This window comes from Procambarus clarkii, chromosome 75 (genome assembly GCF_040958095.1).
Source record: "Procambarus clarkii isolate CNS0578487 chromosome 75, FALCON_Pclarkii_2.0, whole genome shotgun sequence".
NCBI lineage: Eukaryota > Metazoa > Arthropoda > Malacostraca > Decapoda > Cambaridae > Procambarus > Procambarus clarkii.
Window position 1 is genome coordinate 20,531,685 of NC_091224.1, and position 247,171 is coordinate 20,778,855.

At 40.5% G+C, this 247,171-nt stretch overlaps 10 protein-coding genes, 1 long non-coding RNA gene and 1 other non-coding gene across 23 annotated transcripts; 7 read left to right on the forward strand and 5 right to left on the reverse strand.

The window, feature by feature from the left end:
- Positions 1 to 31,438: 31,438 nt before the first annotated feature.
- LOC138357045 (proteoglycan 4-like) lies at positions 31,439 to 34,093 on the reverse strand. Its single transcript, XM_069313585.1, has 4 exons — positions 34,036 to 34,093; positions 33,072 to 33,285; positions 31,784 to 32,189; positions 31,439 to 31,663 (listed from the first exon to the last, which is right to left on the reverse strand). Exons 1-4 carry the CDS (start codon positions 34,091 to 34,093, stop codon positions 31,439 to 31,441), a joined length of 903 nt encoding a protein of 300 aa, XP_069169686.1.
- Positions 34,094 to 36,955: 2,862 nt separating this feature from the next.
- LOC123771734 (galanin receptor 2b) lies at positions 36,956 to 64,236 on the forward strand. The gene is made up of 8 exons (XM_045764455.2): positions 36,956 to 37,130; positions 37,332 to 37,425; positions 38,173 to 38,386; positions 46,561 to 46,684; positions 53,928 to 54,142; positions 55,364 to 55,601; positions 59,559 to 59,663; positions 61,347 to 64,236. Exons 1-8 carry the CDS (start codon positions 36,990 to 36,992, stop codon positions 61,638 to 61,640), a joined length of 1,425 nt encoding a protein of 474 aa, XP_045620411.1. The 5' UTR covers positions 36,956 to 36,989; the 3' UTR covers positions 61,641 to 64,236.
- Positions 64,237 to 74,537: 10,301 nt separating this feature from the next.
- On the forward strand, positions 74,538 to 234,594 carry LOC138356890 (uncharacterized). 2 transcript variants are annotated; one of them, XR_011224683.1, is made up of 4 exons: positions 74,538 to 74,777; positions 77,682 to 77,844; positions 79,091 to 79,189; positions 234,502 to 234,594. It is a non-coding gene; the product is annotated as an uncharacterized lncRNA (long non-coding RNA). The 2 variants fall into 2 exon arrangements; XR_011224682.1 differs by lacking the exon at positions 234,502 to 234,594 and adding an exon at positions 86,790 to 86,889 and having other exon boundaries at positions 74,541 to 74,777.
- On the reverse strand, positions 97,698 to 117,278 carry LOC123771733 (neuralized-like protein 2). Of its 10 annotated transcripts, none has more exons than XR_011224677.1 (9): positions 117,128 to 117,278; positions 114,494 to 114,608; positions 113,581 to 113,774; positions 112,676 to 113,193; positions 112,015 to 112,159; positions 110,629 to 110,769; positions 106,468 to 109,577; positions 98,508 to 98,592; positions 97,698 to 98,043 (listed from the first exon to the last, which is right to left on the reverse strand). XR_011224677.1 is itself a non-coding variant. In XM_045764453.2 (7 exons), exons 1-6 carry the CDS (start codon positions 117,171 to 117,173, stop codon positions 110,654 to 110,656), a joined length of 1,134 nt encoding a protein of 377 aa, XP_045620409.1. In that variant the 5' UTR covers positions 117,174 to 117,278; the 3' UTR covers positions 102,039 to 109,577; positions 110,629 to 110,653. The 10 variants fall into 10 exon arrangements, 2 of the variants coding, with proteins under 2 accessions (XP_045620409.1, XP_069169355.1); XR_011224680.1 differs by lacking the exons at positions 97,698 to 98,043; positions 98,508 to 98,592 and having other exon boundaries at positions 102,039 to 106,613; positions 107,163 to 107,287; positions 109,284 to 109,577; XR_011224676.1 differs by lacking the exon at positions 98,508 to 98,592.
- Positions 127,217 to 160,432, forward strand: LOC138356886 (trypsin-1-like). Its single transcript, XM_069313256.1, has 6 exons — positions 127,217 to 127,426; positions 155,936 to 156,122; positions 157,122 to 157,239; positions 157,399 to 157,558; positions 157,781 to 157,938; positions 158,683 to 160,432. The coding sequence occupies exons 1-6, from the start codon at positions 127,345 to 127,347 to the stop codon at positions 158,866 to 158,868; spliced, it is 891 nt and encodes a 296-aa protein (XP_069169357.1). The 5' UTR covers positions 127,217 to 127,344; the 3' UTR covers positions 158,869 to 160,432.
- LOC138356885 (uncharacterized) lies at positions 128,850 to 131,081 on the reverse strand. Its single transcript, XM_069313255.1, has 4 exons — positions 130,821 to 131,081; positions 129,826 to 130,198; positions 129,433 to 129,616; positions 128,850 to 129,200 (listed from the first exon to the last, which is right to left on the reverse strand). The coding sequence occupies exons 1-4, from the start codon at positions 130,905 to 130,907 to the stop codon at positions 129,161 to 129,163; spliced, it is 684 nt and encodes a 227-aa protein (XP_069169356.1). The 5' UTR covers positions 130,908 to 131,081; the 3' UTR covers positions 128,850 to 129,160.
- TRNAQ-CUG (transfer RNA glutamine (anticodon CUG)) lies at positions 141,279 to 141,350 on the forward strand. Its single transcript has one exon. It is a non-coding gene; the product is annotated as a tRNA-Gln (tRNA).
- On the forward strand, positions 161,614 to 168,895 carry LOC123771730 (techylectin-5B). Its single transcript, XM_069313257.1, has 5 exons — positions 161,614 to 161,747; positions 165,036 to 165,131; positions 166,659 to 166,809; positions 167,059 to 167,544; positions 167,949 to 168,895. The coding sequence occupies exons 2-5, from the start codon at positions 165,044 to 165,046 to the stop codon at positions 168,139 to 168,141; spliced, it is 918 nt and encodes a 305-aa protein (XP_069169358.1). The 5' UTR covers positions 161,614 to 161,747; positions 165,036 to 165,043; the 3' UTR covers positions 168,142 to 168,895.
- Positions 177,628 to 186,864, forward strand: LOC138356888 (probable methyltransferase-like protein 24). The gene is made up of 8 exons (XM_069313259.1): positions 177,628 to 177,966; positions 181,813 to 182,088; positions 183,118 to 183,158; positions 183,415 to 183,500; positions 184,379 to 184,534; positions 185,393 to 185,530; positions 185,888 to 186,065; positions 186,664 to 186,864. The coding sequence occupies exons 2-8, from the start codon at positions 182,015 to 182,017 to the stop codon at positions 186,834 to 186,836; spliced, it is 846 nt and encodes a 281-aa protein (XP_069169360.1). The 5' UTR covers positions 177,628 to 177,966; positions 181,813 to 182,014; the 3' UTR covers positions 186,837 to 186,864.
- LOC138356887 (proteoglycan 4-like) lies at positions 188,293 to 196,272 on the reverse strand. The gene is made up of 5 exons (XM_069313258.1): positions 196,001 to 196,272; positions 195,272 to 195,578; positions 193,698 to 193,960; positions 191,894 to 192,017; positions 188,293 to 191,305 (listed from the first exon to the last, which is right to left on the reverse strand). The coding sequence occupies exons 2-5, from the start codon at positions 195,393 to 195,395 to the stop codon at positions 189,447 to 189,449; spliced, it is 2,370 nt and encodes a 789-aa protein (XP_069169359.1). The 5' UTR covers positions 195,396 to 195,578; positions 196,001 to 196,272; the 3' UTR covers positions 188,293 to 189,446.
- LOC138356889 (mediator of RNA polymerase II transcription subunit 6-like) lies at positions 205,228 to 217,385 on the forward strand. Of its 2 annotated transcripts, none has more exons than XM_069313261.1 (7): positions 205,228 to 205,383; positions 208,297 to 208,459; positions 210,348 to 210,522; positions 211,418 to 211,558; positions 214,445 to 214,655; positions 216,520 to 216,663; positions 217,051 to 217,385. In XM_069313261.1, the coding sequence occupies exons 1-6, from the start codon at positions 205,365 to 205,367 to the stop codon at positions 216,654 to 216,656; spliced, it is 846 nt and encodes a 281-aa protein (XP_069169362.1). In that variant the 5' UTR covers positions 205,228 to 205,364; the 3' UTR covers positions 216,657 to 216,663; positions 217,051 to 217,385. The 2 variants fall into 2 exon arrangements, with proteins under 2 accessions (XP_069169362.1, XP_069169363.1); XM_069313262.1 differs by lacking the exon at positions 205,228 to 205,383 and adding an exon at positions 205,553 to 205,680.
- A 10,138-nt stretch (positions 234,595 to 244,732) lies between the features above and the next one.
- On the reverse strand, positions 244,733 to 245,308 carry LOC138357046 (high mobility group nucleosome-binding domain-containing protein 5-like). Its single transcript, XM_069313588.1, has one exon. It carries the CDS (start codon positions 245,306 to 245,308, stop codon positions 244,733 to 244,735), a length of 576 nt encoding a protein of 191 aa, XP_069169689.1.
- Between the last annotated feature and the right edge of the window lie 1,863 nt (positions 245,309 to 247,171).

The following is a 247,171-nucleotide window of genomic DNA, read 5'->3' on the forward strand; positions in this document are numbered from 1 at the left end:
AAACCTTTTAATTCGACCAAAAGCATATCTTTACTCAGTTATTATGTTAATTTGTACTGATTACAAGTTAAAAACCGACTCACCAGAAAAAACAACGACGTTTCGGTCAATTGTGAACCAATATTAAGTCGTATTTTCAACTTATTTAGAAACTACACCAATGAACAATTTAAAATGTTTTCCACGTATAATCAGTCGAGAGCAACATGTACAGCAATGCACATCATACCATGAGGTTACCTTGAGGTGCTTCCGGGGCTTAGTGTCCCCGCGGCCCGGTCGTCGACCAGGCCTCCTGGTTCATCCTCATCATTGGTGAGGATCTGAAACCAAAGCAATACCTCCGAGAACCATCATTACACGTTGTTGTTCTTGGGGTTGGAACTCCATTTTGTCGCATAAAATAATAAATCCGGGAACATAAGAGGATCGAGGAGCTTAATGACCACGCGAGAGGGATTCGGTGTCTGCTCGATGGAGTCGGCTTCCATGTGGAACCTCTTTGTTTGTTTACAGCCATTCTATCGTCTATAGTTTTCTCCTGACGTTTATACTTCAGGTCGGATGTTTACCGATGATGACTTTAGTTATCATTGAAACACTTTTCTTCGGGACCTTTGTAAATAATTCCCTTCTGACTGACTTTAGAAACATAAGAATATCAAGGCTCGACTTGAGAATGGTCCAGGATGGACCGAAACGTCGTCGTTCCTTCACTTTGTAGTGTGTGGTCTGGTCAACATAAAAATATCAAATTATAATCATTAAAAAAACACCTGAATTTCCACATAGGACTTTACCAGGCAGCTTCTTTTTATATTCCTAGGTTTTATTCAACAATTATTCCCATACATTGAAGGGGAATGTAAAGCTTTGTCATAATTAACTTTTGTTAAAAAATATCTTCCCCCGACAGGATTGCTGTTACAGAAACTAGCAAGAAGATTTCGGTTACATAAACTATCAGAATTAAAAAAAACATACAATATATTTTAATTTTTTAAATTATTATTAGTGAATATGTAGTATATATAGTATTAAATTTTTTACACACAGTTTACAGAAAATTTATTTTTGAGTATGCAAGCGATGAGTCACAATAACGTGGCTGAAGTATGTTGACCAGACCACACACTAGAAATTGAAGGGACGACGACGTTTCGGTCCGTCCTGGACCATTCTCAAGTCGATTGTCCAACGAAACAATGGGTATAAATTGGATAAGTTTAAATTTAGGAAAGACTTTGGTAAATACTGGTTCAGTATTTTTGAGTATTTCTGCTTGTATACATTTCTGATGATACATATTTAGCCATCTTAAAGACTCTCATACAACTGATTTTCAAACTCTTGAGAGATGTTATAGTGGCCTCCAGCTCTTATCCTCCCTTGTGTCAACGTCTGAAGTCAAATACGAAGGTCAATTCTCTCTCCTGTATTCTACGTCAGGACGGCGATGCTTCCGAAACAGTTACATCGCAATTGTGTGTATAATTAGGCCTAGGGTAGGTTACATTAAGTGTTCCAGTTGTTGTTTTAGATTCAGCTATTCTGAAGAAAAAGTTGCAAGTAGCACGGGCTATGGTGAGCCCGTAGTGAACTTACCTGGCACAGGAGAGGGGCTGTAACTTGTGTTCAGGTTATACTAGTCGTTATCTAAACTAGCAGGGCATGGGTGATGCTGTGACGTTGTGTTCAATGTGTGACGTTGACACACACTGAACAAATGAACGAAGCTCTGAATGAGCAATTTTCGAGAGCAATTAATGGAGTCAAATAATTATTTTTTTTATTTCACAAACGGTAGTTCGGCTGAACTGACGAGTCATTTAACCATTGTTCTGGCCGTAGACAGAGTGAGGACTACTTTTAATAATTGAACACGTAAAACATTTGCAAATAAACTTTTACAAATTTTTTTGTTTTCTGAACAAATCCACAAGGTCCGTGACGAGGATTCGAACCTGCGTCCGGGAGCATCCCAGACACTGCCTTAATCGACTGAGCTACGACAGGGTTAAAAAGAGTTGGAACCGAAGTTCTACTGTTCTAACTCTTTTTAACCCTGTCGTAGCTCAGTCGATTAAGGCAGTGTGTGGGATGCTCCCGGACGCAGGTTCGAATCCTCGTCACGGCCCTTGTGGATTTGTTCATTTGGATACATCACGTTAGTGTGATTTCTGTGTGTAATTTCATGTTTTCTGTTGCAGATCAACTGCCAGTTAACTCTCTGCCAATTTTCCAATTATTAGACATTATAAATGTCTTCTCTAGGTATCATTTTGCTTTATAATGTTCATTTATTTATGTTTTTCACCGCTTGCTTCGTTACTTTGCATTTATCACCGTTGCAACTCATTTGCAATTTAATGGTTTAATTTAATTTCCTGGATAAGTGGGCTTGCAATCTTAGGCACCAGAGTGATGTTGTGACTTTGGATAACGTGGATATGTTGTTGCATGACTGTGGATAACTTGGATATCCTCCAAGATATGAAGACTTAGACTTCCTCCCGTGAAGACTTTGTCTTCCTCCCGTGAAGACTTTGACTTCCTCCCGTGAAGACTTTGACTTCCTCCCGTGAAGACTTTTGACTTCCTCCCGTGAAGACTTTGACTTCCTCCCTCCTGTGAAGACTTTGACTTCCTCCCGTGAAGACTTTGACTTCCTCCCGTGAAGACTTTTGACTTCCTCCCGTGAAGACTGTGACTTCCTCCCGTGAAGACTTTGACTTCCTCTCGTGAAGACTTTGACTTCCTCCCTCCCGTGAAGACTTTAACTTCCTCCCGTGAAGACTTTGACTTCCTGCCGTGAAGACTTTGACTTCCTCCCGTGAAGACTTTGACTTCCTCCCGTGAAGACTTTGACTTCCTCCCGTGAAGACTTTGACTTCCTCCATTCCCCATCACTAATTTTGTTGGCTTCATCCATCACTCATTCCTCTCTCCCCTCACAACTCCCCCTTCCTCCTCTTACCCACTTACTCTTCCCCTACTCTCCCATAGCCACTATTCCCTACTCTCTCTCCCCATCCACTTTCTCCTTTCACACTTTGCCTGAAAATTTAATTTGGGACCCCCACATCTACGGTCCGAGGCGGGGGTGAGGGGCGCCGCCCCTGTTGAGATATTCATGACCTTTAGGAGACTAAACTGGTGCTGGGGTGATGGTGGTGGTGGTGGTGGTGGTGGTGGTGGTGGTGATGGTGGCGCTGGTGCTGGTGATGGTGGTGATGGTGGCGCTGGTGATGGTGGTGGTGATGGTGATGGTGGTGGTGATGGTGGCGCTGGTGATGGTAGTGGTGATGGTGATGGTGGTGGTGATGGTGGCGCTGGTGATGGTGGTGGTGATGGTGATGGTGGTGGTGATGGTGATGGTGGTGGTGATGGTGGCGCTGGTGATGGTGGTGGTGATGGTGATGGTGGTGGTGATGGTGATGGTGGTGATGGTGGTGGTGATGGTGGTGGTGGTGATGGTGATGGTGATGGTGGTGGTGATGGTGGTGGTGATGCTCATGATAGGATAAAAGTGCCTTTTCAAAATCATTATCAATGAGTGTTTCTGTTGGATTTGACACAGCCATAACAGATCAAACGATACCAACATGTTGAGGTTTTTAAATAAGTCTGATATAACTACACGATGCTTTCTAGGTAGGAGACCCCTGGTGAGACATGATAGAGTCGTACAAAATACATAAGGTAGACAAAAAGTTGAAAAAAATATTTAGAATAGGAATTAGCATAAGAGGATATAGATGGATGTAAATTAAGCTATTAAGATGCAAGGAAGCACTTTTAAAGCAAGAAGGAAACAAATCAAATTGAAAGGAGTTAGATGAGAGTAATATAGTTCATATTTAAGCAAGGTAGACGATATTTGAAGCCAAAGGAAGTTGTAGATATATCCTGCTTATGGATTATTATCCTGCCATGTTGCTTATCCTGCAACATGGATTGATAACGCACACACTAGTGGGATTGATAAAGTGTAGATATAGAAGCAGTGTTCAAATTATTGAGCAGTAGAACGAAAGGAAATAATTGGAAACACAGAGAGGAGTCACAGAGCTCTGTTTCAGTCTCAGAGTCGTAAATAAGTGGATGCTCCCGGACGCAGGTTCGAATCCTCGTCACGGCCCTTGTGGATTTGTTCAGATGGGGGTAAGTTGTCGAAGACAATTCGATACACAATTTTGTATGTAGATATGACACACACACACACACACACACACACACACACACACACACACACACACACACACACGCACACACGCACACAATATAATCACTAAGGTCTACATACACACATACAGTATTCTCTGTGGTTTTGCCAAATACTGACAGCAGCACTTTGTATACAAATAATAGATGACAATAAATCAAGCGGACGATGTATTTCCTGGACTCTGATGTATATTTCACAACATAAATGTATAAAGTATTGGTGAACCGTTAGTGTTTTAAATACCAAGAGCTGATTGGTGCGCGGGTACCGAGGTGATGATTGGTGGGCGGATAGTTGAACGTTGATTGGTGAATGGGTTGGGGAGCGTTGATTGGTGGGTGGTAATGAATGACGCGTGTGTGGCGATGAGTTATAAAAGTCATAAATGAAATAATGCGTTTATTCATTGATAATAAAATAAATAAGGAAAATGATAACAAATTTTGTAGAAACAATTAAAATATTAATCGCAATGCTTTTTTCTTTTCAAAAGGATTGTATACTTTTATGTAATGTTTTTGTTATACTATTAGCTTTCTAAGCCAATATATACAGATGTCTTTTAATATTAAAATAAAATTTAGTCGTTAACCATTTGCTTAAAGTCAATAATATTTCCTATTTCGGATAGTTCATTTACTAGTGATTGATCCAGAACTGATAATATTTTTACTGACTATTTGGGGGACTATCAATATGTAGTGATGAACCACCAAACACTTCACTTTGTGTTCTATTAATTTATACAGACCGAAAAAAAAAATTTAAACCCAGCATAAACAAAGACCTAGTATGATACCTGTATATCGTCTCTGCTATCGTCGACACGATAGCCAACACTGAAATGTTATATCATGATGAATGCCTTTTCAAGGATCGCGTGTAATATGATTCGGTATTAAGTATTATGATTCGGTATCTCGTTGTTCTATATGGGTTCTGTGGAACATAAAAGGGTGTTGAGTGGACCACAGTGGTTGTTCAGATTCGTACACACTTACGCAGGGTCACTGTACGAAGGTCACCAATATCAGGTAGTCGTCACAACGTTCTCAAACTACAAGTCTGAGAACGTAGGCAGTGTAATCCAAGAGAGAGTTACGTACTCGTGATGAAAACGAACATTAATTTCATATAAAGATTGACAGCCGCTGCTGTCCAGCAAGCTTGGAATGACTGTTAAGTGGCTTAGATGGTTTTGTTTAGCAGGAGGTCTTAAGGCTGAATACGCAAACCCAAGATGGGAATCCAATGCATCGTTAGGACATTAGGTTTATACTAGGACACTAGTGTAGTGGACACTACTATCTAGTAGAGTCTCTCTCTCTCTCTCTCTCTCTCTCTCTCTCTCTCTCTCTCTCTCTCTCTCTCTCTCTCTCTCTCTCTCTCTCTCTCTCTCTCTCTCTCTCTCTCTCTCTCTCTCTCTCTCTCTCTCTCTACACCTTCACTGCTCTCCCATCTACATCTCCCCCTCTCCCACCCACACCATCTTTCCCACCGCCAACTATCCTATTTCTCTCCTTCCCACACAAGCAACACCCTTGCCTCTTCATCCCCATTTTGGCATCGATATCCTCTCACCACCCTTCCCTCTATCCCCTCTAATCCTCCACTCCCTTCCCCCACCCCACCCCACCCCAACCCCCCAACACACACACACTCACCACTGATTAACACTCAGTCCTCCTGGTAAATGGAGACAGGCTTTCACTCGTAATCACCCTGTCTAGTTACAAGGAGGGTTGAAGTGTTCAGTGTTTATCAGGAGTGACATGTATGGTGTGTATATGTGTGTGTATTGTCTGGGTTTCTATCAGGAGTGACATGTATGGTGTGTATGTATGTGTGTGTGTATTGTTTGGGATATTTATATATATATATATATATATATATATATATATATATATATATATATATATATATATATATATATATATATATATATATATTTTACCCCCTACAAGCTTTCCTCTAAATAGTTTTTTGTCCATTTTTTTTAAGTGTTTCAAAAGTTAATTTGTCTGGCCATCTCGGAGGTAAACATTTTGCTCTCTTTTACACGTGTATGGTTGAGTAATTATCCTGTTTCTTCACTTGTGGCCATTTGCCCTTCATGCAGGTATAGGTGTGTTGTGGATGAGTACAGGTGTGTTGTGGATGAGTACAGGTGTGCTGTGGGTGAGTACAGGTCACCATGGTACATTCAAGGTGGGAGTTGGGTCAAGAAGAGAGAGAGAGAGAGAGAGAGAGAGAGAGAGAGAGAGAGAGAGAGAGAGAGAGAGAGAGAGAGAGAGAGAGAAGGGAAGGGAAGGGAAGGGAATTATCAGGGAGAAAGCGCCAAGCCATTACGACTATATAGCACTGGGAAGGGGTCAGGATAAGGATTTGGGATGGGACGGGTGGGGGGAATGGTGCCCAACCATTTGGACGGTTGGGAATTGAACGCCGACCTGCATGAAGCGAGACCGTCGCTCTACCGTCCAGTCCAAGCGGTTGGCCAAGAGAGAGAGAGAGAAAAAGAGAGAGAGAGAGAGAGAGAGAGAGAGAGAGAGAGAGAGAGAGAGAGAGAGGGCATCACTGTGTAGACAGATATAGGTGAACAGGTAGTGTTATAATTACAGAGGTTGAGTGGTATAATAAAAATATCTGCATTATAATAATAATAAAAATAAACCATTATCAAGCCAATAATCTTTGAGTCACTAAAAAAGTCGAGTTATTGTGATAATTCGCCGTCGCGAAGGTAATCTGAGCTGGGATAGTTTTTTCATACCACAAAATAGTTTCGAGACAAACCAGGACGTGTTGGCCATCGTTTGGCTCCATAAAAGACCAATATTTTCTTTTGCAGACTCCTGGGGGAGATTTTCCGAGCGTTTGTGGGGAATTTCGACGGCCTCTGGGGACGTTTTGAGAGGTGTTTTAGGGGAAATTTATGATTGCTCTTGAATTGAGGGAAAGAAGGGCAGATCAAATCTTTTTGGGGGAAACTTATATAAATGTTTAATAATTTTTTATTTATTTTTTGTTTAGAATTTTAGAAGGATTTTTAAATTTTGACTTTGCAATTCTTTAGGGATTCGACAGTCTTGAATTATTTATATATGTCGGGCTGGTCCTTAAAGAGTAGTTTGGTGAATTTTTAAGCTCAGTGAAAATTTTTTTTGGTAAGGAACTCAAGATACGATCAAATATATTCCTGTCATACTATATTGCGAGTCGTTGCCTTTCGCATGTGTAGTTTGTTTGTATTTTGCAGTTTTAAACTCTTTTTGAGCATATGCTTTTGTGGAACGTGACGGCTGTTTGAGAGGTCACAAGCTTTTATATATATATATATATATTTTTCTGTCGTATCTGGGTTTTTTTTTTAAATCCAGTACGAAGGTGCTCGGTAATATTTCTTTCTGTAGTTAGTTCAGTTTGCTTGCTGGCTTTGTAGTGAAGACTTGTTTCTAGATGTTCCCGGTACCTCATCCCCGGTACCCCCCCCCCCCACCCGGTACTTCACCCCATACGGGTTCTCACTTTTTGATGCTCCATAACTCTAACATTCTGTCTGTAATTTTTTCTTTCTGGGAATGTGAGAACTTTGTATGACTGTATTTCATAGCCTGGAGAGCTTTGTATTCCTGTATTTTATACCCAATGTTGTATGATTTTATGGTGGGGAGAGGGAGAGCAGTTTGTTGTGCTTGCTGGGGGAGGAGGGGGATGTTGAGCTTCGGCTCTTTGGTCCCGCCTCTCAACCGTCAATCAACTGGTGTACAGGTTCATGAGGCTACTGGGCTCTATCATATCTACACTTGAAAATGTGTTTGGAGTCAGCCTCCACCACATCACCGCCTGTGGGTGTGGTTGGGGGTGGGGGGGGTAGTGGGTGTGGGTTGGGGGTTAATTGGGGTACGGGTTGGTGGTGATGGGGTGTGTGGGGGACAAATATATGTCAACAGCGAATACAATCAACTGTATTTTTCTTCCAAATTAACCACAGTTTCAGTTAATACAATTTACACATTTCAATACATTGAAACGATTGTATTTTATCACCCAATTCAGTATTTTGTGTGTATAATGCAGTTATCGATTCTGTACCGCAAATATTGGGAGGGCGAGTGATTCAATATATCAATCTCTAATCATCACCATCGAAGGATTGGCGATTCTATGTTTAGTTGTATGGTCTGAACTGCTTAATGATTGGAGGTTTAATCCTTGGATCTGAATGTTGTATGTTTTCAATAAATCTGTATTTATGTATTTTGATTAATGCCAGTAATTGCCTCGTGTATATTAAGTCGTAAATGGTATTAATGTACGAAGGTTGCTTATTATTCCCCCTAAGTGTATATGTCTGTCTGTCTGTCTGAGGCTGTATGTCACTGTCAATATTTGATTCTTTTCTGTCTATGACATTGTCTCTATCTCCTTCTATGGCTCTGTCTCTCTGCATCTGTCTCTTGCCTCTGACTCTATCTCTCTGTCTCTGCCCTCCTGTCTCTTTGTCTGTCAGTCTGACGGTCCGCCTGTCTGTAAAGTATCTACAAAATAATCTACATTATTCTACAATCTACTGTATCTACAAAATACTTTACCAGATCTAATATTAGTATATAAATACAGTTTATGCTTGTATGAACTTGCCTATTTTCACAAATTACATCTCCGGCCCAATTACAACTACGCCACCCACGCCATATTTATAGAAATAACACGGTAAACAGTCTATTGTTAATTAAAAACACTGAAGCTATTTAGAAACGTGCTGAAACTGAAGGGGATTGGATCTTCTCTCTCGATCACAGAGTGGGTTCAGGATTCGCTCAAAGGATTGAAAGAAGTTTTTAATCCTAAGTCTATAAGGAGTTTGTTTCCTGTGAACTTTGTCCCAGTTAGTTTCAACTTAAGAAGGGCGTAAGAAAGTGGTGTAGCAAAAGAAAACTTCTTACTTAGAGCTGGGATATGGGGAAAAGGAGCTGGGTTATGGGGACAAGGAGCTGGGATATGAGGAAAAGGAGCTGGGACATAAGGACAAGGAGCTGGGATATGGGGACAAGGAGCTGGGATATGAGGAAAAGGAGCTGGGACATAAGGACAAGGAGCTGGGATATGGGGACAAGGAGCTGGGATATGAGGGCAAGGAGCTGGGATATGGTGACAAGGAGCTGGGATATGAGGAAAAGGAGCTGGGACATAAGGACAAGGAGCTGGGATATGGGGACAAGGAGCTGGGATATGAGGGCAAGGAGCTGGGATATGCGGACAAGGAGCTGGGATATGGGGACAAGGAGCTGGGATATGGTGACAAGGAGCTGGGATATGGTGACAAGGAGTTGGAATATGGGGACTAGGAGCTGGGATATGCGGACAAGGAGCTAGAATCTGGGGATCAAGGAGTTGAGATAGGACGTAGGAATAGAACGGTGCCCAATCCCTTGGAACATCTAGGATCGAACCACGACCTGCAAAGAAGCGAGGCTGTCGTCGTGCCAATCAAGCCAAGTGATCGAGTAAGACATCGCCCGTCAGCTTGGAAACTTTACCAAATATATTTGATTTTGGTCTGAAAGTGAAAAATGGCCACGATGTCTTCTCTCTTGGCAAAAAAAAAAAAAGTTGTAAATCTAATTCTGTGAGAAGAAAGTGGATGAGAGTAGGTGGGAGTGGGTGGGAGAGAGAGAGAGAGAGAGAGAGAGAGAGAGAGAGAGAGAGAGAGAGAGAGAGAGAGAGAGAGAGAGAGAGAGAGAGAGAGAGAGAGAGAGGCTCAGACAGAAACAAAAGCCTCGTCGGAAAAGTTCGTAAATTTAGGTCAACGACCCGCCCTCAGGTCAGGTCAATGACCCGTCCTCTGGTCAGGTCAATGACCCGTCTTCAGGTCAGGTTCGTTAAAATAACGGCCGAACACCCCCCCCCCCCCCTTAAGACGCCTTCGTAAATTTTTAACGTATATTATGCAATCAAAATCGATTTTTTTCCTCGTGCTAAAATTAGTATCGTAGCGTGCTGGAGAGAGAGCGCGTAGTCACAACCCCGACTGGTGACGCGTGTGTCACGCTCATTAAAACCAAAAAAGGTGAAGCAAATAAAAATTTCAACTGCTTACGTCTCTGACGGTGTGGAATAGTTGCAGGGGGGGAAACAAGAAACAATTAAACTCTTTATTTATAATACTAAACACAAACAATAACAATGAAACTTGAAAAATTGGCTATACACAATAACTAGCAAAGAAAATGGATTTAATGAAGTACTTTACACAATAGGGGTGACTATACACTATGTACAAATGTATGAACATTTGTACATAGTGTATAGTCTATGTACAAATGTGCTGCACCTCTTCCATTGTTGTTATTTTAGATTTAGCTACTTGGAACAAAACGTTCCAAGTAGCACGGGCTATGGTGATCCCGTGGTGGACTTACCTGGCACAGGAGCGGGGCTGTAACTTGTCGCGTCTCCTCCTGTTATTGTTGTTGAAGAATCGCTACTTGGAGCAAAACGTTCCAAGCAGCACGGGCTATGGTGAGCCCGTAGCACCTCCTCCATCACGCTTTGCTTATATACCCCGGTGGATGACGGCACGATAGCGAGTAGCAGGAGTTGAACGGTCAGCCGGCAGGATAACAGTCGTTTTTGGGCGCTAGACTAGCAGCCGGCGAGCACCTAGGGTCAGATTCACGAAAGCATTTACGCAAGCACTTACGAGCCTGTACATCTTTTCTCAATCTTTGGCGGCTTTGTTTACAATTATTAAACAGTTAATGAGCTCCGAAGCACCAGGAGGCTGTTTATAACAATAACAACAGTAGATTGGGAAGTTTTCATGCTTGTAAACTGTTTAATAAATGTAACCAAAGCCGTCAAAGATTGAGAAAAGATGTACACGTTCGTAAGTGCTTTCATGAATCTAGCCCCTGGTGTGTGTGGGGCTCTCGGGCAGGGCAAGAGGGTAGTTAGTAGTCAGTGATCGTGGAGCGATCCAGACGTCTGACTGGAAGTCTGTTAAGTTACGTTACGTAGCGTTAAGTTACGTTACGTAGCGTGACGGTGTTGAAGAAGGTAGGAAATTCTCCTCCCGTTCTCGCAAATTTAATAAGTCAATATTGACTTATTAACTACGTGCATAGTTGACATACTTAACATAATAGATACCCTTAAAAAGATTCATAGAAAACACCGACCTTACCTAACCTTGTTAGTATCTTAAGATAAGCATCTTATTGCTTCGTAATTACAATTATTACCTAACCTATAATAGGTATAGGTTAAGTAATAATTGTAATTACGAAGCAATAAGATGCTTATCTTAAGATACTAACAAGGTTAGGTAAGGTCGGTGTTTTCTATGAATCTTTTTAAGGGTATCTATTATGTTTAGTATATAACCTATGCACGTAGTTAATAAGTCAATATTGACTTTACGAATTTGCGAGAACGGGTTGAAGAGGCATATCCCACTGTTATATACAAAGGGGGAATTATGTTACAGTATTATTATACATTAGAGTTATATGTAGTGTTAAGTGTAGCTTACGATAAGTGTTTAGATTCAGTTGGAAATTATTTGCACTTGAAGGACGCGCTGCAGATCAAAGCTAGTAAGCTTAAGCTGTCACTGGTTCTAATATCATGGTGAGGATGACTGAAGACTTCACTTGTCGGCAAAGCCAGGATTGGTTAGGGCTTAAGTTATCACCTGATTCAGTTGTCGAAGGATGAACAGACAATCAAGTAGGTTGTGGTGGATATGTAAGGTGGTGACAATGTTGTTGATCTGAAGTTCAGTAGACCCTAACTTTAAGTTGCCTGGCTGCCTCATTGAGGGTTTGTTTAGGGCAGAGTATAGAGTCTTGGCCCGGCTCTTTGATCTTAGAGAGGGGTGAGGGGGGGGGGGGGGTGTGAGAGAAACAAGGGTTAAGGAAACAATCAGTTGTGAAGACTTGGGAGGACAAACAACTGGTTGTGGAGCCTGAGGAGGCAATTGTCTCCCACTGTTAATAAGCTTAGATCTGCCTTTCCAAGCTTAAACTTACAGAGGCAACATTTTCAACACATTAGCATTGATCAGTCTCCTCACACCTCCCCACCACACAACTCCCTCAAGACCACTCCCTCCTAATCCCTCCCTTCTCACCCCCCCCCTCCCTCCCTCCTATAAGGGTGTAGGTAGGGAGCTCTACGTGCTCCGGCGGACCCAATAATCAGCAATTTCGTGTTGGGAAATCACTCTTCTAGTTAAAGGATATAGGACAGACTAAGAGTGAATCGTGTGTAGGAGCTTCGAGTATGACTGTGCGGGAATCAGACCAAGATGACAAGCATCCAATTGCAGCATCAACATCAGGTTGATAATTATAATAAGTTCCGTCCCTTTATTCCCCTCTTCCTCACATCTCTCTTCCTCCCTCCCTGCTCCCTCTACCTCCCTACCCCTCCCTAGTTCCCTCTCTCTCTCTTCCTTACACCCTCCCCCCTCCCCCCTCTCTCTCTCTCGTTCCATCCATCCCCCCCCCCCTTTTGACCGCATCATTCCCCTTTCCATACCTCTCCTCTTCTTTATCTCACTTCCCTTCCTTTCCCTCTCCCTCTTTCATATAATATGTGAGAGGGTGAGGCTACACATCATGTTCCTGCTCTCTTCTCTCAGTCAGTAGCACCCACGACCCTCCATATGACCGGGTTAAAGCTGCGTCTGTCTGGCTTATATCGAGGGGGGAGGGTAGTGGAGTGTGGGGGAGTGTGGGGGAGTGTGGGGGAGTGTAGGGGAGTGTGGGGGAGTGTGGGGGAGTGTGGGGGAGGGTAGGAGAGTGTAGGGGAGTGTGGGGGAGGGTAGGGGAGTGTGGGGGAGTGTGGGGGAGTGTGGGGGAGTGTGGGGGAGTGTAGGGGAGTGTAGGGGAGTGTGGGAGAGGGTAGGGGAGTGTTGGGGAGGGTAGGGGAGTGTGGGGGAGTGTAGGGGAGTGTGGGGGAGGATAGGGGAGTGTGGGGGAGTGTAGGGGAGTGGGGGAGGGTAGGGGAGTGTGGGGGAGGATAGGGGAGTGTGGGGGAGTGTAGGGGAGTGTGGGGGAGGATAGGGGAGTGTGGGGGAGTGTAGGGGAGTGTGGGGGAGGGTAGGGGAGTGTAGGGGAGTGTGGGGGAGGGTAGGGGAGTGTAGGGGAGTGTGGGGGAGGATAGGGGAGTGTGGGGGAGTGTGGGGGAGTGTAGGGGAGTGTGGGGGAGGATAGGGGAGTGTAGGGGAGTGTGGGGGGAGGATAGGGGAGTGTAGGGGAGTGTGGGGGAGGATAGGGGAGTGTGGGGGAGTGTAGGGGAGTGTGGGGGAGTGTAGGGGAGTGTGGGGGAGGGTAGGGGAGTGTGGGGGAGTGTGGGGGAGGGTAGGGGAGTGTAGGGGAGTGTGGGGGAGGGTAGGGGAGTGTGGGGGAGTGTGGGGGAGTGTAGGGGAGTGTGGGGGAGGGTAGGGGAGTGTGGGGGAGGGTAGGGGAGTGTGGGGGAGGGAAGGGGAGTGTGGGGGAGGGTAGGGGAGTGTAAGGGAGGGTAGGGGAGTGTGGGGGAGAGTAGGGGAGTGTGGGGGAGGGTAGGAGAGTGTGGGGGAGGGTAGGGGAGTGTGGGGGAGGGTAGGGGAATGTGGGGGAGGGTAGGGGAGTGTGGGGGAAGGTAGGGGAGTGTGGGGGAGGGAAGGGGAGTGTGGGGGAGGGTAGGGGAGTGTTGGGGAGGATAGGGGATGGTAGTGAAGTGTGGGGGAGGGTAGGGGAATGAGGGAGGGTAAAGGAGTGAGGGGAAAGAGTAATGTAGTGAGGAGAGAGAGTAGTGGAATGAGGGGGAGAGATATGAGAAGCTTGGGCCAACCTGCGGTAGGATCTCTGCTTGATCCTTATTGCCTGGGTGACGGCTCCTTGCAGGAAAGAGAAGAGATCACAGAGAAGAGCAAGTAGGAAGGAAGGAAGGAAGGAAGGAAGGAAGGAAGGAAGGAAGGAGGGAAGGAAGGAAGGAAGGAAGGAAGGAAGGAAGGAAGGAAGGAAGGAAGGAAGGAAGGAAGGAAGGAAGGAAGGAAGGAGGGGTCAAAAAAATTCCTTCTATCTGAAGGACTTATGTATTCCTTCTTGTAGAAGGAATAAAAGAAAATAAGAAAGAAGAATTATATTAAGATGAAGATTAATTGCCAGAGAAGGAAGGAAAGAAAATGATAAGTAGATACAATGAAGTAGAAGTAGACTATAAACATTGTCAATGCTCCATTAAGATGGATTCTACGAGTTTCTTTTGTTTATTTCTGTCTACACCTTTTGCAGCTTCTTAAATTTACTGATATTTATCAGGATGGCTGTGAGACGGGTGGAGCATTGTTGGGTGGAGCATTGTCTGGTGGAGCATTGTCTGGTGGAGCATTGTTGGGTGGAGCATTGTTGGGTGGAGCATTGTCTGGTGGAGCATTGTTGGGTGGAGCATTGTCTGGTGGAGCATTGTCTGGTGGAGCATTATTGGGTGGAGCATTGTTAAGGTGGAGCATTGTTGGGTGGAGCATTGTTGGGTGGAGCATTGTTGGGTGGAGCATTGTTAAGGTGGAGCATTGTTGGGTGGAGCATTGTTGGGTGGAGCATTGTTAAGGTGGAGCATTGTTGGGTGGAGCATTGTTGGGTGGAGCATTGTTAAGGTGGAGCATTGTTGGGTGGATCATTGTTAAGGTGGAGCATTGTTGGGTGGAGCATTGTTAAGGTGGAGCATTGTTGGGTGGAGCATTGTTGAGGTGGAGCATTGTTGGGTGGAGCATTGTTAAGGTGGAGCATTGTTGGGTGGAGCATTGTTAAGGTGGAGCATTGTTGGGTGGAGCATTGTTAAGGTGGAGCATTGTTGGGTGGAGCATTGTTAAGGTGGAGCATTGTTGGGTGGAGCATTGTTAAGGTGGAGCATTGTCGGGTGGAGCATTGTCGGGTGGAGCATTGTCGGGTGGAGCAGTTCTATTACCTCTTCACTAATCTTCACTATCTTCATATCTTCACTAATGCTTACCAAAATGTCTTGGAATATTACGAACCATCTGTGACAAGTCCCAAGATTAATTTGGTTTCCTCCTTCTCCTACTCCTCCTCCTGTCTATCAGACATCTCTGTCTGTCTGTGTCTTCATCTACCTCAGTATCTCTGTCTATCGCTATCTTTCTGTCTCTCTGTCTCTCTCTGTCGTGTTTCAAGTAAGTTTATGTATATTAAATCACTGTTGAGTTAATATTTAAGTAAAAACAGTAATTCTGTTATCGTAACTTCAGACTTGAGACTGTTATCATAACTCGACAATTGAGACTGTTATCGAAATTCCAGATACCTAAAAGGAGTAATAATCTTTCAGACTTAAAATATTCTCATCTTTTTTCATTGTAATTACTGAGACATTTGTAATATTTATAAGAGATAAGAAACTCACTAAGGATAACGAAGAGGTCGCATCGTGTCAAAAGGGGCTCTATCTCTGTCATGCCACAGGGGCTCTATCTCTGTCATGCCACTGGGGCTCTGTCTCCTGTCAAGCCAAAGGGGATCTATCTCTGTCAAGCCAAATGGGCTCTGTCTCTGTCATACCACAGGGGTTCTGTCTCTGTCATACCACAGGGGTTCTGTCTCTGTCATACCACAGGGGTTCTGTCTCTGTCATGCCACAGGGGCTCTGTCTCTGTCAAGCCAAAGAGGCTCTGTCTCCTGTCAAGTCAATGGGGCTCTATCTCTGTCATACCACAGGGGCTCTGTCTCTGTCATGCCAAAGGGGCTCTATCCCTGTCACGCCAAAGGGGCTCTATCTCTGTCAAGCCACTGGGGCTCTGTCTCTGTCATGCCACAGGGGCTCTATCTCTGTCAAGCCACCGTATAAAGATCCAGTGAGTTTCTCTTTGTCTTCTGTGTTTTTCCCCAATTATTGCCTTTCATCATAATATCTTCATTACTGGCTTGACATTCCTTCATCTCCCTCTCTCTCTCTCTCTCTCTCTCTCTCTCTCTCTCTCTCTCTCTCTCTCTCTCTCTCTCTCTCTCTCTCTCTCTCTCTCTCTCTCTCTCTCTCTCTCTCTCTCTCACTCTCTATAGTAACTATAATATTGGTGGAGTGCCTGTGGGGACGTGTGAACCTTATAAATATCTTGAAATCGAGGTCACTGATGTAAATCTCATCAGCACGGCTTTACAAAAAGCTTCTCGAGCGACTTAAAGTTTTTCAAGACTCTTGTGACCGCAGGATTTAACATAAAATATGAGCGTTACTTATATGTTGCTTTTATGCGATTTGTTTATTTGTATTCAACGCCGGTATCCTGCCATCTAGGGAAGTATATGTATGTTAATGTGTATAGTTTAGACATATTGGGTTATGTATGAATCTGTTCTCTGTGGGAGGGAATATGAGCAGCATCCTGTGTATTGAATTTTGTTTAGTGGAGATGTTAAGAGTAACTGGGTGTAGTAATGCTATCTGATTCTCTCTTTTTTTCTGTCTGTCTGTTTGTCTGTCTTCTCTCTCTCTCTCTCTCTCTCTCTCTCTCTCTCTCTCTCTCTCTCTCTCTCTCTCTCTCTCTCTCTCTCTCTCTCTCTCTCTCTCTCTCTCTCTCGTTTTCTTTCTAAGCTAAGACTAAGATTCATTAGGTAATCTCTTGATGGCCCCTGATGAAGCTGTAAGGTAAAGGGCTGTTACCTTGGATCAACTCATCTCTTGCCTATTCCCTTGAAACTCATTTATTTGATGAGCTTTCTTTCTCTTTACTTCCCATTATTCTCTTCTGCCACCCTCTAATTTTCCCCCATTCTATTCCATCCCTGTTTCATAATCTCTTCTCCTTCTTGCCTCTTCTCTCTTTCTCGTTCTTTATTTTTTTAATATTCCTTTATTCTTTTTTTGCTGTTACCTCTTCGTTTTCTCTCGTCTCTTTCTTCTCTTTCCATTTTCCTATCTCTCTGCTCGCCAAGTTCTTCGTCTCTCCCTCATTCCACGTTCTTTTATCACGCATTTCTTATAGCTTTGCCATGCGTGGTTATAGCACTTTATCATCACTTATTCGCTTCCCTCTCCATCATTTTATCTCGTCTATCACCCTATTCCCTTCTTCGTAACGTGTCTGCTCTTTGTTCTTCTACCTCTTCCATTCCCCCTCTCGTCCTCTCTCTCTCTCTCTCTCTCTCTCTCTCTCTCTCTCTCTCTCTCTCTCTCTCTCTCTCTCTCTCTCTCTCTCTCTCTCTCTCTCTCTCTCTCTCTCTCTCTCTCTCTCCTATCACATCAACAGTGTGCTGAGGGAATAAATGCATTCAGTTAATCTTGAAAACATCTTAGCTGCTCCATCAAGGCTCTACTGACCGCCTGAAGGTACGTGTGTGTGTGTGCGTGTGTGTGTGTGCGTGTGCGTGTGGGGGAGAGGGGGTCACTCTCCCCCCCCCCTCCGTTATTCGGGATACAGGAATATTACAAAGAATACTGTACCATTGGGCGCCTGGGGGCTGACAGCATTCCTCCATCCCCTCGGCTCAGTGGTGGTGGGCTCACGTGGGTTAAGGGTGGGGCCGGGTGGGCTAAAAGTGGGTTGAGAGTGGGCTGAGGGAGTAGGTTAATAGCAGCGTTCCATACCACCATGAGCTCAGTGGCGTGCTCACTCCTAATCTCCTGTTGTATTGCTGTTCCCTGTTCCTTGGTGTGTGTTGGGAGATGATAGCTCCCTTTCTCTTTCCCTTCCTCCCTCCTTCCCTTTACCCCTCACTCACCCTGGGCTTCATATTGCACTGATCCAGTAGACTGTGTCGGCTGCATTTGGGTACATAATCGAATTGGCAGCTTGTGAGACACCTAACTAGCCTGTCATTGTGTTGGGGGGGGGGGTTCCCTGGTATGTTGTTTACTACATAGGATGGAAGCCCTGATCAACGCTGCCCTCTCCTGGAGGGTTATGTGGATGGTAGCAGGAAAGGGAGGGATGGTTGTCTGTTCCTACAGGGAGAGACTCTTATAACTCTTATATCTTTCTGAACCTTTTCTTCGTTAGTGGGAATAGTCCTCCTGTGTCCTGTTAGCAGTATTGAGTCTTCATTCACCTATATTATTAATCTTCATAAACGGATATGTCTGTCTGTTCGACGTTGCAGGCTATCTTCTTAAGGTTATCTTAAGATAATTTCGGGGCTTTTGTGTCCCCGCGGCCCGGTCCTCGACCAAGCCTCCACCCCCAGGAAGCAGCCCGTGACAGCTGACTAACACCCAGGTACCTATTTTACTGCTAGGTAACAGGGGCATAGGGTGAAAGAAACTCTGCCCATTGTTTCTCGCCGACGCCTGGGATCGAACCCAGGACCACAGGATCACAAGTCCGGCGTGCTGTCCGCTCGGCCGGCCGGCTAGGGAGAAATCCCACCACCTTTCACTCTTAAACATGGGTTGGTTAGGATTGACATGAAATAACAGAGTGCCAAATGACGCTCTGTCAAACTGACCCCCACGACAAGTCTCACTATACCATTATGACTCGACTTTGAAATCATTGTTTTTATTAGTAGTATTATTTTGCCATATCGTTACGCTTTATGCACTGATCACGCCAAAGTCATAATCTCATCATAAATCATACCCATTAATTAATTATACTCTAAATATTCATTGATTATGTGTTTCTGTCATTAGGCTTTGTGGATTGTGTGTTAATGTTTGGTAATTATCCTTGACAAGCTGGTTATACGTGGAGTGTTCTAATGTATTTATTAATGATACTCTGAGAGAGAGAGAGAGAGAGAGAGAGAGAGAGAGAGAGAGAGAGAGAGAGAGAGAGAGAGAGAGAGAGAGAGAGAGAGAGAGAGAGAGAGAGAGGGGAAGGGGGAGACAGACAGACAACCGGACCACCACCTGTTACCCCCTTCTCTCTCTCTCTCTCTCTCTCTCTCTCTCTCTCTCTCTCTCTCTCTCTCTCTCTCTCTCTCTCTCTCTCTCTCTCTCCTTCCTGATATTAGGAACTCCTGCTAATCTCTGACTTTGGCTATGAAAGGCGCGTCTCCCATTCAGACTCTGGAACCCCAAAGGTCAGACCAGGTCACGGTCAGTGTCAATAAAACCTGGTATGTATTGACCCCGGAGGCTACAGGGGCTAAAACCACACGGGGTCTCGCGGCCGAGCGGGCAACGTCCGGGAATCATAATCCAGGGATTCGCGTTCGATTCCCTAGCAGGGGGCAGAAACAATTTTTGGGGGCGTTTATTTCACCTCATTCCTCTGTTCACTCTAAGAGTAAATGAGTATTCTGGGATTTGCATGTTATGACCACCATCTTGGGGAGAGATGTGAGTGTTTGTGTGTGTGCATATGTGTGTTTATATGTGTGAGTTAGCATATGCATATATATATATATATATATATATATATATATATATATATATATATATATATATATATATATATATATATATATATATATATATAATATGGGTAAAGATCAAGGCCGGTGAAAGCATTTCCTTGTCCCATCTTGGGGCTTAGGTATGCTCCTGAGTGGTGGTAGGCAGGATATAATATGGGTGTGTGGAGGGTAGCTGGGGTGTACTGGGGGTGTGTGTGTGTGTGTGTGTGTATTAAGAGAGAGAGTGTATTACGGTGGGGGTACTGAGTTTAAATGTGAAGAGGTGTAGATGTGTGTATGTAGCCTACTGTGTCCGTCTTAGACACTCGAGGTACACAAACTGAATTCCTCAAACGACTGTTCGTCGCCAGCTTTCAACTTCTCGAAAGCTCCTTCGTGGTCCATCCGGCAGTTAGGCCTCTAGGCGTTTTCCATCTGGTCGAGTCCATTGTAAGGGCTTTCCTTGGTTCCAAATCCATCTCTTCCTCTGAGCTAATGGTCCTCTTCTCTTGTAATTGGGGAGTTTCTTGAGTCAGGCAAAATAATGGTCTTAAACCTCAGAGATCTAACCCTTTAGTTTGCTTAGGATCCGTTTTGACTCTTGGAGTTTCAACTCCATCTTCAATTGTTAAGGATTCTAATAGTTATTTCCAGCAGGGAGAATCACGAATCTGGTAAACAGTATGATTCACTTACCCGATTCATCAACCTTTAAAATTAGCTCAACTTAAGGTCTCTCTCACCAGCTATTTCTCTTTTTATTTTTACTTTTGTCTAATAAATCCTCTGTGCATCATACAGTCTAAAAACTTTTGTAATGTTATCTTTTTGCACTATACACAATGTATTATTAAACAGTCAGTCAATTTGGCCAGCAAACCAGCCTGTTAAATGTACTATCAGCGAGTGTTTACACTACGTCAGCTGACCAATGTTTACACTACGTCAGCTGACCAATGTTTACACTGAGTCAGCTGACCAATGTTTACACTGAGTCAGCTGATCAATGTTTACAGTGAGCCGGGTGTTCTCCTCGACTGTTGATGCCCAACCTGTAACCTCTCATCTCCCTGGATGCTGGAACTGTTTTCGAACCTAGGATGGGAACTTGGAAAGGGAATTTCGAATCACAATTGATTTACGATCTGTGTTAGGGGAATTGCCTCTGTTTGTGTAAGTAACTACCTATTCCAGTGTCTTAGGGGACAATTGTGTTTTGTTAAAAGGTTCACTTGCCTTTAGAGATAAATTGTTGTCTCTCTAAATAATTTCGCATTTTAATTGACTCTAACGAAGTTACTCTAGATTATATCAACTATTTCAATGTTATATTGAAATAAAGTGTTATTTAAGTAACGTGCCATGTTCAGGATATACAAGATCTCGGCCAGTTGTCCTCTGTCTGCTGCTAGAACTACTAAACTTCTGCAGTCTTACGCAACAAGAAATTTAAGACTATTTTTCTCTATCTACATTCACAAAATAATAAAATGCTTTGCTTTAGGGTAAGATAGTTTTCAGGCGAAACCACTAAGCGAGTAAGATTTGCAGATGGAAGGGATATGAGGATAAGGAGCTGGGATACGAGGACAAGGAGCTGGGATACGAGGACAAGGAGCTGGGATACGAGAACAAGGAGCTGGGACACGATGACAAGGAGCTGGGACACGAAGACAAGGAGCTGGGACACGAGGACAAGGAGCTGGGACACGAGGACAAGGAGCTGTGACACGAAGACAAGGAGCTGGGACACGAGGACAAGGAGCTGGGACACGAGGGCAAGGAGCTGGGATACGAGGGCAAGGAGCTGGGACACGAGGACAAGGAGCTGGGACACGAGGGCAAGGAGCTGGGATACGAGGGCAAGGAGCTGGGATACGAGGACAAGGAGCTGGGACACGAAGACAAGGAGCTGGAATACGAGAACAAGGAGCTGGGATACGAGAACAAGGAGCTAGGACACGAGGACAAAGAGCTGGAATATGACGATGGGGTTAAGAATCGATGCCACAGCCCTTAGACCATCGGGGCTCACACACGCCGGCCTGCCAAAAATATGGCCGTTGTTCAAGTGACCAAGCCAAGCGGATGAATCGTCAACATTACCAATCAATTGATACAATCAACGGATTGTGTACAATGAGTTACGAAAGTCTCAAAAGACCTTTAAAAGTCACTCTGTTACTTAATGGGGAGAGTGACCCATTAACGGTCACTTAATAGTGACGGATTGCAGGTGACGGTGAGGGATTAATTAGAGATGCTAACGACTCGAACCGTTGTATGTGTATTGGGTAACTGTCTTTGGAGGGGTGAGGATGGCTGTGGGGGGCCTGGAGACAGGTGTGTGGGCCTCAGGTGACAGGTATGTGGCCCAAGTGACAGGTGTGTGGCCCAAGTGACAGGTGTGTGGCCCACCTACCTGCCCCCCCCCCCCCACCCTGTCTTTACTAAAACAAAAACAAAACAATAAAATTACCTCGTGATTGCCCTAAGTTGCCACAGACAAAAGGGTTAATCCGATTCTCCCTTTACTTTCAGATCGAATTGAAGTGAGAGGTCCGCCCACTCCACCCACCGCCCTCAGAGAGGCTCCAGAGCCCCGCCCACTCCACCCACCGCCCTCAGAGAGGCTTCAGAGCCCCGCCCACCACACCCACCGCCCTCAGAGAGGCTCCAGAGCCCCGCCCACCACACCCACCGCCCTCAGAGAGGCTTCAAAGCCCCGCCCACCACACCCACCGCCCTCAGAGAGACTCCAGAGCCCCGCCCACCACACCCACCGCCCTCAGAGAGGCTTCAGACCCCCGCCCACCACACCCACCGCCCTCTCACTAACAAGGTAAGACCCTCTACTATGTTCCCTGATTATACAAACGCCAGGGTTAAGGTAGTGGTGGTGAGATGTAAGTCGTGGTCCAGTGGGTAGTGTGTGTGTGCCTGAGCCCAGGGTTGAGAGTTCGATCCCAATGCACGACTTTAATATATATACTATATCTCCTGGATATATATATATATATATATATATATATATATATATATATATATATATATATATATATATATATATATATATATATATATATATATATACTGGAATTCCATTTCGCCTCAGGAGATAATCCAATTCCTTGGTGGAGATATCGGCTCGTCCTTGGCGTCCGAACACACAAGTTATTGACTTTTATTGCGCTTTATTGATCGGATAAATGGTAGGTTGTTCCACTAGTTTCCAAACAAAGCGACATTCCTGTCAGAAGCCGAAGCCTTTGTCACGGTGGGTTCCGAATCTCACTGTGTCACCTATTGGAAACGCAGTCACGGGAATTGTATCTTTCTTCTTATCTGTGTGTTTCCCCCCCCCATTTTATCTCTCTCTTGTTGCCTCCTCCTCTCTCTCTCACCTTTGTTTTCTCCTCTTCCTTCATTCTCTCCGCCCGTCTCTTGTTCCATGACTTCCTTGTTCGCGCGTCTCTGCGGGTCAGCAATAACAATGGTAGTGTTGTGATCGTTGGGTTGTTTTGATCTTCTCGTGACGTGTGGATGTGTGTTCTCATCTATGTGCTTGCGGGGGTTGAGCTCTGGCTCTTTGGTCCCGCCTCTCAACTGTCAATCAACTGGTGTATACGTTCCTGGGTCTATTGGCCTCTGTCATATCTACATTTGAAACTGTGTATGGAGTCAGCCTCCACCACATCACTGCCTAATGCATTTCATTGGTTAACTACTCTGACACTGAAAAAGTTCTTTCTAACGTCCCTGTGGCTCATTTGGGTATTCAGTCTCCACCTGTGTTCACGTGTGTGTGTGTGTGTGTGTGTGTGTGTGTGTGTGTGTGTGTGTGTGTGTGTGTGTGTGTGTGTGTGTGTGTGTGTGTGTGTTTACTATTTGTATCTGTAGGATCGAGCTGTTAGCTTTTGGGCCCCGTCTTTCTAACTGTTGATTGTCTAATATACTGACTCATGACCCGTTTTTCTCTATTATACATATGTTTCTCTCTAACACTCTCACACACACACACACACACACACACACACACACACACACACACACACACACACACACACACACACACACACACACACACACAATTATGCAGGCGGGGCCACACACTCAAGAATGAGTCTTCCATAAGACATATATCTTAGTAAGGCTGAAAGGCTGTTTGGTTCGTGTTCTTGAAGGTTATCATTGACAAGTGTGGCAAATATTGCTGATGTTATTCTGCCGAGTTGACTAGACGCCGGCTTCTGGTGTCTTGTGAGGCTATTTCTTCAAAATATTTATCTTTTTCAGAAGTAGAAATTTGTCTTTCCCTCGATCTGTCCTGAATTTGAGGCCTTCTCACTCCTATTATAACCTTGCATTTGTCTAGGTTAAATTCCAGCAGCCATCTCACCATCTGTGGAAATTGTCGAGTTCATCTTGCAATGTATCGCAGTCGTCAGTTCTGACACTTCACAGTAGTTTAGCTTCGTCAGACAGTGATAAGAATGAGCTTGTTTCCCGTTAGGTCGTTTACGTATGTTAGTAACAGGAGGGGACCCAAGTACCTACCCTTGAGGCACTCCACTTCGTTACCTCTCTTCAATCTGATGTCTCCTGTTACTGAGCTTTAATAAGCTGGTCAGGCAGGATTTCCCTTTCCTGAATCCAGCTTGATATTTGGATACAAAATCCTAATGTTACAGGCGTTCTAATAGCCTTCATGTAATCAGGTATTCTAATACTATACAAAGGGATTCTGATTAGTGGTTTTCGCTTTGTATTTAGTTACCACGTTAGTCATTTTCCAAAGTCCTGTGCATTCTTTCCTATGATTAAAACATGTTGTGATTAACCTTTGGTTCTGTGACCTCGACCTCGAGGTGGCACTAACTGGAGATTCAGGTGTCATTCTCACCATGGAGTGCCACCTCCTTTCCTCCGGGCATGGGTCTAAAACACACAGGCTCTCGCCTCACAGATTTACGGGACGCCGTTCGAAGTCTTGGGTCTTGGCTGGAAACTGGGACTGCCCCCCTGGCGATCACTTGCCAGCTAGGAAGCAATCCTGGAATGGGTCAGGGAGGGTGTTCCGGCTCCCTGGGACGTCTCTGTGACGGGGGTTCGAGCAGGCTGCAGGTAGGAACACTCGGCCATAGAACAAAAGAAGAACGCCGGATATCGGATTTGTGGTTATTGGATACATTGAAGGATTAGATTACCGTTTCTGGTCTTGTACAAAGAGAGTGGGTTTGGATTTCAGCCGTGCGGTATTAAACGGCGAGGGATATTTTACATTTCTTTTACAGTGTGTGAAAAGGGGTTGAATTCTACATTCTATTAAAAAATTGAATATTCAATATTGTCCATTTGAATGTGATTTAGGTGGACAATATTTCAAATAGCCCAATTTTTTGCTGGAGTGGGATTACGCATTTCCCCGACGTTGTGAAGCTGATGAAACAAATGAAAACAGGACGTAGAGACCAGAGCCAAGATTTATTAGGCATTTACATAACCCCCTTACGAAACCTGTGCATCTGTCAGCAATCAAGGCAGGTTTGTTTACAGTTAAACAAACACTTTATGCGCTTGAAAACTTTACAATCTATATATAATTTATATAAACCGTGTAGTGTTTTCGGGCCGCATGACCTAAATGCCAGCAAATGCAAGGTGATGAGATTAGGGACTTGTGTGTGTGGGGGGGGGGGGGGGGAACACCAGGTACAGAACAAGATTACGGGAAGATAAAATGCTAATTATCAGTAAAAAGGAGAATCTGAGTGTAGACATAACGCAATTCCTACATCCGAGGCAAACATTAACAGGATATCATCAGCGGCATATGCAACTCTGGCCAACATTGTGGAGATCTACAGGTTGTAGGGTACAGTGACTTGTAGGTGGTGTTCACGGTCCTGTAGGTGGTGTTCATAATCATGCTCAGGTTTACCTCTGAGCTCTTGGCCTCTATATTTACCTGAATTTACCTAAGAGCCACCATTTCTAGTGGCATTAATGGTGACAGAAAGCCCTGAGGATCACCATCTATAGTGACCTCGAAGGGGGGACAAGAAGCCGGGGGTTTGTCAAAGGTCATCCCCCATTGCATCTGATCTAGGAATTCTCTAACTTTCTGGTTGTTCCCCCCTGGCCGTATACCGGTTCCATCCTGCCGTGCTACTTACTGACGGTATATAGGGTCTTCAAAGACTAGTAGGCTGCGTGACGGAGACATTTGATTATGATGCTAATTAGCTTAACCGGAAGAGACGCTCAGGTACCCCGGGGATGTCTCCTAGGCAACCATGGGAATTTGTCCCTTCTCTCTCTCTCTCTCTCTTCTCTCTATATATATCTTTCTCTGTCTCTGACTCTGTCTGTCTCTCTCTCTCTCTGTCGTCTCTGTCTCTCTCTCTCTCTCTCTCTCTCTCTCTCTCTCTCTCTCTCTCTCTCTCTCTCTCTCTCTCTCTCTCTCTCTCTCTCTCTCTCTCTCTCTCTCTCTCTCACCGCGTGCCACTTTATATATCATGTTACCATCGATAATTTTCACAACGTTATCAACTTACTGATGAAATCACTTTATCGGGCGACGGTCCCGGCTTTGTTTTCCTAGAAGGACAAAAATGTTATTTGGGGATTTACCAAGTTTTACCTGTCCAGGAAGGATGAATTGAAAAGATGCTGACGAGGACATCAATTCTCAATGATGTTGTTTAAGATTCGCTACCTGGAACTAAAAGTTCTAGGTAGCACGGGCTATGGTGAGCCCGTAGTGGACTGATTCACAATGTTGTTGTTGTTGTTGTTAGAGATTCGCTACCTGGAACAGAGTTCCAAGTAGCACGGGCTATGGTGAGCCCGTAGTGCCTTATATCACGTTGTTATAGTGAGAGAAAGAAGTAAGAAAAAGTTACAAAATATAAGAAAGAAGGAAGAAACTATATAAGAAACGACAATATATTTATGTGGAGGGAAAAACATTACAAAATAATTTAATCGATCTTATTTATTTATTTATTTGTTTACTTATTTATTTATTTATTTTGACTAGCAATCACCAATCCTGGAAGACATTCTCCGGTTAATCTTCCGCTTGCTGTCTACCCTTCGCCTCATTTTCTCCCTAATGACAGACAGACAGACCCCAAGCACACAATATCCTCCCCCACCACCTGTAAAACACCTTCCTGGCCATAATAACCGCGGCAATAACCTCTATTTGCTCCAAAAGAGATTTCCAGAAGCTTAAAGAAGACAAAAAAATAGCATGAAAAAAAACTGATTCGCCATTTCTATGCAGATGTTTGGGTGGGAAGACTCGTGTGAGGGGAGACTTGTGAGTCTTGGTTGGGATGTGGTTGGCCTCGCTACAGCTTCTCTCTGGGCCAGATCTCTCTCAAACTTTACCATCATCAGGGGGGAAAAGTTATGTGATATTTTAGCCTGTGAATGTTGGCAATAGGTTTCCCTTCTGGGTGTTAAGATGCCCTGATATTCTAGATATGTTTGGTATGGAATTTAGCCTTGATATGTCCCTGATATGGATATGTTAGGGTCTATATGTCCCTGATTGGGAGTGGTGCCAGTCCCTGAGTGAGGATTGTCTATGTCCCTGATTGCGGGTGGTCTTTGTCAATGAATATGCGGAAAGATCTGTAACGCTGAGTTGAGAGGAAGGTCTGTACCTCCCTCTCATTGGAGGCCAGAACCAGTGCCCAACCAGGATTTTACGATAGACCCGCCTTCACTCTTGCCTGCGTGTAGTGGGGTTCACACACACACACACACACACACACACACACACACACACACACACACACACACACACACACACAAATGTAGATATGATAGAGCCCAGTAGGCTCAGGAATCTGTACACCAGTTGATTGACAATTGAGAGGCGGGACCAAAGAGCCAGAGCTCAACCCCCGCAAGCACAACTTGGTGAGTACACACCAGTGTGTGTGTGTGATTGTGTGTGTGTGTGTGTGTACTCACCTAATTGTACTCACCTAATTGTGCTTGCGGGGGTTGAGCTTTGGCTCTTTGGTCCCGCCTCTCAACTGTCAATCAACTGGTGTACAGATTCCTGAGCCTACTGGGCTCTATCATACCTACATTTGAAACTGTGTATGGAGTCAGCCTCCACCACATCACTTCCTAGTGCATTCCATTTATTAACTACTCTGACACTGAAAAAATTCTTTCTAACGTCTCTGTGGCTCATCTGGGTACTAAGTTTCCACCTGTGTCCCCTTGTTCGTGTCCCACCCGTGCTGAAGAGTTTGTCTTTGTCCACCCTGTCAATTCCCCTGAGAATTTTGTAGGTGGTTATCATGTCTCCCCTTACTCTTCTGTTTTCCAGGGATGTGAGGTTCAGCTCCTTTAGCCTTTCCTCGTAGCTCAATCCTCTCAGTTCCGGGACGAGCCTGGTGGCATACCGCTGAATCTTCACTAACTTTGTCTTGTGTTTAACTAGGTATGGACTCCAGGCTGGAGCTGCATACTCCAGGATTGGTCTTACATAAGTGGTATACAGGGTTCTGAAAGATTCCTTACACAAGTTTCTGAAGGCAGTTCTTATGTTGGCCAGTCTAGCATATGCCGCTGATGATATTCTTTTGATGTGGGCCTCTGGGGACAGGTTCGGTGTGATATCAACCCCCAGATCCTTCTCTCTGTTTGATTCTTGCAGGATTTCCCCTCCCAGATGATACCTTGTGTTCAGCCTCCTGCTCCCTTCGCCTAATTTCATCACCTTACACTTTCCAGAGTTGAACTTCAGCAGCCATTTTCTAGACCATTCCTCCAGTTTATCCAGGTCATCCTGTAGTCTCTGTCTATCTTCATCCGTCTTGATTCTTCTCATAATTTTTGCATCATCAGCAAACATCGAGAGGAATGAGTCTATACCCTCTGGAAGATCGTTCACATATATTAGAAACAGGATGGGTCCAAGTACTGAGCCCTGTGGGACTCCGCTGGTGACATCTCGCCACTCTGATGTCTTCCCCCTCACCGTTACTCGCTGTTTCCTGTTGCTTAAGTACTCCCTTATCCACTGGAGCACCTTCCCTTTTACTCCTGCTTGTTGCTCCAACTTTTTTAACAGCCTTTTATGGGGTACTGTGTCGAAGGCTTTTTGGCAATCCAGGAAAATGCAGTCGGCCCACCCTTCTCTTTCCTGCCTAATTTTCGTTGCCTGGTCATAAAATTCTATTAACCCTGTGAGGCACGATTTACCATCTCTGAACCCATGTTGGTGGTGCGTTACAAAGTTATTTCCCTCCAGATGCTCTACGAGCCTTTTCCTCACGATCTTCTCCAGCACCTTGCATGGTATACAAGTTAAGGAAACTGGCCTGTAATTCAGTGCCTCTTGCCTGTCACCCTTTTTGTATATTGGGACCACGTTAGCTGTCTTCCAACTTTCTGGTAAGTCTCCTGTTTCCAGTGACCTGTAATACACCATAGAGAGTGGCACACTTAGTGCTTCTGCACCTTCCTTTAGTATCCATGGTGAGATTCTATCAGGCCCAACAGCCTTTGTCACATCTAGCTCCAGCAGACACCTTTTGACCTCATCACTGGTGAGGTCAAATTCCTCCAAGGTTTCCAAGGTTGCCGCCTCCTCATTTAGTGCAGGGGCTTCTCCTTGTTCTATTGTGAAGACCTCCTGGAATCTCTTGTTGAGTTCTTCACACACCTCCTTGTCATTCTCTGTGTATCTGTTCTCCCCTTTCCGCAGCTTCATCACTTGTTCCTTCACTGCTGTTTTCCTCCTGATATGGCTGTGGAGCAGCTTTGGTTGTGTGTGTGTGTGTGTGTGTGTGTGTGTGTGTGTGTGTGTGTGTGTGTGTGTGTGTGTGTGTGTGTGTGTGTGTGTGTGTGTGTGTGTGTGACCGTTACCTTGAGGTGCTTCCGGGGCTTAGCGTCCCCGCGGCCCGGTCGTCGACCAGGCCTCCTGGTTGCCGGACTGATCAACCGTAGTGCCAGGCACTGCAGTATTCATGATGGCATCATTGATGGGGGGCATTTCTCGTGACTAATTATATTACACAGATTTTAGAGACTATTTTGGTTGTCTCAGAAACTGAATGACAATATTTCTTCTCAGTTGGTTTCAGATATTCTGATTTCAATCATTTGGACGACGTTTATTCGATTTAATTCCCGGCCTGGCACTGATCTATCCCAGCCTGGCACTGACCTATCCCGGCCTGGCACTGACCTATCCCGGCCTGGCACTGACCTATCCCGGCTTGACACTGACCCCCGGCCAATCTGACACCAACCCTTGACCTTCTTAACCAGTGGGACGTCCTCCGCCATACTTACGACCGCACCTCCCTCTCCCTATCCATCTCCAGTGCTTCCAGCCCTCTCCCTCCCTTTTCCCCTCCCTCCCACACACTTCCCCCCTAACTCCCCCCTTCCCTTCCTCCCCCCCCCCTTCCCTTCCCTCTTCCTTCACCCCCTACAGAGTGAACCAATAACCAGATCTCTGGAAGTGGTTTCAACCCTTGCTTCGCTGGCTACATCTGCGCTTTCGAGCTCACAATCTCTTTCCGATTCGTACAGTTCTTTACCGCCTTCGGGACGTCAGTGCGTGATTGATGTTCCCTCGGGAGCGCTTGTGTTTTTACGTCTCTTGGGCCCCTCTATTGAACTGTAGAGTTAATTTGAAGGCAGGAATGAAAAGAAGAGCTGCTGATAAGAGGCGGGTTGGTGGGTGGTACGTCTAGAGCATGTGGTGGGCCTGTGCTGGCAAGATGTTTGTGGGCTGGTTGGTTGATTCATTGGCTGGTTGGTTGATTCATTGGCTGGTTGGTTGATTCATTGGCTGGTTGGTTGGTTGATTCATTGGCTGGTTGGTTGGTTCATTGGCTGGTTGGTTGATTCATTGGCTGGTTGGTTGATTCATTGGCTGGTTGGTTGGTTCATTGGCTGGTTGGTTGGTTCATTGGCTGGTTGGTTGATTCATTGGCTGGTTGGTTGGTTGATTGGCTGGTTGGTTGGTTGATTGGTTGGTTGGTTGATTCATTGGCTGGTTGGTTGATTCATTGGCTGGTTGGTTGATTCATTGGCTGGTTGGTTGGTTCATTGGCTGGTTGGTTGGTTCATTGGCTGGTTGGTTGGTTCATTGGCTGGTTGGTTGATTCATTGGTTGGTTGGTTGATTCATTGGCTGGTTGGTTGGTTGACCTCTCCCATCGTGGCTGACTGGCTAACTCATTCCTATCTGCCTATCAGCATAGTTTTGTTTTCTTTCTATTGCCGCATCTTATTGGGCGAATTATGTAGGTCCGTTTATTTAGGAGGCATAAACAGAGCTTATGTCACGGCTGTCATGACATGACAGACATGACAAGCGGGAGCAAAACAAGAAGCAGAGACGTGTGGATTGCTAACCACGTCACTGCCAATCCCTGATACACTGAACATCAGCTCATCAATCCCTGATACACTGAACATCAGCTCATCAATCCCTGATACACTGAACATCAACTCACCGTCAGACTGTGTTCGTCTAAGCTGTGCTTCGTCTAAACGACCGAAAGTTTACCGAAGACTAAATTTATTCAACAAGGCTATTGTGGCAGGCACAATAACTTCGCTGGAAAGAAATACCCCCAATATCGCATAACTCTGAAGTGAGCTGGCAAAACACAGACGCAATATATACGAACATAAACAATAGTTGCGATATATTGTTATGAACGATAGCTCCAGAGACCCTGATATCTATCGCTCCTCTCAAAAACCCATTACCCACAACGCTGTGGTGATGGGGGGGGGGGGGACGGACCACCTTTTCGGTCCAGTCTGGACCATTAATAAGTCGTAATAGGGGTCCAGAACCATCCATAACATCTTCACTCTAACTCGTATGGACCAATGGGACCTGCCTCGTATGGACCAATGGGAGCTGCCTCGTATGGACCAATGGGAGCTGCCTCGTATGGACCAATGGGACCTGCCTCGTATGGACCAATGGGACCTGCCTCGTATGGACCAATGGGACCTGCCTCATTTGGACCAATGGGAGCTGCCTCGTATGGACCAATGAGAGCTGCCTCGTATGGACCAATGGGAGCTGCCTCGTATGGACCAATGGGAGCTGCCTCGTATGGACCAATGAGAGCTGCCTCGTATGGACCAATGGGACGTGCCTCGTATGGACCAATGGGACCTGCCTCGTATGGACCAATGGGACCTGCCTCATTTGGACCAATGGGAGCTGCCTCGTATGGACCAATGAGAGCTGCCTCGTATGGACCAATGGGAGCTGCCTCGTATGGACCAATGGGAGCTGCCTCGTATGGACCAATGAGAGCTGCCTCGTTTGGACCAATGGGAGCTGCCTCGTATCGACCAATGGCAGCTGCCTCATTTGGACCAATGGGAGCTGCCTCGTATGGACCAATGGGACCTGCCTCGTATGGACCAATGGGAGCTGCCTCGTATGGACCAATGGGACCTGCCTCATTTGGACCAATGGGACCTGCCTCGTATGGACCAATGGGACCTGCCTCGTATGGACCAATGGGACCTGCCTCATTTGGACCAATGGGAGCTGCCTCGTATGGACCAATGGGAGCTGCCTCGTATGGACCAATAGACGTTCTTGTTCATTAATTCCTGTGTTCTTACATAACTCATCAAAGTGGAATAATTAATAGTTCTTGAAGCAACAGGAAACTCCACGACCATCTCTAAATTAGGGTCGACTCGTCTGACTGTACCTTAATTAGTAGAAACTATATATATATACATTTTTATATAACTATTATAAATTTTACATTACATTTTAAATATTTACATTAACTATACATTTTTTGCAGATATTCCTGTCAACGTTCTAATTTAATATATCGTAGAATGAATTCCTTCTGTATGAAAAATATTTAAGATATGCGAGAAAAATGGTTTAATTAATATTCCTCTTAAGAATTTATAAAATGATGGAAGTGTTTGTTTGTTTGTTTTTTTGGTGTATTGGGTTGGCTTAAGAGTAATTGTTCCAACTGTCTGTTGTGTCTTAGCAAACTGGTAGTTACTCTGAGTCTCTGTTGATCTGTGTACTGTTGCACATGTTGCAGGGCTGAGACCTGTGTTTTTTTCATATGTTGGGGGGCTGAGACATGTGTTTTTTCATATGTTGCAGGGCTGGGACCCGTGTTTTTGCACATGTTGTAGGGCTGAGACCCGTATTTTTGCACATGTTGTAGGGCTGAGACCCGTATTTTTACATATGTTGCAGGGCTGGGACCTGTGTTTTTGTACATGTTGGAGGGCTGAGACATGTGTTTTTGCACATGTTGGAGGGCTGAGACCCGTATTTTTACATATGTTGCAGGGCTGGGACCTGTGTTTTTGTACATGTTGGAGGGCTGAGACATGTGTTTTTGCACATGTTGGAGGGCTGAGACATGTGTTTTTGCACATGTTGGAGGGCTGAGACCTGTGTTTTTACACATGTTGGAGGGCTGGGACCTGTGTTTTTACACATGTTGGAGGGCTGGGACCTGTGTTTTTACACATGTTGGAAGGCTGGGACCCGTATTTTTACACATGTTGAAGGGCTGAAACCTTCGCTTCGAACCATTTTTCTGCTGAATTTCCGACTGTTTACTATCTTTCCGAATGCGGTATGTGGCCCTGGCTTCGTCCCGGCTGGCAGACGACCTGACTGACTGCTCGACCCCTATACCCAACCGTCCTATGGGCATGGGGCAGACAAAGAATGGGTATCGGAGCCAATGCCCCGGACATGCCGCAGCGATAGGAGAATCATTTGGGGCACCGGAGAAGCATAGAACAGGGTCTTTTTTGTCTGAGTTCGGACGTCGGGAAAATAAGTGCTTCAGTGGGGAAAGATTGTTGTCATGACGAAACATGTTCTGGTGGTCTTAAGGGCGTTCGTCAAGACAAAGAAGTTCTGGGAGTGAAGATGTTGTTACAGAGACGATTGGGTAGTTTAACCGGAACTATTATCGGAATTGGGGAAGGATTTAGAGGGGTCACCATCTTCACCCATCTTCAACCCTCTACACGCACGCAAAAACGCACACACACACACACACACTCGCGCGTGCGTGGTGTGGCGTGCGTGGGGAGGTGTGGCCACAGAGGGTTCATAAAGGCTTGGCGAGCGGAGCGGAAGAATGATGAACACAATTGCTTCTAATATTGTGTTGAACTTTCGAGAGAGGGCGGCCTGTTCCTCTCGTGTGGGTATTACTATCTGTGCCTGCAGAGCTATTAGCTCTTGGACCCCGCCTTTCTAACCAACGTATTTTCCTCTATTAGGTCTACTACATATATTTCTCTTAACACACACACACACACATATCCCCAGGAAGCACCCCGTGACAGCTGACTAACTCCCAGGTACCTATTTACTGCTAGGTGAACAGCGGGCATCCGTAAAAGATATATATATTTTCGTACATGCCTTTGGATTATTTACGGTTCCAGCTTCCATCTGTGTCCTGCTTCCTATCAAGGGCTGCCTGCACCTTGTCCATCTTCTCCACACCTCTCAGTATCTTCTATGTGGCGATCATATCCCATTATACAACAATAGGCACCCTGAAGCCCTTACCATGTCCGGGATCTCCATTGACCGGAATGTGTCCGGATGAACGAATGTGAACGTTGAACGAATGTGAACGTTGAACGAATGTGAACGTTGAACGAATGTGAACGTTGAACGAATGTGAACATTGAACGAATGTGAACGAGAAATATCATACATCCTTAACATTTTTATTTTAATAGTTCGGTGTTATATGCCGTGCTGTCGAATAATGCCGGGGGGGTTCGAATCCCGGGTTGAACGAGACATTTATAGGCATGTTTCCTTGCACCTGATGCCTCTCTTCGCCTAGCAGGAAATAAAGTAGCCTGGGAGTTAGGCGACTGTTGTGGGTTGCATCCTGCACCGGGGGAGTCAGGCGTCGACAAAGAGAACTTTGATGACCTCAACAGGTGGTCCCTACACGACAATGGGGAAGCCATGTTAAGCTCGATATTAACCGCGTGAATTTGCAGTTGCTGGTGATGCTCGGTAGCCTATTCAGCGGTGGGAATGATCACCATTGCAAGGTTATTATTCCCCTCCTCTACATGGCCTGGTTACACAATTGTGGCGTAAAATATATATATATATATATATATATATATATATATATATATATATATATATATATATATATATATATATATATATATATATATATATATATATATATATATATATATATATATAGGCAGGAGGGTGAGGTGTAAAACAATGTCTTTGTAACAATGGTTCGTGAACATACGAACAAGTGGACGGTGAGCAAGGCCTAAAGATCAATACATATGTAATGATCGGTTCGTATGTATTGGCAATTACACCCTTTCCTCGTCTCCTCCTTCCCTGCACACACGCACGCACACCCTTTCTCAGTCTCCTTCGTCACACACACACACCCTTCCCTTGGTTCTTCCCCTTTTTGTACGCACACACACACACACACACACACACACACCATGCAGTTGTTGTGTGGTGCCCATATCTTAAGAAGCACATCAACAAACTGGAAAAGGTGCAAAGACATGCTACGAAGTGGCTCCCAGAACTGAAGGGCAAGAGCTACGAGGAGAGGTTGGAAGCATTAAACATGCCAAAACTAGAAGACAGAAGAAAAAGAGGTGATATGATCACTACGTACAAAATAGTAACAGGAATTGATAAAATCGACAGGGAAGGATTCCTGAGACCTGGCACTTCAAGAACAAGAGGTCATAGATTTAAACTAGCTAAACACAGATGCCGAAGAAATATAAGAAAATTCACCTTCGCAAATAGAGTGGTAGACGGTTGGAACAAGTTAAGTGAGAAGGTGGTGGAGGCCAAGACCGTCAGTAGTTTCAAAGCGTTATATGACAAAGAGTGCTGGGAAGACGGGACACCACGAGCGTAGCTCTCATCCTGTAACTACACTTAGGTAATTACACACACACACACACACACACACACACACACACACACACACACACACTCACACACACACACACACACACACACACACACACACACACACACACACACATATCCTTCCCCTGTGTCTCTCTCTCCCCCCCTGCCCGGTCAACCCCTTCCTCCGTCTATGCAACTAACAGGTTACACCCAGGATGCAAATCAATCACATGAACGTACGTTTAACAATCAAAGCTCTCAGTTTATTAATGATGAAGTCTATGGACTCGGCACTGAACATTTCACAACTATAGACTGCATGAAATGAGGATATATTGGGGGGCCTGTACCCTTCACTTATTTTTCATGGTGGATACTGGAATGACCCTAAGCTCCCTCTGACTCACTCCCCTATACAATGACCTCCTCTATACAATGACCTCCCCTATACAATGACCATTAATCATATAATGTACATGAAAATAACTTATGGTTACATCTGCTGTGCTTCTCTGTTCAAATATTGCTTTGTAATGCATTATTATTATTATTTCCAAACAAGGCAGTTAAGAGATGGTTGTTCTAATTACTTGCTATGATTAGGGGGTAACTTTGACTAATTAGGCACCCGAGTTGATACTTGTGACATTAATTCTGCTAACTTATTCCCCCCCCTCTGACAACTTTCCTTGTTTTCTCTAAATCACCTGAGAGTCAAACGAGGTGATGTGGCTGGGACGAGAGAGAGAGAGAGAGAGAGAGAGAGAGAGAGAGAGAGAGAGAGAGAGAGAGAGAGAGAGAGAGAGAGAGAGAGAGAGAGAGAGGAGGGAGGGGAGGGGAGAGAAAGTTTGAGGACCTCCCTTCCATCCACTTAAAGAACAAAGAACAAAGACAAAGAACAGCATTCAGGTCGCCATCTTACCGGTCTGGAGAACCAGTTGTGTTGCTGGTGGGCCACGAGGGGCTCACATCTTTTAAAACCTGTTGTGAGGAACACGCAAATAGCGAGTTTGCGAGTGTGTGGGGTGCGTGGCCTTGTAGGAATGTGTGTGTGTGTGTGTGTGTCTATGGTGTGTGTGTGTGTGTGTGTGTGTGTGTGGGTGGGTGGGTGGGTGGGTGGGTGGGTGAGTGGGTTATATGTGATGTGAGAATGAGTCGAATAAGCCCTCAGGGGCTTGTGTGAGTTGAGCTTCAAGGCTCATCCCTAATTTACATTTCTTCTAATTAATAGACAGCATAACTTCATAGCATCTCCTTTGGACCTTCTTCTAGATGGGAATATACATATCTTGATTGTATGCTGTTGTATGACGCTTGGTGTATGTCACACACGCTCCCCATCATGGGTAGAGAGTCCACCAAACACCCCATCACCATGGGGGCATAAGGGGAGGTGATAATAAAGGAATTACTCAAACCTAATTTCAGTGTCTTGTCGTTGAGGTCTGGAGACACTGATGGAGGCGCAGACGACGGCCCCAGAGGCGACATCTGTCGTCATAGAATGGCAGGATAACGATAATGTGACAATCCGGATCAACGACACTTTTAATTTTATTGAGATATCCGACCCCAACGACCTTCACTACCCATGGAAGGTGAGTGTATATATATATATCAATTATTTATTTCATATATTATCACTATATCTTTTATATGCTAGTTCTACTAGTAGTTTGTAATACTAAATATCAGATCTCTGTTTTAAAAATATTGATTTATTTGCCATTTATCTCTTGTTTTTATCTGATTCTTTTTGCGGTTTGCTGTTGTTAATTTCGTGTTGTTCTCTTCTGCAGATAATTCCGTTCTTCTACCTCCACCTCACCACGTACCTGGTGACGCTCGTCTTCGGAGTGATTGGCAACGTGGCGGTAATCGTCCTGATGGCAGGTGAGGTCACCAGGTTGTAAATCAGGTCACGGTTCACAGTCTAGGTCACTGGCTGGTACTTTAGGTCACCAGGTCGCTGAAAGGACACATATAACATGGGGAACAACAGTGACTTGGCAACACATTTCCTTTATTCACTATATTAAAGTCTCCCTTCCAGTGTGTCTGTCACTCCCTCCCCCATTCTCTTCTCTTTCCCGCACCCCCTTCCCTCTCCATTCCATCTTACGTTCTTTCTTCCTTCCTCCTTCCCATTTCTTCCCTCCACCTCTCTGCTTCCCTTCTCCTTCTCTCCCCCAAATACGTGCAGAGCAAACCGGTTCAAAACCAAAGATGAACCGGTGGTCAATGAGTCTTTTCTGTCCCCAAAAAATATTCCATGTTCATCAAAAAATTCCAAATCCATCATGTTTGGAAACATTTCATCATAAGTGCTTGTTTCTACTTCCAATAAGAATTGTTTTGACTGCTATATCCGGCTCGCAAAATATGTTTGTGTTCTAGGAAGAGATATGAGTGTGTGCCCCCCCAAAAAAAAGTTTGCGACAGTGTGTATCTGGCTGCGTGTAGCTGTGTAACCTAGTATATGGAGGTATATGCTGCTGGTAGTTCAGGATAGTGTTGTGTATGAGTTTACCGCTGAAAGTAATACTCAAGGCTCAGCCTTATCATTAATGGCAATGTCAACACCGGAACGTAACCTCAAGGCCCTTTTTCAACTCCCGCGGTTCCCCTTCATGTCCGCAGGTGACCGCAAGTCCCGCAACACCACCAACATGTTTTTAGTGTCCTTGTCGGTGGCGGACTTGCTCATGCTGCTATTGTGCGTGCCGCTCAAGATAGTACACTTCTTCGTCGTCCTCTGGGACTCCGGGGGCGCCGCCTGCAAGATTGCGAACTACTTCATGATGCTCTCCTTCACCGCCAGCGTCCTTAACCTCACCGCTGTCAGTCTCGAGAGGTGAGTGTGGTTGAGAGCTTCGGCAGGTAACTCTTGACGCATTTTGAGCACGAGCTCAGTAAGTTTTATACTGTTCCCTGCTATTTAAAATAGTTCTATGCTGTTTCCTGCTATTTATAAGTTCTATACTGTTTCCTGCTATTTATAATAGTTCTATGCTATTTAAAATAGTTCTATGCTGTTTCCTGCTATTTAAAATAGTTCTATGCTGTTTCCTGCTATTTACAATAGTTTTGTACTGTTTCCTGCTATAAATCATTGTTACGTCACACTATATTACTAAAAGAATATTTTTCGAAGCCTTAACTATGGCATCCCCTTTTTTTTCTTTAGACTGTCTGGTCCGGGAAAGTCTTAGAGATATAATTCGTCTGAAACATGTTTCTAACGCGCTCAGACAAGTTCCTACCTAAGTTTTGTAATAGATTTCGCCTCCCACCCTCTTTCTCTCGTCAGAAACGTAATTGCAAGAGTTTTCAAGAAGCCCGTCTCAGTTTTGACCAGTCGCCGTTGCGAAAGAGATTGGGTAAAGACCTTGTCCGGTTCCGGGAATTTTGTGTCGAGTCTTTGGAAGCTGTTGTACAGCTCTTCTCCCTGTTGTTGTGAATTATCTCTGTCTCACTATGTTTCTCCTCTGTCTTTGTCTCTCTCTCTCTTTGTCTCTCTCATTGTCTCTCTCATTGTCTCTCTCATTGTCTCTCTCTCTCTCTCTCTCTCTCTCTCTCTCTCTCTCTCTCTCTCTCTCTCTCTCTCTCTCTCTCTCTCTCTCTCTCTCTCTCTCTCTCTCTCTCTCTCTCTCTCTCCTTATATTTCTCCCCTGCTCTGTTCGTCATTATTCTCTGCCATCTTTCTGTTATGTCCCTTACCCCCTCTTTCCCCTCTTGGTTCCTCTTTCCCTTCTCTTTCTCTCTGTCCTTTTTTATGTCCTCTTTTCCCATCTCTTTCCCTCTGTCCTTTTTGTGCTCCCCTTCTTATTCTCTGTCTCTGTGTGTACCTCTATCTTCTCTTTATTATTCTCTCTCTCCCTCTCATTCTGTATCCCCTTTAATATCACAATGATAAATGTTGAGAGAGTTTAGTGAGACAAGAGAACAAACAGGAAAGCACGCAATGGTGCAGAAAAAAATAAACATTCGACAAACAGTGAAAATGGCAAAATAAATACGGGAAATAAGGTTTATTAAGTTTGCGAATAGGGAGCACAAGCAAACATGGGAACTATAATGAACAGATGGTGTTAATGTTGAAACAGGAGAATTATTAATAAACAGGAGGGAGAGGATAAACAGTCCACTACGGGCTCGCCATAGCCAGTGCTACTTGTAACTTTTTGTTCCAGGTAGCGAATCTTAAACAACAACAGGGGGACCAGTGGAGAAGGAGGAAGAGTGGGACATGTAAGAACATAAGAACAAAGGCAACTGCAGAAGGCCTGTTGGCCCATACGAGGCAGCTCCTATCTATAACATAAGACACACAGAGATCACACTAACGTGATGCATCAAATGAACAAATCCACAAGGGCCGTGACGAGGATTCGAACCTGCGTCCGGGAGGTTTAAGAACAAGAACAAATAATAATGTAGATAGGGAATAGAGGGAAATAGGAGAAGAAAACGTAACCGAAAGGTCAAATCTAGCAATTGTCTCTTAAATAGCGAACAGTGATTAAACCAAAAATAGTCGGAGAAGTATTACTAACGAAGAGGAGACAAAGTTGCGGTAATTATGAGGGCAAGACTCAAAACCAGTGCAACTGTACAGCTCTAAAAAGAGCTATGAGGAGCTGGAATATTGGGACGAGGAGCTGGGATATTGGGACGAGGAGCTGGGATATGGGGACGAGGAGCTGGGATATGGGGACGAGGAGCTGGGATATGGGGACGAGGAGCTGGGATATTAGGACGAGGAGCTGGGATATTGGGACGAGGAACAGCTGGACCACGAAGATAAGGCGCTGGGATATGGTCCATACGATGCAGCTCCTATTGATCCATATGATGCAGCTTCTATTGGTCCATACGATACAGGTCCTATTGACCCATACGAAGCAGCTCCTATTGACCCATATGAAGCAGCTCCTATTGACCCATATGAAACAGCTCCTATTTAATTCGACCCAATTTCATATGCACTAGTAACTTTCCCCTTGAAACAACCAAACGTCTCCGCATCTATTATATAACCCAGTAATCTGTTCCAACAACCCTGTTCACAAACCAGTATTGACCCCCCCCCCCAGGCCTTTCCAAAATCTAATCTTATCCCATTTACATCCATTGATTTGTGTTCAGTTTTTGTCATTTTTGTCATTGTAATTTCTACCTTTATTCTCAATTTCGAGCTCCGACGTAATTTTCTTCCTCGTTATTTAATATTAGTTATTTTGACAAGGTCAAGAGGCCATATTTCCTCTTTTTCTCTGGTCTGTTTACAGTTTTATTGGGACATATTCTGGGACATAGTTTAAGAAAACATCAATTTAAGTTTTGATGAGTTTTCTCGAGTGATTATTGAGGCGTGACATTTGACACGACTTGAGGGAGAGGGATTATGGGGGAGAGAACATGGGGTGAGGGGGAGAGGAGAGAACCCATGTGAATGGGAGAGTTGGTGAGAGAGAGAGAGAGAGAAAGGAGAGTGGTGAGGGAGGAGAGTCACTATGGAGGGACGAAAAATATAATCTACAATATATGGCTACACAATCCAGGAGTTCCATCAATCCCTGAACATAGAGATGGACTCCATCAATCCCTGAACATAGAGATGGACTCCATCAATCCCTGAACATACAGATGGACTCCATCTTCCTCCTCACACCTTCCTTACCAAATCCTTTGGTCATCAAATCCGAAATCCTAAGCCTACAGGCACTGAACGATTGACTACACACACACACACATACACACACACACACACACATAGGGGGGCCTCGTAGCCTGGTGGATAGCGCGCAGGATTCGTAATTCTGTGGCGCGGGTTCGATTCCCGCACGAGGCAGAAACAAATGGGCAAAGTTTCTTTCACCCTGAATGCCCCTGTTACCTAGCAGTAAATAGGTACCTGGGAGTTAGTCAGCTGTCACGGGCTGCTTCCTGGGGTGTGTGTGGTGTGGAAAAAAAAAATAGTAGTTAGTAAACAGTTGATTGACAGTTGAGAGGCGGGCCGAAAGAGCAAAGCTCAACCCCCGTAAAAACACAACTAGTAAACACACACACACATCATTCACCACAACTATATACTCCTTCAATGCCAACAAAATCGATTCATATAAACAACAATAGTATTAAAATATTTATCGTAATAACTTCAATATAACTATATTTTAACTTTATATAAAATAACTGATGTTATTAAAGTTCGAGTAATAATTAAGTGTATTCTGTGTAAGGGATTCCCTTGATAATACTGGAAAACAAAAAAATTATTTAATTACGTTGAGAAGACCTTTTGGAAGCGGAGTATTTTTATGTCTTGCAAAACCCAGGATGGACTAGAGGGAGACGTGTCTATAATTATTATAGAACCTTTGAAGTCTTACAAAAAAATAAACAGTCTAGTGCAGAAAAATTGACAGCTTTTAATACAGGTTTCATTATAGCGGTTAATTAGATATTCTCAGATGAAACGCGTTTATGGATCATAATAAAAATATTTTATTTGGAAAATATTCATAGGCAGATATGTTAATGGTTAGTTAATAATTAGAGTTGAGTAAGAGGTTGGGAAATGTTTCTTCCCGCCAAACCGGGAAGAAATATGGCGGAGAGCCGCGCTATTTATTAGGCTCGACTAGGCTCTATAACCAAGAGGCAGTTAGAAATCCTATTTAAATTGTTAAATTTGTTAAGTAAATGTATGATTTGAATTTTGCTAGATTCAGTGAAACACACACACACACACACACACACACACACACACACACACACACACACACACACACACACACACGGATAGGAAGAGTCATGGTCAGTGTGTGGGGTCACCCGCTGGGGTCACGACGGTCCTCAGGTCGACCCCACTCATCTTTTTTGTTATATGACAAAGAGTGCTGGGAAGACGGGACACCACGAGCGTAGCTCTCATCCTGTAACAACACTTAGGTAATTACACTTAGGTAATTACACACACACACACACACACACATATATATATATATATATATATATATATATATATATATATATATATATATATATATATATAATGTGTGAGTGTGTTATAGTAGTACACTGTTCATTAATTAATCTAGCGTTTTAGTTTTAACGTTAAGTAAGTTAATCTAACTTATCAGGTATATTTAGTAGATTAATATATTCAGAATATGGCCGAAAAGCTTAGCGTATTCAATATACATTTTATGTACCTACAAATTACAAACTGGCTCATGTATATTTAAAGATACATGATACGGTCTTTATGTATATTTAAATAACATTATTATAATTATTACTTTCAAAAGGTGCACCGACATTATTGACCCGTATGCGGCTGTTCCAATATATTGCACAATTTCTTCATAATAAAATTCATAGTTGTTTAAACAAAAAATATATATATATTTCGGCTTGTTATTACTAAACTTGCGAGGCTATTTATGTTTCAAGCAAACCCATTACCAGAGCCGGGATGATATTAATGATAGTTACAAACCAAAAGTTCACTGTTATTGGACGCGATCATGTACAGAAGCTTAATATGCTTTTCATAAGTTTTGAGTTTTAAACTTTGTACGCGTTGTTATAGTGACGAACTTCCGCAATAATATTCCATTGTGAGGAATCTTGCATGATTTTAGCGCTGGAGTAGAGAGTTGACGGTTTTAAGAGATTGAGAGTGGCTAAATATGCTTATTTTAAAATTTTGATATGAGCACGCATTACAATATGCAGTTGAACGTAAAGGTATCACTTATAGTTCCTATTTACTTACAAGATATTATCATACACTTAAGCTAGCGTGAACAACGGCTCGCCAGCCTTACATTTCTACTTACAATCCTACTCGGTCATGACGGTTTTGTCTGCATTTACTAAACAATTTACGAGTTTTGATATTACTGAAGGCAATCTTGATATGCTTATAAACAACCTTGTCCAACCCGTCCTCAGAGCAAGTCCATTCTATCCAGTGGTCGACTCCAAAGAAGCATTCATAAATTTTAATATTCGTTCAAAATGGGAATTTTCTCAAATATAAATTAATATTATAATATATTAGCATTTTGTTCATATATAGGCATAGGTTAGGTTAGGTGTTTAGGTTCTGTTGGAGATTATTTGTATTTGTCAACCCGTCCTCGACTCAAGTCCATTCCATCCAGCGGTCGACCCCACAGACGCATTCATAAATATTAACATGCTGTTCATGCAAAACAGGAATTTTCTCAAATATAAATTAATATTATAATATATTAGCATATTGTGCATATATAGGCATAGGTTAGGTTAGGTTAGGTGTTCAGGTTCTGTCGGCGATTATTTGTATTTGTAGTACGTGGGTGAAGCATTTACAGCGTTGTGGTTCGAACAAAATTCGTCAGTGAAGCACTTATTCCGAAAGTTTTCGAACGAAATCAGTTGTGAGTCGTGTGTAAACCGTTTTTCATTCATAAACAGGGGGTTTGGCGGGTGCATGGAATCACTTTTGGGTCTTTGTTTGGAGGACGGGCTGTTAGAGTATTGTAGTTTGAACAAAAGTCGTCAGCGAAGCGCTTGTTCGGGAAGTGTTCGGACGTCATCAGTTGTGAGTCGTTTGTAAACCGTTTTACATTCATAAACATGGGGTTTGGCGGGTGCATGGAACGGACTTTGGCCTTTGTTTATGAGGACGGGCTGTCTTGTCGGGTTCGTTCTCGTCTCATAATCGAGACGAGAATCCAGGGTGGGACAAAAATGGTTGGCCATGTTTCCTGTCACCTAATACCTCTGTTCGCTTAGTTGTTAAATAGGTATCCGGGAGTTATAGGTTGTTATGGGTTTATATCCTGGGGAGGGTAAATAGTTCGACCTTGGGAGGGAAAAAGGACATCTATATAAGCAAGCGTATATATACACTCAACCTGCCTGTCCCCCGACAAAACTAGTTATTATCTGATTTGGGGAACTACTATCTAATTATCATCTAAACCCATTGAATCGCCTGTGTCCGCCGAAACTGTAAATGCCAAAACTCTGCTGAACTTTAAAATTCAGCTTAAAAAGAGCATCAGAACAAATGGTTGATGTGACGACTTATACTGAATTTTGTAACTAGCTTATCAAGATTGTAACTTGTTTAGCTAAATGAACTGTTGGGTTCAGTTCTTGAGCCCATTATGTGCCTCTGTAACCCTTTCCACTACCGCCCACAAGATGGGTATGAGGTGCATAATAACTGAACTAGAACTAGAACAAATGAGTGGGGGAGGAACCTTTAACAAGCGTAAGTCACGCCGACTTACTGTCCTCATCGAGGTCACTAGAGTGTTAGTGACCTTCAGGTCATTAAAACTTGTTATCAAAGTTAACCTAGCAACTAGTTACAGAAAACGTGAAGACTGATCCAACAAGGAAAGCGACGGTCCGACGCTATCAACAATCAACACAACAACAACATAACATCTATCACCACCGGTGCCCAGACTCCCGTCCGGTAAAAAACCTTCTAGACGATCATTGGTGCGGTGGTCACGGTACTGTGTACGTTTAGTCTTAGTGATCTATGGCTTGCGCGTTCACAAAAACCTTCTGGTGCAATCATCGGGAGGACAAACACTTCATGCAAACTGCACCTACTATCAAGAAGAAGAAGAAGAAAACTCACCTACTATCAAGAAGAAGAAGAAAACTCACCTACTATCAAGAAGAAGAAGAAAACTCACCTACTATCAAGAAGAAGAAGAAAACTCACCTACTATCAAGAAGAAGAAAACTCATCTACTATCAAGAAGAAGAAGAAGAAAACTCATCTACTATCAAGAAGAAGAAGAAGAAAACTCATCTACTATCAAGAAGAAGAAGAAGAAAACTCATCTACTATCAAGAAGAAGAAGAAGAAAACTCATCTACTATCAAGAAGAAGAAGAAGAAAACTCGTCTACTATCAAGAAGAAGAAGAAGAAAACTCGCCTACTATCAAGAAGAAGAAGAAAACTCACGCGTACCATAAGGAGAACGTCTATCACCGCCAAGTCTGGTCAGGCACGGATCCCAAACACAGCATCCTTCAGAACTGTGAAACTCGTCCAGTGGTGACCTCAGTTGGCACTACATTGTCCCGAAAGCGTCGTGACATAAAAAATAAAAACAGCCGTAGGCCTAGTAGCAACCTAACGCCGCCACGATGAGGAAACTTTTATTCCACCTCGGTTACAATCAACAGATGGATCTGCAACAGTACAGACCAGATATTACAATTTCAAGCAAGAATGGAAACTACTTAATCAATGTTTGCTATTCACAACTGAACTGCAGGGAGGTGGGGGGGAGGGGCTTCTGTACCTGACAAAACGAATAATGTACATTTTAAGTGTTGTGAGTCGTTCATACCCATATAGACATGCCCATTTGAGATGCGTTGACTGTAACATGTTACTCTCCACATCATCACTCATCCACTCGGGAGGCAACGTAATGCAAACCATGTATCGTGAAGAATAACATCGTTGCTTTCTGACAATACTATTGGTGTATTACTGGATGCTTCCTTCATGGTAAGCTGAAGTGTTAATGCAAAACCTAACTTATTATGGCTGTCAGACTTACTATAATTTAGAGTTATATAGCCAAACTTAACTTATTTTTATCCGGTCTAACTTAAATTGCCTTAACCAAAAATATGTATATGCCCAACTGTTTATGCTATTACATAATAGTATTCATGCTAATTTGAACCATATTCATTATTCCATATATTATCAGTGTTTCTAGTTCCCTGACAATATTGCAATATTTTTATATTTTACTGGACCTCAAAATATTAGTTTGGTCAGACCTAAACAATAGTAATACTCAACATGAAATTCAATCATAATCTTGATGTGTGACATCTGCTTATAATAAAAATTTATGCTTTACTTCATTACCATATTTTGCAGCTTGAATAATGAATTTAAAATAACAATGTCCTTGTTACTTGATCAAAGAATCTGTGATGATAAAATGCCCAAGATATGACTTAACCTCCTCTTGCAGGTTCATCGTTATAGTGTTCCCAATGAGGTCACGCTCGCTGTGTACCATGAGCAACTGCCGCCGTTCTGTCCTCTTCGTATGGGTTGCTTCTCTCCTGTTGGCCTGCCCCATCATCAAGGTCATGGTGAGTCATAGTATGACATGGTGGGTGGTATAGTGGGGCATCCTTCCTGCTGCCCAACCTCATCATCATCAAGGTCAGGTGTCTTATGGTGTTATGGCCTACTTATCACCAAAAGTATGGTAAATCATGTTGGGTGGTTCTCTCAATATGTCTTTCAAGTGAACCATATCTGTTCATTTTTAACATTGTTAATTTTGTGTTGAGTAATATTTCAACTGCAACCAACATCACAAAATATATCCATCAATTCTTTGGGCTAAAACTACTTTGGGAGTTGAGTTAATTAACTGTAATTGCACCCAGAGATGGGAATTACATACCAAATTGCATCCCACTTCAAATGCTGTCGCAATGTTGTGTCACTGTGGATCATTTTTGAAGAGTAATTAATTCTGTCAGCTGTGCAGCCTTTGGGAAAAAAGGACAAATCATTTAATTAATTTGGAAAACTCAGAGTTTACAAACATTATTGGTTGCATGGAGTTAATTGTTACTTTTTATACCTTTTGCATATATATTCATGCTTAGTTGTTCTAACACGGGATGTTTATACCCAGCTGTTCTACCTAGGGGTGTTCTTGCCTAGATAAGTGTAGTTACAGGATGAGAGCTACGCTCGTGGTGTCCCATCTTCCCAGCACTCTTTGTCATATAACGCTTTGAAACTACTGACGGTCTTGGCCTCCACCACCTTCTTCCCTAACTTGTTCCAACCGTCTACCACTCTGTTTGCGAAAGTGAATTTTCTTATATTTCTTCTGCATCTGTGTTTAGCTAGTTTATATCTATGACCGCTTGTTCTTAAAGTTCCAGGTCTCAGGAAATCTTCCCTATCAATTTTATCAATTCCTGTTACTATTTTGTATGTAGTGATCATATCACCTCTTTTTCTTCTGTCTTCTAGTTTTGGCATATTTAATGCCTCTAACCTCTCCTCGTAGCTCTTGCCTTTCAGTTCTGGGAACCACTTAGTAGCATGTCTTTGCACCTTTTCCAGTTTGTTGATGTGCTTCTTAAGATATGGGCACCAAACAACTGCTGCATATTCTAGCTTTGGCCTAACAAAAGTCGTGAACAATTTCTTTAGTATATCGCCATCCATGTATTTAAAAGCAATTCTGAAGTTAGAAAGTGTGGCATAGGCTCCTCGCACAATATTCTTTATGTGGTCCTCAGGTGATAGTTTTCTATCTAGAACCACCCCTAGATCTCTTTCTTTATCAGAATTCTTTAAAGATTTCTCACATAATATATAGGTTATGTGGGGTCTATATTCTCCTATTCCACATTCCATAACATGGCATTTATTAACATTAAATTCCATTTGCCAAGTGGCCCTCCATGTACTTATTTTGTCCAGGTCTTCTTGAAGGGCATGACAATCGTCTAAGTTTCTTATCCTTCCTATTATCTTGGCATCATCAGCAAACATGTTCATATAATTCTGTATACCAACTGGTAGATCATTTATGTAGACAATAAACATCACTGGTGCAAGAACTGAACCCTGTGGTACTCCACTTGTGACATTTCTCCAGTCCGATACATTGCCTCTGATCACAGCCCTCATTTTTCTATCAGTCAGAAAATTTTTCATCCATGTTAGAAGCGTACCTGTCACTCCTCCAATATTTTCCAGTTTCCAGAACAACCTCTTATGTGGAACTCTGTCGAAAGCCTTTTTTAGGTCCAGATAGATGCAGTCAACCCAACCATCTCTTTCCTGTAATATCTCTGTTGCTCGATCATAGAAACTGAGTAAATTCGATACACAGGATCTTCCAGATCGAAAACCATACTGTCTGTCTGATATTATATCATTTCTCTCCAGGTGTTCTACCCATTTAGATTTAATTATTTTTTCCAATATTTTGACTATTACACTTGTCAATGATACCGGTCTATAATTAAGGGGGTCTTCCCTGCTTCCACTTTTGTAGATTGGAACTATGTTAGCCTTTTTCCACACATCAGCTACAACTCCTGTAAACAGGGATGCCTGAAAAATCAGTTGAAGAGGAATGCTAAGCTCAGGTGCACATTCTCTCAGAACCCATGGTGAAACTCCATCTGGCCCAACTGCTTTGTTCTTATTTAGCTCCTTGAGCATTTTTTCCACTTCGTCTCTAGACACCTCTATGTGCTCTATGTTGTTCTCTGGAATTCTTATTGTATCTGGTTCACTGAAGATTTCATTTTGTACAAACACACTTTGGAACTTTTCATTTAATGTTTCACACATTTCCTTTTCATTTTCCGTGAATCTATTTCCCATTTTCAACCTCTGAATATTATCCTTTACCTGCAATTTGTTGTTTATGAATTTATAGAATAGACTGGTTCTGTTTTACATATGTCTGCAATCCCTTTTTCAAAATTTCTTTCTGCCTCTCTCCTCACTGCCGTGTAGTTGTTTCTCGCATCTTTGTATCGCTGGTATGTTTGGGGGTTCGGCCTCTTCCTGTATTGATTCCATTTTTATGTCTTTTGGTCTCTGGCCCTCTCGCACTTTCTGTTGAACCAATCCTGTTTCCTAGTTCTGCTTCTCTGTTTTCGTATAAATTTTTTTGTGCCTTTATCATATATTTCACAAAACCTGACATACATCTCATTCACTTCCTTGCCTAGCAACAAGTCTGTCCAATTATACTCACTAAAAAATTTTCTAAGGTTGCCATAATGTCCTCTCCTAAAGTCAGGTTTGTCATTTGCATCAACCGTCATATTTTCTTCCAGATTATAACGCATTGCATACTTTATTCCCAAAAACATATGGTCACTTTTACCCAAGGGAGGAAGGTACTGAATGTCAAATATTTCTTCCTCCTTCCTGGTAAATATCAAATCTAGCATGGAGGGAACGTCCCCTTCCCTCATCCTCGTAGCTTGTTTACCATGTTGATACAAGAATGTTTCCAGGATGAGGTCTACAAATTTACAGGTCCAGAAATCTTCTGTTTTAGCTTCACATGCTTCCCAGTCTATGGATTTCAAGTTGAAGTCGCCGACTATCAACAGTCGTGAACTATTGTTATCCGCTCTCGCTATGATCTCTCTCGTTATTGTTATAAGACCTTCTCGTTTACTATCTAGCTCCTCCTTTGACCATGTGCTGCTTAGCGGTGGACTATATGCATTTATGATCATTAGTTTATCATCCTCATGGCAGATCTCTAGTGCTATTATGTCAACTTCTTGTGGATTGGCAGTCACTATTTCGTTCACCTTTCGGTGTTCTTTCACCAGCACAGCAACGCCACTGCCTTTCCTGATTTTTCTGTCCCGTCTCCAAATTGAGTAGCCCCTTGGGAATATGACCTCATTTAAAATAGCATCTTCAAGTTTTGTCTCCGTGAGTGCAACAATGTCTGGTGTCTGCAGCTGTATTATATCACTAACTCCAGTATCTTTGATCTTACTCCATCTATGTTGGTGTATGCAATCTTGAGGAACTTGTTCCCCCTCTTCTTATTTTTCACTCCCCCTTTCTCTAATGATTTTGTTGGTTTGCCTTTATGTACCACTTTACTGGCCTGCCTACCCCTATCACTTTGTAGAAAAAAAGAATTGATTTCTTCTTCATTCCTGCTCTCATTTAAACGTTTTGCCTCGGTGAGGTTCAGTTTCAGCTTCTCTCTATCTTCTTTTGAAAGATCTCGTCTTAACGACCACACTTTCCCATCCTCATCACTTTGTAATTTTCTAGCATTCCTTAGTACTTCTTCCATCTGTTTGGCACCATTTAGGGTGATCCTCAAAGGTCGATCTTTCCCTTTTACATATCTGCCTTTTCTCCTGTAGTCGCACACATTCTCTATGGTTGTAAGACCTTCCACGAGGCCAACAATTTTATCTACTACTTTTGCTTCTTCTGCAGCTCTTTCTGACCTAGATGTTATCTCCTTTTCTTTGCAGCCAAAAATGATCAGGGACTTACTCCGATTAACTGTGTTTTGCACCAACTTCGGGTTAGATGCCAATTCTTTCCTTACTTCTAGCTTAATGTTTGTTTTATTTTGGTTGCTGCAGTGTTTGACTTCCTTTACTGCTTCTTCTATTTTTTCCTTCTCCTTGGCCACTTGTGCATAAGTGAGTTGCATATCTTTCTTGCACTGTTCTATTCCCTGTGTAACTTCCATGCTAACTAAGATGTTCTAGCTAGGGTGTTCTTACCCAGCTGTTTTAACCAGGGTTGTTCTTACCTAGCTGTTCAAAGGTGTTCTTGCCTAGTTGTTCTAACCAGGGGCATTCTAACCAAGGGTGTTCTTGCCCAGCTATTCTAATCAATGGTGTTCTTCCCTAGCTGTTCTAACCATGGGTGTTCTTTCCTAGCAGTGTTTATAGAGATCCAGCTCCAATTGCTGTTCATCGTTTAATTCAATGACTCCCAGAACGTATTTATTTTCAAATGCGTAGTTAAAATCTGTTATTTTCCCCTTTTCACTTACTCTACTGATAACCCACATGCTAATTGCTTCCGTTTATCTCTCATACTCATCATTGTGTCCCATTTCCATCTATTTTTTTCTGGTATTATCTGTATTGATTTTAAAACAGCTCACCTAATAGAAAGTCCTACACCGTGGGGTGCATGACAAAAAAAAAAAAAAAACTAATGGAAATAATGCATTTGTCAATTTGAGCAGAGGAGGTAGTCATTGAAAAGCAATTAGAACTGGTTAAGGGTTAACAGTTTCTTTGTCCACTTTCTATATATTTCCAAGTATCTAGTACATCGCACTCAGGTCTTCACTGTCCCCTTATTTATATGGTGAGGTTCATTTATTGTCAGGCTGCGAGCAGGCACATCAAACACATTGGGGGTCTGGTTGATCAGACCACCAAACAGGAGGCCTGGTCAGAGACCGGGCCATGAGGACATTGATCCTCAGAATCAATCATCAGGTTGTCCTCTTGGTACATGGCATTTCTGTGGAGGTCAGAAGAGAGAAGAGCAGGTGGAGAAGGTTTGTGTATTCTAATTAGCCAAGGTTTGTGCACTCCAGTGACCCAAAGGGCAGTTGAGCATACTGTACTGTACCTCAAAAAGCTGCTCTTTTACCCAATGAATAGGAGATGAATTGACATTATTCTACCCCTGTGCAAGCACTGGAAGTTCTTAGTTATGAGCCCTATGGTTCTGCTGTACCATAGAACTATTTTAATCTGTGCCACTGTGGGCTGCATATTATTTATGATATTCTCTTATATTTATAAGAGCCAGTGACCTTATACAGTAGCTGTGTCGCTACAGATATTGAGGTCTATCAAATATAGTAAATCTAATTTTCATCCTGTCTTCACACCCAAACTCTTGTATTTCTGATGCAAGCTTTGTTAAAAGTAACATGACACTTACTCGACCGCTGGTCTCATATAAGTGATGCACAATTCTGTAAATGACTTCTTGTCCAAGCTCCTGTAAGCTGTTGTTTGTTTCAGCTTTGCACATACTGTACTATACAGTACTGACGATGTCTCTGCCGAGGGCACTAGAGCCTTCCCCTCTCCGCCTTTCCTCTCCGCCTTCCCTCTCTCTCTTCCTCACCAGCAACAGAACAGTTTATCATTACAGTACCAGTATTTTTACCTGTTAAATTTTGTGTAAATTATGTAAAGCTTGTGCATAAATTATCTTTAACTTAAATACAAATTTTTCTTTCCCAGAGTTGAGTCAAACACAATGTTGCTTATTGCATATAAATTGGAGAATCATCCCTGTAGTCGACAAGATGGAAAACTGTACTGAATAATGAGGAACGTTGACCCCTTAACAGTACCTACTCTGGTACGGGTAGATACTGAATGGGTTGGGAGAAATATTAAAGATGTAAATAATACATGGAGTGACAGTGACAAGAGAGTAGTGGCTGCCTCAGCCAAACTGCCTATCACAGTTTGAAATGACTGGCAGAAGATGAAAAATAACCTTATCATAATTTGTTTGTTGCTGTAAATGGGTTATATTTATCCTTAAAAAATAATCTCTATAAATCCCATAAGCTTCAGCTCCTGGAACTGACCACTTATTCTTCAAATGATATGCTCATTAATTTCTTAATTTACATCTATTTTTATTCTAACCCATGTTACGTATCCCTAGTTGGATACTTACATTAATTCATGATAATACTTACTAATTTCAATTCCTTCATTTATTTGTATATGTATATACTGTATATATATTTTTACAATGTGTCATATACTTTAGCAACACAGTTGAAGCATGGTGTGGGCTAGTTTAGTCAGGTATTGGACCTGTACTTGCCTGGTCAACTTCCTGATGAAATATTCTGTACTTGTTCATTTGTGCGAGTTCCAAATGTCGCCTTTTAACATTCATATTATTGTTAATTTCCTGTGATTAAGCATGTGGCATTGTAACTTATATTATTTACATATGACAATTATATTTTAGTTTCATTCTTATACATATGAGAACAATTGCTTTGTCTCAATTATTGTATTTTATAAAAGTCCTTGTTTACCATCCATTATCCTGGACGAAGGCGGGGGAAGCAAGAATTATGGGTTGTGTCTGAGGGAGAGTTCAGTTAGCTGAGAGACTTTACTGAGGGAACATGTGTTGATAAGTATCTGTTTATCTGTTCGTAGTATTGTAGATTTATTGTCTGGAGGATTTTTCTTTATATATAAGCCATTTAGTCTCGGTTATTAACAAAGTGATATCATCATTGTGTATATTGAGAAATACGTACCTAATAATTTTTGTTTTATTTAATTATAAAAATATTTACATATACAGATAAATGAAGGAATTTAAATAAGTATTATCATGAATTAATGTAAGCATCCAACTAGGGATATGTAACAACCCATACAAACCCTTGACAAATCCAACTAATATCTGACCTTCCTGTAGAACATGCACAATAGGCAAGAGTCCACCACTGAGCATATGTGAATGGAGGAAATCCAATCCTCTTCATCATGCTTTTATCTGACCCGAATTGAACCTCCCTTATTCCTCTACTACCAGCCAGTTAAACCTCGATAGCTCTCAACTAATAGTGAACTAAACGTTCCTGTGCTACTTGAACACAAACTAACCCTCTGCACCCTTAACTATAGCTTCTACCCCGTCTGCTCCTTCTCTAACCCCAACTTAAACTCTACCCATCCACTATCCCCTGGCTACCCTCCCTACCCATCCCCCCCAGCTCCCAACTAACCCTATTCACTCATGTTTCCACCCCCAGCTCATCCCTTATGTTCATTTCAGGAAATCGATACTGTGATGTACACGGATGCATCTCGTAGCGTGTGGGTGACTGCCTACTACTGCAAACAGATGGAGTCGCTGGTGTTCTTGGCATACCAGCTGCTGGTACTCTTTGTGGTTCCTGCCCTCCTCATGATCGTCTTCTACACTGCTGTTATCAGGGAGCTCTGGAGGTCCACCAAGAACATAAAGGCTCTCACTAATGCCTCTAGGAGGTAAGAGAGAAGGAAGGAAGGAAGGAAGGAAGGAAGGAAGGAAGGAAGGAAGGAAAGAAGGAGGGAAGGAAGGAAGGAAGGAGGGAGGGATAAGAGGAGAGAGGGTGGGAGGAAGTTGCAGCCTTTAACAGGGAGGAAGAAAGGGGAAATTTTCTGTTTGAGGAAAGTGCAAGACAAGTTTTATAAGCCATTGAGCTTGAGAGAACAGATATTATGGTATTCAGTGCTTCCCACCTGATTGAAAACACATCCCACCACAACCATACATGTTCACATGCCCGATCTTTATCAAAATTCATTAGTGGCTCTTCACGAAACATTCCCCAAAAGGCTCAAGGGCTCTACCATGTAATTCCACAAGTCATCTTCATGTATCTTAATTCAATTTGTCAGAGACAGGCAACCCTGTGTATATTTATACTTTAGGCTTGTATCAAGGTTCCCTTCTAAGATCGAACTACTGACTACCCCTCCCCATCCCCCAAGGATGCAAACCCACAACAGTTGACTAGCTCTCAAGTACCTTTATTTACCGCTAGGTGAACAAAAACTTGGTGGTAGGAAACGTGTCCAACCATTTATGTCCTGCCTGGAATTCAAACCCAGCGTTCCCAGTTATGAGTCAAGAACACACCCAACACTACTACTACCAATACCCTGTTGATAGGACAGTATTGAATCAGGTCAGGACTATGAAAAATATAAATATGGCAGTTCAAAACATTATATTTTGTAATTTTCCCAGTTATTTTACTTATCAAGTGTGATTTTATATAATGTATAAGATGACATTTTAAGGCATGTTATATAGGGATTTATGCCAGTACACACATTGCAAAAAAGTATATCGTTGCGGATTGTTTTTTTGGGGGAGGGGAGACAATTTTCTAATGAGTGGGGTATTCTGTTTTATTGAAGGCTGGCCACCTGTCACAGATACTCTACAATGTATATATTTATTATGTTTAATCACATGGAATATTAACATAATATAATTTAATATTTTAGTTAATATTATTAGTGTACTGTAGTGTGTGTTATTTTTAACAATTTATTCAAGTTTTTAGTTTTTATTATTTGTTATATTTTTATAAGTACTGTATTAATTTATTATGCTCTAATGACCTAGTTGTCATAGTGCTAGATAAATTATTTTATCGCTGAATTAATCTCTCCCTCAAGCTTGACTAATTCGGCCTCCCTCCTCCTCGCCCCTTCAAGTGGCTCAAGTTGTGAAAGCTACTACCTACGGGTCACAGGCGGCGAATCACTGAGCTGTGGCCGTGGTATGGGCACCAGGAATGGGCGTGTGGGTGGTGGGGACTCGGCCTACAACAGTTCAGCCTCGCTGTATGTACCCTACACGGCCACCAGATCCCGAACCCCCTCTCCCGGTGGCCGACATGTAGCCAAGAAGCACCGAGAGAAGGGCGAAGACGTCAAGAAAGCCAGGAAGCAGGTGGGTGCTGCCTATGATGGGTATGGGTATAGTAGATGCAGATGGGTAGTTTCTATGGTTCATAAAAGCTGGTTAAATAGGCATAAGTTGATTTTGGGGAAGAATATGGATAGTTGACTTCAGTGGGTCATAGATATATTATGAAAGTGTAATTCATTTGAATCAAATCAGTTTGTTTTTATATAGAATACAGTACATATAATACTGTTACATAAGGCTGGTATGTATGTGCATTTTAACATTTCAGTCTTTATAAAGTTCTGAATTATCCTCCAGCTTTTTTGGCAAATCTTATTCTAGGAGAAGAGAGAAAGATCAATATCAAATGTGATGAAAAATTGTGGCACTTTTATAATTGAGTTTTCCTAATTTGACATAGTTTTTTCAAGGAGTAATTTGAGAGTAATTTGACAAGAGTATAAAGCTTGCAGAGTTTACCAAACAATTGTTAGTCTGTTATTATACTGTAATTAATACCTGTGGATAAACATTATGATAATAATGACAGAGTATAACTAAATAACAGATTTTAAATGATTTAAGTTTAATTCAGAAGGTATCAGGGATGATAAGATTTGGGATAGATTTAATATTCAATTTAAGAAGTGATGATACAGTAGTCATTAATACTGGCTGTAGAGTACAGTATAGGCAAATTGAATAATGTAGTGAAGCAAGCATAAGCAAAATTGTAGCACAATGCTGTTATTAAAATAAATTGCCATTTAGTGTAATAAACTAAAGCCATTTTAAGCCTTGCCTGGCTTAAACAAGCAAGATTGCTGGATATACAGTCAGGCATACACTGTACATGTGGTATATTTTAGCTTAGATACTTACTGTTTCTTCTCTATCTTTTTGAACAAAGTTAATGTTATGTCATAACAATCGAGGAGACTACAGAAGGGTTATTGGCTCATATATGGCAGCACCTATTTATATCCAAAAAAAAAGTCATTCATATATCTAATGTACACCTTTAACAATCCAGCTGTGTCACATTTATAGTTATTGTACTGGTAATTTGTTGCATAAATCGACAACTATTTCTGAACCAGTATTTACCCAGGTCTTTTTTTGAATTTACATTTTGCCAATTTGTATGTGTTGTCATGTGGAAGGCCTTTTCATATTTGTTTAACCTTTATTTGTATGGTACAGTACTTTTATTCAGGTTAAGTAAGACTCGGGCAATGTGGATTTATTATAATTTAGATACAGGCAGGTACAATACTTTTATTCAAATTTAGGTAATGACTGTAAAACTAGAGTGCTGTACTAGGAAAAAGTGGTGATGATGAGGAGTGATATTAATGGAGTTAAATTTTTGGATACTGTAGTTCAGTACAGTACCTGTACTGGAGGAATAATGAATTTCCAGGGGACAGGAGACCTCTAATGAGGCTCATCAAGGTCCCCAACTGCTGACCTTTGCCAGGATGTAACCCACAATGGGTGTATAACTCTCGGGTATCTATTATGGTGCTAGACAAAGAGTCATTAGGTGAAAGAAAACGTGCCCTGCTATCTCTGTCCTGCCCAGGGACTGAATTTGGGTCCCACTGTTGTGAGTTGAGGACATAAGACCACTGTGCTACAGGAATAAGTAGCACAAAGTTTTTGGGTAGATTCGATTTAATACTGTACTGCTGTTTGAATAATAGTAATAATTATCCATGGTGGAATATTATTAACCCACCATGGATACAGTATTATTAATAATGGTGATTTATTATAATGAGAATTAGGTGCTGCTTTGCTTTACTTTTGTATTAAGTATACTGTATGTTGAACAATTTTTATTTCATTAGGTATGAGTTCCATATTTTAAGTCTCTTTACAGTGGTACCTTGGTTTTCGAATGCCCCTCTGCAATTTTTTTGGTTCTTGAGCTTGATTTCTTTGAAAAATTAGACTTGGTATTCGAGGTTTGCCTCTGTGCTTGAGTTTGTTGATACACATATGGGTCGACCGAGCACGTGTCAGTTTACCAGTGTTTCCCACCTAGTGATGACCATGCTTGAATTATTTGTGAAGAATTTAGTTTTTGTGTTTTTTTTTTTGGTTTCTGAACATGAGTTCTTATTATATATCATGCCATGGGTTCCAAGAAAGTCAGTGGTAAAGTTCAACTTAAGACAATAGTTGTGAGGATGACAATAGAGGAAAAACAAGAGATCATTCATAGTGAGACAATGTGATGTCTCACTACAGACAATTTTTTTTATATTTATATATACTGTACATAGTACAAGAGCTCTTAAATTCTTGTACAGCCACTAGCACGCTTAGGATTTTGGACAGGTCCTTAATCCTATGTTCCCTGGAATACGACCTTCCAAATCGTTTAACAACCAGGTACCCATTTTACTCTTGGGTTAAACAGAGGCTACAGTTAAGGATTTGCATCCAGTAAATCCTCCCTGGCCAGGATATGAACCCAGGACAAAGTTGCTCACAAGACACCAGGCGAGTGTCTTACCACTATGCCACTGTGACGAGTGTTAAAACGTATGGGAAAAAAAGCGTCTATAGACAGATTCTTAGTAAGACAAGCAGCGAGCCACAACCAGGTCCTAGTGGTATGCCTGCAAAACGTGAGAGAGGTGTCTTCACTGAAATGACATCACTGCTGTTATAATGGCAGGGAACTCCCCTTCCAAATGCTAACATCTCTCCTCCTCCCTCCTTCCATACCATCTTCCATATGCCAACAAGAGTCCTCAATAAAGGAAAGATATACTTGTACATATTGTAATGCAAAATATGAGTAGTAGTATGTATAAAATGTATTTTTAAGTTAATCCATTTCACACCCCCAAAAATATTAATTCAATTTACATTTTCTTCTGTGAAAATTCATTTTGGTTTTCGAACCATCTCTGGGAATGGATTAAATTAGAAAACGAAGGTACCACTGTATTTGCATGACATGTTTACAGAGATTTAGTCAGGCTTCAGGAATGTCTGAAACACTTGTGTTGTATTCATGGCTTCTATTATATAAATGCAGGAAGAGTTTAAAGTCCTGGTTAGCAAAGTATTGGACTGTGGTGCTTTGTATGTATAAAGATAATGTGTGGAGAGTGCATGATTAGAGATTTGAACAAAGGGGCTGTGTGTTGTCTGAGGACAATTTATTATCATTTTCATGGTAAATTTTTCATTGTGGATAATAAGATAAATTGCGGTGATTGAGCCGCATACATAGATACTGTTAGTGATAAGTGATTGAGTAATATATTGTGGGAGAAGCAATGTGGGACATAATATGTGACTTTTTAATATGCCAACTGTTTTCAATATTTTTTGGGTTATGTGTTGAATGCCAGTCTTGATCTGTTGCCCTTATATAGGCACAAGAGTTTTCACTATTTTTACTCGCATCCTACTTGCTTCTCGTCTTCCTTTTTACTCCGTGTAAACTGACATTGATTCTGAACTTGTTCTAATACCTCTGATATAGATCTATCTCATATATGTTTATGAATTTATGTAATGTTGGCATAATTAGGATTTGTGTCATGACTAACATTACAATACATGGCCCAGTAGCTAATTGGATGTAGTATCATTGTGATTGGATTGGGCCGAGTGTCCAGTCTGCAACCTGGTAATGAATCTGGTTTTCAGCCTAGTAACGCATCCGGTGTACAAGCTAATAATGTGTCTGGTGTACATACTAGTTAGTAGTGTGAACCTTAATGACTAGTGGAATTTATAGTCATGAATGTTGCCTAATTAATGGTGTTTTGTGTGTGTCGGCTAATGACTGGTGTTTTGTATAGTGACTTAGTGTAACGCTTAGTTGATGGTGTGTTGTCGAGTAATTTTGGTTATGTTGGGTATTGGCATGTGATCCATTGACTGGTGTATAGCTTTGTGACTGATGTATAGTTTGGTGACTGTTGCATTGCATGGTGACTGTATTGCCTAGTAACTGTTGGGTTCTGGCAGGTGATCAAGATGTTGATCGTGGTTGTGGTGCTGTTCTTGCTGTGCTGGGGCCCCAGGCTCGTCATGGAGATGTGCATCAACCTGGGACTCCAACAGTTCAATCAGGTTAGCTCTACATTTCTTGATTCCTTCTGACCCCTCTACAGGTCCTCTACAGGTACATCTCTTCTGACCCCTCTACATCTCTTTGCCACACCTGTTGATGCCTCCTGACTTTGTTGACATTTTGTGTATTTCTGAAATATGCTCTTTGTTGAAGAGTTAAGTGTAGCACTATCAACATTACGCTGTAGTTAATATGTAAAAGAAGAATTGCTGAGTTTATTTAATGAAAACTGTGTGTTTTTCTGAATATTTACTTTCATAGGCAGACATTGTAAGTTATTTACCTTGTGGTTATCTTGCGATGATTTCAAGGCTCAACATCCCCGTGGCCCGGTCCTTGACCAGGCCTCCACTTGCCCATTAATTGTGGGTAGAATATGTCCAAGAATGCTTTCATTGTAGGGATTTTTCTATACTGTATTTGATCGGCTGGTAATCAAAATTAAGTTTATCAGCTAAAATTAGCAAATTCCTCTCGTCTAGGAATTGTATAACTGAGTTTTATCAATGAAATTGGTTATTGTTGAGCAAGTAATTAGATATAAGTGGTTTATGGAGAATGTGTGCAATAATATCACTGCATAAATTATTACAAATAATTCCCATTATCGGTGACAGGAAGCCTGTACACCTGTACTGAGAAGCGTCAAGATCCTCTGAGGTCAACCACTGACCTTGTCCCAGGATGCAACCCCACAACAGTTGCCTAACTCCAGGGTACCCATTTTACTGCTAAATGAACAGAGGTATTAGGTGAAAGAAAACTTGTCCAACCAATTACATTATGGTCGGGAATTGAACCCGGGTCCCTCAGCTTTGAGTCGAGGATATAGATCACTATATAGATCCAGTGGGAATAGATGTTAGATAGCGAGATTTAGTTGCTTTATGAAGTTAAAGATATGTCAACACTGATGATCAATAAGGTTGCTTCTCACCTTAGTTTCAAGCCTTTAAGTATACTGTACTATATTCTGAAATATTGTTCAGGATTAAAGCAAGCTTAGTATACTTACATTATTGTCACCATGTTCCACAGTTTCATGGGACAGGAGTGGTATCAGGCCAGAGAAGAAAAAGCAAGTACTCTAATGTACTAAGTGAACATTATAGACATTAATGAAAAAGTCAGAATATCATTTGTCTAGTAATTATATTATTCACAACACAATATGATGTACTGTACAGCATAGCATCACTGATAAGGGTGTACTACAGTACTCCAGAAGTTATTTACAGCAACACCCATCATTTTATATAACCAGGTGTACAGTTCGCATGAATATATTTTTTTTTTTTTTTTTTTTGAGATATATACAAGAGTTGTTACATTCTTGTACAGCCACTAGTACGCGTAGCGTTTCGGGCAAGTCCTTAATCCTATGGTCCCTGGAATACAATCCCCTGCCGCGAAGAATCGTTTTTTCATCCAAGTACACATTTTACTGTTGCGTTAAACAGAGGCTACAGTTAAGGAATTGCGCCCAGTAAATCCTCCCCGGCCAGGATACGAACCCATGACATAGCGCTCACGGAACGCCAGGCGAGTGTCTTACCACTGCACCACGGAGACTGCTATACTACATGCAAATGCTTCTATGGCATTTCTTACAAAGTACTTGCACCAAGTCTCATCTCTCCTCAAGCTTTGCATCCTCTCTAATTACACATCTTCCCTAACAGGTTTTCTACAATTTCAACATTGTATTCGTTCTGCTGCCATTCATCCACTGCTGCATCAACCCCATCATCTACTGCTTTATGTCTAAGAACTTCCGACGATCCATGAAGAAGCGACTGGAGGACTTGTCATGTGGACCCCAATCCTCCCGTCGCTGCTGCTGCTGTTGCCCCACCCGTCGAAGGCCTCCGCCCATTAACCTGCTCAACCGGGTCGTCACAAGGAGCGTCTATTCTTCCTACTCACCTGAGGGTACCTCTCGCCACACTGACCTAGAGACTGTCTCCACTATGTAGGTTTTGGGCCTTTCCTCATTTCTCTACTTTGGGAGTCCTTCTGGTATGTTTAATGGTTCTGCTCATATTTACTGTATCTTTCATTCTTCCTGTACCTTACATCTGTTGTAGGCCACTATGTCCATAGGTCTACTTGTATTTATGAAACTCTTTACTTGATCGCACTAAGAACCCCCCCCCCCTCCTTTTTAGCCATATTTATTATGTCTTTAATTTTCCAGTAGCATCTGATGACCATGTGTCATTTAGTCTTTTTTTATTTTCCCTTAATATTAATCTGTCTTACTCCTTAATTAACTAAGAACCATTTTCTAAGAATCCATATTGCTACAACTACCAAAATTAGTAACTTCTAGCATAAATTAAAGTAGCCAATACCCCCATAGAGATTGATTCATTTGCATGTACAATACACATTATTTTGCTAAGTAAATGTCACAGTAAGTTGGCTGGAGTAAATGGGTTTTGATATTTAGTGTTTGCACTATTTTATTATTTTTGTATTTATTATGAAGGTTACGATTAAGTATTTTATGTCTTTGAATTGTAAGATATGCTTGTCTGTAAATACCTCAACTCTGTGAATGTCAATACTTATTTATCGAGTGTGCCGTTTATTTGGTACAAGTTGGAGTTGTTGTTATTGTCACGCATTCTGATTGTATAGCAGATTCTTTGAAAGAATATTAAACAAAAATTCATGATAGATGCTGCAAAATTACAAGTTTTATTTTATTCACAAATCATGTTGAACGTGGTCTGCTCTTTCCATGGCAAATGACGTGGCCTGGCATGGCAAGTGATAGGGTCCATCCATGGTTGGCTCTTGTCAGGTACAGAGACGGTCCCTGACTTGGGAGCATTTGCCTTAGGAATGACATAAAAAGTCCCCATTTTTGTATCTAGATTATTTGTTCTGCTATATGAACCATGTCTACTACCACCTACTCTGTAAGACATAAGATACTAATTTGATGGCTTTGTATCTGCATAGAATGGCAAACAGAATTTTCCCATAGCCAAGGATGCCATGTGGCTAACATGCTGCCCAAGTCAGCAGTATTGTCCTGCCCAATGTAGACCAAACTATATTCTGTGAACTCATTTAGATGTTTAAGGAAAATGCCATGTTGGTGTCAGAACTTATAGTTGTGCCACGTTTGCAGTTCTCACAGACAGACTGCCAGTGTCAGTCAGTCAGCCAGGTAGCCAGGTTAGTTGTAGGCACACGAGCAAGCTCTAGGTTCGTAGGTGGTAATCATATACCTTCATCCTACACAATTTACATCTATTCCCCATCCCACCTCTTTCAACTCAACCTCCACCATTTCCTAACATGTTGTAAGATTGTAATCCAAACTCTTTCTTCCCTACAATTTCAGTTTCCAAACTGCTTGAGCATCGACAAAGCCCAAATCACATGCTTAACCTAGTAGGTACGGCAGCCAAGAAACTAACTGCCTTAAAGCAGTTGCTGGTTGATCAGTCCAGCAACCAGGAGGCCTAGTCGACGACCGGGCCGTGGGGACGCTAAGCCCCGGAAGCACCTCAAGGTAAGGTGAATCTCGTACTTTCTTGACAGCAAGGTCTGCAGAACCTTATATGAGGACCAAGTTCGCTCCCATCTTGAATACGCACTACTCTCCTGGATGGCCTGCCCCCCCCCCCCTCCCAGTCACTTATCAGAATGACCGATAAATTCTGGGGTGGGGGGAGGAATATGACTATAAATAACTATAAAGTCATAGATAATGACAAATTCTGATAATTGATGGAGGGCAGGTAATCCAGGAAAGAGGTGCATAATCTAGATAGGAATGAACCTGTGGTTCATATAAGGTTTTGCAGCCCCTGCTGTCAAGATGCGAGATGCACCGTAGGACTGAGTTTCCTGGCTTCCTTTTGGGTTAGGTTAAACAAATGGCTCTTCCTTGTAATAAAATAAAATAAACAAAAAATCAAACTTCATAATGTCAATTTCATCTCTGAACTTTAGATTTCTTCAACTTGTTTACAAGCCTGTCCAATTTTACCTATATCTCTCTGTCTCGTATATATCAACCTGAGAGGGATAGTGTGTTATACCCCACTCTTCCTTTGTATCTCATAGATATAGGGAGAGATTCTCTATCTCTGAGAGGGATTGTTATACTCTCTCCCTTTCTATCTCTACCTCTTTTACTTCTCAAAATATATCTATCCCTTGAGTGAACAAATCCCTCTCTATCTTTAGTTCTATGTCTACTCCTCTGGTCCCTTTCTATCTCTATCTCTTTGAGGGAGAATCTCTCCCCCTCTTAAGAGATAGGGGTAAATATACATTGGGGAAAAGATTATACCTCTCTTTCTCTGAGAGATAGAAAGGGAGAGGGGGTAGACAGAGCTAAAGATAAAAAAAAGAGGTAGAGATAAAGAGGGATAGAGATATATAGAGAAATACGAAAAAATATAGAAAATCAGAGTATAACACAATCCTCCTCAGAGATAAAAAGAAAATCTCTCCCTATTTCTATATCCAAGATAGAAAGGGGGAGATAGAGAAAACATGGTAAAAATAGAGGGTGGCAGAGACAGAGGTAGAGACTGAAAGAGAAAATATATCACCATTTCAATATTGCTCTTTATGTCATTCATATATGTAAACACGTGCATTTATTCATTTTTTCATTTATATACAAGAAGAGAAGGCTACCCTTGAGTCTGTAATATTCATCTGATCACTGGTCTCCCATTTGGTCCTCATTGCTTTATCTTACTATTATTGAATGTCAATAACCGTATTATGCAATTTCAATTTCTTCTATTTCTTTTATTATGCACCCCATACCCATCCCGTGGGCGGTGGTGTAAAGGATTACAGAGGCACATAATCGGTTCAGGAACTGAACCCTCTAGTTCGTTTAGCTAAGCAAATAACAATGTTTGACGCTAGTTACAAAATTATTAATGTTGTATACACATGTGTACACACTCATGTGTGTGTACATGAGTACTTTATTATATACATACATATATAATCACCTACACAAATACACACATCAATAATCTTTGTGTCACAAGTGATCAACAAGAGGCTCACAACAGTCACTATAAAAGGCACTTTACATCTATAGTGAGTCACACAGTTACTAGTCTTGCTCCACACCCACCCAACTGGGCGGCAGCTTTACAGTCATGTGCTCCACACCCACCCAACTGGGCGGCAGCTTTACAGTCATGTGCGTGCATTACCTACAGTAAGCAAATTTTGGATACTTCGCTAAGATTTCGGGCAGCCCATCATTATGAATGAAGTACTTACACATTTCATTAGGCAACTTTAATAAAGTTGTCCATCAGCATTTTGTGGTGTTCAGCTATATACCCTTATCTTCTGTATGTTCCTCACATTACCAGTATACACAAACATTGACATGTAGGGATATAGACTCTCAGGTAAGTTAGTAATTTAATGCACAGTAGCAGTCCTAGGCGTTCAATCCCCGACCGCCGTCCAAGTGGTTCGGCACCATTCCTCCTCATCCCATCCCAAATCCTTATCCTGATCCCTTCCCAGTGTTAAATAGTTGTAATGAACAGGCACTATATATTATATATACATATATATATATATATAATATGTATATATATATATATATATATATATATATATATATATATATATATATATATATATAATTATACCAGTATAATCTAATAATATATACTGGTCTAATAAAATAATTAGACCAGTTAATACTCTCACTCGTTGTGTTAGGATATGTTAGCTTGATAAAACTGACTGTTCATTGTTGAGAAATGTGTTAACAAACAATATATCTGACTTTATCAAGACTGTAGCTTGCTTAGCAAAAGGAACTTTATTAAATTTTGGTTCAGTTTAACTACCTCTCAATGGATGAGTAATTGGGGCATAATAAAGGAACTAAGCTGATAAAATGAAAGATGAGAAAACAACATTAGAGAGATAAACTCGAGAGACGTTTTCATGTTAACCCGAAAATTATTTGAGGAGCAAGACGGACTGCGGGTCAGGCAATTGGTCTTCATGCTATCGTTATGGGGGATCAGCCATTACACGTGTTAATGACTCTTGTATAGTTGTGTAGTTAAGGACAACAGGGTAAAGGGGTAATGGGCATTGTGGTTGATTGTTCTACCTGGGAATCCTCCACTGTTTTATATCTTATGTATGTATGTATGTACTCACCTAGTTGTGTTTGCAGGGGTTGAGCTCTGGTTCTTTGGTCCCGCCTCTCAACCGTCAATCAACTGATGTACAGATTCCTGAGCCTACTGGGCTCTGTCATATCTACATTTGAAACTGTGTATGGAGTCAGCCTCCACCACATTACTGCCTAATTCATTCCATTTATTAACTACTCTGACACTGAAAAGTTCTTTCTATAATCTCTCTGTGGCTCATTTGGGTACTCAGCTTCCACCTGTGTCCCCTTATGCGTGTACCACATGTGTTAAATAAATGTATGTATGTATGTATGTATGTATGTATGTATGTATGTATGTATGTAAGGAGAGAGAGAGAGAGAGAGAGATGAAGACCGAGACAGAGAAATAGATATAGACAGAGTCAGGGAGACAATGTTAGACACAGAGACGGATAGATAAGGATATGCAAAGTCAGTGAGAGAATGACAGAGATAGAGCGAGGAAAGAGACAGAGAGATAGGCTGACACAGAGAATGGCAGAAACGAGGAGAGGCAGAGACAGAGGGGGGACAGGGACAGGGACAGGCGGACAGGGACAGGAGCAAAGGGACAGGGACAGGAGCAAAGGGACAGGGACAGGGACAGGCGGACAGGGACAGGAGCAAAGGGACAGGGACAGGCGGACAGGGCCAGAGGAGGGACGGGGGAACAGAGGGGGGGCAGTGGGACAGGGAGGGAGACAGGGACAGAGAGGGGGACAGAGACAGAGGGACAGAAACACAGAGACAGAGGGACAGGGTCAGAGAGGGGGACCAGGGGACAGAGGGAGGAGAGGGGGGGCAGGAGACCAAGAGAGAGGGGACAGAGGAGAGACAGGGGATAGAAAGAGTGGGCAGGGGGACAGGGAGGGACAGGGACAGACAGAGAAGGACAGGGACAGGAACAGGGGGCAGAAAGGGCGGACAGGGGGACAGGGGGCAGAGATAGGGACAGGGGAACAGAGACAGGGACAGGGGAACAGAGACAGGGACAAGGGGACTGGAGGAAAGGGAGGGGGATAGATGAAGGACAGCGGACAGAAAGAGTGGGCAGGGGGACATAGAGGAACAGGGGGACAGAGTGACAGGGGGGACAGAGTGACAGGGGGGACAGAGAGAGGAACAGGGGGACAGAGAGGAACAGGGGGACAGAGAGGAACAGGGGGACAGAGAGGAACAGGGGGACAGAGAGGAACAGGGGGACAGAGAGGAACAGGGGGACAGAGAGAGACAGGGGGACAGAGAGATGGAAAGGGGGGACAAAGATGGACAGGGCGACAAAGATGGACAGGGCGACAAAGATGGACAGGGGGACAGGAGGAAAGGGGGGAGATGTATGAGGGGGGAATGTTTGCGAGAGATGGAGAAGTAGTATTTAGAATGGTAAGTTAGAGAGGGGACAACTAAGGCGCATCATTGAAAAGCAAATGAGCATCATTGCAATAGCAGGAGCCACGCACATCTTCAGCCTCCGTTGTTGAGACATTGTCAATTAAGCGGTGTCCAATAACAGTATCTTCGGTATTTAAGCGATACCTTAAAAAATACTGGAAATATTGAAAGATATTAATCCAGATATTAATCCCCTTGTGCAACGCACACAAGAGGCAACAGCTTCTAGCTCTGCAAGCGGCAATATAAAATAGAGAATAGGCGATTGTTTTCACTCATAGTGTACACGGACCCACCCACCCGCTGAAGCCGTAAATACCAAGACATTACTTCCGTTTAAAATTTAGCTGGAATAATCCTCAGGTATGTGGAGGATGTGGGAGGCCTTTGATCAACCGCCGACTTCCTGCCCCGTCGACGGGGCCATCAGCCCTCAGTGTGCCCTCAGCCAAATTCATGTGAAACATGTATGTGTGTGTATTAAATATTTTAATTTATTATTTCTAAGATTTAGCTGTTAGCTCTTGGACCCCGCCTTTCTAAGCGTCGGTTGTCTAATGTACCGACTCTCGGCCTCTTTTCCTCCATCATATCTAAACAACATATATTTTTATCTAACACACACACACATCCCCAAGATGCAGCCTTTAGCAGCTTCCTGACTTTCAGGTTGCTATTTACTGCAAGGTGAATAGAGGCATTAGTGTGTGTGTGTGTGTGTGTGTGTGTGTGTGTGTGTGTGTGTGTGTGTGTGTGTGTGTGTGTGTGTGTGTGTGTGTGTGTGTGTGTGTGTGTACGTGTGTGTACGTGTGTGTACGTGTGTGTGTGTGTGTGTGTGTGTACGTGTGTGTACGTGTGTGTACGTGTGTGTGTGTGTGTACGTGTGTGTGTGTGTGTGTGTGTGTGTGTGTGTGTGTGTGTGTGTGTGTGTGTGTGTGTATACTCACCTAGTTGTGGTTGCGGGGGTTGAGCTCTGGCTCTTTGGTCCAGCCTCTCAACTGGCAATCAACTGATGTACAGATTCTCGAGCCTACTGGGCTCTATCATATCTGCATTTGAAACTGTGTATGGAGTCAGCCTCCACCACATCACTGCCTAATGCATTCCATCTATTAACTGCTCTGACACTGAAAAAGTTCTTTCTAACATCCCAGTGGCTCATTTGGGTACTAAGTTTCCACCTGTGTCCCCTTGTTCGCCTATCACCCGTGTTAAACAGTTTATCTTTATGTACCCTATCAATTGCTCTGAGAATTTTGTAGGTAGTGATCATGTCTCCCCTTACTCTTCTGTCTTCCAGTGTTATGAGGTGCATTTCTCGCAGCCTGTCCTCGTAACTCATGCCTCTTAGTCCTGGGACTAGCCTATTGGCATACCACTAAACTTTTTCAAGCTTCGTCTTGTGCTTGACAAGGTGTGTGTGTACGTGTGTAACACACACGTACTTATGTGGTACGTATGTACTACATAATTGTAAGGCGTTTGCTGAAGTAGAAAAGTCGGCTAGCAGTTCACCCTTAACGACACAATTAACTCATTACATAAAAAAATACGTGGCTGTGCAACAGTGTGTGGGAATTGGGGAACTGGTATGCATTTAGACGACTGGTGAGGACCAACAATGACGTAGAAGGATGGCACCAGTGTCTGAATCAAAGGGCAGTGAGGGACAACTTGGCTTTATATATTTTAATCCCCTTACTATACCGTGAGGCGTCCCTGGTAACCTTGCAATATACCAACTGGTTTCTGATCAAAAGCTAAAGTCCAGTCGCCGCAAGGGCAATAAAGAGAAACAGGAGCATATGTGGAAGCTTTGGGACCGTTACGAGGAAAAACAGATAAGCATCTCACAGTTCCTCAAGGAATGTTCGCGTTTTATCCCAGGAAGTGCCTGAACTAGAATTAGAAAACAGCAGTCTGTTTACTGGTTGTTATTTAACTTAAGTTAGTTGTAAATGATAATGTAAAAATAGCCACTGAGAACTGATGAGTTGGCCAAGACTTTTGCTCGTAAAGAGGGATTTGATTACCAACTTGGACTGCCTTTGAGCAGCCTGAGGGCAGCAATATCCCAGGAACATCAACTAAATTTCGGAGACTTGAGGCAAAGTTAAATTCACACCAGTTATTCCATCTATCATCATTCTATTATGCAAAAAGAACCGCACGTCTATAGGTCATCCAATAATGTTAGCAGACTTCTAGATGTTACCACTGCTAGGCTTAGGCTCGGCTACAAGTACCTCTGGGAGTTTGTAACATCTGCTGATGTAGATTTGACTAAATGTAAACTCTGTCAGCAGAACTATTCGCATACTTTGCGTCATTATATAATGGAATGTGAAAAATCGCGGAATTTAGAGATAACACCATCAATAGTGTCCAAGAAATGTGTAAGTACTTCATTCATAATGATGTGCTGCTCGAAATCTTAGCGAAGTATCCAAAATTTGCTTACTGTAGGTAATGCATGCACATGACTGTAAAGCTGCCGCCCAGTTGGGTGGGTGTGCAGCAAGACTAGTAACTGTGTGACTCACCATAGATGTAAAGTGCCTTGTATAGTGACTGTTGTGAGCCTCTTGTTGATCACTTGTGACACAAAGATTATTGATGTGTGTATTTGTGTAGGTGATTAGATATGTATGTGTATGTATATATGTATACGTATATATTTATGTACATGTATGTATGAGAGTGTGTACATGTATATATAATATTAATAATTTTGTAACTAGCGTCACAAATTGTTATTTGCTTAGCTAAACGAACTAGATGGTTCAGTTCCTGAACCGATTATGTGCCTCTGTAATCCTTTACACCACCGCCCACGGGATGGGTATGGGGTGCATAATAAAGAAAGAAATTGAATTGAATTGGTCTGATTAAGACTTTATGACCATGTAATCTGTGTTTTGCTCCACTACTTACTGGTTGAGTATGGGGTGCATGACAAATAATAGCCTCCTTCGGGGGCGCCTTGTTTCTAAACGTGTTAGTCTTAAATCCTTTAATCTCAAATCTTGCTACAATATACCTCTTAATATATGTTATGTACTCTCGCAACCCAATGTACCTTCTTGTATATAAATAAATAGATTTCAACTGTAAGGGGGTATGGTTTGCACCTTGTTATTCTAATAATGGATAAATAATCCTAATAATGGAAGTGCTAATTATATGAACAAGTGCCATGTATTTATTCAGACGAGAACAACAGCAAACACAAACCAGCGCATATACGAACGGAATGGTTTGTATGTACAAACTTCTCAGTGAACGAAGTTGTTTCTAGCCCGGTATCCGAAATTGCAGTACAGTATATGACTTGACCAGTCCCCTTTTCATCGCTCGTCAAACTCGAAAACCGCAGCATTCATCTCAGAACCATGCCTATTTCACGCAGATTTCTTAATAAACGTAAGAGTTTTATATGTCACAAGAAAGACAGATATATAAGCTTCGTTCTAAATACCTTACCATGGGCATATTTAAATTTAAAGCGAAGATACGTGTACTGTACTTTTATAATAGCCGAGCTCCGACTCCGGACAGATCGATCGACGGAGCAACTCTCAGAACAATGCTTATTTCACGTAAATTTGTAAATAATCGTAAATTTTTTATATGCCTCAAGAAAGATAGGAATATAAGGCTCATTTTAAACACTTTATCATAGACATAATTAAAGTTCTAATGAAGATTCATGTACAGTATTTTAATAATCGCCGAGCTCCGACCCCCGCATAGACTGAGCGACAGAGCAACTCTCTCAGAAGAATGTTTACTGTATTTTACGTAAATTCGTTAATAAACACAAATGTTTTACACGTCTTAAGAAAGATAGAAATATAAGCTTTATTTTAAATACATTACATTAGACATATTTAAAGCTCAAGTGAAGATATATATGTTTTTATAGTGGCGTTGAGTAGCTTTTCGGTCATGGAGTGCAGACGCCTACGCACTTGCCAATATGTTGTGTAATTAACAAAGATACGCTAATAAAGCCTAAAATATTACATGCCTCCAGAAAGACAGAGCTATAATCGTTATTGTGAGTGCATCAAAGGAAATATATCATGTTGGAGACCAATGATATAGCAATTTTAATTTAAGTTTCGAGTCCCGCCCGGTCGAGAGAGATGGGGCGACTCTCGCCCCATCTATTGGAGATTCTGTCCACTAAAGACCCAAAGCTACTCAAACCTTCCTAGCATTACGTAAGCAATGAAGTAATATGGTATATTTACTCACTATAATGTGGATGCTGGATGCAGAAAATGAGAAAACATAATTTTACTCTGAAAAAATATCATTTCATAACAAAATAAGATGTAAATATGTAATATCAAAGGAAGTCGATGGTCCAAGCAACAATATCGTGGAGCGACTTATCCAAGATATATTGCTCTCTGGAAAGTGTTTGCTGGCATATCAACCTTCTGTACACAGTGATCCAGTCGTCGAACTTCTCTGCTCAAATTATCGCAAATTTAATTTATGATGTTAACAAGTAGAATGCGTATTTTTAATCAAATCTAACGATATTAACAAGTAGAAAGCGTATTTTTAATCAAATCTAACATAACTAGCCAGAAAACGTTAAAGATTATATAAAAATACATGGTTGGAAGTTAAATCAACTCCATAGAAAAGAACACTGTTTTTCCCAAAAACGGTGGGTTTTCTGAGTGGAAGAGAACGTATGTCTGTAAGCTGACTTTAACCTCCCCAAGCTGCGAGCGCATTGAGCCGAGGTTATATAAGCCTGGACGGAGACGGCGTGGCCCCTCTTCCAAGCCAGCAGCTGCTCTTACTACCTATGGATGTAGTTATTAATTGTAATTGATCTCTACTTTATCATTAAGGATTATTCATTATAATTATTCCTTAATACTTTATTGTTATGCACTAGTCAATAATTATTTATCATTCATCCTAATTAGCTATATGATTCATTAAAAATAATTGCCTATCATTATACTATTTATTATTATTATTTATTATATAATAATAATTATTTTATTATTTATTAATTTATTATTTATTAATTTATTATTTATTAATTTATTATATATTAATTTATTATTTACCATTATAAAATAAACAAGTCCCCAATCTGAGCATGTTTTCTTCCAACCTCAGAAACAATATTTTTGTTATAGATACTAATCATTATTTGTTGGTATGCGTTCGCTACTTAAACTATCATGTACTGTATTTATGTAAAATCTCCCTGTTTCTTCGGACATGGAACACGGAACCTTACACGCTCTCTGATTTACTGTTTAATAGAGATTCACAAATAAGCTTATGATTGTATACGTTATCAAAAAGGCAGTGACAAAGTCAATTTTGCATTTTAATCACAGAGATTAGATCTTAGTGAGATAGGAAAGATAATCATATTTTAAAGAAGGATTTTTGAACCATCGCTCTCCCTATCGATAGAAACTAACTTTTTTTTTTTTGTTATTATTAACAAGCTTAGGTATACACAGTAATGTGCTGCTACCCTATTCTATATGAAAGATTACACAGTGTATATCAAAAACTAGCTATAAGTTCATTAAATATTCCCATCTCACAGGATGGTTAGTTATACATGGAATCAGGGCATAAAATACCAGCCTCAATAAAAAAAAAATCAACTGTGACTAACAAGAACACCACTTACGGGCTATTCATGCCCGTGCTACCTTTTGGGTGGCTTAATCCTCATCAATCAATCACAAGAAACAAGGGATACATCTCACGTCACGCAGGGTCCAGTCGCACCTCCACAGATCTCCAGTATCATCTATTGATACTGTTAATGGTTCAAGAGGACTACCACTTACGGGCCTACCTCAAGGTAACAATCAGGTGAGAACATAAAATATAAGGCTGATCTATTAGCCTCCGTTAGCAAAATCCGGGTACAGCATAAGAATATCTTCCAATATTCCTAAGTGTATGAAGTAATTACAGAGTTCAAAGTACCTTATACCATTTGGTCTGAAGTCACTTATAACAGGGCAATCACAGATATAGTGTTGGTGAGTATGTCCCAGCTCTTGTTCACATAGTTTACAATTGGAATATTCACCATTGGGGGCTATTCATTACCTGCAGCCACCTGCGATACATATCGATATCCTAGCCTAATTCTGGCAATTACAATGTCACACTGTCATTGTGACACTAGTGGAAGTTTTATGCTGTCCGTTCATATAATTCTCGATTCTAAACATGTTTACTTAGTTTAGTTCATTAATTATGCACCCCATATATCATCTTGTGGGCGTTAGTGGAAAAGGTTACAGAGGCACATAAACATGTCATAGCTCTTTATACTCTTGCTTTCTGGCTTTTGTGTGTCAGTGACTGCTCTTCTGTCTTCCCGAATTTCCTAAAATATTGCGGCTTTGACAGAAGAGATTGGAATGCCCATATCCCACTCAACTTCAGGCTTATCACATTCAGTTTTAGCTGCCTTGTTTGTGTCATCATGCTGGACAACACCTATATGAGAAGGTATCCATACAAATGAGACTTTGAAACTCCTACTGTTTGCAATAATAATGTTGTTTATAATGGAAGTTACAACTACAACCTTTTGAAGATCAATGCTAATTTTATCTAGATAATGTAATAAACGAAAGTTTTCTATGTCAACAGAAAGGCAGAAATATAAGCTACACTTTAAATACTTGTCATAAATATAACTGAAGTGAAAGCGAAGATATATGCATTTGATACTGTACAGTTTCTTGATGGCTTGCTCTAAGAGTGTGAAGCCCTTCACACCAGCCTATAAATTGTGTAATTTATTTCCATATATGCTAATTAACCTTAAAATCTATATGTCAGAAGGAAGGAAGATGTAGACGTTAATGTGACAACATTTCAAGAAATATCTCTCTTTAAAGTTAAATAATACAATCCTATCGCCGGTGTCCGGACACATGAAAGCTACTTAAGTATCAGTGGCCAGCCAGGTGGAGATCACAGGTTGTACAATACTGATAAATTATGTAATTCACAGAGATACGTTGATAAATATTAATGTTTTATATTTTATTAAAAATACAGATATATACTTTGTTTCATACGTTAAATGTAACAATATTTCAGTATATATTATATAAGCATAGTATATATAATTCAGTATATACAATATATAATATGAGTGTCAGACCACGGAGGAAGAATTGAAACAGGAATTTCCTTTAGTACTTTCTTATATTAATACATCTTCAGAGCGAACCATTCCTTCTGAAGATGTATTAATATACGAAAGTACTTAGAACATTCTATTGTGGTTTTAATATTGAACAATTATACATATACGAAACAGACAAATCTTCTGGTGTCCGAAATAGTAAAAATATTAGTGTGCGATGTGATCAATGTAAGGGGGATATTGGGTGTGCCTCGTATCCCCTACAACAACAAGAGGTTCGAGAGCGATGAGGCCGCCACCTACTAGCTTCAGGATGTCGTCGAATCTAAATCAACAATATACTACCGCCGCTACTTTCTCGGAAACGTAAGTACCTGCCGCTTTACTTCTCTCACCCTGCCTAGCCTGGCCTGGCCTGACCTGGCCTAGCCAGACCTGACCTGGCCTAGCCAGACCTGACCTGGCCTAGCCTTACCTAGCCTAGTCTGACCTGGCCTAGTCTGACCTGACCTGGCCTAGCCTTACCCAACACTAATCACCACACGTGACAGCCCAAACGAATCGCAAATAAGTACACGTAACAAGTCATATGCCCGGACACTCTTTCACCTTGGGGACTGAGTGGTAACTATTGTATAGAAGAGCCGGCTCCCTGAGAGTGGTAAGAGGGCGTGATAAGAGGCTAACGTGTGGTCTTGAAGGAAGTCGATAAAGCAGACAATTTTCAAAAGGAAAGGCAGCATAACGAGCAGACAGGAATGGACAGACAGTCGGTTATCCCATAATGTGTAATACGCCCCGCACAGCATGGGTGGAGTGGGGGGGGGGGGTTGTAGTTGTAGCAGGGCACAGTATGGTGATGGTGCGGGTGAAGTACACACCCACTGAATTCCTGCCATCAATAATTGTTTTCATAACCATTAGAACAATGGCATCCCTCCAGCCACCATCCTTCCACTGACCCCCTCCTCTGGTCCTCCACCTCAGACAATAACCCCCCACACCCCCTCTCCCTTCCAGACATCAGCATGTCAAAATCAGTACCATAATGTGTTTAAACTATTTAAACTAAGTCATTGTGTATCTCAAGGTATCTTAATTCATTTGAAAGTGTACATGTGCATTCGTTCATATACTCGCCTAATTGTGTTTGCTGGGGTTGAGCTCTGGCTCTTTAGTTCCACCTCTCAACCGTCAATCAACAGGTGTACAGGTTTCTGAGCCTATTGGGCTCTATCATATCTACACTTGAACCTGTGTATGGAGTCAGCCTCCACCACATCACTTACTAATGCATTCCATTAGATATAATCATATATGATTACACATAATCATAATCATAACATACACATAATCATATATGTGTACGTCAACGTATACATACATGCGTATATATACCTCATATTAAAATAGTGATAAACGAATGACCATGAACAAATTAATTTATAATTGTAGCATTATATATAATTTTAATAGACTAATTACGTGTTTATACATTTGAATGGTCCAGACAGGTGGCCAGCCTTGGACATATACACTTCTGGTAGGCACAATGACCTCATGTTAGACCCTTGATAGATTATGTGAGAGAGAGAGAGAGCTGGGGCAGGGAGGTGCGTGCCCCAGGGAGATAATCCATGCCCATGCCCCGCCTCGAGGTCAGTTCTCGAGTCACACCAAGAATAACAATCGAGCAAGTTGTCCTGACCAGGATGTGGCATATTAGGGAGGGTTGAGGAATAGGAAGCCTGTCTGATAGGGCTCTTGGCAAGCAGCTCTCCCTCAGTCTACCTATCTATATGGAAGAAATGTATCTAGGCCCTCCTCCCCCCTGCCTATTCTCTCTCCCCCACCTTTCTTCCTTCATTTCCTCCCTCCTTCCCTCCCCCTCACTGGTGAGAGAGTAGGAGTGTGAGAGTGGTTAGAGAACTCGTAGTTCTCACGCTCGTGAAATTGTCTGCGACCCTGGAGGAGTAGAGCGGAGGGGGGGTGAAAGTAGGTGACGATGGAGGAGTAGTGGGGAGCATTATATGCAGTGAACGTAGGTGTCTATGGAAGAGTACATCATAGAGGAGGGTGAAAGGAAGGTGATGATGGAGGAGAAGGGAGGGGGTGTGAAGGTAGGTGATGATGGAGGAGTAGAGGGGAGGAGGGGGGCAAAGGTAGGTGTCTATGGAAGAGTACATCATAGAGGGGGGTGAAGGTAGGTGGCGATGGAGTAGAGCAAAAGGGGTGGGGGTTGAAAGTAATCCTGAGTTTAATTTTTTAGTTATATATAGTGACACCTCAGCTTACGAATGAATATTTATGAACTTTTCGGGTTACGAGCCTAATTTCTTCGAAAAATTTGAATCGGGTTACAAACTTTGCCTCGGGAAAGGAGTTTGTTGATATACGTATGGGCTGACCTAGCGCGTGGTGGCATGGTGATCGCGCCTCAGTTTACCAGTGTCTCCTGCCTAGTAAGTATCGCGCCTGAATTCTTTGTAAAGCATTACATTTGTTTTGGGATTTTTGGCTATTTGAACATAAAATTTGTTATGATATATCTTGCCATGAGTCCCAAGAAAGCCAGTGGTAAGGCTCAAGCCAAGAAAACACATGTGAGAATGACCATAGAGGAAAAACAAGAGAGCATTCATAAACATCAAAATGGTGCACAGGTTGTTGAACTAGCTAGGCAGTACAACAAATCTATGTCAACAATATGCACTGTACTTGCTAAGAAAAAGGACATTATGAGCATTAAAGTGGCAAAAGGTATATTAACAATCCCGAAACAAAGAACACAAACACTTGAGGATGTTAAAAAGTTTTTATTAATTTGGATACACAACAAAGAGTTAGCAGGTGATAGCATTTCAGAGGCCATCATTTGTGAGAAACCAAGGCATTTGCATGAAGACCTTTTAAAGAAAACCCCTGGAACGAGGGGGGGGGAAAAGATGAATCAAGTTTGAAAATGTGAAAAGTTTGTGTGACAATAGAGCCTCGTGGAAAACTTTTGCTGTGGTCATTACCTGGTGGAATGCACCCAGGATGGAGTATTAGGGCTATTCATCTTTTAAATCATAAAAGTAATAAACATTTCCCATCAACCTTACAAACAATATTAACCTATTTTCATGTATTTCCCCCATGTGCATTTTAACAAAGTTGCTAAATTGCCTTTATCATTTTGTAAAATTTCAATTACAGTACTGTATGTATAATTTTGTTAGTATAAATGGACTGAATATTCTGAAATTGCTATTAATTTTACAATTTCAGATTCAAAGGTGGTCTGGACACCCAATTTGGTCAGACAGGTGAAGAGAGCATTTAGGATAGTTCGAAGAGATGAAGATGGTCGCAATTGTGTTCGAAGAGGCAAACGCCCCCCTTTGCTCCTGACATTATGTTCAACCATTGACCTCTGCACACCTAACACAAGGTAGGTTGAAAACTCCTCTTTCATGTCATTGGTACATTAGCCAGAAACTCAGGGCTCATGTAGGAATATCCCTAAAAAAAAAAAAAGTGGCCCCAACAATGCATCCTCCAAGTCTGGAGGATGAGCAGGAGCATTGTCGAGAAGCAGGACCTCGAGTGTCAAACTTTTCTCTTGCAGATATTTTTTGATGGCAGGGCAAACCACTCTACATCACAGTTTTTCTGCACGTTATATATTTTTTAAAACTCTTGGATTTTCGGAATGATACACGAGCAAGGGTTTAATTTTCAAATCGCCACACAGCACAAGAGTTAGCCTATCCTGACACAAGTTAGCCCAAGTTAGCTTGTGTCCGGGCAGTGATGTCTCCTCTTGGGTAATGTATGTCCTCTTCGGCGATTTTTTCCAGAATAGCCATGTCTCCTCACAATTAAACACTTGTTGTGGAATATATCCATCAATACAGTATCTACAAAATCTTTAAAATCACGAACAAATCTTTCAGCCCCTACTTTGTCTGAGCTGGCACCCTCACCATGCCTCACAACACTATGAATACCACGTCTTTTTTCAAAATTTCTCAAACCATCCTCTACTCACCTTAAACTCTTTCGTATCTGCAAAACTCGTTCTAGGGGTTTTCTTTATAAGATCTTGCATGAAGATTTCATTGTTGACCAAACCACACTCTGGAAATTGAATAGACGACGACATTTCGATCCGTCCTGGACCATTATAAAGTCGATTGTGATGAGATGAGGGAAGCAAGAGCATTAAGTAGGCAAGAGAGAAAGGTGAGGAGATGGCAAGTATGTACGTATGTACATGAATAAAACATGTACATACTTATACATAACGTGTGTAAATAGTGTAATAAACACAATAACAGTATTTTGGGAGGAGGAATGTTGGCGAGTAATGTGTTGGAGGAGGGAGGGAGGACTGGCAGGGTGTGGCAGCTCACTCATGTTTTTTGGGCTCACCATACCAACATAGTGGATCGTTATGGTGAATACATACGTAGATGGGTATATACAATGTGTGTATATAGTGTAATAACAGCAAAAACACTGTTTGATTGTAGAATATGTCGCATATATGAGGCCCATAATTTTGAGCATAGCGATGTTCTATACTTTGAATTATATAAATTCCACAAATTACACACTTTTAAATAATGTTACAGCAAAAAAAAGAAGAAATGAATGAGAAACTTCAAAATAATTGCGCAACATTTTATTTGCAGCAACTGCCGTCACACGGGGTGGCGGGGCCGACAGACCCCCATCGCTCCAACGCTCAGCGCCTATAATTTGCTCAACTTCCCAGCTCCATCGCAGCTAAAGTAAGTCACATACAATATTTTTTGTTTAGTTTCCCCGTGATCAGACTCTGCATTTTAACAATATAAGAAGAGAAAAAAATTTTTTGGAAAGAATTTATTTCTTGTGCACCAGGGTGTTATTTGGAGACAGAACAGTTCAGTGGTTAACTACTAAATTTTTTTTTTCTCCCACACACGCACCCCCCTAGGAAGCAGCCTGTAACAGCTAACTCCCAGATACCTATTTACTGTTAGGTAACAGGGGTCATCCCCTTTTGTACAAAGAATCTGCTAAAGCTTTTAGGGCTAATCTTTGACACTCGTTTGTCTTTGTTGCCCCATATTTTTTTCGTCCGAGTTGAATGCTCTAAGGCCCTTAACTAACTTTAGGTCATGTCCCATACTTCTTGGGGAGCTAATCGACACTGCTCCTCTCTTTACATTCCTCTCTCGTTCTGTCTAAACTCGATTATGGCCCTGTTTACTCGTCTGCTTCTCCTTCTACCCTTCACCATCTGGACACACTGCATCATACTGGGTTACGGCTCAGCTCTGGTACCTTTCCTTCGACATCTACCCTAAGCCTGTATGTTGAAACTGGCGTCCTGTTTCTACAGGATCGCCATGATCGCTACTGTCTTCTCCACCTTGCACGGTCCTTACAGCACCCTCACTCTTGCTTATGTCATGCCTTGACCTTTACCCATCCTGTGGTTCCTGTTCCCCTTCACCACCTATCTCTTTCTGTACGGTTGTCTCTCTTACAAAATGCTCTTTCAGTTTGTTACCAATATTTCCCCTCGTGTCATTCCATCTTTGCCCCTATGGAGGGGTCCCCGTTCCTAAATTCTGTAAGCCTTGACCCACATGACTAAAACTTTTACCCCTCCTACAGTTCTAAATCACCTTTTCCTTGAACACTTTTCTTCACACTTCCACTCTATTTCCGTCTTCACCAATGGGTCTTAAGTCTGCAGACGGTGTAGGCTACTCTGTTGTTTTTCCTGACTGCACCTTTGTGTCTCCTGCCTCCGGAGACTAGCATCTTCATGGCAGAACTTTATGCTATTCTCTATGCTCTTCATCAACTCTTTTCTCGCTGTCAATCCTCCTCTGTGTTTGTAGTTGACACTTGCAGTGCCCTCATGGCTCTAGAATCCTTTAATCCAGTCCATCCTTTGGTAGTTGAAATTCAACATTGGCTGTTTCTTATCTCCAGTAGATTTAAGACAGTGGAATTTCGCTGGATTCCCACCCATATTGGTGCGTTCTTAAATGAGCGTGCGGACACTGCCGCTAAGGAAGCTATCCGCACCTGTCCCATCTCCCGTAAAGGTATTCCTTATTATGACTTTTACCTAGTTATTCATTTCCCCATTCTTGCCCGTTGTCAGGGTTGTTGGTCTTCTGTTACTGGTAACAAATTGCGTGCTCTTAAGAGTAGTGTGTTCCCGTGGCCTTCCTCCTACCACCGTAACCGGTGGTGGGAAACGGCTCTGGCGAGGTTGTATATTGGTCATACACGTTTAACTCACTGGCACTTAATGGAGCGCTGCCCTGCTTCTTATTGTCCAAACCGTTGTCTCTACATGTCCTGACTTCCAGGACTTACGTGTCTTGCTTCCCGACCATCCCTCACTGTCAATTGTCCCTCGATAAAATTCTTGGTAAATTCAATACCTTTGATATTGTTCGCCGTATGCGTTTTTGTTCTTGTATTGGCGACGTTAGTGATATTTAGCGCACTATGATTATCCCACACATTTGATGGTTTGATAATTACTGTACTGTACAGTACTTTGGTTTGGAATGTATCAAATAAAGTTGTTTCATGTATTCAAATGTGTGAGAAAATCCACTGGGGCTGTGAGATGAAGCGAACCTGTCACAAAGGCATTGCCAGTTGCATACTCTACCACCACTGATGGTAAAAGTCTTACAACTTGATATCTTGTGTGACGGGTTATGGTATCACAGCTATACTGAACCAAGATGGTATGGCTCTCCCTCACATAAATGAAAGAAATGCTGCTATTGGCCTTGCAGTGTGTAAGTTGCAGGTGGAAACAAATGAAAATTATCAAATAAATAATTAAACAATTTACTGAAATAGTAATGAACAAAAATAACACATGACAATACTTGACTATCATGTAATGCAAAGGTGAACAAGTTAGTATGACCTTAAATGCAAAAAATAAACTATAAGCAATGAATAAAAGTATGAAGATATACTGGTGTTCTGAAGACAGCTACCATACCACCATGGCATCAGTCACACGACGTTGGCTGGAAGTGGACGACGGGTTAGAGACACCAAGGTGATCCTAGAGCACTAAGGGAGAGATTGCCTCTCCAGGGAGGCAGCGCTCTTTATATAGTCCGGCGGTGATGACTCATCCAGTGTCAACACGAGGTGGACATCTGGTCAACTAGCAAACTGCTCATTGTGGCTGGCGGTGCCTTTGTGTTGAGCTGTACCACTGTCAGTTGAAGGCGGCTAACTGCTTGTTTGTGGGGACAAACTGCCAGTTAGCAGTGGCGCCCGGCTTGCCTCTGAGTCGTACCAGGCCGTGCCAGGCCCTGGGGGGTATGGAGAGGTGGCAGGACTGATGACTCTTCTGGGTTGGTGTAGATGTATACTTCCAGTGCAGAGGCATTGAAGGTGAAGGGAAAAGGCAGTTCCACTGCTATGCAGGGGATTCACGTGACACTTGTGAAGCCACAGAAAGTCTAGAGGCCCTACTGAAGCCAGTCCAAGTATTAAATAAAACCCCTGAAGTACGCCGGTGAAGGGTAAAGTGAAGGGTGAAGCAAGACCGTATGCCCCAACTTCAGGCTCACACAGAAAATCACGTTTTGGTCCCGCCTCTCAACTGTGTATTTGAAGTTGGGGCGTATGGTGTTGAACTGCTTCAGCCTTCACCCGAGTGCTTGTAGGTCTTACGTAAGACGTTGACTCAAGGAGGGGCCTCAAAACTTGCTGTGATTTATGGGGAAATCCGGTTGTAAGACTTTTACAAAGTCAGTAATATACTGTGGTAGAGTATGCAGCTGCCAGTGCCTTGGGCAAGGGTTTACGTCGCCTCACAGCTCCAGTGGATTTTCTGCTTGGTGTATATCAGGTTGTGATTTTGTGTGTGTACCGTATTGTTATGATTGCCGTCTGATAAGTCCTTTCTGGCCCCAAGAGTCATTTTTACCCACCTAGAAAGATTGCAGATGGCCAAAGCAGTTATTTAAGTTAAGAAGGGACAAGTCTTAAACAGAATTTTGCATAATATTTGACTGTAAAGGGGTAAATTGAGGTAGATTGAAAAACAAAACGGTGAACCGGGCAGGCGGTACTCACAATTAGGCGAGTACACTCGGAAACTTTTAAAGTGCAACCAAACATGCTCTAGGCTCTCACAACAAGAGGTGAGTGGTGGTGGCTCAGGTGCTCAGCCAATCAGAGCACCTAAGGAGGGAGGGCAGGAGTGAGAGGGGGGTGGTATGTGGAAGTTTGGTGACAGTTGTGTGTAGTTTGTTCATCTTCATTGTAAGTTTCATGGCTTGGTGTGCATTTCCCTAGTAAATTTAATTAGGGAAAAATTCAGGTGTTTGATTTTTTAAATCAACTTTTTAAATGTTGAGTTGTTAAAGCCTCAAAGTGCATGGAGTTGGTTTGGGAGTATGGCATCCTCATGCTGTTGCGTGCTCGCGTGAGGTAGCAAAGGTGATGTAAAGTTGTGGGGTGTACATGCTTGGGACGTCCTCTCTCGGGATGGCTGGTGTTAGACCTGTGTTTGTCGGTTGTTGAAAAGCCGTCATCCTTTGCTGTTGTGGTATTGATTTTACATTGTTCATCTTGTAATTAATACTGTAGTGCAATATCTAGGGCTACCATTTGTAGGTTTAAAATGTCTAATACAAACAGTTGTCCAATGAGTTTTAATAGGAAATATCATCCACCAAGCACCATTGTACAATTATATTAATTGATAGTATATGGATTGTGCAGAACTGCTTAGAATGATCTTTAACACTTGGCTATATTGGTCATGTCAAATACCTGCACGGTGAATGCTCAAAGACCCTTTCTTTATTCAGTGTTGTCACATACCTCATGGGGGTATGGATAGGCAAACACTCATTCGGTTAAACTTGCCTTGTAGTACTTTCAGAGCTCAGTAATTTGGAATCTGGTTAGCACTTTCCAAATAAATTGACCTTTAAAGTGAATTCCTATTTAGGTTTAAAACATTATACCGAATGAGAAACTCGGATTATATAGCCGAACACCAGAAATGTTGTTATTCAATTTGGTTGCCTAAAGCACATTCAAGGTCTACACATTACATGGCATTCCAGGATTCCTCTATACCTTGCCTTATGCTGTAAACATTGCCACAACTCTGTGTTTTATTGATTTAAATGGCCACAGGGAGGCATACAACACTGCAGATTATGATGTCATTAGTTATCCACTGTGCTGACAAGTGGGCTGACTGATGTTCGTTGACACCTGTATCGTGCTTCAATTTTATCGCCAGGAGATCACCCTCTCACTAGACTCGTCTGTAGGAAGTACAGTATAGTATCTCAAATTACCTTGGATCATAAATAGCATAAGACTTGGGGGTAGGAGAGGGTTGCAGTGTTTGTCATGGCTCTCAGTTGTTCCTGGTATTAGGCAATTTAGTTCTGGAATCATTTTTGTTGGCCAATGTTAAACTTTTTCGAAAGTAGATGTTTTTCTGAAAGGGACGGGGGGGGGAACCTCTATGCTTGGATACAGTTATCTAAGTGAATACTTAGATTTATACATTAGAATAACTACCTTCTTTTCGTTAGTCAAAAAGGTTGCTTGTTTATTTCTAGGGACTTGTATTTTCTTTTAATTTTAACTGCAGCAACTTTCAGTGAATGATAGATTCTTACTGAAAGGACCTTTACTTCATTGTTGTTGCTTTATGGTCATCTCATTGTGTACAGGGATTCCGCGAAGCTTTTGGGGTTAGTCTTTGACACTCATTTGTCTTGGTCAGCCCATATCTCTTGCCTCCGAGTTGAATGCTCTAAGGCCCTTAACCTCCTTAAGGTTTTGTCCCATACTTCTTGGGGAGCGGATAGGCGCACGCTCCTCTATTTGCACTCCTCTCTCGTCCTGTCTAAACTCAATTATGGTTGCCCTGCATACTCTTCTGCTTCTCCTTCTACTCTTCGCCGTCTTGATGCTTTGCACCATACTGGGTTGTGTCTCGGCTCTGGTGGCTTTCGTTCGACTCCCGCCCTTAGTTTGTACGTTGACACTGGCTTTCTCTCTTCAGGACTGCCGTGATCGCTACTGTCTTCGCTATCTTGCGTGGTCCTTCCAACATCCTTCCTCTCGCCTCTGTCGTGCATTGACTTTTCTTCCTCCTGTGGTTCCTGTTCCTCTTCATTGTCCCCCACTTTCTGTCCAGTTATCTCGCTTACAGGATTCTCTTTCTGTTCATATTTCTAATGTTTCTCCTCGTATTGTTCCTTCATTACCTCCGTGGAGAGTCCCCCTTCCCAAGTTTTGTACGTCCTTGACTTGTATTACTAAAGCCTTTACCCCTCCTACAATTCTGAAAAGCCTCTTCCTTGAGCACTTTTCTTCGCACTCCCACTCTATTTCCATCTTCCCTGATGGGTCTAAGTCTGCGGATGGTGTGGGCTACTCTGTTGTTTTTCCTGACCGTACTTACATGTGTCGCCTCCCTTCGGAGGCTAGCGTCTTTACGGCAGAACTTTATGCTATTCTCTATGCTCTTCGTCTCTTGCTTTCTCATTCTCATTCCTCCTTTGTGGTTGTAGTTGATTCTCGTAGTGCCCTCATGGCTCTAGGGTCCTTTAATCCTGTCCATCCGGTGGTCATTGAGATTCAACATTGGCTGTTTCTTATTTCTAGTAAATTTAAATCAGTAGAGTTTTGCTGGGTTCCCAGCCATATTGGTGTTTCAATGAGCGTGCGGATGCTGCCACTAAGGAAGCTATCCGTTCTTGTCCCATCTCCCGTAGGTATTCCTTATTCCGACTTTTATCCTGTTATTCATTCTTCCCCGTTGGCAGGGTTGTTGGTCCTCTGTGGTTGGTAACAAGCTGCGTACTCTCAAACTTAGTGTGTCCTCGTGGCCTTCCTCCTACCACCGTAACCGGCGGTGGGACACTGCTTTGGCACGGCTGTGGGTTGGTCATACCCACTTAACCCACGGTCACTTAATGGAGCGCCGCCCTGCTCCTTATTGTCCGAATTGCGTTGTCCCTCTTACAGTTGTGCATATCCTTGTTGAATGTCCTGACTTCCAGGATGAGCGTGTCTTGCTTTCCGACCGTCCCTCGATAGAATTCTAGGTGAATCGAATACTTTTGATATCGTTCGCCTTATGCGTTTTTGTTCTCGTATTGGCATTCTTGGTGATATTTAGCGCCCTCTGATTATTTCGCACTTTGATGGTGCTACATGGCCTTCCCGGTTTGGTGCCTTCTTTTGGTAATTACCTTACCTTCATTGTTTCATTTTAATGTGGTAGTTGTGATATGGATTGTTCTGGCTCACGTGCAAGGTCTTGGATTTTTTTCTGTTTTATATTAAGAAATTGCCAGTCTTGTTACTATTTATTGAGGCCTTAATGCAGATATCTATTATATTCTTTATTTTTTTTATAACATGTTAGCAATTTTTGTGGTTGGTAATATTTAGATTAATGTCAGTGATGTACTGTATATGACAAGGGTTAAGACCCCTTGTGGTACGACAGCGTTTTTCCCAGTCATTTCTTTAACAAATGAAAGGGTCCTCGTAACCATTCTTTTGTCCTTTCTACCATGTACCTGTTTGTTGCTTCTTGGTCTTTCATTTGGTACTTTGGCTATTAAAACAATGGCCTTTGGTAATGTTGCAATTACCATTTCTAAAAAAAGAGCAGGTTCATTAGGCAGGGTTTGTTTTTAGCAAACAGTTTTAGAAAAAACAATTTCCATTCCTTCAGGACCTTGCAGATGTTAGGTCAAACTAATTGACAGTAATCTGTTTTGCCCTTTCAAACAATGATGGTTTTAATCTAGGTAAAATATTTCAGAATATCTTATGTTTGGCAGACAAATCATTTAAGAGCTTTGATTAAATTTAAGTTACCAAAGACTTTGTGAAAACCATGTTGTATAGATGCTTCAGTGTCACTTTTCTAATGTTTTGTAAATTTAACAATGATCTTTAGTTAATTTGTACAAAGCTTAGGTGTTGCATAGCTTTAAATTTACTTTGAAATATGAAAACTAAAATATTGACTAAAGTTTCTTTCACTTTGAAATATTTCAGACAAACTAACAAATATTGCAAATTAATGTAAATTTAATAGGTAGTCCACTTTTACATCTTTTCAATGCATTTTGCATGCACCTATGTTACAAGTTACAAATAGGTGTAAATTTTAGAGTATTTACTTTCAAAGTAAACAAATCAGATGTTTAAACATTGCATCAATAGTAGTAAACAATTTCCAGCATAATTTCAGGATAAGGTATATAAAGTAGTAGTTTCATTAAAATTGTTTTATTTAATAAGTTTTACATATAGTTTTTATAATACATCTAATATTTATTACTGTTTCAGGTTTTGAGACAGATTGCTCCTAGATGAACAGAAGATCCAAAAGGCAGAGACAACTCCAGAGCCAATCATCTGTAAAAGAAAAATAAACATTAAACAGGGACACTACTTTTATTATCACCAATGCCTAATAACAAGCCAAAAAATCCTAACAGCCTATCTTTTAAGATAGGCTCAGCAAGGCCTATCCCTTCCTCTGGTTTTAGTGCAGAGCTTGTTCCCTGAATGGGTGCATTACATCCACCCCTTTAGTGCCCTCAACACATTGTACATATGCTTTACTGCAAGCACTGTACAATGCATGCCAGGCACTAAAGTTGTAGATGCATCCACCCATTCAGCAAACAAGCCCTGTGAGAATTAACAATGTAACCATTGTTAAGGGTCCCTAAACCTATGCAAATCTAGTCCATCTATTAGATGGGTAGTAGAGCAAAGCTCTGAAAAAGCCAAGCCAGGGAAGTCTGCAGGACTGCCTGGTCCCCTTTTATGAAATGGGGTAGGATCAGTACAAACTGCATCATCCCCTGTGGGTTGTAACAGTAGGACATGGTTACACACCTATAAATGGACTAGGTAAGAGATTTAAGATTAGGTCATTGATATAGCTAAAACATCAAATTCAAACTCACCAACTTTTGTAGATTTCCTTTTGCTGAGTAAAGGAGCCTCACTCCAAGCCAGTCCATGCATCTTAATCACTTTCACCTGAAAAGTATTTCAACAACTTAATTTCAGATTTAAAGCCAATCTTACTTTACAAATTCAGATGAAAAAAATTTCTTTAAGGAATTTATCTTTCCTACATATTCTAGTAGCAGTAAAGATCTAATTTTGCAATATAAATATATATATGTCAATTGAGAAACTATCCACAACTGCACTTCAATGGCAATTTACATTTATCCAATGCTATATTGTTTAAGTTATTACTATTTTTTTACTTTCATGCAAATCTATTCAGATTAACCTTTACTACAACTCACCTGATTCTGTGTAATCAATTAAAACTCTTCCAACTGACAGAGGAACTTCTGGACTTTCCAAACCATTCTGGAAAACTATATAAATTTAAAACCAAGCTAAACATTGAATATTTTTTTTTTACTTTCAAGGGAAAAATACCATCACTTAGAACAACTTTTCCTGCCATTAACTTTGACTCATGATTACCCTTAACAGTTATACATTTATAGATTAAAGCTTATTTAACAAACATTTAATGTTAACTAAACAAGATTTATATTTCATTAAAATTATTAATAACACCCTCAACTATGCTGTTTAAGATCTAATGCCCCACATTACAATTTTCACAATTTCAATACATTTCTGAAAGGACTAAACTTGCAGATATGGTACCCACTAGCTTACGCCTAGACTTCCATACCCTAATATTTAATAGGTTTTTAGCAATTAACTTATACCCTCTAATTCCAATGTACACAACACTACTTACTGTAGATCTGCAAGTATTTTCCTGCAGCTCTTTGTTGCCAGGACCTTCCACAACCTGTCATGTGAACAGTAAATATTACTAAAAAGTTATTTGCATAGTGATGTTATTTTGTTCATACCTGTACCACCAGTTTAACAGTTGCCGTTTTAAATGGCACACCAAGTATCTTGTCCCATTTTTATTAAATTACAAACAAAGCTATAGTCATTTCAAGTCAACATCCTATACTATATATCCTATATAGTCCATTTACTATACCACTTACATTTTAGTGTGGGCTTCATCCACTATTCTGATGTTAGCTGGAACATTTGTGCCAGCTGCTGGTTTGAAAGAGGCATACCACGTGCAAATTCAGGAAGCTTTCCACGTTCCTCACTGCATGTCAGCTCACGACCTCACTACCATGTTGGGAGGCAGTTGAAGACTAACCAATCAACATCCCAGGCTGGAGAGCAGTGCCAGCTCGGGGAGAATTTACCACCTGCAAAAAATTTAATACTCTTAACAATCTACACCATCTATCTCATCTTTACCTAGCCCCCAAACCTTACATTTGTCAGCATTAAACTGCATCTGGTAGTCTTAACCATTTCAAAACTAATAGGCATCGGTATTTTTTATTTGCCAATTCTGCAACTATTGCAGTCTAAATCATAATCTTGCGAATAACCTAGGTCCAAGGAGAGCTTTTAGGCACTACTTACAACACTTCTCCCAACTTAACCCCATTTATACTAATTTCCTTTGGTATAGCCATGACCTAATCAACTTCAGTCAGCATTCCCAATGATCCGAGCCCCTATCAATTTTGCGCCACTGTCAAAATCTCTGCTGAAGTCAAGGTACACAAAATCACAAACCTTATCACCATTTCCTCAACTATTCAACCTAATCCATGAACATTTAGTAATAAAACTACATATGCGATTCATGTATCTAGTCATGTTTCTCAAAAAGAGTAGAGAAATGGCACTTGCAATGTTGGATTCTAGTAAATTTCCTCACAATAGACTAAGCTAATTGGTCACTAACTTAAGCGTTAAAGTTAACTCAAACTTTTCCTTTAAAACTTGCTATATTAGCAACTTTCCACGACCGGCCTTTACCCGACATAATTAAATAGGGTAAAAACGGTATATTAAATGCAGTAAAACTACGGTAAATTCAATATGATAAACTTGCATTCTTTAAGCATGGGCTGCATAGTAAGTGAACTAAACTAAATGTTAAGCACCCTGGCAAACCACTTCGTTCTATTAAATTTCTTTATTTAATCACTTAGTCCGGCTAGAATTTTTAGATTACATTAAAGGAACACCCTCCCTGGTAACGGCTGAACTAGTTAACCAAATACAAATATTTAGGTAAAATACTTTCATAAAACCCGTCTACTTCCCCCACCAGTAGACTTGTTCAGCTAAAGGCATAATGTAATGTTCCACTTTAGTAAATAAAGACTTAAAAAAACACTACCCCATCTGTGTAGTTACCGGTTACCTGACATTCTACGCTTAAAATAACCCATCTATTCCCCATAATTGGTCGATATAACTTACCTCTCACCCGCTGGTCGAGTACACAGCAGTATATATCCTCCTCCATCACTCACCGCGTGGATACTATTTCACTCAGCCCGCAAATTGCCTCAAATCACCTACGTTGTCCATAAACATATATAGAAGAGCAACTGACCGAAACAGCCGTATAGCCATCATCACATAACGTGGGAACATTAGTAGTACTGCTGTCAAAACATAGATGGCGCCAGGACAAACAGTAATTCCTATGGACTCGCCTAGTTATGCGTAGGGAATTGAGCTTCAGCTGTTTGGTCCCGCCCCTCAGCTGTATTCACCTAGTTGTACTCACCTAATTTGTGCTTGCAGGGGTTGAGCTTTGGTTCTTTGGTCCCGACTCTCAACCGTCAATCAACAGGTGTACAGGTTCCTGAGCCTATTGGCCTCTATCACATCTACATTTGAAATTGTGTATGGAGTCAGCCTCCACCACATCACTGCTTAATACATTCCATTTGTTAACTACTCTGACACTGAAAAAATTCTTTCTAATATCTCTGTGGCTCATTTGGGTACTAAGTTCCCCTTGTTCGTGTTCCACCCGTGTTAAAGAGCTGTCTTTGTAACTATCAGAATGCATATATCTTTGCTTTCACTTCAGTTATATTTATGACAAGGGATTTAAAATTTGCCTATATTTCTGCTTCTCTGATGACATTAAAAACTTTCGTTTATTACAGTATCTACATAAAATTAACATTTATCTTCATTAGGTTGTAGTTCTCATCAATAGGGAGAGCGTCGGTAAAAAAAAAAAATTGTTTAAATATAAATATCTTTCCTCTCTCAATAATATGCCCGAAACGCTATGCGTACTAGTGGCTTTAGGTATTGTATGTACTAGCTCTATCTATAAATCCAATATTATGTTTGTAAATCGACTGTAACGGTTCTATTGTTACGTAAAGTATGGTGACAAATAAACACAGACACTAAGATACTATATATATATTTGGTCGAATATACAGAAGTACACAGGTGATACGTTGGTGTGAGTTGAGCGCACTGAGCGTTGGTACAGTTTCTCGCAAGTGTCTGCTCTAGACCACACTTGAAAGTAGACTAGTTAATGTTCGCTACACCGCTGCTTATATTGCTCGGGCATCTCACCGTGTTGCCCGGGCAACGCCTCACCTCATTCATCTCCAAAGGTTGACAGGAACATTAACACACTTTGGAGCGAGTATATTATTGGGATAATCTACTCGCTACACGACTATTTATGTACTTTCCTGAATAAAATGAACTTTACTAATATCTAATCTCTGTGACTAAAACGTAAGAACGACTTTATCTATGCATTTTTGATAACATATACAATTATAAGCTTTATTAGTGAATCTCTATTAATTAAACAATATATCAGAGAGTGTGTAAGGTTCGGTGTTCCATGTGCGAAGAGACATGGGAGATTTTACATCAGTACAGTAAATGTTTTAAGTAGCGAACGCATACTAACGAATAACGATTAGTATAGACCAACACTATTGTTCTATGAAGTCGATTTAACTTCCAGACATGTATTTTTCAATAAGTCTTAAATATTTTCTGGCTAGTTATGTTAGATATTATTAGAAATACGTATTCTACTTGTTAATATAATAAACTAAATTTGCGATCATTTAAGGAGAGAAGTGCGACGACTGGATCACTGTGTACAGAAGGTTGATACGCCAACAAACACTTTCCAGACAACAATATATCTTGGATAAGTCGCTCCACAACATTGACACCTGGACCGTTGACTTCCTATGAGGCCACATATTTACTTGTTTCATAATGGAAGTATATTATTTTATAGTAAATATATGTTTTCTCGTGTTCTGCATTAGGCACCAACATTATAGTGAATAAATATACCATATTTCATTATTTAAGTAATGCTAGGAGGCTTTGAGTAGCTTTGGGTCATTAGGTGAACAGAATCTCCAATAGATGGGGCGAGAGTCGCGCTATCTCTCGCCCGAGCGAGAGTCGAAACTTATTTTAGAATTGATATATCTTTGTCCTCCAACAAGATATATTTCCTTTGGTGCACTCACAATAACGAGCATATCTCTGTCTTTCTGAAGGCATATAATATTTTAGGCTTTATAAGCGTATCTTTGTTAATTACACACTATATTGGTAAGTGCGTAGGCTTCTGCATTCCATGACCGACAAGCTACTGAATGCCACTATAAAAACGTATGTATCTTCACTTGAGCTTTATATATGTCTATGGTAAAGTATTTAAAATGAAGCTTATATTTCTATCTTTCTTGAGACATATAAAACATATGTGTTTATTAATGAATTTACGTGAAATAAGCATTGTTCTGAGAGAGAGTTGCTCTGTCGATCAGTCTGTGCGGGGTCGGAGCTCGGCGATTATTAAAACACATGTATCTTCATTAGAACTTTATATATATCTATGGTAAAGTATTTAAAATGAAGCTTATATTTCTATCTTTCTCAACACATATAAAAACATTTGCGTTTATTAACGAATTTACGTGAAATAAGCATTGTTCTGAGAGAGAGTTACTCCGTTGCTCGATCTGTGCGGGATCGGAGCTCGCCGATTAGAAAAATACACGTATCTTCGCTTTAAATACAAATATGCCCATGGTAAGGCATTTAAAATGAAGATTATGTTTCTATCTTTCTTGAGACGTATACAAATCTTACGTTTATTAACGATTCTGCGTGAAATAAGCATTGTTCTGAGATGAATATTGCGGATTTCCGGCTCTACGACCGATGAAAAATGCTACTTTTATACAACTACAAATATCTTTAGTTTTACTTTAAATTTTGTCCTGAAAGAGTTTTCATATATAGATCCAGTTTCTGCCGTTCTTCTGACATAAAAATACCTTTGGTTTAATAAGTTATTAAGATGTTTTCAACAATATTACTAGGGCGTTCACCGATTCTAACATGGGCGACCCTTTTGGAAACGCAACACATGGGTTGACCTGATTGATATATGGGTCACATTCCATTAAGGTTCGGAACATAAACATTTGCAATAAAAATGATGGAAAGTTTCTTGGCCTATTCCTAGACAAGAGACTCAACTTCAGCACCCACATACAACACATAACTAAGAAAGTCTCTAAAACAGTTGGGATACTCTCCAAAATCAGATATTATGTACCTAACTCTGCTCTCATCTCTACATATTGTGCACTAATCTATTCCTATCTTAATTATGGTATTTGTGCATGGGGTTCAACCACTGCAAACCACCTCAAGTCCATCATCATCGAGCAAAAATCTGCTACCAGAATAATAACAAATTCTACTTTCAGACAACACTCAGCCCCCTTGTTTAACTCCCTTAACATGCTAAACATAATCTCACTCCACAAATTTTCTTGTGTCAATTACATTTAAAAAACCCTGTTCTTAAACGCAAATCCTGCTCTGAAACTTTCCTTGGACAGATGTAATAGGACCCATTATCACCACACCAGAAATAAATATCTCTTTGATATCCCCAGAGTCAAACATAATCTGTGTAAACACTATGCAAATAAACGGACCCAGTCTATGGAACTCACTCCCTAATGAATTGAAAAGCTGTCCAACTTTTGCGTCATTCAAAAACAAAACTAAAAAGTACCTAATCTCATCTGCATAGTTTTTTTTACCTTGTTGCTTTAAAATTGCACTGTATCTATTGCTACCCAATCTCCCTATCTTTATGTACCCAATCCAAACATCTTTACCATTGTGATCATTGCTGTCTTCTTATATGTGCTATCAGTCTGCTGAATGGTGTCTGTTAATCTTGTTTAAATTACCAATCAAGTTGTCAATGTAATCAACCAGAGCTTTAATATACCAATGTGCTTTAATATACTTACTATTCTCTCTCATCTCATTTTTTTTCTTGCAATGTATCTGTTATTTTATTAATTCTGCTAGAATTTACCTACTTAAAATTATCTGTTAGATTAAGGACCTGCCCGAAACCCTGCGCGTACTAGTGGTTTTACAAGATTGCAAATACTATGCTATGTATTCTCTCTAACCCAATGTACCTTCTTGTATATAAATAAATAAATAAATAAATAAATATATAAATATACATTGACTTGCATTCACTATGTAGTTATATATTTTTCAAGTATTTAAAATGGGTTATGAAAATACACACATTGGTACATTATTGCAAAGGTATAATACTATATACATTATATATATATATATATATATATATATATATATATATGTCGTACCTAGTAGCCAGAACTCACTTCTCAGCCTACTATTCAAGGCCCGATTTGCCTAATAAGCCAAGTTTTCCTGAATTAATATATTTACTATAATTTTTTTCTTATGAAATGATAAAGCAACTATTTTCTCTATGCATGAGGTAATTTTTTTTTTATTGGAGTTAAAATTAACGTAGATATATGACCGAACCTAACCAACCCTACCTAACCTAACCTAACCTATATTTATAGGTAAGGTTAGGTTAGGTAGCCAAAAAAAGCTAGGTTAGGTTAGGTTAGGTAGGTTAGGTAGACGAAAAAACATTAATTCATGAAAACTTGGCTTATTAGGCAAATCGGGCCTTGAATAGTAGGCTGAGAAGTGCGTTCTGGCTATTAGGTACGACATATATATATATATATATATATATATATATATATATATATATATATGTCGTACCTAGTAGCCAGAACTCACTTCTCAGCCTACTATTCAAGGCCCGATTTGCCTAATAAGCCAAGTTTTCCTGAATTAATATATTTACTAAAAATTTTTTCTTATGAAATGATAAAGCAACCCTTTTCTCTATGTATGAGGTCAATATTTTTTTATTGGAGTTAACATTAACGTAGATATATGACCGAACTTAACCAACCCTACCTAACCTAACCTAACCTATATTTATAGGTAAGGTTAGGTTAGGTAGCCAAAAAAAGCTAGGTTAGGTTAGGTTAGGTAGGTTAGGTAGACGAAAAAACATTAATTCATGAAAACTTGGCTTATTAGGCAAATCGGGCCTTGAATAGTAGGCTGAGAAGTGCGTTCTGGCTATTAGGTACGACATATATATATATATATATATATATATATATATATATATATATATATATATATGTCGTACCTAGTAGCCAGAACGCACTTCTCAGCCTACTATGCAAGGCCCAATTTGCCTAATAAGCCAAATCTTCATGAATTAATTGTTTTTCGACTACCTAACCTACCTAACCTAACCTAACCTAACTTTTTGAGCTACCTAACCTAACCTTACCTATAAAGATAGGTTAGGTTAGGTTAGGTAGGGTTGGTTAAGTTCGGTCATATATCTACGTTAATTTTAACTCCAATAAAAAAAATTGACCACATACATAATAAAGTGGGTAGCTTTATCATTTCATAAGAAAAATATAAGAAAAAATACATTAATTCAGGAAAACTTGGCTAATTAGGCAAATCGGGCCTTGCATAGTAGGCCGAGAATTGCATTCTGGCTACTAGGTACGACATATATATATATATATATATATATATATGTACCTAGTAGCCAGAACGCACTTCTCAGCCTACTATGCAAGGCCCGATTTGCCTAATAAGCCAAGTTTTACTGAATTAATTGTTTTTCGACTACCTAACCTACCTAACCTAACCTAACCTAACTTTTTCGGCTACCTAACCGAACCTAACCTATTGAGATAGGTTAGGTTAGGTTAGGTTAGGTAGGGTTGGTTAGGTTCGGTCATATATCTACGTTAATTTTAATTCCAATAACAAAAAATTGACCTCATACATAGTGAAAAGGGTAGCTTTATCATTTCATAAGAAAAATATTATAGAAAATATATTAATTCAGGAAAACTTGGCTTATTAGGCAAATCGGGCCTTGCATAGTAGGCTGAGAAGTGAGTTCTGGCTACTAGGTACGACATATATATATATATATATATATATATATATATATATATATATATATATATATATATATATATGTATATATATGTGTGTATATATATATATATGTATATATATATATGTATATATTCAGGTATATGTATATATATATATAAATTGTTGCAAGTCGAGCAACAAATATTTTACATTGAACAACAAATGGGATTGTAAAAGCAGTATTGCCACCTCTGCTATACAGAAAAAAATAGACCCCAGACACACCCTGTGGGTAGTAATGGACCCCCATACCGACACTATGAGGGATAGTGGACCCCATAATAACAGTATGAGCGGTAGTGGACACTATACAAACACTATGGGCGGTATTGGACACTATGCAAACACTATGGGCGGTAGTTGACTTCATAGCGACCCTGTGGGCGGTAGTTAGAATTAGAATTAGAATATTTATTTAGGTAAAGGTACATACATAAAGAGATTTTACAAAGTTTGTTGGCTTTATAGATAGAGCTAGTACATACAATGCCTAAAGCCACTATTACGCAAAGCGTTTCGGGCAGATGACTTCATAGCGACCCTGTGGGCGGTAGTTGACTTCATAGCGACCCTGTGGGCGGTAGTGGACCCCCTGCCGACCCTGTGGGCGGCAGTGGACCCCCTACCATTCCAACCCTGTGGGCGGTAGTGGACGACCTACCGACCCTGTGGGCGGTAGTGGACCCCTACCGACCCTGTGGGCGGTAGTGGACCTCCTACCGACCCTGTAGACTCCATATCGACCCTGTGGACGGTAGTGGACCCCCTACCGACCCTGTGGCCGGCAGTGGACCCCCCTACCAACCCTGTGGGCGGCAGTGGACCCCCTACCGACCCTGTGGGCGGTAGTGGACCCCTACCGACCCTGTGGGCGGTAGTGGACCCCTACCGACCCTGTGGGCGGTCGTGGACCCCATACCGACCCTGTGAATGGCAGTGGACCCCATACCGACCCTGTGGGCGGCAGTTGACCCCCTACCAACCCTGTGGGCGGTAGTGGACCCCCTACCGACCCTGTGGGCGGCAGTGGACCCCCTACCGACCCTGTGGGCGGCAGTGGACCCTATATACTAATCCTGTGGGTGATACTGGACCCTATACTCATCCTGTGGGCGGCAATGGACGCCATACACATCCAGTGGGTGTTATTGGACCCCATACTTATTCTGTGGGTGGTTGAAGCCCTATACCCATCCTGTGGGTGGTAGTGGACGCCATATACATCCAGTGGATGGTATTAAACCCCATACCCTTCCTGTGGGTGGAAGTGATCCCCATACCCTTCCTGTGGGTGGAAGTGATCCCCATACCCATCCTGTGGGTGGATGTGATCGCTATACCCATCCTGCGGGTGGTATTGGACCCCTTACCCACCTAACAGGTGGTATTGGACCCTATACCCATCCAATATTTGGTATAGTAGACACCATACCATGCTGTTTGCAGTAGTTTACCCCATAAACATTCCAACGTAACATAGTTTTCTGTTAGTGTTCCTACAAAACATTCTTTAAAGATTTTTAAAGCACCAACTATGGTATAAAATATTGATTGGTGAAGCACTGTTATTCTATGTAATAATTTATAGTGCTTATTATAATTTACTAAGAACAACTAATATTTCTCAAAACAAAACTACGAGTCTTCAATAGGATATAGCTGATCTGTAATATTATAATAGCATGGACAATAGAAGGTAAATTTCACAACCCATGTGGGACCTGAAAACTACAATTTTCATTATAATTGAACCAATCACGACTATTCTGCTATCTATAGCAGATATATATATATATATATATATATATATATATATATATATAATATATATATATATAAATATATATATATATAAATATATATATATATAAATATATATATATATAAATATATATATATATATAAATATGTGTGTGTGTGTGCATGATAGGTTAGAAATCAAAGTTCAAATTAAAATGTTTATTCAGGTAAAGTACATACATACAAAAATTGATAGATTTATAGATAAGTGGCCGAGGGGCTGCCGAGAAATGATACCCTGCTATTTCTGACAACAACACTCCATGGTTGCTCATTGAGAAATCTCAAGAGCAAAATATGTTATAATGAAAATATTGAACTTATTGGAGCCAGCATCAAAAAGCAGCAGAACCAGAGAGCATGAGAGGCAGCAGCAAATAGCAGCAGCCTTTTCCAGAAGAGTTGATGAGAAGATAGGCAGCCCAAGATGATGCACCACCAAGGCTTCAGCAGAAGAGGGAGATAGTATGTAGTTCAACTTCCAGAAACCCTGCAGAGAGATGGGAGTTTTGAGAGTTAAGTTTTTGAGCAGAACATAGCAAAAAAGGCAGTTGTGACAGTGGCATACCTCAGATAATGAGCATTTAGGTAAACTTGGGGGTTGGGGCACAAACAAACTTTAAAAACAATGTAGTAGGTCCCTGGGAAAATGGAGAGGACTCCATGGCTAGACAAGAGGAGGGAGTATGCAAGCGAACAAATAAATCACCGAGACTGCAAAACAAAGTAATTATCAAAAGAAGACATCATGCCAGGAAGACTATGTAGCACCATCAAAGTGGCAAAATATTCAAAAGGTGCTAAATATCACTAAGGATGCCAGTACGAGAACAAAAGCGCATAAGGTGAATGATATCAAAGGAATCTGATTTACAAAGGACGCTATTGAGGGACCTGACCATTCCAACCTCACCATGAAGGACAGGTTGGAAGCAAGGTACTGTATAAGCATACCTGGAGAGTTTTTCGGGAGTTCTTCTACTCCCCCTTCGACCAAAAATGTCCTGGAAATCAGGATATTCAACACACATATGTACGGCTGTAAGAGGGACAATGTGGTTAGAACAAATATGACGAATCCCAGCAAAACTCAACCTACTTAAATCTGCTAGATATTAAAAACAGCCATTATTAGATTTCTATTATTACAGGATGTATAGGGTGAAATGACTCCAAAGCTATGAGAGCACTATGAGAGAACAATTAATTAACATTCTACAAGCTAATCCACTATGACAAAGAAGCACTGATGACAGAAAAGCAATCTACAAGAGACATACAAAATAGCGTAGAAGCCCGGTGTGAAGATGCTAGCCTCCAGAGGTAGGCAGCACAGCAAAGCATTCTTACATCGCTCCCCAACATTCTTACCTGTGGCAAGCACCCAAAAAAATTCTGCCAAGAAAAGATCTCCTTCCCAATCCTCCCTCTGTCACACACTCAAGACAAGTTAACTAATGAATTCTTATTAAATACTTTAACTTACATTTTCTGGTTATTAATTATTCCTAAACAATGAATTTTTTGTTAAAACAATCACAACATCTGGGCAAATGTCGCTTTTGCTACTTATAGTTTATTGAACGAAGTTAACACCATGGTAAATAGTGACACTACTGTATCTACTTCCTAGTGAGAGGAAATTACAATTTTGCTACAGTATAAGAAATGAACAATTATGGATGATGGTCAACAAATATACAAGACTATAAAGTTAATTATGCATGGTTTCCTTTAAACAAATCAGGCTTCCATTTCCCCTAGTGTTCTTTGATGAATATTTAGCACTGAATTCAAGTTATATTCTACAGTGGTTCAATTAGTGAGCACACCTGCTGAATGAACATAATTCTACTCACATTGGGCTACATTGTTCAAAGTATCATGTCATGAACATCTCTCATAGTTTGGTCATTTAACATGTACCTTTAATGAATTTATTTTTTCTTTGTAATTTAGAAGACCATGTATATGCTGAACAATTTAACATTTCGCTTGTCTCTCCACTTGATTACAGTGTGTGTACTGTGTATATATGTGTGTATGTGTGTGTCTGTGTCTGTGTGTGTGTTAAGCAAAGCGTTGAGGATTTTGTGCATATTAAATAGTGCATATGTATTCCTGGTCAGCATTTTGAATGCTGTATACTTCCCTTGCTGAACACTGTGTTGAACTTGTACAATTATTCTGTACCCTATACTAAATAATAAACAAATTACCAAAAGTTCTTGTTAACACCTTGTCACTTGCTCGCTGCTACTCTTAAGGCAACATGTGCTGTCAATTGTCGTATATAATATTTAATGCTCTGTAAAATGTATTATTTGAGTGTAAGCAAAATAAAGGTGTTAAGTGTTTAAATGCTTCTTAATGCATTTCCTAAATATAAACTTACATTGGTTTCTTTTTACCCACGTAAATAGATTTTGATGACTAAAAAAAATACACTAAACAGACAAAAAGTGAAGGATGTACTGCAGGTAAAAAAAATGATTACAGATATGCATGATGTTACTCCCGACTTATTGCAACGGTGGTGTTCACATGTCAAGTCTATGCTAAGGGAACTAACGAAGGAAAGTGCCTTACTGTTAGTGGTGAGCACCCTGACCAGACCAAGCAGTGTTGCCGTGGCCTATATCAACCGTGCTTTTGCTCTATCCAGTTGGAAGCAGGTCATATAAGAAGGGGGAAGGCTACACAACACAAAAATTATGGTTATAACAAGAACAGGCTTTATATACAGTAATGAATAAAATTGAATTATTAGAATTGATTGCTTTTTAACCCATTATCCTTAATCAGCCATTTTTTTTAGCATATTATTCTTAAAGAACAGTTTTTTTTTTTTTTTTTTTTTTTTTTTTTTTTTTTTTTTGAGATATATACAAGAGTTGTTACATTCTTGTACAGCCACTAGTACGTGTAGCGTTTCGGGCAAGTCCTTAATCCTATGGTCCCTGGAATACGATCCCCTGCCGCGAAGAATCGTTTTTTCATCCAAGTACACATTTTACTGTTGCGTTAAACAGAGGCTACAGTTAAGGAATTGCGCCCAGTAAATCCTCCCCGGCCAGGATACGAACCCATGACATAGCGCTCGCGGAACGCCAGGCGAGTGTCTTACCACTACACCACGGAGACTGCTAACTGGACTGGAGACTGGAGTTTGATAAAAAGTTATAAAAAATGCATTATAAAAGAGCAAAATATTCTACTATTTCATTTAAATTTCACCAGAAGTACTTGTCTATCTACTCATTAATAATAATGCATCAGAAACCATTAAATTCTAAAAATGTAACATATAACCTCACTTGAGAAAATACTCACCATTGCTCAGGCAACAGGCACCACAACTTCATTACACAGTTTCAAATGTAGATATGATAGAGCTAGAGAAGCTCAGGAATCTATACACCAGTAGACCGATGGCCAAGAGGCAGGACCCAAGAGCCAGAGCTCAAGCCCCACAAGCACACAACTAGGTGAGCGAGTACACACCATTTATCCTCATATGTAACCATCTTCCCTACACACAATATTCTCATCTTAACTACATCACCTACACTAATCATCTATAAACTACACTTGCCCAATCTCATTACCGTAGTCATCTTCACTACATACTGTTTTCATTGCTATAATCATTTTCACTACCCAGGTTACCCATTACCTAGGTACCTCCATCTACAACTATATCACCACTAGCACCTTCCCTATTCCTCACCATTCTCCCTAACCATCAAAACCTTCCCCTTGTCCTTCAACGTACCTACCCTGCATCACTCTTCACCACTTGCCCCTTTATCCCTGTAACCATTTTCGCAAAATACTGTTTGCAATAAACTATGCAAGACAAACTAACATTTAATCATTATGTAGAAAATAATATGCTGGAAGAATCTTGACAAGGATGGATAATGTCGGGTATTTAGCGATATTGGAAATTGGTGTCATTTGCCAGTTTACGCAAAGGGAAGGGGTGGAACCCAAGAGGCTTGATCTTGACCTTTGTATGACCAACCAGGATAAAGACCAGCCACCCATACAAAGTTTGAAGATAGCCTGGCCTTCAAGCATCTGGAGGCCAGATAACTTTGTATAGCAGCAGATAAACATTACTTTTTGCAGATAGATTACTATAATAGGTTTCATTGTTACCCATCGCTGGGGATAGAAAGTCTGTACTTAGGCTCATTATGGTCCCCCCCAGGCCAAAGATTAACCTTCCCCTCAATAGGCTCTAGAATCTGTAGACCAGATGATTGATGGTTGAGAGGCCGGCCCAAAGAGCTAAAGCTCAATCCCCACAAACAATTATTTGAGTACACACACACATACATGCATAATGTATGTACAGTATGTGCAAATTTTTGGTGGTTCGAGAATGCCTCCTCCATTTATACCTTTGCAACAATGAGACATCTGCTTCAGTCATTAACACCTTTTCATGCAAAGGGGCGAGCGAGAAAAAATACAACCTTTCATTTTTTTAACAGGTTTATATAAATATACAGATGAAAAGTTGGTGTTACAAGATGCTCAAACAGCAACAGCAGCAACCCTTATATCCAGCACCTGACAATCTCAAAATTTGGCACCTTCCTAAGCAAAGAAAATTATTAAGACATTCTCTCTCATTACTGTGCTACCTTAGCAAGAAATATTAAAATAAAATTGAAAATTGAAAACAATGTTGGTACTGTATTCTAACGTAAACCTCAAAGGCTGTAAGAACCATTTACACTTATTGTAAGCACCAATTTTTACACCGTTGAAATGAGTCCCGCACAACAATGCACACAACTCATTTTCATGGTCAAAGTATAGCAAAACTCCACTAAGATAACTTGTTTCCAAAAACACCAGTGACAACACTGCACTGATAAATATAAACAAAACCAAGATCATTACATACGGTCTTACAGCAGATATGATCGGTAACCGGGATTTTGTAAACTCCAATTGCTTGATCAGAATATCTGATCATATATACACATAAATCTCTGAAACTGATCACTGTAGTCACCAAATGAACAGTACTATTGCTTCACAAATTCTTCAGCTTCATTGTAGTCTATTTAGTACACTGAATTATACACTATGACCCAGAGAGAAACTATTACTTGAAGCTTCTTTCTTTTACCCAAATTACCACTTCTCATTACAATAATCAAGAATTTTGATTCCTACAAAATGAAATTTCTAAATGCAACTTTTCAAATCTATTATCTGGAGTTTTACCTGTAGTCTGTTTTGCAAGGGCTTCTATTCTCCAAGCCCGGCCTCAAGTCAGGTTTGTTCTTGTAATACAGTAACATGCTCTGTCTGACTGTTGCTTACAACAGCCCGCTGCCACTAGTTGTAAATGTACACAATTTAAAGTTGTCCAACAAATTCTGCTACATAGCCAAACATTAGCTACAGCATTTTCTGCAAAGAACTACATCAAGATAACTGTGGAAAATATCATGAAAGTAATTCAATATTTACCTGTCTGCCAGAGCCTGGCTAAACACTTCTTTAACTACATCTGCTCTACTCCCAGAGTAATTTGACCATCCTGGTCACTGTGACCACAAATACATTACTTTCTGAAGCTCTTAATTATAAACAGTCAATTTACACTAGCGGTCACAAGGCATGCGTGTTGGACAGATACCAAGGATTAGCTTGGCGTGGATGTAAAGTTCTGCTACTAAGCTAGCATAATTCCATTTTTATGTTCTCATTACAAAAGTGCATGTGCAAAATATAATGCCATACAGGACCAGGTATACCCAACCTCCAGGACATATGATTTGATATACCACAACACCTCCAGGACACCCAACAATTATCCTAAGATTGTGTGCACTTTATCATTGCTTTAATGCCTGTTGGTATTGATGTAGACCTTCTTTTACGGTTTTGTTGTACATAGGTTTGCACTGAGGCCTTGCCTCTATACCTTATAGTACATGCTGACAGACCACCTGGTATGAACAGCAGGGTTTGCGTTGGTGATACCACCTCCAGGCACTGGTCTCTGATTGGTTAATACTGTACTGTACTGTACTGTACAATGTACAGATGAACATCTCGGTATACCCAATCTCCAAGACACACAACCCAGTATACTTGCCCTCCAAGACATATGACTGATATATCCCCCGCATCTCAAGGCTCACATGACCTATCTTAGTGAACATACTTGTGTTTAAAGAACGGCTAAAATTTTAAGTCTGAGGGAATCGCTGTTTATGGCATGTTTATGCTGCCTAAGACTGTTTGTCAAGGTCATCCCAGCCATAAGTGTGACTGTGGTCACCCATGTAGTTACTGGCCTGACCCAATGATCTGACTGACCAACAGCTAGCATAGTAGTCTTTGGATGCAATTGCATACAGCATGAGGATTAACTGTTCCCCTTGTTAAACGAGGGTGCTAGAAAACCTTAAAATTGTCACTCATCGAGTCATAATGAAGCCATGGTCTTGAGGAGGGTTTGGTCTGGTGTTCAGCTTCAGGTCTATCAACCTCTAAAGCACCATTTCTTAACCGGGGTTTTGCAGAACCCCAAGGTAACGAGGGGTTCTGCAAGAGATAGTGATAAATAAGCTAACTTTAATCACATGCAAATGTATTTCAATGTCATTTTAGTGTTTCATTTTTCTCATTTAACCAGTATCAAGATCAAAGAGAAAAATCAGTCTCCTTTTGGTTGACAACAAAATTCCTGTGTTTTTCTAAAGAATGACCCAGAATTATTTAAAGTACAAAGGTACCCTTGGAAATAAAACAAACCGAGTAATGTTTTATCGAGTGAAGTCGATAAAACATTAAATTATTGGAACCCCTAAATATGTTAAATCTGTATTCCCTAGAGTAAAGGCAGGAGAGATATATAATAATTTACACTTAGAAAATATTAGAAGAACTGGTTCCAAATCAGCAGAGAAAAATAAGACCACATGAGGTCAGAAGGCATGGCAGAATGTGCCAAATAACCCCACTGAAAAGCAGAGGCGCAATAGGCACGTTTACTCTTTCCCTACACATATAGGGCACAACTGGCCGACCTTTTACAGTGTTCAAAAGGGAATTCTTCAAGTACCTTCAAAGAATACCTGATCACCCAGGCTGTGACTCATACATCAGGTGGCAAGCAGCTGCATCAAACCCCCTGAATGAGCAGACCAGCAACCAGGAGGCCTAGTCAGACACCAGGCTACAGGGACATTGATCCCTGCAATTTTCAACAGGTAGGACTACAATACCTGATAATGAAAAGTAGCTCAGTTTTATGATTGTACACAAGTGTCTTATATTTTTAAGGCCATACAATAAGACTACCCCCTCAAGATATAAGATTGAAGTCATTACACGTTTCAATAACAACCATACTTTGACTAACATGGGTATTTTGTTTCACTGCAATATACACATTTTCAAGATACTAAAACAAAAAAATGGTATGAGAAAATACAGAACAAAAATCTAAGGTTAACAGAAACACCGAATTCAAAACAAGACTTATTTCAGATTGATTCATGAGTCAGTATGGGATTTCTAACAATACTCAAGACTCGGGCAAGTAATTATCAAAATAAAGTCTGTGGAAGGCTATATGGTATACAAGACATGTTAAAAGAATCGAATTCACCGAGGATTGTCAAGGGACATATGACTGAAGGAAAGTAAAAAAAAACAAAACTTTCAGATTCTGAAAATCAGAACATCCTACAAGGAGGTTAATAAATCAGAGATGTTTCCCTGATTTCTGGAAGGCGGTTACAGGAATAAATCACACTTAATGGTATGCAATTTGTCATTCGAAATAGCTAACCATTTACCCCTACAATGGTTGCAGACAGCTAACCATTTACCCTTTCAATGGTTGCAATTGTGTTATAAATGACTGTGTAGAAATCAAAGAAGGAATTTGTTTCCAAGAGATGGGACAACCATGAACAGCACTGTTAGAAACAGCTCCAGTCAGATCGCTGAAGCCAACCCCAACAGGCCAATGCGTGGAACTCTGCAGAAGTACAAGACTATCTTGTATTTGCTGAAGATACGAGACTAGGCCAAGCAGGGAACTCTGCCAACAGTGTAGACCTAGCACAGATCCCTACAAACAACAATGTGGAACAAGCACAGACCACCGTCAACAACAGCGTAGACTTAACAGAGGCTATAGGGGAACAAGAGCTAGATCTTCATGCCCAACCTCCTAGCCATTTGTACCTGGTGAACAAATGAACCTGGTGTTCTACCTCTCAACATTAACATTGTTATATTTGTTGTTAAAGTTGTGGATGGAATTGGCTTCAAAAACCTCTTCCTGCAATGCATTCCACATGCCAATCACTCATACAGGGAACGAGAACTTCCTTGCATCTCTATGACTCAATTGTGTACACAGCTTGCATTGATGTCTCCTTGGCCTACCCCTTTTAATTTAATTAGGCTTCCTTTGTTCACTTTGTTTATTCTCAAAATCTTTTATATAGTGATCATATCCCACCTCTTATCTCCTCTTAGGTTGTGAGGGGACGAGTTTGCTCTACCTATCCTCATAGCCGAGACCTCTCAATTCTGGTATTAATCTAGTGGCAAACCTCTGAACTTTCTAAAACTTTTTTGTGCTTCACAAGGTGAGGGGGTTCCATGCTGGTGCTGTACAATAAAGTAATGGTCTCACATAGTGTGCATGGCCTGTAGATTCTTCAAAAATATTCTTGTTTGCTAACTTCCCATATGCTGCTAGCATTACCCTGCTCACGTGAACTTTTGCTGCCAGGTGTTGGTATTACGTCTACTTCCAGGTCTTTTTCTCATACCGTGTCTTGTAATTGCATTCCCCTTATGGCATAGTTACACACAGGGCTCCTATCTCCCTTATCCATTTTCATAACTTTACACTTACTTGGATTAAATTCCAGCAGCCATTTTCTGCCCACTCCTGAAGTTTATTGAGACCTTCTTGGAGCACCCTACAATTCTCTTCAGTTCTTATTCTCCTCATTAACTCTGCTTCATCTGCCAACATCAATATTTACGAGCTCGCTCACTCTGCCAATAGGATGTAGTGGTTCAGGGGTAATCCGGAAAATTCACAGGAATAGGACATGCAGAGATTCAAGAACATCAGAGATAAATGTGAACCTGTATGTGAATACTGTACTACACAGTATGTATAAATTGTTGAAATGCCCAATCAGGACCAAGACTCATCAAGCATTTATGCAACCACTTACCAAACCACTTTCCTTAATTTACTTGCTTATTTTACAAAGGAATTTACACAACCACTTTCCTTAATCAAAGACGGCTTAGTTTACATTCATTACATAGTTTATGAGCTCTAAAGTACTACAAGGTTGTTTATAACAATAATAACCTTAATTTGTGAAGTGTTGAAGCTCAAAACTTGACAATTTTTTTTTCATATATTCAAACAGGGGGGGAGGGGGGGGGGGGGTGGGTTAAGGAGAGATATACATGTTTTGTAAGTAGTTGTGTAAATGCTTGATAAATCTCAGCCCTGTGTGTTAATCCAGAGACTAACTTTACATATACTGTACTGTAAACTTTGAAATTTTCAGAGCAATATTTTCATACTTAGCTGATTCCAGATTTCTGTTTGTATGCAGCCATTTTCACGCGACATCAATAACAAATGCGCCTCTCGGGAATAACACTACACCCTACTAGGAATATGAGGAACAGCACACCATAAAGACACACTGAAAATTAACAGAGAAAAACTTAAAGGAAAATAGGGTACTTCTTTAGAATGAGATTATTTGCTTGTGTTGATAGTACTGTATAGCCTATAATAAGTGGTTTACATTGAAATTCAAGCACAGTTTAAAAAAAAAAAAAAAGTATTTTACAGTGCCCTAAGAATCAATATTCTCCATATAGTGCCATGTTTATAACAATTGTTCTACAAATTTACAATAAGGCAGACTAGTTGACAGGTGATCGCTCCGGCCGAGAATCCCGGCACACAGTGCCAATGCACTAAACAAGTCGGAAAACACAGGGTAAGAAAAGAAAGCAATTCCAGTCAATTTATCAAAAGAATTAAACGGAAATTTTTTTGAGAAATGTGAAAGTAATCGCGATCCTGCAAATACATTTTAATTCTAATGATGAAATGAAAGCATCGCTTGGCACTGCACTGCAGTGGTTAAAGTTCAGGGAACAGTAACATCCAGATGCTCTAGTTCAGGGAACAGCAGCCTCCAGATGCTCCAGTTCAGGGAACAGCAGCCTCCAGATGCTCCAGTTCAGGGAACAGCAGCCTCCAGATGCTCCAGTTCAGGGAACAGCAGCCTCCAGATGCTCCAGTTCAGGGAACAGCAGCCTCCAGATGCTCCAGTTCAGGGAACATCACACTTGTGCCCCACACACAAGCCAATTAAGTATAACTCGGATCACACGATATTAGGAGAGTGACCTCTCAAAACCAGATATTCCAACTTGCCTGTTGCATGCAATTTTAAACTGTGTTTCTGTTCATATGTACAAATAAATGTTGCAATTTGGCGTTATGTACAAATTTATCTACACAAGCATCTGTGTGAGAGAGCACACAGTTATCTGCACTCAACTGTATGTTAGTTTGCTGCCATTTATATGCAAGGGCAACTCTCTCGTTAGTAGAGAGTTACCCAAGAGCAACGCTCTCCCATCCTGTTCCCACACACGACAGTAATCTCGGCTCTGTTGCTGCGTCACGGCAAGACAATGATGCACACTATGAATTAATTACAACACAAAATTTATTAACAATGCTATTTACATAGAATTCCTGCTTTTCAAAATGTCTTAATTGGTTTGCAAAATAGGAGTCACGCACACACACACAAGCTGCCCAACTTTGAACATCTCAATTCTTTGATTGCAAGCCTCCATAAATACTGCACAGATTTTACTCTTTTTTTTCTTTCCATTTACACAAGTTAACATCTGTTTCCTAATTTACTGTTTACACCAGTTAACATCTGTTAACTTATTCCCTGTTCACACCAGTTAACAACTGCTACCTCAAACTGTTCTTACCAGCTAATAACTACCGCTTCTCGTGTTCACTTTCGCAAAACAGAAATCCAGACTTTCACAACACGCATTAAAACCTCAAACTCTGATGTTGAGCACGAGCACACACTATATCACAGATAATACGGCACAATCCAAACAACACTCCCGCCGCGCCACTAATCTCTCTGTGCCATGGAGAGCGTCCAGTAACCCCCACGGCTCTTTTATTTGTTTCCGAATCAACACAAAACGTTGGCGTCGTGCCCATTTTTCGAGATGCTTATAACCACAGCCGACATGCGATTCACTTATAACTGCAAACAATACTTTTCACACTATATCACAAAAAATATACCATTAAAGACCAATATCAAATTAGTCACAATCAAGATCTACTTTTCTGGTTAACAGTCAGAAAAAGCTCATGCATCAAGGACAAAAAATAATTTATATATATAATGTGAATATATATATATACTGAATAATGTATATTTTTATATATTGTACATTTATATATATTGTATATTTATAATACTGTATATATATATTTATATACTGTATATAATATATTTATATATTATACGTACAAATATATATATACAACTTTTACTCGTCTTCACACTAATTAACGTGTCCTCCCTGATCCTATCATAATTTTAAAGTTTCAGACTTCTTTCACACACATTGACATACTTGCATCAGCATGGAAGGAGGCTGGAGGGTAGAGCCAGGGCACAACAAATCTCTCTTGGGTACTTCAAACGTACCCTTATACATAGTCCTAGGTACCACAATCGTACCCTTATACATAGTCCTAGGTACCACACTCGTACCCTTATCGTCCCAGGTACCACAATCGTACCCTTATAGTCCCAGGTACCACAATCGTACCCTTATAGTACCAGGTACCACAAGTGTACCTTTATAGTCACAGCCACTGTACACCAGCATCTTCTCCGTTGTCAACATCCTGGGGGTGACAAGAACCTGAAATCCAGGAAACAACATATATAATTCACTTTGGATATTATCTAGGACTGAAAAGGAATATCACAGGAGGAGAGCACAGGTCAGGCATGCATCTTGGAAGGATGTTCACCTCTGGTCCACAATGTAACTTAGTGGCTTGAAGGTCTCTAAGTGTGAGAGTGCATGGGGGATTTTATTTTTAATTAATTTCACAATGGAGGTAAGTGTTAAGATATTTGGTGTAACTGTATAATGTGCCCTTGGAACAGAGGTGGACATTGTATGAGAAGCTTAAGATTGACAAGTGAACGTGTCACCCAAGTAGGAAGCAGAAGACAAGTAGACAAGACAGAAGACCTTAAGAAAGTATTCACTTTGAATGTTATGAAGAATGAATGTTATGACATGCTTAGGAAGATTGTGAGGTAGTCTACATAACATTTGTGACCTCCAATCAATTCTCTGCATTAAAGGACAGGTATTCCAAGAAGAAGGTCTGTTTACACACAAGACTACAAAATTAGCACAAGTGTACAAGTCTTGGCAATTCTATGTGCTACTAAGAAGTACCACACAGAAACCATGGTAGTACTCATCCTACTGGTCCTCCTTTCAAGAGGATGCATCAGTGGCACTGTCCTGAGGTAGAGCTGCTCGACTTGCTCACCATCTAAATTTATACTTCCATTATTTCTACATCAATTGTTTACAATCTCAAACCCAATGGTTATGATAATGTCACTGTACAAAGGAAGGTAGAGGAAACCCTACTTTGAAGAAACTTACTATAAATGCCAGTGCTTGAATGAAGGCAAAGGAAAACCCAATATATGTATAAATATATTAAAAACCAAATTTTCAGATGGTTTTCTTCAAAACCCTAAAAAAAAATGGGTTTAAATATTTTTATGCATATATTGGGTATTTCTTTCACCTTTAAACCCTACTTTACTAAGGCCCTGTTCACACAAACTAGCACTTCACCCACAACCAGAAAGCATAGTGTAAAATACTAAGATAACAAAAAATAGGTACTAATAATGGGACAAAAATATATGCAGGGCATTACCAAGTCGGCAGCAACACGCAACACCTCAGCTCTCAAAGAGAAGGTAGTCCTTCAGTTTCCGTGGAAGAGGTAGAGCATTCACGCCATGCTGAGCAATGTGCTTGAGGATGGTCTCCCGACACGCATTCTTCAGGGATTTCACTGTAATGCAAGCAGTTAATGGGAATTACATTCAAAATTGAGGATTAAAGTTTCATTCTACTTAATGTTTTACATACAAATATTGCCATTATTACACATGTGAAATTGAAACAAATTTAGTTCAAAATTTGCATTTTAAAATATCTTTTCATGCAAAGTTTTGGCTTCTCCATTCACTGATGTACACACCATACATCTGAACTATCCCAATATACAGACCATACATCTGAGCTATCCATTTATACATACCATAGTGCCAATATATCTTCCATTATATGTACCATTCAGATTAACTAGCCCATTATACACAATAGCTGAATTACAGTATATACACTAAGCAGCTGAATAATCTAATTACAGTTCACCACTGTCAGGGACAAAGCAACGTTTTCAAGCTCAACAAGTCACAATGCAGGATGGAAAATGGGAGATGCTTTTTAACCCATAGTTATAAAACCATGGAACCCCCTACCCACCAAAGCCATAAATAGCAAAATGCTACTGAATATCAAAATCCAGCTTGATGAAATCATAAGGAGAAAGGGGGTGGATAACCTTCAACAAGCCACCGGCATCCTGTGCTCATCGAGATCACTAGAAAGAGTGGCTCTCGGGTAAATACAAGTAAATTATCAAGATCCCCCTAGGCTAGGTTGCATCTTCCAGAATGCAAGCCTAAACTGCTGCCTAATTCCCAGGTACTACCTATTTACCTCTAGGTAAATACCGTATATTTTTTTTATTTATAAACAAGAAGGTACAGTTGGTTGTGAAAGTATACACATTTGCAAATATTATATTCTTGGGTATAAAGTATTCATGCAAAGCCACTCACTCACACATTTCGGCATTAGATGAAAGGAAACTTGGGCCAAACGTCTGTTCTGCCAGAAAAAATCAACTTGGGACCATTCATTCTTAAACTGACTTCACTGACCACTACAGTATAGGATCCCAAACAGCTGATCAATTGTTACACACACACACAGCAGAACTGAACTATATCATTATGCACACCAATGGCACGATGATACATGCCGTACAGCCAAATGATAGCTTTATGCACAGCAAAAAAGGTACTGTATATTATTCTCCTTTTCTCTCTGGCTAATATGACCCCCACACCAAGAAAATGGAAAAGTGTATATTTGTACACAGCAGGATTCTAGCATTATGCACACTATAAAGTTTAAGCTATACTGTGCTTTTATATGCACCACATATGGGTGTGTAGCAAATACACACCATAGAGCTGAATTATCCTAACTTGCTTTGTGGTGCCGTATACATCAACGACAACATACAGAGGAGCCTCTCTGTATGGCAGCTTTTTGGTAAATGCTCCTTGATCTTCCCCATTGATAATATAGTGCATTTCAGCCAAATTTCCCTGTAAAATATAAATAAACTGTACAAAAGACTTTTCATTATGAACACAAAGTATATATTTTATGATTACATTATTTCATTTCAAACAATGATAAGAAAAACAATTATACACATACAAAAAGACATAGGATAAAGCAGAATTACACAATTCATTGAATGATACTCTACAGACACCAACTCTTTTAGTGCTAATTGTACACTGCAGGCAATTGCTTTCTGGCAGCCAATCATAGACCTTTAATTTTGCAACAAGAGACCAAGTGCATAAAATGAATCGTGAAGGCTGTTCCATGCAAAATTACGTACTATAGTTTTTAGGAACAACGTCTGAAGCCAAAGTGGACATTCTTCATACCCAATGACTGGCATGTGTCACAAACTTCCCTTATGGAAGCATCTTTTTTTCACATATACAGTACTTAACCCCGTCTTTTCATATCAAAAAATAAATTTTGCATGTACAGTAATGTACAGTAATTAAACCCTTAATAAAAAAATAATTTATCCAAATACTTACCCTCGGTAAATAGATGATGCCAATCCTACTGCCCTCATCTGTTGGCAAAATATTGTCTCTCTTAAGAGTTATTTTTCTACCCGAAGAATCAGTGAAGACATAAGGTGTGGGCTTCAAGGACGACCATGGCACCAACCCACGAGACGTTTGCAGGTGGTTGCCGACGACTATAGAATCGAGCCCTCGAGGCCCTCCGCTGCTCATGGCACCTTTACATCTGTTGTTATGTATCCTCAACACCTCGAGGGCATCACCATTGGCTCCATCACCTCCACCCACATCAGCAGCTCTTCTCTCCTGCATGTGCGAGTTTTCTGTTCCCATTCTTACGCCCTCTTCCATAACCTCGGGCCTCTGGACGTCTTCCCTCTGCTCGTCTGTGCCATCTGTTCCTTGTACGTCCGCCGGTGCCTCTGTTCCTTGTACATCCACCGGTGCCTCATCACCTTCAGCCTCCCCCTCTGCATCTGGCTGAACACGATTATGACTTTTTGTGATGGCACATATCCACGAGTTACCTGAAAAAAATAAAACTAGGAGTGATTCAATTGTACTCCTCAAAGTGCAAATACACATAAGATGGTTTAATATTGCATAATAGGTGCAAAGATTACAGGGGAGGTTACATAAGTGCAAGGTGGTAGCGAGTGATACTGAAGGATAGAAGAGTGGTGGTGGGTGACAGTGGTAGATAGTGGTGGGTGGAAGTGGGGGATGGGAGTGGGTTGAAGTGGGGGATGGGAGTGGGTTGAAGTGGGGATGGAGTGGTTGAAGTGGGGATGGGAGTGGGTGGCAGTGGGGGGATGGCAGTGGGGGATGAGAGCAGGTGGCCGTGGGGGATGGGTCCTGGCGAGGAAAAGAATTTTAAAACCCAATAATGGTCAAAACATTAATAAGCATCTTACCCATATTGGTCATGTCGGGTAGGGAGTATGGAGGCAGTTCCGGCAATGCCAGATTTGCTGGGTCAAGCTGTGTCAGACCCAACCTCATGTGGCCTGTCCAGCCCGGCTCGGTCTTCTCTATTTCTACCAAGAAGATCTCCTCAGGCATCAAGGGGCGTTCACTAATCGTCACCGCATTGGCAAAACTGGCTTTTCTGGAAATGAAATACGTAGTAGGAGTAGGCATCCATCAGTCTCAGGAGACTATGGAGTTGCACTCTGGTTGTCGGTCTGGAGTGGCCTCTCCAGGGCGCAAAGCCAGGCTAGGTTGATACAGGAGAGAAACTGCCACCTATGCAGCAGGTATACATATGAAATATGAATAACACTAATAATGCCATCATGAATGTTGAAGCACTGTAAAGTTGCAATAAATTTTGAAAGATGCCAGACACTGTGGATCTGGAGAGATGGCAAATCTTGGAAAAAAGACAGAATTTGGAGAGACCAGAAAAAACAAAGAATGTTGCAAAACACTGGGAACTAAAATTTAATTGTTCTACACACACACTATAACCATCCAAATCACATGGTTTTTAATCATGTGCTAACATTTTTTTTTCATAATTATAAATCATATATAATTACATACACTGTACAGTACAGTGTATATATATATATTTTATCTGTCTGTAAACATATTTTAAACTGGTTAGCAAGGGTTCATAGTGTAGTGCTGTATCACCAGTTCAGAGAATTTAAGGTTCAAATTCTCTAACTTAGCCGACAAGGGGGGGGAAAGGTTCCCCCCCCCCCCCCACGAACCGACATCCAAAATGCTCAAATTACTTTCTTGAGATTAAAGGAGCCATCGAGGGGTCCAGGACAGAAATGACAAGACATAAGACATGATAATAATGACCAAACTCCTTACCTATACGCAACGGTGTTTTCATCGTAGAGCATGACGTTGACGCCATGATTGGGGTGGAAGCGAGTTAAATCCTGGAAGCCTTCACCCATCATTGTCGCTGCTGTCACAAAGCCATCTGTAAGGGGCACACAAAAATTGTACATGTACTTAAACCAGTAAGGATATACAGTACAGCATAACTGATCATTAGTAAACTCATGATGAAATACTGTACAGAACAGTGCTTTACTCTACAGTCTACACACCATATAATACCGAATATGCAACATGTATGACCTGACATTTATAATAAAGCAAGCATTAAATTTACTATGAAAGAACATTGTTGAAGCAAAAAGAAAAAACAAAAAAGGGTAAAAGTGATGTAAACACCAAAGTTAAAATCAAATCACACGCCTTCACTATTTTTGTATTTTCTCGGATATATCACATTACCGAGTTCACTCTTAGTGACCCAAGTTGAGAAAAACTACATTGTAGGTGACATCTTGGGTGTAGGCCCATCAAATTAACATATCTAACAGATGCAATGTCTGTTAGCAGACATTAATTTTTACAAGGTGGTGAGACGAGGGGTGGCGTTGTCTTTGATGATAAGTTTAGCATCAATAAAGTTCACGAATGTTACTTTTCATGTGTGTGTCTGGATTGTGTGTTACTCTTCATTTGATCCTATAGGTAAAGAAAGGGTTCAAAAATCAAAAGGTGTCAACTAATGTTTCAAAATGCACTGAATGTCATCCAAAATGGTCCACATTTTCATATAAAGAGAGCTAGCCTGATTAAACTGCAAACATTAATTCCAAATTTGTAACAAAATGCAGCGAGCATCTGGCACAAATTTTATTTTATTTATTTATTTACTTATATCTACAAGAGTTCTTACATTCTTGTACAGCCACTAGCATGCATAGTGTTTCGGGCAGGTCCTTAATCCTAATATTCTCTGGAATACGACCCCGCCAAATCGTTTAACAACCAGGTACCCATTTTACTGTTGGGTAAACAGAAGCTACAGTTAAGGATTGACGCCCAGTAAATCCTCCCCGGCCAGGTTACGAACCCAGGACAAAATGCTCCCAAAACGCCAGACGAGCATCTTAACCACTACACCAAGTGGTGAAGGTGGTGGAGGCCAAGACCGTCAGTAGTTTCAAAGCGTTATATGACAAAGAGTGCTGGGAAGACGGGACACCACGAGCGTAGCTCTCATCCTGTAACTACACTTAGGTAATTACACTTAGGTAATTACCACGGGGACTGTAACTTCCAATTGATATGTATTGATTCTTAACACCTATGCAGACACACATGTAGGAGTACAATCAGTGCAGGTACTAACGATTCAATCTGTTGGGGTCAGAAAGCCTGCGTAAAATGTATATTTTAGTGTAGTATAAAGGTCCCTCCCCCCCAACCCCTCAAGAATGAACTACTGACCTTCCCCAGGATATAACCTCAACAATTGTGCGAATGCTTGAATACCCATTTACTGCTATGTGAATAGGGGTATTAGGTGAAAAGAAACGTGCTCAACCCCTCGTCCCACCCAGGGATCGAAACTGGGACCCTTAGTTTTCAGTCAAGTATGTACTCACTGTACTATTGAGACCCCCACCCCCCTAGTGTGGGCAGGACTGAGACTCCCCTAATGTGGTCAGGACTGAGACCCCCCCTAATGTGGTCAGGACTGAGACCCCCCTCCTAGTGTGGTCAGGACTGAGACCCCCTCCTAGTGTGGTCAGGACTGAGACCCCCCTAGTGTGGGCAGGACTGAGACCACCCCCACCCCCTTAATGTAGTAAAGACTGAGACTCCCCTAATGTGGTCAGGACTGAGAACCCTCCTCCTAGTGTGGTCAGGACTGAGACCCCCCTCCTAGTGTGGTCAGGACTGAGACCCCCCTCCTAGTGTGGTTAGGACTGAGACCCCCTCCTAGTGTGGTCAGGACTGAGAACCCTCCTCCTAGTGTGGTCAGGACTGAGACCCCCCTCCTAGTGTGGTCAGGACTGAGAACCCTCCTCCTAGTGTGGTTAGGACTGAGACCCCCCCTCCTAGTGTGGTCAGGACTGAGAACCCTCCTCCTAGTGTGGTCAGGACTGAGACCCCCCTCCTAGTGTGGTCAGGACTGAGACCCCCCTCCTAGTGTGGTCAGGACTGAGACCCCCCTCCTAGTGTGGTCAGGACTGAGAACCCTCCTCCTAGTGTGGTCAGGACTGAGAACCCTCCTCCTAGTGTGGTCAGGACTGGCACCAACTGCTGACAGCATGACCATAACGTCAACAAGGCCCACAAGACTAACCCCCTACCATTATGACCCTTAACATAACATGACACGACCTACAACATAACCTACCACAAGACCAACATCATGGCCCTTACCATGGTCCTCAACACGACCCCAATTCCATAATCCCCTCCCTCTAAGACCTGACCTACGACATGGCCCTTACAAACCCTACACATACACGAGTCATCCCACTCCACAGCTGAATTGTCTGTCTATCCCACGAGGAAGTGGCCAGGCGGGCCATCTGTGGTCCAGGGCTGGGCGACCCCTCCCTTACTGGACTCTCCAGCCACCTCCCCGGGCCATAAGTGGCCAGGGAACAGGAGGGGGAAGGGCCATAGTACCTGAAGAGAGCGGTGGCGTGGGCAGCGGCTCCCTCCCGCAGGCCATCCTCCTTCTGCCACTGTTGTTGTGGTAAGGAAGGCGCCCGCGCTGACAAGTGAGCCACGGCTGGCGGCTCCTTGCTTCAGCTGGCTCATGGTGGCCTGCAGCTGGCTCATGGTGGCCTGTAGCTGGTTCATATTGGCCTGTAGCTGGTTCATGGTGGCCTGTAGCTGGTTCATGGTGGCCTGCCTGCAGCTGGTCCGCGGTGGCCTGCAGCTGGTCCACGGTGGCTGCAGCTGGTCCACGATGGCTTGTAGCTGGATTAAATTTACTTGGCCATGGAAGACTAGTTAATTGGACAGCCTCATTCATCCTATGACTGAACACAGCAGTATGTGCAACACTCCCCGATAGGAAGAAATCCCGCTGCAGGATTGTTCATCCTCAAGGTATCCTGTTATTTTTACCCAGACGCAGCTGGAACTTTTTGAGATATATACAAGAGTTGTTGCATTCTTGTTTTAACAAGAATTTGAGACTTAACTGTCTCAAGTGAAGGGAATTATTAGGAGAAAGCATTGTTGTTTATAAGATTCAGCTACTGAGAACAAACAGTTCCAAAAGTAGCACGGGCTATGGCGAGCCCGTAGTGGACTAATCTGGCACAGGAGCGGGGGCTGTAACTTGGAGAAAGCGCCGAGCCATTACAACTGTATAGCACTAGGAGGGGATCAGGAGAAAGATTCGAGATAGGACGGGGGGGGGGAGGAATAGTGCCCAACCACTTGGACGGTCGGGGATTGAACGCCGACCTGTATGAAGCGAGACCGTCTATTCTACTGTCCAGTCTCAAGTGAAGAGGCTGTTAAACAAGGGATTAACATCGTACAATCTTCAAGTTTGCGTTATCTTGCGGGCGCAAAATGATAAAAACCTTGTGAGGACATTACTTATATGACAAAAAGTGCTTTCTTTCCTAACTCAACGTAATTCATAGTGTACTCATAAATTTAAATAAATAAATAAATACATTTTTTTATTCAGGTAAGGTACATACATACAAGGTAAGATACAAAAGTTAATGGATTTATAAATAGAGCTAGTACATACAATGTTCCTAATATCTCTTAAATGGGCACAATCTCTACGATAGTGGTGCAGATGATGTCCCTTACTTGTGCTGCAAATTCTGCAATAACTTCGCTGCTCGGCTATATTGTTTCCATTCCGGATCTTCAAAGGAACGTATATCCAAGATGACTTCTTAATTGCAATCTTTTCCTTCCGGCCACCTAGCCTTTTCGTCCATAATAAAAATGAAGGTTGCCGGCTACGACTGCATTATCAACGTACAGATTCACTGTCGGCTTACTGTTGCATCCTCCTTTCGTGGGTTACTTTGTTATGATTGCTGATTGATGAAGATTAAGCCACCCAAGAGGTGGCACGGGCATGAATAGCCCGTAAGTGGTGGCCCTTTTGAGTCATTACCAGTATCAAAAGATGATAATGGAGGTCTGTGCAGGTGCAAATGCACCCTGCGTGACGAGAGATGTCTCCCGGACCAAGTGGTGACCAAATGGAGTACTCTGTTATGGTGGTGATGTTTGATGATATGCCCTTGATTTGTAAATGTGTTTCGGGATGAAGTATTCAATATGGTCTCCTTCAGCAGCCAGGACATATGTTCATTCATTCCAACTGATTTCATCATGAGAACAATCTACAGAAACTTCATTTCCTTCCCTGGCTAGATGACATTTTCACAGTTTTCCTGATTTCGGCTACTGTCTCTGTTTTCTGCCTGACTTTTTATGAAGCTTTGCAGTACCACTCTTGAGTTAATGTCGATCACTGCTCTCCCCTTGTGCTCCATTAGTTCAGTATGGCTTGCATCTGGTCCACGACGGCCTGTGTCTCTCATAATCTCCCTAACTGTATCTATTGTGTCTATCATTCCCATAATCCTATATGGGAATATAGCCGTAATGGCACCAACCCATATCACGACTATATATAGTCAGTGATGGCTTGGTGCTTTCTCTTGATAGTTCCCTTCCCATAATCCCCCTCCTAACTAATCTTTGATAATCTTATTCTTCACTCAGAAAAGTCGTTTGTTTTCTTCTAATGCTAAAGTTTTCTTTAAGGGAGATTTCTTCCGTTGATCTTCGGGGTAAAACCGCTATCGGTTTCAGATGTTGTGTACGAACTTCATGTTGTGTGTACGAACTTGATGTTGAGTGTACGAACTTGATGTTGTCTGTACGAACTTGATGTCTGTACGAACTTGATGTTGTGTGTACGAACTTGATGTTGTGTATACGAACTTGATGTGTGTACGAACTTGATGTATGTACGAACTTGTGTTCGTATTGTCTAATATCTGTACCACAGTGGTCTACGCATTTGGCTCACAACCAAGGGGCCCGAATTATATTCCCGGGCAGGACAGAAACGGTCGGGCACGTTTCCTTACACTTGATGCCTCTGTTCACCTAGCAGCAAAATAGGTACTCGGGAATCGAGCAATTCTTGTGGAGTGCATCGTTGGCTTTCCATATGGTAGAGGGAACTGAACTGTGCCATTTTGGCTTAGTCGTTAATTAGAACTTTGAAAGAAATATTTTAATAGATACCAAATCACTTTAGCTGTTAGGCAAAACGGTCCTTGCTTTCTAGGCCTAGTAGTACGGTTCTGGGTGTTAGGTACAGCAGATTATATATTATATAAACACACACACACACACACACATAGGGCATAGGTTTAAATTAAGGAAACAAACCTCAAAAAACAATATAAAGTTTTCTCCTGCAAACAGTAATAGACGACTGGAACGAGTGAGGTGGAGGCCAAAACCGTCAGTAGTTTTAAAGAGTTTTATGACAAAGAGTATTGGGAAGACGGGACTCCACGAGGGTAGCTCTTATCCTGTAACTACACTTAGGTAATTACACACACAGCTAGGTGAGCACACAGACATACCATGGAAGGAAACTATCAGGAGAAAGTGCCAAATTATTACCACTATAAAGCACTTGGTAGGGATCAGGATAAAAAGGATTTGGGATGGGACGGGGGGGGGGGAGGAATGGTGCCTAAGCACTTGGACAGTCGGGGATTGAACGCTGACCTGCATGAAGTGAGACCGGTCATTCTTCCGTCCAGTCCAAGTGGTAGGATCCACACACACACACACACACACACTAGGCCAATGCAGTAACAAAACTATTGATTGATTGATAAAGATTAAGCCACCCAAGAGGTGGCATGGGCATGAATAGCCCGTAAATGTTCTGTTTCATTTGAGACTGCAGGGTATATGCAGGCGTCCTTGTGACGTCACGTGTCAGCTGAGCTTTCATAACCTTCTCACTGTACACATATGACGTCATTAGTTGACATACGTTCAGAATAATGTCATTTAGCACCAATGAGATACACGAATGGATAAGTACAAAACAAAAAATGATAATTCTGTACAACTAAGAATAACATTCAGGAACCTATATAGAAGGATGAGGCTTCAAGAGTGTCGTACGTGACAGATGTGAGGCCCATTCTGGAGTATAATAAGTAATAATAATTCATTGTGTCGTGTCAGGGGACAGGCAGCCAGTGTGTGTGTGTAGGTCCGCTTCTGGCCCCGTCATTTTACCGAGCCTTAAGGAAGCGTTTTCATATTTTGTTCGGGCTCCCTCCAGCAGGATATGTTTTCATTTTATCGTATCATTTCTCAACTGCTCCCTTCAGCTATATATAATGGTACAAAGGGAGGATTTAACGAACAAATCCACAAGAGCCGTGACGAGGATTCGAACCTGCGTCCGGGAGCATCCCAGACACTACCTTAATCGACTGAGCTACGACAGGGTTAAAAAAAAAAAAAGAGTTGAAATCGAAGTTCTACTGAACTTACTGGATCCCGCAGTGAGATCCAGTAAGTTTCCTGGGGGATTTAACCATGTCGTGGCACAATCAACTAAGGCGCATCTGGGATCATCTCGGACGTAGGTTCGAATCCTCATCACGGCCCTTGCAGATTTGTTCATTTGATGTATCACGCTATTGTGATATCTGTGTGTTTAAGCTGAACAACTTTCCACGAAGAAAGTTGGCTTATCACAACACTGAATGAGAGATGACATATCCCATTGTTGGGGACCGGAAGCCTGCATTTAGACTTATAGAGACCGGGGCCAGATTCACGAAGCAGTTACGCAAGTACTTACGAACGTGTACAACTTTCCTCAATCCATAGACAACCCCATCCTAAAGGAAATAAGATAAAATGTTGTGTGTTATGTACGACGACGACGAAGTGGGCGACGTCTCTATGACGTCATGATGCGCATACAGATACAGGTTTTAGACCCTACTGCTCAGAGGAGGCTGAGTAATGTTATGATGGCGTGCGGTATCGTGATCGTACACAAACACAGCCCCCTCACCTGCTAACCCAGTTATCAGGGGAGCAGCACTGGGACAAGGTCGACCAGCCCTCTTCATTTCAGTATTTACCTTTCCTTCCTACCTCCCTCCCTCCCTCTCCCCCCCCCCCACACACACACGTCCTAGCGGGTTCTCCTCACCTCTCGCCAGCCTCAACATGAAGGAGAAGAGTAAGGCTGAAGAGCAAGATACCTACCTGGCTGGCATGGAAAGATTGGGTAACCTTTGTGGGTACTTTCTCTCTTCCCCATCCCTGCTACCCCCTCACACTTGCCATTCCTCACCCCTCACCACTCCTCACCCCTCACACTTTGAGATATATACAAGAGTTGTTACATTCTTGTACAGCCACTAGTACGCGTAGCGTTTCGGGCAGGTCCCTGGAATACGATCCCCGCCGGGAAGAATCGTTGTTAACTCCCTCCCCGTTGTTAACTTGCTCCCCTTCCCTTCCCCCACCTTTACACTAACCAACCTATTAAGTACTGGAACCGGTTAAGTACTCTAAACAATAACATTAATTATAACATGTAACTAAGCATCGGAGCGTGTATGTAACGCTCTTAAGTGGCCTCGACGAGGATAGGAAGCCGGCGGCTTGTCATATGTCCCAAATGTCGCAGTATTCATCTACAGACATTAATATATGTTGAAATACATATGAAGTTCCTCACACACGCATATACCCACGCAAATCGTGTCAGCAAGGCAGACAGCCCGTCTGCAGTCATAACTCGTATTATATTTCCCATTTAAAAAGTTAATCCTTCACCTGTACCTTTCCATCTTCTTCACATCACCCCATCTCCCCCCACACCTCAAAAAAGGGGTATTCAGTTCACGGAAATCTGGACCTTTTATCGTACCAGCTTGGTCCGGGGACCTCCGAGGGTCTAATATTTCATCACTGTTCGCATCTCCCTATAACACCTTTATCTTCCCCCTATTGTATCCCCAGCCTCCCTTTGTATCCTCAAACCGCCCCTAGTCACCTTCTACATGACCTAGGTCTCCATTACACATCCTATTTCCGCTATTACTTCACTTAAATTTCCATTTAAACTTTGTAACTTCCTCATTGTACTGCTCGCATCCTCATAACAATTATTCGTTCCTAATATGACCCCTTTTCCCTTATATTACCTATATTTTGTCCATATATATAAAATACCAACTCTGCCTGATTTCAATATTATCTATATATTATACATATATTCCAGTTTGGGTTTCACGACTATTATTTTTTTTCCCCTGGTCTGGAGGGAAAATTAGGAGTTAATTTTCGAAGAAAATAGTCGGCCATATTAAAGTACCTTTCTTAGCACTAGGTACTTATGAACCTCTCGGGTTTACCCAAATTTGTTTATGAATTATTTCACCAATACCCCTATTCCTTTGTTTAGTTTACGTGCCTAGTGCCTTTTGAACAGTTGTTTATCATGCATACTTAGGTATCGGATGTGTTTACCTCTTAGTTCTGTGTCTCACTGCATGTATTCTCTAAGTATTCCCGGATGTGTTCATATTCATTCTTTCTATATAAAAGCATATTTTTCCTTGTATGTGCTTCTCTCCTGCTTATCTGTTTTTTTCCATTGGACACACTTTCACTACTGGTATTTGTACCCCCCCCTCCCTCTCTCCCCACCCTCCCTCTCTCTCTCTCTCTCTGTCTGTCTCGTAGTCCGCCCTTGAAGGAGCTTCAGCAACTTTGAACCTACTTATATAGTCTTATAGTCTTCGTGGAGTCTTGTAGCATAGTAGTCGACGTCCTCAGTCTACAATTTAGAAACGCGGTTGAGCTCGCTTCCGTTCCCTAAAGCCTTTGTTCACCTAGCAGTTAAACAGATACCCAGGAGTTGGACGTGTGTTGCATCCTGGGAAGGTAAATAGTTAATCTAGTGGATCTCAAAGTTTAAATTAAGGCGTCCTGTCCCCGAGAACGGGAATTATATGCAATAGTTGAGATCTGGGCTGCTTAACTTTCCTAGAAAGCTTGCTTTCTATTCTGTCTCAGTTTGGTTGAAATCCTGTGAGTATGATCGCTGCTCCTATTCTTCCTTAGTATTGTATTCCTTGTCCTTGTCTCCTGGTAATCACTGAGAGGTGCTTAAAAAATGGACTGCTTGTCTCGTTTGCTATCCATGGGTCCTGGGTTAGGTTCGGGCAATTCAGTACGTCATTTTTATGGTGTCGTGACAACACGAGAGGACGGATTAGGCTACCACTACAGTCTGCTGGTACATTTCATGGCTTTACAGCGTCTGTGATGTAGTCGGAGGCCTAGTCGATGACCGGGCCGCGGAGAAGCAAAGCCCCGAAAACACCTCAAGGTAGTCAGTAGCCTCGTCGTTTGATCTCAGTTTCTGGTTCAAGTAATTTACACCACAATATTTTATCAGTAGTAAGTCATCAGTTTTTCATAGTACTAAGACTAATTCAACAGTATTTCCTAGTGGGTACTCGGCTGCCAAGCACTTCAGATCAAAGAAAATCTACCCGTTTAACGTGGATAACAAATCGTGTTTTTAATCAAATGCGCGTTCGCCCGCATGTATTATACGTTACTGGAAGGTGGTCCATGGGGCCTCCCTCAACCTTTCCTAGTAACACCCCCCGTACCCTCACCATAAACCCCACACATCAACCCTTCCCCCACACGTTAAACATCCTATCTCCACGTATTAAAACCATCTCTCCCTTATATTAAACACCCCTTCCCCATAAAGGGATATGAACCTTTTCCTTGACAAATTTCAACCAGGAATATCCCCCTCCTAGGCTATATTTGCTTCGTTTATATATTCCTCGATATATTTTCAGTTCGATATATTCCCTTCTTAATATATCCCCACATGATTATTATACTCATGTATATCAAATTAATATATCAACCTTAAAATATGTAAGAGTGGGAGAAGGATATACCCTTTTTTTAAGAGGGGATCAGGAATGTACACAGAGGGGGGGGGGGTGGGGGGGGGAGGAATTTAACTTTTAGGGGGGGGGGGAGGAATTTAACTTTGAGGGGGGGGGGGGAGGAATTTAACTTTGAGGGGGGGGAGGAATGTATTCATGGGAAAAGAGGGGGGGAATGATGAGCATCCTCTGCCTCCCATAAAGCCTTGCAATAACCATGGACACAAGTTTACTACAATGCAAGGACGCAGCCTTCAGAATTTTTAAACATTGAGGAAGTTGACTAATTCACGTCATCGATGGACACTTGCAATTGTCATTTTGCATCAACGTTGAGAAGTAAAAATTGCAATAACAGCGATTTTAAAAAATGATGGTAGTTTTATTCGCAGTGATTAGCACCAGTGAATAGCAATTTAGTTTTAGTGCATTTATCATGCACCGAAAACCCATCCCGTGTGGTGTAGTGGACCCCATACCCATCCCGTGTGGGGTAGTGGACCCCATACCCATCCCGTGTGGTGTAGTGGACCCCATACCCATCCCGTGTGGGGTAGTGGACCCCATACCCATCCCGTGTGGGGTAGTTGACCCCATACCCATCCCGTGTGGGGTAGTGGACCCCATACCCATCCCGTGTGGGGTAGTGGACCCCATACCCATCCCGTGTGGGGTAGTGGACCCCATACCCATTCCGTGTGGGGTAGTGGACCCCATACCCATCCAGTGTGGGGTAGTGGACCCCATACCCATCCCGTGTGGGGTAGTGGACCCCATACCCATCTCGTTGGTGGTAGTGGACCCCATACCCATCCCGTGTGGGGTAGTGGACCCCATACCCATCCCGTGTGGGGTAGTGGACCCCATACCCATCTCGTTGGTGGTAGTGGACCCCATACCCATCTCGTTGGTGGTAGTGGACCCCATACCCATCTCGTTGGTGGTAGTGGACCCCATACCCATCTCGTTGGTGGTAGTGGACCCCATACCCATCTCGTTGGTGGTAGTGGACCCCATAAACATCTCGTGGGCGGTAGTGGAAAAGGCAACATAAACACTAATGGGCTCAGGAACTGTATTCCAAAAAATATTTTGGTAAGCAAGTTACAGTCGTGATAAACTTGTCACGCAGCCTAAAGTATATATCAAGAATTGGCTCGAGAACGACTACATGAACAGTTTCTAAGCTAAGCAACTTAGGTTTACAATGAGCCAGTTTTGTAATTTGATTTGCTTATGTACACCGCTCCCCCACTTAGTGGGCGGTGGTGGAAAGGTTACAATCACCTGCATTTACTACCTACGTTAGCACACTGATTATAATTGGGCCAAATTTCTGGCAGATATTTAAACAAACATTTACACAGTACTTGAACGTGTATTATAGAGCCGTCTCTAAATTCATGTTATCTTTTTACACTACATCACATTAGTGACGGAGGGTGTGCGAATAATTTTGCTGACACTATATTTGGCCAGATCTACATAGGTGTGCAATGCAAACTCCCAGAGATACTTATAACCGAGTCTAAGCCAAAGAGTAGTACGTCTTCTGATTTTATTGGTCGATCCATAGATATGCGACTAGTCATGCGTGATGGCATGATGATAAATGGAACTGCATGCGTAGATTTCACTTTGCCTCTGATCCACAATTTTTTTTAAGTTCTTTGTGTATTGTTGCTCTGAGGCTTCTTTGAAGGCAGATTCTTTGGCTAAGGTGGTGGTTATGGACAGTAATTAGTGTCGGTTGTAGGCAGGAAATTCTCAAAGTTTCAAAACGTTATGAAAAACGTTAATGGAAAGAATCCTTTTCTAAGCTTGCCGAGTAAACAGGACGACTCAAACAGAAAACGGAACAGTACGTCACTTTTGTGAGTCGATTTCATTTCAAATTACGTCCAAATTTGGCCATAGCGCGCATATGAGCGAAAAGTTATTTTTAAGAGGACGGGTTGTTCAGTCAGCCCGTCCTCCTGAGGTTTCCCAACGTCAAGAAAACCGGTCAAATTATAGTGTCCTCTCCTAACCTATCAGAAGACAGAAAACAGGACAGTCCGTCACTTTCGCGAGCCGCTGCCATTGTCAAGTACGACAATTTTTGGCGTTGTGTAACGCATACGATCGAAATGCGACGTTCTTTGTAGGACGACAGGTTAGTGGTGGTGGAATCTTCCTCACAAAGCCAGTTTATTCTTGGAAACATGGACAGCGGTTCCCTCCGCATACCATCCAATCACACATTGAATCTACCAGGCGGACCTCTAATGTCCCCCAGTGCTCCCTCCCCCGACAAGCAATATTGATTAAATTTTGACGACCATAACGGTAATACTGGTAATAATTAATAACGGGACGTTGTAGAGGGGGCAAATAGCGCTGTAGAAGGGAGATGTAGAGGGGGGGATACAGACGAGGGAGATGGGAGGCATGGCCAGTATAGCATCTCCCAACCATCCCATCCCCTACCGGTCAACTTCACCAAAATTATACACCAAAAGGGAGGAGGAAGGGCGATGGATCTGGGGTGAAAAATAACCTCCCTTGGTGGGTGGGGGAGGGGGGAGGGTAGCGGGTCTTGTGATGCATTCGTCATATTACTCCCTGCCTGTCACCCTAACCACTTTCCCTGCCAAGGTCATGCGACCACCATGAGTGACGTAAAGGGAAACAAGACCTTGTGTCGAGGTACATAAACACAGCCGCGCTTGTGGTGATCACCCATAACCGTCTCGCGCGCTCCAAGCACAACCAAAAAATTCATACAATTTTATTAATAGAGAGAATTTCGCCTGTTAATTACCTACCTTTGCGTAATTAACCTAATATTCAGGTCGAATCTTAAGTGGTATTTAGTGTTTAGCTATGGCGGCATCATCAACAACATCTCTGATGGCGGTGTTTATCTGGGCGTGTGTGGTGGGGCAAGCTGCCAGCTTCCTCGACGGTGAGTACCGATACTATCGTTCAAGATCTTTACATTTCTACTGACTACACAATTTGTTCAGCTTTTGGATCTAACTAAACATTAAGAGTAACCGCTAACCATGTGAATTATCTTTTGTTAGGCCTATGAATTTGATTACAAATTTAGGCTGCCTTTCCACCCGTGTAATGTTTGCTAGGCTAAGGTTTGTTTGCTAAGCATTTGTACATCTTTTACTCCATGCACAGAATTATGGCGTACAGTTGTCTTAAGGCTTCGATTGTCTAGGATCCCATAATTTTTCCTCTGGCGGGACAAATGGTTGGGCAAGTTTCCTTTCATCTGATATACCTATTCACGTAGTCTCGGTGGTGTTTACGCCGAGATCTCTCTCTGCTCATGCTTCCTGTCGCCAGACACGGGATTTATACAAATGGGCGCTTAAGCCAAATATTAACGCAATCAGCTGCGGTAACATGTGAAAATAACGGAACAAGTTTGTTTAAATACTAGAGTAGACAACCGACCAAAAGAATGTTAAAGTGGAAATTTAGAAAAAGTTAGTTTTTGCATTTTTAAGTGTGAGAAGTTGCTGCACTTTCCGATCTTCAGTACATTTTCTTGTGTAATGGTCAAATTTGAAGCATTCGTACCATCAAGTTAAAAGTGCTACCGATATTTGATGTATCAGGGACACAGCCAACGCAAGCCAGACTAGAGTGTTACCGATAGAGTTGCTCGAGCGGGAGACAGTTTGAGGGTTCGTAGTCTTAGGAAGAATTTTCTTAACATTACTCAAGGTTGGCTTAAAAGTCACTGATGGGCTCTACTGTCTCGTGTAGATTTGTCTACCATCCGAGAACCGAGGGTTAAATAAACTTTTCATCCTGGAAGTACTGTAGAGCATGACCAGGCACTAATTAAAGCTAAATTACCGGATTAAGTCATTTGAGCTAGTCCTTATCCAGGTGCCACATCGTAGCGTATTTTTTCCCCACGTATATTAGCGTACATTTACAGCACCCAATGTATTTTGTAAAGTTTGTTTCCGCTTTGTTATGAAGGAATACCAATCAATATTACGCAAGTACTTTTCGTAGAAAGGTACTTCCGTAATACCTTTCGCAGTACACCTTTCCGTAAGATGGAACGAATTCTTAGCACGCAAGAATAATACAGAAATAAAAAACAATTAACCTAGGAATTACGATCAATAAAGATATGCACTGAAAAACTCAAGATTGGGTGCGCCAATATATTTAAAAGGTCAATGTACGCAGCCACTTGTTATAAAAAGCCTTCCATGGTTGATCAGCTAAGTAAATTTAAGAGTACTTACAACCAGGTGGCGGTACAGACGAACTAGTCTTTGAACGTCTTTCAGGCATTTAAAGAAAACCAATGAGCGACTTTAAACTTACACCATGGGATATAAATAGCCATAAAAATTTGCCTTTTATTAAAAGTTCATTAGTAAAAATTAAAACCGACTAACATACCACACAATTGAGTAGATCAAAATGTCATGTCTAAAGAAAAAAATAAATCAGTAACATTACTCTTATTTACATACTAATACAGTTCTTTCTCCACATGCAGGAACTAACATGTCCTTGCAAGTGCTGTCAGTCTAGTTTTAGAAGGCAGGACTAAAAGACTTTCATAAACTTTTAGGCAAAAACTGTACACTAGGCTTTTTATTTACATGCAGAATTTGACAAGTCCAATTGAACTTCCACCAACTGTGCTTGACGCCTATTGCGGCCTGTCTGGTACGTAAGGCAAGACCCCGCATCTGTGGGCAAATCATTGTATTAAGACATTTTACCCAAATCCGAAATTGTCAATCTTAAACCGTTTAAGAAACTTAAATGTGGTTTCCCTTCACCAAGGAACATTGTAGCATTAAATACCCTAGTTTAAGAGGGTTACGCAACTCTTGATACGGAGAACGTCAGAGTTTAATCTACCTGCATATTCACAACTTTGCAATGTACATCAAATGCTACTCGTTTGAAGGCACATACCTATAATAGACGCATACGTTGCCTTCCGCCGCATCTTTCGCCAGCCTGACTAGTGGACGGTACTGTCCAGGGACGATGTAGTCGAGGGCTACGAACATTAGAGGCATTCCAGGAATGTACCGACTCATTAGCTCTCCTGCCTCACATGCCGCTCGCTCTATGCATTCTTGCTCTTTGTGATACCCTGAACAGCAGTTAAAGACTAGTTAAATTATGCATTAAACAAAACTTCAAATATCTAATGTCTACGTAGGCCTAAGCCATTGCATGTCATTTTGAGAGCGTCAAGCTAGTCATTCGAGTGAATGATGAAGATTAAACCACCTAAGAGGTGACACGGGCATTAATAGCCCGTAAATCATTTTATTTTCTACTATATACACTAATACTCACCCATGTAAGCCAATAGACAAAATTTCAGAGAATCCCTGACCAATGCGAGAGGCTTGATGTCTCGCGACATGTCCCTCTTGAAACGGGCTGTAGTGTAGTGCATAAACAACCTCAACAGTTCTTGAGCCAGGACTACCCCAAGCCTCACCCTGGGACTCGCGAAGGATCCAGGAACAAGGACATCCCCAGCGCGATTAGGATTGTAGCGCTGCGTGGTGAGAACTGGCGCAGGTGTTGTGCATATTATTGGGACTGGAGGTGGGACCAGCGTAGACGAGGCTACAGCCTGCTCTGGCGACGACACTTTGTCATCGACAGGAGGAGACACTGTTGTTGATCTGTCTGGCGGGTTCCATAGAGGCCAGACACCATTCTGAAAAAAAAAAAAAAAATTATGTAGTTAAAAACTAAAGTATTTGGGGGGGGGGGGGAAGAGATTTAGAGGAAAACCCGGTATCCTGCACACAAGATTTATGTAATATATATAAATTAAACTAGGCAAAAACTTAAACCTTGTAGCTTTAAGACAACCGGTTCACGCAAGGATATCACCCCCCTCCCAAATCTAGAGTAAATGTAAGTAAAGTTCGTATATCTACATTCCGCCCGCCTGCCTCCACTTTAACGTTAATGTGCACAAATTTGTGAACTTAACATGTCTATTACAATGATGTTTTACTACACTTTCATGCCAACTTTGTTTTCATAATACATAGTTTTCTTAATTAGAGAAGGCCGAACAGTGCAGTCTTTCCAGCCATTATCAAATTAGAATTTAATAATTAACCAAATATTTGGAGCAAATTAAACTAAACTAAACTATTTGAGGATCTTACATAGGGTTAATCAGACCATTCTGGTCTGTCTACAATAAGCTACAATTCCGTTAAAACCACAAGTATGCAATAACTCGCAACTTAAAATGTTGTTTCCCATAATATTGCACTCCCACTCCAACCTTTAAGAAGAAAAAATATAAGTTGCAGGATACTTACCACGGGTAAAGTACACGCCATTAGCAGCAAGATCCCGATAACAGAGTTCTTACGCGTTATGGAAGAACAGTATTTAACAGGAGACATTTTAATATCCGAACTATTTCTTTTAACCAAAACTGCAAAATACACCCAAAACAATAACACTGGGCTATCTAATGCAGCACTACGAATCCTTTGAATAAAAATCAACCCAGAATTCACCACAAGCTAAAATAAATATCCGTTCACTGCACGTCTATGACCACCACTGACCCGTTCCTCCCGCCTAACCTCGTCTTCACCTTTCCTCGGGTCAGAAGCTCGTTTGCGCCTCGTCAGGGCTTCCAGGTCGTGCTCGTTAACTGCTGGTGGTGGTAGTGTTGTTGAGAAGCTCATAATCTCCGAGTGCTTACTGAGGTTGTGATATTAGCTCACTCTCCAAGCAGCAGGAGCTATTTAGTCCTGTATATAATTCAAACTTAAGTAAACTCTTAGTGTATATTGGTCTAGAAACATACGTGGGTGCATGTGTTATTATCATGCTTGTTTGCTTGTTACAAATACATTTAATTCAATAATTAGCGAGTGTCCACACGACCCCTTCTATACTACGAGTCTTATCACCTTATGCTGTGATTCCTGACTGAATAGTTATGTATAGACATATACAATTAAATTTTGCATATTAGAATTTACATTCGTGGTACATAGTGATTTTTATTTTTATACGGTAGACAATACATAAAGATTCGGGGAAAAAGTGTATTGTATCTGATTTAGAGATAAAAAATACGACGCCAAGAAAGAAATTAGCGAAGGGATATATACACTGAGTATATATATACACCGAGAGTTTACTTCAGTCCAGGAATATTTTTGCTCGATGTCAGTAAGCTGTTGCCTTGATAAGATTCCATAGGCTGAGAGGCGTTAAGGCCAACACCAAACCAAGGTAATTAGGAAGTTATGTTATTAAAAACTTGTATGTTTACCATGTTATAGTTGAAGGATGTTGTACGTTATGCTGTTTTACGTATATTATATATAATATATATATATATAATATATAATATACATCCTGTCCACCAGTATATTTTTGTTTAAAAACCGCATTGGTTTCGTGTCATAAATGCATGTCCGCGCAGATAGATTTGTCATGGATATAGACTTGAATTTGGCTAATAGTTTATACTATACCATACCATAGAATGACATACCGAACCATACAACACCATGCTATACCATAAGAGCCCCATAACATTCAGTGGAGATGAGAGATAGCCTAGCGCCCCCCACCCCTGGCCAAGGCCATGCCTATTCTGGTACTGGGGCGGAAACACCTGTTGCCTAGATAGATGGAACACGGCCACTGCCACGGTCAGTGTCAGTGTCGCTGTCAAGGGGAAGCTTCACAAGGTCATTGCCAAGAGTTGGTGAGCCCGCGAGGAACAGCGGATACTATGGAGGTTTCCTACATGCTGTTGGGCTTCCTGCATGGTGGTCTGTTAGGCTTCCTGCATGGTGGTCTGTTGGGCTTCCTGCATTATTGGCTGTTGGGCTTCCTGCATGGTGCTCTGTTGACATGGCAGCGACGAATCATAGTAAATGGGGTAACTCTATTTATAACAATTAGAGTTACCCATTTACTCTAGGCTAATATCGAGTCCCCACTCCCCCCAAGGCCGAATTACTATTTCTCTCCCCAGAATGCAATTTCACTACAGTTGATTAACTGCTGGGTATTAATTGTTCTGCTAGCTGAGCCGAGGTATTAGGTGATAGGAAACGCGCCCAACTATTTTTCTGTCTCACCCGGGATTCGAACCTCAGGATTCCTGATTGTGAGTCGAGAGCAACCCTCTACTGCAGCACGTTGTACATGATATCGCAATCCTTTCTTATCAACAAAGGCCAAATGCTTGTTAATCTAGCCGTTAAACTCTCTGTTTATGAAGGAAAGTTAAACGGTTTACACACGATTCACAACTGATGACGTTCGAACATTTCCGAAACAGTGTTTCACTGATTACCTCTGTTCGAATCGCAACGCTGTAAATGCTTCACCGACGTACTTCAAATTCAAATAATTACCAACAGAAATAAAACCTAACCTAACTATGCATAGAACCTGAATATATATATCAATATTGCTTTATAAATGAGAAGAAACCTATTTTTAATACACAATACGTTAAAATTTATGAATGCGCCTTGGGGGGTCACCCGCCCCTTTAAAGAGCCTAGCCTGAGGACAGGTTCCGATACAGCCCGTTCTCGCAAGCGTTTCCAGCGTCAGGATACTATCGTAAATAAGTGCCTTATCCTAATCTACCAGAGGGCCCCGAACAGAAAATTGGACATTATGTAAATTTCGCGCGATATTGGGCAAATCTTGGTGATTTCCAAAGAAAAATAGTCTCTTGTCAGCCCAATTATTTTATGTTATGGGTAACTTATGTAATTAAAATTAATTAAAATATTAAGATTGAGGGATTGAATTAGTCTTGGTTTAGGCTGTGTGGTTTGGCGAGGCAAATCATAATTATTGTGAAGTAAAGCAAAAGGCAAAATAATATGACGGTAGAACGAAGCAATGAAATGATATATATTTCTATTAGAAGACGTAAATCAGCCATACACAATAATCAGTCCGTCTCATGAAGACTTAAGTAGTATAAGTCTCTCAATATAAGCTAAATGGTTGTCATCTTCAAATTAAACTTCTATAATGGAATGGGAGGTGTTACGACCTTTCTCCTACCCCGGAACACATATATAAAAATGAAGTGACTCGACATAACACCGAAACAATGTAGAAATCCCGTACATATTATAATGAACAGAAAACGAGCATCAAGCAGGCGGTTTGGCCGGCGCACTAAGTGGGTTAAGGTCGAACAACGATGACACATTAGCAGACAGATGCATAATTCATTAAAATTCCACCATCCTCGTTACCCTAACACAAAAAGTAAGGGTCATTTGTAAAGCAATTTTAATTCCACGCTGTGTTAGCTGTTCGCGGTAGAATACGCAGCCTCTCTCATCTTTTGCTACGTAAACATGTACACCTTTCCACCTTGAATCCAAGAGTAACGCCAGCCTTGGATATTGTGCCAATTAACTGCCATCTATCTTGGAAAAGATGTAGTGGTTTCGTAAGTGTACGCAAATGCTTGTTGAATCCTGGCCCTCGAGTTCGTTATTGCAGTGTACCAGGTGTGTGAGGGATGGTCAGGCACGTGTTGAGAGAAGGCCAGGTGTGAGAGAATCTTATCTTGAGGTTATCTTGAGATGATTTCGGGGCTTTTTTTTTAGTGTCCCCGCGGCCCGGTCCTCGACCAGGCCTCCACCCCCAGGAAGCAGCCCGTGACAGCTGACTAACTCCCAGGTACCTATTTACTGCTAGGTAACAGGGGCATTTAAGGTGAAAGAAACTTTGCCCATTTGTTTCTGCCTCGTGCGGGAATCGAACCCGCGCCACAGAATTACGAGTCCTGCGCGCTATCCACCAGGCTACGAGGCCCCCTACCCCCTACGAGAAGGCCAGGTGTGAGGGAAGGTGTAGTTTGAGAGAAGGCCAGGTGTGAGGGAAGGCCAGGTGTGAGGGAAGGCCAGGTGTGAGGGAAGGCCAGGTGTGAGGGAAGGCCAGGTGTGAGGGAAGGCGTAGGGAGGGAGTCTAGCTTATGAAACACTATTGAGGGAAGGCTCCATTTGACGGGCTGGTCTCTGGTGATTGTCTCACTCACACGGATGGCGCGGCTCGGCGGGAGACAAACAGATGAACAACGACAAACTAGATGACAACAAACTAGCGTCGATGAATGTTCCACTAAACTGTTATTATCGCCCGGATTATACGAGGCTGCTGCTTCCAAATTAGTTATTATATAATAATACATATTATTTGACGTTAGTGTTATTATTTTGACTAGTTTTCGCCCCGGGAAGTTATGTAGTATAGAAATCTACTTCAGCTACCCTCCCCTCACAACGACCCGTCACAATGACCTGTAAAACATGAGGCTACAATTTCTCCTCACAATGTCTCGAACACATTAGCAGGAAGGGCTAAAGGAGCTGAAACTCAAGTCCCTGGAAGACAGAAGAAAGAATAAGGGGAGACATGATAACCACCTACAAAATTCTCAGGGAAATTGACAGGGTGGACAAAGACAAACTCTTCAGCATGGGTGGTACGCGAACAAGGGGACACAGGTGGAAGCTGAGTACCCAAATGAGCCACAGAGACGTTAGAAAGAACTTTTTTCAGTGTCAGAGTAGTTAGTAAATGGAATGCATTAGGCAGTGATGTGGTGGAGTTGTTGTTGTTGTTAAAGATTCGCTACCTGGGACAAAGTTCCAAGTAGCACGGGCTATGGTGAGCCCATAGTGGAGTTATGTGGTGGAGGCTGACTCCATACACAGTTTCAAATGTAGATATGATAGAGCCCAATAGGCTCAGGAATCTGTACACCAGTTGACTGACAGTTGAGAGGCGGGACCAAAGAGCCAAAGCTCAACCCCCCGCAAACACAAATAGGGGAATACATTAAACTGCAATTTCCCCTCACAACGACCTGAAGGAACACTGAAATTTACTCCATAAATAGTTTCTAAGATACGAAGCAAGATGGATAGAACCCATTGCAGTAGGTGATCGACAATCTGCAGGTGAGACCAAGAGCTAAAGCTCGTTCTGCATTCACGAATGGCTGAAAGTATTAACAATATTTGTTATATGAAATACACAACGTAGTTATGGCGCTTTTACAGTAATCCACTGCCGTTATAGTGAGAACAGTGACTTAATCCATCATAGGGAGTTACAGTGACTTCCACTATAGTGGATATAGAGGCTACCGTTATAGTAACAATAGGAGCTTCCGTTTGCCGTTTATTGCAAGGGTCTGTAAAAGAAAGGCGTAGGTGTTTATGGCTTCCTGTTGGGTGATGTCAGCTGTGTCGCCGTCTGAGCCAGGTGTCTGATAAACACGTGAGGACACACACACACACACACACACACACACATACACACACACACACACACACACACACACACAGCACTGATCTTGCAGTGGTGTGTGTGACCATAAGAATAGCTGCAGATAGCCAAATTGTTGTAATTATACGAGACCATGCATATGTCTAACTTACGCATGAAACACTCAAGTAATCAATTCCATCTCTGTTACACAGTAATTTGTTCCATAAACAATCCTATTTCCAAACATTTTATTCATTGTTCCGTTATATTTAAAATCTTAATTATTGTTACAGACTTTCGTCCATTTATATATTTGAATCATGTCACTCCTTGGTCTCTGGGTAACTATAGCAAGTTAGTTGTTGGCATTGCGGTATTTTGTCTTTAAAATAAACAGTCTTAGCTGGTGTAAACTCAGCTATAAGTATCCTTGGGAGTTTGTACCACATGCTGATGTGGAGCTGACTAAAGGTAAACTATGTTAGTAAAACACTACAGTTTGAGTTGCTTTACTGGAGGTGATGTAATTAACAGGCTATAATCGAATTAGTTACATTAGCTAAATTAGCTTAATCTGTAAATAGTGTTGATGTCTTATTTAAAATTCTTTAACTAGGTCATCAGTGTTGAAATTTGTTTAGCAAAATGAACTTCGGGGGTCAGTTTCTGTGTCCATTTTGTGCCTCTGTTATATTTTTTTTATTCCGCCCACGGGATGGGTATGGGATCTATCACCACCTACAAGATGGGTATGGGGTCCACTACCGCCCACATGATGAGTATGGGATCCACAACCACTCGCAGGATGCGTATGGGGGTCCACTACCACCCACAGGCTGGGTATGGGGTGAATCTCCACTAACCTAACTAAGCCTAGGGCTTAGGAATTCCTAGGGCTTTAAGGTAGCCTATCAACTATTTATATTTATTATATTATGCACCCTATACCATCCCATGAGTGGTAGTAGACCCCATACCCATCCCGTGGATGGCAGTGTACTTCATTCCAATCCCGTGGGTATTTATGAACCCCATACCCATCCTGTGGATGGTAGTGGACCCCATATCCCATCCCGTGTGTGGTACTGGACCCCATACTCATCCCGTGGGAGGTTGTGAACGTTTAATTGTTGATCACTATATAATGGTGGTTAACAAGGAGCTGTCTTTAATACCTTTTATTTATTGACTATATTAATCGACTCTTGAGAGTCGAGATTCCATAGATCAAACATGAAGATCTCTATTCTAGCTTGGTTTGATATTGAGCTTAAGACCTATCAACCTCTGGAGGGTTATTAAGGCCTCCACAAGTGCTTACTGACCAACTTTCAGTAATATACTTTAGTCTTGTACATAGTCCAGGACTAGAGTAAATTCTCGGTGTATTTACACCGAGAATTTGGGTACACTAAGAAGAGTAACCCAATTCTTCTTGATCGATCAACTGCATGGTGATATTGTACTTAGGATGTGTAGGCTTATGTAAATACTTACGATACATAGTCATCGCGCTGTGGATGATGTGCGCCTTGTTCGATCAATTATATAATTCAATAATATGAATCACAGTCGGGTCTGGCCAGTAAATGGATTGGTTACCGAATGGAGTCGTAAATACGACCTTGCTTTTGGTTTGTGGGACACTACTAGATATATTGATACTAATATAAATTAGTTTATGTGATATTTACAAGAATAAAAATAATATCGTTTTCTTTGTTGCATTTATGGGGAGACTGAAAGATGTGAAAATCCGAAGCCCGTCGCGAATGCCAACAACTACCTTGCTATGTTACCCCGAGACCAAGGGCTGACATGATTCAAATATATAAAGGGACGAAAGTCTGTAACAAAATGTAATATTTTATTTTTAATTACTCTTACATAAAATTCTTACTGTCCACTTCAGAACCTCAAATCTTACCGAATATCCCAGAATTTCCTACTATAGGTAGTTTTACTCTAAACACTGTGCATACTAATCTGACATAGGGGCTTTGTCAAAATTTATATACTTTTGTAAACATAATATGGTGAAAAGTACATGTATATTAGGAATAATATACACAGTAAAACAGGACTACGAGCAGGCTGTATGGTAAAGTAGACTACCGGCTGATTCCATCTGGTACGATGGCTGGACCGAGGCGCGTTAGAGGAACTTCTATAGCTGCTCTGTGGTGGTACTACTGGGGTGATCTGGTAACTTTTACTTACATATAGTCAAGATTACCCACTGGGTGAGAGGGGAAGAATAGATTGAGGAGGGGAGTAGACTTTAGTGGGATTGATAGTGCCAGAGCTTATTCTTCTGATGATCTGGGGTCGACTGGCGAGGCACGGACCAATGGTTGATTGGTCGAGGAGTCGAGGAACAACTGCTGGACCTGGACAATGGGATGAGGTCCTTGTAATTTTTACTGGCGTAGGAATAGCTATGAGCCTCGTAGTTCTGATGTAGCTGATAGATGTTCTTTCATGCCATATAAATTAATTTGTAGCAATGGTAGGTTTCTTATTTGCGAAGACAGAAAGGCTGCTAGGCAATCCAGGTTCCAGGAGTCAACGACTGATCTCTCTATATTTACTACCAGGTGAACAACGGCATTAAGTGTAAGGAAAAGTAATCAGATGAAGGGAAGTTAGTTCCATTCACCTGAGATAGGTGAATGAGACTAACTCAACCTGTGTATAATAGTGAACCTCGTAGCACTCCTGTGAGTGGTAGGGCACCCCATACCCATCTCGCGAATAAACCTCATGCCCATCCTGTAAGTGGTAGTGTATCCAATACCCATAATAATAAATTTGATACCCATGATAAATTTTAATGTCTAAAAATGTAAGTTTGATTTACACTGCTGTAGACCTGTTTAATCCAGTCAGAATTTTAACCATTTCTATAATTTATAGAACATAATTTTGAAATAAAAAGTGGGAGCATCAGCCAGACAACGTCTTCATATCAATATATTTGCCATCAATGGTCATTTCACATTGGACATCAGCAATGAAAATCGAAAAATTATTCACATCATATTTCACATCTTTTCTCAACCTTATCTTTACATGAATTTGCCGGAGGGCCACTATCGCAATACCCTAGACGGGAACAGGAACCTGGCGGCTTGTCACAGGTCCTTGAATTGAGGATGGTCGTTTCGGACACGAGATGATTCGACGAAGCTCGTTTTTTGACTGTATTAGCTTAGGTTAGGCTGCATATTGGGCTCGGTTGGCTTAGTATAGGTTGGTTTAGGCTAGGTTAGGTTAAGCTAGGTTTTAAAATCCGTTGACGTATCGTTTCTTATACGACGTGGCATGTATCCATTGAATCTGACAATAAGCGAGTATGGCATATCGCCAACGGAGTGCAGGTATATTATGTTTTTTGTTAGATATATACAAGAGTTGTTACATTCTTGTACAGTCACTAGTACGCGTAGCGTTTCGGGGGCAGAAACTAGAAAATGAGGTCCTTGTATTTTTTACTGGCGTAGGAATAGCTATGAGCCTCGTAGTTCTGATGTAATTGATAGACATCATATTTGTTTTGTTTTTGTTGAACAAAACAAATTATGTTTTGCTGTTGTGGAACCTTGCTTGGTCCCCCGCTATATGATGGTATGCGCACCAGGCACGAGTGCAGAGATCAGATAACATATTACTTCATTCCTGGACAATGTTCAGAACTCATTGGTCGTAAGAAACCTTAATGATGTAATCACCATAGCAAAAACAATAGAAATGAGCTTAAGTAATGATTGAAATAATAATAATAATGATTATAATATAATTGATAATAATAAAAATCACTATTTCTAAAACTGACAAAAATATCACTTAAAAATAATTAAAGAAATAACATTTAATTATGATAATGTAAAAATAATAAACAAAAATATTATCATTTATGACCAATATGAAGTTTGGATATCCGGCCCTTAAGAGGGGCCTTAAAATATGGATATACAATAACCTGAGATGGTATCTTGTGTGCTTAATTAGTATAATTATTATAAGAAACACCTAAAATCCGCTTTAGTGCCAGGTAAGTCCACTACGGGCTCACCATAGCCCGTGCTACTTGGAACTTGTTCAGAGTGGCTGAATCTGTAACAACAACAACCTAAAATCTAGCCAGACATTATTAAACGCTCGGAACTGGCGAGTCATTGTTAATAGCTGATACCCATGTGCATGGGAAATAGGCTTACAGGTTCCGGAAGATGAGAGGAAATGTCAGCACTATGGAAAAATGCCTGACAGACCACTGGAACATTGTCTAACACAGTGCACAGTTACAAACCCATTAAGATTTCAACTTAGATTCAACAGTGCAGAAGTTGTTAAACACATATGGCAAAATCTTACTGAAGCGACCATACGAGTCATAAATACTCATACTCCGCCCAAGTAAAACAGAAACAAGCAACACTTGTTTAGCTACTTGGAACTTGTTCCGAGTAGCTGAATCTATAACAACAATGACATCTCCACTACATAAACTACTGCTAACCACTAAAAACTGCCCGTATTAGCTCACTGAGCCACACACACACACACAACATAATATAATTCCATAAAAGGCACCAGACTGTTTATTACGGACACTAATAGGGCGATTGGTTGAAGGTTACAGTTACATCATTAAGAGCAAGAATTCGTCGTGGATACGTGTACTATTCACAGATCGAGAGTTTCAGAATTTTGTTTGTATGGATACCATCTCAGGTGTTGTTCAGCATGACACGAACGAGGCAGCTAAAACTGCATGTGATCAACCGGAAATTGAGCTAGACTTAGGTGATTTATGATGTCCTGTTGGATATTGTGGGCGGAGTTAGGTCCGGTGCGCGCGTGTCTTCAAGTGTGAATGCTTCTGCAGGGCTTTTTATATAACCTACAGGACCTTACACTATGTTGTTGCAGATAGAGCAACCCCGTGTAACTCTCTAGCTTTATAACTGCAATGCCTAAAATCTGAGTGTAAAATCCTGTATGTCTGTAAGCCATGTTGATGATGATTCGAGTGCTCAGGTGAGTCTCAGGTGTAAGGTGGAGCCATCGTGGGTGTTTCGGGGGGGTTGGGATGGACGAGTGGGGGGGTACAGTGGGCCTCTAGCCAGACAGAAGGTGGTGGCGGCATCATACAGGTCGCGGCCATCATCACATGTCCCTCGGCCAGCGTAGACCGACCGCTCGCTCCACGCTCGGCCCACTGGCAAACAGGCCAACATAAACCTGGGTCCTGCAACACCCTTCCCTCCCTCGCTTTACCCACTAAACAACAATTCTTCTCGTTTACCACAAACTTTGGCTCACAGCTGAAATATTCACAGTATACAGACACTTAACTAACATTGCATACTCATAAATGTACATTACTACTCATAGTTAATAGTACATCAATAATAATTAACAGGTAAGGGAAGACCATACTTGACTGAAGCGTGCAAAGAGAGCGAGGGAGACCTCACGTCAGCGGTCCCATGGTGTAATGGTTAGCACTTTGGACTCTGAATCCAACAATCCGAGTTCGAGTCTCGGTGGGACCTTCGTTTTTTTTTCAATCCGTTTTCAATGTTTATGTATTTATGTGGATTAACGTGTGTAAATACAATTGAAAGCGGGTTTGTTTTATCTACACCCTGAGATGGAAGTGTATTATTTTGGCTTTATTTGTTAAGTTAGTCCTGAGAAAATAGAAACTTACTTTCCATCATTCAGATATAAAATGATTTTTTTATTATTATTTTCTACCACAGACGTGGCCACACATTTACAATGCTAACCAGCATATATACATTTTCTTCTGCCCTCCATGGACAGAGTGAGAGATCTGTTAAACATATAATTTAGTGATTTATTGAACAATCAACCACAGAAGGTGATTGTAGTGCTTATAAAATGCTAAGCTAACCTACAAACATAAATACATAGATTTATCTTTTTACATAGTGTCATTAATGCGCGTTTACAAAGGAGAAATGCAATTTTGACCAGCTTCCATATATCCTGTATACAAATACACACACATATACATATATACACATATACCTACACATATCCACATATATATACATACACCTATGTCTCTCCTACCTTTTTTGATATATACAAGAGTTCTTACATTCTTGTACATTCTTGTACCCTTTGACAGGGTAAGATAGGTGATATTAAACATTTAACCACTGAAGGTGATTAAGATGCTTTTACAAGCTCAGGCTATAGGTACATGCATAGGTACCATAGGTATAAGTACATAGGTACCATAGGTATAAGTACATAGGTACCATAGGTATAAGTACATAGATACCATAGGTATAAGTACATAGGTACCATAGGTATAAGTACATAGGTACCATAGGTATAAGTACATAGGTACCATAGGTACCTATGTACCATATAGATACATAGGTACCTATATATACCTATAGGTACGTAGGTACATGTATTTACCATAGGTACAGGTACATACGTGTAAGGGAATATATATATATATATATATATATATATATATATATATATATATATATATATATATATATATATATATATATATATATATATATATAATATAAAGAAGTAATATATAAATAGCAATTTGTATACATTTTTAAAATGAGACAAAAATGCGTTTCGTACACTGGGTTGGCCTAAGTGTGTGTACTCACCTAGTTTTGCTTCCGGGGGTTGAGCTTTGGCTCTTTGGTCACGTGTGTGTGTGTGTGTTTGTGTGTGTGTGTGTGTGTGTGTGTGTGTGTGTGTGTGTGTGTGTGTGTGTGTGTGTGTGGTGCGAGGAAGCAGAGGGGGTGGGGGGGGTAATGTGGGTGGTGGGTACTACACACTCTACCTGTTGTTTACCTTCGTTCATTGCGCTTCGTTCCTCAGAATACAGCCCGAGGCTACTAGCAGCAATTTTAGCAAGCAAAATCTATTTATATAGCTACTAGGTGGTGTTGACAAGGCGAGTGGCGAGTGAGTGGCAGCGCAGGGCAGACTCGGCCGCCCACTCCAGCAGCGCCTCATAACAAGGGAGACTCGGCCAGACATACTGGAGACGAGGAAGAGCAGACAAGTTAATATATTCTAAATATATCCTTCTCCTAAAGTGTAATAACCTGACTCACACCAGTATATCAAGCTGAAAACTAATGCTATGGTCATTCCCCGCACATATGATGAAACAAATCAGGAAAAAGGAGAGATTGTTAGTAAATAATACGCTTTAAGCAAGTAAACTTGACAATCAATGTGAATCGTTTTGTGGGCGGTGGCGCCAGAGGACATGGCGGGTGCGCTAGGTGGAACGCTGACAGGAAATCATAACACCCACAATTGTTAATATTTACCTGAGGCCCACTAATGCTCTAGGGGCATCGAGGAAGGAAAATCGCTGAGTTGTTTACTGGTCCTTTTCTCTCATACGCATTCTCGAGTTCTTTTGCTCTCTACGAGAACTAGGGTTTGTTTCAGTGATAACTTGCTCTCTCTGGCGGTATGTTCACTCACAGGATAAATGACGCTGCCTAATAAATTCGTCCTTCGGGGCAATATTAAAATATTTCTTCGTCTGACGTATGCAGTGCCACACACACGTTCATTGCAATTCGGCACCTCCTGCACGAACTTGGCCAATATATGTACATGTATATATGAGTATGTGTACATGTATATATGAGTATGTGTGCATGTATATATAGCATTAATAATTGTGTAACTAGCGTCAAAAGACTGTTATTTGCTTAGCTAAAGGAACTAGGGGTTCAGTTCCTGAACCGATTATGTGCCTCTGTAACCCTTTACACCACCGCCCACTGGATGAGTATGGGGTGCATATTAAAGGAAGAAATTGAAATTGTAAGTTAACTGAAGAGGAAGATCCAGTTTAAATCTGTACTGAAGGGCTGTTAGGTGACCGGGGAGAAAGATCGTGTTCAGGAGAGCTTTAGATGAGTTAATATCAATAATATTATCAATTATAATAATTAACTCTATTACTAATAATTTATTATTTCTTTCCCAGGTAAGAATGTGGGATGAACCAACGACCTAGCTACATCTCTGTCAAAGAGAATTGTGCTCATGAAAAGTATGGTAAAGTATGGTACACATTAGTAAAGCCACAGACGTACATAAATATTATTATAAATCTTCCATGTCTTTTTTTATAAGTATAAAAACATTTCTTTGAATTATATTAGTTTACAAATAATTTATACAATTCACTGTTATATAATTATCTTTTCTTTACCATACAAGCACGTAGGAAAACAAAAAAATGAAAAGATCACACAATAATTCAGAGAGAAGAGAGAGATAGTCACCAATAAATTCAATATATATATATATATATATATATATATATATATATATATATATATATATATATATATATATATATATATATATTGAGAGTTTACTTTAGTTCTGGACTATTTTCACGACTAAAGCATACTTACTGGTGGGTCAGTAAACACTTAGGTTGACCTTAATAACTCTCTAAAAGTTGATTAGCCTTAAGCCCAACACTAAATCAAACACCAACACTCAATATTTAAACTTCCTGCAGATCAAATATTTGTTGTATATATCCAGATTCCAGTTTTGTTTACAATTACCAATAATTTTTGTTTAATACCAGTGCCAATAAAAACAATTATAATCTATACTATTATATTCATGTCAAGAAGTCTGTTAGACTGGTTTATATTGTACGCGATATTACTTCTTTCGTTCCTTCATCTACAATAAATACTACTTCCTTCTACTTATGCGTCTACTACTGATGCTCCTGCAACTTCTACTACTGCTAATATTACTGCTGTTTCTACTGCTCAAGTAAATACTTCTGACTATACCCAGCTACTGCTACTACCACTACAACAGCTATTTCTAGCACTACATCAGCTATTTCTACCACTGCAACAGCTGTTACTACCACAATAACAGCTGTTACTACCACAACAGCTGTTACTACCACAACAACAGTTGTTACTACCACAACAACAGCTGTTACTACCACAACAAGAGCTGTTACGACCACAACAATAGCTGTTACTACCACAACAAACAGCTGTTACTACCACAACAAGAGCTGTTACTACCACAACAGCTGTTACTACCACAACAGCAGCGGTTACTACCACAACATATATCACTACATCTACAAATACTCCTGTTATTACAACTTTTGTTACTACCACTAATAAAACTACTTCTTTCAACACTATTTCTGTTATCACTCTAATTGTTGCTACTTCTACCACTATTTTCCCTACAACTGCTGCTACTTCTACCACTATTATCCCTACAACTGCTGCTACTTCTACCACTATTATCCCTACAACTGTTGCTACTTCTACCACTATTATCCCTACAACTGTTGCTACTTCTACCACTATTATCCCTACAACTGTTGCTACTTCTACCACTATTTTCCCTACAACTGCTGCTACTTCTACCACTATTATCCCTACAACTGCTGCTACTTCTACCACTATTATCCCTACAACTGCTGCTACTTCTACCACTATTATCCCTACAACTGCTGCTACTTCTACCACTATTATCCCTACAACTGCTGCTACTTCTACCACTATTATCCCTACAACTGCTGCTACTTCTACCACTATTATCCCTACAACTGCTGCTACTTCTACCACTATTATCCCTACAACTGCTGCTACTTCTACCACTATTATCCCTACAACTGCTGCTACTTCTACCACTATTATCCCTACAACTGCTGCTACTTCTATCACAACAGAAGGCTGATGCACCCAAGCAATTCATCGTTAAGGACAAACACCAGCGCTCTGTTTTTATAAATAATTTATTATTAGCAGCTAATAATTGACCATGAAACATTTAATTGTGCAAACACACAGACACACGACTTCTAATAATATTTTTGTCTTCTTTGTCACTCTCTTTGTAAATACGACATTGATCGCTTTATCTCTCGCCATTGGACTGTGTCTGTATAACATTAGTTATATATCAAATTAAATTTGAATGGGGGATTCAAGGTAAATTATTGGGGATATTTAACATATCCCCATTAATTTAACTCCCAAGTGTAAATAAGGCATTGCTGATTTTTTTCTCTGCTACGTTAGTGCTTCCGTTATCTTCTGACCCTCTGTTTAGCGTTAGTGATCTCTGACTTACTTTTTCTAAATTGATCCCTCTTATCATTCTACTCTGATATATGAAAACAAAAATCCTTGACCCAAGACTGAGGACCTAAAGGAAAGTCTTCAAGTTTCTTTCTTTCGACACTACTAACTTGCCAAGAATCTTATCCAAAAGTTTATAACATTTATATAAAATAATTGTAAAGACTGAGATAAAACTATATTTAATATGTATAATAAGTTGTATCTGGATGTACGTGTACATCACAAATGTATTATATGACTGCATAGCTGTGATTTATAGATCTCTTGTAGTTTTATTAACTTTTCTTTATGTTTTTTTCCTTTTCATTATACATATAATGATAATGGAATCATTATATATTATATAATGATTCTGTGTGTGTGTATGATGGTTGTCTGATATTAAACCTCTCAGATCAAATATATAAAAATATATGTTCTTGCATTTTCTGTCACACAGTCCAATGGGAAGTTAACTTATGTAATTTTATATCTTATGTAACTTCAATTCAAAATTGTTATATAACAAAACTTGTCAGTGTTATAATTATTATCAAATTCTACTGTAAACGTATATATCAACATATACATTTATCTTGTAGATATGTGATAGCATAGATCTGGCACTGTCCTTGAGGCTTACAGGTTCTAGTAGGTTAATCCATTAACATTTACAAACTTATAAGGAAAAATATCTTAATTAAAAAAATAGTTCAGGATTAAAGTAAACTCGATATATACTGAATACCTAAAAGAAAGGTATACCTAAATAGACATTCTGGATCCTTTAATGATATCAGCGAAATAATTTGGTTTATTAATTTGTTGAAATAGTGTAACTATTCATTTATTAACCAGACATAGAATTACGGGAATCGAATACGAAAGGTCCCGGGTTCGAATCCTGGGCAGGTTTCCTTGCACCTGAAACTTTGTTCACCAAGCAGTTAACAGATTGCCTTATAGGGAAAGCTTTGTTTTGGACCTAGGGAGTGGGTGGGACATGAATAAGTAAAATAGGCTTCCCATCCCAATTAATGAGAATCGAAATACCAGTGTTAAATGAATTACATGATACTCATTTGTTTTGTTACGTGTAATTTTCGTTTTCTGTTGCACTTTACACTTAGACAAGTTACATGTCCAACAAATATATATACACCGAGAGGTGTAATTCCTACCTTGACTCATATATATTGAGAGTTAAATATTAGAGGGGGACTCCCGCTTGCTTCCTGGCAAATTTGCATTAGGAGCAATGGCGGGCGTCGTTCCTCAGTGCGGGCAAAAGCGCAATATATATATTTATATATTACTGTTCCCGACAACGGGAATTGTTATAAGCATACTCGCTCGTCGGTCACTAAGATGAAGAGATGGTATTAATAACCCTCCAGACGTTGACAGGCCTTTTAAGTCCAATTCCAGGAGTTGATATCGTGTTGGACTTAAAAGCCTATTAACCGGGAAAAGGTTATTAATAAAGACCACAACGGCTTTCTGATCAAACAACTAATTTAATTTTAACAGTGAACATAGTTTAAAAAGCAAACTCTCTGTGTATATCCACTCAAGACACGGGATTTACCTCAAGGTGTATATATATATATATATATATATATATATATATATATATATATATATATATATATATATATATATATATATATATATATATATATATATATTTCCTCCGAGGCTATGGGTCCCCCTTCTTCCAGCTAGAGGTGGTACTCCCTTCCTATTATATATATATATATATATATATATATATATATATATATATATATATATATATATATATATATACACATCCATGACAAGCACCAACTGAAAACATTGATATGTACTGTAATTTAATTCCTGATGCAATTCCGTTTCCTCTGTTATATATTATCATGTCTGACTAGTCTCTACCTAAGCTTTGCAGGCGGAGCGAGGTGTTCCTGGCTTCTCAGGTTACCTGGTGCTGACGAGGACTGCTACTAACATGGGCATCGGAAAAACCTCTCAATTATATATACTTAAAACATATATTAAATTGTAATACAAAGCCTCAATAACGTGACTGAAAAATGATCCAACCCACATATATGAAGTGCAATAAAATGTAAATATTTTTTTGTTTACTTTCATTTCATATACGTTGTTGGGTTATATGTAAAATTAAAGTCAAATTCGTGGGTTTCTGCTATTTCACCTCGGGAAGAAAAGATAAACAAGTTAATAGTGTTTTTGTAAATACAACATATCAGAGTTCACAAATAATAATTGATGAGGATTAACTGATGAGAGATTTTTCAGAATCTCACCCAAGTCTAGACAATTTGAGGCCCAAAAACTTGTATGTACTCTTCTGGAGTATCGTTTAAGGCTGGACATTTTTTTTTTCAAAGAATAAAGTGCAGCTTTTTACGCAGGTGAGTGGTTTATGCGACTTGCCAACGGAAGAATGCTGCCTTAAGACTTATAATGATTATAATTCGAATACCAGTAGTATAATTGATAGCGGTAATATCTTGCAAAATTATATCATCATTATTAAATATTTTTTGGTTGAATGCAGTTTACCCGGAAATTAAAACTAATGTTTTACTGGCCGATGGAAAAGTATGAAGTAAGAAAATTGAAGAACAGTTTAAATATTAAAGTTATGTTATACTGTATAAATTGTATAAATTTATTATAAATTTAATAAGTTACAGCAATTATAATTTAATCTTTGAATTGTTGCGTATGTTAATATATGCGCATGTACATATGTTGCATACGAATGCAGGTACACATAGTCACATGTTATTGTGTACAAATAGACACACATGAGTGCACATATCAGGCCATATGTGTGTATATTGTCACATATGTGTATGTATATATAGTCACGTGTGTGTGTGTGTGTTTGTGTGTACATTTAGGCACATGCGTATATGTGTATGTAGCCACTTGTGCGCACATAGTTACAGGTGCGTATGTACCTGTGCATCAATAACAACGCACATCCAAAAATAAAGCTATAGCAAGCATTTTCGAAAACCGTTTCCTGTCAGCTTTCTCTGTTGACGTGTCGCAAATAGGAAAAAAAGTTAAGTGACAGTGAACAATCAACTCCAACAGGTAGTTTAAACGGTCAGTCATCCTCACCAACAATCAATTAAACACATGGAAGTGGTTCGCCTAGCTCTGGGCGGAGGTGGACGTGTCGCCTGTGGGCTCCTGGTTTGCTGCCCCGTGGTAGTTTATGTGTGTGAGCGGACCCTTGGGGCCGTGGCGGCTGGAGGGATGGCGGCCCCCCTCCCCCCTGTGAGGCGGAGGGATACCATTGGCTTAGAATTTACTGGCCCAGCTTCTTACCCGGCAGTTGAGGTGGTGATGATTGACATGTTGCGGGTGGATGTGGCGTCTGTGTGCGGCGTTCAACTTGTATCCGAGCATCGAGCTGTTGTGAAATTCTGCTCTACGGCTGTGTATCGTGACTTTGTGGACTGCTATGACGGGAGGACATTTACTCTGCCTGGAGGTGGTGGTTCGGTGATAGTGTCGGACAGGTGCAGTGAGACTACCTATGTGGCGGTTCATGGTGCTCCCTTTGAGTTCCCTGACTCTCTTCTCCAGCGTCATTTTAACCGGTATGGGCGGGTCTTGAGTGTCCGAATGAATGCAGTCTCCTCCGGGCGGTGGAAGGGTATCCCGAATGGGACCCGCACTGTGGCGCTGCGCTTGAAGGACTCCATCCCTTCGTCTCTCCAGCTTCTGGGCTTCATGGTACGCGTGTTCTATGGGGGTCAGCCCCGGACGTGTTTCCGGTGCGGACTCTTGGGACATCAGGCTGCGGGATGTGATGCGAGCCGGGTCGGGCCTGTAAACATTTTCAGGGAGGAGGATTTTCCCCCGTTGGCGGTCCCGGACCTGTCGGAAGGTGCTGCTGTGGACAGTGTTCCTACCCAGTCCTCTGTTGCCCAGTTACCGGTCTCTGATGCCAGCCGCGATGTGGCTGTGGGTGTCGGAGTGGGAGGAAGTGCATCCCCGGCTCCCGCACCTCAGCCTCCCCTGCCTGCCTCGTCTCCAGTCGAGTCTCCAGTTGTGTCTCCTGTGGTGTGTGGTCTCGTGGCTCCGGACATCGAGGCCGAGCCTCGGCCTGTACTGTCTCCGGCAGCTGGGTCTTCGACTCGTGTCGACGTGCACGCTGTGATGTCTCCTGCGGTGTGTGGTCCTGTTCCCCGGGTTGTTGAGGCTGCGATGTCGAGTGATCGTGCGCTGCAGGGAGTTGGGCGGGCACCCAGCGGTTCTGCTACGGTGCTTCCTAGTGGGGATGATAATTCCGACGATCTGCGACCTGTGTCCAAGCGTTCGCGACGAGCTTTGAGTCTGTCTCCGCCTCATGATGCGGCCTGGGCCGACGTCGGGGAATTTGAGGGCTCCGGGAGTTCGTCTTCTGGGGAGTGTGATGTGTGCGTCGCTGTTGGAGTGCCTGCGGCTCCTGTGGGCCGTGTTGCGGCAGTGATGGGTCCTGTGGTGGGATTGTCGCCTGGCCCTGGTCCGGTGTCTTCTCCGGCTGCCTCCGCGTCACCGGTTGCTGGTTCCCTGGGTTGGGAGGTTGTGGCACCGGCCGAGATTGCGAGAGAGGGTAGGGGCTTGGTGCCGGTTCTTACAGATGCTTCTGTTCCGGCGGCCTCCGTGCCTCTGGCGTCCATGTCTGTGCCTTCCACGCCTTTGGCCTCTGCTCAGTCATCCTTTGTTACTCCGTCCCCTGTGGTGTCGGCCCCTGCACCATCGCCTTCTGTGTTTGCGTCCCCTGCGCCTCCGCCCGCTCGGTTGCCGGCCTGTGTCCAGCCGACTCCTGTGCTTCAGTCCCGTGTGGTTCCACCGTCTGTATCAAAGCCCTCTGTGCGGCCTCTTCCCGTGCCTACCGCCCCCGTGGTGGCGGGAGCCGAGCTGGAGGTTCCTGACTTCATGCGTCGACCACGAGGGTCCCGTAGTCACGTTAACGCGCCTGTGGAAATGTGGGCACAGTGGGATGCCTATCGAAAGAAGTACCCGCGTCGTTCTTATCCGGATAAATATGAAGATTGACTGTGTGTGGTTCTTGCTTTGTGTTGCTTCTTTCTTTCGTTGGTTTGTTGAGCTATGTGTTACGGGTTCCTTTTTTTTTCTTCCCCTGTTTTCTTACCTAGTTCTTGCTGGGTTATAATGCTCTAGTGTGTTTTCTTTTTTTTTTGACTCTTTCATTGTTACCTATGTGTAAGATTTCATTTTTGTTTATGCTTATTTACGATTTGTTCTCTTATCTGTGTCCTATTTACTGTGTTATATGTTCCGATGTACCGATTCTTTATATTTTATTTAATAATTTACTATGTCATGCAAATGTTCTGTTTCCTTTGCTCTATATATTGTGCTGTGTATTGCTTTGATGTATTCTCTTGTTAATTTCCTGCATTTTCTCTACTATGTTGTATTTACAGTTATTGTGTTCTCGATTCTGTGGTGTTAAATTTGTATGTGTATTCCTTGTTTATATTTTACCTCTGGTTATATTGTGCTCCTTGTGTGCTATTGTAATTACTGACGCTTTTGGCACGCCCCGTCTGGGTGGTGCTGCTTTTGTTTTGTGTGTATGTCTTATGAGTTTTATGTTATTCTTTGTTTTCACTTTTGTGTTATGGTGATCTGTGTTCCTTGTTATCTGTGTTGTTGTTGTTCTGTGTTTTTTTGTTACTCTGCTTTCCTGTTTATATGGTTACTGTACGCTGTAATTGCTCTGTTTTAATAATAAAAAGAAAAAAAAAAAAAAAAAAACACATGGAAGTTCGCCCACTTTAAGTCAGTCAACTCACTCTGGAAAACAAGTCTGTAAGTCAACAAGTTGACCTTCAGTCAGCATTGGGCCATTCATTTGGACACTTCAGTCGGTAAGGCAGTCGAAGGCTCAGTTGATATCCGTTCGAACGGCATATTGACCAGTCGTGGAGGTGTTTCTCTGGTAATAATATTTGTGATAGGTAAGTGAAGTTTTTATCAAGATGAACTTCTGGTCATCCATTTCGTAAGTATGCAGATAATCAGCTCTTCTTCTTACCAGTCAGCCAGTCAGTCAACAGCCAGCCAGTCAGTCAACAGCCAGACAGTCAGTCAATAGTCAGTCAGTCAGTCGTTCGATACTTTTTGGAGTACGAGTCCCTCCAAATCAGGAGACAGATAAGTATTCAAACCACTCACTCGAAAACCAAGTCAAACCAATTAAGAAGTCGGTAAGTTTGTCTGTCAGGCAAAAAATGAAAGGAAATCCTTCAGCAAGTATCAGTTAACTTGCGATAAACCAGTTACGACAAGTGATTTATTGAGTCAGGGCTGTATGCAAGTAAGCATGTTACTAAGTAACTCACACAGTCTGGGGGAACTTATGAATCAGTATATTATTCCAAGCCGATTTTTATTTTACGTTTAGATAGTCAGATTCGTCTCAGAGAGTCAAGTCACTGGAAATTTATCATCGAATACTCAATTTCAGTTGACTTAATTCAAAATAAGCAACGAATGGAAATGCATTTACCATCTACTAAGTCCTCAGAAAGGTTTTAGCTACATAAATATAGATTAGCAATAACTTAAAGTTTATATATATCATTAGTCCTTTTAGAGAAACGTTGACACGTTTTTCTATTAGAAAAATGATCCATGAAAACGCTGGCATTTAGTGAACAATGAAAAAACAGAATTGAGATGGTTGGCAGCATTGATCAATACCTTCACGGGTTAGAAGTTTTTAATTAAATGCTGGAAAAGATGGAATTTCCAGCCGGATCTTCGTCATAGACATTTTTAATACAAACAAAATTCTCACCACAATTGCTATAGTTCTGAAATTTAAAAACCGGCATGAAGCCTATGGCTGAAGGAAAAACAATATTCACATATAAAGTTTCTTAAAAAAAATAACATAAAAAGAAAAGTATTACAAGATCGTGTGGTTGACAATTTATATGACATGGGGCGTGGAGCACTAATTTCCTATGTGCTTAGAGGGAGGCGGGGGAAGTATACAGTAGATGGAAGTATACCTCAGGGGGAGGTATACTTCCTGTCTCTGAGATCATCCCTACTGGGCCACCCGATATCTCAGTGGAAGAGCTTCCGCCTCTCACCGAGGGGTCGGCGGCTCGAGTCTCCTAGAACCTAATCCAAAGCGAACACCAACAGGATTTATGTTCGCAACAAAAGCGCTACCGCTCACAGGTTGAGTATAGGGTTCACAATAAACTAACCACCTCCGGCGGCAATAAATAAAAAACGAGTTACAAAACACGTTAAGTTTCTTGGGACCGGGTAGCCGTAGTAGGCCAATATATGCTATCAGGCGACGGGTCATTAGCTATGGTTAGATAAGACTTTTTCTAACTGACGGGTCTTTTACTAAATATTAACGCCTAGGGTTGTAATTGCCAGCTCTGTCATTAATATGTGTCTTCCATCTCAAACTTGTTCACAGTAACGGAACATATCAGAATTTATATATTCAAACAATAAGCCACAATAACGTAGTTCTAAAATAAGGCTTGCAAGCAGATTCTAATCCTTAAGACATGTTTCCTCCGCTTCTTTTTAGTTTCCTTTTTCCACTATCCACACATATCTTTCTTTCCCCATGAGATGGTGCTTATTTCCCCACACATCCACGACAATTCCACCACTTACCCAGCCAGTCTCGTTACTTTGTAGATAATTTCGCCACATTTCAGCGAACCTCGTCACATCCCAAACAAACTCGCCACATTCCAGTCAAACTCGCCAGATTTATCGCATGTTAACAACTGTTTTCCTGCTCGTGTCACTTGTTTTTTTAAATCTCTTTGCCCACGTATTATTCTTGCGTGCATGTCTTATAGCTTATATTGATACTCCTGCAAGTATATATATATACAAGATCGTGTGGTTGACAATTTATATATATATATATATATATATATATATATATATATATATATATATATATATATATATATGTATATGTCGTACCTAGTAGCCAGAACGCACTTCTCAGCCTACTATGCAAGGCCCGAATTGCCTAATAAGCCAAGTTTTCCTGAATTAATATATTTTCTCTAATATTTTTCTTATGAAATGATAAAGCTACCCATTTCATTATATATGAGGTCAATTTTTTTTATTGGAGTTAAAATTAACGTAGATATATGACCGAACCTAACCAACCCTACCTAACCTAACCTAACCTATCTTTATAGGTTAGGTTAGGTTAGGTAGCAAAAAAAGTTAGGTTAGGTTAGGTTAGGTAGATTAGGTAGTCGAAAAACAATTAATTCATGAAAACGCGGCTTATTAGGCAAATCGGGCCTTGCATAGTAGGCTGAGAAGTGTGTTCTGGCTACTAGGTACGACATATATATATAATATATATATATATATATATATATATATATATATATATATATATATATATATATATATATATATATATATATATATATAAATTTTGTATCCAGGACCCTTGTTCAATCCTCGTCCTTCTCCAATAATTTTCTCAAATTTAGTTCAGTTCCAAGCTTCCAACACCTGGTCTATGGTGTAATATGTACTAAATCGATACTCCACAAAATAACATTTGGTGCTAAGTTCCCTGTCTCATAATCTAAGTTGCAAATAATGTTTGATATTAAAGTTTTATCCCTAAAATCTAAACTCAAGACAATTTTCGCCTTTTAGAATATGGTTTAATAGGCTTCTAATGCTTGGTAACGCGCTAGATTTTTTTCTCACTTTCGGTCAAGGACGCAGACTTTAATATACAGTCCAGAATTAATTTGTTATTCACAAAATCTTGCGTAGTCCAGAACTAAGCTCTCATTCACATAAACTACACTATCTAAGCTTGTATCTTTAGTACCTAGTCCAGCACTCTTCTCCTGTCCTAAATAGCTTTCTCTGTCCAGTGCTACTATCTTAACTCTGATGTCCGAACCTCCATGATTGGGAATATTGTGGAATATTCGAGTCAATGAAGCCAGACTCCAGTGCTCAACTCTCCACCTTCTGTAAGTCCACCAACGCCCAGTAAGGTGAGTATTGCTGTCCTATTTTGACTCTTTATAAAGAAAAAATTCCTCACAACTTGCACTGGGACAAAAAGATTTATATCATGCATTTAGTAAAAAATAATATATTTCTTCCATGTCTATCCTTTTTTTAACGATGAATTGTTTTAATGAATGATTTTTTTTTTTAATTTCTAGTATTTATAAATTCTGATATACATATATTTTTCTTTTAAGTCGGTTTCATAGTTGTGCTCCACAAGTCAGGAGAGAAAATAATTTTTTTCATTTTTTAATAATTATCAAATCTCTTGAAACTTTCATGTTAAGAGCGATTTGTATACGTGATATTCATTATTTTTTTTAGCCCTTTTTTCAAAATTATCATACAAGTATGGTTTTTTAACGTAAACTAAATGCAAATCACTTTATATTTATTTTAAACGGAAAGATAAAAAAAAAACACCGAGACTAGACTCTAGAGTTATCTAGTGTGAGTGTCTGGATTCTAGTGTTCTCTGGCGTGGGAAGATTAGATTCTTGTGTTTTCTGGTGCAAAGAGAAACTAGATTCTTTGGATTTCTATAGCAGAGAGACCAATTCCAGGGTTCTCTGGGTTGGGGAGACTAGATTCTACTGCTCTCCGACATGAGAAATGTAGAATATAGAGTTCTCTGGTACAGAGACCAGATTGCAGTATTCTCTGGTGCAGAGAGACATAATTTCAGTGTTCTCTGGTGCAGGGAAACAAGATTCCAGTGTTCTCAGGTGAGATTAGGTTCTGGTCCTCTCCCGTGTGGAAATACTAGATTCTAGAGCTCTCTGATGTGAAAAGACTAAATTATAGAGTTCACTAGTGTGGGGAGACTATAGATGCTAGAGTAGTACGGTGTGTGGAGACCGGCCTCACGTTATCTCCTGGGGTTGCAGTGTCGGGTGTGGCCTGCGGGCGGGCACAGCTAAGAGCCGGCAGAGTGAAGGGAGGACAAGACGCCAGCCCTGGAGAGTTCCCCTGGCTCGTGTCCATCAGGGTTGCTGGAGCTATGAGCGCTCACTACTGTGGAGGGGCTCTAATACACAAGCGCTTCGTCCTCACCGCCGCCCACTGTGTCCATAGGTAGGTCTGATCCTATATGTTACTGTGTCTGTAGGTATATCAGGTCCTCTCAGTTACTACATTCTGAGTGCATAGGTGGGTTAAGTACTTTAAGATGCTGCGTTTGTAGGAAGTTCACATAATATCTGCTTTAGCTCGTCGGTAGGTAGGTCAGGTCTTCTTGTATCTACGTTCCACAGGTTTGATTTCGTCTGTAAGTTTCTCAAGGTAGTTCTTCAGTATGTAACTGTCTCCATAGATAGGTCCTATGTATGTTATTGTTTCCACAGGAAGATTCTGTGTACAGTATCTTGTAACATCCGTAGATAGGTCCTGTGAACAGTATGTAGGTCCTGTCGAATATAGAATTGTGTTAGGATTCAACCCTTTACTCCCCGGGGGATACAGAAAGGTTGTTACCCCAAGCGTCTACCACACCACTAGATTTATTGTAGTCTTGAGCATAATTTAATGTACTGAACACACATTATATAACTTTCAAAATTTATTAAATTAACAACACTTACTGCTGACTTAATGAAATATTACATCCATTTTTTTCATTATTTTTTTCAAAATTTATTTGTGACTCATGAAGTGTATTTGAATACATCTTTTTAGCAATGTAAACAAAGATAAATAATTGTTAATAGAAAATTCTCATATATTAATGTTTTAAATAATATTTTCTTAAATTTTAATTTAAAGTAAGTATTAGTTTACATTATTTTCAATTCCAAATATGCACTAGTTTTTTATGTATACTTTTAACATAAATTGATATAAAATTTAAATTAATTACAAATAAAGGAAATTAAATCACTTTCTTTGATCTCAACAATATCAGTTGCAACAAACAATAAATGTTATCAACATTATACGATATAAGTAGCAATAGTATTAAAATAATAGTTGATAATAATATAATGATACAATTAATTTATTTATAATATTATCAATAAAACGTTGCTATCTAACAACGAACGTTATAGAAACATTATCCTACTCTAACCTCTACAGGAACTCTCCCAAATACGTTGTGGCTGTGGCAGGTGAACACGACTTCAATGCCCCCAATAATGGCTTTAGGCAGGTCCTGCCAGTGAAGGATATCATCTCTCACGCAGATTTCTCCAAGGTTAGTCAAACCATTATGAGACTATTTCAATCAGCTTTACTCATCCTGAGAGCGGTTGTTTATTGTGCACATCAATGTTACTTTATGTGTTATAGATACATTAATGTTGCTGTATGTGCTACATAGATTCACCAATGTTGCTGTGTGTGTGTGTTACAGAGATACATCCACGACATAGCTCTGCTAGAGCTCGGACAGGACGTCGTGTGGAGTAAATACGTCCAGCCGCTGTGCCTCCCTGATCTCAACACCGATGGCGTCACTGACGCCCTCAACGTTACCGTCGCAGGCTGGGGCATGACGGACGAGGCTTCGAACGGTACGTTTCTAATGTACACGCTGTCCTTATTTTTTGGGGTGAATTATTTTTGTGTTACTGAATTTGTTTATATACTATGAATATTGTTTTTCCCCTCACTCCTTCCTGCCTTTTCCCCTGCATCACTTTCCCATATTTCCCCCCTCACTTATCTTCTCTCCCATGTTAGTATTGATCCTCTCCCATATTGCCTCTTGATCCCCTATGTGGTTCCTGCTGCAGGTGGCCATCACGTCAACGTGCTGCAGAAGGTGGTGGTGCAGGTGGTGTCCCGCACTGACTGCCAGAGCTGGTACTCCAGCCACGCCGGCAAGGCTGTAGTGCTCTACGACACTCATCTCTGTGCTGGCTTCGAGAACGGCGAAAAGGACGCTTGTCAGGTGACTAAAGAGCTATATTGGTGATGGCGGTGGAGGAAGGGGGAAGTAGGTAGTGGGTAGTTGTATTTTGGAAGGGTACAAGGCTCTTTGGGCAAATGTCTTCCTACAAAGAACGTCGCATTTCGGTCGTATGCATTACATAAGGCCAAAATTCGTCGTACTAGAAAACAGAAGCGGCTCGCGAAAGTGACGTACTGTCCCGCTTTCTGTTTTGGGACCTCTGGTAGGTTAGGAGAGGACACTTTGAATTCGCCGTTTTCTTGACGCTGTCAAACCTTAGGAGGATGGGCTGCTTTGGGAGCTAGAGATGTAGAAGCGGATTTTAGGTGAAAGCACAAGGCTTTCATTAATATATATATTAATGTATATTGTACGCTTGATATTTTTGACTAGTTGATGTTTGTTGAGGAAATGATAATTAGGTGAGCGTGCAAAATATCAAAAGACTTTTCATGCTATAATGCCAATTTAGGTGATGGGATGCTTGGTCAGGTGAGTTTAGGTAAATACGTTTAGAGGGTGAAAAGGCTTACTAAACAAAGGCGAAAGTGGAGCTTATCAAGGATGTTAAGGTATAATTTCTGTGAGCATTAGTGATTGTAGAATGTAGATTCGTTAAATACAGATTGCGTATAGTGTGTTTTTTGCGGATCTCTATTTCCAATTTTTCTCATTTTAAAGCCTTGTTCTTTATATATCATTCCTATACTTCCACACCCGTTATTACCATCGTCTCTCTACCAGGGTGATAGCGGAGGCCCCCTGCTGACGGCGCCTGATAGGGATGGACGTATGGTAACGGTTGGAGTGGTATCAGCAGGTATCGGCTGTGGGCGACCAAGACTTCCGGGCTTGTATACTAGAGTATCCAGGTACATAGACTGGATCGCTACTAATCTCAGGTCGCGAGGAGTGACTGTCACGCTCTAGAAAAAAAAAGTCAATTGCTGTCAAGGTTCGGCAGGACCGGACTTCAGCAGGACGATATATATCGAGAACGATACCTCACTAGGACCGGATCTCAATAGGACTCAATAGAACCTGAATATACCACACGTTGATTATATCTCACCTGAACCATTCCTCATCAGAATCATATCTAATCAAATCAACAAGATCATACCTCGCTGGGACCACTCCTGAGATTCACGGCGAAGAAGTGCACTAAGACGGAATCTTTTAATCATTATCGATTATTAAGTTTAGTACGTATGTCAAGTAGTTCATTAATGGTTCAAGAAATAGTAGAACCAACCCGCACATTTCTATAGTACATTACATGTCTAAATAGAAACTTGATTCTAAAAGCAAGTCGAAATCCCAGTCATTTACGAGGTATGGTTTTCTAAAAAGCTAATATTAAAATTAATGATGGTTAAAAAAAGACCCAATATATGTAAATGTGTATTAAAAGTTCAATTTTCGCTTTTGAATACATTTATACATATATATTGGGTTTTTCTTTCACCGTCACTACGGCATTGTAGTGAGTTTCCCCACTAAAATTAATATAAACAAATTTATATATATTTTTTAATATGTAAGAATTACCGTTACCTCTTCAGTAGGTTTCATAACAATAGCCAATTTTTTTTTAATAACACAAGTATATATATTACGCAAAATTTTAAGAAGTACATGTACTTTAAAACTAAAATTAGTATATACGTTCAAGGTTAACATTACTCAACCTGCTAGTCAGTGAACAGTAGTGGTGACATTACTATCCCTACCGGGGTTGATAGGACCTAAGCCCACCAACAAACCAATGGTTTTCGAAAGCCACGTAGCCTGAGGGAGTTGTATACTCTTCCTCAATGTACATAGTGATAGTTTACTGCAGTCTTTAGGTACAACTTGTGTTTACTGCTTGGTTATTAAGATGTTGTGGTGACCGTAATATAACCTCACGATTGATAGGTCTCAAGTTCAACGCCAAACCATGAGCCATATTCACGACGCAGTTACGCAAGCACTTACGAACCTGTCCATCTTTTCTCAATCTTTGGCGGCTTTGTTTACAATTATTAAACAGTTAATGAGCTCCGAAGCAGCAGGAGGCTGTTTATAACAATAACAACAGTTGATTGGGAAGTTTTCATGCTTGTAAACTGTTTAATAAATGCAACCAAAGCTGTCAAAGATTGAGGAAATATGTACACGTTTGTAAGTATTTTCGTAACTGCTTCATGAATCTGACCCCAGAATTTTTTTTACATGTGAAGCTTTTAGAAAAAAGTCTTATGAAAATACTTCTTTGATCTTAACGCCACAATTAAAAGTCATTCTACATACACTCGATCTGATAATTTAAAATTGTAGTGTATATGATTTTTGCCAATTAAATATACATAATTTTCTCCTGATCTCTGTTTCTTATAATGCTGTCAGTATTGTGTTTCTATCAAATGATCTCATTAACAATTATTTATCTTAATGACATTTAACGAATATTGTATGTAATGGAATGATCATCTGTAAAACTATAAATATATTTTTATAGAGTGCTAAAATTCTATGTAATCATTTTACGCACTTTTGCTCAAATGTTTATATTAACAAATAAATGTAAATAAATATGTATCCTATAACTGACTATTTAATTATCTGCAAAAAACACATTTTACTTATAATAACAAATTAATTATAGTAATCAATTAACGTCTGCAGTAATAATATTACTGCAGACGTCGCAGAGCGTTACGTCCTTGTAAACCAACTGTAGTGAGACACACTTGACAGGACGATACCTCAACCTGTCACGCTTCAACAAGGGATATCAAAACTAAATGGGATATCAGAAGCTAAAATGGGATATAAAAACAAAATGACTTGCATCTATACCTCCTACCTGAAGGTCTTCAGTGTGTCTGTATGTCAACAACATGTTCATATATATTTGCGAATGTATATCATTTAAGGGTACAGCACCAAGAAAAGTGTCCATCTTCTTGGAGTATGTATACTAAATATGCATTAGTTCTGGACCATATTGAGGCCTAAAGTACTCTTGTGGGTTGGTCAGTAAGCACTTTTGTGGCCTTAAGCCACAAGAGTAAGCAGTTGATGCGGTCAAAGTCACAAGAACAAGCAGTTGATGCGGTCAAAGCCACGAGAACAAGCAGTTGATGTGGTCAAAGCCACAAGAACAAGCAGTTGATGCGGTCAAAGCCACGAGAACAAGCAGTTGATGCGGTCAAAGTCACAAGAACAAGCAGTTGATGTGGTCAAAGCCACGAGAACAAGCAGTTGATGCGGTCAAAGCCACGAGAACAAGCAGTTGATGCGGTCAAAGCCACAGGAGCAAGCAGTTGATGTGATCAAAGATGCAGGAACAGGCAGACGACGTGGGTCAAGGGGTCCTCTTGGCCATGGCTGGAGCACTCAGCCATAACGAGCTGATGTTAGCTTAACCAAAGTTTGTTTATGAGCTGCTCGGAGTTCAATGGCCACTTGGAACTCTGCGCAATGCCAACAAGCTCAGCTGCATATGAACACCACACTATAAGAGTGTAATTGGAAAACCCAGACAACAGCTATTGAAAAACTGCAATTCGTGAACACACAATGAAAATATGATACTGAAAAACTGGGCATTGATGTACGTTAGTGAGAGAGAGAGAGGGTGATTGTTTTGGGGGGAAGGGGGGGAGGGGTGTAAGTGTGTGCGCGCGCTCACGAGAATGGTGAAGATATTGTGAGTGGTCGGCACTGCCTGTGGCTTCCACACCTCTCACGACCACAGTCACGGCAACACAGTTCACAGAACAGGTTGGGCTCGCAGGACAAATTAAGCAACTAATTCCTCGGTAAGTCAGTTACCACTTATATTCAATGATTTGCTTAAATACTGTGTATTCAATAATATTCTAATCTAAATTTGTTTTTACTCAAGATTATATATATATATATATATATATATGACAATGTCAGACCACGGAGGAAAAATGAAACAGGAAATTTCCTTAAGTACTTTCGTATATTAAATACATCTTCAGAAGGTCATTTTACAGATCGAGTGATGGGTATAAATAGGCAGGAGAGAGTGGTGAAGTAAGGTGAGGTACAATACTTGGACAACGCAGAAGGCCCATTGGCCCATCAGATGCACCCAATTGGCCCATCCGATGTAGCCCAATGGCCCATCTGATACAGCAGACATACAAGCATAATACATAGGAAATTATAACATAAAGAGGTAAATATATACAATAAATTAGTGAGACAAATGTTTTTCAATGATTCTACTTAAATCGCCCTTTAGCTGATCTATTAGAAATGGATCTAAGTTATATAGACCACTGCTAATATTCAAATTACTTTCTTTGGTGATCTGTATCAAAGCGGATACAGATCCGCTTTTCCTCCGTGGTCTGACATTGTCACATTCTTAATCACGTGTTTATTTTCGTGATATACACACACATATATATATATATATATATATATATATATATATATATATATATATATATATATATATATATATATATATATATATATATATATATATAATTCAGCTCTTGATAAACAAAAGCATTAGGTGAATAGGAACGTACCTAACCATTTCTATGCCGCTCGGGAATCGAACCCGGGAATTCCAATTATGAGTAGAGAACGAAACCAATTGTACATGGGTCTACGAGACCTTTGAGACATCCAATGTTAAGGCGCGTTTGAACTGACGCCTTAAGACATCAAATTTGACATAAATACCTAAATAATACCAAAGGGAATGGAAAGTAACTACATATCAGCAGTTGCTGAATATATAATATAGTCATCCATCAGTTTAAAGTCCACTACGGGCTCACCATAGCCCGTGCTACTTGGAACTTTTATGTTCCAAGTAACTGAATCTATAGCAACAACAACGGTTTAAACATCATAGCACATATTCATTGAAACCTAAAACACGGTACGCTGTGTATATATTCATTTGTCTTTGTTCAGGACCTAAGTATCCTTTCCGACTGGTTAATATGCAATTATGATGACCATAATAACCCTCCAAAGGTAGTTAGGCTGTTAAATAAAACACCAAAACACTCATCTGCAATGAATATAAACAGTAACAATATATATATATATATATGTAAAAAAAAAGTTTATACTTTAGTTTTGTGCTACGTTACGCGGCAGTGCACATCCTTGTTGGTCATTAAGCTATTGCGGTAACCTTGATAGTTCCTCCCGCGGTTGATTTACCGCCCAACTCCACAAGTCCACTACGGGCTCACCATAGTCCGTGCTATTTGGAACATTTGTTCCAATTAGCTGAATATATGACAACAACAAGAAGCCCAACACCAAAATTTTCACGAGGTTCATGTTAAAATTAAGGATGGGAAAAATGAATTGTAAACGTTAAATATATATTGTAATTGAAGTCTTTAGGGACTTTCGCGCAATCGCGAATTAGCGAGGAAAATTCTGGTTAAAGTTCTCTATAGAGGATAGAGAACTTTTTCTATGCTCTATACAAGTTTTCTTTGCGTGTCACTGTCAGTATTTTTTTTTATTAATACATGAGGTACATCTGCATTTGAGCAGCTACCCTAGACTATATGAAGTGGAGTACAGTGTGTCAAAAAAGCTAACTACGTGATGCTAAAAAATCCCCATCACTCAGGATGGTTAGTCATACAGAGGCATGTGATAGGCAGTCAACACTGGCAGACTTCAGATGTATTTTGAGGATATCATCAACACAGGAGTGAATAAGGCAGCAGTGGTAATAAAAGTCCCCATCTCGCAGGATGGTTAGTCATACAGGACCATATGTTTAGTAGCCTGCACTGGCAAATTTTGGGTGCAATATGAAGATATCCTCAAGAATACGAGTGAATAAAGTAATTGCAAAGCTCCAGGTACTTCATGCCATCTGGTCTGAAAGGTCTAATAACTGGGTGATGTAGTGTGGGAGATCGTGCCGCAGTTCCTGCTCACAGAGTTTGCACCTGGAGTGCTCAGGATTGGGAGATCCGTCACCTGTAGCCACCTGCCACAGGTAACGGTAACCCAACCTGATCCTGGCAACCACTGTGTCGCACAGTCTGGTGGACGTTTTGTGCTGCCCATAGATATAGGTTTCAGATCTGAACAAATCACAGCTTTTAATACTAGTACTTTCAGGTCGTTGGGAGTCAGTAATTTCTTTCCTATCAGACCTGAGTGTTTGGATCAATACAGTTTTGACAGTAGAGATGGGGATACCTAGATCTAATTCAACTTCATCTTTGTTGCACGCTAATTTGGCTGCAATGTTTGTATCATTATGATGGGTTATATTTATGTGTGAAGGTATCCATATATGAGTATTCTATGAAGTACAAACAACAGTTCAGTAGGAAACTGTCCAGAAACAGTATTAATCTATCACTATGGCAGTATCCATGATTATGTGTCAATAGATATATATTTGATGTTATTCAGACTAATGTTTTGTAAGGAGTGTATGTATTGCAGCTACACTTCCTTCGAAAACATTATCTGTACAACATGGGAGGAATTAACTGTAAGTGTCTGAACATTAAGTTTGGATACTTAATAGAAGAGAAAGAAAGTGACTTCCTTTTTTTTCAATAGTTTTTTCCGTAAACTTCCTATCCTGCCGGCCCCTTCCTGAAGGTTCTGTAGCTCCCGGTACCTCCTGCAATATGGGGGACCCCTACTCGTGAAATTGAAAATTGAAATTTAAATTTAAATAAGTTTGAGGTAAAATACATACAAAGGGATGTGGTAGCTCAAGCTATTCTCACCCCGTTCAGTACATCGTGTTAATACATACATAGACACACATCACAAGTAATAAACGTATTACCGAACATTCTGAGAGATAAACATATACAATTTCCTCCTTTACACAAGTACCTACTCGTGAACTAAAGGCAAAATCACTAGTTACGTTATCTGCCGGATTATTGTTATTTCTCGTAGTTAGCGTATGCAGTGACGCAATTTCGGAAGATGCACTCAGTTGAACTAACTCATACACATTACATTCATGCAACAGCACACGTACGTATATTAACACGTTCATTATCAGCCATTTTCAGCCACACAATGAGATAAAATTATATAACTTTTTTTTTAAGGTATCAAAATGATTCAAAGTTCATGGCGGGGCCTATCGGCATGGGCTCTGCTACTGCTGCTGCGCCAGATCTCTTCCTTCAGTGTATCAACGACAGGTATGGTACTGAAGTTCACTTTAGTCTGGCCACCTCATTGAAATATTCATACATAGTAATTTACTGCTACCAGTTAGATTGTATGTGGGTCTATACTTTTAATATTAATGTTCTAACTGTATATTAATGGATGAAAAGATGAAGGTTTTCAGCTACTCACTCGTCAAGTTCTTATGCAAAGATTAGTATATGTTTATAGTGATGCGTACTCGAACACGCGAAAGTAGGAGTCATTGCATTAGACAAGCAGCGGATACAAAGACAGGGGTCCAAGAACTGAAGCTCAATCCAGAAGGCACAAATAGGCAAGTACACGCAATACACAAAGATGTGGAGACTAAGTTTATACTCAGTTTCAAACGTATATATATAATTGAATCCACAAGTTTTAGGACTCTGTACCATAGTCCGAACCCAAGAGCTTAAGCCTAGCCCCCTAAAAAGCAGAGGTAGGTGAATACACCCAAGAGAACAGAAGCCACCTAGCACTTACCCTGGTGTCCTTGGGCGCGTTCCATGTTATTTAGGATCCGGGAATCCCTGAGTTTGGTCGGGCAGGTGTTTGATCCTAGGCTTCACCACCTGGTGCGTTTTGGTTCTCTAGTTGTGTAAATGAACAATATTTTAAGCACATTTTATAATAGTAATGATCTCTAATACCGTGTTTGTATGATGGCTTGTCTCTATGATGGTGTACCTCTGTGAGTGTTTCTATGATGGCTTGTTTCTATGATGACTTGTTCTATGATGGTTTGTCTCTATGATGTCTTGTCTCTATGATAATTTGTCTCTATAATGGCTTGACTATGATGGCTTTTCCCTAGGATATCTTGGCCTTAGTATATCTGGTGCCTAGGATATCTTGTTCCAAGGATATCTTGGCCTTAGTATATCTGGTGCCTAGGATATCTTGTGCCTAGGATATCTTGTCCCTAGATTGTCTTGTCCCCTAGGATATCTTGTGCCTAGGATATCTTGTCCCTAGATTGTCTTGTCCCCTAGGATATCTTGTCTTTAAAATGTCTTACCTCTTGGATGTGTATCAAGCTCGAGTAGTAGCGTAAATAATGTTAAACTATTATCAACACTATGAGAATACGGCCCAGCAAACACACAATGTTGGAGCGAACGTTTTTACATTGCCAAACGTAAAAAAATATTTTAATTACGTTGTGTTTTTGGTGTATTCCGACGTTAACTTTGTCTTCGTATGGTAGTGTTGGACTTATGGATTATCAAACTCTAGGGGGTTATTAAGGCCCAAAGTGTGTATACAAGGGTTTACTGCCTAGCCATCAAGGATATCTCAGTCCTGGACGTTATCCAGGGCTAAAGTACACTCTCAGTGTATATATACACCGAGAAGCAGTGGTATACCTCTCTGTGAATATATATCTTTGACTTCCTGAATGGATAATGATCATAATGTTCTTGCTCAGTTCTCTCATTGAACTCACGTGTTCAGCATTGGTCACTCCCTCTTAACTCACATGTTTAGCAACCACTTATAATGCAAAATATTTTCAGATATTAACATCTCAAGTCCTGTCCCGCTTTCCATAGCGACTGGAGGCGGCCAGGCCACCACCTTGATGCTGCTCATGACCCCCGCAGGTCACAAGATCAATGTCAATCTTGGGGGCGGCACCCAAAACCAGTTTTGTGATCTGAGGGCCAGGTACATCAAATTTATTTGATATGAAAATGACAAAATATGAATTAGCATGAGATTTTTTCGCACTACCTAGAAGTTGCTACTAACTGTGAACATGTTGATGTTTGTTGTTGTTATAGTTTCAGCTACTCGGAACAAGTTCCAAGTAGCACGGGCTATGGTGAGCCCGTAGTGGACTTACCTGGCACAGGAGCGGTGCACAATGTGAATATGTTAATATACAACTAGTGATCTGAGTTTATCTCTGGACAGGAACTGCCTGGAGGTGAAGGAGCAACAAGGGCACAAGACCAGCGGCGTGTACACAGTCGCGCCTTATAAGTGCTGTCCAGAACGCCTAGTACAGGTATACTGTGACATGGAAGCAGATGGTGGAGGGTGGACGGTAATCCAGCGAAGAGATAAATTTGACCAACAGGAAGACTTCTATCGCACGTGGACCCACTACGTCAATGGCTTTGGCAACCTGACGGGGGAGTTTTGGTTGGGACTCGACCACATTCACGCCATCACGAACCAGACCATCAACGAGGCGAGGTTCGATCTCGGAGACTTTGATGGCAACAAACGATTGGCCAAATACGACAGAATTCACGTCGGCGACTCGAAATCCCTATACAAGCTGGAGCTTGGGGCATTCTCGGGCGACGCCGGTGACGCCATGGAACACCACAACGGCAGAAAGTTCTCTACTATGGATAAGGACAACGATGATCACTCATCAAACTGCGCAGCCGTGTAAGTTTTATTTTTCGTCACAAAACTTTAACTTGCTACCTGTCCACACACACACACACACACACACACACACACACACACACACACACACACACACACACACACACACACACACACACACACACACACACACACACACAGCACAGTACCCGCAGTGAGTGGCAAGTCTCCTATGCCTCCCAGCTCACTACTCCTGATAAGTGGCAAGCCTCCTGTGCCTCCCAGCTCACTACTCATGATAAGTGGCAAGCCTCATAAACCCCTAGCTCAGTACTCATCATGTCTCCATTGATAACTTTACCTAATAAACACAAAAATAATAATATCCAAACCTTAAGCAATACAGGAATATATATCACCCATTACCATTGATATAACATATCTACGTGATGTGTTGTCCACAGGTACAAGGGCGCGTGGTGGTACGGCAGCTGCCACAACACCAACCTCAACGGAGAGTACTTGAACGGGCCCACCGACAAGACTTCTCAAGGAATCATCTGGGAGTTCTGGCGGGGAGATAACTACTCCCTCAAGATGACGGAGATAAAGGTCCGGCCTAGGGATACTTTCGCTCCCTCATGCCAAAGAAACTGACACAGGACACGAGAATCTTTCCATAAAGTTAGGGCCTCAGTTAACGCTGATATAGTTCTTACCAATTAATCCACTGGTGTACTATTTTAACGCTTAGAAAGAGGAAACAAATTATATAACAATGTTGCTGTGTACTGTATGTTTTATAAGCCACTAACCCTTGCGCGTATTAGGGTAGGTGAAGTTTTTATAATTAGAGGAGGTCAGCCAGGGCTCCAGACACCTGCACTAATATTCGTGAAGCCAAGAAAGGCAGACTTTAAAATTCATCATCGAGAGGCATTTCGCCCCAGAATCACAAAGACGATAATCCTACAACGAAAGCTTACAACTTTCGCGAGCGCTATGTCATGGGTTCGTATCCTGGCCGGGGAGGATTTACTGGGCGCAATTCCTTAACTGTAGCCTCTGTTTAACGCAACAGTAAAATGTGTACTTGGATGAAAAAACGATTCTTCGCGGCAGGGGATCGTATTCCAGGGACCTGCCCGAAACGCTACGCATACTAGTGACTGTACAAGAATGTAACAACTCTTGTATATATCTCAAAAAAAACAAAAACTAAACCCCCTCCTGTCCTAGTCTAAGTCTACCGTATTTTATTCTTATTAAATTTGTCCTAACCTGATTCCCTATCATTCTAGATGAGTCGTGAGTACTGAACCCATAATAACCTATTGTGAATAAGTGGTTAGGTTATCTATGATTGTAATTATACATGTATGAATACCTGGGAATAAAATTATTAATATTACTATTTTTATTATCTCAATCTAAAGTTTGTCAGTGAAAAAAAATAAAGAATGAAGTCTCAAGACCCCTGGAAATAATTGATTGAGTCTTAATGCAAAGGAAAGTTCAATGGGTAGATTAAGACCATGTTGTGTGGGTGGGGGGTTGTGTATATATACTCTCACCTAGTTGTGTTTACCGGGAGGTTGAGCTTCAGCTCGTTAGTTCTGCCTCTCCACTGTCAATCAATTGGTGGGCAGGATTCAACAGGCATCTATTTATAAACCTGTACATCTTTTTGTTCAATCTTTACGTGCATCGAAACTTCACAGTCAAATGGTGTTATTATTATAAACACCCTCCCAGTGATTCGGTGCTTATACACTATTTAATAAACGGAAAATACAGTACAACCTTATTTTAACCAGCGAACTATATGGGACCAACCCAAGTTCGTTGAAGTGAGGTATTCATTGCAACTGGAAATGTCTCCTGGATGCATTTCCCACGCCCAATGGGCTAATTTCACTTAACAATATTTTCATTTCAATCTATACTATAATAAACAACTACAGAATGAACATGTCTGCACAAAATTTAACCACATCTATATTTCTCACGTCCCCAGCCTCAAAACTTATTTCCAAAAGGTAGCAGGCAATGCCGGAGTGAACGAAAACCCCTGTTGTTGGGGGATTGTAGTGTGTTGTGGTGCTTGTGGGTGTGTTTTTTGGGGGTTGTAGATAGCTGTAGTGCTTCATTGGGTATTTGTAGCACATTTATAGAGGGTGTAGTGTGTTACCTATCGTACGTTACGGCTCGTGATCCTACAGCAGCCAAATTTTAATAAGTCTAGGGATACGACACAACTGCTGTTCTCAATAGCGAATCACCAGTATAACCCCTTAATAGGTAATGAGCACATAATTAACAATCTTCGTTTAGGACTGAAGAATAGATACACAATATGATAGCTATATATTCAAAACAGTATAATATAAAAACACAGATGGTAAAGTTAACTTGTAGAATATATGAAAAAATTTGTCATGGCAAGTAATATATAATAGTAACTATGGCACAACAAAATATAACAGAATATAACAGACTTATCTCCCACATGTTACTCCCCTAGTCCTGTATCAGCTACTGAACTCTCGCTCTGTCGCCACCCACATTCACCTCCCGTCTGCCTCATCCCAGGATGAGGGATGGAAACTAAGGACTTTTTAATATTAAAACTAATTGAACAACCACTTGTTCTCAAAACACATAAGAATGTAATTTACATATAATAGTTGCTTACAAAATATATAAGTATAATGACACCTGTTTAATTACAGTATATGAAACATTTTCTAACTAAAATAAAGTGACATCTGGAACTCTCAAACTGAACAGGTCCAGCTTTCCCGTATCAATCAGGTATTAGACTTGTGCAACGGCAACCGCTCTCCTGTCCACTAACGCTGCCAAACCACACGACAATTTACCCAAAACACAATGTGTGTACATATACATGCAATGATAAAATAAAATAATATTTATTTTAAATTTATATACGTATTCTGCTAGGAGTACGTAACACTTCCACCTCCAAGAAAAAAAATGCAATAGATTGAAGATCAATGGCATTTTTTCAAAGTAAAATGTATGACACTTGAGATTTATGGTATTAATTACACCAAACATGTATAAGTAATAAGAACACATTTCTGGATAAAAATGAAAACACTCCAAATATAGTCTTACAGGAAACTCAGAAATTTCAGTCTTATGACTATGTTCTACATATGTGTCACTGGAGTATGCAAATTTATCTCTCCAAGGTACTATCTCATTTATTTCACTTTGTTTTAGATCATATTTCACACACCTATCTACAACAGTATCATTAGTAGCATGAATAGAATTGTCAATAAAGGTAGCTGCTTTCACACAGTTATCATGGCAATTTTGCTTTTCATATGTTTCTACTATTTCTTCAAGATCAGTTTCATTTTTCCATGTGATTCCTTTTCCACATGGTGAATTTTCCCAAGACAGCCTCGATTTTCCATTACTCCCTTTTTCTGGAGCTGAACTGCTTAATTGAAGCAGGCTGTATGTTGAGTAGATTTGGGACTTCTCCTGGGTATGCTCTGACACAGACATCTGCTCATCACTCTTGATCCTCTGTGGAACACATACTCTCGCCCAATGGATACTAAAATTAGAGAAAGTAGCATTAAACCTCACAATTATGCATAAAACTTTCCCATTCATAGAACCTTCCGAAACACAAGACACCGACTTATCAAACCTTTGACCTTCCAACCAAGAAATACAACCCAAGATAAGTGCAAAGACTACCTGATCGAACTGACTCAGATGATCCATAAGGAACACAGAAATCAATTGCCTCATAACTCTGTCATAACGATCAGTGAAAGAAAACAGGCATATGCCTAGGCACCATATCTCAATCATAACTCTCAAAACAAGTTCACACCCTCTGATGGTGAACTTGAACACAACACACACGTTCATCAACCGTCTAGTCTTCCAAGAGACTAAATAAAACATGCCGAAAACGTTACAATCCTCACCATCACTTCCCAAGTGATTTACGTCTGATGACAACCAATCAACCAAGAGGTTTAAGGGTCTTAACATCTTGAAGATGAACAGCAGATTACCTGGAAAACGCCCAAGGACAATCTGAAACCCTTCACAATGATTAACTCTAGGTAGGATAACCTTATCCTCCAACTTGAATTGCACACCTGGAGCCTCAAACATCTGCTCCCCAGTATGATTTAATCCTTCACCCACAATATGATTCTGAAAATCAACACCACCTTTGAGTGGAACATACACTTTTATCACTCGTGCATCAAAATTAACTGGATCTGAATATAGAGACACTGCTCTAGCATAACTCACCACTTCCTCAGAACTGGATGCACAACCTACTTGAGTAAACTCTCTCTGCTCAACCACAAGGCTTGACAAAGATGTCCCACAGTCCATTACTTCACAAGAAAATGGCTCCTGCAGAATAAAAGTAGATTTCAACATCCTACACACACTCTGACTCAATGTACACAATGAGAAATACTTCCTCCACATAGAATAAGAATCACAACTCCGCAACTTAGATCCAAATGCTGCTTTACCACTCTTAATGATTTACCAAAATTTCCTCCCATGACTTCTGGAGCTGCTTGGAGTACTGTCTGCTCACAATCAACAATATCACTACCAAGCTGGGTCACATCCTCACAGACAACTGAAGAGGGAGGCTCAATGGGTCTCCATCTACTCAACAGAAGCTGATCCTCTGGCTGCTTTCCCACACTCTCCAAAACTGGATCTACAGTACAGACTGTCTCCTTGCTTCTCTCTGAAATCTTAGGGTCAGTTCTACTCAAAGCACATAAATGAAGGGAATCTGAAGCGAGCGGGCAAGTAACAGGTAGTTTGACCTCCTCCCCTATTATATCACCTTGACTAGGGTGAGGCGGGGCCTCCACAACGGACTTACTCTCGACAACTGATTCTAAACTTGGAGTGAGCGGGAATACTTCTGCCAACCCGACATCTTGTCCTAAACCATTCACTTGGCTGGAATACAGAGTCGTGGCTTTTAAGTTTCTCTCAACTCCTGGCACAACGTTCGTAGTGAGCGGGCAAGACAATGGTACATGGACATCCTTTCCCAATTTATTGGAATAAAGCAGAGTCATAGTATCAGGCTTACTCTCAACAACTAAATCGGCCACACAGGAATCTGGAACAACCACATCCCACTTCTCCACTGAAGGGGTACTGGTTACTGGAACAAATGCTTGAGTAACAACATCAGAACTGACAACTGGATTTATAAGAGTACTGACATCAGCACAGGTAGAAGGGACAAAACCATCTTCTACAACAGGTTCCTTCATAGAACTAACTTCAGCACAGGCAGAATAAACATGGTCTGCAACTGGCTGTTTACACAAACGGGGATCAATCTCACCCACAACATGATTTATGGCCACATCATTACCCAATATAACATCCACACCTGGGATGGGCAACTGTGTACTAACACCCACAGTGCATAAACGTGGTGTAATGGTGGATCTGAAATTAATGTCTATTAGAGGTACAGTTTTACATCCTGCAACACTCTGAAGAACAACAAACTTTCCTGTCTCTCTCTTTTCAACATCAGAAAGAATACTGGATGAAATTATGGTTTGGGAAGCACCTGTATCACGAAGAATAACCACTGGCTTCCACTTTCCATTAATACACAAGACTTCACCTGAAGACATATATGGTGAATACTGTTTCACCCAATTGGGGTTTACAGTTACATGTTTATTAGTAAGTTTATTTTGCACACCTCTGCAATAAATGAGACCAGTTGGTCGTAACTCAGGGTGCAATATAAAACATGAATGAATTCCATGGCCTTTTCTCTTACAATGGGAACAGGACCTTACAGTGGACACACTGGTAGAACCAACTGTAGGTTTAGAAATAACCTTATTATTATTTGACATTCCTGACAATGAAGTAGCAGGGTTAGATTTTGTAAGAGAAGAGCTCATGGGAGTAACTGGAGTACTAGGACTGGATGGATTCTGATAAGGAGTTCGGTGAGCATTATAATTTACTCTACGACTAGACTTAGGTGAAGTGGCCGTAAACGGGGCCTTAGTCAGCAACTCATGCTCATCCGCGAGCTTTGACAGCTCATCAATGTCTGTTACATTCTTTTGTTCTGCCATAAAAGTAGACAACTGGTCTGGGAGACATGACAATACTTCTTCCATTATAAGAAGATTCTTTAAAGCATCAAAATCAGTGACTGGAAGTGACTTTAACCATCTGTTACAAAATTTCGTCTTCTGACGAGTAAAATCTGCTATTGTCTGATCACTTGTCCTCCTTAGATTTCTGAACCTTTGCCTGTGTGCCTCTGGATTTAATTGATAAGCATTGAGGATGCTTTTCTTTACAAAGTCATAATCAAAACTATGAGCGTCAGGTAGGGATGTGAAAACCTCCTGACTACGCCCCTTGAATTGAGACTGCATAATGGCTACCCACTGATCCCTTGGCCAGTTCATACTGATGGCAATTTTATAAAAATGTGCAAAGAAAACCTCAGGATCTTCCTCATTGAACTTGGGCAACTCGATATACTTATTCATCCTGATGGGATTATTATCACTATTTGTTGAAACATTACTAGTATTTCCATGCCCAGCTGCCATACGCTGTGATTCAAGCCTGAAGTTAGTGTCAGCCATTTGTTGTTGAATCTCTAATTGTTGCTTCTTTGTGGCTTCAAGTTGCAACTCAATTAAACCTCTCTGGTTTTGTGCCGCAATTTCTAAACGCCTAGTCTCCAGCTCCCTTTGCTGAGCTTCAGCCTCTAATATTTTCTGTTCTTTTTGAGCTTCAAGCTCTAATTGGCGAGCTTCTAACTCAAGACGCTTTAACGTCATCTGATCACTCGACTCCTCTCTTAACTCCTCTAGAATTTCTTCACCTAACTCCCCATTCTCAACAAAATGCGTCACAATGACTTTCAATATTTGGGCTTTAACCATTCTATTGCTGGCGGTCAAATCCAACTGATTTGCCATTTGTATTAACTCAGTCTTTTTAAGGTTCTGAATCCCTTCAAAGTCTGGGTGAGCCACCAACGCTGCAACTTTCTCCTCCATCGTTACTAACACTTGGCACTTGATTCACAAAAATAATTAAAATAATGGCACTGCACTACACTTCACTGTAAAATTGTCACCACACTGAAAATTCGCTTGGCCTCACTGCACAAACAAAATATATAGGATGACTTACCTCAAAATCGTGAAACGTTGTTACTTGACACACAGGAAGGCTTGCTTGGCACATGGAATAGTTCTTAAGAAACACACAGAGACACTTGACACACTGGTACCTAGGAAGGCAAGGTTAGATTAGCATAGTTAAGTTAAAAATGGGACAATATTTCCCGGCACAGGCCCCCATAACTCTTTGTTACCTATCGTACGTTACGGCTCGTGATCCTACAGCAGCCAAATTTTAATAAGTCTAGGGATACGACACAACTGCTGTTCTCAATAGCGAATCACCAGTATAACCCCTTAATAGGTAATGAGCACATAATTAACAATCTTCGTTTAGGACTGAAGAATAGATACACAATATGATAGCTATATATTCAAAACAGTATAATATAAAAACACAGATGGTAAAGTTAACTTGTAGAATATATGAAAAAATTTGTCATGGCAAGTAATATATAATAGTAACTATGGCACAACAAAATATAACAGAATATAACAGACTTATCTCCCACATGTTACTCCCCTAGTCCTGTATCAGCTACTGAACTCTCGCTCTGTCGCCACCCACATTCACCTCCCGTCTGCCTCATCCCAGGATGAGGGATGGAAACTAAGGACTTTTTAATATTAAAACTAATTGAACAACCACTTGTTCTCAAAACACATAAGAATGTAATTTACATATAATAGTTGCTTACAAAATATATAAGTATAATGACACCTGTTTAATTACAGTATATGAAACATTTTCTAACTAAAATAAAGTGACATCTGGAACTCTCAAACTGAACAGGTCCAGCTTTCCCGTATCAATCAGGTATTAGACTTGTGCAACGGCAACCGCTCTCCTGTCCACTAACGCTGCCAAACCACACGACAATTTACCCAAAACACAATGTGTGTACATATACATGCAATGATAAAATAAAATAATATTTATTTTAAATTTATATACGTATTCTGCTAGGAGTACGTAACATAGTGATGGTAGAAGTAATTTGCAGTACATATAAATTATCAAATGATCGTCAGGGGAAAGGTTTCTACAAGTGATATATTATTGCACTCACTGAAGATGGAGTTCGGCGTGGTGTTCTACGATCCCCACCAGCTGCACTCTCTCCCAGTCACCTGGTCTACCTCAGCTACAGGTGAGAACTATAGTCGTTTGCATTTATTTTGATATAGTTAATTGAAGCAAGTATTTGAGCCTTTTACCCACACAAAATGTGAGCTAATAAAAATCTTTCTTCTCTCGACACTACTTTTCTACCCCCCCCCCTTTCTCTCCCTCATCTCTCGCCCCTGCTTTTCGACCCCCACCTTCTCCTCTCTCCCCTACCTTTCTGCCCCCTCCCTTCGCTCCCTCACGTCCCTACCTTTCTACCCTCTCGATTTCTCACGCCCCTACCTATCTACCATATCTCCCTCTAGAGTGACTCTGGCCTTGGTGTACAACTCCCTGGTGTGCTGCTGTCTGCCCTGCTGCTGCTCGTCGTTCTGTGGCTGTTTCATAGGCATCATGAATTTTGTGGTGAGTCTGCACGCTGCTGGTACTCGCCAGAATGTGCTTAACTTTTTTTTACTTGCCGGGTGTACTCGTATAGATTTACTCGATTGCACTCTTATGTTTGTACTGTGCGTGTGCCTGTCTATCTGTCTGCTTCACAGATGTCCTGGTTGGTGCACCCCTTACTACGTTTCTCGTCCATGTTAAACTCCAGTTTTCAGTCCTTCGGGTTTCTTGCAAAACGTTGCTGTTGTCATCCCTTCACCGATACTTTCAAGTTACTGTGCCGTGGTGTTAAGATACAGTCCCCTCCTGCTCCCTCGCTATGCCTCCGACAGTGTCCTTGTCGTGTAGAGGTCGTCCTTATTCTCGGACGATATCTTCAGGTGTGTTGTGGGGCAAACAAAAGTCGTTCCTTAGACTACGATCTTCTAAGCACTGTTGCGGTGATCAGTCCTCGCAATCAACTACTAAGGTTCTTGTGAGGACATGCTTTAAAAATATATATGGATTAAACATTAATAAATAAATAGTATAAAAATTTCTGGCCTTGCTGTATGCAATGGTTGTTACTTCAATCTGTTTTCATTTACTTTTGTTTTGTCTTTAAAGCACTAGGGGAGCCGGTCGGCCGAGCGGACAGCACGCTGTACTTGTGATCCTGGGTTCGATCCCAGGCGCCGGTGAGAAACATTGGGCAGAGTTTCTTTCACCCTATGACCCTGTTACCTAGCAGTAAAATAGGTACCTGGGTGTTAGTCAGCCGTCACGGGCTGCTTCCTGGGGGTGGAGGCCTGGTCGAGGACCGGGCCGCGGGGACACTAAAAAAAAGCCCCGAAATCATCTCAAGATAACCCGTCTGAGACGAGTCAGCAGTATATGAAGTAAATATATAAAATATATCTTCATTAATAATAACTATGTAAACAATGAGACTAGGTGAATACACATTAAAATGTTGAAGAATAAATGCTAATAAAAATACATGAGAATTAACTAGTCATCGACAACTATTATTAAATATATTTTTTAAGTTAGTGGAAAAAATTAGAAAAAAAATTGTTTTATTTGCGGTTTTAATGACCATTTATTATTTATTCATTATAAGAATAGGTATATATATGGCTACAAATTTTTGTATATTGAATATAAAAAATGAAACTCTCCTAACCCTCTACGAGACCAAAATGCAGCACAGTGCTTGTTAGGCTGTTAGCGTACAAAGTAATCATCACGGGTTTAAAGAAACTACACGTCAAAGCCGCTCTTGCTAATAGGACTACAACAACCGGAAGCGTATTTAGGTAATCATTACAACGGCTTCTGGACAGTAGCAGTACGTCAAAGCTATTGTGGCGGAACAGAATTGTTTCCAGCGCTATATAAAGGCAGCCGAGGCAGTCATTAGGCGTCATTCCGTCCGCAGACGAGACGGCAGCAGTTACGGCTATATGCGATCCTCATCCGTGTTTATTATAGCATTATATATGCCCGTGGTTTATATATATATACAGGACCGTGTTTGTGAATGAAGACGTAAGGAACTACTCTAACATCATCTACAGAAGCTGTGCTTTTGAACGTTTATCAAACTCCAGACGTTATATGGTTACTTTCAGCTGGTTCAGACGATCATTGTCCCCGCAGGCCGGTCTATAAATAAACCTCACGGTTGATAGTCTGATCAACCAAACTGTTGGATTCAGCTGCACGCAGTCTGACGTAGGGATCGCCGGCCCGATTGATCAGGTACCCTTTATAAGTGTTTTTATTAAGTTCGTGAACGCCGGAAGAGAGAGGTCGGCTAGTTATGCTCTTTATATATGAAGGAGGAAGTGGGAAGGGCCCTTAAAAAACTTATCTTTAATGTTTATAAAATTGCCTTTGAACGTGGCGGCACAATATTCTAATTGGGGCTATTTTGCCCATGGATATTGGCGGTGTTACTGTCGGATTATACATTTTGCCTCTGGATAGGGTTACAGGAGGGATATTCTGTGGATTAGGTGGCTGCAGTTCTTGGTGGGTCGGGTGCAGTACAAGGCTTGGGGGCCCAAGCCTGATTCTTGGGGATGATATGGGACTTATTTTACAGATAGTTATGTAAATATATTAGTTATGTTTTGCTTTCATCCCCTTGTTGTTGTTTAAATTGCACGTGTAACTGAGCATCGTTAACATTGTTATTTTTTTTACTTGTTTCCACAATGAATGTTAGGTGACTTATAATTTGCGCTTGTTACCAAGTTTACTTGAAACTGTTCTTGATTTAAGGATTTGTAACTTCTGCTGTACTATAGTTTGAGATTTTGTATAACGTTATAATTATGTGTTTATTGACGTGACTGTTTTATTATGGTTTATTTTGCTCTTTATGTTATTAATACTTCCTATCCCTGGATTGTGGTTTTGTCATTCTGTAATTGTATTGGCTGGCTCTGACTCCTTCGCTTTCTGTGCCCTTTTTTATTTTTTATTTTTTCATTCGGTTGAATGGGGAGGAGGCATAATGTAATATTTCCCTTCTTTGCCAATTGTTTTATATTTCTATGTGTTTTAAGTCTGTCCTATTCAAGCGTTTGTGATGGGAAATGTGTTTTAGTTGTATCATGTTACTTCCATATGTTGATTTTCTTGAATTTGTGTAGGGTAATTTTGTTTTTATTGTACACATGTTGGATGGGGTGTATTGAATTACTTGTATTGGCTTATAAAGTATTCTTGCTGTTTGAGTTTTTCTTTGTATGCGCTTAATGTCAAAGTACTTAATAGTTGTATTGCTCTGTGTAGTTTGATAAGTGAGGATGTTTTGGTTATTTTATTTTATTTGTAAAGTATTTTTTTTATAGAGAAACAAAATTCTGCACATTTGGCGATTTCCTGGTGTCGTGAGGCTATCAGTGTGTACATTTCCAATAATCATTTAAATATTTTCCAAATGTTGATAAGGATGTCACTCGCCAGCGTTCTAGAGAATACAATTTGAAGACATTTACCTGGAAACCTTTAGAAGTTTGTTTAACGTGGTGTGTTGTGGCTTGAGCAGGCTGGACGCATACAGACGAACTCCCATCAAGCGGTAGTACCGTTAATGGTGTCAGGAACGTTCTTGAGATCCAACTGATCTATGTTGACATACGGTGCTCTTCCCAGGAAGGAGATCTAAATTACACTTTACCAGGCAGGCAGACAGGCAGTCAGTCACCGGTTGCGTGATTCGGTGACTGCCTGCCTGCCTCTCTCTGGTGCTGGGGAGAATTATACAAATTGGACCTGGGTGAAGCAGATGGCCCTAGTGTGCTCCATAGTAAACTAGCGATCGTCGTCGCCCCTTAATTCAACACAACAGCAATAGTAAACTAGCAGGGGTAAATCTAATGATGAGTTATGAGAAGGGAAAGTTCTAAACTTGACTAAGTCAAAAGTCGTCTGTTCCTGTACCATGTGTTTAAAAAAATGAAAAAAGCCACTGCTTCCATAACGATCACATAACGGAAGGTAATTACGTTTACAGCTTGACGACTCTCATAATCTTTTCCCGTTACCTGTAAAGTACTCTTCTAGCCGAGCATGCAAGGATTTAACTTTGTTCTCGCCTCTCAACATCCAGTCAACTGATATACAAGTTCCTGTGCCTATTGAACTCTGCCATGTCTATATATGGAACTGTATATGGAGTCTGCCTTCCCCACATCACTGCTTAGTGTACTCAAATTGTTAATAACTGATTGCGGCAAGATGTGAGGAGTGAGGTGCTGGAAGAGAGTTAGACCAGGGGAGGAGTGAGTGGTGGTCCGAGCATCTTCTCTCAGAAATGGCAAAATAATGGAACCTGATCTACCAATGGATGAATATGACTGTAATGAATTGTGTGGCGATAGAGGGTGAGGAAGAAGTCTCAAATACCACCATCGTTGGCTGCAATAATGTCTAAAATATATGCACACCAGCATCATAATCGGCATATTTGAAGTAAAACTTGAAGAACTACAGAACCAACAAGTTCTAACTGAAAGGATTCGAAGTGAAAATGAAAGATTAAAGGAAGCAAAGACATTTAATTTACCAACATTGTTTAGTGAAGTATGTGTATACACATAGAAGCTAGCATACCTCAGGGAAGAAATTAACAATATCACTGATCGCGCTGTTCTTCATAAACGTCGAGGAATGCATCTCCAGCAGCAGCAACAACAGAAAGCTCTTAATCAAAAACAGCAAAGAGCCCAGTTGGCTGAGGGATGGAAAAGCATCTCATTGCTCGTCCAGTCTGGGCACCACAACAGGATGGCCGGTAAACAAGGCAGAAAGGATGTAAACAAAAGCTGCATCTTTGTTAATGTCACATATGTAGGTATAATGTACTGAAATAAAATTACAGTATGTAATTTAAGCTGAAAGAATTTATTTTCTTTTAATTCTGATACTGGGAAAATTATTTATAATGTCTCTGATTCGTTTGGGTGCTCAGTTTCTACCTGTCCCTTTGCAGAGGGAAAGATATATATATATATATATATATATATATATATATATATATATATATATATATATATTACACAAACTGTATTGGAGAGGACCTAAACATTCCCTCTAATGTGTTATGTGTGGTTTCCTCCGAGGCTAAGGGTCCCCTTCTTTCAGCCAGAGATGATACTCCGATATATATATATATATATATATATATATATATATATATATATATTATATATATATATATATATATATATATATATATATATATATATATATATATATATATAGGATTCAAGTCTAGAAATATATAATTTAGAAGAAAGATAGAGTTAATGAAAATATGGCGCAAGAAATAGCTTGACAATATTCTGAAACAGTTAGGGGGGGGGGCGATACCTAGCTGTTGAGTAGCGGTTAACTAACCCTTGCACTATATATAAGGGTTGTAAGGCTTAAACAAACCCGAGCACGGCTCCTGTGCGAGGTAAGTCCACTACGGGCTCACCATAGCCCATGCTACATGGAACCTGTTCAGAGTAGCTGAATCTATAACAACAACTTAAACAAAAAACAGAGCTGCTCCCCTCAAGAAAACACACACCGAAACTCTAGTTATTATTGTTTATTTAGTCATTATTGTTTATTTACTGCATTCTATCTCTGATATCAGTTTCGCTGCCCTGAAAAAAACTAGCCTCCTGGTTTTGGTTTGCCCCAAGCAGTAACCGGTAGTCTAAAACGGACATAGGATTATCTAATCATCAACTATAGTTACTTGTTGAGCAAACCACACACTAGAAAGTGAAGGGACGACGACGTTTCGGTCGTCCTGGACCATTCTCAAGTCGACTGTGATGAAATTGATTGATTGATAGATACAGATTAAGCCACCCAAGAGGTGGCACGGGCATGAATAGCCCGTAAGGATGAAGGAAGGAGGCAAAGGCAATAAATAGGCAAGAGAGAGGGGAAGAGAAGAAAATCTTATGTAACATCGTCAGGAGAAGAAAGTATAGTTACTTGTGTTACATAGATACAATGTAAGTATGTCTGCTCCCGTATGTATACATATACACAAAACAGTGGAGGCAACTACTTGAAATTTTACGTTCTTTACAGACGAATGTGAGGAGTTCATTGGTCACAGCCTGTTGGAGGCGAGGCTGGCAGCCCGTCTCTGACTAGAGAGCCGAAGGCGTCGCTGGTGTTGGGTCCTGGGCGCGACTGCAGACTTGTTGCTAGCGTAGTTGGGTGTGGCTAACTGACTTCGGGCGTAACTAGCGACCTGATTGTGTGGTTGGAGGATCGTGAATTTTCCAAGATGACCAGCAGAATTATTACAACAGTGTCAATGGGGGTGATTATGATAGTGATCTGTCTATGTCTCCTGTCAATGTGAGTATACCTGTCTATGTATATAAATATATAATAATAATAATAAATAATATGCCTGTCTCTTCTTTTGTTCGCTGTTTATTTCATTTAATAAATGTATATTGCCTATTTGTTACCTTCTATCAGTAACATTTAGCCTCTGCACTGCCCTTACATTTTATAAACCATTGTCTAAGTACAATGTTAAACTCCTCCCATTTTACTGATTTTACAGTGTTAATTTACCCACGATAAAACTTTCAGTGCTATTTCCCCATTATTATTAGACTTGTCCGCTGTAAGTTACCCAAAGTTATTTTATCCATTCTTAAATTTACCCCTATTGTACTTGTCAAAGTTTAATATACAACCGCATATTTTCAACCGTATATTTTCTTTAATATTCATGGTTTAAGTTCCCAATGTTGAAGTTGTTTTATTAATTCAACAAGTTACAGTGCAATGTTAAACTGATCTAATATTAATGTTCTCACATAGTTATTTACCCAGGGTAAATTTTCACTTATGTTATTTCCACATTGTTAGATTTACACTTGATAAGTTACCTGATGTTAAATTACTGATTCTTAATTTCCCCTTATTCATATATTTACCAAAGTTAATTCAAAAGGGCTAATTTTACATAATGTTGAATTTAAAGTTATTTTATTAATTCAACATTCAAATTTCTATATAATAATTTACAATTAAAATTTATTTCCCCTTAACGTGTTTAATCACTGATACGATTTTGTTTTCTTTATTAAATAATGTAAATATGATCTTTGTATTTATCAATTTACAGGGATATACTATATTTATATATAATTCTCAGTAAACCAATTTTTCATATCGTCACAGTATGTTAATTTTCGTACGGCTCATGCTCTATGCGTCAAACATTGTTATTTGCTTAGCTAAACAAACTAGAGGGTTCAGTTCCTGAACCGATTATGTGCCTCTGTAATCCTTTACACCACCGCCCACGGGATGGGTATGGGGTGCATGATAAAGAAAGAAATTGAATTCATGCTCTATCTCATTCCCTAGGAGTCATCAGTCACGAAAAACGCGTTTTCGTCGCCACGTTGGTAAGTCTACCAGACAGCTGTAACTTAACTTTAAACCAAGTTGAAAGTATGGCAACATTGATTGTAACATGATACCTTGTGCACAACTTAAGTAGATACGATGACAGTGGTGAAAGTTTCCTCAGATCTTAGACCCGATTCTATACACACAATCAAAAGTATTTGAGTATTTAATCTTGAGATTAAAATATAGTTTACCTGACCTTGTAACATGTAATAATGTTGCTTTAACGAATACATGTGTTGTTCCTTCCAGGACGCAAATGTTTCATCAAGCCCTTGAGAAGTGTCTCGGAGTTCTATCATTATTTCGAGAAGATCGAGTACAAGTGTAACAGTCTGGTGAGCGATCTAACCTATTTTAATTCGTGGGAAATTTCCTCCAGCTCTGGGGGATCCGCCTTTTAGTTATCGGTCATATGATGTAATGACTCCAGATTATCTTTGCGAATTAAACTTAGTCATGAAACCTCCAGTGTCTCCTCGTCTAATTCTCGGTACTCTGATGACTGTGCTTCCCAATCTTTCTAGAATCTCGAACCTATTTTATAATAATTAAAAGACCTACGACTCCCTGCCACACTTATCTTAAAAAATCCTCGCCACTTGCTAATTCTCGATGATTCGGAATTTAGGTTGTGATTCACCAAAAAACATTTCGCTGGGGAGAGTCGCGACCCACAGGTTACGAACCACTGCTCTAGCTCCTGTAGAAATACTTCTTTATGGTGCTCTAATCTATTTGAGCTTTCAATTTTTACCTGTGTACGCTCAATCTGTCCCCACTCATGCTATGGATTTGTCCTTTGTTTTTTACTGCCAGAAGCGGGTAAGTTGTTGTGCAGCCCATGCTCATCCTGTGAGCAATAGCACAAAAAGATACACAGTGAGCACAAAAGGTAGCGAGAATATTGCAAACTCATTTGAAATTTCTTAACTCAATTGATTTCATAAATTTTTCCAGAAACCATTTGGCCTGAGCCTTGTTCTTTGAGTTCCCCACTCTCTACGTTTTTTCAGAAATAGCTCATGACTTGAGGCTGTAGGCTGGAGATCCCTAAAACCACAACTCTTATACTCGTTCTCAGCTATCTCCCTCAGAGATCACTCGGCATGTAAACCCTGCTCAAACCACACACTCACACACACTTAGCCTAAACTTTTGAACTCCTTGTGGGAATCCTATATACCACACCTCTCATTCCCATTTCTTTCCCTAGAAACCATTCGGAATGCGTCCCCTGCAGGAGGATGGGGCCAAGTTCGTGTGTTTGGACGAGAAGTTTGGGCTAAAGCGTAACGCCTGTACCGTCCTCTCTTTCGGTGTTAACTATGAGTGGGAGTTTGAGGACGACATGGATGACTACGGATGTAAAGTGAGTACCAGTGTTTATTGTAAATTGGTAATTGCAAATGCAAACTTGGCAACGTAACAGAGAAGGAAAATTAAGTTTGCTTTCAAAACAATGAAACGTTCATTGTTTTGAAAGCAAACTTTAATGAAACGTTAAGTTCTTGAATGGTTGGAGATCAAAGATGTATGGGACAGTATAATCCAAGGGTCGCTTCACAGCGACAAGTGTGTTTATAAGTATGGTTAGCACTTTCTAACATGTCGAGACGTTGTTAGAACTTTATGTCTAATGACAATTGTAATTACTAAACGCTTCTAGATAAATCTTAGTACTATGATTTTTATTTTTAACATTATTTATTTTACATTAGATCACTACTAATGATGACTTCCAGATCTTTCTCGCAAACAGGTTTAACAATTTCGATATTATTTAGCTGGTACCTGGTTTTTATTTCATGTTCCTGATGAAGTGTTAAAAAAAAAAACAACTCTGATCAACACTAACACGAGGCTTTCCGTCTTCAATTCATTTTGTTAGCGTTTTAGGTTTTTCTCAACGTATCTGAATCTTTGTCGTATTTCCCGTCGAATATCAGTGCCATTTGGAAATTTACAAAAGTTGCCATTCACTCCAGTGTCTAAATTCGACGTGATTCCGGGATATAGACTCGATCGAGGCGCTCCACTTGCGACTGTTGGCATCACTGACTTGACTCCATTTTAGCTCTATCGTTTCCCCCTGGAATAACCATGTGTGTGTTTGTGTAAGGTAGTGGGGACTACCACCTACCACTAGTGGGGACTCCACGCGACTTCCTTGCCAGTCAGTCGCGTGGAGCAGCTGTGCTGACCATTACAACTGTGCTTGTATTTGCAGGTGTACGCTTTTGATCCGACAATGCAAACGCAAAACGACCACAAAAGGTCAGAGCGCATCAGTTTCTACAGACTGGGCATCGGCGACATTCAGGGTACGAGAAATGTAGGCATGGGTCAAGACTTTGACTACTTCAAGGTAAAGTCAAATCATTTTCAAGACAAACCGCTAAGCCAGTATGACTAGGGCGATATATTGTCATCCTGCCTCGTGTGTCCCATACGCCTCCATATCCATACCATGGTTCTCATTGATATCATGCACTCATCTTTCACAACATGTCTCCTGCTCCGGATATCAAGCCTCTGACTATTTTGTTTTTATTAAATATTATTACTATATGATTATTATTATTACTTGATATCATATTTTCATATAATGTCAAATATACCACATAAAACGCAGCCTACTCCCCATATTTCTTAATCTAATAAAGATACTTCTTCTATATATCTTTATCTACTTCTGTCCTCACTTCCGCCTCCTCTTCGTCAGGTGGACCGCTACGAGAACATCTTGCACATGCTGGGCCTGCAGGATGCCAGGGTAGACTACCTCAAGATGGATGTGGAACTTAGTGAACTGGAGTTCCTCAGGGACGTCCTGAGGAACAACCCCCACTACCTTACCAACGTCGGCCAGATAGCCATGGAGATCCACCACGGCTATAACGGTGAGTCTGGGTCTCAAAGATGGGTGCTTCCGTGGATGTATAATGCGAATGGTCAATCGGCTGGTGGATAGATTATGAAACAGATTGCTTGTGTTAGAACCACAGTCTCTCAGATATCAAAGAAGCAACAAGCACCAACATAGTGATTCCCATTTACAAGTATACACATTTAGGAACACAGATGTATGTACCTCTTCCAGGTTTTCAATATAAATGACGCAATTTATCCAATAGTTCATGGTTACTGACGAACCAGAAAATTATTATCTTACTAAAATGTGTACCTGTGACGCCCACAGGTGCCGGGTAAGACAAATATTGCCTGTGTACACACCTGTGCTGGGTAACACAAATATTGCCTGTAGACACACCTGTGCCACAAGCGATAGTAATGAAACACCGGTATATATCTGGTTCTTTCCCTGACATCACTACGTGCTATGCATGCCCATGCCACCTCTTGGGTGGCTTAATCGCCATCAATCAATAGCATCATCATCATATCTGCCTCTCTCTCCTAAGTGAGGGCCTGAGACATTACCCTTCAGTTCTGCCATCATCTTAATACCGGTCTCATTCTACCACCCTTTTCCCACAGGTGAAGGTCTTGACCAGAAGCCCCCACGAGTGGGACCTCTGAGCCCCACCAGTACGCTGCCTCTCTTTTGGAGTCATTTCCAGGAACTGCGATGCCTCGGCTTTCGGCTGGTCCACGCTAGAGAAAACTCTCCATGGCACGAGGTCCTCTGGGCCCGCGCTGACCATTGGTAGTTGGCTACTTAGTGTACAGGGGTTGGGTAGTTAGTGTAACGTGACTGTACTTTACGGCTCGTTGCACTAACAGAGACAAGAAATTAACGGTCTTGGGACTTGAATAAGATGGATCTAACCGCGTGTAACCAGTGTAAACCCGTAGTTACGTACATACAAAATAATTAGAATCAAAATCACCAGGGAAAAAAATATTACACCTGTATATATAAAAGGATTTATATTAAATAAAAATGTATAATAATCCAGGTAATTATTCCTTCAGGTATAATAGTAAATCAGATACAAGATATAGATATTGGTGATATAGGCTTGTATGATCATATGAAGATCAATAGATCTTATAGATCATATGAAGCAAGTCCAATTATGGAGCACAAAAGGCATCTAATAGCCTTAATAACCCTTCAGCGGATGATAGGCCTTGAGCCCAACATCGAACCAAAGCCTAAAACGCTGTGTTTCACAGCGTTTGACATGCAGTTTTAGCTGCCTTGTCTGTGTTGTCATGCTGGATACAATGAGGCCAGTAGATAATGCCATATGAAGGGGAAACGCCAAAAAAAGAAGTCTGGTTGAGGATATTGCACGTACCATAATAATTTAACAATATATGTAGAACAGATATTAAAATATGCAGCGCCAGATTGAAGCCTATATCTTGTTAAATATGATACAAATTTAAAATAATTGATAGATTTTCCGTCAAGAGAAACCCCAAACTGAATGTGCTGTGAAGAATGACGAAACGTCGCAAATCCATTATATTGGAAAAATTCTCAAATGGAATATGATCGTAGAATATAAGATACCGAGAAACATCCTAACCGTGTCTACGACTGGAGGAAGCTACAAGATATACCTCCTACAGGGCACAGACCCTTAAACATGCTCATTTCTCAATCCATGGAATTGTGAGGCGAGACGCTGCAGCAGGTGAGTAATGTCCCTTACCACAGGAAGTAAGCTCGATGGAGCATCATCAGAAGCCTGAGAAAAGGCTTATAAAAGATCAAAATTGTATTTAAAAAACAATTAAAGCCTATGTGAAAGGATAAAAACACTCGCATCCTATTCTTACTTTATTGACAGATTAAAAATAAAACTGATCAATTCTGATAATTATATAGACAATCATAAATTACTAGGCCACTTCAAGTAAAGTTCACTGAAATGGCAATAGTACGGCACTGTACACCAACTCGCTCGTAATGTAGTTGATTTCGTTCTCGGTTCACAATCGGGGATCCCGGATTTGTTCCCCGGTAGGGAAAGTCTCCTTTCACCTAATGCTTCTGTTGACCTAGCAGTAAATAGGTATACCCGGGAACTGGGCAACTATTTCATCCTCATGGGAGTCGGTAGTTCGACCTTGCGATACCACGATACAAGCCTAAAGTATATATATACATATACACAGGGTTCTTGTCCCCAACAAAACGAATTGAAGTCACTAGTATGGTAACTGTACACACCTACCCACTGCTAAAGTTTCACTAGCATGACCACCTCTCTCAACACTTTCAAGTTGTGCACTTCCCTTAAGTGGGTGATAAAGCCACACATAAAGGAAGTGCAATAAATAACTCTTATTCTGTTATTTAAATGGACTTGTTAGCATGTGATGTACGTGAATTACAAACTGTTACAAAAAGTAACAAACATACAATTTGAAAAACACTATTAAACACAAGACACTTATGGCTTTGTTAGACTTAGTCAGGCCAACAGCTCTTCCGCAGTCACAATGTTAGTGGTGACACTACAGATCCATTAATTATAACAATTTTATAGATATAATTATAGATCCTGTCTTTGTAATTGCAGCTTCTTGATTGTGTTGCTGAAAGGTAATATACAACAGACTACCAACAATGAGTATATATTAATTCTGTATATAATAAAAAAAATGATTTATATATATATACAATACACCGTCCATCCTCCTGTTTAGAGAGTACCTATTGTGACGCTCGTCAATAGTCACAAATTCGTACGTACTTAGCTTTTAGATAGTAGTATACTGACTAGTAAGGAATTCTTAAAAAAATGAAGCTAGAAAACACGTATTCCTAGGCTTAGTATAGCACAAATATGTACTATATTAGGCCTCAGATATCGTGTATAAGGCCTAGGAAGGTATCACTAAACCAAACCTAATACGCATTATTCTAATTTGTATACAGACACAGTCTCACTCTCAGTATACACTACCTTGATGCTTCCCATTTGTCATCATTAATACCTGCCCCAAAAGGTAAATTTTCTGTTACACTTCGGTAGATAAAGGTTTACTCTATACTGCATTTTCTCTTCCATAGCTTTAGGAATTACCATTGTCCAAGAATAAACAGGGCGCCTTGGCCTAATCTTCACCATAGGTCACTTGCCTTGTAGCTTAATACAAGAGCTAGTTCGAATACTCAAAGTACATCTTAACAAAAATATAAAACACATATACTATTCCACATTACAGACATTTTTGTACAATAAAGCACAAATAAAATAATGTTAGAATTAATTTTAGGTGCAAGTGAGTTTTGTTTGCACTGGCAGGTAACAAACTTACACAGAAAGTAACAAATAACTCGTATACAATAATAGAAACATTTACACCTGCAAGAATGTGGTAAGTGGTGCTGGTGGGAGCTCCTCCTCCATCTCCACCTGGACGGCTCTACAAATGGAGGCTTCGAACAGTAAGGAGTTTTCCTCCCCCTCTGGGTCACCCGGCGAGCATGCGAAGACTGAAGCTGGTTGAAGAGGAGGTAGGTCTGCCAGCGTGCAAGACTTAGAGGTTTCCATCGTGTCACGGAAGGTTGTGGGGGCATTTCTTGGTATAAAGATAAGCTCCATGTTCTGTCTTTGATCTGGTTTGAGTTGTTGATGATGGTAGCGGCAGTAGACGATAATGGCGACTATAGCGGCTAGGGTAACAAGGACTCCAATGGTGGCGGCAGCGACGAACTTCTTTGGTGCGGGATTCGGGACAAATGTTGTCTGCGATGGGCTGGTTAGGATCAGCGAGGATTGAGGTGACCAACTGGACGGAAGTGTCACTGCTGGTGGTGTGATTTGGTTTATAGTTAGGTTCTTTGTTGTTATTGGAATCTTGGCAGTTGTGATTGTAGATGGGGTTGTGGATGCAGTTGGAATTGCGGCAATAGTCGAGATCGTTGTTGTGGTTGTAGCTAGTATCGCGGTGTGGGGCGGAAATGTGGTTGTTGTTGTAGTTGAGGCTGTGGTTGTTGATGGTGTTATGGTTGTGATTGATGCTTGTGGATGTTGTGCCTTTTTTGGTGGTAATAGTGTTGACGTTAGTGCAGTTGCTAGGGCTAGTTTTGTTGATATTAGGAGAGTTGTTAGTGGAAGTTTTGTCGATAGTGGTGGTGTTAATTTTGTTATTGGTTTTGGTGATGATAATGGTGCTAATTGTGTTCTTGGTGATGTAGCTGGTGTTAATGGCATTGGTAGGGCTTTTGGTGTAGATGATGTTGGTAGTGTTTTTGGTATTGGGGAGGCTTTTGGTGCAGGTGTTGTTGGTGGTAAGGCTTTTGATGTTGTTGGTGGTAAGGCTTTTGTTGTTGTTGGTGGTAAGGCTTTTGTTGTTGTTGGTGGTAAGGCTTTTGTTGTTGTTGGTGGTAAGGCTTTTGTTGTTGTTGGTGGTAAGGCTATTGTTGTTGGTGGTGGTAAGGCTTTTGTTGTTGTTGGTGGTAAGGCTTTTGTTGTTGTTGGTGGTAAGGCTTTTGTTGTTGTTGGTGGTAAGGCTTTTGTTGTTGTTGGTGGTAAGGCTTTTGTTGTTGGTGGTGGTAAGGCTTTTGTTGTTGTTGGTGGTAAGGCTATTGTTGGTGGTAAGGCTATTGTTGGTGGTAAGGCTTTTGTTGTTGTTGGTGGTAAGGCTTTTGTTGTTGGTGGTGGTAAGGCTTTTGTTGTTGTTGGTGGTAAGGCTTTTGTTGTTGGTGGTGGTAAGGCTTTTGTTGTTGTTGGTGGTAAGGCTTTTGTTGTTGTTGGTGGTAAGTCTATTGTTGGTGGTAAGGCTTTTGTTGTTGGTGGTGGTAAGGCTTTTGTTGTTGTTGGTGGTAAGGCTTTTGATGCAGGTGATGTTGACGTTAAAGCTTTTGGTGCAAGTGTTGCTGCTGGTGGTAGAGTTTCTAGTGCTTTTGGTGGCAATGTTGTTGGTGTAGTAATGGTTGCCACGGAAGTTGTGAGTGTGTCCGTTGCACTTCCTTTTGATACAGAGGAAACCTCATCGTCCCTTCCTGACGAGGAAGCCACATTTGGAGAGGTCTTCATCGTTGGTTCGACCCGTTTCAAGGCACCAATGTGATCAGCGAATGTGGCTTCAACCGTCGACACGGCTAACGTGAGATTTTCTGCGTTACCCTCTCTGTTTATCAGTCCCAATGAGGCTGCAACTGTCTGCTTCATGACTTTAAACTCATTCAACGCCCCCACGACAGACTCACGGCCTGGAACATGCAGAAAGACAATATTAGTGTGTATAAATCTCTCAAATCCACGGCCAACACTAATCTGATATTACATCCTAAAGTCTAACACAGCCCCAAATACACGGAGGATAACTCGAAGGTTGGCCTACATGTATAAATTCGAAAGAGATTTTAAAATCCTAATGCACAACGTCACACTGTAGTCCATGAAGATTTATCCGTTTAGAGAGCATAGACTTCTGAATAGATCGTCTAAGCTCATGCAGATACACACTCAACAGTCCGGGAAGGTTCCCTTGCATTCTCTTTAGATAGGCTACGACCACTGGCGTCTTCACCGAGATTTTAACTATAAACGATCAGGCACACTATCATAAAGATAACTCACTTTCTTAAAGCTTGCTTACGTTGCTTAAGCTTATTTTACTGATGCTTACTTTGCTTCTGAATGTTACTTTCTTTGCTTACTTCCTTAAAGTTTACATACCTAATTTAAGTTTGATTACATTCCTAAAATATGATTAATTTGTTTATGCTTTTCCACTTTTGCTGGAGCTTACTTCGATCGAGTTCCCTGTTTTCACTCGTGATTACTTTGCCACTTACAAGAAAATAGAGCTTGGCCTCCGTTCACCCGAAGAACATTTTCCCGGGTGAAAAGGCACAGTCTCTCCTTGTTCACTGTGTTCTCAACACTGAACACCTTGACGTTATCGTCACTCGCGGAGATCTGGAGAGAACAAGGAGATATATATTTATAAGTTCTGTTATTACCCAACCCCACCTGCAAATGTACTCAAATAGATCCAACTCCAATTTTCATTATGTAAATAAATCAAACTAGTTGGATCACCCGGCGTGGCCCAAGTCTCCCCCAACCAAAAGATTGTGCCTTTTGGTTGTGTGAGTAACTTGCCAAACATAAGTTTTTCAAGTTACTATCTAAAATACGCTAATATTTTTTTTTTTATAAAATCGATAGACTTTGGGCGGCACATTTCATATCCCTCGACTTTGTAAAGAGAGAATAGGAATCGAATCACATTCAAGGGATGCATGGGTGACGACCCCGACCCTCCTATAACACTCTCCATAAAATAAAATAGTCTAGCCACAAGCGTCTGGTCTCTAACCTCGAACTGACAAGCTCTTTTTATAGATAGATACGGATATGAACCATATGATACTATAACAAAATGAATGTAGATTTTTTTAAACTAGAAATTTTACTGAGAAATATGACCATTTTTACGAAATAAGAGAAAAATAGAAGGCGCCGTAACGTCAGAGGAAGTCGGCGATCCGGTATACAGATCATGGACTTCCTTTGACGATATGGGCAAGGTAATCTCGTTTTGTTTACTTATATGATATATTTATTTCTTAGCGAATTTTTTTTCTTAATTTTATACACTTATTAACAGTGACATTATGAAATTGTATATATATACATCTTTTGAACATATATCTCTCTCCCCTTTTGCAATTCGTTATATTTAATTTATTGGTAAAACAGTAGCGCCTTATAAATGAAAAACTACCTTAACTCAAACGAATGAAAAATATAAGGTCTTATATTTCGTTTCTTAGGCATATATCATATTTATGTCCACAAAGCTTCTTGGAGAGGCCTATGCAAGATAAAAGTATTATTTTATACATTTTCTCCAGTATTTCGACTGTGACAAAGACGAAACTCTTGTTTTTTTTGCTAGACTTAATAACCCTTCCTCAGAGTATTTAAAAATATTTTTGAGATTACCGTTTCGGCATCAATATTGCGAACCATTTACAGACAGCATTAAGTAACAGATCTAACTTCAGTGACCAAAATAACTGTGCAGGTCCAATATGTAGAGCAATTACATTGTTTTCAAATATAGATGACATAATATAAATTGCAAATTTTAAAATGTTTATATGATGTACATGCGTGTTTAAAATTTATAATCAACTACATGTCCACCTATACATCTCCAAGTGTTTAACCCATATCTTGCAACATACATCAATTGTTCTATAACAGTATGCAAGATCAAAATCTGATATATATAGTTAATATAATCTAATACCATGGAAAATCTTGTTATAATACATAAGAAGTCGATTCTTAAATGCATTTTGACACCTTCGTGTCTGAAAATAAGTACTTCAATTTTGTTATGCATATTTTCTCGTGATAGTAAAAAAGTTAAATGGAAAAATTAAGAGATACCTTTTGATACAAATTTCAAGTTCAGGAACTGATATCAGAATTTAATTAATGTGAAGTTCTGTATATCCAAGAAACAGTACAATATAATGTATTTAGTTAAGAAAACTCTCAAAATAGTTTTATGATTATGTTACAAATTTGTTTACTTAGCAATATATGGTCCTTACTGGAACTAAGCAGACAAAAGTTATGTACCTTTAACGTTGCTTCGCTTGGAATAAGACATTCTGTATTGTTAAATTCGGGCGAAGAATGACTGATGACCTGGTGCTGTAATCTCACTGTATTCACAGCATAGTTCCCAAGCTCCTGTGTCGGCTGATTATTGAATTTGAGATTACCTCCCACCATAGGAACAAGTTTCTCTGGCTGTAGTGTCGAGTTACTGATGATATAGAGCCAACCTCCTGATGTTGGCACAAGAAAATTTTCCAAATGGGATACATTGTACCCACACGCTAAAAAAAAAAAAGCATAAATTCATATCAGTAAAAAAAATAGTGATTTTTTTTAACTATAAACAGAGCCACACAATAAAACATAAATATAACAAAATGCTTACGCCATAAACAAGGAGATTCTACCTTTCACTAATTAATAAAATCAATATAAACTTATTAAATTTTTTAAAATAATTGGAGATAAATTGGCATCCCTAAGTAAAACGCAATGTATAACATGCCTTTCGGATTCTAAACACTTTTATGTTTATTTTAGTCTAGGACAATTTTCAGGACATATGTATACCTTCGTATTGGTTAGTAAACTATTGTGATAACTATGAAAGTGCTCCCTTTAATGATAGGCCTTAAACCCAATTAGCAGTCGATAAATTTGACAGAACTACACATACACACAAATTTTGCGTTTTACTACACCACTGGCTCATTGCGACTCGCACAGAACTAGCTGCATAACAATTACCTACCAATACACTAACAAAATACGAGAAGTAATTTCGTGTGATTCAAGCCCTTGAAAGCCTTACTTATAAGATAATAAAAATTGATAACAAATCATTAATGTGATAAATAAATGCACACAATATAGGATTCAGAATATCTTATGGATAATATCTCAAACAAAAATAACTCATGTTGACTAACAATGGCTTCAAGAAAAGCAGACAAAGTTCAACAGAAACCACAAGACCAATCAGCCAGCCCGTCCTCATAAACTACGGCCAAAGTCCATTCCTTGCACCCGCCAAACCCCCTGTTTATGAATAAAAATGGTTTACACACGACTCAGATATGCACTACTTACTATGGTACATTCCTAGTGCATGTATGTCTTATTTTAAGACTGCTTAAAAAATTATATACGGATGTATTTAATAATGTTAATACAACATAACAGTTAATAGGTTCTTATAACCTCTCATGAAAGTCTTTTGAATTTTCATTTATGTTTAAATATACATTTTATTTTATGAAATAAGTCATAATATTCGAGTTAAAACTTTATGTTTTTGGTTTCTTATCCAATTAGGATAATGGAAGAGGATGTGGCCCAGTGCAGAGGACACAAGTTCATATATATATATATATATATATATATATATATATATATATATATATATATATATATATATATATATATATATATATATATATATATATATATATATATATATATATATATATATTGTTTGTACTATACTGTCTGACAAATGTGAGAAAGGGTGAAGACCAGCTGGTATAGGAAGGAAATGTCTTAGAAGGAAAAAATATAACAAATGTAAATTTATAAATTAGAACCATACTTACAAGTTCCAATTTGGAATGTTCCTCTGACTTCAGAGATGGACTGACACCACGCGACCATCACCAGCACTATCCACACGCCCACACCACCTGTACGCACGCCCACACCACCTGTCCGCACAACCATGCCAGCTGTTTGCACACTACACCAGCTGTCCACACACCTGTACCGGCTATCCACTCATCCACACTTAAAGAGGTGTGTTCAAGCTTTCATTTGGGAGTTTATAGGTGCATTTTCTCGCGTGAATAACAACACAGAGTTGTTAAGAATAATACCTGAACCCAGTCGGAGGACGGATGTTTAGATCTGGAATAGGGGAAAAGGGATTGTTCACCGAGGTTTCTAGCACAAAGAACAGCCGAGTCAGACTTGGGGGATGGTTTCTTCCGAGACCAAGCGAGAACGTCGGAGAAGTACACACATAGGTCTACAACCCACACATACACAAGTTTACAAACCCCACAAAGAGGTTTATAAACTTCACACAAAGATTCATAGGTTACATGGATCTTTGTAGAATCTGAATGTAGCCTATTTGATTCATAGGCTATGAACCTTTGATTCATAGGCTACATGAATTCATACTACTACAATGGAGAATTAAATGGAGATTGATTTATAAAAGGAACGAAAATTTTACAGATCGTACAGAGCGAACTTATAAATCCCCCCACAAAACGGGGCTTAAAACCGATCAGTTGATTTATATAAATCACAAAATGGTTTACCTCCTACAGATACGATTTCAACGACCGAGCACGGGTTTATCTTCACAGAGACGGATCTCCTGTTTTCACAAAGTGGTTCACAGGCCACACAGACGCACACACAGACATCCAGAGCCACCACGTCGCGCAAGAATGGTGAGAACCTCCGAGATAATGTGACTCTTCGATACTAACTAAGGTTTTCCCCCACGCCCTGTTTCCGTCTGTCGGTGTTATCTCCAGCTTCCTTCACTAGACCCCGGTTCGGTCCCTTCCTGTTGGCCCCTTATCGCCTGGCCTCCTCCGGTGATCTTGGCATCCAGTGGGGACCTCTGACCTCACAGCCTGATCTCTGACCTCCCACCGTGACCTTTGACCTCCAGTAGCGGCCGAGTACCTCCAATACGGTGTTCCTTGATCTGATATAATGATGTATGAACTCTCGAGGAGAGCCCTGACGACTAGTAGTGACCTTTGACCTCCAGTAGGTCAAAGTGTGAGTACGACTTCCTTCGACACTTCCCTCTGATTCCCATATGTAATGTCATGCACCCTCACAGTACTTTATCTGAATTTACCTGAGGGCCACTAACACCCTAGTGGCCTCGATGAGGACAAGGAGCTTGTCAAAGGTCTCCATGTTTGCCATGATTATTTTTTTTCAAGCTGAATGTTAAAGTTTAGCAGAGTTTTGGCATTTACGACTTCGGCAGGTAGGCGGTTCCATGGGTTTATAACCCTGTGGGTAAGAAAGTGTCTCCTCCTCACACGGGAGACATCTCCCGTCACTCAGGGTGCAGTCGCACCTCCACAGATCTCCAGTATGACACTAGTAATGGCTCAAAAGGGCCACCACTTACGGGCTATTCATGCCGGTGCCACTTTTTGAGTGGCTTAATCTTCATCAATCAATCAATCATCAAAGCGTCTCCTGTTGTCAGTCTTACACCGTGGCTTGATGAGCTTGAAACAGCTGCTCCTTGTCTGCGTTATATCTGACTTTCTGAGGAAGTTGTTTGGATCACCGTCCTCCAAATTGTTCAGTAATAGTGAAATTTTGTACGTTTGACCAAATGGTTGCTATAAGCACTATCTTTTAGTGAGACGGGCTGCAGAATGTCTATCATTAGCTCGACGCTATGTATATCCTGCTGCACGATCTTTCCTTCCTTCGAGGATACATGTATCCTGCTTGTAGGACCCGTCCTAGTCTCTCTCAGATGAGGCTTCATGGGGCATAGATAGGAACCAGCATTGTGGCTGCTGCAACAAACTGGGACGATTTTTTCACTTTTTTCAATCTTGACTCTACACTCTCGCGAGTCGTGTTTCTTACCACAATACCGACACCTGGGGTCAAACTGGCATTTCTATGCCATATGTCCCCAACGTGAACACTTCATGCATAATATGGGCTCCTCAATGTATTTTGCAACTTTCCTGTGGCTTAGTCCTTGCACAAAAATTCTTTCCGGCGCCTCACCCTTTACCAAGGCAACAACCTGGCTTTGTTTGTCACCACGAACACTGTTCCTCTTTACCCATACAACACTATCATTGTTGAGAAGAAGACAGTCAGGATCCAAATAAGTTGGATACTTAAAAACTATGATCTTTGTGTGCACCATACCTTCTTCCGGAGTAACCAACACAATGTTCTGAAAACCAACCGTCGTGAGGCGTTCCACGGCCTTTTCTGTCCCAACTGTTATGTAGGGCCGGTAAAAACCCTCCTTGAAGAGTGGTTCATATTCCATACACTCCTTAGCCAGACGTACCGTCCACTCCAGCTTTTGGTGGAAGTTCAGTCGGCATGTTGTAGGGAACAACAGCCTCTTCCTTCTATTAAATTGCTTCTCTTGAGTCTTGCTGAGTAGGGTTTCATTTTTTGGTCTCTTTGTTATTTCATCTTCACTCTCACTGTCTCTCTGTCTGTGAATATTTCGCCGTTTATTTCTGCTCATTACTACATCAAACGGCCTGTTATTATCTTATCTGCCCTCCTCACTATATGGAAACAAATGTAAACTGTGTCAACAAAATTATTCGCACACCCTCCGTCACTATGTGATGGAGTGCGAAAAGATACGTGAATTTAGAGACAATTCTATAACCAATGTTCCAACGATGTGTAAATATTTCATTCAAAATGATCTGCTACCAGAAATTTTAGCCAAATATCCCCAGTTTGCTAACTGTAGGTAGTAACTAAGTGATTGTAATCTATCTACCGCTGCCCACTGGATGGGGGGCGGTGTGCAGGACAAACATATCAATTTTGACACTACCTCTCCACATGTCAGTTGCGTAATTTAGAAACTGTACTTGTGGTCGATCTCGAACCCATTGTTGATGAGACGACTTATATTGAATTTTGTAACTAGCTCATCAAGATTGTTGCTTGCTTAGCTAAATAAATTGTGGGGTTCAGTCCCTGAGCCCATTATGTGCCTCTGTAACCCTTTCCACTACTGCCCACAAGATGGGTATGGGGTGCAGAAAACTGAACTAAACCAGCCTGCCTTAACATCTTTATATTATGATAATCACATCAACATATCAGAATTAAGATCAGTGTGAAATTCCTGTTTTGGCCAGAATGTCTACCAATCAGCATGAGTGAACTTTTTAATGTTTTTTTCGGCAGCATTATTTCCTCAGTTTCTGAACTGGTTTCTTTAGCTTGTATGTTGTAATAAACTATTCCAGTTGTTCTTCCTTGTGAAGATTTAACAAAAAATTGTGCTTGTAAGGGTGATAAAGTTCAGCCCCGGCAGCACCCAGTCTTACTCCATAGTTCCATCTTTGTGGGACCTTGGTATAAGCCTAACATGTATGTATAGACTGGCTGCCTGTCCCCTACAAAAGGATTTATTATTAACTGTTATATACAGTATACCTGGCTAAAGCGAACACAGTACAGTTTCGTCATAAGAGATTCCTAGATTGGAATTTATTACCAAATTTCAATATATCAAAGTATTTTTAGTGTGAAATGCTGATATTTTATGCATCATTTGATGTTTTAATAATATTTCGGCCATCTCAACAGAGAACAGTACATCCTAAGCAGACGTTATATAATAATATTCTTAACAGCAGATAAAAGAAGAGTAATTGTTACCTAATACCAGAATAGAATAAAATTTAACATAAGCTATGGGATTTGCGGATCAGTGTTTAAAAGGAATTCGGAAGTAATAATGATACAGCTGATGCCATCTGTCGGCAAAAGAGAACACTAACAACTAGCTGGTCAATAGTAGCCATAAGATACAGCTTACGCCATCTGTTGACATCAAATTACACTTATAACAAATTACCCCACAAAATACAACTAGCGCCATCTCTTTTTTTTCCAACGCACTATAAATATCCAAACAGCAACCCATAAGGCGGGTTGTTGTGCTCGGGTAGGAGGGGTAGAAATTCTTTGTTGACATTCGCACAACAGCCAATCACAGGAAGGGATCACCTAAAGGCTCCATCCACTTAATAAATCATCTTTATTCAGCACACCATCCTTGCTTATGATATTCAGTTTCAACTTTAATCGACCTAAAAAGTGAAGGGTTAAGTATTTATAAGCATTAATAATGTGATAATTAAATACTGCAGGATGTAACGGGTGTTACAGAAACATGGGCTGGCTACCTGACTTGTGACGTCATCAGTGGGGGTTGCCTCACGCAATTAATATTGATGATACAATGATCCGTTCTCTTATTGAACTCGATTATTCAGTTAGATGGAAATTTCTGTCTTGTACATAACCAAGAGGTTGTGTTTGAAATAAAGAGATTGTTGTGCAAAAAGACTTATTTCTTAGTTTGCATATAATTTATAGAAAGAGTGTTGGCATTCCCAGCAACAGCCAATCACAGGAAGGTATTTGCTAAAAGTTCGTCTCCTTGTTGACGTCCTCAGGAGCGACACATAGATCTAGCTTATGGCTTGCTGTTTCATCTCTTGTATATAAAAAATATGAATATTTCGATTACTATGATTATTAAATGTATGAGATTATAACAGTTGCTACACAAAATGGCTAAATTTTGCCATTAAAAAGAGCTCATAGTGGATTTTGTAATAGAGTTTTATGGAAAGAGAGTTATACAATTTTTTTAAATATCTTCTGATATGGGTGTTGACTTCTCAAGTTCAAGTATGTTTATTGAGACAAGAAAAAATACATCTCAAAGGGATAGAGTAGCTTAGGCTATTTCTGCCCCCTTCTTCTTCAAGTCCGTCAAGGAACTCACAAATTCAGTGAATACAGATACACAAATCACAGTACAAGAATCCCATTTAACATTGCAAAAATAATATATTTTAGGAGTAAATCCTTGTCTATGTTAATATTTATTAAACAGTTAATGGTGCTGACTTCTCAATTTGTGTAGCTAATACTTGAAGGCTTCTCTCAGCACAATGAGTAAGGGCTCTCAGTATAATTGCGTTTATTACACTATTCTTATATCTGTCTGACCATTCATACACATTCTAGTGTTGGTGGGTTTAGTATAACCTTCTGTAGTGAAAGTTGTCTTAGGTTCTCACGTAGACATGGAGGAAAGGGAGTGTACCATCGACGCCTAGTTCATGAGTAAAGTTAACTCGGAAAAGTTGATCCTTTAGTAGCGACAATTCTAGGAGGTTTTTTTTCACAAATACGAATATATTATCGATGTATCTGCAGTAGATGCAAAGTTTCCCTGTGGTATTGAAGGTTTTCTAGTGTTCATATTTAGAGTACCAATGGGCTTTATTTATATTTTTAATACAAAAAAATGAATTAATATAATGTTTCGATTATTTCTAAATGGGCCCAAAAATGTATTCCCCTAAATAAATGCACATTATTATCATTATGATTGACTAAATCTAGTCCTTGCAGGCGAAATCAGTTGTGAACGCCAGCTAGCGCACAAGTACAAGAGCGCCCAAAATTACCACATAATACATGGAGAGACAGGCGTGTAGCTTCTGACTTTGTTTTTATTAATTAATATTACATGTTAAGCGTTTACTCTTAATACATATTAATATATATAAGTATAACTATCACACAGTAAATGTAATAGGAGTCTACCCAAAAACTGGCCACAGTCAAGTGTTTTGTGCGTTCGACCATGTTTGTGGGCCTTCAGATACTAAGTGTAAACACTGGCGGGCGTCGTTCTTATTAAGCCAAGATTATGTCCATCACATCACTCAACTTCATTTAATAACTATATGCCTGTTAACGAGGGTTGTAATATTGTAAAATATATATGCGAACAAGCCTGAATGGTCCCCAGGCATATATGCAACTAAAAACTCCACACCCCCAGAAGTGACTCGAACCCATAATGCCAGGTGCACTATGCAACTGGTGTACAGAAGACTTTAACCACTCGACCATCACGACCGTACAACAAACGATGGTAGCCGAGGCTATTTGCCCATCATCCCGACGGCACTATGATGGTAATCTTGGGCATAGTTATTTTATCAAATCACTTCATTTTTTGGAGCCACGTAAGCAAAACAAATTAGCAACACAAATTAAGTTAGGTTCTTTTAATTTGTTCTTATACAATTTAATGAATAAAAGGCTTTCCTAATGTGACGATGTCTATTGAATTTTGTAACTAGCTCATCAAGATTGTTACTTGCTTAGCTAAATTAATTGTGGGGTTCAGTCCCTGAGCCCATTATGTGCCTCTGTAACCCTTTCCACTACTGCCCACAAGATAGGTATGGGGTGCATAATAAATGAACTAGACCAGCCTGCCTTAACATCTTTATATTATGATAATCACATCAACATATCAGCATTAAGATCAGTGTGAAATTCCTGTTTTGACCAGAATGTCTACCAATCAGCATGAGTGGACTTTTTAATGTTTTTTTTCGGCAGCATTATTTCCTCAGTTTCTGAACTGGTTTCTTTAGCTTGTATGTTGTAATAAACTATTCCAATGTTTACAGTTGTTCTTCCTTGTGAAGATTTAACAAAAAATTGTGCTTGTAAGGGTGATAAAGTTCAGCCCCGGCATCACCCAGTCTTACTCCAGTGAAGGGCAGAGGTGCCATGGGCACAATCAGAGAACACTATATGAACATCAGAGGTCCACGGTTGTTCAACGTCCTACCAGCGAGCATCAGAAATATTACAGGAACAACCGTGGACATCTTCAGGAGGAAACTAGATTATTTTCTTCAAGGAGTGCCGGACCAACCGGGCTGTGGTGGGTATGTGGGCCTGCGGGCCGCTCCAAGCAACAGCCTGGTGGACCAAACTCTCACAAGTCAAGTCTGGCCCCGGCCGGGCTATACACTGGTTGCCTGTCCCCTACAAAATGATTTATTATTATATTAACTACTATATACAGTATACCTGGCTAAAGCGAACACAGTACAGTTTCGTCATAAGAGATTCCTAGATTGGAATTTATTACCAAATTTCAATATATCAAAGTATTTTTAGTGTGAAATGCTGTTATTTTATGCATCATTTGTTATTTTAATAATATTTCGGCCATCTCAACAAAGAACAGTTCATCCTAAGCAGACGTTATATAATAATATTCTCAACGGCAGATAAAAGAAAAGTAATTGTTACCTAATACCAGAATAGTATAAAATTTAATATAAGCTACGGGATTTGCAGATCAGTGTTTAAAAGGAAATCGGAAGTAATAATGATACAGCTGATGCCATCTGTCGGCAAAAGAGAACACTAACAACTAGCTGGTCAATAGTAGCCATAAGATACAGCTTACGCCATCTGTTGACATCAAATTACACTTATAACAAATTACCCCACAAAATACAACTAGCGCCATCTCTTTTTTTTCCAACGCACTATAAATAGCCAAACAGCAACCCATAAGGCGGGTTGTTGTGCTCGGGTAGGAGGTTCCAAGCTCCGCCCCAAGATGGTATGGGGTGCATAATAAATGGCATATTATTGGTAGATATTCTTTGTTGACATTCGCACAACAGCCAATCACAGGAAGGGATCAGGTAAAGGCTCCACCCACTTAATAAATCATCTTTATTCAGCACACCATCCTTGCTTATGATATTCTGTTTCAACTTTAATCGACCTAAAAAGTGAAGGGTTAAGTATTTATAAGCATTAATAAAGTGATAATTAAATATTGCAGGATGTAACGGGTGTTACAGAAACATGGGTTGGCTACCTGACTTGTGACGTCATCAGTGGGGGTTGCCTCACGCAATTAATATTGATGATACAATGATCCGTTCTCTAATTGAACTCGATTATTCAGGTAGATGGAAATTTCTGTCTTGTACATAACGAAGAGGTTGTGTTTGGAATAAAGAGATTGTTGTGCAAAAAGACTTATTTCTTAGTTTGCATATAATTTATAGAGTGTTGGCATTCCCAGCAACAGCCAATCACAGGAAGGTATTTGCTAAAAGTTCGTCTCCTTATTGACGTCCTCAGGAGCGACACATAGATCTAGCTTATGGCTTTCTGTTTCATCTCTTGTATATAAAAAATATGAATATTTCGATTACTATGATTATTAAATGTATGAGATTATAACAGTCGTTACACAAAATGGCTAAATTTTGCCATTAAAAAGAGCTCATGGTGGATTTTGTAATAGATTTTTATGGAAAGGGAGTTATACAATTTTTTTAAATATCTTCTGATATGGATGCTACTCTATCTCAAAGGAATACAGTAGCTTAGGCTATTTCTGCCCCCCTCTTCTTCAAGTCCGTCAAGGAACTCACAAATTCAGTGAGTACAAATACACAGATCACTCAATGAACACTTTAATCTTTTCCTCTCTTACCACGCCTATTATATTTTATTAATTTAGTTTTATTTGATTTTATTGCAATGCTACAGTTTACAGAGAACACACACTTATATAACAATCAGTGTTTGAAGACCTCGTCCAGCTCTTCGGAGGTCCGGTGCGTACCCTAGATACAGCACGCATTTTCCCTCTGAACTGCGACACTGAGGCGCTTCAACATGAAATTGGCCGCTCTTGAGTCTCTAGTTTTCCCAATGAGGCCCTCACCCACCTCTTTTATATATATATATATATATATATATATATATATATATATATATATATATATATATATATATATATATATATATATATATATATATATATATATATATATATATATATATATATATATATATATATATATATATTTTTTTTTTTTTTTTTTTCTTGGCATTACTTGGTGCAATATGCAATATTTACAAGTTGTCTATCTAGTATCCTAATATCTATCAATAGATAAACCCCACACTAGAAATGGTATCTGACAGAACATCAGGTTATGACATTCTGTTTCAGCTCCGGTGCTTCGCGAGAGCTTTGACCTGGGGTTTGTATTCCGGCCAGGGGAAAATTGACTGGGCGCTAATCTTTAACTGTAGCCTCTGTTCACCCAGCAGTACTCACCTAGTTGTGCTTGCGGGGGTTGAGCTTTGGCTCTTTGGTCCTGCCTCTCAACCGTCCGTCAATCAACAGGTGTACAGATTTTTTAGCCTACTGGGCTCTCTCATATCTAAATTTGAAACTGTGTATGGAGTCTGCCTCCACCACATCATCACTTCACCTTTTGTTAACTACTCTGACACTGAGAAAAGATTGCTTCTAGTGTCTCTATGGTTCGTTTGCATACTAAATTTCCACCTGTGTCCCCTTGTGCGTGTTCCACCTGTGCTAAATAGTTTGTCTTTGTCCACTCTGTCAATTCCATGTCATCATGGAATTGTCTGATGTCTCCTCCCACTCTTCTGTCTTCCAGGGATGTGAGATTCAGCGCCCTTAGCCTTTCCTCGTAGCTCATATCTCTCAGTTCTAGGACTAGTCTGGTGGCATACCTCTGAAACAGTGAATGTGTTGTTTTAAGCGATTTAGCGGGTCTTATTCCGGGAAAAAAATAGGATTAAGGACCTGCCCGAAACGCTATTCGTGCTAGTGGCTTTACAAGGACATAAGAACTCTTGTATATATAAATAAAAAAAAACTGCCCACAGTCTAGTGATTTGTGCGTTCGATCATGTTTGTGGTCCTTCAGATGAGTGATGTTAACGCTGGCGAGCGTCGTTCTTATGAGTATGTCCATCACTCAACGTCATTCAATAATTATACACCTTTTAACTAGAAGATTTCAACTGTTAATAGCATTATGGTTTTTAATATTGATCAATCATATTTATACGAAACATACAGATATTGAGTCCGAAATGATAACCAAATATGTGTACGATTCGTCTTGTGTACCAAGTGACTTATACCCCCCCCCAACTCACATACAACAACAATAACAGCTTCCTGTTGTATAAGCATACATCTCTCGCCATAAGAGTCGAGTTATCACAGCTGCGATCATGGCTGACCAATCTAAAGGTGAATAACACTTGGAATGTCAATCTTATGATGTTGTGACAGCAATATCTCGTTTATTTTTTGTTATGGTGTTTTAGACCCGAGTTTTTCCTGGTCTGGGGTTCGACTCTCTTTCCTTTTGACTCCTTCCTTCACTGTCAGTTAACCTAATCCGATTGAATCTCTCCCTCTCTTTTAACTCTTATATAATTGGGGATATATTTAGTTGTATTATGTTAGTTCCCAACCAACATAGGAGACCCCAGGCCTGGTCGAGGACTGGGCCATGGGGTCGCTAAGCCCCGAAAACACCTCAAGGTAACCATTGTGCGATAAATTGTGGTGTGGGGTAGACACGGCTGAGGCCAAGTAAATTTTTTGGGGGGGATGTGGTCAGGATTCACGTCGTCTCGTTCTCCAGGTGGTTAGCCAAGGGATTTTTAAAGCCTCACCAACCTTACAAAGTCTTAGCTTAGCCAGCCTTATATGCAGTTTTAGCAATTAAGAAAAAAGCATCAAATTTAAACAGATTAATTTTTTTAACAATTTAAAAAAATAAAAAAAATATAAAAAAAATAGAGAAATGAGCTTGCTCAAAATGCTCATACACGATTTGACGTCCCACTCATCGAGCACTCGACTGGCTAATGATTACAGTTTCCTAATGTATATCTTTTGTTAGGTTAGGTTGGCTTGAATCAGAAATTTTAAACTGCACGAAGTAGCCATTAACTCGGTCTTAGAGCTGACCTCAGACTGGAAATGATACGAGCTGCTTCGTACAGGTAACAGTTCGCTTACAGATTTTAAAGCCTGACCTTACCAACCCTAATAATATAGATAATAATACTAATACTAATAGTTTATTCATAAAATATGCATATATATATATATATATAAGATTGTTAGAAGTAAATTTAAAGGTACAGGAGTTGCATATTTTATTTTATTTTTTTATTTTTTATTTTATTTATATATGCAAGAGTTCTTACATTCTTGTAAAGCTACTAGCACGCATAGCATTTCGGGCAGGTCTTTAATCATAATTTTTCCCGGAATATGACCCGCCAAATTGTTTAGCAACCAGGTACCAATTCACTGCTAGGTGAACAGAGACTACAGTTAAGGATTGGGGCCCAGTCAATCCTCCCCAGCCAGGATACAAACCTAGGCCAAAGTGCTCGAAGTGCTAGGGGAGTGATTTACCACTGCCCGACAGGGACTGCCCTAAATTAAATAAAGCTTCTATTAATAGCTCTACAGTATTTTGCAATTCATATTGCAAAATATGAAATTTATAGTACAGTATATAAAAGTAGGTTTTATGAATGATATGACCAGTGTATAAAAAACTATTTACCTGAATTTACCTGAGAGCCATCATCTCCAGTGGCCTAGATGGAGAGAGGACTCTGGCAGCTTGTCAAAGGTTCCCTCATTATTCTCAAGACATTTTACCAGTAGAATTTTTAACCGGAGTACCGTCTTATTATTTATGGCTTTGACAACTTGTCAGAGAATCCCCCTCCCCCCTATTCCTCCTAAGAAATGTACTTAAAGGAAGCCATGAGATCAGCCCTGTCATACATGATTTTTAGTGTTAATTCCGAAGCCCTCACCCTTTCCGTGTATGAGAGTTGGCTTAGCTTTGGAGTGCACCAGAGATCTGTACCGTTCAATAACCACTTTCTTTTCTTTAAAGTCAATGGCTCGTTTCATTATTCCTAAGGGATTTTTGGCATTGTTTTATATTTCAGCTCTTGACTTACTGAGCAACTTGAAATGACTGGTGGCATAATTCTGTTCTTATCTTTCTCAATCTGCCACATGCTCACATTACTAATATGGTAGGTATGAAGCATGTTATATGACTAGCCCTTAATTTATTCTCTTCTACTTCAAACATGTGTGTGGGTATTGGGATGTCATTTGTTTTATGGCAAATACTGAGGTAAAGTATTCCTTCAGCATGTTGGCTGCCATTTGTTGTCGATTATAACTTGGTTTCTCTCATCTCAAGGGTCATAATGTAGTTTTTTTTTTGGAGGGGGGAGGGGTTCCTCTTTATATAAGTGTAATAGGACTTGATTGCAGTCAAGTCCTCCAGCTCTTGTTTGCAGTCAAGTAATCCAGCTCTTGTTTGCAGTCAAATCCTAATGCTCTTGTTTGCAGTCAAGCTCTTGGAAAGGCAAGTGGTAGCCTCGTAGATAGAATTTCCCTTCCATTATCTTTTCTCATTCCTATGTTTGCTGATACCAATAATATTAGGATTCTGAGCCTTGGTACATGTACACAATGTGTCAAATTTATTTATTAGGCTTCTGGCATTTGAGAAAAAAGCATTATAAACATATGACATTGTTCTTAGGGGAGTGTGAAATTGGTCATGCATTCTGCACACAATTTTTCTGCATATTGTCTAATTGGATTTGTGCCTACTTTATTGTACTCCAAATAGGCATAATCATAGACTGAGAGACTGACAGGTTACTGTGTTGAGCCTTCAAGTCAAGAGTTCATCTTGTCGCATTTATTTTATAATACTGTAGTGTGTTTACAGCTAGCCTTGGTTTTCTCTTCCTTTTCCTTCCTTCTCATCCACTAGAGTGACAAAAAGGTAAATTGGATATTTATTAAACTTAAGATTTTGGCAGAACTGTTACATCCAGCTGGCAGTGACATAACACTGAATGAGAGAAGCTTAAAGTTGGACAGCTTTAGATTGATTGATTCATATACTGTACAGATGTTAAGGTAAATACAATGAGATTTATAATACAGTAAATATGGTTGAATTTATTAATAATTATAGAAAAGTAGAAAATGATTGCATCTTTCAATTAGGTATTTTATTAATTTTGTTGTAATTCAATTTTAATTGGTCTTTAGTATTTAATGAGTCATGTGAATAGTAAGACATTGTATCCCCGGCAGACAACCCATTACACATATCGTGGCATGACAGCATGTGGGTGCCTCACCTTAACTCGACCAACATCATGGAGTACTTCGGTGAGAGGACGAACCCTTTCTATTCAAGGGACTGCAACAACGAATTCATCAAGATGCAGCAAAACACGAGGGTCGATCAGCTCACGTAAGCTTTTGTTTAATTTTTACAACCCCATAAAAATGAGCTCTGATCCAAGAAATTTATTTCTGTATTTATACATTTTAATAATGAAAATATTTATACAGGTACAGTACTTGATTCTAGAAATATTTAGATTAACCAACCAGTGTCTGGTTTGTGTAAGGTCTCCAGATCATCCGTCTAGTGGATGGATAATGTTCAAAGATAATTTGGATAAATAGGGTATCATAACCTAGTGAGACAGTGGGGCCCAGTTTGTTTAGGGTCTCGAGATGTGAAAGGTGGTAGGGTATCTTGGAGAGAGCCTCGACTGGGAAACTTTTTGATTTTCTGATTCTCCAGATTATATGTACTGTGTATTGTTGCACTGATAAGTCTTGATTAGTTTAGGTAATCAAGAATGTACTGAAGAAGTTACCAAATACTGTACTGTATACTAAATTACTGTACTTTTTTTATTTTTTTTTATGTTAACATTATCTATTAACACATTAGTTACCGGAAGTGAAGTAAGATATGCAGGCTTTTAAACTTGCACCAAAATTCAGCTGGGGAGATTGTTTTGAGAACTCGTCTTTCAAAATTTCTTCACACGAATAGTAAACTTAGCCTCTGTTCTAGGGCTCATGCCTGTCTGAGCCCTAGAAAATAACAGCAGGCTTGTATGAAGAGTGAGGGAAATAAATGAACCAAAAGCATTGGAAGTGTTGAAATGTTTTAAGGGGGGGGAATGTTTGATGGGTAAAGTGTTTGAAGCAAAGCCTGGAGGAAATAAGAATGAAGAGTGAAATGAGGAATCTGTCACCTTCATGGAAGGCAACATAAAGAGAACAGTGAAACCCCTTACAGGCGAATCAACTTCAATAAAGTCTACTTTGAAATTAGGTGTTTCTTTACATACAGTACATGGGTAGGAGTTGGAGAGGGATAGTTGGGCTCCTAATAAATTAAAATTGGTATAGTGCAATGAATGTCACTGGTGTAGTTTTTGGTGTTTTTTGCATAATATTCAGATTTGAAAAGGTGATGATTGCATTTGTCCCATTTGACATCAGAAGTGAGAATGGGAAAAAAAAAGTTTGATATTAACATGTTATAGAATCAGTTACAGGTGATTTGAATGGGAAAGTGCGATTGCTTCCTGAGAATGAAACGATGGATGATAAGGTGTGCAAAGAGTAAACAACAATGACTGCAGACTGTAAGATATACAGTATATGGGGTTGCACCCTTGAAAAGGTCAGTAGTTCGACTTAAGGGGACTTTGATACAAGCCTAAGGTACATACATACAGTCTTCCTGTCCCCCAACAATGGTAATTATATAACATTAAAGAAGTTATGAATTACTAATAGCCACATATTTTAAGAATGCAAGTCATTAAATGGAAGAAAAAAAAAGAAAGTCAAAATAACTATTGGTATGTGCATATGGAGAGGAGAATATTGAAATATTTTTTATATCGGAGTCGTACAAGGTAAAATTTATATATTAAAATTAATCAATCATCTACATTTTAAAGGTGCATGAAGGCAGTCTATATTAAATCCCCTTGCACAGAACTAGGACTCTACTGTTCTGTCTGATGTCAAGCTCCTGCTAGAACTATCCATTTTTGAGGGGCTGAACTATAATAGAATCTACCCCACATATTTACTGAAGAAGTTCCATCATTTGCAAATGGGGGAAGAAGAAGAATGTGAAGAGGTTGAGGAATCATTTAGAGAGCATACTTTGCACATGGTGTATGTGTTAGCATGCTTGATTTTGAAAATGAGAGATCTGAGTCGAGACCCTCCCCCCCCCCCTAGTTTGAGTGCATCTTTGCACAACTTTGTATACTTTTTACTTGGAGCAATGCAGTATAAAATATGTTCACTTCTCCCCACAGCCACATGCAGGGAGTGGAATATATGCTGCTGCACACACAGGAGCCCATTCTCTACATCATCCGCAAGCAGCAGCGTTTCTCCCCAACACAAGTCAATCCTCTTGCCAACTACCACATCATCGGCGGACAAGTATTTCAGACGCCAGATTTGGGCTCTGTCATCAACTCTAGAGTGGTGAGATAATATCTCTGTCTCCAGTATGTTATTTCCTGCTTGACAAGAGCATGCAGGTAGGCAGTTGAAGGGAGTATCCAACCATTCCTGTTTTCTCAAAACTTGATACACTCATACTTACACCCATAACATAAGAATCAAGGAACTGAAGGCCTATTTGCCTACATGAGGCCACTGCTGTTTATTTCTGCCCAAACTTCTAATATATATGTCTAACCTATGCTTCAAGCAATCTAATGATCCCACATTCATTATGTTGCTTGGCAATTTGTTCTGTAAATTGACAACACAGTTTCCAAACCAGTATTTACCCAGTTTTTTTTTTAGTCTAAACGTCTGCAATTAATATAATTTGTTTTGAGTTCTTTTTTGTATTGATATATTTAAAATCTCATTTATGTCCCCTTTGGTTATACCCTTTTATCCATTTACCATATATTAAATGGATTTACTGTATGGTAAATCTATTTAATGGATTTACCATTACTGTACTTCATATTTATATATCTATATTGATTGTGGTGTACCATTGTCAAGGACAGGAAGGCTGTTAGTCATATTGAGGTCCTCTGATCAGTGCTTACACTGAGTTTGTTTACTGTTAACTATTGCAAAGCTTTGGCTAATTTAACTTCTTGGTACACTATGTTTTGAAGTTCTGCCTTCTATTCTTCCTCCAATTCTTCCTTTTCCTGCTCATAATTTTTCCTGCTCTTCCTTTTCCCCTTCTTATCCTTTCTCTTCTTCTTTCATTGAATTTACCACAAAAGACTTTTTCTTATATTTGTAGCCCTTTTCTGTTTGATTACATCATTACTAGGTATTCTTGTTTAATTCTTCTCATTTGTAATTTGCTTCTCTTCTATCATTATTGTCATAAATGTATCCTTCACAGCTGGCAGCGGTAAGCAACCTGACAAGCGCTTTCACAGAGATGCAGTCCTTCTCACACTATCACCCATCGCGCGGATATTGGTGGCAGTTCCGAAATCAGTTAGAGCAGGCTGAGCAGCAGAAAAAGGATAAGGAGAAGAAGGTAACTTAAACATTATCTTGGTGTTAGATTAGATTTGCTAAATGTTGGGTATATGTTGTGTTTACAAAGGTCATCGTATATGTGCATCTAGGGGAAGGGTGGAGGTAGAAGATAGGTGTATGTACATCTCATACGTATTTGAGAAGGCTCGGAAGATTGAGAAAATTATCCCCTATAGAGCTCCTGTTTTCGTATATTGCATTTTTCTTAATACTATCCAGAAATTTGTGTTAATGAAGCTACTGTATCAGCTGTTACTTCAAATTCAATTTTTATTTTCCTTAATTAAAGCACATTTATTAAAATAATTTTATTTATACAAACCAATAGGAATTTCTTTCCATAACTAACTGGAATTTGCTTATGGATATTTGCATAGAATGGAAAATATCCAAAAGAAAATTAAGAATAGTCACATTGTTCATGTTTTTCTTCACTGAAGCAGGAAATTGAAAAATTAACTCTCCAAAGTTCATTTTTACTTTTTATTGGGTCTGATGCCTAGTGATGCATTTAATAAGATCACTAAACTCCTCACATTTTCAAAGACCTTTCAAATTCAAGACATTTTAAAAATTTCAGGACTGGTGTTTCTGACTACCTGTCGTGTTTGTATAACTTATGTTAGGTCATTTACTTGCTTGCATTGCCTCTCGGTTCTGCACTACACTCTTCATCTCGAGTACTGCTGACACATATATACTGTTTGTTTGCACAAACTACTCATTGAACATTTACTCAACTCATTTTGTTCTTCATGCTTATCAAATATTCATAAGACATTACTACAGGTATATACAGCACTTTTTTATATACTTAACCCCACATATGTTGCATGCCTTGCTCAAATGTAAATTGTGTGCAACCCGCCCCTTTCCTTCTTGAGGTTATCTTGAGATGATTTCGGGGCTTTTAGTGTCCCCACGGCCTGGTCCTCGACCAGGCCTCCACCCCCAGGAAGCAGCCCGTGACAGCTGACTAACACCCAGGTACCTATTTTACTGCTAGGTAACAGAGGGCATAGGGTGAAAGAAACTCTGCCCATTGTTTCTCGCCGGCGCCCGGGATCGAACGAAGGACCACAGGATCACAAGTCCAGTGTGCTGTCCGCTCGGCCGACCGGCTCCCTCATATAGGGGGAAGAGTGTTGAAAAGTTTAGGCATTTGATGAACATCGGGTTCTCCCTCAACTTACCTATTGCACCTCTGCTTTTCACTCGAGCTATTTTGCTCATCTTGACATGCCTTCTGATCTCACGGTGTTATTTCTATGTGCAGATTTGGAACCAGCCCTTCTAATATTTTCCAAATGTAAATTATTATGCATCTCCCACCTGCACTCTAGGGAATACAGATTTAAAGTTTTTAGGCAGTCCCAATAATTGAGAAGTTTTAGCAAGTGGATTCTAGTGGTAAAAGATCTTTGCACACATTCCAGGTCAGCAATTTCTCCAGCTTTAAATGGGGCTGTTAGTGTGCAATAATATTCCACTCTAGCGAGCACCATCTTAAAGAGTATCATGTTTGTCATGACATTTTTTTTGTTGGTAAGTTCTTTTTATCCAATCTGTCATTTTTCTTGCAGTTGTGACAACCTTTGCTGTGTTCTTTAAATGTAAGGTCTTCCAACAAGATTACATCTAAATCTTTCACATCACATTTTCTTTCAATAGTGTGGTTTGACTTATACAAGTGGTTTCTGCTTTGATGTTTTTGTTTTTTCATAATGCAGTAACTGGAATTTATCCTCATTAAATGTTATTTTCTGTGGCCCATTGAAAGACTTTATTAACACCAGATTGGAAGTGTGCCATGTCCTCTATATTGTCTACTCTCATGAAAATTTTTAGTGTCATCTGCAAAGGATGGTACAGTATTATAAATTTTATATCCTTGTCTATATCAGATATGAGGATGAGGAAAAGTAGCGGAGCAAGCATGGTACTTTCAGGAACTGAGCTTTTAACAGTGCATGATTCAGATTTTACTTTGTTGACTATTACATTCTGGGTTCTGTTTGTTAGGAACATATCGTTACATATTAGGAACATCCTTAGGATGTTCCTTAGTTTGTTAGGATTCCTTAGTTAGGATTCCTTAGCTTGTTAGGAATATCCTTACATATATAATATGCCCCACTCCCTGGGTCATACACATTACATGCATTAGGTACCCCCCACCCCTACATTCTTGCTTCAATTGCACATTACCATTCTATACCCAAAGTGTTGACATGTTGATCAATTACTAGGCTGATGTGTTTTAGTTTAATACACATATCCACATCTCTTGTCTATAATACTTCCATTGTACACTGCTCACGTTCATATGCTAGTGATAGACTCAAGGTAATATTTCACTTAACTGTGTAAACTTTTAAAATAGTGTTACTGAACCTTTTCATGCATTTTGAGTCAAACAGGATTCAATTCCATTCTTCTTGCATCCCATGTACTCTGTTGGATCTAATTGACCTTGTGGTTTTAGTACCTAGGTTCTTAGTTTTCATCCATACATTGGAGTACTGAATGCTGTACTCTTGTTGTGACTAGTCAAAAAGCTTAATGCCTACAATGGTTGCAACTCCTGTATAGCTAAATGCTTTATCAGCATTCTTGATCCTAAACACAAGTTGACTTTAGACAGATTGTGGAAAAACACCAGTTGCAGAGTATGGTTTTTTTGTTTATTCATTTTGCAAACAAGATTTCTGGTGTATTGATTAACGTGAGTTAGTTATCATTGGTTAACTTGAGAGCTTTGCTCTGCACAGTTTGTTGTCTTCACAGTTTTCTCAAGATTCCTTGATGAAGGTTTTCTCGAGGTTCTGTCCATAAGCTCACTGTTAATACTGTACCAAAATACAGTACCAAAAACTGTTTTCAGGTTGGACAGGGAAGGCGGGTAGACCCAGGATCAGCATTCCAGCGTCGACGGGTGGATTCTCTGTTAGAAGACCTTCATGCCAAATTTCCATACAAGTTCCCAAATCAGGCACAGCAGCCAGCACAGCAGTCAGCACAACAACCAGCACAGCAGCAATCACAGCAGCAACAGCAATCCCAGCAACCAACACAACAGGATGGTGTGAAGACAGGTATTTTGTCCATATTTGCACAGTAAGATTTTGCTTTTTCATCAGAGCCCATCAAGTGGTTTATATTCAAAATAAAATAACTAGTCATCAGTTTATGGTCATATGGCATCTAGTCACGAGCACGAAGTATATTCTGATGACTGGACGCCGGCGAGCTGTATATATACGGGCCAATGACATCAGAGATGGCGCGAACCTTGTGGGTACCCATCGGCCGTCAGTTAAACAAGTGGTTAGCGAGTAGCTTCTGGGGCCCCTGACCAGTTACTCAGGTGGAAGGAGGAGGGGGGGTGGGGGGGTGTATTTAGACACCCAATGCGTTTGAGCATGTATTGTTGTTGTTGATGTTGAAGCATGTAGATACATTGGTGAATAGGCGGTAAAGGAACAGGCCAGCCCACTGCTAGGCAGGGCATTACCGTAATAATGATAATAATGATAAATGGTTATAGCAGTTTTAGTCTGGCATCTAGCATAAACTGACTACAGGTCAGGTGGTACTTCTGAATGGAGAGATGGCCACACTGTAGCTACTAACGGATTGTCTTGCAGAAGCTACTCTTAATAGAATAAACATTAGCAGCACTATTAATAACAGCCACTGAGTGCAGAGAATAATTCACAATAACATGGCTGCAACAAATATCCCAACCTACACATAGCAAATGAAAGTGACGATGTCTGTCCTGGACTTGATAAACATCAAGGTTGGATCAAGTCATCAGTTACATTTTATTCATATGCATGGATTAAGCTTTTATTGAAGGGAATTAACGAGAGTACTAGGTCTTGTATAGAGCTCTGTTAATGAGTTGGTAGGCAAATGGTACCTCTGGCACTTGACAGATTAGTTAAAACCATCGAGAGCTGTTGAATATAAAGAAATATGCAGCAACATTATTATGTAGCTTGACCTGAGGATTTTATATCATTACTTGGAGTCAGTTCCAAGAGTTGTTGTAGTCTCCATGCTTACTCTGGGACCAGGCTCGTTTTACAATAACTTGATCTAAGAGTGTGTTGCATGGAGCAGCCTGTAGGTCCACATCACCATTACAACCTGGTTAGTCCATGAGGCATTTTGTGGCTCTTGAGCTATGATACCACTCATGGCTTCCATATAACCTAATGTAATCAGTCTACTTGACTGATTCATTGTATGGCATGGTTCAGATTTTAAAAATATTAGAAAATGATGAATTATAAGAGACAGACATTCACATCATGAAAAATTAGGATATATCAGGTACAAATGATGTTTGTATTGTGCATATTTGACTTAGATATTTGATTCTTGATTTCTGTGGATTGTTTTATCATATGTAATAAGCCAAGTTTACTAAGCATGGCATTTTCATGTAACTCCCTGGTAAAGTTAAAATTTTTAATACTTGGTATTAACACTGCTGAAATCTGTCGTCGTACAGACTGTCAATTTAGGTTATCCTCTCTGATAATTGACGAGCTCATCAATGTGAAAGTAGTCTCTGTAGGGCTGACAATCACAGTGAACCCTTCAGAGACCGTAGTCTCCGAAGGGTCAATCTTGCTGGCGAGCCTTCTGAGACAGGAGATAATGTGACTGGCGAGTGTGGAAGATGTAATTGGATGGGTGGTATCTTTAACCTCCTTACCCAATACTGCTAGTCTAGCTTCTCTGGACAGACTGTCTTCTCATCACTTCATAGAAATTGGTAGTGCTGTACTGTATGTTTGGAGCAAATAGGTCAGAGTATAATGCATGGTAGTTAGATTTGATGGCTTGTATGGACCCGAGTAATTCTGCCCATGCTCCCTTCCTCCAAGGCTTTGTCAGTCAAAGTTTTTGGAGTGTTCATAAAATTTTGGTTTATCTCCTATACAGACGACACCAAAGCGGACATAAAAACAGATATCAAGACTGAAGTGAAAGTGGAGGTGAAGACCGAACCGTCATCACAGCCAGTGACACAGCGCTCTGTCAAGCCTCCACCGGAGAAGAGACAGCGTACTGGACCCTAGCCCTTGGGTAAATTGTATTCTTATTTTTTTAATCACTACACACATTCTTAGAATGATTATTTGTTAATGGAAAACCATTATTCACTTTATCATGTGCGTGAATGGCTAACACCTGATTTTCCCCACCAGTCACTGGTTAAATGTATCTAGTTAATTCAAAACTTTATAAAAAGGTCTAATATTGTGACAGGAGATACCAACACTAGTATTGAAGGCATATTTATCCAGGGTGCATATTTTGTCATCTTAATTACAAATTAGTTTGATTTTGCCCTGTATTGAGTATTTTTTGAACTGCATTATCTTTGTAAAATGTTCCAAGCAGATTTCTTCATCTTACCATATTGAATAATATTTGAAGGTTTGATCCTAATGTATATTCTTACATTTACAGCCCTGTGTAGTAATGTCTTAAAAAGCTGCCTCTGGAGCCACGTGTGCAAGATTATTGAAACGGCTGCCAGTAACGTTGCTAAATGAATTGTTTTTCACATGCCTGAAATCATTCCCCATGGCAAACAAAGTTGTAACTATAATTCTTGGAATTTCAATATAATTCATGTATACAGTAATGAGCTTTGTTAGGGCAAATCAAGTGTAATAATTTTGATCATATTGATCTAGAAAGCAAGGCGTGTGGGGACAATAACCAACGTTACTTCCATACAATCTGCTTTATTTGACGTTCTTATACTGTCATTTCAAAAGACCAATAAAATATTTTATTAATTTCCATTTTCTTGTCAAGAATACAGATTTTTTTTGTAGTTGTCAAGGAAACTTTACCTCCGGCAACTGCCTGCAACACGTGACTTCATTCACATCACAGTTCAACGCTACCTGCAGAAAAATGTTAGTCAATTTTTATTTTTGGCTAGAAGCATTTAGGTCTTAAATTGCTGATAACCCTAATAGTTTTTGTCACATCTTTCAGTTGTTTGTTGCATCTCTATCTAGCATGTTCTAGTGAGTTCAGCCCCAGTTTTTTAACACTTGGGCTGCACTAGATGATAGTGGAACTAGAATGCATTATATAACCCAAGAATAACTTTACCAAAATCATGTACTGATCGAATAGGCCCCCGTACCTTGAAAGTAGGCCCCTGCATTGGTACACGTTATCAGCAGTGGGCAACAGAATCTATTATCATCCCAAGCAGTGGTTCCAATAATTGGCAATTAGCCTTCCTTGAAACTAACACACACTTACCATATGGTAGAAAAAGGTAAGTGTGAGGGTTTTCAAGGAAGGCCAATTGCCAATTATTGGCACCACTGCTTGGGATGATATTCGATTCTGTTGCCAATTGCTAATAACATGTACAAATGCAGGGGCCTTCTTTCAAGGTACAGGGGTCTATTCGATCAGTACATGATTTTGGTAAAGTTATTTTTGGGTTGTATAATGCATTCTAGTGCCACTATCACTTAGTGCAGCCCAAGTGTTAGAAAACTGGGGCTGGACTCACTAGAACATGCATGAGAGATGCAACAAACAATTGAACGTTAAAAAAGTTGTGGATGTGTCGTCGTCGTCTCACATCGATCCTAATAACAGGACATTGATCCTCTGGTACTACAGTACCTGCATCAACTATATTAAGAAGTAATATACTTACTCCATACTCATTAGGTTCATGACATGAGAGGTTATGTAAAATTAACAGATCCATATCTCCAAGTGTTCCACATTTCCAAGAAATTGTACGCTAATTCTTGGTCCACTAATTACATTTTCCAAATTTACAACTAATTACAGTTAATCTCTCCTCCCAACCTGCTAGTTGTTGGCCACCTTGGCCAAACTGACCAACATCTAGCAGATTGGGAAGAGAATAATTGTAGTTAGTTGTACACTTTGAAATTGTAATTAGTGGACCAAGAATTAGCGTACAACTTCTTGGAAATGTGGAACACTTAGAGATATGGATCTGTTAATTCTACATAACCTCTCATGTCATGAACCTAATGAGTATGTAGCAAGTATATTACTTCTTAATATAGTTGCTGCAAGTACTGTAGTACCAGTCACCACACTTGGCATCAAGCAGGCAACAGAAGCAAACACAAGGAAATAGTGCTGGCTTGACCCAGCACTATTTCTTTGTGTTAAGACTTCCACACAAATGTAATGAGTAACCTGATAAAGAAAATATTTAAAGTTTGGCAAGAAAATCTCATAATTGACCCCATGAAAAGCAAAAAACTATTATGCAGCCAAAACCAGTAGTAACCTTCTACTAAATTTACAGGAAACCGACTTATTGTCTTGGTAGACCTCTAAACAAGACTGACTTTACCAAAATCTATAACTAATACTGACTGAAATAAACTGTTACAGTAGAATATTTGAAAGTAATTGTGGAAGTTAAACCTTATCTTAAGGTATTTAGCACTTACAAGTATTAGGGTGTGCATGTGTCTCAGTGGCGTAGTTCTTTAAGGACCAACACTCCAGACAGCATTGTTGAAACCGAGCAGAAATAGACCATGGCCAACACAGTCCTTAGTGACCTGAAAATTGGCCCGAATTCCCACATGTTCTGCAAGAGAAATTGAACATATTAACACAAGAAAATTCTCAGAGAAAAAGAAACATGTAAGCACCCACAATTCTATAATTATCAAAAGAAATATTCTGAAAGAGAATATATACAGATGAAAACCTAAATGTTCTGCAATAACACCCACAAACTCTACACAAAAATAGGAGTGGATTAATACCACTTACTTGTAGAGAACATGCTTAATACTGTACAAGCACATGTTACAAAAAGGAAAAATATTACATGTTCTCCATTAAAGTGGATGCCTGCATATCTGACAATAATATATATATGAATGAACACCCACATGTCCCAGAAGTGAAGGTGATGCACTTCTGGGACATACCACACACAGAGATCACAATAACGTGATGCATTAAATGAACAAATTGTCGTAGCTCAGTCGATTAAGGCAGTGTCTGGGATGCTCCCGGACGCAGGTTTGAATCCTCGTCACGGCCCTTGTGGATTTGTTCATTTGTTCTGGGACATAGTTGCAAGACATGCACATTTGCAACAGAAGGTGAACAAGTTGACACTATCCAGTGTTGCCATTAGAATGACTTCTACACAATCATCTTGCCCAATACAGTTACTTAGGTTTTTCTTAGTTTTGGAATTGGAAACACACACATCCTCTGAAAGGTGGAACTGAACATGGGAGTGAAGGTGTTAGAACAAGGGGTATGAAGAGAGGTGGCAATGGTGAGGTAGGATAGATTGAAAGGATAGTGAGGGGGCAAGGAAGATATGGGTTGGATGTAGGCATTTTGGGGGTGGCAGATTTAATCGGACAGGTTCAAACACATAAATGAGACTCAAGCCTGCTAATTTAAAAAAATGTATATATATTGCAAGGATGTAAATTTAAGTAAACAAAAAATGCCGTGCAATCATATAAACATCCAGTGCATTTACTTATTCTTGGTTAAGTTTAACCATATAATGAAATCTTGTATAAACCAACAAAGTAAACACATTATGATATTATACGATGACTATTTGGCAGCACTTACAATATTAGGAGGCCTGGTCGAGGACCAGGCCGTGATGACGTTGAGCCCCGAAATCGTCGCAAGCTAACCAACAGGTATGTATCCACCTACATTAGGCACTGTGTATTCAATGCTTCCTACATTATAGCTACTTAGGTATCAGTGGCCAGCCAGGTGGAGATCACAGGCTGTACAATACTGATAAATTATGTAATTCACAGAGATACGTTGATAAATATTAATGTTTTATATTTTATTAAAAATACAGATATACACTTTGTTTCATACGTTAAATGTAACAATATTTCAGTATATATTATATAAGCATAGTATATATAATTCAGTATATACAATATATAATAAGAGTTTCAGACCACGGAGGAAGAATTGAAACAGGAATTTCCTTTAGTACTTTCTTATATTAATACATCTTCAGAGCGAACCATTCCTTCTGAAGATGTATTAATATACGAAAGTACTTAGAGCATTCTATTGTGGTTTTAATATTGAACAATTATACATATACGAAACAGACAAATCTGGTGTCCGAAATAGTAAAAATATTAGTGTGCGATGTGATCAATGTAAGGGTGTGGGTGTGCCTCGTATCCCCTACAACAAGAAGAAGTTCGAGAGCGATGAGGCCGCCACCTACTAGCTTCAGGATGTCGTCGAATCTAAATCAACAATATACTACCGCCGCTACTTTCTCGGAAACGTAAGTACCTGCCGCTTTACTTCTCTCACCCTGCCTAGCCTGGCCTGGCCTGACCTGGCCTAGCCAGACCTGACCAGACCTGACCAGACCTGACCTGGCCTAGCCTTACCTAGCCTAGTCTGACCTGGCCTAGCCTTACCCAACACTAATCACCACACGTGACAGCCCAAACGAATCGCAAATAAGTACACGTAACAAGTCATATGCCCGGACACTCTTTCACCTTGGGGACTGAGTGGTAACTATTGTATAGAAGAGCCGGCTCCCTGAGAGTGGTAAGAGGGCGTGATAAGAGGCTAACGTGTGGTCTTGAAGGAAGTCGATAAAGCAGACAATTTTCAAAAGGAAGGGCAGCATAACGAGCAGACAGGAATGGACAGACTGTCGGTTATTCCATAATGTGTAATACGCCCCGCACAGCATGGGTGGAGTGGGGGGGGGGGTTGTAGCAGGGCACAGTATGGTGATGGTGCGGGTGAAGTACACACCCACTGAATTCCTGCCATCAATAATTGTTTTCATAACCATTAGAACAATGGATCCCTCCAGCCACCATCCTTCCACTGACCCCCTCCTCTAGTCCGCCACCTCAGACAATAACCCCCCACACCCCCTCTCCCTTCCAGACATCAGCATGTCAAAATCAGTACCATAATGTGTTTAAACTATTTAAACTAAGTCATTGTGTATCTCAAGGTATCTTAATTCATTTGAAAGTGTACATGTGCATTCGTTCATATACTCGCCTAATTGTGCTTGCTGGGGTTGAGCTCTGGCTCTTTAGTTCCACCTCTCAACCGTCAATCAACAGGTGTACAGGTTTCTGAGCCTATTGGGCTCTATCATATCTACACTTGAACCTGTGTATGGAGTCAGCCTCCACCACATTACTTACTAATGCATTCCATTAGATATAATCATATATGATTACACATAATCATAATCATTCTATACACATAATCATATATGTGTACGTCAACGTATACATACATGCGTATATATACCTCATATTAAAATACTGATAAACGAATGACCATGAACAAATTAATTTATAATTGTAGCATTATATATAATTTTAATAGACTAATTACGTGTTTATACATTTGAATGGTCCAGACAGGTGGCCAGCCTTGGACATATACACTTCTGGTAGGCACAATGACCTCATGTTAGACCCTTGATAGATTATGTGAGAGAGAGAGAGCTGGGGCAGGGAGGTGCGTGCCCCAGGGAGATAATCCATGCCCATGCCCCGCCTCGAGGTCAGTTCTCGAGTCACACCAAGAATAACAATCGAGCAAGTTGTCCTGACCAGGATGTGGCATATTAGGGAGGGTTGAGGAATAGGAAGCCTGTCTGATAGGGCTCTTGGCAAGCAGCTCTCCCTCAGTCTACCTAGCTATATGGATGAAATGTATCTAGGCCCTCCTCCCCCCTGCCTATTCTCTCTCCCCCACCTTTCTTCCTTCATTTCCTCCCTCCTTCCCTCCCCCTCACTGGTGAGAGAGTAGGAGTGTGAGAGTGGTTAGAGAACTCGTAGTTCTCACGCTCGTGAAATTGTCTGCGACCCTGGAGGAGTAGAGCGGAGGGGGGGTGAAAGTAGGTGACGATGGAGGAGTAGAGGGGAGGAGGGGGGCAAAGGTAGGTGTCTATGGAAGAGTACATCATAGAGGGGGGTGAAGGTAGGTGGCGATGGAGTAGAGCAAAAGGGGTGGGGGTTGAAAGTAATCCTGAGTTTAATTTTTTTAGTTATATATAGTGACACCTCGGCTTACGAATGAATATTTATGAACTTTTCGGGTTACGAGCCTAATTTCTTCGAAAAATTTGAATCGGGTTACAAACTTTGCCTCGGGAAAGGAGTTTGTTGATATACGTATGGGCTGACCTAGCGCGTGGTGGCATGGTGATCGCGCCTCAGTTTACCAGTGTCTCCTGCCTAGTAAGTATCGCGCCAGAATTCTTTGTAAAGCATTACATTTGTTTTGGGATTTTTGGCTATTTGAACATAAAATTTGTTATGACATATCTTGCCATGAGTCCCAAGAAAGCCAGTGGTAAGGTTCAAGCCAAGAAAACACATGTGAGAATGACCATAGAGGAAAAACAAGAGAGCATTCATAAACATCAAAATGGTGCACAGGTTGTTGAACTAGCTAGGCAGTACAACAAATCTATGTCAACAATATGCACTGTACTTGCTAAGAAAAAGGACATTATGAACATTAAAGTGGCAAAAGGCATATCAACAATCCCGAAACAAAGAACACAAACACTTGAGGATGTTAAAAAGTTTTATTAATTTGGATACACAACAAAGAGTTAGCAGGTGATAGCATTTCAGAGGCCATCATTTGTGAGAAACCAAGGCATTTGCATGAAGACCTTTTAAAGAAAACCCCTGGAACGAGGGGGAAAAAGATGAATCAAGTTTGAAAATGTGAAAAGTTTGTGTGACAATAGAGCCTCGTGGAAAACTTTTGCTGTGGTCATTACCTGGTGGAATGCACCCAGGATGGAGTATTAGGGCTATTCATCTTTTAAATCATAAAAGTAATAAACGTTTCCCATCAACCTTACAAACAATATTAACCTATTTTCATGTATTTCCCCCATGTGCATTTTAACAAAGTTGCTAAATTGCCTTTATCATTCTGTAAAATTTCAATTACAGTACTGTATGTATAATTTTGTTAGTATAAATGGACTGAATATTCTGAAATTGCTATTAATTTTACAATTTCAGATTCAAAGGTGGTCTGGACACCCAATTTGGTCAGACAGGTGAAGAGAGCATTTAGGATAGTTCGAAGAGATGAAGATGGTCGCAATTGTGTTCGAAGAGGCAAACGCCCCCCTTTGCTCCTGACATTATGTTCAACCATTGACCTCTGCACACCTAACACAAGGTAGGTTGAAAACTCCTCCTTCATGTCATTGGTGCATTAGCCAGAAACTCAGGGCTCATGTAGGAATATCCCTAAAAAAAAAAAAAAGTGGCCCCAACAATGCATCCTCCAAGTCTGGAGGATGAGCAGGAGCATTGTCGAGAAGCAGGACCTTGAGTGTCAAACTTTTCTCTTGAAGATATTTTTTGATGGCAGGGCAAACCACTCCACATCACAGTTTTTCTGCACGTTATATATTTTTTAAAACTCTTGGATTTTCGGAATGATACACGAGCAAGGGTTTAATTTTCAAATCGCCACACAGCACAAGAGTTAGCCTATCCTGACACAAGTTAGCCCAAGTTAGCTTGTGTCCGGGCAGTGACGTCTCCTCTTGGGTAATGTATGTCCTCTTCGGCAATTTTTTCCAGAATAGCCATGTCTCCTCACAATTAAACACTTGTTGTGGAATATATCCATCAATACAGTACAGTATCTACAAAATCTTTAAAATCACGAACAAATCTTTCAGCCCCTACTTTGTCTGAGCTGGCACCCTCACCATGCCTCACAACACTATGAATACCACGTCTTTTTTCAAAATTTCTCAAACCATCCCCTACTCACCTTAAACTCTTTCGTATCTGCAAAACTCGTTCTAGGGGTTTTCTTTATAAGATCTTGCATGAAGATTTCATTGTTGACCAAACCACACACTGGAAATTGAATAGACGACGACATTTCGATCCGTCCTGGACCATTATAAAGTCGATTGTGATGAGATGAAGGAAGCAAGAGCATTAAGTAGGCAAGAGAGAGAGGTGAGGAGATGGCAAGTATGTACGTATGTACATGAATAAAACATGTACATACTTATACATAACGTGTGTAAATAGTGTAATAAACACAATAACAGTATTTTGGGAGGAGGAATGTTGGCGAGTAATGTGTTGGAGGAGGGAGGGAGGACTGGCAGGGTGTGGCAGCTCACTCATGTTTTTGGGCTCACCATACCAACATAGTGGATCGTTATGGTGAATACATACGTAGATGGGTATATACAATGTGTGTATATTTTATTTTATTTTTATTTTTATTTATTTTTATTTATATATATACAAGAAGGTACATTGGGTTTGTGAGAATACATTGGATAGTACAGTAATTACATTCTTGTAAAGCCACTAGTACGCGCAGCGTTTCGGGCAGGTCCTTAATCTAGCAGATAATTTTAAGTAGGTAAGTTCAATCAGAATTGATAAATGAAAGATACATTACAAGAGAAAAATGAGATGAGAGAGATAAGTAAGTATATTAAAGCACATTGTTATATTAAAGCTCTGATTGATTACATTGACAGCTTGATTAGTAATTTAAACAAGATTAATAGACACCTTACAGCAGATTGACAGCACATATAAGACAGCAATGATCACAATGGTAAAGATGTTCAGAATGGGTACATAAAGATTGGGAGACTGGGTAGCAAAAGATACAGATAAACAAGATTTATAAACACCATACAATAGAATGGCAGCACATATAAGAAAACAGCAATGATCTCAAAGGTAAAGATGTTCAAATTGGGAACAAAAAGGTTGGGAGATTGGGTAGCAATAGATACAGTGCAATTTTAAGGCAAAAAGAGAAAATCTATGAAGATGAAATTAGGTACTTTTTAGTATTAATTTTGAATGATGTAAAAGTTGGACAGCTTTTCAATTCAGGAGGGAGTGAATTCCATAAACTGGGTCCCTTTATTTGCAGAGAGTGTTTACACAAATTAAGTTTAACTCTGGGGATATCGAAGAGATATTTATTTCTGGTGTGGTGATAATGGGTCCTATTACATCTGTCCAGGAAGAGTTTCAGACAAGGATTTGCATTTAAGAATAGGGTTTTGTAAATGTAGTTGATACAAGAGAATTTGTGGAGTGAGATTATGTTTAGCATGTTTAGGGAGTTAAACAAGGGGGCTGTGTGTTGTCTGAAAGCAGAATTTGATATTATTCTGATAGCAGATTTTTGCTGGGTGATGATGGACTTGAGGTGGTTTGCAGTGGTTGAACCCCATGCACAGATACCATAGTTGAGATAGGGATTGATTAGTGCATAATATAGAGAGATGAGAGCAGAGTTAGGAACATAATATCTGATTTTGGAGAGTATACCAACTGTTTTAGAGACTTTCTTAGTTATGTGTTGTATGTGGGTACTGAAGTTGAGTCTCTTGTCTAGGAATATGCCAAGAAACTTTCCATCATTTTTATTGCTAATGTTTACATTGTCAATCTGAAGCTGAATTGCATTTGTAGATTTGCTTCCAAATAGGATGTAGTAGGTCTTTTCTATGTTAAGTGTTAGTTTGTTGGTTGACATCCATAAGTGGACTTTTTTTAGATCATTATTAACAAACATCATTTAGTGTATGTGGGTTGGGGTTGGAGTAAATGAGGGTAGTATCATCTAGTAGTATCATCATCTATATATAGTGTAATAACAGCAAAAAACACTGTTTGATTGTAGAATATGTCGCATATATGAGGCCCATAATTTTGAGCATAGCGATGTTCTATACTTTGAATTATATAAATTCCACAAATTACACACTTTTAAATAATATTACCGCAAAAAAAAGAAGAAATGAATGAGAAATTTCAAAATAATTGCGCAACATTTTATTCGCAGCAACTGCCGTCGCACGGGGTGGCGGGGCCGACAGACCCCCATCGCTCCAACGCTCAGCGCCCATAATTTGCTCAACTTCCCAGCTCCATCGCAGCTAAGTAAGTCACATACAATATTTTTTGTTTAGTTTCCCCGTGATCAGACTCTGCATTTAACAATATAAGAAGAGAAAAAAATTTTTTGGAAAGAATTTATTTCTTGTGCACCAGGGTGGTTATTTGGAGACAGAGCAGTTCAGTGGTTAACTACTAATTTTTTTTCTCCCACACACGCACCCTCCTAGGAAGCAGCCTGTAACAGCTAACTCCCAGATACCTATTTACTGTTAGGTAACAGGGGTCATCCCCTTTTGTACAAAGAATCTGCTAAAGCTTTTAGGGCTAATCTTTGACACTCGTTTGTCTTTGTCGCCCCATATTTTTTACGTCCGAGTTGAATGCTCTAAGGCCCTTAACTAACTTTAGGTCATGTCCCATACTTCTTGGGGAGCTAATCGACACTGCTCCTCTCTTTACATTCCTCTCTCGTTCTGTCTAAACTCGATTATGGCCCTGTTTACTCGTCTGCTTCTCCTTCTACCCTTCACCATCTGGACACACTGCATCATACTGGGTTACGGCTCAGCTTTGGTACCTTTCCTTCGACACCTACCCTAAGCCTGTATGTTGAAACTGGCGTCCTGTTTCTACAGGATCGCCATGATCGCTACTGTCTTCTCCACTTTGCACGGTCCTTACAGCACCCTCACTCTTGCTTATGTCATGCCTTGACCTTTACCCATCCTGTGGTTCCTGTTCCCCTTCACCACCTATCTCTTTCTATACGGTTGTCTCTCTTACAAAATGCTCTTTCAGTTTGTGTTACCAATATTTCCCCTCGTGTCATTCCGTCTTTGCCCCTATGGAGGGGTCCCCGTTCCTAAATTCTGTAAGCCTTGACCCACATGACTAAAACTTTTACCCCTCCTACAGTTCTAAATCACCTTTTCCTTGAACACTTTTCTTCACACTTCCACTCTATTTCCGTCTTCACCATGGGTCTTAAGTCTGCAGACGGTGTAGGCTACTCTGTTGTTTTTCCTGAACTGCACCTTTGTGTCTCCTGCCTCCGGAGACTAGCATCTTCATGGCAGAACTTTATGCTATTCTCTATGCTCTTCATCAACTCTTTTCTCGCTGTCAATCCTCCTCTGTGTTTGTAGTTGACACTTGCAGTGCCCTCATGGCTCTAGAATCCTTTAATCCAGTCCATCCTTTGGTAGTTGAAATTCAACATTGGCTGTTTCTTATCTCCAGTAGATTTAAGACAGTGGAATTTCGCTGGATTCCCACCCATATTGGTGTGTTCTTAAATGAGCGTGGCGGACACTGCCGCTAAGGAAGCTATCCGCACCTGTCCCATCTCCCGTAAAGGTATTCCTTATAATGACTTTTACCCAGTTATTCATTTCCCCATTCTTGCCCGTTGTCAGGGTTGTTGGTCTTCTGTTACTGGTAACAAATTGCGTGCTCTTAAGAGTAGTGTGTTCCCGTGGCCTTCCTCCTACCACCGTAACCGGTGGTGGGAAACGGCTCTGGCGAGGTTGTATAGTGGTCATACACGTTTAACTCACGGGCACTTAATGGAGCGCTGCCCTGCTTCTTATTGTCCAAACCGTTGTCTCTACATGTCCTGACTTCCAGGACTTACGTGTCTTGCTTCTCGACCATCCCTCACTGTCAATTGTCCCTCGATAAAATTCTTGGTAAATTCAATACCTTTGATATTGCTCGCCGTATGCGTTTTTGTTCTTTTTGGCGACGTTAGTGATATTTAGCGCACTATGATTATCCCACACATTTGATGGTTGATAATTACTGTACTGTATGTACAGTACTTTGGTTTGGAATGTATCAAATAAAGTATGTTTCATGTATTCAAATGTGTGAGAAAATCCACTGGGCTGTGAGATGAAGCGAACCTGTAACAAAGGCATTGCCAGTTGCATACTCTTACCACCACTGATGGTAAAAGATCTTACAACTGGATATCTTGTGTGACGGGTTATGGTACACAGCTATACTGAACCAAGATGGTATGGCTCTCCCTCACATAAATGAAAGAAATGCTGCTATTGGCCTTGCAGTGTGTAAGTTGCAGATGGAAACAAATGAAAATTATCAAATAAATAATTAAACAATTTACTGAAATAGTAATGAACAAAAATAACACATGACAATACTTGACTATCATGTAATGCAAAGGTGAACAAGTTAGTATGACCTTAATGCAAAAAATAAACTATAAGCAATGAATAAAAGTATGAAGCCGGTCGGCCGAGCGGACAGCACGCGGGACTTGTGATCATGTGGTCCTGGGTTCGATCCCGGGCGCCGGCGAGAAACAATGGGCAGAGTTTCTTTCACCCTATGTCCCTGTTACCTAGCAGTAAATTAGGTACCTGGGTGTTAGTCAGCTGTCACGGGCTGCTTCCTGGGGGTGGAGGCCTGGTCGAGGACCGGGCCGCGGGGACACTAAAAGCCCCGAAATCATTTCAAGATAACTTCAAGATAACTTCAAGAAGATATACTGGTGTTCTGAAGACAGCTACCATACCACCATGGCATCAGTCACATGATGTTGGCTGGAAGTGGACGACGGGTTAGAGACACCAAGGTGATCCTAGAGCACTAAGGGAGAGATTGCCTCTCCAGGGAGGCAGCGCTCTTTATATAGTCCAGCGGTGATGACTCATCCAGTGTCAACACGAGGTGGACATCTGGTCAACTAGCAAACTGCTCGTTGTGGCTGGCGGTGCCTTTGTGTTGAGCTGTACCACTGTCAGTTGAAGGCGGCTAACTGCTTGTTTGTGGGGACAAACTGCCAGTTAGCAGTGGTGCCTGGCTTGCCTCTGAGTCGTACCAGGCCGTGCCAGGCCCTGGGGGGTATGGAGAGGTGGCAGGACTGATGACTCTTCTGGGCTGGTGTAGATGTATACTTCCAGTGCAGAGGCATTGAAGGTGAAGGGAAAAGGCAGTTCCACTGCTATGCAGGGGATTCACGTGACACTTGTGAAGCCACAGAAAGTCTGGAGGCCCTACTGAAGCCAGTCCAAGTATTAAATAAAACCCCTGAAGTACGCCGGTGAAGGGTAAAGTGAAGGGTGAAGCAAGACCGTATGCCCCAACTTCAGGCACACACAGAAAATCACGTTTTGGTCCCGCCTCTCAACTGTGTATTTGAAGTTGGGGCGTATGGTGTTGAACTGCTTCAGCCTTCACCCGAGTGCTTGTAGGTCTTACGTAAGACGTTGACTCAAGGAGGGGCCTCAAAACTTGCTGTGATTTATGGGGAAATCTGGTTGTAAGACTTTTACAAAGTCAGTAATATACTGTGGTAGAGTATGCAGCTGCCAGTGCCTTGGGCAAGGGTTTACGTCGCCTCACAGCTCCAGTGGATTTTCTGCTTGGTGTATATCAGGTTGTGATTTTGTGTGTGTACCGTATTGTTATGATCGCCATCTGATAAGTCCTTTCTGGCCTCAAGAGTCATTTTTACCCACCTAGAAAGATTGCAGATGGCCAAAGCAGTTATTTTAGTTAAGAAGGGACAAGTCTTAAACAGAATTTTGCATAATATTTGACTGTAAAGGGGTAAATTAAGGTAGATTGAAAAACAAAACGGTGAACTGGGCAGGCGGTACTCACAATTAGGCGAGTACACTCGGGAACTTTTAAAGTGCAACCAAACATGCTTTAGGCTCTCACAACAAGAGGTGAGTGGTGGTGGCTCAGGTGCTCAGCCAATCAGAGCACCTAAGGAGGGAGGGCAGGAGTGAGAGGGGGGGGGGGGGGGTATGTGGAAGTTTGGGGACAGTTGTGTGTAGTTTGTTCATCTTCATTGTAAGTTTCATAGCTTGGTGTGCATTTCCCTAGTAAATTTAATTAGGGAAAAATTCAGGTGTTTGATTTTTTAAATCAACTTTTTAAATGTTGAGTTGTTAAAGCCTCAAAGTGCATGGAGTTGGTTTGGGAGTATGGCATCCTCATGCTGTTGCGTGCTCGCGTGAGGTAGCAAAGGTGATGTAAAGTTGTGGGGTGTACATGCTTGGGACGTCCTCTCTCGGGATGGCTGGTGTTAGACCTGCGTGTTTGTCGGTTGTTGAAAAGCCGTCATCCTTTGCTGTTGTGGTATTGATTTTACATTGTTCATCTTGTAATTAATACTGTAGTGCGATATCAAGGGCTAGCATTTGTAGGTTTAAAATGTCTAATACAAACAGTTGTCCAATGAGTTTTAATAGGAAATATCATCCACCAAGCACCATTGTACAATTATATTAATTGATAGTAAATGGATTGTGCAGAACTGCTTAGAATGATCTTTAACACTTGGCTATATTGGTCATGTCAAATACCTGCACGGTGAATGCTCAAAGACCCTTTCTTTATTCAGTGTTGTCACATACCTCATGGGGGTATGGATAGGCAAACACTCATTCGGTTAAACTTGCCTTGTAGTACTTTCAGAGCTCAGTAATTTGGAATCTGGTTAGCACTTTCCAAATAAATTGACCTTTAAAGTGAATTCCTATTTAGGTTTAAAACATTATACCGAATGAGAAACTCGGATTATATAGCCGAACACCAGAAATGTTGTTATTCAATTTGGTTGCCTAAAGCACATTCAAGGACTACACATTACATGGCATTCCAGGATTCCTCTATACCTTGCCTTATGCTGTAAACATTGCCACAACCCTGTGTTTTATTGATTTAAATGGCCACAGGGAGGCATACAACACTGCAGATTATGATGTCATTAGTTATCCACTGTGCTGACAAGTGGGCTGACTGATGTTCGTTGACACCTGTATCGTGCTTCAATTTAATCGCCAGGAGATCATCCTCTCACTAGACTCGTCTGTAGGAAGTACAGTATAGTATCTCAAATTACCTAGGATCATAAATAGCATAAGACTTGGGGGTAGGAGAGGGTTGCAGTGTTTGTCATGGCTCTCAGTTGTTCCTGGTATTAGGCAATTTAGTTCTGGAATCATTTTTGTTGGCCAATGTTAAACTTTTTCGAAAGTAGATGTTTTTCTGAAAGGAATGGGGGGGGGGACCTCTATGCTTGGATACAGTTATCTAAGTGAATACTTAGATTTATACAGTAGAATAACTACCTTCTTTTCCTTAGTCAAAAAGGTTGCTTGTTTATTTCTAGGGACTTGTATTTTCTTTTATTTTTAACTGCAGCAACTTTCAGTGAATGATAGATTCTTACTGAAAGGACCTTTACTTCATTGTTGTTGCTTTATGGTCATCTCATTGTGTACAGGGATTCCGCGAAGCTTTTGGGGTTAGTCTTTGACACTCGTTTGTCTTGGTCAGCCCATATCTCTTGCCTCCGAGTTGAATGCTCTAAGGCCCTTAATCTCCTTAAGGTTTTGTCCCATACTTCTTGGTGAGCGGATAGGCGCACGCTCCTCTATTTGCACTCCTCTCTCGTCCTGTCTAAACTCAATTATGGTTGCCCTGCATACTCTTCTGCTTCTCTTTCTACTCTTCGCCGTCTTGATGCTTTGCACCATACTGGGTTGCATCTCGGCTCTGGTGGCTTTCGTTCGACTCCCGCCCTTAGTTTGTATGTTGACACTGGCTTTCTCTCTCTTCAGGACTGCCGTGATCGCTACTGTCTTCGCTATCTTGCGCGGTCCTTCCAACATCCTTCCTCTGGCCTCTGTCGTGCATTGACTTTTCCTCCTCCTGTGGTTCCTGTTCCTCTTCATTGTCTCCCACTTTCTGTCCAGTTATCTCGCTTACAGGATTCTCTTTCTGTTCATATTTCTAATGTTTCTCCTCGTATTGTTCCTTCATTACCTCCGTGGAGAGTCCCCCTTCCCAAGTTTTGTACGTCCTTGACTTGTATTACTAAAGCCTTTACCCCTCCTACAATTCTGAAAAGCCTCTTCCTTGAGCACTTTTCTTCGCACTCCCACTCTATTTCCATCTTCCCTGATGGGTCTAAGTCTGCGGATGGTGTGGGCTACTCTGTTGTTTTTCCTGACCGTACTTACATGTGTCGCCTCCCTTCGGAGGTTAGCGTCTTTACGGCAGAACTTTATGCTATTCTCTATGCTCTTCGTCTCTTGCTTTCTCATTCTCATTCCTCCTTTGTGGTTGTAGTTGATTCTCGTAGTGCCCTCATGGCTCTAGGGTCCTTTAATCCTGTCCATCCGGTGGTCATTGAGATTCAACATTGGCTGTTTCTTATTTCTAGTAAATTTAAATCAGTAGAGTTTTGCTGGGTTCCCCGCCATATTGATGTTTCAATGAGCGTGCGGATGCTGCCACTAAGGAAACTATCCGTTCTTGTCCCATCTCCCGTAAAGGTATTCCGACTTTTATCCTGTTATTCATTCTTCCCCGTTGGCAGGGTTGTTGGTCCCCTGTGGTTGGTAACAAGCTGCGTACTCTCAAACTTAGTGTGTCCCCGTGGCCTTCCTCCTACCACAGTAACCGGCGGTGGGACACTGCTTTGGCACCTTACCTTGAGGTGCTTCTGGGGCTTAGCGTCCCTGCGGCCCGGTCGTCGACCAGGCCTCCTGGTTGCCGGACTGATCAACCAACCAACTTAATGGAGCGCCGCCCTGCTCCTTATTGTCCGAATTGCGTTGTCCCTCTTACAGTTGTGCATATCTTTGTTGAATGTCTTGACTTCCAGAACGAGCGTGTGTCTTGCTTTCCGACCGTCCCTCGCAGTCACTTGTCCCTCGATAGAATTCTAGGTGAATCGGATACTTTTGATATCGTTCGCCTTATGCGTTTTTGTTCTCGTATTGGCATTCTTGGCGATATTTAGCGCCCTCTGATTATTTCGCACTTTGATGGTGCGACATGGCCTTCCGGGTTTGGTGCCTTCTTTTGGTAATTACCTTATTGTTGTTTCATTTTAATGTGGTAGTTGTGATATGGATTGTTCTGGCTCACGTGCAAGGTCTTGGATTTTTTTCTGTTTGGCAATTTCTTTATAAATAGTAACAAGACTTATATTGAGTTAGAGATCTGCATTAAGGCCTCAATATTATACTTTATTTTTTTTATAACATGTTATCAGCAATTTTTGTGGTTGATAATATTTAGATTAGTCAGTGATGTATATGACAAGGGTTAAGACCCCTTGTGGTATGACAGCATTTTTCCCAGTCATTTCTTTAACAAATGAAAGGGTCCTCATAACCATTCTTTTGTCCTTTCTACCATGTACCTGTTTGTTGCTTCTTGGCCTTTCATTTGGTACTTTGGCTATTAAAACAATGGCCTTTGGTAATGTTGCAATTACCATTTCTAAAAATAATGAGCAGGGTTTGTTTTTAGCAAACAAAGTTTTACAAAAAATTCCATTCCTTCAGGACCTTGCAAATGTTAGGTCAAACTAATTGACAGTAATCTGTTTTGCCCTTTCAAACAATGATGGTTTTAATCTAGGTAAAATATTTCAGAAGTTTGGCAGACAAATCATTTAAGAGCTTTGATTAAATTTAAGTTAATAAAGACTGAAAACCATGTTGTATAGATGCTTCAGTGTCACTTTTCTAATGTTTTGTAAATTTAACAATGATCTTTAGTTAATTTAATCATAATTTGTACAAAGCTTAGGTGTTGCATAGCTTTAAATTTACTTTCAAATATGAAAACTAAAATATTGACTAAAGTTTCTTCCTCTTTAATATTTCAGACTAATTTGCAATATTTGTCAGTTTATGTAAATTGACTAGGTAGTCCACTTTTACATCTTTTCAATGCATTTTGCATGCACCTATGTAACAAGTTACAGATAGGTGTTTACCAAGTATTTATTTTCAAAGTAAAAAAAAATTTCAGATGTTTAAACATTGCATCAATAGTAGTAAACAATAATTTCCAGCATAATTTCAGGATAAGGTATAAAGTAGTTTCATTAAAATTTTTATTTAATAAGTTTTACATATAGTATTTATAATACATCTAATATTTATTACTGTTTCAGGTTGTGGGACAGATGCTCCTAGATGAACAGATCCAAAAGGCCAAGACAACTCCAGAGACAATCACCTGTAAAAGAAAAATAAACATTAAACAGACACTACTTTTATTATCACCAATGCCTAATAATAAGCCAAAAAATCCTAACATCCTATCTTTTAAGATAGGCTCAGCCAGGCCTATCCCTTCCTCTGGTTTTAGTGCAGAGCTTGTTCCCTGAACAGGTGCATTACATCCACCACTTCAGTGCCATCAACACATTGTACATATGCTTTACTGAAAGCACTGTACAATGCATGCCAGGCACTAAAGTTTTAGATGCATCCACCCATTCAGCAAACAAGCCCTGTGAGAATTAACAATGTAACCATTGTTAAGGGTCCCTAAACCTATGCAAATCTAGTCCATCTACTAGATGGGTAGTAGAGCAAAGCTCTGAAAAAGCCAAGCCAGGGAAGTCTGCAGGACTGCCTGGTCCCCTTTTATGAAATGGGGTAGGATCAGTACAAACTGCATCATCCCCTGTGGGTTGTAACAGTAGGACATGGTTACACACCTATAAATGGACTAGATAAGAGAATTAAGATTAGGTCATTGATATAGCTAAAACATCAAATTCAAACTCACCAACTTTTGTAGATGTCCTTTTGCAGAGTAAAGGAGCCTCAGTCCATGCATCATAATCACTTTCACCTGAAAAATATTTCAACAAATTAATTTCAGATTTAAAGCCAATCTTGCTTTACTTTGCAAATTCAGATGGAAAAAATTTCTTTAAGGAATTTACCTTTCCTACATATTCTAGTAGCAGTAGTAAAGATCTAATTTAGCAATATAAATATATATGGCATCAATTTGCCAAGTTTCAGTAAATGTCATTTCAGAAACTATCCACAACAGCACTTCAATGGCAATTTACATTTATCTTTAGCCAATGCTATATTGTTTAAGTTATTACTATTTTTTACTTTTATGCAAATCTATTCAGATTAACCTTTACTACAACTCACCTGATAACTCTTCCAACTGACAGGAACTTCTGGACTTTCCAAACCACATTCTGGAAAACTATATAAATTTAAAACCAAGCTAAAGTAATCATTGAATATTTTTTTTTTAATTTCAAGGGAAAAATATCACTTGGAACAAAACTTTTCCTTCCATTAACTTGGACTCATGATTAAATGTATAACTAAGGGTATAGATTAAAGCTTATTTAACAAACATTTAATGTTAACTAAACAAGATTTATATTTCATTAAAATTATTAATAAAACACCCTCAACTATGCTGTTCAAGATCTAATGCCCCACATTACAATTTTCACAATTTCAATACATTCCTGAAAGGACTAAACTTGCAGATATGGTACCCACTAGCTTAAGCCTAGACTTCCATACCCTAATATTTAATAGGTTTTTAGCAATTAACTTCTACCCTCTAATTCCAATGTACACAACACTACTTACTGTAGATCTGCAAGTATTTTCCTGCAGCTCTTTGTTGCCAGGACCTTCCACAACCTGTCATGTGAACAGTAAATATTACTAAAAAGTTATTTGCATAGTGATGTTATTTTGTTCATACCTGTACCACCAGTTTAACAGTTGCCATTTTAAATGGCACACTAAGTATCTTGTTGTCCCATTTTTATTAATTACAAACAAAGCTATAGTCATTTCAAGTCAACATCCTATACTATACATCCTATATAGTCCATTTACTATACCACTTACATTTTAGTGTGGGCTTCATCCACTATTCTGATGTTAGCTGGAACATTTGTGCCAGCTGCTGGTTTGAAAGAGGCATACCACGTGCAAATTCAGGAAGCTTTCCACGTTCTCACTGCATGTCAGCTCAGGACCTCACTACCATGTTGGGAGGCAGTTGAAGACTAACCAATCAACATCCCAGGCTGGAGAGCAGTGCCAGCTCGGGGAGAATTTACCACCTGCAAACAATTTAACACTTAACAATCTACACCATCTATCTCATCTTTACCTAGCCCCCAAACCTTACATTTGTCAGCATTAAACTGCATCTGGTAGTCTTAACCATTTCAAAACTATATAGGGCATCGGTATTTTTTATTTGCCAATTCTGCAACTATTGCAGTCTAAACCATAATCTTGCTAATAACCGAGGTCCAAGGAGAGCTTTTAGGCACTACTTACAACACTTCTCCCAACAAATTTGAAATGTAGTCTCAAAGAGGGAATCAAAACAGTCACACTCAGAAACTATTTGGATAGAATTATACGAAAAAGCAAATAATATTATAATAGGAGTTATATATAGGCCACCAAATTTAGACAATGGAAGCAAAGCATCTATGGGATGAAATATCTAGGGCATCTAGATCTAACAGTATTTACGTCATGGGTGACTTTAATTTTAGTGGAATAAACTGGTTGAACAAAACAGGGAATAGTGAAGCTGAAGATTTTCTAGAATTAATTGACGATTGCTTTCTTACGCAACACATTAAGGAACCAACACGGGAAAATAATATTTTAGATTTAGTGTTAACTAACAGGGAAACAAATTAATGACATCGAAATAGGGAGTGAGCTAGGGAACAGTGATCACAAAGAAATCAGATTTAGCATAGAATGGAATAGACCTGTAGGATAAAATTCGGTTAAAGTGCCAGATTTTCGAAAAGCTGATTTTAATAGCCTAAGAAATTCTTTGGGTCAAATTGATTGGAAAGTCTTGGGTATGGGGTGGGGGCCGGTCTTGGAGCGAGACATGAACCCAGCGATAGGTGACGTAAATGGGGATTTCGATGAAGATTCAATATATAACTTATTTAAGAATATTCTAAACAAAGCACAGGAACGTAGTATACCATACAAATTTAATAGATCGAATACTAATGACCTAAAGTGGATAACAAAGAATTTGAAGAACCTTATAGGTAAAAAGAGAGCTTGGTACAAAAGGATTAAAAATGGGGAGGTCACTTTAGAACAGGAATTCGTACAACTGGTTAGAAATGTTAAAAAAAAAGAGATAAGGAAAGCAAAAAGAAACTATGAAATTCGTATAGCAGGGCAAGCAAAGACAAATCCTAAAGGGTTTTTTCAGTTATATCGTACTAAGACTAGGGAAAGGATAGGTCCATTAAAAACCGAGACAGGTCAAATAACAGATAGTGATGAAGAGATGAGTAGTATTTTTAATAAATATTTTGTATCTGCATTTACTAAAGAGGAACTTAACAATATGCCTTCAGCCGAACAAGTCTATGTGGGTGGGGACGAGGACAGGTTGACGAGTTTAACAGTTAGCAGGAAGATGTTCTTAAACAAATAGTAAAACTCAAACCAAACAAATCCCCAGGGCCGGATGAAGTGTTTGCCAGGGTGCTTAAAGAATACAAAAAGGAGCTTTGTGACCCACTGTCAACCATATTTAATAAATCAATAGAGTCAGGCAGAGTGCCAGAGTTTTGGAAAGTTGCTAATGTGATACCAGTTTTTAAGAAAGGAGATACATCACTTGCGTCTAACTATCGACCAATTAGCCTAACGTCTATTGTGGGAAAGTTACTCGAATCTATAATAGCAAATAAAATTCGTCTTCATCTTGAAAAACAAAATAATCGAGTCGCAACATGGTTTTATAAATGGCCGTTCATGTTTAACAAATTTGTTACCTTTTTATTCTAGCATAGTTGAGGCAGTTGATAGTGGTAAGGATTGTGATGTGTACCTAGACTTTAGCAAAGCTTTTGATACAGTGCCACATGAAAGACTGATTAAAAAGAGGCTCATGGTATTGGGGGTGCTATATTAAACTGGATTAGGGCATGGCTATACCAAAGGAAACAGTATAAATGGAGTCAAGTCAGAGTGGGAAAATGTAAGTGGAGTGCCTCAAGGCTCTGTCCTTGGACCTCTGTTTTTAATATATATAAATGATTTAGATTCAGGTTTGAGTAGCAACATTTGCAAATTTGCCGACGATACGAAATTCGGTAGGGAAATTAATTCGGAGGAGGACTCACTATCACTTCAAGTTGATCTAGATAGGGTTTTGAAATGGTCAAAGGATTGGCAGATGCAGTTTAATGCTGATAAATGTAAAGTTCTGAGGTTAGGTAATGATGATAGAGTTACAAGATACGAGCTAGATGGTGTTGTGATTGCGAAGTCGGATTGCGAAAGGGATCTGGGAGTTATGATTAGTAAGAATTTAAAACAAAAGGATCAATGCATAAATGTTCGTAATAAGGCAAATCGGACACTTGGATTTATTAATCGCAGCGTTAGTAACAAGACACCTGGTGTGGTTCTCAAGCTATATCTTGCTCTAGTTAGGCCCCATTTAGATTATGCAGTTCAGTTTTGGTCGCCATATTATAGAATGGATATAAATTCACTTGAACGTGTCCAGCGTAGGATGACTAAGTTAATTCCCCAAATTAGAAATCTTTCATATGAAGAAAGATTAACAAAGCTTAAGTTGCATTCACTGGAAAGGCGAAGAGTTAGGGGTGACATGATAGAGGTTTACAAGTGGATGAATGGACATAACCGGGGGGATATTAATAGGGTATTAAAAGTATCAACACAGGACAGAACACGAAACAATGGGTATAAATTGGATAAGTTTAGATTTAGGAAAGACTTGGGTAAATACTGGTTCAGTAACAGGGTTGTTGATTTGTGGAACCAATTGCCGCGTAACATTGTGGAGGTGGGGTCCCTCGATTGTTTCAAGCACGGGTTGGACAAGTATATGAGTGGGATTGGGTGGTTATAGAATAGGAGCTGCCTCGTATGGGCCAATAGGCCTTCTGCAGTTACCTTTGTTCTTATGTTCTTATGTTTATGAGATATATACAAGAGTTGTTACATTCTTGTACAGCCACTAGTACGCGTAGCGTTTCGGGCAAGTCCTTAATCCTATGGTCCCTGGAATACGATCCCTGCCGCGAAGAATCGTTTTTTCATCCAAGTACACATTTTACTGTTGCGTTAAACAGAGGCTACAGTTAAGGAATTGCGCCCAGTAAATCCTCCCCGGCCAGGATACGAACCCATGACATAGCGCTCGCGGAACGCCAGGCGAGTGTCTTACCACTACACCACGGAGACTGCTAATATTTAATCTGCTGCTTAAATATTGGAGACTGCTGCTTATTTAATCACTTTGTCCGGCTAGAATTATTAGATTAAAGGAACACCCTCCCTGGTAACGGCTCAACTAGTTAACCAAATACAAATATTTAGGTAAAATACTTTCATAAAACCCGTCTACTTCCCCCACCAGTAGACTTGTTCAGCTAAAGGCATAATGTAATGTTCCACTTTAGTAAATAAAGACTTAAACTCACCCGCTGGTCGAGTACACAGCAGTATATATCCTCCTCCATCACTCACCGCGTGGATACTACTTCACTCTGGCCGCAAATTGCCTCAAATCACCTACGTTGTCCATAAACATATATAGAAGAGCAACTGACCGTAACACCCGTATAGCGATCACATAACGTGGGAACATTAGTAGTACTGCTGTCAAAACATAGATGGCGCCAGGACAAACGGTAATTCCTATGGACTCGTCTAGTTATGCGTAGGGAATTGAGCTTCAGCTGTTTGGTCCCGCCCCTCAGCTGTATTCACCTAGTTGTACTCACCTAATTTGTGCTTGCAGGGGTTGAGCTTTGGTTCTTTGGTCCCGACTCTCAACCGTCAATCAACAGGTGTACAGGTTCCTGAGCCTATTGGGCTCTATCACATCTACATTTGAAATTGTGTATGGAGTCAGCCTCCACCACATCACTGCTTAATACATTCCATTTGTTAACTACTCTGACACTGAAAAAATTCTTTCTAATATCTCTGTGGCTCATTTGGGTACTAAGTTCTCCTTGTTCGTGTTCCACCCGTGTTAAAGAGCTGTCTTTGTAACTATCAAAATGCATATATCTTTGCTTTCACTTCAGTTATATTTATGACAAGGGATTTAAAATTTGCCTATATTTCTGCTTCTCTGATGACATTAAAAACTTTCGTTTATTACAGTATCTATATAAAATTAACATTTATCTTCATTAGGTTGTAGTTCTCATCAATAGGGAGAGCGTCGGTAAAAAAAAAAAATTGTTTAAATATAAATATCTTTCCTCTCTCAATAATATGCCCGAAACGCTATGCGTTCTAGTGGCTTTAGGTATTGTATGTACTAGCTCTATCTATAAATCCAATATTATGTTTGTAAATCGACTATTTATGTACTTTCCTGAATAAAATGAACTTTACTTTACTAATATCTAATCTCTGTGACTAAAACGTAAGAACGACTTTATCTATGCCTTTTTGATAACATATACAATTATAAGCTTTATTAGTGAATCTCTATTAATTCAACAATATATCAGAGAGTGTGTAAGGTTCGGTGTTCCATGTGCGAAGAGACATGGGAGATTTTACATCAGTACAGTAAATGTTTTAAGTAGCGAACGCATACTAACGAATAACGATTAGTATAGACCAACACTATTGTTCTATGAAGTCGATTTAACTTCCAGACATGTATTTTTCAATAAGTCTTAAATATTTTCTGGCTAGTTATGTTAGATATTATTAGAAATACGTATTCTACTTGTTAATATAATAAACTAAATTTGCGATCATTTAAGGAGAGAAGTGCGACGACTGGATCACTGTGTACAGAAGGTTGATACGCCAACAAACACTTTCCAGACAACAATATATCTTGGATAAGTCGCTCCACAACATTGACACCTGGACCGTTGACTTCCTATGAGGCCACATATTTACTTATTTCATAATGGAAGTATATTATTTTATAGTAAATATATGTTTTCTCGTGTTCTGCATTAAGCAACAACATTATAGTGAATAAATATACCATATTTCTTCATTATTTAAGTAATGCTAGGAGGCTTTGAGTAGCTTTGGGTCATTAGGTGAACAGAATCTCCAATAGATGGGGCGAGAGTCGCGCTATCTCTCTCCCGAGCGAGAGTCGAAACTTATTTTAGAATTGATATATCTTTGTCCTCCAACAAGATATATTTCCTTTGGTGCACTCACAATAACGAGCATATCTCTGTCTTTCTGAAGGCATATAATATTTTAGGCTTTATAAGCGTATCTTTGTTAATTACACACTATATTGGCAAGTGCGTAGGCTTATGCATTCCATGACCGACAAGCTACTGAATGCCACTATAAAAACATATGTATCTTCACTTGAGCTTTATATATGTCTATGTTAAAGTATTTAAAATTAAGCTTATATTTCTATCTTTCTTGAGACATATAAAACATATGTGTTTATTAATGAATTTACGTGAAATAAGCATTGTTCTGAGAGAGAGTTGCTCTGTCGATCAGTCTGTGCGGGGTCGGAGCTCGGCGATTATTAAAACACATGTATCTTCATTAGAACTTTATATATATCTATGGTAAAGTATTTAAAATGAAGCTTATATTTCTATCTTTCTCAACACATATAAAAACATTTGCGTTTATTAACGAATTTACGTGAAATAAGCATTGTTCTGAGAGAGAGTTACTCCGTTGCTCGATCTGTGCGGGATCGGAGCTCGCCGATTAGAAAAATACACGTATCTTCCCTTTAAATACAAATATGCCCATGGTAAGGCATTTAAAATGAAGATTATGTTTCTATCTTTCTTGAGACGTATACAAATCTTACGTTTATTAACGATTCTGCGTGAAATAAGCATTGTTCTGAGATGAATATTGCGGATTTCCGGCTCTACGACCGATGAAAAATGCAACTTTTATACAACTGCAAATATCTTTAGTTTTACTTTAAATTTTGTCCTGAAAGAGTTTTCATATATAGATACAGTTTCTGCCGTTCTTCTGACATAAAAAGACCTTTGGTTTAATAAGTTATTAAGATGTTTTCAACAATATTACTAGGGCGTTCACCGATTCTAACATGGGCGACCCTTTTGGAAACGCAACACATGGGTTGACCTGGGGTCAGATTCCATTAAGGTTCGGAACATATATACTGTTTGATAACACGAAAAAATATTTGTGCGATCCAAACATATTAGTCTACTCGTGTTAGTGGTACCAGTTAATACTTGAAAGAACGATTTAGTAATTATTATGACTAACAGTAAAAGTCTTTAGTGCTGCATGAATACAAATATTAACCAAAATAGTTCGTAATTTCAGCTCGACTCTTCGGTCCGTCTAATTACCAAAAACTACCACATACTACACACGCTTCATTAAACTTCCTGGCAATACGTTAGTAATGAATAAATATGATATATTTACTCATTACAATGTTGGTGCTGAACATACAACATGAAAAAACATAATTTTAATCCGAAAAAGTATCTTTTTATAAAGAAATTAGACGAAAATAAAAAGCTGGTGACGCCAAATCAAGTCGACGATCCAAGCTTCGGTTAGGTTAGGTTAGGTTTGGTTAAGTTAGGTTAGGTTAGGTTAGGATAGGTTAGGATAGGTTAGGTTAGGTTAGGTCAGCCTAACTTAATATATCATATTTATTCATTACTAACGTATTGCCAGGAAGTTTTCTGAAGCGTGTGTAGTATGTGGTAGTTTTTGGTAATTAGACGGACCCCGACTCTTAAAGAAATCTGAAACTTCCTTCATGGAACCCAAGAGCACCACACCAGAACTAAATATCTGATATTCCTATTGTCAGACAATCTTTGCAAACACTCCATGTAAATTAAAGGACTGTCTATGGAACTAGCTCCCTAATAACAGAGGTGAAGATATGGTAAACAATGTTTATGTGGAGCAATTTGGACCGGCGCACTAGGATAAAACTAGAAACTATGTGTTATAATTTTGATACCTATACAGAGGCCTCACTTGAAAGCAACCTCTACAAGAGCTGTAGAACTGGGATGAAGACTTGTAGGTGGTGGTACAACACTTCACTTACGTGTACAAACAAGTGTTGTAGAGAAGTTAATACTCACGTGTATAAACAAGCGCTGTAGAGACGTAGAAACTTTGGCACATACATAACCTCTGGTATCACGATTACGTCACTGTATGACACCTGTGCAAGGTGAAGAAAAAAAAGAGTAAATGGCCAGGTTGAGGGAGGAGGAATAGAGCGGAAAAAAAATTAATAGTGGAGAGAAGAAGTAGTGGAAAGGGTTGACAACGACGACGGAACAGTCAAGGTAAGGAATGGAGGAAATAGCCTAGGGGAAAAATATTGAAGAAGAGGTGGAAATTAATACATTATCAACATAGGCTGGAAGGAGCCATTTAACCTAACTTTCCTTCAGTATCACGACCCGTTTCATTCATGCCTTACCTTCAGGTAACTCATCTCCGTCCAAGTGGTGGTCTTCTCCACATCTTGGATGTTCATCAGCATCTTCCTGATAATTGACGTCTCGCCGTGGTCGTCGGCGGCCTGATCATTGGCACGTTGTTGGCCTCCCATCACCACGTAGCTGTTACCGTCTGTGGAGGTGTACTTCCCTGGGGGTAGGGATGGGCCAGGTACCGTACACGTCGTGTTTTGGTAGAGTTGAGGGGCGCCATCTGTTGTGAAGATTTCGGTTTGTGGTGCGGGTCCTGTTGTGTAAACTCCTGTTTGTGGTGCGGGTCCTGTTGGGTAAACTCCTCCTGCTTGTGGTGGGAGTCCTACTGTAAAGACTCCAGATGAGGGGACGTGTCCCATTGTCATGCTTCCTGAAGATGGTTGTAGGTCGTGTCCTATTGTGAAGATTCCCGTTTGTGCCGCATGTCCCACAGTGAGGTTTCCATGAGATAGCGGAGGAGGTCCTGCCGTGATGGTCCTGTTGAAATGATTCCAGTTGATGGCTCGTGACCTGTTGAAATGATTTCAGAAGACTGCTGTAGTTCATGTTCTACTGTAAAGGTTTCAAGAGATGATGGAGCTAGTTTTGTTGTGGTGGTACTTTGAGACCACTGAGGACCACGTTCAGATGTAATGGTTCCTGAAGCAGTAGGTACATGACTGCCAGTAAGTGATCCATGCAGAATTTGTGCTGGTCGTTGAGAGGGTGTTGTTCCAGATGCCATGTCTGCATGCTCTGGAGGAACGAGTCCTGGAAACTGATGCGAGCGATCGTCTGCTGTACCTGTTCCTAGAGGCATACAAGCTTCTTTCACCGAAGATCCACCTACAGCGGTTTCTTGCGTAGATTCCTTCGAGATTTTAATAAACTCAGGTACATGTGTCTGCTATCCTTAGCAGACACATGAAGCAGGTGTGTCTGCTTCATGTATGACGATCCTGGGAGCGAGGGGGAACGAATCTTTCGTAGGTGACCCAGGTGTGACTTTAGATGATGAAGACCCTTGACCTTCTGTAATCATTTCGGAAAACGTTTGAGTCTGTCCATGTGGAGCAAATCCAATGTCTGGATTAGTGTATGTAGCTGGAATTAGGTCTCTGTCCTCGGGATACATCATGACACGTGTTGTGTGTTGTTTCCTGCCTAAAGGGGCTGTTTCAGGACCTTCACGTGATGCTGCTCCTTCAGTACTACTCTCAGGGCGTGGCAGTTCAGTCTGGTCTTTAGTGAGCGGAGAGTCACCAGCAGCTGCTTCCCCGTCTTTCTCATCGTCTCCTCCTTCCATGTCATTATCATCCTTATTGTTCTCTTCTTCGTTGGCTTCCTTGTTATCGGTGTCCTTATCATCTTCTGCCTTCTTGGCGTCCTCTGCTTTCTTAGCGTCGGTTCCCTTCTTAGCGTCACCTTTCTTACCGGTTGCCATTGATGAGCCACCGGCCGCACCCTTCCCTCTCCCCCCTGGAGCCATACTGACCTGTAAGACTAAGGGCGTCAGTGATTTGTCTTACGCATAAAGGTAACTACAGATAACTATGAAAACAGAGTAACAGCCTCTAGAACATTGTTGCATCCCTCTTCTATGACAGCTGCCAGTGTCAGCACAAGTCTTGTATACAAACACATGGTAGAATGTCTCTAAAACTGTGTGAAATAACGAGACAGTACAGGGAATAAATCACAATAGCAATTCGCTAAAACAAATAACGCAACACATGAAATCAATTGAAAGTGATGACGTTTCGGTCTATCTTGGACACTAACCATATATTAAGACAAAGAAAAGGTTAAGGTGCGTATCTGGGAGTACCCAGGACGCTGGTTCGATCCCCCATTCTGCTCCAAAGATTTTCTAATAGATATCACATTGGGAGTTCTTTGTGTATTAAGACATTATATTTACTAGGAAACACTTAAACAAAACAGGGTTGTACCTCCGTAAGGAGCAGTTTTATAAGCACGAATAACTTAAGGAAACTTTAGCCACAGCATTTATAAATGCACCATTTAATATATAAACTGCTTTTGTCTTGACTACGTTCAGGGTTAAAATATTCTTATTGTGTGGTCAGTGAGCTACTGTAATGACCTTTCTTTCGAGGTTGATGGGCCTAAAATTTAACAACGATCCTCTATCAACAACGCATCCAGAGAAGCTGCTACCTTGTTTCTCTCTATCAGAAAAGCTAGATTGTTTAGTTGCTATATGAAGACTGGCACTTGTTCCATAAATGAATATCCACGATTGACTACCTGGCCCATTACAATAATACCCTCCATGACTGGCCAGGACACTTGGCCAGTGCACCGAGAGTCCAGCCAGAATTAAAATGAATTTTAAATGTTACGAATAAATCTAATCTATGAAGTTAATGTGACTAGAGCATCCAACACTTTATATCAACGTATAATTATTGTGCTTTGTGCAGTATACCATATATAACAACCAAGTTACACAAGGATTACCACTCGCGCGAGATAATTCTACCACAGTTCACCTTACGACTCGACATAAAATAAGGCGCTACTTTAAAATATGTCAATTAATATACAAGACTTGTTTGCGTGTTCCTGGAGCTGATAGGAGCTCGAGTCTAACTGAGGAACACGGTACAGGAGGAGAGGACACAGTGGGATGAATCGCTGTGGCTGGTAGCTTTGATTAAGCATGATAAACTAAAAAAAAATTATCATGGCGCAACCAATAGATAAAGTTATGTAACTTTTGTGGCAGTGGATAGATTTGCGGAGGAAGCTTTAAGCTTTATGGAAGTTTACAAATCATTAATAAATGTATATAATTCACTGTGTCGGGGCATGGCCAGTCTTTATATATATATATAAACATGTTACTTATATCGAATCCCCTACCCCTTCCCACCCCAGCCCCCAGCGTATAATTTCTGACCCTCCCCAGGATGCAACCCCACATCAAGCCAAATCCTGGGTACACCTATATTTACTGCTAGGTGAACAGCTTCATTAGATGATTAGGAAAAGCGCCCACCCTTCACAATGTGTGAGTATTTATGAATGGTAGCACTGGTTTGAAGCCTAGTTCTGGAACCGAGTGGTCTTTCACAACGATAGTGGTACGTTGTTGGAGAACTTGTAAATGGAGTCGATCAAGAACACGAGGAAAGATAAGTAAGAAAAGACGGGGAAAAGATATGGACGAGAAAAAGGGGTATTTAATTGCGGAGGTGGTTGGGAGGGTGTTCGCCGAGTCGTCGAGAAGGAAGATTGCAAGAAACTATTTGATGACCTAAACAAACAAATAGTTAGTCCAACAAGTGGCTACTGCAGTCTAATGCTAACAAGTTCAAAGCAATGA

Excerpts from the sequence above, each read along its gene's own strand:
- LOC138357045 (XM_069313585.1), bottom strand. The coding sequence starts at position 34,093 with ATGGACAAGGTGCAGGCAGCCCTTGATAGGAAGCAGGACACAGATGGA. Across the intron at positions 33,286-34,035 it reads CACAGATGGAAGCTGGAACC|GACGGTTGGGTATAGGGGTC; the intron begins GTAAATAATCCA and ends CCATGCCCATAG. Across the intron at positions 31,664-31,783 it reads CTCCCATTGGTCCAAATGAG|GCAGCTCCCATTGGTCCATA; the intron begins GCAGGTCCCATT and ends GGTCCATACGAG.
- LOC138356886 (XM_069313256.1), top strand. The coding sequence starts at position 127,345 with ATGGCGGCATCATCAACAACATCTCTGATGGCGGTGTTTATCTGGGCG. Across the intron at positions 157,240-157,398 it reads CTCACGCAGATTTCTCCAAG|AGATACATCCACGACATAGC; the intron begins GTTAGTCAAACC and ends TGTGTGTTACAG. Across the intron at positions 157,559-157,780 it reads GACGGACGAGGCTTCGAACG|GTGGCCATCACGTCAACGTG; the intron begins GTACGTTTCTAA and ends TTCCTGCTGCAG.
- LOC138356887 (XM_069313258.1), bottom strand. The coding sequence starts at position 195,395 with ATGGTTGTGCGGACAGGTGGTGTGGGCGTGCGTACAGGTGGTGTGGGC. Across the intron at positions 193,961-195,271 it reads AACATTCCAAATTGGAACTT|CGTGTGGGTACAATGTATCC; the intron begins GTAAGTATGGTT and ends TTTTTTTTTTAG. Across the intron at positions 192,018-193,697 it reads CAAGCGAAGCAACGTTAAAG|ATCTCCGCGAGTGACGATAA; the intron begins GTACATAACTTT and ends TGTTCTCTCCAG.
- LOC123771730 (XM_069313257.1), top strand. The coding sequence starts at position 165,044 with ATGATTCAAAGTTCATGGCGGGGCCTATCGGCATGGGCTCTGCTACTG. Across the intron at positions 165,132-166,658 it reads CTTCAGTGTATCAACGACAG|ATATTAACATCTCAAGTCCT; the intron begins GTATGGTACTGA and ends AAATATTTTCAG. Across the intron at positions 167,545-167,948 it reads TCATCAAACTGCGCAGCCGT|GTACAAGGGCGCGTGGTGGT; the intron begins GTAAGTTTTATT and ends TGTTGTCCACAG.
- LOC138356889 (XM_069313261.1), top strand. Across the intron at positions 208,460-210,347 it reads ACGAGGGTCGATCAGCTCAC|CCACATGCAGGGAGTGGAAT; the intron begins GTAAGCTTTTGT and ends TTCTCCCCACAG. Across the intron at positions 210,523-211,417 it reads CTGTCATCAACTCTAGAGTG|CTGGCAGCGGTAAGCAACCT; the intron begins GTGAGATAATAT and ends TATCCTTCACAG.
- LOC123771734 (XM_045764455.2), top strand. The coding sequence starts at position 36,990 with ATGGAGGCGCAGACGACGGCCCCAGAGGCGACATCTGTCGTCATAGAA. Across the intron at positions 38,387-46,560 it reads ACCGCTGTCAGTCTCGAGAG|GTTCATCGTTATAGTGTTCC; the intron begins GTGAGTGTGGTT and ends CTCCTCTTGCAG. Across the intron at positions 46,685-53,927 it reads GCCCCATCATCAAGGTCATG|GAAATCGATACTGTGATGTA; the intron begins GTGAGTCATAGT and ends TGTTCATTTCAG.
- LOC138356885 (XM_069313255.1), bottom strand. The coding sequence starts at position 130,907 with ATGTCTCCTGTTAAATACTGTTCTTCCATAACGCGTAAGAACTCTGTT. Across the intron at positions 130,199-130,820 it reads TGGCGTGTACTTTACCCGTG|AATGGTGTCTGGCCTCTATG; the intron begins GTAAGTATCCTG and ends TTTTTTTTTCAG. Across the intron at positions 129,201-129,432 it reads AACGTATGCGTCTATTATAG|ATGCGGGGTCTTGCCTTACG; the intron begins GTATGTGCCTTC and ends ATTTGCCCACAG.
- LOC138356888 (XM_069313259.1), top strand. The coding sequence starts at position 182,015 with ATGACCAGCAGAATTATTACAACAGTGTCAATGGGGGTGATTATGATA. Across the intron at positions 183,501-184,378 it reads AGTACAAGTGTAACAGTCTG|AAACCATTCGGAATGCGTCC; the intron begins GTGAGCGATCTA and ends TTCTTTCCCTAG. Across the intron at positions 186,066-186,663 it reads GATCCACCACGGCTATAACG|GTGAAGGTCTTGACCAGAAG; the intron begins GTGAGTCTGGGT and ends CTTTTCCCACAG.
- LOC123771733 (XM_045764453.2), bottom strand. The coding sequence starts at position 117,173 with ATGGCCTGCGGGAGGGAGCCGCTGCCCACGCCACCGCTCTCTTCAG. Across the intron at positions 113,775-114,493 it reads GAAAACACCGTTGCGTATAG|AAAAGCCAGTTTTGCCAATG; the intron begins GTAAGGAGTTTG and ends TTTCATTTCCAG. Across the intron at positions 110,770-112,014 it reads TAGGATAATTCAGCTCTATG|TGAAATCCCTGAAGAATGCG; the intron begins GTGTGTATTTGC and ends CTTGCATTACAG.
- LOC138357046 (XM_069313588.1), bottom strand. The coding sequence starts at position 245,308 with ATGGCTCCAGGGGGGAGAGGGAAGGGTGCGGCCGGTGGCTCATCAATG.